General features: G+C 41.6%; 4 protein-coding genes and 2 long non-coding RNA genes across 12 annotated transcripts in view; 3 read left to right on the forward strand and 3 right to left on the reverse strand.

The window, feature by feature from the left end:
- Positions 1-2507: 2507 nt before the first annotated feature.
- SYNE2 (spectrin repeat containing nuclear envelope protein 2) lies at positions 2508-161209 on the forward strand. Its single transcript, XM_053945765.1, has 117 exons — positions 2508-2586; positions 12487-12548; positions 13480-13575; positions 13861-13938; positions 14031-14123; positions 15307-15488; positions 17054-17250; positions 17702-17802; positions 18524-18625; positions 19353-19490; positions 20545-20709; positions 22564-22676; positions 23680-23836; positions 25443-25533; positions 25693-25880; positions 26037-26201; positions 27458-27631; positions 29865-30023; positions 30267-30440; positions 31385-31510; positions 31669-31824; positions 32473-32684; positions 32940-33015; positions 33610-33728; positions 34302-34425; positions 35237-35397; positions 35845-35995; positions 37168-37766; positions 38411-38590; positions 39509-39659; positions 41424-41582; positions 42283-42444; positions 44730-44831; positions 46054-46254; positions 47203-47368; positions 48077-48189; positions 48969-49171; positions 49546-49665; positions 49778-50066; positions 50417-50586; positions 51931-52240; positions 52918-53082; positions 53921-54280; positions 54778-54912; positions 55874-56035; positions 57052-57204; positions 59955-60110; positions 60473-60729; positions 61800-63909; positions 64587-64909; positions 65600-65744; positions 66030-66245; positions 66612-66877; positions 67629-67785; positions 70443-70598; positions 73247-73387; positions 73721-73903; positions 74402-74539; positions 75598-75783; positions 76781-76903; positions 78454-78636; positions 82358-82483; positions 84805-84999; positions 85552-85626; positions 86617-86736; positions 87511-87618; positions 88838-89050; positions 90733-90900; positions 91903-92022; positions 92968-93080; positions 93717-93858; positions 94757-94888; positions 95455-95607; positions 95860-96069; positions 97220-97321; positions 98329-98448; positions 98606-98806; positions 99165-99338; positions 99920-100051; positions 101715-101911; positions 102131-102263; positions 102895-103077; positions 103505-103651; positions 105247-105423; positions 106605-106760; positions 108084-108233; positions 110598-110774; positions 111949-112082; positions 112532-112736; positions 114688-114867; positions 116318-116443; positions 116952-117106; positions 117467-117614; positions 118345-118439; positions 119726-119960; positions 121365-121559; positions 122278-122403; positions 124493-124648; positions 128154-128312; positions 129239-129405; positions 141572-141734; positions 145208-145395; positions 145547-145697; positions 146147-146329; positions 148170-148307; positions 149210-149404; positions 150213-150495; positions 150842-150910; positions 151713-151849; positions 152697-152823; positions 154500-154711; positions 157216-157416; positions 157744-157872; positions 158354-158542; positions 159158-159247; positions 159464-159510; positions 160109-161209. Exons 1-117 carry the CDS (start codon positions 2508-2510, stop codon positions 160332-160334), a joined length of 21012 nt encoding a protein of 7003 aa, XP_053801740.1. The 3' UTR covers positions 160335-161209.
- On the reverse strand, positions 86049-88913 carry LOC128789618 (uncharacterized). Its single transcript, XR_008431474.1, has 3 exons — positions 88810-88913; positions 87672-87820; positions 86049-86311 (listed from the first exon to the last, which is right to left on the reverse strand). It is a non-coding gene; the product is annotated as an uncharacterized LOC128789618 (long non-coding RNA).
- A 6308-nt stretch (positions 161210-167517) lies between the features above and the next one.
- On the reverse strand, positions 167518-195437 carry ESR2 (estrogen receptor 2). The gene is made up of 8 exons (XM_053945632.1): positions 194971-195437; positions 190641-190816; positions 187699-187815; positions 179580-179879; positions 174872-175010; positions 172183-172316; positions 169700-169874; positions 167518-167707 (listed from the first exon to the last, which is right to left on the reverse strand). The coding sequence occupies exons 1-8, from the start codon at positions 195402-195404 to the stop codon at positions 167518-167520; spliced, it is 1665 nt and encodes a 554-aa protein (XP_053801607.1). The 5' UTR covers positions 195405-195437.
- A 24904-nt stretch (positions 195438-220341) lies between these two features.
- Positions 220342-222815, reverse strand: LOC128789847 (uncharacterized). 2 transcript variants are annotated; one of them, XR_008431546.1, is made up of 4 exons: positions 222692-222815; positions 222389-222609; positions 221383-221645; positions 220342-220516 (listed from the first exon to the last, which is right to left on the reverse strand). It is a non-coding gene; the product is annotated as an uncharacterized LOC128789847 (long non-coding RNA). The 2 variants fall into 2 exon arrangements; XR_008431545.1 differs by having other exon boundaries at positions 222713-222812.
- Positions 222816-241867: 19052 nt separating this feature from the next.
- MTHFD1 (methylenetetrahydrofolate dehydrogenase, cyclohydrolase and formyltetrahydrofolate synthetase 1) lies at positions 241868-282085 on the forward strand. The gene is made up of 28 exons (XM_053945942.1): positions 241868-242023; positions 249890-249974; positions 252283-252342; positions 253025-253078; positions 253441-253577; positions 253699-253799; positions 254109-254245; positions 255652-255763; positions 259537-259664; positions 260309-260406; positions 260950-261123; positions 261628-261764; positions 262055-262101; positions 264382-264489; positions 264591-264665; positions 266425-266527; positions 267680-267756; positions 268726-268866; positions 271425-271493; positions 272036-272147; positions 272334-272473; positions 272904-272945; positions 273965-274065; positions 274749-274926; positions 275293-275400; positions 276606-276758; positions 280647-280755; positions 280937-282085. Exons 1-27 carry the CDS (start codon positions 241983-241985, stop codon positions 280734-280736), a joined length of 2808 nt encoding a protein of 935 aa, XP_053801917.1. The 5' UTR covers positions 241868-241982; the 3' UTR covers positions 280737-280755; positions 280937-282085.
- Positions 282086-284130: 2045 nt separating this feature from the next.
- Positions 284131-288358, forward strand: part of AKAP5 (A-kinase anchoring protein 5) — a 9567-nt gene continuing 5339 nt past the window's right edge. Inside the window, exons 1-3 of one of the 6 annotated variants that reach the window (XM_053946385.1) lie at positions 284131-284690; positions 285231-285394; positions 286060-288358. The exon at positions 286060-288358 is cut by the window's right edge and continues 5339 nt beyond it. In XM_053946385.1, the coding sequence (XP_053802360.1) occupies positions 286689-288358 (1670 nt within the window). In that variant the 5' untranslated portion in view covers positions 284131-284690; positions 285231-285394; positions 286060-286688. Of the gene's footprint in view, positions 284691-284772; positions 284850-285230; positions 285395-286059 lie in introns of those variants that run through there. The other 5 variants (XM_053946384.1, XM_053946381.1, XM_053946382.1 and 2 more) reach the window with 5 other exon arrangements.

A 288358-nucleotide genomic window follows, 5' to 3' on the forward strand; every position in this document is an offset into this window, starting at 1 on the left:
CTGACATTTTGTGTTTTCAGATTTTGGGTTTTTATTGCGTAATCCTGAGACAAAAAAGAAGGGAGTTTCCCAGGAAAGATTGCCTTGCCTTGGGCATAGCTGTGAGCACTGGATTCTTGCTCAGCCATTGCCCATCCTCAGTTCCTGTAAGAGCCCAGTATTTATTATAGAATTCCAGGTTGGAAGGGACCTCAAGGACCATCTTGTCCAATATTTTGTGCTAAAAGCATGGTCCAGACAAGATGGCACATCATCCTGCCCTGTCAAATCATGACAATGCCAATGTTGTGGAATCCACCACTTCCCTGGGGAGATGAATCCAATGAGTGATTGTTCTATGAAAAATTTTCCTCTTGTGTTTAATCAAAATCTCCCTAGCAGTACCCACTACCTCTTGTGTTTTCCTTGTGACCCCTTGTCAAAAGGGAGTTTCCATCCTCTCTGTGGGCACCCTTCAAACACTGGAACATGGTAATAAGGTCTCTCCCTTTAGCCTTCTTTTCTCAAGGCTCAGCAAACTCAGTTTTCTCAGCCATTTCCCCACACAGGACTCCCACTCATCTTCGTGCTCTTCTCTCTCCAGCCTGTCCACATAATATTTTGTACAGTGTGGTCCCAAACTGCACCCAGTATTCCAGGTGTCCTAGCAAGTGCTGAGCAGAGTGGGACAGTGATTTCTCTGTCTCTGCTGGTGATGCCCTTGTTTGTGCTGCCCAGCATTTTGTTGGCTTTCTTGGCTAATTTAGATAGATACCTTGTGATTTCCATCATAACCTCAAGGCTTGGCTTGTTTATATCACCATGTTCTTGTGCCAGCCAAAGATCAAATCAGTCCTTTTCCTCCTATTTTTGCTTGCTAGGCAAGCCAAACTCTTGTAGAATATGGGTTTTTTGATTATCCAGAGAGGTCTGACCTTTACCTGCCCCAGCTGGAACTCCCCTTGCTCACATCTGGTGCCTTGAGTTGCAGTTGTATGCTGTTGGTGACTTGCAGAAGTGCTGCCTGGTCACTGCAGCAACTGGAATCAGTGCTTCAGCCATATCAGCTAATACCTATTTCTCTGGAAATCCAGAGACTTTTTTTTGTTGCTGTTTTTCTCTCTGTCTGGCCTTTGCTTGTCATCAGTAAAGTGATGTCCCATGGCAGGGGGGTTGGACTGATGGTCCCTTCCAGCCCAGAGCGTGCTGTGATTCTGAATGTGGGCAATAACCCCATGTCTCTTGTAGGTGCTGTAAATGTGAATTGATTGATGTTTGTGAAATGTTCAGGTGCTGGGGTGGTGAATACCATAGAAAATCTTGGGAGGGACTCAATAATCCTGTCAGCTCTTGGATAAAGCACAGGGACACACATTGTTCAGAGTGAGGAAAGTAAAATATTGAAGAGCTCCTTGTGAAATGCATGTTCTCCTTTCTGCTCAGTGAAGGAGACAGAGTGAGGAAAAATAGTATAGAGTGGAGTAAACAAAGGCTGCCTCATGATTCATGTGCACAAGGGAATGGATGTAAGAATTTCTCTGGCATTCCTTAATGTTGTATTTCCTGACTCATCTATTCACGCCCTTTATTTTGACATATACTTGGTGGATGAGTTATTAATATATGGTGTGGAAATTCTAGTGCTTCTGGTGAAAAGGTTACAGTTGTGTAGGTAACAAAGCTTGTTTAAGAGTAAGCCCTTAATTTAATTTCAGCTTAATTACTTTTTGAATATGTTTAACTTCTGAGTTCTTGGTAAAAATAAGTCTCTATCTTAAGCATTGAGTTCTTCCTACAGTGGCAAGTTGAACAATACTGCAGAACAAGGATCACTTGTAGTTTTTTAAGGAAGATAGAGCATATTGTTTTCTAAAGTTGCATTAGGGATAGGGGAGGTATCCAGGGAGAGGAAAATGGAAGAGTTGGAAGAAGAAACTCCTTCATGGGGTCTGAAGAGTGAAAAAGGTACCAGACAGAGACAGCAGTTGTGTTGATTCTCATATGGTAACTGCTGCTTTTTCATTTCATCTTAATCTTTGCAGATTCTGCCTGAATTGTTTCCATTCTGTTACAATTATCCAGGCAGGAAGGGAGAACTGAAAGGTACAAAGGATTAAAAAAACAAGGTTTGGTAGCTACCAGTCTGCAGAAGGCAATGTGAGCTTTTGTCACCTTGGCTTTCTCAAAGAAAGCAATGGTGTTTGAATTTTCCTAATCCTGGTGCTTTTGTTTTCATGGCAAGACCCACTGGGATCCTATTTTTGTGGAGTGTTACTGGCCACTGCTAGAAATGAGTCAAAGGACCAAAGCTTGTGTTCCTGCACTGGGAACAGTCACTTTATTCTGTATTACTGAGGGAACAGCTGACCAAGGGAGGAAAACCCAAAACAAAATGTGTATGTTGGTGCCACATCATCATTGAGCATCATCAATTTTTATGCAAAACTGTACTGATTTTCTTCCTTTTTTTTTTTTTTAAATATAATTTCAGTTTGGAAATTGATTGAAGAATCACCATAGAATTCAATATGGCATCAGAGCAGTCATCTGCATCAACAGAGGAGCAGGCTTCCTCTGAAATAGATGATCTGCATCTAACGCTGCAAGGTAAGTCACTGAAATTCTCTGTGCCTTTTTAATTTAGATTTTTGTCAAAAATCTGTGGCTGTGTGTACAAGTTGAAGGGAATTTTGAGAAACCTGTTTAAACTGGGGTAATGGTGAGTGTAGTTAGCTCATGTCTCTGCTTCTTTGCAGATGTTTCTGTGTTTCAGGAGAGAGGCTTCAGCAGGGAAATGACAGATAAGCTCTTGTAGTACTTTCTCGTGATATTTTCAGATCAGTTGCCTTTTTTGGTACTGATGTGCTCACTGGTTCTTATGCTTTGTTACTCAGAATACATGTTGCTGTAAACTCTTTGGAAAGGAACCACCAGCATGAAAACAAGCCAGTTCATTAGTTTCCTTGTTTTCAGCTTGCTGACACTTAGGTGGTTGCATTGAGCTGTCTTAATGAAGCTATTTTCTACACTACTATTTTATTTTTTTTGTTTTTCTGTTTTTAACTACTATATACCAGTGGGGATAAGTGGGGATAATTTCTGTGGCTTCTAAACAAATTTCTTATGGGTCAAGTCTATAACACTTGTCATGTGTTATAACTTGTTAAGGAAGCACTCAATGCTGATTTTTAATTATTTCAGTTTAATGTCATCTACCTGGACAGTTAAATGATGATGAGTGCATCTGACCTGGCCTCTCAGAACTTACATGCTGAATTTTCTTCTATAAGAATTTTCTGTGAAGGTTGGCTTTGCTGTGAACATATTCATGGAGGCTATCAAGGGGGCAAGTCCAGGCAGCAGGACTAGCCCTGCTGAAAAGCTTGGTTTTGATGTGTTTAGAGCCTGGTCCATCCTAGAACGGATGGACTAACTCCCGTTTCCACAGAGCTATTTCCTTTTAACTCCCTTGCAATGAAATTTCCATGGTGCTTCGTGGAGAGCAAATATGTTGAAAACAGATGGTGCAAAAGAATATTCTGCCAAGTCACTTGTGTGATCCATATTTGCACTAATGCTGTCGTTGAAGCCATGTGTTTTGACGAGTGAGTGTTAATAGCAGTCCAAAGCCAAGTGTCTCTAATGGTGAATTTTCTTCCGTTTTGCTTCGTTATTGCATTTTCAGGAGAGCAAGCAAAAACTTGTAGCAGACAGGAGCTAGTCTGACTTTTGCACCAAGCACAGCTTGTCAGACACACATTTGTTGTGCCAGTCAAACTCAGCCTTGGGTAGAAAGACTGAGATTGCTGTTGTTGTGAAACAGATTTGGAAAACACTCTTCAGCTTGAAGGCAGATTTGAAGTTACATGCCATTTTTAGGGCAGGGATTTACTTTCAAATTTTTTTTTTTTTCTGAAAAGCCAGGTTGGTGTTTGTGTTGAAAAACAATTGAGTTTTTTGGTCAGTATCTCATTGAAGGAGCCCTGCTTAGTAAAACTGAAATGACTGTATTATTATTATTATTACTTTGCTGTAATAAATGGAGCTCTTAGATTGTGCTGAAACGAACGCACTGCAAATCTTGTGCCCAAGCTCTCTGTGCCTGGCTGTTGTAAAACATCCAGAGATATCCCTTAGAAGTGACAGGAGCAATTTTTTGTAATGATGGAAGACACAACAAATGGTGCTGACACATTTTGTGTATGGAGCTGTGGCGCTGCAGCGTCTGCTCAGGGTCAGACGAGCAAATGGCAATACAGCTGTGAGGAAGCACCAAAGACACGCTCCCTGACATGACATATAGGGACCATTAGCAGCTCTGCTCACAGATCTGTGGTAGCAAAGGTCAAATAAGAAGAATAGGGTCACTCAAGGAAACAGGTTTTTCCATTAATAGGAATCTTGAGATGAGATTTGCGAAGCAGCTGGCGATATTGACTGCTTTAAATCAGTGAGAGAAATTTCAGATTCAAGGAATAGTTGCTTATAACTATCAGAAAAGCAGCTTACATTTTGTGTGACTGCAGGTGGATGCAAAACTTGCTATGATTTCCTTTTTCAAATTGCTGGGATATAGCTTCAAAGAATATGTCCAGCATTATAATACAGAGCCTAACAGGAGACGTGTATAAAGGAAAAAGCAGGAGTGAGATCTAGTCTGGATGTAGGCTAGATATATTTTAATCTGCTTTTTAATTCTTTGTGATCCAGTCTTCCATTATTCCTGAAAGGCATCCCATGGGGATAGAGCACTTGTCTAGTTTGGTTAATTAGGGCAAGATCAACTTAATTTGTCAGTTGGTTTGGTCATATAACTTTGTGAAGTTTATCCCTAAAAAATGTAACAAAATCATTAGCTTTATTTTTCTTTCCTTTCCTACCATGTGTAGGTATGTTATTTTAGGTATGTTTGACTGTTATTTAAGTTAGTCTTCTGTGAGGACAGCACTTTTGGGAAGAAAAAGAAGGAAAAGAGAGGGAAAGAACAATCTCCTTTAAGTAATTAGTGGAGAGTTTACTACTTATGAGTCCTAATTATTATAGAATTCCTAATAATTTATGGCTAGTTGGTTAATAGTGTAAAAGCTTGTTAGTGGGTTTTTAGGTAGAAGAGTGTTCAAGGGTGAGGATTCACTTTCCTTAATAGTGTTTGGCCTAGAAGATGCCATGAAGAAATTCACTGGAAAATAGGTAATTATGTAACTTAGTTCTCAGTGCATCTTTCTTGTCAGTTAATTACTTTAAGGAGACTTAATGAAGCTTGAAAAGCATGAAGAAAATAAGTGAAGAAATGAAAGCAGAATGTTTTCTAATGCCCCCATCTCCAGACAGTAAAGATAGTCACAAAATCGTGAGGCTGAAGTAAAAAGCTGCAAGAATATAAACCCTTATATACAGATCTTTTCAGATTTATGTATTGCTCTTTAACCTTTACCAGTTTTCAAACTGATATCCAGATGAGAGTAATACTTACCCCTTCCCTCCCTGCCAAGAAAATGGAAATTGCTATGAAAATGCATGATGTCATGAACTGGCAGGCTTCTTTTATTTTCTTTTTTTTCCCTTCCCTCTGTCCCAGATGTTATAATAAAACTTAATCAGATTAAGGTCAGCATTATCTGGGCTCTTTCCTTCAGCAACTCTCTGCTTCTTTGCAGTTTTTTGATGCAGCACAACTTAGAGCAGCTGCAGAATTGCTTTGTTGCAATTCTTGCACAGCCATGTAAAAGTGCAGGTGCAAAGCCTGGAGCTGGACCTATTATGGCTATATCCAGTGGGGGAATACTTAAGGGAAGGGTTTCTCCTGCCAGGCAATCTGCAAACATTTTGGTGAACAGAGGATGCTCGACAGGGAGATGCTTTGCTGCACCGTGGGCCATGTTTGAAACCTGAAGTCGCTTTTGGTGTAGGATGGAGCAGGCAGGAGCTCAGGGCTTGGCTGCCAATGAGCATGGGAGGAATGAAGCAGGATCCCTGTCCTGTGTCTCCTCCTCCTGTGTTTCCCTCCCATCACTGCATCGCAGGCTGGCCCCAGAGAGGGGTCAGCCTGCTGCTCATCCTTCTGGGAGTTGAGGAGGGCACAGTCAACATCCAAAATTGCCTTTGGCTACTTGAGATGATGTCAGCTGCTCGGTAAGAGAAGGGTTTCCTGGCAGAGCTTTGGGAGCTGCTGGAGATGGAGCTACGGGATTGCAGCGAGGGGAACGCGTGGCTGCTCGCGGATGGGTGGCTGCAGCAGGAGCTCTGCAGGGTTTGTGCACCTTGAAGCCAGATTATTTCTTGCTTCTGGAATGTAAATCTCTGTGGGAGGATTCAGCCTCGATTTTTTTGTCCCATGCACAAATCCTTCCCTGTCTTCCCTGGGATAGTAAACAGACCCCTGTGTGTGGCACTTCCCACCAAGCCTGTACAGAACTCTGTTTTCCCTTTTCATGCTTGCTGAGCTAATTCAAACACAAGAGTGTTTTAACTCTTGGAGTTTGGGACATGTACTTAACTCTTTCACTGTTCAATTTACTGCAGGGGTCCTAATTTTTGGCTGCGCTTATTAATCTGTGTGTGTGTTACTGTTTATTACTGTAACCCAAAGCATGATAATATAGGAATGTGGTTGCTACAGCTGAAGAGAGCTTTTGAAGAGAGCTGTTTTTGAAGAGAGTTTAGTGTTAAAACATGAATTATATTATTTTCATGCAGTTATGTCTAATCCTTCATGAATGATTTCTGTTCAAGTGTAATTGAAACTATGGAGATGTGTATGGATAGGTTTTGTTGTGTGGCTTGTAGAAGATTGTATTCATCTCTAAGTAAAGGGGTATTTCTTTTTGAGACCCTCTTAATTCATCCAGAGGTAAGGTGAATTAATAGTTCTTACTCAGCTTTTTTTTTTTGTTTTAACTCTATATCTCCTCTCATGGGGCCACTTGCTTACTGCAGCTACACTTTTTTTTCTTTACCAGAGCGATTTAAGAAAGTCCATTAAATAATTATTACAGTTTTACAAGAGTGACTTTTACAAAAAGCTCCCATAGGAGCTGCACAGAAATTTATTCCCAGTTTATGCTGCCTGGGTGAGGAGCTGCTTCTCAGTTCCTGTAACTGCACAGCTTCGTGGCATGTGACAGGGCTGATGGCACTGGAGAGGCAACTGACACATGACACTGCCTTGAAAAAATTCAGTCATGGGTATTTTTGTCTGCTTCACACGCCTAACATAAAAAATAGATTGTATAGTTGCATAAAAGTGTTCCCTGCTAGGTAAACTGCAATTTGTTAAATGCATTATCTGGTGCACAACTGGTTAAAAACTGGAATTAAGGTGCCGAAGGAGTGGATGGCTCCTGAGGCACCTGTGAGGTCACTACAGTCAGATCCCTGTTTCACTGTTCACTTTCTTGAAAATGTTAGAAAAGCCACTTGAAGGTTTATCTTCAAAAGTATGTTGATATGTAGATGATGTGACTTGGTGCCATTTAAGAATTTAATCTCCACCTGCCTATGCCCCTGAGTACTAAACATCACTTTGTGGTGGCAGGGAAGACGGTGGTGATTGAGACCAGGGCTGCTCCAGCATCCTGATGATGAGAACAGCAAAAAGGTTTAAGACAGCCAGGAGGGCAAAGCTTGGTGTGAACACACTTGTGGTGTAGCAGCACTTGTGGTAAACTCAACAACTGGTTTTCAAAAGGAAAAGGAGGTTATAACAAGTAGTGCAGAAAGTTTCCACTTGCTTCACTGATGTGATAGTAGTGATTTAGTTAATATTTATGTATATTTGGATTTGAAACGACCCATTCCTCCTGTAGAGGTATCTTCCTCATCTTCATTGGGTTTTGGGTAAACTTCTCAATCTTGATAAAGAATTCTGTGTTTGTTTTTAATTGCTTAACACCATGTTGCTGAACATAAATGCTGGAAATAAGTCTTTTTCCTGCTTTCCTGTCTGCAGAACATGAAACTGTTGCTGGGTGGAAGGGAAGGAACTTTACAAAGGGCTTGGGGGTTAATTGCTCACTCTCTCCTTGGATTTGCAAGTACTTAATTGTTCTTCTGATGGTTCCAGTCATTTAAAAAATGTACTTGCTTGGTGTATTAGTTCATACCAGCAGTGCTGTCTTGAAGGAGCTCTCCTGATTATCCCTGCTGCCCATCCTTTGGCTGATTCTGCTGTGCTGTCAGGGAGTGTGGAAATTGTTATTTTGAATGAAACTGAAATAAGGAAGGTGCTGTGGCTGTCTGTGGGCATTGGGGCTGGAGTTAGCCCAACACCACCTTTGTCCCTGCATACATGGTTGTGAACACGCTGTGTTGTGAACAGCAGCTCTCTTGATCTGTTGCTGATGAGCTCCCTGCACACTGCTGCACTCCTCAGTGGTGAAAGGAAGATACAAAAATATCATACACAAGAGATAATTCCTCCTGGTACAGAGATGAGAAGATGACAGACAGGCTTGTGCTCATTAAAGTGATTGCTTACATTTATTTTTTTTAAAAAAGAGTCCATACAGTTGTAAATTGTCCACTGGCAGTGATACACAAGTTGTTGTGATAGAAGAAATCCTCCTTGCTGTTTGATGTCTGTGGATGGACAGGCTGCATCTGTTCTGCCGTGATTTGCTTCCCCCAGCTCCCTGCTGAAGGAGGAGATGATGCTTTCCTTGCAGCTGCCATTCCCCCACCTCAGGAAGGGAGGCATGAAAGGCAGAAGGGGAGAGTAGACTAATTTTAAGTCTTGTTTTTTCTGCATCACAGTGTAAGGAAAGCTGAGAGTAAAGCAGTGGCTGGCAGTGCTGCTGCTCTCCTTTCCCTCCTGGGAGAGTTCAGCACTCACATGGTCCCTGCCGTGTCCCTGTGCTCCTAATGATCAGCCTGATTTGTAGCACTTGTTGGTAGCTCATTACTGAATAAAACAGTCATTGTCCAGCAGAGTGTATTGATTTTTGGCTATCCTACGTGACACATTGCTTGTATGTGTTATTCCTCCCTAAAGAGTTGTTCACACAGGGTGAAATGTGATAGATTTTGGGTATTTTCAGATTATCAGGTTCTTATTCTATTCTCTCAGATGCACTTTTTAGCTTAGTGAGTTTTGACCCAAAGTAAAGAGGATGATCAGGGTTTGGGGGGTTTTGTAGCTTTTTTATTCTAGGTCAGTGACATTTTGAAAACTAGGGCAAGAGAAAACCGAGGTCAGTTAGAGTCCTACAAAAAGGCCTAACAAAGAATCCATTCACCCTCATAAAAATAAAAATCTGTATTAATTAACCACGTGGTGGAGATAAGAATTGGAGAGCCTGATTAAATCATTAGCACCTCTGAGCAGCAGCATTGGAGGGGGAGCTGGGAGGGAAAATACATTCAGCCTGAAAATTGCAATACAACCGCCTGCCACGGTGCCAGGAGCACATCTGTACTGAGTGTGTGTGGCACGGAAACCCTGACTGCTGCACTACAAGCTGGGGGAATACTGGCAAGCATGGAGTTCTGCTATTAATTCGGGAAGAGATTCCATTATTATTATTATTTGTTTTGGTAGGAAAAAAGAGGCACATTGCAGCAGAGGCAGCAGCTGCTTGGAGGACAGCCCAGTGGGTTGTGTTAGGTAGCTTGTGAAGGGTTTAAGGTGCTGTTACATGTGGAATAACCACCTTGTACTTTCACCAGGTGAGACATTTGCCTGAGAGCTGCCCACGTGAATCAACACTTGCAGTATCTGGCCCCTATTGCATAATGAAGCATTTTAATATGCATGTCAACCAAAACAAGGCCAAGTGGCTCATCCTAACCATCTGTAACTGACCTCAAATGCAAGTTCTTCAAATCAGCAGCAGCAGTGTGTGTTTGGCAAGAGCTGCAGGAGTCACTGGCGTCAGGCAGAGCAGTCAATATTTGCTCTCTGTCCCTTTTCAGTGCTAGCAATGCCAGCCTTGCCTGCCCGATAAAATTGAGCGCAGCGACTCAATAATTGCTGGTTGGGTAATTGGACTGGCTCCCACGTGGTGTTCAGCTGAAGGGTGGGGTTGGCTCCTGTGCTAACATGAAGCCAGTATCTCCATGCTATTTTTGTCCTCCCTGTGAGCATTTAGTGTTGTTTGGTCTGTGTGCCTTGTGCACACTGAATTTTCTGTTTTCCGAAAAAACCCAATTTTGTCGTGTCGTTTTTGTCCATTAAGGTTGCCCTCATCTTACTGTTTGAGGGCAATCTTGTGATGCTTAGAAAGAATCCTAAAACAACCCAGCCAGCAGGGGAAACTGTCTGCTTCATGCTCTGACAGGAGGGTGGTGTTGCAGATTAGCAGAGGGCTGTTGAAGGATGTCTTCACTACAGGATGCAAAGCAGTGCTCCACGCAGGTAATGTGAATGTTTTTCTTGCTGCTCACCCGCCCAGCGAGGCAGAAGGCGGCCTGTGGGGTGAGGAGCAGGTTATCCTTGAGTGAATTTCTGTGTTTCATGAGCTGATGAAGCGGCCCAGAAACTCCTTTGGTCTGTCTTGGATCATGAAAAGACCCCACGACTGGGGTTTGTGGTTGCTAATTTCTAGAGTGTAGTAAAGCGTGGGGCATTTTCCTGTGAGTGGCATTTTCACTTTCATGGGCAGAACAGTCAACTTTTTTTTTTTTTTTTTCCCCCAAGGGCATGGTATTTTTGGTATCCTTCATCCTGCCCAGCCTACCAAAACATACATATTTATTGCTGAGAAGTCTTGCACATTCCTTACAATGTCAAGCTTGCCCTCTCTCAATCTTTTGAGCAAGAGCACGCTTTCAGAGGCAGAAGAGATGGTCTGTTCCCACCCTGTCTCCCAAATTTATTTCTCCATGCAAGCCTTTTCTGGGAAGCCAGCCCCAATGCTTGCAGTCAAGGCTGCAGTGGAAAAGGAGTTAAAAGGGAATTTGTGTTAGGCTGGCTCTCATGAGCCTTTGGGATGGCTGATATGTGGCAAATGTGAATCCATCATCTCAGGGGCCAGCACCTCTGTTTGTCACCTGAGACCTGTGTTCAGACTTCCAGCCCCTAGGGATGTGTGGGTTTTGTGGTGTGTCTTGGGAATTGAGTGATATTTTGGGAGGGAGCATGGGCTGCCAAGTCAAGTAATACACTGCCCCTGATGGGGCTGGGGAGCTGCTCTGCTCCAACTCTGCTGCTCACCCTCTGCTTCACCTTCTGGGGGAACTGGACTTTCCTTCATCTCTGCTGCCCACAGGCAAGTGTGAGAAGCTGTTCAAATACTCTGGTTTTTGAAACATGGGCTTAACCAGCTCCCTGTCTCCCTGCAGAGCTCTGGTTGGTGGCTGCTCACTGTGTGGCACCACGAGGGCCCTGGGTGCAGAGCTGCTCCTCTGTGTCACTGGGTCATGCTTTGAATCCGTGTCACTGTTTTCTGCTGCAGCACAAGTTCAAGCACTTTCTTCTTCCTCTTGCCTGTATTAACACCCTGTGTGCTCCTTTTTGGCTGTGATGCCTTATCAAGGCTGACCTACAGCAGAGGCTAGACAGAGCTAAAGAATAAAGTAGGTGTTTATTAGGAGGCCTCAATGGATCCACCTTGGGCAGTGCAAGAGCCCAGCCAGGGCTACACCCCAGGTGAACCCAAAATGGTCACAAAATGGACAACCAGTCACAGGTTCTCTCACTTTTACAAGTTTTGGTCCACTTGCATATATTGGGGTTAATTGTCCGATTACAGCTCCAGCCCATGAAGTCCCATCCTTCTTGTTTTTCTCTCTTCAACCCACGTTGTTTATGCTCTTGGGCCTGAAATTTGGATCACTTATCCTTGGTCCCCAGCTAGAGAAGGAATTGTTTTGTCTCCCTACTCTGTGATGAGCGCTCACCATCCCCTAATATGAATCTCAGAACTACACACTAAAGCAGCACAGAATCTGAAAAATATAAAAGCTAAAACCTGAGGCATCATCTGGATTAATATTTTGTACACCTCAGAGAGGGCCCAGCAGTGGAAAGGATGCAGGTAGAGGCTGTCTTTCCCCATGACAGCCTCCTCTCTCCAGCCCTTCAGTCAGCAAAGATTTCTCATGGTGTAGCTTCACCTACAGATGAGCATTTATCCCCTAACTCCAGCCTGCATCCAGCTTAATGCGTGGCTTTTCCCAACTTCCAGGATGTATCTTGTACTGATGGTGGCCCTGAGTCCTTGAAGGAACGTTTAGGACTGGACAGAGCTATTGCAGACATACTTCTCTGTAGAATTATGCTTTCACACTGCTCTTTGTATTTGCTGAGCTTCTGAGAAAACCTTCATTAGTTATTCTCTGCATCCTGTAGGTTATGCTTGATGGTTGTAGAGGTCTTTGCAACTCAGCAAGCAAGAAAATATCATCTATGAAACAAGAGTTGAGAAAAATTAATATTAAATAGTAACTTAATATCTGGAAGAACAGACCTCGGGTTTGAGGTGGATACCATGTGGCATTTTGGGAAAGAGGAATAAAACCTGATCATTTTTTTCCATTAACTTTGGTTTCTTTTTTGATTTTATTTTCCAGTCCAGCGAGAGTTTACACAGAAGAAAACCTTCACTAGTTGGATAAATTCAATATTGGCAAAGGTAAACAGGGGTTCTTTAGCAAAGACATGCCTTTTGCATTCAGATATGCTGGTTAGAGATTAAATTTTTTAGGAACAAACAAAATTAGTACAAGTTTTTTTAGGCACTGGATGGGAAAAGTAGCCTTGAGAAGCATTTGTTTAGTAAGTGCAACAGCACCGTATTGGGACATGTCCAATGACATTTGTATGAGGTGGTTTTTGTGTAGATGTCACTCTCCTTACTCATGTGGTAAAACTTGTGGTGGATTGAGGCACATGTCTCAGGGTTTTACGAGTTTCTGAGTTTACAGTTGGTTTTACTGGGATTAGGTAAGTGTTATTCTATTATGCAATCCAAGAACATGAGTTTAATGAGATGACCTGAGTGTCTGGTAAGTATTAAGACAAACCACACAGTAGTGGAAATGCTCTTTAAGCTCTCAGAAACAGCTCCTGCAGCATGTGCTGGGGCTCTGACTTGCTCAGGTGAAAACAAAATAATTTGGTTTTGGTCCCTCCTTGAGCAGAAGCTGCTGAGCTCATGATAAGTTTGTGTTGTGTGGGTGAAAAGAGGTTTAATTATGCAGCTCTATACTCAAATTTGTACTTAAGATTAAGATCTCAAAATATGAATTAACTGCCTAGTTTAGCTTTTCCTTTCTCAATTTTTTTTTCTTTTGCCCCAGACCTCCTTGAAAAATGTTAGTGCTTGAAAGTGAGGCCTAAAATTACCTTTATAAAACACAGAGGCAGGACAAGGGAGAGGGAATAAGACACAAACATAGTAATGGGTTAGAAGAAGCAGGATGTGGCTGTTTAGATGCAGGATTTTTATTGCAGCTTAATGAAAAAAATAAAGGATGCTAAACATTATTTAACAGCAGAGTAATCTGTGATTTTTTTTAGTGTGTTGAATTCAAAATGACAAAAGATTGAAATTTATCTTGCAGCATACCCCTCCTTACGTTGTCTCAGACCTGTACACAGACATACAGCAAGGACATTTGCTTCTGGATCTGTTGGAAGTGCTTTCAGGTCAACATCTGGTAAGAAAGAGTAATAAAAATATTACCTCAATCCTTTGTCAACTCCAGCAAAGATTTCTGGATATGCTTAAATGCAACCATATGAATCATCCCTCTGGAGTCATAGAGGTAGTTCCAAGTAACTTATTTTTATACCATTGACTCTGAAACATGCTGAAGTAAGTTGATCCAAAGTAATTTGTGAATTTTTGCCGGACTTCCCTTTTCAAAATATAGAATAAAATTAATTTTTGCAGTTGAAGATATAACTTTTTTTTTTTTTTTTTTTTTTTTTTTGCTTTGCAGCCACGGGAAAAAGGATTTAATACCTTCCAGTGTAGAAGTAATATAGAAAATGCTTTGACATTTTTAAAGAGCAGATCAGTGAGTATTAACTTCAAAATTCACAACTAAAGCCAGTTTAGCTGGTGGAACATTTTCTTTGTTAACAATGATCCCTTTTTTCCCCTCCTTAGCTGAAGCTCATAAATATTCATGTAGCTGACATTATTGAAGGAAGACCTTCCATTGTGCTTGGCCTAATCTGGACCATTATATTTCATTTTCATGTAAGTATTTCAGTGATATAAGAGAGTTTTAGTAGAGGGGAAAATCACAAAAATGTGTTGACTTACATGATGGCTAAATAAGATGAATTAGTACAGAACAAAAGATTATTTTCTGACATATGGAAGTGACATCTCAAGGAGGAGATGCACCAGTGCAGGGCTGGCAGTGATGAACAATATCCAGCTGCAAATGGTAGGAGCAAAAGATACTGAGATTTTTTTTTTTTTTTGAGTAACCAGTTAAAAAATGGGCTAAATTTTGTTTATCTAAGGTCTGTAATGATTGAACTCCAAAAAGAGCAGATAGTGGCAGATAGTGAAGTGGCACATCCATCTCTCAGAGGCAGCCCCGCTCCTCAGTGCTGACTGTGCTTACAATGTACAATTCTTTGTTTGTTTGTTTGTTTCAGTACTGGCACCTGAAATAACACAAAGGCTGTCAAAGTCATGTTTCTTATACAATAACAGTGTGCACCTTGCATGGCATGAGGTTATGGGGAGGTGTGAAAGCACAGGGCCTTGATTTAATCATCGTGTAGGGCTGCAGAGGGTGCTGGAGCCAAGCTGGCTTCTAGGGAGAACCCAGCAGTGAAATAATGTAGATGCACTGACTGGTGACTGAGGCTCAGGAAAGCACTAAGAAACAAAGTTTTCTATTATTTAGAAAATATTTAGCCCGTATTTTTTGTGGTAGAGGTACTTTGATGCCAAAGAGTCTTGTGCTGCTTATGGCCTGTGCAATTACCTTTTTACCTAAACCAGGCTTCTCTGGATCTCTGAGGTCTGTCAGGTAGGTTTTCCTGCACTCTGAGTGAGCAGGCAAACTCTGACTATGCCTAGAACATGTCACTCCTGACAGCAGAAAACACAATGCCATGGGCTGCTGTCACTGGTTAGAGTGGAAATTGAGTGAGAAGGTCCCTTGATGTCATTGCTGGTACCCACAGCATAACACAGAAGTCTTTGGGTGAATATGTTCTGCCAAAAAATTGCCTAAAGATGGGAATTCAGCATGAAATGGTTCAGATTGTGCAGATTAAAAAGCCTGGTTTGAGTTTGGGGGGCAGGGAAGCTACTGTTACACATGTGGTTGAGTCCTGTCTGGTTCTCTGTGCTGTTCTGCCATTGGTGCCTTGGGAGTCTCTCACTGAAGCCTCATTTAGTCTCCCATCGTCTCTGACAGATTGAAGAGCTGGCCAGGACACTTGCCTGTACCTACAATCAGCCTTCACCTGATTGTCCAAGTGCCGTTGACTCCTCTCCAAAGGCAAACAGATCAGCTAAAAAAAGTGCTAAAATTAAGGAGCGGTGGAAGATGTCTGCTACAAAGACTCTTTTGTTGTGGGCAAAAGAACAATGTTCTCTGTAAGTTCCATCCAAGACTTAGAATTATCATGTTACACTTTGTATCACTGCTTTCCTCTAAATGTGGTGATATTTCCTCCTGTTTTTTAAGATTACTTAGTGACAGCTTAGCAGAAAATTCTTTAACTTTTACTTGTGGTTACCAGTACTTTCAGCATCAGTCAGGGCCTAAATGTTTTCACATGAGCCCTTTAAATATAATAAAGTGAAGCTCATCTTACTAATTAAACACAACAGTGTAATCTGAGTTGTTTGGCTTTCCTTTTTTAGGGGCTCCTGTGTGATAAGTCTAGTGGAATGTTTACATGCTTTAGTTCTTTTAATCCTCATGGTTGGCACTGATTCACAAAGTCTCAAGGATTTTTTAATATGTTTTTAATGGAAAATGTAGGATTTCTGTGATCCCACAGCTCATGCTTTTCTGTCAAAACACTGCATGATCCCAAAGAAGGATGCTAATCCTGATGGTCCCAGTCCCTAATTCTAACAGGATGTTTCCCTATGCTTGATGTACAGATAGCACTGCTGCTTTCAGGGGGGTTGCTCACAGCACACAGTCCAGAGCAGATAGATATATTTACATTCTCTTCACGGGCTGCTGCTTCACTCCAGGATCTTCCAAATATGCTTTACAGTAATGTCAACTCTTTCTCCTCAGCTCTTTGGGTTGTTTTATTTTCTAATAAAATCCTAACAATATTCCATGTTATTAGTGGGAGATGAAGGCCTTCATCAGCACATCAGACACTTTCTGCCAGTAGAATGGCACTGAGGTTTGCCTTCTAGCTGTGTTTTATCAGAAGATTAATTGGCACATCAAAAACAGCTCTTTATCCATGTAATCTTCCTCTTTCTTTTGCCTGTTTTTCAGCAACATTGCTGTCTGATTTGCAGTCTCATTTCTGAACTGCCATTATGTTGAAATATTTTGTTGCCAGTGAATCCTGTAGTTTTTGGTAAACAAACAAATCTTGTAAGACTTGGCCCATTGTTTTATGACTGAATTTGATTGCCTGAAACCCCACATCTTTTCCATGCTGTAACATACTCATAACATACAGGCTGGTTTTGGAAAGTTGTCCCAGAATTCACTGTGGCCTGCATGGCTGGGCACCTCACAGCACTATTCAGGCTGTGAACATTAATAAATGATGATTTAAGGACACAAAGATAATTAAGAGAAAAAATAAATACTTCTTCCTGCACTAATACATCACTTTTAAGATTTGGATTTTCTAAAATGCCAGTTCTTGGTGTCCTTACAGACAAATACATGTTCTGCAGTGCTTTACTTGTTGCTTTTCCACCCCATAGAATGCATAGATGTTGAGGATTTGGATGAGCAAGGCTTTATCTTCAGAATGCAGTAGAAGACAAAAAGAAATACTCATCTTGTAAAAATAAGTAATCATTGTGATTGGTAGTACTGGCTGCATTGTTGTCTGACTTGTGCAGAAGTTCAGTGGCAGGGTGCTGTTGGATTTGGTTCATACTCCATTTTACTGAATTTATACTCTATTTCTAAATTTGTCCTAACATTTGGTTTCCACTCATTTCTGGGATAGGCATGGCTCTGTCAGTGTCACTGATTTCAAGTCCAGCTGGCGAAGTGGACTGGCTTTTTTAGCCATCATCCAAACCTTGAGGCCAGGTCTGGTTGATTTGGAGAAGGCAAAAGCCAGAAGCAATAAAGAAAACCTGAAAGAGGCTTTCAGAATTGCAGAACTGGAGCTGAATATCCCACGGCTTCTGGAGCCTGAAGGTAAATGATCAGCTTTTTAAAAATCTTTGTTATTAGGAGTGAGATTAATGTGATCTATAAGACTGTGCTTAAGTTTGAAATGGAATATTGATGTTGGCTGTAATGCTCAAACCTGAGGTTCCTTATTTTATAACAAACATCAGCTGTACTTAGGGATTATAGGATTTTTGAATTGGCAACAGTTGTAGGAGCAGTATGCAGAAGAAAGGATATGAAACTTTCCTGTTCATGGGAGAAACTTTTTCATTACTTAATCATGTTCATTTAAATATTCCCAAGGAAAAAATAATGTTCATGACATATTAATTTCCGTCAATGGCACGTTAAGTGAGCTGTTGCAAAATAAACATGTTTATGGTAATGTGTTTTAATAACTGCAGCATAGTGTGTAATTATGTGATCAGGCCTCGAAGGCTGCATAATTATGTAAATGCTGTATTGGCTCTTGTAGATGTTGACACTGTGAATCCGGATGAAAAATCAATCATGACTTACGTGGCTCAGTTTTTGCAATACTCCAAGAATTTGCCTGAGTCTGAAGAAGACATGCAGGTATGTTGTGTGGGTTATCACTGAGGCATTTTCAAATGAGTGTGTTCTTTGCCCAGTTTATATCTGAGTCAGTAGCACATAGTAGATCCTTGGATTCTGCTACTGACAGGACTGAATTGGTTGGAACCTTCTGATGCTCCTGTGTGGTATAAAAAAACTCCATGTTACAGGTTTTTGGTTGGTCGTACAGGTGGAATTGCTGTGCAGGTTGTTTCATTTTCATTTAACTATTGCAGAGGACATTTTCAAGCTTGGTTGTCTCCATATGTGCTCTAAAGTCTGTGTAAACTTTGGAGGAGAGGCAGACAGATGTGCAGATGCAGAGAACAACCAGCTTTAAATTTGGTAGCTGACATGTAAAGTGGACAGAAGTTGCCTCTGACAGATAACACTGACCAGAAACCCACATTTTCTATTCTCTGTATTCTCTTATGAGAGTTTAATTGGTTAATCATGTACTGATATCTTCTTTCAGTACAACTGCAGTCAGGTCTTTCTTTGATGTCTTCATATATCCAGGTGCCAGGTTTAAAACTTTGTCCATGCAATGTAATAGTGCCTGACTCAAAACTCATCAGGGTCCCCAGGAATTATTATTTGTTTTTCAATAGCTTTGAATGGATTTTATCATATGCTCAATGAGTATTGTTTTATGGCACAATGTAAATTAAAAACAATGCTTGCAAAATGGAAAAATGAAATTTTCTGCTCTAATTACCAGGAGAAGGTAAGAGAGGCCGTGGGCTGGTTGGCTGAACAGGAGAAGAAGTTAGCAAAGCTGCTGGTGGAAACAGAGAATGAAACACACTGCCAGAAGTACAAAGTAAGTTGCATTTCATGTTCTATAGAAAGAATCTGTTTCTGTGAATGTTTTTAATATTTTTCATCTTCATTGCCTAAACTGAAGTGTTAAACAAGCTTTTAAAAAAAACTTGGGAATCTGACGATGAAATTGTTAAATCCCTCATATGACTGAAGGATAGGTAGGCTAAAATTCTCTCTGTTATGAAAAAGATATTCATTTTTGAGCAAAGGTTTTGGATAGAGTAAAGTAGTGTCTTAATTAATTGATGTAGTTGAAGACTTGGACAAGATTCAAGCACGTAGGCCCTTCACAGAATTACTGTTGCAATTTCTGTGCTAATTGCAGTAGGTTTTACCCAGCTAATATTATAGAGGAGTAGTTGAATTGCTGGCTCCAGGTTGTGCTGAAGCAAAATTTCCTTTGGCTTATACTGTAGCCAGAGTTTGTAATAAAGTGGCCCATGGGGAGCTGTGAGAGGAGGAATTTTCCCTTTCTCTTGCTGGGAGGGGAGAACTGTGTTCTCACTGCACTGACATTATGTTAAATACAGACTTAGGGAATGGCACCTATAATTTCAGACCCAAATATTGCCTGGAGACAGGAATGCCTCTTGCTGTCTTGCCTTTGCATGCATCTCACCCTTTGAAGTTAATGGAGCTCATACCAATGTGCTCAAAGGCAGGACTTGGCTCCGTGAGCTTCCATCTGACGTTTTCTGTGAATTACTCTTCTATTTTATCTCTAGGAAATGATGTCATTTATGGAAACATTTAACCAAGAGAAGATCCCCTTTCTGCCTGTGTTGTCATCAAAAAGGGGTGAAGCTGAGCTGAGTGAAGGCCAGCAGCAGATGAGGGAAGAGTGGGATAAAGTGATCTCTCAGGTCAGAGGCTTTTCTCTTTCACTCACCCCATTACCAGCATGAGCATGTGGAATGGGTGAAGAAGCCTAAGTCTGCCCCAGGAACTCACACTGGGAAAGGTGGGGGGATGGTGCTTTATTTGGGATGATAAAAGAGGTTTAACCCTGAACCTGAAGTCCAGACAGTCTGAGTGGCATGCAGTGCCCAAGAGGAGGCAGAAGGTGACTTTTTGTGTGTTACCCTTCTGCCTCCTGAACCTCAAGAGCGAAACATCCCTGGAAAATGCATCTGGTTATCTTGGAGCACTCTTCTGATCAAAGTTTTTGGTCTATTTATGCTTAAAAGGTTATTTTGGGACACAATTGTTGCTCAGAGCACAGATACTGATCTAGTGGGGCCTGGTTGGTCCGTGCTTTGCAGTGAGGTTGGCTGTGTTGGCTCAAACTGGGATGTGTAGGGCCATGCTGGGAATTGCTGTTTTTGGAGGAGATGTTCCCCTGTCAGCCCCATGACAGACAGAAAGCTGTTTATCTCTATTTCCCCCCCTGTTTGCAACTAGTTCACTATAAATTTTCCAGTTGCTGGGCCTTGGGATGGTCACCAGCAAAGGATAGAATGCCTAATTCTCTGTGGTGTTGCAGAGGTTACAGGCTGGAAGCAAACCTGGGTTTGAGGTAAACATAGAACAAATGCAGGGAAAATCTTTCTGGCTGGTTACCAAAACTGTGGAAACAGTAGCAACAAATTGCTCTTGATACTAAACAATCCACTTCCCCTACAAACTATTTCAAAATTCTCAGGCTGCTATAGTTTTCTGCCTGGAATTTCTTTTTCCTTGGAATTAATTGTAAATTAAATGCAAAGTAGAGAATATTTTCAAAGAAAATATTTTTTATGCTTCTCTGTGCCATAAAAGGGCTGATTTCAGCTGACTTCACTTAGAGCTCTTTTTTTTGAACAGTGACAGGCATGAGGGAGTGGGTTCCTTGGATGTCTTGAGCACCAGCTTATGCATCTTGGAGATGGGGAAGAAAATAATAGTGAGAGATGTAATCCACTTGTTTTCCTTTCAAAGATGAATGAGTGGAAAGCGAAACTGGACCAGATGTTGCCCTCCCCTCTGGGTAGCATTGAGGCTTGGCTCCAGGAGGTGGAACGTCTGCAGGCAGAAGATTTGCCTGATTTGCAGGACCCGTTCAAAGCAATGTCTGTCTTCAGAGAAATAATTGTAATATTTAAGGTATGCTGATCACAAAGGAAATTCTGCTTCAGTTTGACCCGGCAAAGCACTTGTTATGGAATTGCTGTTTGACATTTTGGGAAGTGGTGTGCATATGTTTGTCTTCTGAAGATGAAAAGCTCTTCTGAACATACCTTTGAAGAATTATGAGTTTAATTAAATAACTGCATGGGTCTATAAGGCAGGTTTCAGATTTCACTGGGGTGAGATTAAATTTGAGTACTCCATGAATGAGTAAATTATGCTATTCTTTTTTATGTGGTTCCTGCAACCTGTTTGTTTGTTAAGTAATAACACAGTGTAATTGCATCTTTATCTTTAAATCTATGCTTAATGCATACCTATTCAGAAAAGCACTTGAGCTTAAGGTTACATTCCAGGGAGTTCAAGAAGTTTGTGTGTTTAAAGTTAAGTAGTTCAAGAAGGTTGTGTGTTTAAAGTTAAATATTTTCTGAATCACTCTGTAGTTCCATTCAAGGCAAGGATATTTTGATACCTTTGTACCATGCAAGTTATTTATTCTGATCTTCAAATATTTGCACAGATAATAGTTTAAACATCCTTTTGAGTTTGAAAGTTCTGAAAGAGTATATGTGTTGATGCCTGGCTGGTGATCATAATGCCATACTTGGGTTTTTTATAAACAAGTTGGCTGGTTTTGTGACATTGTCCTTAAAGAGAATTTGAGGGAATGGGCAGTGGAGGTTCTTGCAAGTGGCTTAATAACACCACTCTTTTGTACTGTTTCTAGTCATATCCTGATATGAGAGATGGCTTTGCCAGTCTTTAGCCATTTGACCTAAGATTTTTGTTGTGCAACCTAAGTACTTAAGCATTTTTAAGAATAAGATAGAGACGGATGTAATTTCTTAAGGTATTTATTTTTTCCCCATTACACATATAGATAAAATAATGGCATTCCTTCAGAAGAGGAAACACATTAATGCTTGATTTCTGCTAAATCCACCTTTCTTGATGAGAAGACATCCTGCTGAGAATTTTTTCCCCTTTTAGTATGTCGTGTGTAGGGATCATATTGGCAAGGTGGTACCTTATAATGCAAATTTTACTTAAGATCTAGGAAATTATCCACCAATGCTAATAACTGTCCAACTGACACAGTGTTAAAATTACAAAATCCAGTGTTAAAAATCTGTGCACTGTTTTGTGGTTGAGGGCTGTTTCAGGATTTAGTCATTCTCATTAACATGCTTTAGGGCAGAATTTATGACATAGAAATGAACTTGTAGGTTTTTTTAATATGCCAGTGAGAAACAAGCTTATCTTCTGTGCAATGCATATTATGTTTTATTTTCAGGTAGGGAATTTGGTGCTGAGACACATGCCTATAAAATATTACCAATCATGGGACACTGGCCATTGAATGGTTAATTTGATACACTGTCATTTGATACACTGGTGTTAGACACAGATTTATTGAGCAGTGAAATGAACTATGGAGCAGGTGACATAATAGATTTATTCAACAGGTTTTGCTGTCAGTCTTTGCTAAGGGATAGCAAAGGACAGCTTAACACCCTGAAGCTGTTACAATGATGCTTTTTTCTCATAAGGATGATAGTGAAAGTGCAGAAAAGAAACTGATAGCAGGAGTAGTGTAAGGTCTGTGGCCCTTACATTTAAGTAGATGCACAGTGATAAGAGAAATCAGGTAGTATTGCACTAAATATGCACTTCAGAAGGTGTTTAGGTAAATACCTATATTGCACTTTAATGAGTAAAGACACTGGGAGATTGTCCTGTGCTGACTAGTTCTTAGTAGTCCTTCCCCTAACAGCAATATGAAATACTCTAGATCAGAATGAATGGCTTACTATGTCTTGTTCTCCCCAGGACTTGATGGATTGTTTTGATTCTCACTTGGACACCCTTCAGTCATTTAAGAATGAAGATGAGAAGAATATGCCACTAGTCTTACCTGAAAAATTAGAGGAAATGAAAAGAAGGTTGTGATGCTCAAATTCCCTCTACTTCATGTTGTATTCTAGCTCTGCTGTTGACTGGCTCTGCTGTTCTGAAAAAAAGCCACATAATTTATCCATGCCTTGCAAAAAAAAAGAGCATTTTCAACCTAAACACAGGCTGGCTGTCAAGTGGAGCAGGCAGGGATCTCTCATTGGTCCAATGAATGTTTAATTGTGTGTACAGAGTAGAGCTCATTAACAGGACCTTTTCAGATGCCCTTTGCTAGTGGGGATAGGAAACAGCCACCAGGGATAGGAAACTTGAATATTTTCAATGTAGAAATTTCCCTGGTGGTGGGAATTCTCTAAACTTGATTTCCACCATTAAAAATCACTGTGATCTTTAGCTTGTAATACCCCAAATATCTGTTTGAGGATATTTTAAAAAAATGACCAGTGAATCTGTATCCATAACCTGAGATGCTTTGACATACAGGTGGCAGATGCCCCTTTTTTGGGCATTTAAGGTTTTTCATACATTGAGCAGACAACACTGACTGCTCAATTGTTGCTGCTTAAAAAATGGACTGTTGCTATCTTATCTATTAATTCCTGTCATAATAAAAAAAAAAAGTTTACATATATGTAGTTTTGATTTTTTAGTATAAAATCCTGGTACATTTTTGGCAGCAGCTCTCTGGCCACAGAGAGCAACCCACAACTTTCCCAGGCATTGTCCTGGGGAAGACTGTGAGAAGATTAAAGAATGATAAATAATTTTTGTTTTTACTTGTTGTACTTGTTGTTGTGAATATGTGGACTGTGTTATGGAATTCGTTTACTAAAGAGTAATTTTTTAATTAGTTAATGGTGATGGTGTTTAGAAGGAAGGTCTTATTTGTTATGCTTGTTTGTAAGAGTGATAGGTTTTTTAATTAGTATAATAAAGGGATTGATTAGTCTTTTGAGAAGTATGGAGTAATACATTAATGCCTTTTGATCCAATGGTTCTGTATAAACTTCTGGAACTATTTTCTGTTTGCAGATTTAGCAATATTCGTTCTACAAACCCCAGCACTTTTCTTGAATACCACTATGGACTGTGCTCAGCTATTGCCAATGAGGTGAAGTTAAAACTAAATATCTGGGATGTGAAATATGGGGCAAAAGAGTCTGTGGAATCACTGCTGGAAAATTGGAATGTAAGTTTCGGATATATGTATCACTCCCTGATGATAATTCTTTCCCAGCACTCTTTGATTCAGTCTATGTCATCTGAAGATATTATAGTTGTCAGAAGCATAGTGGACTGGTGAAATCTCAGATTTATTCAAAGAAGGGCAAGTAGACTTCCCTGGGAGCTTTCCTTGCCCCCAGCATCTTCCATTTCACTATGAATGAGATTTCTTTCTTCAGTTTGGAGAAGTAACGTAAGCCATGACTGTGGTTTTCTGTCTGCCTGTTTTTATTCTTTATTGTGAAGATTTCTTTCTTTCTAGATTATTTATAGAGGCAGCTGTAGCAGCCCTTCCCTAGCACCAATCCACAGAACCCTCTCTGGGGTAGTTCAATAGTTGCTTTTTCAAAACCAACCATTACTCACACTGCTGCCTCTTCCCAGCTTCTTTACCTCCTTATGCTTCATGGTGAATATGAATTGTCTTGTTCTCTTACACTTTATGCTTAGCTCAGTTTCTGGACTCAAGTTATGAAACTGATGTAGGCTTTTAGGAGGGGATGGATTGCCCAACCCCAAATACTGACAAAGGATATTGAATCAGGAGTAGAGGCAGAGGTGAAAATGCTGATGCCTCCAGTTTCTCCTCATCTGGACTTCATAGGATTCCTTGTGGACTCCATCTCAGTGGAGTTTCTCAGAGGATTCTCAGACTGGCAAATCCATAGTTAAATTAGTGGGAATTTCCCCAGCCGCAGTACTGTGGAAGGAGGCAACAATAGGTTGTATAAAATAGCAGCTTCCTGAGCAGTGTCAAGCTCACCCTGTGGTGAGATGGTCGTGCAGAGTTAATCTGTGCTGAGTTTGTTGGTTCAGTTGGTTTCATAAATACTTGTTTTAATGTTATTTCTACAGTTGTGGCTCATGGTCTTGCTCAAGCTGATAGAATGCAGAGCTTTGCCAAGGAGTTTAGGGCTTGTTTAGGGTTTAGGGCTCAGTTTTGTCACAGTCACAAGGGAGGTGGTTTTGTCCTACCTGCTTGGTAGGACATTTGTAGGAGTGGGGAGGGCTGGAGTGAGGTCACCTCAGACAGAGAGGGGCTGAGGATCAACCCTCATTCCCTGTGCACACACACGTCTCCTCCTCTGCTCCCAGTTCTTCCTCTTTCACACTCTCCATCCCCAGTTTGTTATGATCTGTCAGAAATGAGGCACCTCAATATTTCTGTGCATGCAGGGAAACCCACCTTTTGCTTTCATCACTTTCTTGGCTTATGTGACTAAATTCTGCCTGACTTGTTCTAGGTGCCATTTCTCAGTATTGCCCTGGGGCTGTAACTTTTGAAGCAAGCAGTCCTGACTCATGCAGGGCTGTGGCTCAGGCAGTGGCATTCAGGTGTTCAGAGCTCTATTTACTTTACTCTTTGCAGAGTAAAAGACAAGCAGAGTAAAAGAACAAGTTTGTTTCACACTAAAGGTTGCAGCTGAGTTGCTGGGTGGGCTTTGCTCAGTTTATGTTCAAGCTGTAGGTTGTAGGCTCATATTGAAAAAAGAAAAGCATCCCAAGCTGTTTCTCACCCAGATTTGTGTCATTCAGTGTTACCCATATCAATTACTTTTCACTTTGGGCAGAATTTCATTGAAGAAAAGAAACTTGAAACACAACTAGACACTGCTACTCACATCTGTGAAGACTTGAAAAACATAAGTGGTCCTGGCTTGGGTAAGCTCATGCACATAAGTTGATATGAAGATCTCTATTTTGAAGTAAAGTGCTGCCACCAGTTTTAATTCCATCTACTGTTCCATGTAAACAGTGTTTCTGTATAATTAACCTCTCTGTTTCCAAATATATAACAATAATCCCTATTCCACATCCTAGCTGGAGATCCTCATGAAATCAGCAAACTTTTGAAGACAGTGGAGTCAAAGATTTCTACATGTAAAGAGTATATTTCCAGTGTAAACACCACCCTACAGAAAGTCCTGTCCTCCTGGAGTAATTACACAGAAAACATCCACTTACTAAAAACGTGGCTGGAAGAAAACAGAAATGAGGATCCAAAAGAGGTACATGGTTGGATTTCTCTTTGTTTGACAGAGATACTTCAGTGCCTTCTGCAAGAAGACCGTTAAATCTCACAGTGGCTGCTGTTGTTGCTTTTCATTTTGGAAATAAATGTTTGACAGGGTTCTGCTTAAAATTATTTCAATGTCTCTGCCTAGATCCCTGCTGAGATCCTGGCAAAGAGGAATTCGATTCACGGTTCCTTAAATGAAGCTGGAAACCATCTCATTGAAGTCAGCAAAGAGCAAGTTGGATCAAATATTGCCAAAGAGCTGAAGAAACTGAACAGGAGATGGGCAAAGTTCATCAAGAGGACACACTTTGTGAGTTACAAGTTACGATTACTCTGCCATGCAGCCTTCAAAGTCATCTTTTCCAGACTTACCAGCTTGCTAATCAGGACTGGATCAATCTTTCTGTCAACTCAAGGTTGCCAGTTTTAAAGCTTGAGGAACAGAGAGCAGCATCCCATTCTTAATCTTTGTGACTCAGTTAAATTCTCATTATAACAGGATGGAAAATGTTCAAATTTTAAATTGAAATCTCAAAACCACTTATAAAAGGAAATCTTATTGCAGAATTAAGCTCTTAATTCAGTGCTAGGGGTGGAAGTAATCAATTTAGCCTCTGCTAAATTTTAGTGTCTGTCTTAGCTGGTAGAAAGTAATTATTGCTACAAAGATATTTCTAAGGTTGTGCAACTTTTCACCAGCTCACTTGACAGGTTTTTAGGCTGCTGTAAATCCCTATACAGCCTGCCTAATGTTATACATATTACATTTCCTAGAATGCTTTCACAAGAATGACATTTTCACTCTGCCTGGGAATATTAGAGCTCTTAATTTTCTGAGTTGAGCCTTTCATTGACATTTATTAAAGGTGCTGCTGTGACAGTAAACAGTGGTAAAAAATTACTGCTGCATTTTTGTAGGAGATGAGCTTAGTGAGAATGCAATAAAATCAAAGGAAGCAATCAAAGGGTGAGGGAAATCCAGAGTTTGCTAGAAAAACCCTTCATAAGAGCTGCTTCAAGGAAATATATTGAGGAATCAGAGAAGGTGCATGAAGCCTGTTTAAGGTCTTAAGGACTTCCTGAGTTATTTTTGTGGCATTGCTTTGGACATTATAGCTATCATATATATTATATTTATTTTTTTTAATTTAAAATGCAAGCCCAAATGCTTGAGCTCTGGCCTGTGACTGTCAGTACCATTAAACTGTCAGCACACTTCTGATCTTGATTTGACCAACACCAGCTGCTGTTCCCGTGGACAATTCCCTGGTGTGGGCTGGGGGATGCTGCAGCCCGTTCTCCATAGTAACATTCTCCATAATGTGGCTGCTTATAGGGGAGGGGACAAGGGGACAGGGTGTATGGCACAGGTTCTGCTGTCCCACCTGCCCTCAGGGCCGAGGAACTGAGCCTCACTTGGTTTATTTACCAATATGTTTAATATTTATTTCTCCTTTGATCCCTGTTGAGTGCTCGAGCTGGGAAGTGACCCAGTGGTGACTGTGTTGGAGAAGGGCAGTGGGGAGATGATGGGAATGAACATCTTACCCTGCTCTTTGTTGATAGCTTGGAGAGGAGAGCACAAATGCTGCTGAAAAGACCACGGAGCATCCAGGGAGCCTGGAGAAAATTGAAGAGCTCCTTGGAGGGGTGGACAGCTGGGCAGCAGAGATGGGACGTGTGCTTAGCAAGATCAGTCACAAGGAGCCTGTGGAACCTGAGATGGAGGAACATTTGCAGGTGAAAATGCTGCTTAAAGTACTTGTTCCTCAGATACTCATCTTGCAGCATGGATTTGTGGCTGGGGTAAAATGAGGCATCATCAGGGAAGTGGAACTTCATGTGGATTTTGTGCTGTAACACTTGTAAAAAGTTAAGACAGTGCTTGTGCCTTGTTGTTACTTCTGAGGATCACTCCCAGTTGAGCTGTGACTTCCATCAGTGTGTCCAGATGACCAGCAGGTGCCAATGAAATGCCATTGGTGCCACTGATCAGCAGCTTGTTCTTGAGTGATATTAATTACTCCTGTCCAGCACAGCCCTTAGAGCAGACTAGACCTCTGCAAATTGCCAATTTGAGTTGTTCCCCTGGTCATACAGCAGGACTTTGATCATCTACCCTCCAATGCAGGGAGGAGGTTTGAGACACCTTGGCTGTATTCAAGACTTACCCATCAAAAATTGGGAGAGTTGAAGTATTTTCAGCAGCACGTGGGGTAATTTGGGAATCTCATCTTACAGGCAGTTGTTAGAAATGTCCTCAAAGAGCAAAAATTAATTTCTAACAAGAAACTCCACTAGTCACTATGATTTCCCATGTCTCTCTGCCTGGGATTACCCCCAGCTCCCAGCAGATGGCAGGTGAAAATCTGTGTATATAACTCTGCAGCTTCAATACAAAGTCTGATTTATTTTCTTCACGTGCCAGTGAAGGTAAGAGAGAATAAAGATGCCAAGCTTTGCACTGAAAAAGTTGAAGCACTGTCTTATGTTGCCTTTACTACATCTGCAACAGGGCCTGTACAACCTAACTGTGTGAAGGTGACCACCAGGAGGTTTCATTGAAACTCCTTTGTGTAACTGCTGTAAATAAACAGAAATACTCTTTATTTCATTTAATCCATATACAGTAACTGTGTACCAGAATCAGTGTTAGTTTTCTCTTGCTTTGTGCCTTCTTGCAGAGTGTTAGGCTGTTGCATACAGGTAATAACTTGAAAAAGAAAAGCTTTGTAAAAATATAGTTTAAGCACTTTGTCCTGGTTTATAGCAAATTTGGGAGAAACAACTACTACACTAGTTGAGCTAGCAGCTAGCTTGTAAGTTCCCATGTGAAAATAACATAAAAATGAGAATCAGTTAACACAACAATCTATTCTGGTAAGAGAACTGTTCACACCTACAAAAACAAAGAGTTTATCCCATGAGAATCTCTGAAGAAAATATGTAAACTAACCAAAAATAGAGACGTTTAATAAACATACAGCCTAGCCATTTACCAACCAGTAAAATGAGTATCAGTGTATTGTTAACCAATTAGATTGAACACAGTGCCTTCTGATATTCCTATGAAAATATGAACTATACAATAAAAATTCAGCTTTTCTGCAGGATGAATCAAAAGTCCTGTCTCTTTTTACTGCAACATTTACCTGACAGATTTGGGAATGTGAGAGATGAAAAGAGACTGTTGATCTTTTTGTAATCATGAGCAAATGTTTATAAAACAAGCCTCATTTTGCAGTGTGACTCTCGTTTGTTAAAAAAACATGAAATAACAAAGGACACCCTGAAACACAGCCTCCAAACATGTGGCTGGCATTGTATCTCCATGTCTGGGGACAGGAGAGATGAAGTCACTCGTTACCTTCAGTACAATAGGTCAAGATCCAGAATAAAGCTCTGATTATGATTAGGAGAATGCTAATTGACAGCTTCAGGCAGGAGAAACGTGTTGAATATTCATAGATAGAAGCAGCTCTAATAACGACTTTTCATGATAAATATTCAAACGTGGCACACTGCTCCTGCATGCAGAGCACCCAGCTGCTTTCCTGCCTTGCAGTACTGGATACTACAAGGAAATCTGAGCCTTGGTGTGTGCTCGCTTTTGGATGACTTCATGATCAGATGCTGCATATCCAAATGTGTGGTTTCATTTGGGAAGCTGTTTGGATGAGAGAGCACGTTTTAAAAACACATCTAATTGGCTCTGTGGCAAGGACATGGGAGGTGTTGCACTGACAGAAAGAAATTGCTTCAGCAAACAGAATCCCCTGTGGATGGCAGCAAATTTCTTTCTCTCCACACAGAGATTTTACAGTGCAGTACACTGACCATAACTGGAATGTAAGGCTTTCCTTTACCAAGTATCATCCACCCACGATCAAGGCTGGCTTTTTCACTCAGTTTGTTTAAACAAAAACACAAATAAACACTTGTAAAGGCTTCTAATGCTTTTTGTTCAAACCAGAGTTTGGCTGCAAGAGGATCCTCGTGCCAAGACCAAGTTGTGGCAGCAGAAGAGATCTTGCAATCCCTGAGGCAGAATGCTTCAAGTCAGGTGTTTCAGCAGCATTCTCACACCACTGAGCTGGAGGCACGAATTAAAGAAGCCAGGGACAAAGTAGAGGTACTTGTTTATAAACACACAGATATCTTTGATTTTAGCATTATGGAATGTGGAAGACTCTTTGTCAGTCATGTAAAATAGAAATACTATTGGAATCAGTCTCCCAGACTCTTGTCAGGGCAAAATCTAGAACATTTCCAAGATCAGTATCTCAAGTTGAAAAACTTGAGTGATGTTATGAAGCAATAACTTTGTCTAATTACTGACACTCAGGTGTGTTCTGAAAAGTCTCTTCCTTCCAAGGCTGTCATGGGCGACCTGAACAACATCTTGTCCAAATCTGAGAAAAGACCCTCAGAGAAGGAGGCTTTGCTCAATTTTGAAGAATCCCAGAAAGAACTTGAGGCCTCCATTTCGAAGGCTGTGCAACTTGTCAGTCAGAAATTAAGTCCTGAAGGATGTATTTCAAGATATGAGGTGGGTTTGTGTTCTGAAGCAGCTGAATCTGTGTACTTCTGAGGGCTATGTGGTCTCTAAAAGTCTGAAGTAAGAAAAACACAAGGGGTTTTTTTTGGTACCTATTAATGCTTTGCTCAGTTTTCTGATTTAGCACTTTATTAACTTGGCAGACAACTTGAATGAAGAAAAATAAATCTGTATGGCAGTTTATTCAGTGCCCTGTCCTAAATTACTCCATCAGAACTCAAAATTTTCAGAACTACAGCCTTTTTTCTTTGTTTTTTGTTTTTTTTTTTTTTTTTTTTTTTTTTTTTTTTTTTTTTTTGTTTTGTTTTGTTTTGTTTTGTTGGTTTTTTTTTTCCCTGATCAATAATTAAGCTTCCCATCAAGAATGACATGCCTGAATTCTTGGGGAGGTTATTATAAATAGTGAATCTCCTCTTTTTCCCAGAGGGTAGTTGGTAAATCAAATGTCCTATCTCAAAATGTGGAACTCCTAAAGGGGTGTTGGAAATGGAAGTGCCCAAAATCTGTGTTGCCTGGTGTGGCAGAGAGAGGCTGGGTGACCTTGGGCCAGGAGGTCACAGAGCTCATTCCAGGCCATCCTGGAGGTCCCATGGTGCTGATGGGGACCTTTCACTGCTCAGGTATTCCCTAGGGAAGAGGCAGAGTTCAGCAACCTACATCTTTTGTCTTTGGTACCAAATTTTCCCCTAAAAGTTGTTACAAGAACAGCACCTGCTTTTCTCCACAAAGCATCCACTGATACTGCAACCTTTTACAGATGAACAGGGATGGAGAATGGCCTTGTACCCACCCACAGCAGAACCACACACCCCATATGTGTACATTGATTTATTCACAGGTTTTACATGCTACCAGTGTAATTTTGTTAGTTAAGTAAGTTACATTCAGTTCTGTTTGGTTTTCATTATGATGTCTTTATTTGGTTTTTTTTTCAGGAAGCTTTTGATGCTCTGGACAATAAAGTTCTCGACAAGTTTTTGAAAGCAGCTGAATTGCTGAAAAAGATTTCATCTGATCATGAGAAGCTGGTGGAGGAAGATGATGTTTGTAGGAGATGGGAGGTGAGAGAAGGCAGGAATGGGAATTCACTGTCTGGTCTCATTAGGCCTGGCATCTTTGAAAGTCAGTTTTTTCTTGGCACAGTATGTTCTGATGTTTTTACTTGCTGGGTAACATTGTTTCACCATCTCATGAGAACAACCTGCTTTGTATTTTGCAGGCAGTTCGTCAGGAAATCGTATCCTATGTCCAGCTCATAGTAGAAAGGGAAAAAAAGAAATTTAATGCAACTTTAAAAAAAATCAATAAGCAGTTAGGCAAAGAGAAGAAACTCCTAAGTATGGATAAAACCAAAGGGCTCATCAAGGAGCATGAGGTACCTGATGCACTCCTTTTCTGCCTCTCTTTGTGAATGCTTTGCTGTCCTCCTTCCTCCTTTTTAGGTTCATTATCTGTGGAGCAGGGCCCTTGTGCTCCATGTTATGTAAACACAGAGCAAAGAAGCCACCAAAATTATTTATTTACCTTCTTTTGACTGCTTATTAGTGTTCTTGCAGACTTTTAGAATTAGACCCTTGTTAGGTAGGTGGTATCCTTTTTCTGTTTTTTCTCTCAGATTTTTAGTCTATCTTGAATTCACCCTAGGAAGAATAATTGACAAGGAATATTTTAAAAATATTCTACTTTTTCTGTAGTCAGTAAGACACTTCTGTCTGATGTCAGGGTGAGGAAGACTTGGGACCAAAATTAAAAATTGTAGAACATAATCAATTTCTAAATCAAGCAAGAGTCGGTGTCGTCCTGTGAATATAGCTGGGAACATGTTGCCAGAAATCCTAACTTGATTTCTGGCTCTATTTTAGAAAGAACCAAGAGAAAATAAGTGTGTGTTCCTTGGTTTGACAGCTTAGACTTTTAGGAGCAGAGAACCAAGAAGATAATGGAAGTATAAAAAAATACTTGAGAATAATTGTTTATCCTCATGTCTTAACACTGGCTGTTATATTGTTTTTTCTTTGTTTAGGCCTTTTTTTCACACGGAGGCAGCATGAAGGAACTTAACAAGTCTTTGGAAGACCTTAAAACATTGGCAAGACTCTCAGAAGAAACTGTCCCAGGGATACAGACACTCACTGCAGACTGTGAAAAAAGGCTAGAGAAGGTTCAACAAATGGTGGCAGACACTTACACAGCACTGCTGGCTCGTGCTGGAAAAGGACAGTGCCCTCAGAAAGGGTGGGTGGCTGAGTCAGGGGGTGTTGTAGCTTTATAGAAATCATTTTTACACATAAATTTTGGGATATTCTAATGTGTTTTGGAAGTGCATAACTATGTACACTACTGTGGCCAGCTGTGCATTTAAACACTTAGTATTAAGTTTCATAAACTGGCAAGTACAGTATTTGATTGTCCTTCATCACAGCTGCACTGTTTTAAACCTTGAGCTAGGATTTATTTTTTCCCTTTGTATTCAATATTTTGTTCTTGTAGGAACTCCATTATGGCTTCTGAGAATGGAGAAGAGTCTGGTTCTTCTCAAGAAACTGACAGCCTTATGGTACAGGAGGTAAGAAGCCCAGACTTACTGTTGGAAAACAGTGCTCTGTCAAAGGGAGGTCATTGCCAAGAGGAAAAAGTGTTTATTTCTCTTACTGTTTTTATTGTGATAAGACCTTGGGCCTCTGGTCAGAAATCAAAACCCCATTGTGCTTGTGAATGTAAGTAAATATTAAAAATTAACATGCAAGCAGCAGCAATGGGCATCCTAGGAAGATATGAGCCTGGAATTATGTTTTGCAAAAAAGTCATTTTCAGGTGGAAGGGTCATGTGGGAAGCTGTGTTCAAGTGAAAAATCTCACATAGTGTCCCAGTGAAGTGAACAATTTTCAGGGGACAGAGAGAGTTGTAGTGAAGAGTTGGAGGCATTTGCCTGTATCTGTGAAAAGAATGAATGAGCTGGCTGCAAGCATTCCAGAATTTGCATTTTGGGCTCGTGATTGAGTTTAAACACCTCTCGAATTCATGAATGGCATCTCTCATCTCCTCTGGGACACATCAAGCAATCCCTTCCTTCAGGAGTTCACAGATGGTTGTTGGGCTTTGCTCTGTGTTACACAGGATGATGTGGAGGTCACTGTCACCCTTTTTATTTTTACTCAGACCTCAAGACCTGCTGCAGATACAGTTTTGGAACCAGATGTGAAACATCACAATGGAGAAAGCTGCGCAGACAAGTTGGAGGAAGATGGTGATTCAGCAATACCAGCTTTGTTAGAGAGGTAATTTTTAAAGGAAAAAATGCATGATTGTTAAGGTGTGCTAGACAAATCAGCTCACAAATTTATTGAATGTACCAAACACTTCTGCTATGCAGAACTCTGTTCTTTTTTCTGCTACAGTTTACTGAATATTGATCTGTAATTGATAGGGAAGCACTACAGTAACTAAATGTTTCGAGCATTAGGATTTTGTAGCAAGAACATTTTTTGCTATGAATATTTTACTTCTTTTCTTGGGCTAGGAAAGTCTCCATCTGCCTTACTAATAACTTCAAATATTCTAAAATAAAAAAATGTGTCAAGTTTTTTAGAGAACTGACATTTTTACATTTGTTAAACTGAAAATTTAAAGAGTGCAGGCTGGCATTTAGATTTGAAGATTAGCCATATGAGCAATCTCTTCAATATGTTGCTCATTTATGCATTATTCATTCATTTTGGACTTAAATAAAATTTGTATTTACAATAGACTGTGCTTATTTTTATGGTACTCTGTTGTTCATCCCATACCCTGAAATGTTCCATTTAATTAAAAGTAATATTCTCTCTGAAAGTGTTTGCATCTTTCCTTAGCTTTAACACACAAAGAAGTAACCTGGAGGAACTTCTTCGACTCAGCAGAGATAAAGTAGCATCTGACTTTACTGATGAAATAAAAGACACTTCATGCCTTAACTTCAAGGTGACTGAACTAGAGGCAAGTATTCAACTTTAAAAATATACCTGGTGCCTAAGTTTTTATTTTCTCATGTAGAGCACTCACTTCTCTGTTACATATATTGCCAAAGGAAAAGCAGCATCCTTGCAACCATATGTGTTAGAAGAAGGGAAATCAAGGATTTAGGATTCAACAGAACTGCATTGCTGCCTAGCAGTGGAGTTTTGCAGGTTCTGCTGAAAGAAGAAATTGGTGGCTCTGGGTTTGTTTTCTGCATGCTGAAATAGGTGTAATGGGAAAAAAACTGCAGAAAGGAGCTTTTTGTTTGTCATCAGAGTTGAACCACCAAGTGGTGTTTGTGCAGAATGGAACTGTTCCAGGACATATAACTTGGTTAGGTTTGTGAGATCCTTAAGGCGACAGCAAAAGGCAGAGTTGATGTTGAGAAGTTTATTACTGCAATTTTTCACGGCCTTTCTTGAAAGGATTACAAAGCCTTATCAAAAATCTCAGAACCTGGTTCAGTTCTACATTTGTTTTTCTTCTGAACATAGCTACATGGAGGTATTTTCATTCTTTTAATAAGAATGCCTGGCCCGTTATTTATTGACCCTTTTATAAAATGTAGCCAAGGCATATATCTGACATGGAAATTGTCACCATAAAAAGTTGCTGGAGGTTTGCATGCAGCTAAAAATTGGGTCTTGAAGGGGAAAAAAGGCAATAGATACTCTTAGTTTCAGATGATGTTTTCACTGTTCTTGTAGAGACTCTTGTGACTGTAGTTTTGTGAACTGTGCACTGAGAAATACAGGATCATATTAATGCATTAGAACTGCTTGTCTTCTAGGCAATGATAGAGCTTGAAATCAGTTCTGGTTGGAAACAATTGGAAAACATCTTATCTAGCTTAGAAAATCTTGTGTCTGAAGTGCAGCAGGCTGCTCTCTCTGAGGCAAGAAACAAGCTACAAAGCGAGTGGAAAGAACTTCAGGATATTTTAAGTATCAGGTATAAAACAACACTTTATTGTATTAGCTAAGGAATTGTAAACTAATTGTGTGTGTTGTGAAGGGAATAATGTGTGTTGCAGAAAATAGCTGCATATTTTTAACCTTATCTTCATTGCAAAAAATTAGGCTGTTCTTAATTTTTCTTTTTTCATATACACATGGAAGATAGTGTGAGTCTCCCTGAGAAGAACAGAGACAGATTTTTTGACATAACTGTGCAATATTCCCATTTATTGCTGTTATTTCTTTTCATCTTTTGGTTAAATTCACAATGATTCACATTGCTTTTCTCATTCATCAGAGAAAAACTCATCTGACCTCGGGAGGGGGAGGATTAGATCTGTTAGACAGTTACTTTTTTTTTTGGTGGCTTTTTGTGCTTAAAAATATCGAGTGTCTTTTCTTGCTTGCTTTCCCAGTTCATGTTTTGTTACCTTTCTTGCAGAGTGAACTCTTTAAGGGCTGCTGTGAAAATTGTTTGCGAAACAGAAAGCCAATCCATCTTTGTCTGTCGATTAGTAGATGAATGGCTGAAGAAAAAGTACATCCACCAGTTTAGTCTGATGGACAGTGACCTTCCTGATAGTGAACTGAAGGTAAGGGCAGGTGCAGAGACCACACCCCAGCAAGGATAGGTTTTAATATCTAGGAAGTAGAGAACTTCATGGGATTTCCACTCAGGAGGCTGGGGCTGCTGACAAGACTTCCCAAACCTTCTAAAATCTGTAATGGCATTTTAGTCCCTGTGTTTTAAACATTATTGGTCCTGTAGAGCAAGCCAGGGACTCTCAGTAGGTTCTGCTGTAAAGGCCATTGTTGTGAACATTTCACAGTAGGTTAGGATCTCTTTTTGATGCAGATTAGTGGTGTTCCCACCTGGCCTTATATCATTTTGTGGAGTCATGAATGTAATGTACTGTTAATTTATGAGCTCAGCCAAACTACCTTGTGTCACATCTGCTGCAGTAACTGGGCACAGCTCAGGATGGGTTTGGAAGCTCACTGTGGGTGCAGTAATTGTTCACCTGCTGTCAATATCTGATGCTCAGGCCTTGATCTGCTGGGCAGGGTGAATTCTGTTTTATTCTTGGCTTGCCCTCCAGAATGAGCACACTGACAGCTACCCAGAGCTGAAAGTTTGCATTTGTCTGCCCTTGGCTCCCCAGTGAAGTAGGGTTTAGGTCTCTCAAGCTGTAGGGCAGACAGCATGTGTACTCTGTCTGACCAGTTTTGGCTGAAAGGGCCCAGAATTTTTGCCCAGCTCTCTGCACATCTGGCCTTTCACAGCCCTGACATGCTGCTCTTTGAGGGCTGGAACCAAAGAGCCTGCAGGCTGCACCTGGAGATTTTTAAATGCATGGAAGTCTGCTCCAAAAGTATAGCATAAAGAACTGAAAAGATGGCACAGTAATAAATATCTCTGTGGCTGCCTGTGCCCTGGCTGATGTCCTGCTGTGAGAGCCTGCTGCTTTCAGTCCCAGGACTATCATCATCTCTCTCTCCTTCTTGTCTGATTGCAGGAAGGAGTCTTGAGCTCTCTGTAGTGCTGATCAAATTCCCTGTGTGTGGAATACCATTTTATTTGATTATTTTTTTCTTTTTCCTTCCCTCCACTGACATCTAGAATAGGTTTTCTATCTTAACCACCCTGTTTAGCCTACTTTTTTACTGCTATTATAATTTGTTTTCCAGCCATAGGTTCAGCTGGAACGCAGGATATATGTTTTCTTTCACTTGCTCACACTTTTGGTCATTCTCTAAATTTCAGATGCTGCAGAGATCCATATTAAGACAGATTGAAGAGTGCAAACAATTGGAACACCTAGACAGTTCAGCAGGGAATGAAGTTAATCCACTAGACCTGCAAGCTGCAAGGAAAATTGTGATTAACTGTCAAAACCAGCTTGAAGAAATGGGCCAAAAAATGCAGATGCGTGAGGCAGTCCTTAAAGATCTGGAAGCTTTTATGGCCTCCCTGAGGAAGATCCAGTCTTCCATCACATGTCTCCCAGATCCCCCAGATCAACCTGACATGCAGGGAAAAGCTTTGAGGGAGGCTGCACAAGAAGTTTCTCACATGGCAGAAGAGGCTAAATGCTTGGATGAACGCCTGAAGGGTGTTAATATCTGTTTGGAAGATGCTGATTGTGGGAGAAAGGCTTGGTGTGAACAACTTGTTCAGACTTTATCTAAAAAGCTAAATGCCATTTGTGATACCCCAAGTGAGCAGGTGCCTACAGAAGAAGAAGACTTATACAGAACTTTTTCCAAAAAAAGCAGTGAACTCCTTAAAAACATTCAGGATCTACATGACAGAATTAACAAAATAGGCTTGAAGGATCCAACAATTCCAGCTATTCAAAAAAGGTGAATTATTTTTAAAGCTCTTTTAATTTCATAGTTTCAGTAGAGTCAGCTTGGGTCCCCTCTGCAGGAGAGCACTGAAATTTGAAGTGTCTGTGGAATATTGACAGAAGCTGTGAGTTTATTTGTTCCATCACAGCCTAAAAAATGAAGCCTTCTCCATTTTTTTTTCTTTCAAACTCATGTGTGTATATATATATATGTGTGTGTGTGTGTGTTTGAAGCAGCATTGAGGAGGAAAAAATAGGAGATGGGTTATTGTGATCTTAGTTTTCAGTAAGAAAACTGCCAAACAGGAAGACGGGTCCTCTTGCTGGGCACTGATGTACCTGATCTGAAACTCTGCAGTGTAAGATGGACAGACTGCACTTGCCTTTTAATGCAAATTAATTTCATTGTGTTCATACAGAGCCAACTACCTTCAGAATTTGGATTATTTTCTCACAGTGTTGAGGTCAGCATAACTCATCTGAGGGCCTGTGTCAGATTACATTAATTGAAGACCAAATTAGACTTTTTATGATGTAATTTAATACAGTATGTGGAGCTCAGGATGAATTTCTAGGGAACTTAATAATTACATTGTGAACCAAATCAAAGGCTTACTTTAATATAAGGCTGTATTTCATTTTTTTTTTCTAATAAAGGATAAAATCATTAACAGAATTGGAAAAGGAACTGGATCGTACTGCTGCTGAAATGAAATCCATGCAAGAAATTGCTAATAAGCTCCCACAGATCAATGAGGAGAAAGCAGAGGAAGCAAATGAGCAGTGCAGAGTTACAGAGAGGTTATGGGAGGATACAAAGCTCTTGCTTGCTGAATGGTGAGGAGGAAAATTGCATTTCCAAGTAGTATTGTTCAAGTAAGAAGTTTGCTTGTGAAATAAAAAAAAAAAACCCAAACCCTAGACTATACCTTAAAGGTACAGTGGAGACATAAACTGTCATTAAACCAAGAATTGCACATGGAAGTTTGCAGCCAAAGCTCATAAATTTTGCATATTTTTAAAACATCACAGTCCCATAATTTAGCAGTTGGACTTAATTGGCATCCAGAAGAAAAACCTGGCTGCTGCTGGGAATGCTGTGTCTTCTATATTTGCTGTGAATTTCCTGCTAGCACATTGAAAAAGAAAAGACAAACTGAAACAAATGGAAAAGGACAGCTGGGAAAACAGTCTCTTATGCAGCAAAATAAAGGGAGCTTGGTTTGGTAACTGTGAGATGGGGACTGGGGGAGGCTGTGGGTGATTGCCCAGGGCATCTGTGCTTCAAATACGGTTTTTGAAGATGCCCAGAGGCTTTGCATGGACTGGCACAGTTCTGGTGAATTCTCATGGCTTGCACAGGTGGGAGTAACCTGTTCTCATACCCCACTGAAGGATGGGCTGGTATCCACCATCCCAGCTGCTGTGAGATCTGCTGCACGTGATATTTCAGTTTACTGGTGACTGAGCTCACCTCATGGCTGGAGAGGATCATATGAACACAGCTGCTCAGCACAGTTAAATGTAGATCAGAGGCATATGATGGTGAAGAACATTTCTGATTCCAAAAACTGTCTGGATAGGTATCACACATTATTGCAGGATTTAAGACTGGTACAGTTCATCTCTCCTTTTCTCTCATCCAAACCTAATTGTCAAACTTCCCACATATGTGAATATAGGAGAAGGAAGCAGACAGGAGGTTGAGGCTGCAGGTTTCTCTTTTGCCATAAATAATGCATCTCTTTTTAATAGCCAGGAGCAGTGTGCAAGGGTTCTGGAGCTCCTGAAGCAGTATCAAAGCTGCAAAACGAGTCTGACCAGCATCATCCAGAAACAGGAGGTTGTGCTTTCCCAGCAAACTTCTTACATGGGGAAGGAGAATTTGAACAGACTAATAGCAAAGGTGAGTAACAGGACCTTTAGTGGAAAGGAAAGAAAAGCCTTTCCTGGGAGCATTCAGATGCAGGGTTGCCCTTGTACCCTCAGCCTTTAGGGCAGATGTTACGGCCTTGCTTTCACTTCGGCTTCCAAAATACATTTAGGGACTCCATATTTTTGTTTAAGTAGATTTAAGGCTTTTTTTTTTTTTTTTTTTGTAGTGAATCAGTCTTGTTAATGGAGAGGGATTAAAAAAAACTAAAACAAACCCCATGGAAGAGCTAGGATCTAGTATGAAGATGAGATTAAGTCCTGTCCTTTTGCTCCAGGCTGTCTGTATTAGCAGTTAAACATTTACAGTAGCTTTTACATTACTTGATGAGCTACTCATACTGAATGAGCAGGTACTGCTGGACTCCATTTAGTTTAAAGTTTTCCACCTTTTCTGCCAGAAGTGTGACAGCCAACTTCTTGGCTAAATGAATACAGCTACTGGAATAGCTGTCCATGGTTAACAGGTTAGTGAACAGCAGCGTGGCCATCATGACCATTTTACTGCACAGGTTTCACATATTCTGGATTATATAACTGGTTGTTCAGATCCTGATTTTAGGCTTTCTGGTGAGGCATTACCCGTAGCACCCAGGAGTGTTTGCTCTCAGGCAGTGCCTGGGCTGGTTAAATTTAAGAAGGAATGTAAGTGGTGTTTCCTTCAGGCAATGGGATGGTGTCTGCTTGTGCCAGCCCCCTTTAGCTGGGGCAGGGTCTCTTCTTGGTCCCCCCAGTGAGACTTGGGGCACCTTTTGATCACCTGGGCTCCTGCTGCAAGGGGGGCACTGCCTGCATATCCCAGCCCCCTGCTTGTATGGAGACCCCTCTCTGGGAGCAGCCCTCCCTCCTCACCCTGAGCTGTGCAATTCCCACTCCCAGAGCTGTGGTCTGAAGCTGCTGTGGCACAGTACAGGCATGTCAATGATTTGTTATATAGAATGGTACAAAATGACAGCAGGGGAAGTCCTCTGCTTTGTTCTGGTTTGTGAGAGCAGCTCTGCCATCGGTCCCCCGAGCTCAGTGCCCGGTGGGGTCAGTATGGGAAGATGTAATTTCCCAGGATGTCTGTGGGAAATAAGGAGAGAGCTGTTAACATCAAGGTGCCTAGCACTAGAGGTCAGTGTTTCTTTTCCAGGAAGCTTCCATGTTGTTTGTAAACACTGACATTCCAATTTAAACACAAAGAAGCAGCTTGGTGTTAAATAGAAAATAGGAGAAAGAGACCTTTCAGTTTCTGGCAGTGACATATTTGACAGTGTCTGTGTTTAAGGAGGATTTAAGCTTTTTTTTGTAAATAGTTCAAAACCTGAGGATCAGAATGCAGTTTTAATAGTATCTCAGATCATTATCACACTCTGCATTGTTTATCTCTATAATCAAGGATTCTCTGTGTGGATGTACAGTCCCCTTGGATCCTGCACGTAGGACTTTAAAAGCAAACAGTGGTTTTGGCTCTCTTAGAAATAAATTATCCATATTCCCACTCAGCTGTTCTGCAGCCAATAACAGAATGATATGGATTTCTAAGAGGGAAATATTCCTGTCAGCATGGCAGGGATATGACAACACTAGGATGCATTCCTAGTCTCATCATATTGTATAAAATAGATTATTTTATGTAATGCTGTTGTTTTTCTAAGAAAAAAAAAAAACAAACCAAATCAGTTAAAAAATATTTTGCTGAAGAAACAATCATAAGCAAATATGCTCACAAATATCCATGTGGTCTTTTTCACAGATTGAAGAGGCAAAAGAGGAATTTAATGATCACTCTGAAGATGTAGACAAAATAAATCAGATCTGCAAAAACCTGCAATTCCAGCTGAATAAAATGAGAAGCTTTGAGGAGCCTCCGTTCGAGAATGAGGCTAACATTATTGTGGACAGATGGCTGGATGTATGTAAAAAGTAAATTATCAGGGTGGTCTTATCTGTTATGCATTATAGTAATTGATTCTGATGTGGGTGTAATATTTCGAATAAATTAAGTACAATATGGCAGAGATTCTTAAGAGATAAATCCAAGTGTTTACCAGAGCAAAGCTTGCAGAGTATCTATGGATGTAACGTTTCTGATCTCTCAGGTAATTTATATTGTCAGTACTCTTTGGCAGTAAATAATTCTAGAAATTGCAGAAAAGTCAACATTTGTGCTTTCTGCATGAATCTGTAAGCTTCCATAACAACTTCTATGGATTTAGACTTGGGAGACAAATCTGGAAAATTACACTGCTGGTGCTTTTGGTGGGAAATGTTCGCCACTGTCGATCTAAGCAGTGCATCAATACCGAGATTAAATGGTATTTACTGGGAGTAGATAAACATTAATGAGCAAGGCTCCTTCCTAAACCTGCCTTAAAACTGGCAAGCTGCTGTTGTGATTGGTATGTTTGGTGACATGTGTGGCAGGGATTTAAGTATCTTCTCCATGACCAGTTCACTGTGAAGACACGAGATTTTTTTTTTCCCTTTGCCGCTCTTGTTTTTGTGGGTGGTTTCATCTTGCTCTGATTTTCTTGTGCTGCTTTAGCTCTTGGAATATAACTCAAAATTTTTTTAAATCTGTGTGTGTTTTCTGTTTATCAATCTAATGGCAGATCAATGAAAAGACCGAAAACTACTGTGATAATTTGGGAAGAGCTCAGGCTTTGTGGGACAAACTCCTGAGTTTATCTGGCACAATCGAAGCCTGGGCAAACGCAGAGCTCAAGAATGCAGAAGACCATTGCCTGACTGAGGAGGACCTCACTCAGTTGAAGGTAATTTAAATGGAATTTTTTTACCTTTCCTTTATACTACAGGGGTATGGGCTTTGGGCTATAAACATACATGTTGCATAGAAATACCAGCAGAGGAAGTTGTAACGTGCAGTTGTATCTGCATGGATGGTTGCACTAAGGGTGTTCCCTTTATTTGGGAATACAGCTCTTTGAAACTAATGCACAGATAGTGGATATGTGTATTAAATGGATTTTAGTCAATGCAACACTGCAAATGCTGTACAAAGATGGAGCAAAGAGAAGGCCTGCAAGGCTGTAGCCTGGAGTGCAGCAGTGCACAGAGAAGAAAGAGAAATAGGCTAATGATTAGTTTTCCAGGTAGAAGTGGCCTGTCAGTGAAGATGCTGGAGCCTCTGGGACAGCTGGGCAAAGCACAGCTCAAGGAGAGGTTTCAGAGGTGGTTTATTTTCCCCCTGTCCCGGTGTGTTCCTGACTGTAACTTTTTGCAGCCTCAACAGAGGGTGGCTGCTGAGCATCTCCAGGAGCTGCCCATGGGCAGGCAGCAGCAGAGCCTGGGCTGCCCATGCCCCTTTGGCACAGATTATAACCTTAATTCTTGGTGTCAGGGTGCAGCTGGGTGTAAATACACATGCATTAGGTCTGTGCCATTGAAAGCTTCATGTACAGGGGTGAATATTTTAATTTCTAACTTCAGGGCCACAATGGACCAGCTGTGCTGCTTCGTTGTGGTCATAACCAATGTCTACTAAGCAAAAATAATTTCCTGCTTGAAATTGAATGATTGAGACATAAATGCATTGCATATCCTCTTGTTTGAAAATTTGCAGGCAGTTTTTCCTCAGTGTTTACAAGCTACAAATGACCTGGTTTTTGTTATTGTTGTTTGCAGCTTTCCTCCTACTGTTAGCACTGCTCATTTGTTTTAGTTTGCAGAGAAGTGGAAAGTCAAGGTGCTCTTTGTGAATGGATCTGCACTAAGAAACAGTGGCATATCCACTGTGCAGCAGTGGCTATTTTGTAACATCATTGTTGTCTCTACCATTGAATTGTCAGGATTTTCCTGGAGTAGTTTCAGTTCTTGGAGGCTTCAGTAAAAAATGCAGCAGCTGGAAAATGCATCTTTAGGGCCATTTTGTTACCTGGAAACCGCTCAAGTCCAGCGTGATGTGAACGTGCCCCCAGTGTGACTCTTCTCCTTAGAAAGGGCTGTGCTGGGGGTGGTTACAGTAAGGTTATTCTGCTGCTTTCTTGTGAGAGATAAATCTCAAAAGAGGAGGGAGAAGAGGGTTCAGAGACACAGGACCATATTCCTCTGAGCAATTATTATAAAGTGGAATAGGAGAGAAAACTGAACCCAATGCATTCGAATTTTTGTAAAATGATTCCAAGTCCAGAGGGCATCAGGTTCATTTATCACTTTATTATTACTCTTTTTTTTGTTGATCCTGAAACATCTCTGCCCTGATGTTAATTCCAGAAAGACCCCCCACTGTTGCAATGTGTATCATGTTACACAGGGTTGAAACCCAGGGTCGTTTGTGAGCACTGGTGCATGTGTTTTCAGGGAGCCTGTCCAGAGCAGTGGATTACTGGACTGTGTATGTAAGGATAATTTTGGTATAAAAAATGTGAGAGAAGTTCTGCTTTCCCCTGTATCCTGTATGCAAATGCAAACTCTTTTAAGGGCTGCAGCACAAGAATGGGTTTTGATGATTGCTTGTGCAGAGACTACAAAAGGAAGGCTTTGTCCTCAGGGAGCTTGGAATATCGATTTGGGAATATGAGACAATGTCATTATCCTGTTCATAAGTTGAAACGGGCATTTTACCTTCACATTACTGACTTGTTTCAAGGTACATTCAGATGAGTGGAGGTCTTTTTATATGCAAAGGATTTACACTGAAAAAGTGGTTACAGCCTGTGTTGTATTTTATCACTTTCACATCGATTTTTGACTTGAAGTCTATCACATCTGAGAAATATACCTTTTAGTAGAAGCAGCAAGACATAAATGCAAAATTAAAATTATTTTCCTGCAAATTCACTTGAAGCAAAATAATTAAGATTCTTAAATATATGCTAGATCTGTATTATCAGCTGCTTTGCCTAAGAAACAGGGTGTTTCTGACTCGAATAAAAAAGATGCTTAATTGCAAAAATGAAAATCATGAAGTGAACAAATGGTGACATCTCTATCTACCAAAATGCATAATCAGAATATTTTAATAGAATTTTCTAACATAAACATAGAGATTTAATTTGGAGGGAAGCACAGTTACCAATGTGTTTTTTCCACCTTTTAGGCATGCTTACGGGTCCAAGAGCAGAAACTCCAAAAATTCGACAGCACGGTGGCTGAGATAGAAGAACTTCTGAATAGTAATGAACCTCCATTGGAGCTACAGGTACAGAGAAGCTTTGACAGCTGATACACCAGTACTCCTTACTATAGCCCTGCTTCTAGCATTGCCTTTGTCACAATCAGTTACTGGTTTTACTTATATCTGCTCAAGGAGAGTTGGAGGCATTTTGTTGCCAGTGAGGTATTTAATTTGTTGCATCTCTCAGGCTGTTAAACGTTGATAGAATCACACCTGTCATTTTAAACACAAAGGTCTTTCTTACTTCTGTGCCTTTTTATGCCTTTGGGCCTGCCCAAAGATGCTGCTGTCAGTGATATCTGGTGTTTAGCTGTTGGTCAACAACAGGGCACAATGGACCTCATCACCCCTTTGGGGATCCCAGGAACTCAGCTTTACTGACTGTCCATTTCAAACTCTACCTTTGCCTGGACAATGTAGCTTGGTAATGTGGAGTTTCTTGCACAGAGTGATGTTTTCCTTTGGGGTATCACAAGGAAAACTTCATCTTTCTGTGTTAGCTTCGCACAGCAAAGAACAAATTCTCGTTTAAGACCGTGTTAGCTTCCCTTGCTCCTGAAGCAGTTTTGTAATCACCCTTTCAGCGTGTCTGTCAGATGCACCTTGAGCTTGACCCTGTTTAGCTATTTCTGTGTTTATCCTCAGCAGGCAGTGAACTCTGAGGAGTTTCACTGGGTAAGTTGATCTAAGGAGCTTAGGGAAGGACTCGGCAACCTTGTGCTGTGCGTGCTGCGCTCCGAGTCCCTGGGGTGGTGTTCCCACGTGATCCCAGCTGCTGCCTCATGCAAGTCAAGATGAGCTTCAGGACCTGTTGCTTCTTAGTGAATAGTCTTGAGCCAGAGCTCCCAGCCTCTCTGCTGGCCTTTTTTTGGGTCATTGTGGGGAATTTCCCCCAGTGGAATCACTGCAGGGGCATGTGTTACAGAGAGAGCTGCAACCCTCTTTTTCATGGCAGCTGAAGCTCCTTTATCCAGCTCACAGTAGGCACTGGAGAGATTGAGGAATAAAATAAAACAGCACCAGTAAAACTGCTAATAAAGATGAGCTGAGATCACTCCTCCTCAGAAAAGCAGTACTTAGACATTTTTCAGTTTCTGGAGTGGGAGGGAAACGAATCAAAACAAACTGTAATTGAAACATCTGTACTTCAGACCACTTAATTTCTTTTTATGTCTGTCATAGATTTTTGTAATATTCTGGGAAATCAATCCATTATAATTGATGTGTATTTATTTCCAATTTTAAGGTCATCAGATCATCTGTTGTGCAGAAAATGGAGCTGATAAAAGAGCTCTTGTCAGCCAAGCAAGGGACCAGTGAACTCACTGTGAATACAGCAGAGCTGAAAGGAGACCTTGATCTGGCCAAGACACAGATTGGAATGACTGAATCACTTCTCAAAGCCTTATCTCCTTCAGACACCTTAGAGATCTTTACTAAACTAGAGGTAGCATGCCACAGATTGTTTATATTTTATACATTTGTTCATAATTTCTCTCTTGGTCAAGTGTTCGTAAGTGTTCATCCTGTGTAAATTGTAGACTGCTGGAATAATTCAAGTGAAGAGCCTGCCTTGAATATTTCTTTAAGCTGCCAGAAACATGGAAGAAAAGCCTCTTTTTCCTGGAATAATCAGATTTATTTAACCCTTGCAGCTGTTGGAAATTGTTAATCCAGGCACAACAGCAATATTACCACCCAGGATATGTTCAGGCAGTAGTGCTTGTTTGGATTGTCTGTTTTTCAAGACTGGGTAAGACACAGAGGATGCTTTTGTGCCACCTGAGCCTGGCTGCAAGGGGAGCTCCCAACAGACAATTTCAGCCCAATATTTGCTGAAACTCGAGCTTGGAGGCTGAGGCTGGCAAGATTGAAAACTCCTGTGGAGCAGTGAGTGGATTATGTGCATTGTGGGTGTCAGGTCGCTGGTGTTTGGGGCAGTGAAATCACAGCCTTTGGAGGAAAGTCAGAGTTTTTAATTAATTCTCTAGCTCCCTCTAAGTCACCTTTCAGCCCACAGGGTCTTGAGACACAGAATAAGAAATTTAGGGAGTGGAATAATGCCTATGGCAGCTGAGGCATTATAGTTTGTAAGTATTATATGCTCTGGAACATAAAATGGCAGTATTCATGTATTTATTCTGTGGGGTTGTTTGTGCATACAGGTGTACACACACTGCTCAAGGAGAGTTTAGTGCTTATACCTACCTACTGATGGCCTTGTTAAATGCCAACATAATTTAAGAAATTATTTTTACACACAGGAAGGTCTAAACCCTTTTGTAAAACTCTAGCTTGTACTAAAGCAGCTCTGTACAGTGAACTTCTGCTTGGCCTTCAAAACTTACTTTTTAAAACTTCTCCTGCTTTGTTGTTTGGGTTTTTTTAACCTTAGGAGATACACCAGAAAATTCTGCAACAAGAGCACCTTGTGGCATTACTCCAGGAAGAGACAGATTGTCCTGATGTGGATGAATTAAATAAGCAGCTTAAATGTGTCACTGATTTATTCAATAGCAAGAAACATGTGCTTCAAGATCACTTTATGGGTGTTTTGAATCGTAAGTGAACACATTCCAATTATTTACTTTTATAGGTTTGACCACCACAATGACTTAAAGGTTGTGCAATTAATTGGTTAGGTGTCTGAAACTGCTTTCATATCCCAAACTGCCTCAGGGTTCTGAGCAAGATAAAGATTTGTAGAAAAAAGGATTTTGATCCCTGAAAAACACTCAGTCTGAATCAAAGTATTTGGTTTCTCATTTTTACATTTAAAAAATTAGATAGAAAAAGTGTAAAGCATAATGCAGGAACAAAGGTCAGATTATTTAATTTAAAAATACAGAAATCCAATGTTTTAATTTTTTCCAGTTGTTTTTTTATTTTAAAATAGTTACAAGAATAAATGGTGTTATTACTCTTTGCTTTGAGCAGACACAGGATTATACAGGTGGGAAATTTGGCCCAAAGATAGTCTAATGTCTTCAAATGTTTTTTAAATAGTATTAATCTGTGTGGAAATGAGAAGTTTCCACTAGGCTATTCCAGGTCTTGTTTACTCAAACTGCTGTGTGTGTTAGCTAATGTTAGCTAAAAAAATAAGAGCTGCAGCATTTTCAGTCACATGTTCTGTAGTAAAAAGCAACCTTTGACAGTAGCACTGATCAATGTAATTGTAAATTGTCTGAAATCTTCATGTTAAACAAGATTTTCTTTTATTGAATGCAATTAATGAAAAAAAATTGGAACGTTCCTTTTTTTTTCAGGTCAGTGCAAGAATTTTAATGACTGGTTCAGCAGCACTCAGCTGTCTCTGAAGGACTGCTTTGAGCCCTCAGAAACAAAATCCATACTGGAAGAAAGACTACAGAGGCTAAAGGTAAAGTATTAAAATACTGTAATTTCTAAAGCTGATTGTTCTTGAAGTGTTGCTCTTTTCACCTAAGAGGCTATTCTTGGGACTGAATTCAGCTGCAGTGGTTTTGTAACTGGAGGCTGGAAGAACATCTCGTGTAACTTAGAGCATGAGGAAAATAAGAGCAATGAAAATAAAACTTAATTGAAATGAAGTGTCAGTGTTCAAGTTCAGACAACTTGGGCAAGTGAGAGGCAGGACAGTAGTTGATGAAGTTCAGTGGACCTTGACCAAGTACTTCAGTGTGCAAGGCTGCAGAAAGTCAAATATATAGAGAGTAGCATGAAATTCTGATCCCCAATGGACTCAAATGTGAAAAGAGTTGCATATAATTTGTTGTAGCAAGATTTTCTCTCCAAATCAGACAAAATGAACAGAAAACAGATGGAAAAGCCACAACATCTGCAAGAAGCAATCACAGTTAAGCAGCAGAAGGAGATAGAGTGATGTCAGTGCTAGATTTGGATGCTGCTTGCCTGTTTCTGTGAGTACCAGTACTGTAGAGAAGAGAAAACGAGTCATCAATTCCACTTTCTCCTTATTTTACAAACAGCAACTTCTCCATTTGCATGTGCAATAGTCAGCAAACTGTGAATTAACATAAATTCTTTTTCAGGAACTGAAATTGCTGGGAAAAAAAACGCTGGTGAAGATAACAGGAGCTGAAAAGCTCTTGTAACATAAATATCTATTACACCACGGCAACTCTGACAAATGGGTCTTGTGTTTGTGTGCTTTTCCAGCACTTCCTGACATCTGAAGGCAGAGATAGAGACATCCAAGAGGTGAAAGCTTTACTGAATAAAGTGAAGCCTTACTTGCCCAAAGCAAGCATTAACCACCTCAACAGTCGTGTGAGAGATCAGGAGGCAGAGCTGCAGAGGTTGATCTCCAAATGTCAGAAACGGGAAAAGGAGCTTGGTGCCTCTCTCCAACAGCTCAGTAGGTAGGGAGCTAATCTTGTGTCTGACATTTTAATCACAAGTGGTATCAGATGATTCATTATTAAACAGCCATAGGGAATGGCAAGCAACCCTGTTTTTACAAGAGATGGTATTTTAATCAAATGTATTTTAATCAGATGTTTTGTTGTATGTTCCATATGGGTTGTTTTTTCAGTTTTATAGCAGACCTGTATGGAAACTATGGACAATTTCAGTGACATGAACAGAGATAGTTAAAGTTAGGCTTATGTTTAAAATTTTGCTTGATCAGACACTATATTAATGGTATTTTTTTCAGCAAAACATTGCTACCAGTAAGTTTTAGCCATGTGATGCCTCTTATTTTGACCTGAGTCTCTATTTGTACCTCCTTTAGCCTTGAAGAAAGCAGCATGGCCTTGGAAGAATGGCTGTCTGCTCAGGAGAAAAAAGTAAAAGAGATTAATAAAGACGATACAGAACTTGAAGATGTCTATAAAACACTATTAATGCAGAGGTATTGGGTTTTTTGGTCTCTTTCGGAGAACTGTCTTCTAAACAAGATTGTTCCATGTTGTTACAACAAACAGATGTTGATTTTTTTGTTGTTGTTGTTTCTTATTTTTCAGGAAACCATTTGACTCCCTGGCTCAGCTATCAAATACCTTGGGGGAGGCTGGGCTGACAGAATATGAAACCCTTTCAGAAGCCAGTAACCTTATTAGCAGGTACCATGCACTGATAACACGTGTCAGTGAAATGGCAGGGAATACTGAGAGACTTCCAGTGGAAGGACAACATTTTGAAGACCTTGCCCAGGATGTTTCTTGCTGGATCAAAAAGCTTGAGGAGGCTCTTAATAAAATGAGGTCACAAGGAAGTGAGTTGCCATCAGATGAAAGGATTAATCAGATAAAGGTATTGTGTTAAATATATTCCTTTTTCACCTTCCACCTCAAGCTAATGCATGATGAATCAGTACCTCCTGAAAGATACTGTCACTGCTCATGGCCTCTAGTTTTGTCATTTGAGCATTTTTTCAATTTGTCAGCACAATATGGATCTTCTTTGTAGAGAATAATGAATAAATCCATTTAATTGTCCCAGACTTTGAAAATTAGATGATCTGTTTATGTGTCAGCTATGTAACATATTAGAAGAAGACTTGAAGAGCAGTGTGAAAATTATGAGAAAATAATGGTAGTACCTTTTATTTTGTAACCAAAAATAATTGTATATGCACTGCTTCTGCTTCTTGTTTAATACAGGCAATCACAAGTCTCAGAGAAGAAGGTGAGGCCAAAATACAGAGCATGGTGGCTCTAGGAGACACTTTATTGAAAAATGAGAAAAATAAGAAGCCAGAGGTTCAGCAAACTATTTCTGAGCTCCAGAAAAAGTGGGAAAACATCTGTCAGCTGGCCGCTGAATATAGCAGGTAATGTGGAATTTGCCAAGATGCAGTGGAGATCACTTACTGCTATATTGACTTTTTTCTCTTCTTCCTTCATCTGTTCCATCAATTTTCTGTTCTTTGAGAGCAGAACGAGATACAACTGTTTCTGTAGGTATTTCTGCAGAGTTGTGGAGGGGCAGGTCACAGTTTGGCCTGAATGGTCAGGGGGGAATAGCCAGAGATACTTTCTGGTGTGGCCATGAACAGCCAGAGAATCTTCTGTTTCCTCCTGTTCTTATTGAGCTCTCAGTAAAACCAGCACAAGAGGCGCTCGGGAAGATGGAGCGTTGGCTGTGTTGGATCCAGCACAGCAGGATGCAGAGCTATTCACACTGTTAAAGACAGGAGAGGAGGTGCTCTGCATGCCTGAAGAGATGCTCAGGACCTTGTAGGATCAGGCTTGTGAACAGCAGATGCACCACAGGAACAGCAGCAGTGAGGAGCTGTTACAGGGAACTTGATGCAGGAGCTCTTCACATATGTGAGGCTGTGCTTTGTCTATTTGCCAAAAATATGAATCTTGAGGGGCAGAACCCAAAACAATGAAACTTTGCTTTTGTCCTCGATTATCCTGCTGTACTTTACAGAATTGTATCCAGACTGTTTATTTGGATTTGTTTGCGTGGGATCATATTTTTCAATATTGGCCTTTAAGTTCCATCTGGAGGATATCTGAGCTCCATCACTACATGTGAGCATACAAATGTTACTTCTGTCTCATGGCATACTTCCTGTGGACAAATGCAACCTGTTCACCTGCAGCAGATCAGCATGCATGCTTATAAAGCACACAAAGAGAAATCCAATGTAAAGGTCAGGCAAATAATCACTGGATTGTACTAACATACCCCAAATTGTATGTGCTGGTTTTGTTGTCTGTATCTCTAAAACGCTCCCCTGCCCAGCTGAATGTGATGTGTTTCTTCTACAGAACATTCCCTTTCAGGAGGCTGTCATGGGAAGTCAAGGAAAGCAGATTCATAATCATATTGTAGTTTTTTAAACAGAATTTCTGCTGCAATGAAGAGCAGAAGAGTACAGAGCACAAGCATCACATTTCAGATGCTAGAAACTGTGGGTTTATAGGTTAAGGTTTAAGAGAGTTAGTTATTTGTCCTGCATTTAAATCCGGTTTATCTGCAATAACTTCAGTGTTTTTCATCACCTTGAAAATTGCAGTCTGATCAGTAATTTAAAATCTGGGGAAGAAGGTATTCAGTGCACTCAAGTTCATTCTAATGGTTGACTTGTTCACACTTTGACATTTTCTAGGTAATCAATACTTTTGTTTTTTTAACACTATTAAACACAGCATTTTTTTCTTAGCCCTCAAGAGCAACTTCAGTGCAACAGGGAGCAATATGAGCAAAGCAAAGAAGATCTGAAACAGGCTCTAATGGAACTGGAGAAACAGCAACAGGAGATTTTTGCCCTTCAGCCTGGTTTGGAGGAGAAGCAAGCTCAGCTGGCAAACTATGCTGACCTCCTGCAGAAAACAGAAGCCTTGACTTCCCAGTTCAGCAAATTGAAGAGCCAGAAAGAGCATCTCCAGGGCCACACTGTCGATCCCTGCTTCACAGAGGCAGAGTGGTCGGAATTAAAGCACCAACATGAAAATCTGCTCAGCCAGCTCCAGGTTGGGACCTCACTCTTTCCTTTCCTGGTGGTTGCAGTTCTCACTGTTCAGCTGTGGTGCCATTCAGGTGGGAAGATTTTGGGTAAAGCTGGGAGTGGAGGAAGCTCCTCTGAAAAAGGGCAGGGAGTATCTCCCTCTCTCTCTCTCTCTCTCTGAGGGATAAATACTGAAACAAATGAGACCAAAGTAAATGTGAAGAACATTTTGTACCTGTATAAACAGATTTGGATAGCTATAATATGAAGCATTTGCTCTTACATTCTTCAAGCCACAGTAGCTTTTCTTCCTTTTGGAAGGATGAATTTGGAAAACATCTGAAAGATTCTTTTCCAGCATCTTGCTTGTTCTTGGTTTCACCTAATGTAGTACAAATTGCACTTGTACCGTGTGGCATTCTATCTCTAATGTTTCATTCATTTTAAGAGAAAACATCCTTTTTACAAGTACATTTCCAACCCTTCTGCTTCCTGCTATTCATAAAAAGTTTGTTCATGATGGAGTCCATGATGTGCTGGGAAGAGAGCAAGATGGTTTTGTGTTTAACCTGTGGTTAGCCAGATATTTTATGGGAAACAAGCAAGTTTGTTGTGCTGATCAGGTCCTGGAAAAGCTGTAACCGTCTGTGGATGATTGTTTGAGATAATGGTGGACTAATCCTAGAAACTCCTTGTTTCTAGACCATCATGCAGACATTGGAAAGCCCTGCTCAAGAGCACCAGCAGGTTCAGGATGTGGCAACAGGCCTGAGCACTGAGCTGAAAACTGTCTCTGAGAAGCTTGCTGAGTGTGATGGTCCAGCAATGGAAGAGCCATCAGCTGAGCAAAATCAGTTGAAATCACAGGTATGTTGCAGTTTCTGCATCATGGAGCCCATCACATTTGGAAAAGAGAACTGCTCATGGTGTCAAACCAAAAAGCTATGAAATCTTTCTGAAATAAAAAGTATGTAATGTTCATTTATCGAGATAATTGTAGGACTCAAACCACTCATAATGCACTGGGGGGGGGACCTTTACTATTGGCTGAACTGAAGGTTCAAGCATGCAGTTGGGTTGGTTAGGATTTTTTGGTTTTTTCCTCTCGGGTCACAATGAGGAAAGAGATTATTAAATTTGGTATTAGTATGTGTCTTTAATTTAGCCAGTGTGAAAAATTAAAAAAAAAAAAGTCAGTGAGCCAAGTTCATTTTTAAGAAGTGTCCTTCATGCATAAGTAGGCATTCTTTTGCTCCTTGACAGAGTGGAAATCAGTCTTGTAGCTGTGAGCCTAGAGAGCTGCTGTAAGCTGAAATCATAGCTCAGATATGGATCACTGCAATTCCCTGTCCTTCAGAACTTGCTATACCTCTAAGAAGGAAAAAGGAATAGGAGAGGAGGCAAGGGGGGGGGTATTACCTGTCCAGAACTTGGAAGGATCATCATGTACCACCCTGAGTGCTGTGGGATTATTTTATCACTGTAATGCTTTTAGCTTCAGGTGTTCTCTGTGCATAAAAAATGGCTGATGAAATTATTGGCTTAGTAATTGACTTTCTGCAGCAAATAGGTCTGCATGTACCTTTCAACACGATTTGTTGTTCAAAACAAGTGTTTATGATTTTAGAGGTTGACTTTAGATCTTAACATTTGGTATATTGAGTGAAGATACTTTTCAAATTAAATGTTTTCTTCGTGTTCAAAGGAACAACAGGGACCTCTTAGCCGATGTGAAGACACGGTAAAGAAAAGTTTGGTTTTAGCAGAAACTGTTAAACAAAACACCTCTTCACCAGAACAGGAGTTTATTAAGGATGAGATGGAAACACTTCAGAGTGAGCACAAAGAAAGACTGGAAGAAAGACTTGAAAATGTCAAGAAAAAGAAGGAAAACATTTTCAGTGAAGCCCTTGAGCTAAAAGATGAGTTTGGTGATGAAATCCAAAAGGAAGATAAGGCAGATACAATGCTGAAGAGAGAGACACAGATCACTTCTGATACTCGAATCTCTGCAGAGGAGACCCCCACAGCAGTGGGGCTGAAGGAGCCTTTGGAAATGAGTGATGTGAGTTTATTTGTTGACAGTAACAACAATGGAAAGCTGGCTAAAGAGACATCTCAAATGTCTTTTGTGTACTGCATCCTTAATTTCACTGAAATTAAGCCTCCTGTAAATACAAGTGTGTAAATAAAGAAATTGAAGGAACTCTCATAACTTTTTATGTCAAGTCTGTAACAAGCCAATAACGTATGTAAAACAGCAATTTGCCTTTTAAATGCAATTCCATTTAAATGCATGTCACTTTCTCTTGCTACTTACTAGACCAAGTATGGTCAGCCAGGACACAGAGAGAAGTTGTAGAGATGGGAAAATTGCAGATGAACCTCTGCCTAAGAGCTTTGAGAGCTTCTCTTAAACCAGAGAGGCTTGTTTAGAACTGCAGCATAGTGTTTGTCCTGTTTGTTTTCAGAGAGAATAATTTTTACCATTCAGAGATTCGATGTTAAAATACAATGTTTATGGTAACACAAGCAGATTTTCTTTTCTATCGTTTCTCTTAGGGTCAAGATGTAAATGGAAACATGTCTGAGAAAGAGAGGCAGAATGCTCCAGTTTTGGAGGAAAGCAGTGTACTGTCAGAGAGCCCATTACAGAATACCCATCACAGCAGGGACAGATTGGGGCAGGCTGTTCAGGTACCTGACAAATGTGTTTTAATATAAGTCTGTGTATATGTGTGTGTGTGTGTCTGTGTGTGTGTTCATTAGAAATCCATATGTAATTTCTTAAAATTTCTTGGCTTATGGAGGCATGTTTTCCTTTGCTGATGAAAGGAATGATAAATTGTTTTCTCCAAATCATCCCCTCAGCCTTGCTTATGTGAAGAGTGCAGGAGATCAAAGTGATGGTCTCTGCAAACCCCCAGGGCTTGGACCCACTTTGTCCATGATTCAAAATCCATCACCTACCTGTGATTTCATAAAATCCATCACAAAATGCTTTGGGTTGGAAAGGATGTTAAAGTTCATCTTGTTCCAACACTCTGGCATGGGCAGGCACACCTTCCACTAGACCAGATTGCTCAAAGCCCCATCCAGCTTGGCTTTGAACACTCTCAGGAATGAGGAATTTAAGAGGTTTCATCACTGCAGGTAATGAGAGGTCACTAACCTGGAACTACTGATTTTTTTGGGACCTCAGGACATTGACAGTGTAAATTACTTGTAAAAGTGTAAATGTAAATGTGTGCAAAGCTAAGGGAATGATTTGGAGTACTCCCTATTGACCTGACCATGGAGAGATGACTATCAAGATATGACAGTGGAAACTGTCCATACTGGGATTTCTGGAAAAAGGTGCAAGATCAATAGTTACCAAATGTGTCTAATCAGAAACTTCTTGAACCATATTAACAATCATGTGAGCACTTATTCCTGTTTACCCTGTCCTGAAACTGTTTCAGAGTGGTTAAGATCCCAATATGGCAAATGGATCTGAGCAGGGGCTTCCAGCTCTCTGGGTCTGGGTTGCCTCAGCCTCTTCCTTCATTTATTAAGCTAAACTGAAGATAGAGTAGACAGATTGTGGAGTGGGAAGTTTCTTAGCAAATTTTGTACTCTTTCACTGACTGTAAACATTTTGCATTTTTCAAATCAGGGGGAGACTGATAAGGAGAACCCAGATATGGACAGACCTGACAGGTTCCAGGAGGATGTTCTGGACAGTGCAGTTCTGGGTGGTGAAGCAAATCTGGAAAGACATCAGGATGGTGTTGATATTGAAGGTGATGAATCTAGGGAAAAAACCCATCCAGCACAGGTAACTGGACATGAGATTACACCAGGGGGGTCAAATTTAAGGGTGTTTGTATCCAATTGCAGTAAAGATGATACTACTAAGAAATTAGTAAGAAAAGCCTCAATTTTATACTGAGCTACTTTAGTCTGATGTGATACTTAGTATATGGTAACTCACTTAATTCTTTCCTGTACATTCAAAGTTAGTATAGTGGGAGGATTTTTTCTTTAGTGGTTAGCTGAGGGTCATTCCAAAGGATATTGCATTCCAAGTCACCTGGATGTATTGTGAAATCTCCTGACCATTTTGCTTGAATACTGTTGTTGTGCTTGACTTGCTTTCTAGATTTCTTATTTACATATTTACTTTGCATGTGTGAGGCTGCATTTGAGATGCTGTGCCTTGCGTGGTGCACCCTGGTACAAGGGGAATTTTGACACCCAGAGCAGTGTTTAGGAGCTGGAGCCATAATCAGTGGGAAGAGGCCCAATTCCTGTTGGAGATGAAAAGGCTGACAGGGGTGTTGTTGCTCTCATCCCCTCCCTGAAGAGGGGAGGTGTTATAGAGCCAGACTCTTCTCAGAATTTCAGTTTTAGCAAGCTCTGTGAGATACTGAAACCTCCATCCAGCAAATCTCCATGTTGTCCACAGGACTATCCTGCCTGGGTTTCTAACTAGACACTGTCTACAGTGCAAGTCCTCAGGAAAAAAACTAAACCTTTAAAAAAAGCATTCAAGACTGTGTCCAGGAGTACATAATTCAAGGTCCCTGCTTAAAATAATGAAATATGAACAGTGTCGGTTAGAGCACTTGCAATTTATTCTAAAAATTTATAACAAAATTACAGCACGGCTTCTTGTAAGTGGTTTCCTTTGCAATAACCTTGCTCACAGTATATTATGAGGTGTAATTATGGTTTTCCTCATCTACCTGTAATTATGGGCTTCATAACTTTCTCATCTCAAGCACTGTAATTACTACTCGACAGGTTTGATTAGAGCTTTTTGATTACTGGTTTCTTTTGTTTTTCTTACAGCAAAAGGAGGAACCTAGTGATGTTGAGAATCAGTCATCTAGAGAAGATGGTGGGCAGGTTCACCAGAAGCTGTGCCAGAAAGGTCAAGTCCTGGAATCTGCAGCAGCTGAGAAAGATGGTCTGGGATTGAATCCCCCAGTTCCTGCACATGAGGTAACCCACAGTCTGTTATTTCAAGTGAAATGTGCCAGTTATTCCATTTTTGTTTCCATGTGGGCTTCAGCTGAAGTTGTTTTAAAAGAAGAGACAATTACTCACATCAAAATCAAGACCATTGCATATAGATTTTATTTATGTCCATGATAGTTTTGAACTTCGTCCAGAGTGCTTGCCACGTCATAATTCTCTGTAGATCTGTTCAAAAGAGAGTTCACCCTAGTTTTTAGAGCCATCATAGTCAGTCTTTATGATATTTAGAGTTTCCCTTCGAACTGTGAATCAACACAAACTTCATTCTACGTTATTATGTTATTACAGTCAGTTCTGATAGCTTTGCCATCATAAGGAAGTCAGGCCAGAGAACTGAAATCCAAGGGTGATTCAGCATAAGAAAATAAATGAAATAAAGTAGAGAAAGGAGAAGGAATTCAAGTTGAATTAATGACAGGTTGCATTACTGAATGACTTTACTAAGTCTACTCTTCTTTAAGAGTAAAGGAGTTACATCACAAGTGCCCTGTGACTGCTGATATCTTGGACACCACATCCTTAGTTTGAAGGTAGGGCTCTATCTAATCTTCCTGGTGAATCTATAGGCAGGTCCACAGCTGGCCTGTCCATGGGCAGGTCTTACCTGGCACTTGCACATCTGCAAAATCTCCCAAGGGTCTTGGGACTGAAGAAGTCCCTGCTGATTGGAAGCTAGCGGTGTTATTTCGATTTACAAAAAGGGTGTGAGGGAAGATCCAGTAAACTACAGACTTGTTAGACTAACCTCAGTTCCTGGGAAAATTATGGAGGTCATGCTGGGTACCACTGAAAAGCATTTAAGGAACAATGCAATCACCATAGAGTAACTTAGGTGATTCTAAGACCATCAAGTCCAACCATTTACCCAGCACCAAGCTCACCACTAAACCGTGTCCCCAAGTGCCACAGGGACACGTCTTTTAACTCCCTCCAGGGATGGAGACCCACCACTGCCCTGGGCAGCCTGTTCCAGTGCCTGACCACCCTTTCAGTGAAGGAATCTTTCCTAAAATTCACTCTAAACCTCCACTGGCACAGCTTGAGGCCATTTCTTCCTCTCCTGTCGCTTGTTACCCGGGAAAAGGGACCAACCCCACCTGGCTACAGCCTCCTGTCAGGGAGTTGTAAAGAGTGATAACGTCTCCTCTGAGCCTCCTTTTATCCAGGCTTGTGCTCCAGACCCTTCCCCAGCTCCACTGCCCTTCTCTGGACACACTCCAGCACATCAAGGTCTTTCATGTAGGGAGGGGCCAGAACTGGACACAGAATTTGAGGTGCAGCCTCCCCTGTCTGTATCCATGGAGGCAATGCCACAGTGTGCAATGAGAACATCACACAAACAAGGAGAACAAATACACAACAAGGTTTTTCTGAAAGTCAGGACATTTCTCTGTGTCTTTTGATGTCTTGATATTTCAATCTGGTTAAGTGGATTTCCTCCTTTCTGTGTGATAGCTTAGCTGAGTTTTAATGCTTACTTCAGTTCTGTGGCACTCCAAAGTCTCTTGAGATTAAATCTTATGTCTGAATTGATACAACTGTTATGGTTATGTACACAGAGAAATTGAAAAGTTCTCCAACTGACTACTTCATGAGTGGCCTCTTCAGTTTTGACTGAAAACCAAGAGTTCAAATAAAGAGAACTGTTGTTTTCTGATAATGTGTACTATGTGCTGTATGTTTCCCACACTTGAAAGCAGGTATATTTTGCATAGCTCATGACCCACAAAAGGACAGATGACAGTGCCAGCTTACAGTGATAGCTGGCTGCTTCTAGTAAAACAGTGTCTGAAGTACCGGTACGTGAAGTTTATCAGACAAGAATTTTTTTACTGTTGCTGATTTTAGATGTTAGTACCATGGAGAAGCTCACACTTCAGCAATATCTGTGTATTGGTATGCATTCACTCATATAAATTTTATACATGGGACAGATCAGATATAGACAGGTACTGGGAGAAGGGAAATGCAGGAAGATTTTTAAGGGATCATCATGTGATCCAGCTAGCCTGTGACCTTTCATTTATGATGCTGTCTGCAATAGCTGAAGGTGATGTTAAACCTGGCCCCTGCCCAAGTGACTTGTCCTTCTGTTGTGGGAATCAGAGGCAGGGACTGGCTCTGGAGCCTCCTAATCCCTCCCCACCCTGATTGAGACATGACTCCCTACTGCTCTCATCTTACCCCAGATTTTGGATAGCACTTGTGACAGTGGCAGCCATGGCTTTGTGTCACAGCCAGGCTGCTTCATGCATGAGCTGCCCTGTGAAGAGCTCAAGAGGTGAAGGACACAGCAGTGTTGTCAGGGCAGGTGCTGAGCAGAAGGAATGCAGGTGTGAGGAGAGGATAAAGTTCCATGAATATGTAAGGAAGAGAGGGAGAAGGCATAACAGACCTGTGGATTTATCAGTAGCAGAGGTGGGTGCAGGGAGGATGTTATCTGAAGGTGAGGATGTCAGAGTTTCACTAGAAATGATGGGCAGAGATTTCAAAGCTATCTGAGCAGTGCTGACAGGAGGGGGTGACTGCAGGGGTGGGGGACAGTGATGGAGCTTCCAGTTTCTGGGTCCTGATTGATCCACAGAGGCTGTGGGGGAAACCACAGCAGGATTTAACAACCCCAACATGGCTTAAACATGTGAAGCAAAGTGCTGCAGTCAGAAAACTTACTGGTTTAGACTCTTCAGAAATAAGAATCTTGTTTTGTGTTGTAGGACACAGGTGCAGAAGTGGTTGTCCAGAAGGAGCTATTTCCCAGAGTGCAAGTAAACAATGAATATTTTGAAGAGGAACAAAAGGTCAATGAGCTGAAAAATGAAGTGGCTGAACTGGATATGGTGCTTATAAATGAGCAACTAAAAGAGCTGGAGGTATGGAAACTGCAAACCATTCCTCATTTTTAATGTAGTGATACGCTTGCAGAATTGTGATTCACTTGGGCAAACCAAAGCTGTTGCCCATAGCCTTATCTGAGGTTTAACTGCACAATTAGTCGGTTTGTCTGCAAACACCATGCCTTGATGCATGCCCATGTAAATCCCATAGTTTGTACTGCTCTTCCAGAGTGCACTGATACACCAAGGGTTGCTTCCATGATGTGCTCCTTTGCTTGTGGATGAGCAGGAATATGTTTGTAGGTGAATCAATATTTAGCTTTATTTCGTGTTGAAATCTGAGAGTCTTTAAGATCATCCTTTAATCCCTTCTCTCTCTGTGGTGGGCTTGATTGTAGAATTTAAAAACTGAGCTGGAAACGTGGAAAGCAAAGTCTGTGTGCCATGGTGAAGAAGCAATTCCCAATGGAACAGGATCAAATGGAGCAGAGCTGCAAACCACGGAGCCCTGCTGGGACAGGCTGCTCCAGGAACTGGAAGCTGTTAAAGCAGTGAAGCAACAACAGTGCTGTTTAATTAATGAATACCAGAAAAATCTTTCTGCTGCACAGTCCTCCATGAAAAATTTGTCAACAGAAAAAGATAACATAAAAATGTAAGTATAGTGGAGGGGTTTGGTTAAGAGGTTGCAGAACAAATATGGTTCTACGCTGAATTTTGTGACATGCTTCAGTAACACTCAGCCAAGAGCAGGGAGTTATATCCATTTCAAGAGGAGTCTTAGAGGTTTGTAAGTTTGTGAACAGAGTTAAGCAGAAGAATTTCTGGTGGCTCTCTGCTATCCTTAAACAACATCTCGTCTCTTTATTCTTTAGACAAAAGAAAGAAGTAGTTGCTGGGCTAAAAACCTATAAAAATTCATCCTAAAATATTTTTTAAAAAATGTGGCAGATGTGAAATACTTCTTATTCTTTAGGGACTCGTTAATTTTAGGTTTTTTTCTGAATGAAATATCTCTTTATTCGGAAAACTAACTTTACTTGATAGGAAAAATTCCATTGCAGTAAGTAAGCCTACATTAGCAATTCATAGGTAACCAATGCACAAAACATATTTACTGTGTTTTGTGAATTAGTCTTCAAAACACAGAACTAGTTTGTCATGGCAATGTAGCAAAATAATTTGAAAGCATTTAAAACTTACGAAATTGTTAATTTACAGCAGAGAGGTTTTAAAAATGTAATAAAAATCTATCTGCTAAATGTATTTTAGGTGGGCATTTTAAAAATACTCCTGGAAATAAAATATGAGTAGATTCATTTGGAAGAGTTTACCTTGGATGAATGGAAATTTCTCAATTTTTTTGTAGCCAAGTTTTATCTTCATTGTCAACCAGAAATTACTATAAAATATTGTTACTTCACTTAGAGAACACTATTTCTAATTTTTAAAATGAGGGCTACATTCTCTATTAGTAGACATTGCAATTTTAGAGAATATATCTTTTCTGCACAGATATCTGTGAATAGTGAGTGCTCTACAGATAAGCAAGAAGTAACAACACTGCAAAGGTGGTTAGGGAGTTCCGAAGAGTACACTGAGAGATACGCGTGATTAAGTGAATAAAGTTAAGTGAACTGTGCTCTAAATAGTGAAACTTGTTTTTAAAAAGTCTCTGTATAAGGAGAATTCATTATTTTTAAACAGTACTCATGTTTTTGCCAGGGGTCCTATGAACAACACAGTTCTTCTGGAGAAAATTAAGGCATGCATAGAGTCCTTACGGAAAGAAAGAGATGTCTTAAACCAGTTGCAAAGTCAGCAAGAAGTTTTATCTCAGCATTTGACATGCATGGATAAAGTGTTGACAGAGAGCCAAATGAGGCAGCTGGAGCACTGGTGGCAGCACATGGAACAAGCAGTGCAGAAGAAACATGATCAGGTTGTGGCAGAAATCGATGAATTTAACCTGCTTATGAATAAAGCACGGGATATTCAGAGGCTGATACAAGAACAGTATTTGCAAGCAGAGTCACATTCCTCAGCTGCAGGAAAATCCAAAGACCCTCTCATTTGGACCACGGAGCTACAGGACATTAAACATGGTCTTTCTCTATTAAAAAGAAGGATTGAGCTGCAGATGAAAAGAATTTGGAGTGATCAAGAGAAGGTTGCTTTGGAGAACTCTATACAGGATTTGCAGGGCAAATTGGAAGCGTTATCATCACAGCAAACTCCTCAAGAGGATATTCAGACCACTGGTCCTGCTCTCATGAAACATGAAATGATGAAGAGGCTGAAAGAAAATATTTCCTGGGTCAAAGACTCACTGTCCCACCTTGATCAGAAAGCAGCACTTTTCCCCAGTGATGTCAAATCACAGATCAGAAATTGTCAGCTTATGAACACAGACATCCTGAACAGAGAACCTGTGATTGTATCCCTGGATTATGGGCTCCAGCACATCCTTCCCAGCTTGGAGCCAGAGGAGGTCTCTGACATGACCTTCCTTTTACAAACATTGAAGAATTCATACAAGGCTCTTGTTTTAAAATCTGCTCAAAGATTGCAGCACTTGGAGCTGCAGCTGGAGGAGAGGCAAAGACTCACTGCAGAAATAGACAAAGTTCACTGTCAGCTCTGCAAAGCTGAGCTGATGGCCAGGCCTGACCCAAATCAAACCAGCACATACTCAGAGCTGGTGAGCCAACAAGCCATTCTGAAGGAGATGCTAAAGGACATACAGGAAATAGAAGGGCTTATCTCATCCCACTGTAAAGAGAGTCAGGTCACAGCTGGGCAGCTGAGCCTGTCTGAACAACTCTTCTTGATTGATCAGTTAAGAAGTCTGAAGAATAGAGCAAGCAAGACACAGAGGCAAATTCAAAGTAAACTTCATGAAGTGGAACAAAAGACAGCTGTCTCCAGAGAGTTTGCTGAAGGAATAGCTTCATTGCAGCAGGATCTTGATGACCTGCAGGATGGGGAAATGAACCTGAAAGATGATGAATTAGTGGGTGCCAAGCAGGGACTGAAGGACAAATGCAAAGCACTGAAAGAAAAAATGTTAGCTTTTCAGTCAGGTTTGTCACAAGTAATGAAGTACAAGGAAATATTTGAATGTGTAGGTCTGAAATGGGACTCACTGCAGCTGGATGAATTGCAAACTAAATTTTCTAAAATTAAAAATAAAATTAAAGAGAAAATAATACACTTGGAAAATATTGTTAGGGAATGGGATAAGATTCAAGGATTGCTAGATGAAATCCAGACTGTGACATCCACTGTAAGAAAAGAAGCTAATATCCTAAATGATAGCTCCAGCTCTTCTCCTGCTGAGAATGTCATATCTGCACAGATTCTGTTGCAGGCAGTTCAACAAATCTTGTACTTAACCCAGGAGGCAGCAAATCAAATAAACAAAAATGAGGTCTTTGATACATCATTCAAAGAATCTAAGAGGAAAGAAATAAAGAGCCTGGAGAAAAATGTTGAAGAATTAAAGCAGTTTCTTCAAAACTTGGTCTCTGGGCTGCAGAGTGTAAACAAGGAAGGCAGTCAGGATGAAGTGGAAAATATATTCCACATCATAAGGCATATTCAATTAGAACTCCAGCAGCCTCTTGTGATAGACATAAATACTATGCAGGATGAAAAGCTGCGATGGGAAGCAATCCAGAATATGATGGAAGGAAAGTTTTCTGCTCTTAAATGTATAATGGAAAAAGAGAGGGAAAAACAAGAAGAGAAATCTCCTGCTGCTGCTATAGAAATAAAGTTAGAAACGCTGCAAGGCTATGAAGCCCAGCTGAAGGCAGACATTGCTGCCCGTGTTGTAAGTATATTTAATGAAAGTGAAATATTGACATATGCTTTTCCCCAATAATTAGATTAGGTGTCTGTGACTGTGACATTTTTATTTTCATGACTCACGTCCTCATTTATTCTAACAGCTGAATTGGCCTCTGATCATCATCCACCTATCCACTGATTGGAGGGTAGGATAGGAATCATGACAGAAACTAAGGATACAAAGAAAGTTGTGTTCAGTGTGATTATAATCAATCAGTGGGGATTAGCACAAGAAAAGAATGGTAAAGAGGAGGAAAGAAAAGGCTGTGTTGAAATAGTCAACTGAAGAGAGACTGGCTGCAGTCCTCTTGTGAGGCAACATTTTCCATAGTGACAATGATGAAAAACCCAAGCGCCTTGTTTCTGCTATAAAGAGAAGCTTCACTGGTTGGGAATGATCAAGAAGATTAAAACCAATGTGATCAGGAATGGTGAACATAATTCCTGTTTGGAGGGCAGTAAATACATGGGTTACAGCACTGCTCTGTGCCTACATGAGTAACAAATGTGTTTGCCACATGGCCTCCCTCACCTCCTCAGGCCACTTCAGGGAGTGTTGGTCTCAAAGGCAGCCAGGTGTAACATTCTAAGAGCATGTGGTGATCCAGAGGAGCACAGCAGCCTTACTTTATTGTTCCTTTCTCTTTTTAATGCTTTCAGAGTGCTCTGGAGGAGGCATGTAGGGCTGGTGAGCTTTATACCAAGGCCCTTCAGAGGGCTGCCAGGTTCCTGGAGGACTGTGAAGCTCCAGCCCAGGCTGCTGCAGCAGAGCTCTGTGGATCAGTGGAGATCTGTCAGACTCCACACTGGAAAGAGGAAGAGTTCAACTCTGCAAAGACTGACTTAGAGAGCCAGCACTCCAAGCTGAAAAACCTAGTGAAGCCAGAAGACAAAGTATGTCTGGAAAATGCTGTAAGAGAACTGGTGGAAAAGAGTTTGGCATTAAGGAAGAAGGCTCAAAGAAAGGAAGCTGATGAGCAGAGGTGGGTTTAAGAGATCTCCATAGATCTTGTTCCTTATTGTGAGAAACTTGACTGAAAATAAATCCGGTGTTGTTTCTGCTCTGATAAAAATTCAAGTATTCAGAAATTCCAGCAGCAAGAAGGGTAAGCATTCCTGTTGTTCTCAGGTGTGGTTGTTAAGGAAGGAAAATTGCCAGACAATAGCCATATTGCTGCTAATTTACAGTGCAATCATTTCCTATGTATTCCAAAATGTGGGGCTTGAGTGGGGGTCATGGAGTGCCAGAATCAGAAGAAAGCACGTTTCTAGTCTGTAGTGCAGTGCTGGTGGAGGCCAGAATAGTTTTCTGAGGGTCCCTAATTCATGTCTTCCATAGGCTATTCTGATGGCTTGGGAAGGTGAAACCCAAAAAAGGCACAGGCTTCCTTCCTTCAGGTACAGAAGAAATCTGGAGGGCCTTCAGACACATGCATAGAAAAAGTCTGGGAGAGAGAGTAAAGGATTTTTAAACTGCTTGATCATGATCCAGTGATCAGTACCTCAGATATCAAACTTCAAGTGCTTAACAAATGCTAACTGACAATAACTTGCAAAACAGTCAGGACTAGAAATTCATAAGGTTTTTTTAAACTTTTATTCTGTTGGGCCTTATGGTTGCAGAGAGGAGCAGCAACAAAAATTTTAATTGATCCATTCATTGTTTCATTCAGGTATTTTGAAAAACAGAAAAGCTACACAGAAACCAAAGATAAAGTATGTGATAATCTTAAAAAACTGGAAAAGATGCTTAGACAGTCTTTGTCTAAGATTCCAATGTCTTATAAAGAAGCTTTGGAGCATTTGGAAGAAAGCAAGGTAAGAAAGAAATATATATATATATATTTATATACTTGTTAAAAGACCAGGTATAACAGATCATGTGAAATGAGTATATCTTACTGCTGTAGAAATGAGACATTTTATTTACTCCCTCTTTCTCCACAGTCTTAACCAACAGAACTCCCTCATTGTGACCATATTTTACCAGCTCAGTGGAGTGATTTCCATTTTTCTAGAGGATCCTAATCATGATACTGAATACTTGATTAGTACTCCTGACTGTAGCATTTTATTTATTGATGTGTTTGTTTTTCCTGTAAGATTTTAGTCTCCAGCATTGACTCTGCTGAAGAGGATCTGGTGAAGCTGAGGCAGATCTCTGGGGAGATGATGAGGTTGTGCAGAGGAAGTGACAGGGCCCTGGGCAGGATTGTTACAGTGCTGTGGGAAAACTGGCTGGGTTTGCTTGAGGCAGCCAAAGGGCTGGAAATTACCTGTGAAGAACTAAAGCAGGAATGGAAATTCATCAATGAAGAGGTGAGTTGCTCAACATCTGGAATTCTGGGGTGTGGAGATGGGACTGTGAGTACAGTGGCCTGTAAAGGGCTGAGATCTGGGCAGAACATCATTTCCCACCCGCTGCTCAGTTACCCCCACCCTTTTTAACCCAGAGTCAGAAAAGGTGGGCATATTTATTCAGCCCTCTGAACCCAGAGCAGCTCTGCACAGGCCGATGTGCTTTGCTAAAGCAAACTCAGAGTTTTTGTCACACTTCAAAGGTTCAGGTTCTGACTGTGTAATTCCCAGTAGTTAGTCACCCGTGTGAGTAAATGAATAATGTAACTTCAGATGGTGGAACAAAAAAAGCACTTTATCTCATGCTCTGCCATGGTGTTTACTTAGCTGGAACGAGAAACAATAATTCTCGATAAGCTCCAGGAAGAACAGCCAGAAAGCCTTAAAGAGAAAGAAAAGGCCACCAGAGAGGAGCTGGTGGAGTTGCTCGATTTTGTGAACTCATTTGAAGAAAACATCAACCAGCAGCAGCTCCTCTTACTCCTGCTTCTTCACCGGATAAGAAACATCCTGAATACACCTGAAAATGCTGAGGGGGAAGCTGCCCTCCCTGCCTTGTGTGAGATAAAGGCAATGCAGGAGCGCTGTAAAAAGTAAGTGGTGTGAAACTTCTGTTGAAGGTATGAGATAGGACTATTCACAAGCACAGGATTTTACTGGATATCAAAGATTGTATGAAAGCTGTAATGCACTTAAAAGGACAATAAATGCTCTTCTGGGTCAGACCAATGCTCCATCTCACCCTTCTGCTGTCTCCAGTATGAGCAGTGGGGAATATTGTTTAGGGAGCAGACCTGAGCCTGGCCATATCCTTTGTGGGCTGCAGTTTGTTTTCAGATGCAGTAGGAATTGAGGAGCAGTAGTCAGATTTAGAGGTTCTAAGTGCTATGAATTTTAAGATTTTCCACTTTTAGGAAAATCAGACCTTGTGCATTTTGCGACAGTCCAACTTTCTTCTGAGTGCCACTGTCTAAAATTCTCCCCAGATTTTTTTTTACAAATCCGATGATTGTATTCACCCTTCTCTGGGTTTGCTTTTGGACATGGTAATCTTTGTGAACAACATCTGTTCTGCCAGCATCTTCAGACTGAGAACCTGACCTCTGCTATTTAAATATGCCTGCTCTCTGGTTTGGTCTACCAAATAGCACTATCTGAGGACTCACTTTAAAGAAACTGAGATAAAGCGACATAAAACTCACAGATTTAATAACAGAAAAAAAACCTAAATTACAGACAAATGTGGTTTGATATATACCTGCATAATATCTGTATTAAGCATGCTCTTTGCTCCTACTTAGTGTGAGTCTAAAACAATGTATTCTTTCTGGTAATCTTGCGCAGGTTGTACAAAAAAGCTCAAGACCATAAAGATTCTGTGAAAGCTGAGATTCAAGAGAGGAACAAGGTCACTGAAGAAATAAGTGCTGTGACAAATGCATTACAGAATGCTGCATCTGTGTTATTGCAGGATGCTGAAGGAAAGGCAGAACAGCTGGAGGTTGGTAACAGCTCTGTTATTGTGATATCCAGGATATCTCCTGGTTTGTGCTGGTGCTTGAACTTGCTCCAGATAAAATCGGTGGCAAGGTCTTTGCACACTGACTTAAAGACAATGAATCTGGCTCAGCAGAATATGACTGGCCCTGCCATGGCCTTGGTTTCTTTCTTTCCCTGTGGGGATCTGTAAGCAGGCACAGAAGCATTTCCAGATTGCAGAGAAATTCACAGCCAGCTGCATTCCTTTTTGGAAGGGCTGCTTAGGGTACACCCTGCTTGCTTTCCCCTCTGCCTACCTACCCAGGGCAGCTCCTGATCCTGTGGATTTGATGTCCCACATCAGGGGTTAACCTGGTAAACGAATTTGAAAAATCAAATTGTGATCAAAACCTCAGTGTCCACCAGCAGCCATCAGCAGTCTATACATTTCTTCATTTCCTGACTTTATGATATGTTATTCCTAACACTTACTGAATGTGTTTATCATTAGAATTATTTGTTTCAAATTACTCTTACTATGTTTATATTTCTTATAGCAAAATTATTGCATAATTTTAAAATCTTGATCAAATATTGTTTTTAATAATATTAAATCCAATTATCTTTTAACTGTAGAATTTATAATTTATTTATTTTAGGCTACTAAAGTGTAGTAGAAATTTGGGCTCTCTTTGCTGAGTCTTGTATAAAAACTGGTTGGGTGTCCCCAGCCTAACAAAGGGCTAGGAAAAATACAGAAGCCAAAGACCATGGTGGCAGATGGGAGGTTAGCATGAGAGAGAAATGTCTATTATATGTTTAGGAAGTTCTGAAAACCCATGAGCCAGCATTGCTGTGGTGGGACCTTGGATCTGTCAAAATGGGCTGTTTTTCTATTTAAAATTATCTAGGATTAGAATTTAGAGTTGTGTCTGCTTTTTTACTTTGTGTCCAGAAGGAAATTTTACTACTGCAGGTGCTTTATGCCTGCTCTTTTCCCTCACATCCAAACTTTGCTACTCCGAGCACCTAAAACTCACCCAAAAATGAGATAAGACCTTGTTCCTGTTTCTGATAGCAATGACACAAGCAAATGCTACCAGCAGTCCCATCAAATGATCTCTTTTTAGCAGTATGTCACAGCAGGCCTGTTCCTTTTGAGAAGACTGAGCTGAAAGGATTAAAGAATTGATTAATTTTACATAGTACAAACACCAGTGAGGCAAACTCTGTAGGGCAATTTCATCCCTTACTTCCAAAGAAAATCTAGTTCCTATGAAATGTATAACACTAGTCAGGACTCCACTGCACCTATGGAGTAGAAATATCTATTTCATTTTGAGATAACAAACCTAATTTAGCTTGGCAATAGTTTTAAATTCACCCACACAGATGAAAAGGGGGAAGTGTAATTGTCTCTTCCCTTAGGAAAAAAACTGGGAAGTTTTGATAGGTACCAGCTTTCCAGATAAATAATCTGTGAAATGTGAACATGCAGTAATACACAGAAACCAATTTGCAGGGACATGCTTTGTTTTGGAGACAGGAGTTGAAACTGATTCTTTCCAGTTCAGGTCAGGGAATCTGTGAACTCCCATAAGTATTGGCACAATCTTAATTGGGCCATTTGACAACAGCAGCCTTCTCCCTGAGAGAATGAGGCACACAGCTGTTTCATGGTTTTGAGGGTTTGGGTTTTTTAATGCCAGACTCAGTTGTTGTGGGATGACAGGAAATAAATCAATCTCAGTGACTTACATATTTCTTCTGTCTGTTGCATTTGTGTGAAGGAAAAGATTCCCAGGTGAAGACTATGAATTAGTGGATTACCATTACTCCTGATTGAAAAAGCAAAGGCAGTTAATTGTAGTGTCTTTCATTGCCTGGTAGGAGGTTTGGATAATTTTTCCCAATAACTTGAGTTAACATTTGAGTTTCTCAAACAGCTGAGAACGAGGGAAAGGAACCATAAAGCCAGCAAACAGAACATTCCAACTTGAAACTCTAGAAAACCTTCCAAACAAATGAATTTCTTCATTCTTTCTGCAGGAGGACTTAGCTTGGATTTTATTTCTAGGCTACAGGCTGTAGACAGTTGTTCAAGTTTCTTTTATCTCATAAAACCTACATTCTTTGTGCAGAACTGGAAACTACTGTTTTGAGAGGAGCCTGCTGTGCCGCTCTGCGTAATTGCCTGAAAGCAGACACTTCAGCCTGAAACCTGTTGCTTTTTGTGGCCTTTGTGTTGTTTATAATAATGAAGGGATGGACGTTGGCTATTAAACTCTTTCAAAGGGAAAAATGCACTTTTGGCAAAAGGGAGGGCGCAAAGGTTAACGTTTAATCATAGGAGCTCTTCAGATGGTCCCTCTGCTGAGGCTGTCAATGAACATCAGTGCGTCACTTCCCCGGCATGGGGCAGTATCAGGTTTAATTAATTCTTACAGATTGAAAAGCATCATTTGATTAAATGAGTCACTATTGCTTAGAGTTTTATCTGCTTGCAGAGGTAATCAAATCAGGTTTGATATCCCAAACCCAATTTTTCCAAACCATAATCATGGTAGGAAGTACAAACCGCATTACGTATGTGTGTATATACACATAAATATGTACATATACACACGTGCACTCAGTAAAAACTGGGTAAAACTGCTGAAGTTACTCTTAATTTTATAGGAACTTCAGAGTGTGATTGGCAGAGAGAGTCAAGCTCTGGAGGATATCATGGAGAAACTTCGGATCAAGTATTCTGAAATGTACACAATAGTCCCTGCAGAGATTGAAACACAGTTGGAGGACTGCAAGAAAGTATTGCACGACCTAGAAGAGAAGGTAACTGTTGATGTGGTTTTCATATTTGTCTATTTGCAGTTTATAAATCATTCCTCATGCCTAGGTCTCTTTTTAGAGGAATCTGATGGTAAGCAGTGTCAATATAACATTTTTATTTTTAATTAAAAATGGACATGGCAGAACCTTTAGCAATAATTTTTAATAGTATATGGATGCTGTCTTCTATTTAATCTGACTCTTAAACTGGGAACTAGTAGCCAAAGTTGATTGCAAAGATGGCATAGCTTAAATGAGAAAATATTTTCAGAACTAGGTTAAAAAAGGACTTCGAAACAGGATTTTTTTTTAATGTAATTTGCACACATGGTAGGGTATCATGGCATGGTTCTTTTTCCCATCTCTGAGAACATGGTTGCCTTCCTTTAAAGTCAGGGAATTTAAATAACTGAATCCCATTGCATCAGTTTTTTGCAATATATTCTATCTACAATGGATATAAGCACTTAGCTGAAAGCAAAATTAAGCGAAAATGGAGTAATACTCTCAGTTTGGGGTCAAATTTTTAGCCTGATACAATTGCCATCATTGTTACTTACTCATTTGTGCTATTTTAAAAATGAAAAAAAACCCTTTCAGTTCTCATATTTCAGAAATAATAATGTTCAATCCTAATTTTTAAAGTTAAGTCTCAGTTAATTTGATAAAATTCGATAAAACAATTTTGAAACCCAGTTACTTTTTAGTGTCTATCAAATTACTCATTTTATCTTATGTAAAATATTAAGCAGCATATTAACTAAAGCTTATGAGTTTTAGCTTGGTTAACTTTATGGTTTCTGTTTCAAAATGGGACTAATCTTTTCAGAACCAACAACTGGGAAGAAAGAAGAGAAGGAAAGCAAAACAGTATTTATGCTTTGGGTTTTTTTTGTTGTTTACTGTTCATATATTTACCGAGGTATAAAAGATTATCTGGAAGCACACATTACCTGTTGGAGTGAAAGAACTGGTCCTGGAAGCTAGATAACGTTTGCTTTTCACATTTAGGTATTGGAAAACAATATAAACTATCTTGGAATTTTTCAAAATGCATTTAGGAAACAAAAAAAAAAAATCATGGTGGAACTGGAGATCAGTTCAGTTATATATTAGGAGATTCCAGCATGTGTTAAACCTAAGTTGTCATATTTTAATGCCATTCTGCTTTCTTCTAAATCTGCAAACCAAAAAAATGAAAATAAATTGTACATTTGATGCCATAAATAATACATTTTATCCTAGTAAGAAGTATTGAAATTAAAATCCTGCTTTGCTGATGACCAGAGCATTGACAGATGCAGTGTTTTTATCCTGAAGAAATAGATGAAGTCAGAGCTTGATCTGTTTACTCATTTCCAGCTGTGTCACATCGCTCATACGTGATTCTCTTTTGTTTTGGAAGCTGGCACTACAATTATAGACAAACATTTTCCATGTTTGGTATATTCCAGGATAGTGGTGATGGCCAAGTGTTCAGTGGTTACAGCCTGAATTCCTTTTTCCAAAAAGTCTTAGGCATTAAGTACAGACTGACTTCACAGGTTTTGTGGTATAAGCAGGAGTATTTCAGAGGAGCCTTCTAGTTCTTTTTGTATATATTTATTTTGATTAATGAAATTTTATCAATACAGCATGGGAGTACTTTTTAGAGAGGTTGTGTTGGAATCTATAAATGATGTTAATAAAATTAAGAAATTAGTAGATAATTATTAACTAAAAATTATCTTAATTCCTCATCCCACGACAAGGATAAAGTATTTCAATACTAGGAACTTCAAACTAAAATAACTATTAAATTAAAAATCTTTAAAATCAAGGCAGAATGAAACTGTTCAGTGTGCATTTGCCCCCTAAATCCTAGGGCTGCAGCACATAAAGAATTTACCACAATTTAATGATTTCCCAGTGCTTGGCTGACTCTGGCAGCCAGCAGGGTTTAGTAAGAAAAGATGTCACTTTTGGGCAAGATCAAGGACTTTTCTCACTCCCTGCCCTTCATCTAGTCCCTAGTAACTGGTAGCTTATGCTCAATCCTGTGCTCAGGCAATTACTCAACTTCAGCTTTGAGAGTTCTTCTCTTTCCACAGAAAATCAGGCCCTCCAGTGCACCAGTTTTTAATTTCTGTGGAGTCCTGCAGAGTGAGATTAAGTTCCTCAGACCTTTCTATTTTGGTGACAAATCTCCAAGTTTATATTGTGAAATTGGCTGTGCATTGATGCACTTGGATATTCCCTTATTTGTTACATGGAATCCACAGCTGCCAGCTGAGACATAAAGGTGTCATTCTGGCCTTCTTACAGCATAAATCCAAATGTGACCCTTCCCACCCTGCAGCATGAGCAGCCTCTGTCAGAGATGAGAGCAGGGTGAGGCAGAGCACCCAGGGAGCTGCAGTGCCTCAGTGCTTTTTCCTCAGGGATTGCTTTTCTGAGCCAGGCACTTTTTAATGAGAAGAAATTAGTGAGCAACGTGTAGATGTTGAACCTACTCAAATTAATGCTTCTCCCTGCAAGTGTAGCTCCATTCCAGTGTTTTTAACTGACTTGTCAAGGGAAACAAAAAGAATGGGAACACTTTTGATAAAGTGGTGCACAGAAATAAGCAGATTTTTGTAATCTCCTCTGTTGTTTTCTCTTTGCTCTGGCAGGTTAGCTCTGAAATCTTGCAGAACTCTCCTCAGTATGTGCTGAAAAGAAAAGCAGAAACTATTAACAATGGCCTTCAAGCTATTGAAAAGATGTTACAACAGAAGAGTGAAAACATTACGAAAGCCAAAGAAGTTCAGAAGGTAATCTTTCCAAAAAAATAATCTGTGGGTGTTAAAAGATTTTTTGTTGTTTTTACAGAACCTAGTTTAGCAAAAAGTGGTCTTCCATTCATTTTATGTCTGTAAAAGGAGAAGTACAAGCAAGCATTTAACTGGTGAATATTTATCAATTCTTTCTCACGGAAAAATCATGCTTTTTTCAACTGTGAATCACACCAGTAGATGCAAAGTGTTCTGTTCTCATCATGTCAGTTCTGAAACGTTTGCAATTCATGTCCCACATGCAGAACAAATAATGCTGCTGTTATCTTTGAGCCTCACCTTCTGTTTCATTTCCCTTCTCTCCACATGCAGCAAATCTGGGATATGCTGGACCTTTGGCATTACAAACTCAATGAGCTGGATGCAGAAGTGCAGGATATAGTGGAGCAGAACTCCTGCCATGCACAGGAGCTGATGGATATCCTGGTGGCCCCCCTGCAGCAGTACCAGCAGGTCTCACAGCGTGCTGAGCGCAGAACTGCCATTCTCAACAAGGTAGCTGCAAATGGAACAGCTTCTTAAAAATCCAAACCTATGAAAAACCAGAGGGGAGGCTGTCAAATGAGTCGAGTCACTAGCCTGCTGTGGCAAGGCTGGTTGTAGCTGGGGTTTCTGGAGTGGCTGCCCCAGAGGACTGGCTCAAGCCATGGTTGAGGGGTTTGTGTGGGGAATTCTTGCCCCTGGGCGGGTGTTGAGGTGGTTCTCTCAGACTCTGCTAATGGGTTGTCTATTAAAGTGCAAGTGCCATATAAATTGTGACAATGCCCCCATGAAGTGTAAACTTTATGCAAGCCCCAGAATTACTTTGGTGAGAGGGGATAGCCTGAAATCATGAAACTGTTTCAGAAAAATGTTTTTTATTTCACCATGCTAATTTAACTGACTGTGATGCAAATGCATCCTATTTTCTTTTAATCTTGTTCATAGATGCATTTATCTTATACAATGAAGCAATTAACTTCTGACTTTCTGTAAAATTCTGTCATCTCCTAGGCCACCAACAAGATGGAAGAGTATGAGGAGCACTTGAAGAATGTGAAAGATTGGATAGAAAACACCAACAGTTTGCTAAGAGCTGATGCTCAGCATGACTCTGCAAAAAGCTTACACAAGCATACTGATGAGCTCCAGGTAAGAATTGATGCAGATAAATGCTTCTGTTAGAACTTGTTGCTCTGCACAGATGCAGTTTTTCATTCTTAGTTGTTACTGACATAAGTAATTTACCATTTTCAGCAAATCCTTTAAGTGAAAAATAGTTATAGTTGAGACTCATGAAATAAGTGTTTTTTGTGCTGAGCACACCTATCTTGTGCAAGTGCTGAAGTGCTGTACAATTTCCAGAAATGTGTGATTGTCTTCTGTAATCCTGCCGAGTGGCTATGGTCAGTTTTTACTGCCTGCATATATAGGATTCTTTCTATGTTGTATGTGAGCCAAAAAGGCAAAGTGCTGGTTTACTGATATCTGTGTGTTAGGTGGAAACTTTGAAGTGAGTTGTGGTTTGGAAGGCTTTGTTCACTGTTTCTTGAAGGTAATTCTGATTGGTAATTTCAAAAATCAAATGTTTGTAATATTACAGGGAAAATCAGGGCCAGTACCAAAAAAAAAAAAAAAAAGATCTGGCAATTTTGTACTTAAAATTCGAGTTTTCTGTGCATCCACTCCTTGGCTTAGACCAAGTGAGAAAGCTGATGTTCTATACAGATTTTTATGGCAAGACTAGTAAGAACTCTTGACAGGAAGTAGCTGCCCATTCTGGGCTGATATGTTACAAAAACATGTAGCCACAATGGGGAGAATGTGATTTCCAAAACCCATGAACATTTCTTGTGGCAAAAGCTTATTGTCTTCTGTGTTTGTGAAATGGAATGTTTTGTTTGTCCTGGGCTGTGAAACTGGTGGATTTGGAAATGCACCCTGGGCTTGCATTAGAGTGGAAATGTGCATTCAGTCCTTTCTTTCACACAGCACCCAGATAAATGGATCATGTGCATTTCTTGCAGCCCTCACTGTTCTTCATGACAGTGTTCACTGCAGTTCATCCAGTTCATTGCAGGGGAAGGGACCTCACATCACACACAACTGGCCTGATATTTTTTGGAGCATTTTGTTCCTTCTAATCCTTACCTCTGTAACTTTAATGTTCAGCCCTGATGTATCAAACTAAGGTTCTATTTTGTCCCCAGATGGCTTTGGAAGACTCAGAGCAAAAGCAAAATCTTCTGCACGGTATCTTCATGGAGCTGGAGGAGCTGTCACCCATCTTTGAAACTGCCAGTGTAATGCAGCAGCTGAATGAAATAGATGTTCAGGTAGCAGCTTTACAGCATGAGATTGCAGAGATTCTTCCACAAATCCTGCATGTGGCTGATGTAAGTCTGGGTGACCCATTAAGTGCCTTTTATCAGAGCTTCATCATATGTTAGGAAATGCAGATTATATCACCTGCATGGAAAACAGGGTGCAGTGCTGGTTGTTGTGGGTGTGCCAAGCAAGGAAATTAATTTTTTGTAAACAAACCATCAGAAGGCATTTGGTAACTAATTAAGCTGTAAAGTTCAGGATTAGCCCAGGATGTAGGAGGAAAGGCTGGGAGCTTGCCTCGGTTCAGCCCAGAGAAGCTTGGGGGTGAGAGGTTGATATTGCTGCTGTTTGCTGCTGTGATGGGAGGTTACAGACAGGATTGGGCCAGGCTCTTCTTGGGGTGTTCAGTAAAAAGATGAGCAGTAACAGACCCCAAGTGTAACAAGGGAATTACATCTACATAGTAGGAGGGATTTTAATTTTTTTTTTGCAGTGAAATTGGTCAAGCACTAGATCAGGGGCTCCAAGCAGGGGTAATACTTCCATCTCAAGACATACCCAAATCTCAACAGGATCAGGCCCCAAGTGCCCTGGTTTGATGGGTAGCAGAGACTTTTCAAGGTCCCTTCCAGCCTAATCTACTCTGTGATTGTGTCTGTGAGAGTTCACAAACAGCCTGTGAACTCTGAGCCTGTGGGTTCCTTTTCCATCTAGCATAAGTCTCTTCCTACTGGAAGCTGCACCAGGGTAATTGTAACACTTTTCTATTCTGATAACTATCACCACTAGAAGACTGTCTTCTCACTAATGGTAATTTCTAATGTGAATTTTTAAGGATATTTCACTTCTATATTCAGGGTTTAAAACAGACCAGATGATCTTGAATACTTAATTCCTTTAGAAGTTATGACTTAGCCTTTTGATCAATAGCATCCATTAACACAGCCTGCAAATGCTGCACTCATTTTGAAGTATTTCTTTTTAAATTTAAGTGAAAGACAGAAATGCAAGTTGGCTTTGGTGGTTGGGCTATCTATAAATACTCTCTTTGTTCCCAAAATCTAGGAGTTGGATGCCATTGAATCTCACGTGAAAGTGTTTGAGAAGGATGTTGCAGAAATGAAAACAATCCTGTCATCAGAAGATCTGTTAGAATTTTCTCCTAAAGACCAACTTAAACATGGACAGGTCTGTGAAAACTCCTATCTACTAGGCTTTTTTTTTTTTCCTGATCAATGTAAACCCTGAGGTGAGACTATTGAGAGACTTTTTCAAGAAGCACAGTCATGGTTTGAACACAAAACACTTGAAATTAAAGCACTATTAAGAATATGCCCACAGAGAACTCGAGTGTGTGACTGAAGCACATGTCAGGCATAGCTGCCACATTTGAGGATCTCCATTTTTTTGGGAAGTTTATGGCGTGATTTTCAAGAGACACTTGGTGCACACCGCTCCACTTGGCACCAAATAGAAATCTGAACTTAGAAAATTAGGCCTTGTTTTCCCAAAAATGGAGGCAAAATTTAGCAGATGATTCTTTTATTTCACATACAGTCTACAGTGTTACCTGCCTAAAATACAAAAAGCATGGGTTCAGTTTCAGGTGAGGAATAAAAATGTCATCATACTTCTCATAGCAGTGTAACTCTCATAGCAAAGCCATGCAGCTTGGTTACCCAGAGAACAATTTTCTAATAACTACATTACATGGGAAAACTGAAGTAATATTTCTTCTGGAAAATAATGTTCACCTGCCTCCTTACTGTAATTCAAAGCCTGGATAGTGCAAAAAATTCCTGATACAGTCTGCTTATGAATGAAAGAATAAGCATCTCTATTTCCACTGGGGCATTTTAAACCAAAATCTTCTTGAGAGGGAGTTTAACAAAAATGTTAGTAATTAAAAGGCCTATAGGTGGTTTGTATTTATATTATTTTTTTCTTCTGGAGTTTGCTGCTGAATGGGGTCCCAGTAGAATTTCATATTTCTTAAGGAGAACCAAGAAGTTTGAGCTGCTATTGCCATTCTTTCATAAATTGATCACTGAGTCTTCCATAAAGCACGTATTGTGAAACTGCACATTTCTGTTCATCCCAGACCGATCTAGGTGGTTGTAAATTGTGTATTCACTCCAAGTATTGTGATATGAAATGCTGTCCTTGACAGGAGAGCCATCTTCAGGGCTTTCTGCTGACTTCCATCTTGATTCATTATCTCACCTCTGTTGATAAGACTGGTTTTAGGACCATCATAAAATGACTGGTTGGCTGGACAAAAGACAAAAACTAGAATTTGCCTAGAGTGACATCCAGGAATTTGCACCACTTTAATTGTCTTCACTGCCAATGATGTTCTGCTTTGAAATGAGTTGCTTAGTAAATAACAACTAATCTGAATGTGAGCCTTTGTCACTGTGCAAACTTGGTATACACAGAAAAACCAGAATTGTAAATGTAACTTGTATCTTTGCCTTGCTTTAGACAAGCTCAACATGGATTTTCATGTATTTGTTCCAAGAACAAGAATCACAGAATATTCTGAGTTGTAAGGGACCCACAAGGATCACAGAGTCCAACTCTTAATTGAATGGCCCATATGGAGATTAAAATTTCTTCCTTCTTAAATGGGAAACTCACCAAAGAGGGCTTTTGCTCTTCATTAGTGTAGTATAAATTTATGGTGTGAATTTTTCTAACTCAATATCACATCCATCATCTCTGTTCTCTCCTGACAGGTTATACTTGAGCATGTTGGTCCCATGCAGAAAACTATTGTTCATATACAGTCCTATGAAGATGCTCTTCAGCTGCCAGGGCTAAAAATGCAACCTTTTTCAGTCTTCCAAAGAGCAAGACAACTCTTGAGAGAATTGAAGAAATTAGAAAAAATTACTAGGGAACAAAATGAGCTCCTGGAGGTAATTGATGTTTTTTTTTTTATGGTCACCTGTACCACCTTTTTTCTAAGTAATTTTAATCTTTAAACACTATTGCTTTTGCAGCCATATAGTTACACCCCCTGTATCTTCTGTGTAATGGTTTGGGGATTTTTTTTTTTTGTTCTTTTTTCCTGTTTAATTTGATCCTGCAACAAAGCACACTGAATAGTCTTGACATACATTTCAGTTTTCCAATTCAGTCACAGTTGACAACATACTGCAGAAGGAAGAAAGGCTCTGGTGTTGCTGATGACTGAAGTCCAGTGTTAGGTGCAGGTGCTCACATCTGCAGCATTCAGCTCCTGAAACTCACCTTGACCATGGAAATTCTTGTTGACAACCATTAGTCAGCTATTGCTAACAGCAGAAGGTCTTGTACTAATCCAAATCAGTGAGCCAGGAAAGTGGCCATTCCCTAACAGCTGTGTTGTGGTTAATTCACTGTTTTGAGGCAGGCCAGCCTGTGATGGGGTCCCAGAGATGCTGCTGGCCAGGCTTGGAAACAGAAGGGAGACAACAACAGGAGGAGGCGATGCTGGCGGGTCAGCGAGTGTTAACTCAGGGGCAGGGAGAGTTATGGAACAGCTCCAGACCTGAGGGAGTCTCTGTGCAGCACCTCACTGAGCAGTGTGGTTGTAGCAGCTCAGGGAAGTTTTTAATTCAGGACCTGGTCGTGCTCCGTTGCCCAGGCTGGAGGAAGTCTGGAGTTTGGTAACGCAGGTTCCCACGGCAGCAGAGGAATTAAAGTTCTCGTGTGACCCATCTATTTCTTGGCAGGATGCTGACAGCAACTGGAAAAATGTTACATTATCTTTGCTGATTTGGTTTTCCTAAGCTATTAGGGTAAAGCAAAATGCTTTAAAACATCTAACTGGGCATTTCAGAGGCCAGGCAGACAAGTGACAGCTAAAATGGGAATGTCTGTTTTTGATTTTCACTTTGAGAAATTAGGAGCAGAACACAAAGAGAAAAACTCAAATGTGCCACATGACTAGTGCATGCTTGGAGTCAGAAAAAAGCAGTGACTCTATTAGATCCGTATAATCCGTATAATTATATTATATCTGTATAATCCCTACAGTCTCTTTTTTTTTTTTTTTTTTTTAGTCCATACAATTTATGTCCAAGAAATGGATGTAGTAAAATGTACCTTTTTCAGAGGTACCAGATCAAATAATGGAGAATTTTCAAAACACTTAAAAGCATCAGAAACAGGGTGCTTTCCATTTATCATTTGTTGTAATGACACTTGTAACTGGTTTTTGTGCAGTATCAGGTCAAATTTTAGATTTTTCTCCTTTTTGTAAATCTGTGACCTTTTTTTGCTCAGCATTTGCCTGTATCTTGTAGATACCAAACAATCTGTAGCTGAGTGAAATTTCTTTGTGAGAAAACAGATTGGAAAAATTGCAATTCTTGGCAGCTAGTGTGTCAAACTGTGCAAAAGAGATTTTCCAGTGCAGTTGAATGGGTGGAAAGCAGCAGTACTACAATACAAGTGTAGCACCAGCTAAGGTATAACAAAGGAAAAAGCCATTAAACCATGGCACTTTGAGTGCTGCATTAAAAAGGTAGTAAGAATCCTGCTAGAGAAGAAAGTAAATGGGTGCCAAGCTTCCTGTACAAATATATACATTTTCCCCCCCCTCTGGGGATTAGTGTTTGGATGAGTTTGCCCATATTTTGCTATGGATGCAATGGAATATTATACCAGTAACTTTTGTATAATTAAGTTGCACTGTAACACCTGAAACAGTAAGTCAGAAACAAAGCCTGTAATAGGTATTGAAAATGCTCTGGGGCAGGAGTTTAAATGACTTAGTTATCTGTTGAATGTTGCCCTCTGTATTTTTATTATGGTCTGTTAAGTTCCACACCTAAATAACGTCATCAGGAAGAAGATTTGGAAGCCATATCTGCTTTTACTGGTTTTCAGTGCAAGAGAGTGGTGTTATTTGCATATCTGATGATTTACTGGTCTCATTTTCACTAAGCTCTTCCAAAACAAATACACTGTGGGTAGGTGGCCTTTTCCATGGGTAGGTCTTCTGGAGTTACAACGATATGAAAAGTAAAGAGCAACTGTTAACCAGGAAGTAACTCAAAAGAAAGGCAGCACTTGTAGGAAGAAATCCAGTCCCACATATATGGCATAATATGTTATATTGGATAAAGGATAGAATCAGATTTCCTTTTCCCTGAGTAGAAGGCAGAAACTAATTAATTATCTTCAGGTAAGTGACTATATTCACATACTGGTCCATGACAGAAGACACTGGAGTCTGTATATGAAAGATTCAGACTCTTTAGTTAGTCTGGGAAATTTGAGGTAGGACTCAATTTATTACTAAACAGTTCTATTCATATAGAATTGAAGGTGTGAATAAGACAATCTTTCTTTTAGGAGGTCTTCTTTTACTTTCTCATTAAAGCAGAGCAGAAGAAGACCTATTCCCTTTTCTTTCTTCTCTGATTCTTTGCCTGTGGCACTAAAGTATAGCCACATCTCTTCCACTTCAAATTGTCTTTCCTTTTTTTCAGTGAGGAAAATAGTTTCTTCTCACTTTCAACACCTGTAAAATAATAATGGTTATTTAGAACCTTATTAGCCTGCATTTTCTTGAGAGGGAGTGCTGCTATGAAACAGTGACCGAAGAAATGGCACTGTTGCTGTTGATAGCAGGAGAGACTCTTGGCTCTGAAAGGCAGAGTCTGTGAGCTCTTTGCAGTGAGATCTTTGACCTGTTGGGTCATTCAGGTGCTGCTGGCAGCACAGTAGGATCAAGCCTGGTGGCTTCATTGTTTCTTTATTACCTTTTGCAGGCCCCCGAGGAACAGCCCTTTGTTGTTCTTTGGTCTTCAGCCTCTGGGTCCAGAAACACAGAGCCACCAAGTGCTGTGCATATTCAGTGTTTTCACAAGATATTCTGACTTGTAGATGTGACAATGTCTTAATGACCTAACACATCATGACAGGCTGTGACTGACAAATATGAGTGTGTGGGGAGATTGCCCATTTCTGCATGAACACAAAGCCTGGGGGGTCAATGAGATGTTGCTGTCACTTTCAAAGTAAAAGTGAATTTTGCTGTTTATAACATATGTTTTCCTATAAGCCATGTAAACAGAAGTAGTTCACATGGTGGGAATGCTTATCATTTTTATTGGAAGTATTCAAATAGTCAGACAGTGTGGTTGGGTTATCCTCTGAGCTGCAGTGTTGGCCTGGTGTACAGCACAGTTCATTTTTGGTCAGTTTCATTTTTGGTTTTGCAGAACTAGCTGGCAGTAAAGACTTGAGCACCAGTAAAAACCCGTTGGGCTTTCTACTTGATATGAAACCCTTTAATTTCTGTCTTTTTTCACAACCTTTTCTAAATTGTAATGGAATGTGGTGAAAGCTGCTCCATTTCCATTCGATAGCCAAATTCCAAGTTCTGCTCTGGAGCTCCTAGACAGAATATTCCACCATACTTCAGCTTGTGGGTAGAGCAGCTTGTTTGTCCTTAGCAAGTGAATAATAAACTTAGTGAGGGATGGGGTTGTGCAAAGTTAGCAGAACAAACACCGTTTCTGGTACACATAACAGCAGGTACAAAGGAGGCTTCAGTACTCTTCAGTTCAACTTTGCTTCCTTACTGACTTGTTTGTTTATGTACTCCTTATTTCAAAATTATTTATGGAGATTGCTATTTCACAGGAAACTGTAAAGAAAACAGAAGAATGTGAGCAAGAAATCGAAAAGTTGAAACAACTCCTAAAGAACAATTTGGGTGAAATGTCACATGAAGATCAACCAGAGGCTCAGAAGACTCCTTGTCCAGAGGTGGGTTTCATTCTTTTCATTCCTTATCCTGACTAATGCTAATCATGCTGATGCAGAGCACTGAGAAATAGTGGTGTTTCATTCTCCACCACAGTCAAGCAGGCAGTTGAATGCCATAGTGTGACCATGCAATTAATTACAATTAATATTACTTTGCAAGTTGGGTATATCTTTCACAGTATACTCCTTACTGATTTTGATGTCATTTGTGCCTATATCAACTTGGAAGAAAAACCGGGTGCTGTTTTCACAGCAGCTGTTTTGGTGAAACAATATGCAGCACTGAGAGCTTACCTGTGCTCAGCATCCTGCTAATTTTCCTGAGGTGGCAGCTTGGGATAGTGCCTAAGGAGAGAACCAAGTCCTTTTCTGATCACTGGTCATGCAATGCTGCTTTTGGGGATTCTGGTTAGGTTTAGATTCATTAATCTCCTTTCTTTGTCCTCACTGCCACACTGTGTTTTCATCACTGGTAAACATGTGTTGCTTTCCTCTCTACAGTCAGCTGCTTTCTGTAATGGATGAATTGATGTTTTTAATGCAAAAATAAGATGTGTTTTAAGGATAGCACTGCAGAAGTCAGGAAATTACTAATTAAATGTAATAACTATTTATAAAGTGCCTTTGAAATGCTCAGTTTTTTCCAGTCGCTCACAGTAAAGTTAATACACTTGGATTGTACTTGCCTAATAACTATAATCACTCAGTAGGCTCCTAAGTACATAGCTGCTCTGCTGTCAGCTGGTTGGATGTAGAGGCTTGATGTAGTGCTCAGCATGACTAATTTCCTGATTTTTCCTTGTTTTTGTCTATGAGTGTAGGATTTTATGTTTAATAGTTCTTGTTTTAGCAGAAAACTTGTCAGATACAGCATTGCATGAATAGAAGTGAGCAGTGGAATTGCCTATCTTACTGAAGGATTTCAGAAAAAGAAGTGATTTTAAGAAAGATTTGGGTTCTGAGGAGGTTATGGCTAATTAAGTTTGCAAAAGAGTAGCTGGCAAATCTATGCTGGCAAGTCTCCTGCAGTGAAATAAATAGATATATTGTCCCTAGTGGACATTCATAAAAACATGCCAAATTGTCATGGATGTCTGTTTCTTCATTTCAATGAGATTTTCTTTCCTTTACCTTTGGATGATTTTATCTTGTGGTTTTGAGTGTACAAAAGGAAGAAAGCATTGTCAGAGCAGAGTTCCCATGTCCTTTGAAAATTTGCTGGAGTTCTTCCCTCCACCTTTGCTGTCATGCTGCCACCCCAGAGCTATTAACAGAAGCTGTAGTGGAGACAGGAGCAGCAGTCTCACTGCTTTCATCTGCCACAGATTATTACTTACATAGCATCACTAATGACAGAGCATGGTGTGGAGCCAGTGCTGTTCTCTCTTCAAGCCTGGCACAAAGCTTGCTGTAATCAACTGAGCCCAGTGTACAAGGGATATTTAGCCAGGTTTCAGTCTTCTGAGCAAGTAACAATGCTTCAAAGAGCTTTAGCACTTTCAGTAATGGAGGGAGTAGAACAATTCATTCCGTGTCCTGTCTTATTCTGTTATTTGCTGGGATTTCTTGGTTCACCTGGAGGCTGGGTGGTAAGGAAAGCCTTGGAGAAAACTCTAAGGGAAGAACACTGGCTGGAGCAATAGTGATGGCCAGGAAAGAGACCAAGGCAGATTTATTTCCCCCTCTGTTAGTGCAGTTACTTGGGTTATTGTTTAGTCTCTGCAGAACATTAAATATTTTCCTTAAGCTTTGTTGGGGTCCATTTATTTCTCCCAGTATTACATTCAAAGACGTGGGATAATTTTGGCCACATCCCCAAGACCCACCAAATGGTTTGCTTCCTTGGGGCCAGCTTCAGCAAAGACTGAGCCCTGAGCTACCCTCATTTGCTGTCTTTGCCCTCCTCAGGGCTTTCCCAGGTGGTCAGTGTCAGGCTGCCAGGGAAGGTGCTTGGAAGTAACATCACCTGCTGTGACACACAGAGGAATGCAACCCATCTGCATTCCCTTTGGAGGAAGCTGGTGTTTTCATGGATATGCAGGACCTAGTTAGAATTCCTTCCAGCCTGCCATGTTTCCTTCCACACTGCCAACTTCTGCATCCCATGTGGCAAGGGCTGTCCTGAGCTGAATCTCCTGCTGTTGGTTTGCATGTACCTGGACATCTCCTGCAGTGACAATGGGGAACTGTCCCAAAGCCCAGAAAAAGGAGAAGGGGGAAATAGCCCCAGTACCAGTAAGATGCATCACTGCTGTCATCTGTTACATTGTTGTTTGGTTAAATGAGAAAAATGGATGCTTACAGATGTTGTTGCTCCTTAGGGAGAAATGGAAGCTGTAAAAGAAGAAATCATAAAGCTGTGCCAAAGAAAGGAAGATTTCCTTACCAGGATGAAGAATTCCATGTCTGAGCTTCACCAGTGCCTACAGCAAGAAGTGCCTGAAGCAGCAACTGAACCTCCAGCCTCTGTATTAGCACAGAGTGACCTGATTGGGACTGATATTCCTGCTCAGCAGGTAAGTGATCACTCACCTGAGGGCCAAAGAGGGGAGGTAAATAACCCTTCCTGCTCCTGGAGGAGTGGCATGTGAGAGAGGAGCACCCCTGCCCCTGTGAATCAATACTGTCTCTCCTCCCCTTTGTGTTCAGAAGGACTGAGCATGAGGCATGTCTAGGAGAAGGTAGGAGAGGTGTGCCTCTGGTTATTTCTTAGCATCCTTCACTTTCAACATGAAGTTTACATCAATCAACAGCAAAATGCTCCATGTGTAGTTTTGTTGATAACCAGTTGTTCTGGGATTTTCAATAAATTATTTTCATGGGGCAAAATGAAATTTCTCCCTTTTGTAGCTGTGCTGTTGAAACCTAACAGCATCAAATCCCAATTTTCAGAGGTGCTTAGAACCTGCAGCTTTCAGTCACTTTAATGTAGGTTGCCAGATGTTCAAGGCTTCTCCAAAAGTGGATCTCAAGTGGTAAATTTGTTTTGGTTTACAGGCAGAACTGAAGAGGCTTTTGCTGTTCTTGTCATGATTAATTGGGTTGTCTCTCTCTGTGTGTTTTTGTAGTTGAAAAAAAGAGGAGTGATATCTCTTCTGCCTTCCTTAGATGAAGAATCAGAAGACTGTTCTTTACACAGCAAGGTGAGTCCAGTGTATTTTATATATATACAGCTGTGTATGTAAGATAGCAGATTTTGGTAAAGCAGAAATTATGAAAAATGTGAAAATCTGGAATATTTCAAAATAACTTAAAATATCTGTTATCACTCCAGGATACAAAGGAATTGCACTCTAGCCAATGTACCAATATTCCAGTGCAGTATTACACAGCACCTTGTTCTGTGAGATGTGATCCTGCTTTTGGTGGGATTGCCCATTTAGTAATGCCCCCTTTGTGGAAGTGTTAATGACAAAATACGGCCTTAAATACCAATGTTTCCATGTGGAGGTGGATTTCAGAAAGAATTAGCCTCTGAAATGCCATAACAGAAAATAAAATTTATTTGTATTGAACTTAAGAAAAAGAGAGTGTGATTAGACTACTGGGAGTGAAGTTAGGATAGAGGAGGAGATTCTGGGAGATTGGGAGGAACTGGGAGACACTTCCCTACAGGTAGCTCTGAATCTTGTGGGCAGTCTAAATGCCTGGGGCAACTGCAAGGAGCAAAGCTAATTGCTTTTGGAAAATAACTCCGTGGCAAGACAGTGCAAAGAAGTCCAAGCAGCCTGGAGAGCTTGTGCCTCACTATTGATCCAAGCACTTCAGTTTCAGGGTTTCTCACTCTGCACCTTCACTGCTGCAATTTTCTTTACATGTAGGACTTCTCTGGGGACAGGACAGGAGAAAGAAAGGGTTGTTGGTTTGTTTGAGGTTTTTTTAATATTGTAAAAAAATGAGAATATTCTGCAGTCTCTAGAGAACATTATCAGTGTCATCCAGGTGCCATTCATCTTGCAGCAGGGCTGTAGAGCAAGAAGGGAGGTGGGATTTGGGAAACACAAATATGGATAGATAAACAAGGCAGAAATAGAGCAAAGTGTTAGGAGAAGTTTGCAGTGCTCTACATTGTCTGGAGGACTGTCTGAGCACCCTGGTCACAAGCTAAAGCTGAGCTGTTACTGCTTTCAAAGGGAAGTACAGCCACAGAGAAAGATGCAAGCTTTTGGCCTTCAGAAAGGGATGATGAAAGGCTCAAGGAAGACAGTGCGACCTCCTGGTCTTCTGGTACCTTGTCAGATGGCATTGTTCAGGTAATGCACTCGGGTTTATCTCTCTGGAGGTGGGAACTCACCTTTGTGGGAAAGATCTGCACATGTCCTAAGTATTGCTGAAGCCTGCACTGCAAGAGAAGTGTAAGAATGCAGGACTAGGTGGCCATATTCATATCTTCCATCTCACACTAAATTTTGCCATTTAGACTCTCTTTTTCTGTTTTACATATTGGTTGGACTCAGTGACTTTGATGGTATTTTCCAATCCAAATGATTCAATGATTCTAATTCCTTTTAGCTTCGCAAAACCCCCAAGGGTAGAAATGCACATTTAGGAGCAGCAACTTGTTTGACTGATTCCTGAAAAGGTTCTAAAAATGTAGGGGGTGATTTGATTTGTGGAAGAGGTTCTCTTTGTGCATGAGAAAATCAGTGTGTGGGACTCCCAGTCAGGTACAGTTTTGGTGTATTCTGTTCTGCTCTTCATGGTGCCTCAGTAATCTTGTGACAGCTGCAATTGTTTGTTTCTGTACATCAGTGCCACAGGCATAACAAAACTGCTCTCTGTGAGTATTCTTGGGCCAGGACCACAGTAGGTTGAGTGGTTGCTGCTCTTTCAGGCTTCTCTAGCACCACAAGGCAGTGGAACATGGAATCAGAAAGTCATTTAGGTTGGGAAAGACCTTTGAGTCCAGCCATAAACCAAACTCTGCCAGGTCCACCACTAAATCACATCCCAAAGTGCCACATCTCCACTACTGCACATCTGTATGGAAATAAGAAATATTTCCAGTGTTGCCTCTCTCTCTCCAGGATGAGGATGTTATAACTGAATCACACAGTAAACATGATGGAGAAACATCTGTGCAAACTTTGGAGGGCACTGAAGGTCCTGGCACAGGCGATGGCAGTCTGGCTATGGTGAGTTTGCAGGCCTGAGCAAGGTGACCTCCTGAGTGAGGTGTGTGACCTACCTAGTGGGCAGAGGCACTGGTCCATCGTGGTTTTGCTGCTGGAGTTTGCTGCAGTATGATGTGGTGGGACACCTGCAACCCTTTGTGGGCCTCTTCCTATTGGTGCTCTGGGTGATAAATTTTCAATTGCTCCTTAAAAGTGGAATTTTCTAGGGAAAAAAATGGAGTATTTTCAGCAAGGAAGCTGCTGTAATTCATACAGGCATGAATGGAAGGGTTTGAGGGGTTGGAACTAGATGACCATTAAAGGCTCCTTTCTAGCCAAACTATTTTATCATTCTGTAATTACTATCATTCTGTAATCATTCCAACTATCACACTGATAGTTGGAACAATGCATTTTGGCTCTCTTTTTTTTCTGCCAAATCTCATTTTAATATGAATCTTGTGCACTAGCACTGGCCATCTCAGTTGCCTGAATGTGTGCTCTGGAGCCATGGGAGCGCTCCGGTAGTTCTGTTCTTGTGGTGTTGTGCTTCATTTACTTACTAAGTACCAATATTTGCATGTGTGGAGGCATATACAGACCTTTGCAGCCTTCCAAGTCACTGCTCTTTATCTCCAAGTACTTTGGACTTTCATTATGGACAAGTGCAATGCAATATTCCTTCTTCAAGAACTGTGTTTAGGAAGAATTGCACCAGATGTCCTTAAAAAGACACCATTTTTTTTTACTGTATCACCTAGAGCCTGAGTAAAGCATATTTAACTGTTGGAACTGAGCACACAAGTAGCTTGTAAGCGTTGTCCAAGAGCTTGTTTTGCAGCTTCCAACTGCATTGCTTCTGTGTGTAACTCCCACAGAAAAACATCTCTCCTCAGGGGAGAACAGGTTAATGGTGAGTCATCACTCCCTGTGTGCTCAGGTATAGCTGCTGTGCTCAGGTAGATCCCTGCAGATGCAAATTGCTGCCTGGAAACCTGTTACACCAGATCTTGGCTCACCTGCCTGCTGAGTTTCCCTTTCTCTCTTTTTTCCTTCTTGGTTTGTGGTTCAACCCCCCCACCCCCTCAAGGCTGGGAACGCAGCGACAGAGTTGTTTTGGGGTTTGTTGTTTCCACACTCTGTGAGTGTGGAAGTTAATCATCTCTCACTGCTGAGGGGAGGGGAGGGAAATGACAGAACCAGGTGGCTCACCAGGCTGCTTTGATGTGCTTTGCTCCAGAGCCACCGGCCGCCTCCAGTGCCCAACGCCGCCCTGGGCCCGCAGACAGCGCTGGATGGAGGCAGGCCTGAGCCAGAATCCATCCTCCTGCTGTGCCAGGCCCAGGTGGCAGAGCTGGAGCAATGGCTGGCCAACACTAAAATGTCCCTGGGCTCAGCCCCTCAGACCCCCCAAAGGCAGCAGATGGTGGAGCTGCAGCTTGCTGATTGCCAGGTAAGGAGGTGACACTGCTGCTGCCATCCCCTTCCCTGGGCTGTGCCTGCTCCTCTCTCCTGCTTCAGCAGCTCCCTCACCCTGTGCACAGAACAGGTGACTGACTGCCTTCAGCTTTGCCACAGTTTGGTTAAAATACCTGGTTTTTGAGTTGGGATCTGTTTGCCTCCAGGGGATTTAGATAGAATTCTGGAGTATATGTAAAGCTTTGGTTTGATTTGGATTATTTTCAAAACCATGGCTGAGTGGAGTTCGAATCATCTATTAAAAGGGAGTTTTTCATTGGTCCTGATCATGATAAATCAGCTAGAAACAAAAGAGTATTTTTTTTTTCTTTTGACATTTTCACTTTCTGCTTGTCAGATTTCAAGGACTGGTCTAAGAAACCTTCCACACTGCTGAGTTCTACTTTTTCAGTTTTCAGTTTTTTCCATAAACTAGCAGCACAGAAAAATAGTGGCTTTCCCCCTGCCCTCAGTGAGCAGTGGTGATGTTTGGACCTACTGCTGTGCATCTAGGGCAGCCTCTTGCCCCCATGGCAGCAGAACAAAAGGAGTGGGTGGTACCTGTTGGTGAAAATGGGAGGAGGAAAACAGGACTGGCACAAGGGGCTGGGTGGGAGGGAGCCCTGGCATGCAGCATGTGCAGATTAAAACAGGGCTGAGGCTCCCTGTGGTGCCAGTCTGCTTCAGGCATTGAGCCTACCTAGAGCAACAAATTCCACTCACAATACCAAAATGTCCCCATTTTAAATTACTGGGAGATATCACCAGCTGTTTTGTTGTTGTTTTGGGTGGTTGTTTTTAATTGAAGTGCCTCTGGGTTTAAGCTGTGATTCAGCCAAGTGCTCAGGTGCTGAACTCTGTTGGAATTAGGCTCCCGAGTGCTCCTAAGCAGCTGGCTGTGCCTGGATCCCATTCAGGGTTCCTGTCAGTATAGGCAGCTCCAGCTGGTGAAAACAAGCAGGCTGAATTCCTGTCAGCTTCAAACAATCTGGCTCAATGTTAGGACATGAGCTTGGGCAGGGGAAGAGGGTTCTCTAGTCAAGATCTGCATAGAAAAATACACACAGAATGGAAGAGAAACAGTCTCTAGATAAGGGTGTATGATGTAAAGCAATTAATTTATTGCAGTTGATTACTTTGCAGTTGAGTCATGGTACTTTTCTCCATGCTCACCTTAAGAATGTGAGTTTAAAGTATGCAGGGATGGACTTTGATTCACAGCAGCTTGGATCAAAAGCAGATCCCAACAGTTTGCAATGGCCTGGCTGACACATGGAAACATTTGTGTGTTGTAGTTCAGAATCATTCCTCCCAAAGAGTGATGTGAGCTGTGTGTGCATTGCCTCTTTCTCCCCTGCTGAGGGGTGTTGTCTTCTTGGTTGCATTCAAATGGAGTCTGTCATTTCTGCTTTCCTCTTTTATTGATATCTGAGTTAAGATAACCTCCTGCAGATGCTCTTGTTTGAAACAGTTTTAAGACTAACTTTGCATAAAATTCATCTAATTGTCCAGGATAAAAAGACTGTATTGGAGAAAATCTAGGGGGATTGCAGCTATTTCTCTTTTTCCCTGCATGTTTCTCTTCAGACAGGGGAGGTGTGAGCGTTGACTTCAGAATGTTGTCAGAAAAGGAATGCTGCACTTCTGAGAATGAGTAATTATCTCTGTCCCTTCTAGGTGAGGTTATCAGAGATTGAACAAAAGGTCCTTTCTTTACTGGAAGATTGTGGAGATAGTGCAGACTACCAACGAAAGACTGAGGCTCTTTCCTTGAAGCTGAAGGAGGTGAAGTGCAATTTGGAAAATGTCCAGATGATGCTTCAAGACAAGCACAGTGAAGAGCAGGTAAAGCATATGAATGTTGTGCAGGGCAAGAGTTGAGAGTCCTGGTGCTTTATTGGTCTGTAGTTGCAGAAGAATAGAGGTCACCATGGGAAGCAAGGAAGGGAGAAATGTCAGAGTTGCCTTTATTCTATTTTACAGTGCTGTATTTGTAGTTTGCAACAAGTACTTGTAGTTTGCAACAAGTAGTGGATTTTTAATGAGTCTCTGAAGAGCATCTTTTCTGCTGTAAGTGCTTGGTGACAGAGGTCAGCATTTTGCTAAGAGCACAGGAAAAGGACTTAGGGTTTGGTTTGGTTTTAAATGCCTCAAAAAGGCCATGTTGTTTATCTGTGACAGTATCAAAGCAGAGAGACCTTTTAGTAATTTTCTCTTTGAAGAATGCTTAAATGCAGTGATTCTGTCAGCTTTCCTGCACCAAAGCTGCACAGTCTTTGCTGAATTTTCCAGTGGGTGAGATGGTAACTCCTGGCTTCAGAGCTCATTCCCTCTCTGTTGTGTGGGGGATCATAGAAGCCCACCCAATGTGTTTGCTTAAGAGTAGCCACAGTCCCTCTGGTGTGAATTAGCACTGGTAAAGGTTTGTGTTGAAATACTTCTGTGAGCACAGACAGATTGAAAATCCATGTGCATGACTGAATTTATAAGCATAAATTGCACATGCCTGTGTTTTGGTCAAACAAAAAGGAGGGAGGGTTAATATCACCTAGCTAGCAGGAAGGTATCACCATGCTAGCAGGAAAAGCAAAGAAAGCAAAGTAATAGTTGGGGAAGACATGTTAGGACCTTGGCAGAATGTTAGAATGGTTAGGATGTTAAAACTTTCAGTAAATTCAACTGGACAAAAATGTTTGCAAAAGTAGCAGTTGTGTTTCATGTGCTGCTGATTCTGTGTGTGGTAAGTCCAAGGCAGCTCTGCTTTTGCCCTTTCCCCAGGCTGCACCTGGGGGGTTCTGCTCTCTTGTCAAGTCCAGAAGCCTTCCCACAATGGGTTTCTCTTTACAGGTTCCCAGCAGGGAGAGGATTGACCCAGAGCCCCTGGAGATCCTGCACTCCGATGGTTTGAGCACATCCCAGCTGCCCCTTGCCCAACAGCCTTGGCACAAGGGGTTCCAGCAGCCACAGGTAATGAATTCTCCTCCCATCCAGGGGCTGGGCTGCTCCACATCCCCTGTGGGTTGGGGGACAGCTGCTCTTACAACTGCTGCAGTTTTCCCTGTGGGAGCAGCTCTGTCAAGGGTAGGTTTCAGCTGCCCATCTCCTCCAGGATTTGGGGAGTTTGTCAGGATGGAGAAAGGCCTCACCCCTAAAATCCCTTGTCCAAAAGTTTTAGTAATATCATAAAGCTAGGAGATTGGAAGGGTGGGTGATGCCATCTAAATCCTTGTGAAACAAGGCAAGAGTTCTAGCTTTAAAACACTGATGTATTATGAAATCTCAATCTATACACTGATACTGTTTTTGAAGGTAAGTTTGAAACTAAAGTTTGATGAACATATTCCCATGGGCTAACTCACTGTGAGTTTTAAGGTTGTTAACACAATATAAAAATCTTCTAATGTTCTGTGCTCTGCAAATTACTTCTATTTTGCTAACTGTAAATTAACTTTTGCCTTTTTCATTCTATTGGAAAAGAGCTGGAGAAAATGGTCCAGCTTGAGCTTCTAGAATTACTCATTTTTCACTCAACACTCTCCTTTTAACTAATGGGACTCAGACTCATATTTGAGCAAATCCCTATTTTCTCTTGCCTGTTTCTTTTGTAAGGATTGAAGTCAGTGGTGTTCAAATTTCCATATGCAATTTGTTTATGGTTGGGCTTTGCTTTTAAAACTTTAGCTCAGGTAGAAATATATTCCATAAAAATGCATGTTTGCAGAAAATGGTTTGTTCTGTAGATTCATGTTCATACATAAACTGCATTTTATTCTGACAGATGTAGTCTTACTTTCTTTGCTAAATGATTTTTCTTTCCTAAATGATTTCACATAAAATGTGATTGAAAAAGCACAATCATCACTTCAGATTATTACAGTTCACATAACTGTTCATACTATTCTCTGTGCTCAGGACCTGAAATTAAAAGCAGCTGAGCAGAAAAGCCTCATTGACTTTATTGAGTCGTGCGTGGAAAAAATGCAGCCACAACTTGAGGACAACGTGACTCCAAAATCAGAATCCAGGTACAGAATAACATAATCAGTTACCAGATTCAGTGATGTAAATCTGCCTAAACCTGCTGGAGCCTTGCAGTGGCAACCCTGGTTCTGTTCTTTGGTTCTGTGTGCCTTTAGAAGAAAAATGGCAGAAGCTTGGGGCTTCAACACTCCAGAGAAATGGAGGCTCATTTATGTGACAGCCTTTGTGATACTGAGCTGACTCCAGAGCTCAGGATCTCACTGACAGGCAGGACTGACACCTGCCATGAGCTAAATCAGGCCTATCTGTAGGCAGGTTGGGTCCCCCTGTTCACAGCCATGGCTCTACAAATGCTCAGGCACACCCAGCCAGTGTAAAGGCAGCAGCTTTGAAAAAGGGAACATTGGGATCAGGCACCTTCCAGCACAGAACCAGGACTTCCTACAGGACTGTGCTCCCCACGTTGTCATTTCAGAGGTGGAGGCTGCCAGCAGGCCCCTAGCATATTTCATGCAGAGGGGAAAGTCCAAGTTTATCAAGCTTGGATTAATAATCATATGTGCACTTGGTTTCACTTTGCTTTTGAGGCAGGAGCAAGAGAAACTAATCTTATACAAGAAAGCTATTGTTAGTTACTCTGCTTCAGTAATTGTCATTCTAACAATGTTTTCTCAATACAGCAATGGAGAATCTGACTCAAAGAGCAAGCAGGCTGATGCCACCTTAGCTCCAAAGGATCAAATGGGTAATAAATGGCAATATTTACAACAGGAACTCTCATCAAAGATGAAATCTCCTCTCTGCCAGCTTGTGGAACCTCAGGTTTGTATAAGTTCCATAAAACACTCTGATAGTGTAGATAGCAATTAGTGTATCTTTCTGTGTCATAGTAGCATGGCTCTCCATCAGATAACTGAAATCTGTGCAAGGGTTCTCCAGAGGAGATGGTTAGAGAAGAGTGTTTTCATAATTGTCTTTTAATTTTACTTTGGGGTAAATCATGTCTCTGAAGTAGTGACTGCTAAGCACAGTGTGGGAGCACTTAGGTGAATCCCTGTGGTTAATTTTCAGAGTAGGTGTTACCTGCTTACTTTTTCCAAGAGCACTAAGGGGTATCCAGCAAGCTCACAGCTGATTCCCATGGATGGGGGCAAAATCTCAGTTCCCACACGTGAGAACATTTTGGTCAAAGCAAATCTCTGGCTTCGATTTTGTTCTGCCATTCACCATTGTGTTCTCTCATTCTCACACATAAAAAGCAGAGTTTGAGCTGTGTGTATGTTCTGAACAGACTGCAGACTTTTACTGTTTGGATAACACTTTAATTCCTTTTATTAACAGTTTTGTTCATGCTAAATTAGAATTATTAGATTTTCTGTCCTCTGAAATTGCTGCAATACGTGGAAGAATATCAGATATATAAAGGGATGAATGTAAGCTCTTCTTCAGGCAAGACTTACCCTGCAGTGGGCAGTAGGATTGCCTTAACCCAAACTACAGCTGTAGCCCATAAAGCTGGGAATCAGAGGCTCCTATTATAGTCAAGCTCCCATAGCCTGCCCAACTTCTGCCAGTGAAAAGGGAGCCCTGCTATCCAGGTGCTTTGTATCAGTGCCTTGAATATTTTAATGCTTTTTGACAGGAGTGTTATTTTGTTGCCCATAGCCTGTCTTCATTTGAGCTGTTCTTCTAATTGCAGTGTTCTTTTTCCAAATGTTAGATCACAACGAAGATGAACGTGCTGCCTCGAGGCACATTCTCAGGTGCAGGAACCCCAACTGTGGAAGAGCTGAAAACTTACACTGTCCAGCTGGGAGACCTAAGCCAGGAAGCAAATGTAGTGCATGCACAGGTAAAAATGGCATGTCCTAAGCATTGCAAAAAAACCCCCAGGGATTCTAGACACAGGACACTGTTTGGACACTGGGAAACAGCCAGTAATCCTATTATTGCAAATGGCATTCACTGTAGTGAGCTTTTGTGTTGGGTATGGACTGTAATGTAGAAATAGGTTGAGGATTTTGAAAGGAAACATTCCAGGTTCTCCACTATGATACTTCTGCCTTAGTCCAAAAGTTTGCTAGTGTGGGTAAAAATCCTCAAACTGTATAAAGCAAGGAGCCTGTGAATGGTTTCAGTAAGTCTGCAGGATTGGAGCTGACAAGACAAACTTCTTGCACTCGTGCCTGAGATTAGAGATATGTAAGAGCACAGCCACTGTCCAGTACACAAAGGGTTATTGTCTCAGCTTTGACCTTGACAGCTCTGAATGTTACATGCATATATCCAAGTCTGTCTCTCAGTATTTCATTAATTCCATTTTAGTATTAGCTGAGCAAACCTCTAACCTTATATGAGAGAATGAATCTTAGCCATGCCTTGGGTGAAAGTACTGAAAACTGGCTTGCATTTACCCAGGATAATGTGGCAGAGGAAGTCTCTTCCAATTTGGACAGAAAGTTGTTTGAGTTGCTTCTGGCAATCAGCCGGTGTTTGAATAACATGGAGGAGATGCTGAACACCTCTGTGCTCTCCACTGAAGAGGCAGCTGTGCAGCAGGCTCTCTATGAGGTAACTGCCCCAAATCCTTCAGGGAGGGAGAAACCCCAGTGGATTTCTGTTACAGCAGAATATATATGGCCTGGTATTTCCTCTCTGTTCTGCTGGCATTATTCAGGAATTATGCTGCCAAACAATTTTCTATTGCACAGATTTGGGCCTGTTGCTTTTAACAATTATCAACTCGAGTCCTGCTGCCTCTTATAGGCAAGAGTCCTTGCACAGATCATTTTCACTCGTGTTGTTTTTCTTTTATCCCTTTAGACTCTGTCTGTGGAGCTGCAAAAACTTCATGCTGATCTGAGTGATAAAAAGGATGATCTTCTGAAGTCCATCAGCTGTGCTGGTGGGAGCACAGATGTGTTCTGCGAGTGCTTTAACAACTTGCAGGCACGGCTGGAACAAACTCAAGCTGCCACTGCTTCAAGGAGCAGCTCCATGAAAGCTGGGCTGGATCATAATAGCAATTACCTGGTACTCCACTGCCAAATGCACATCTTGTTTCACAGCATCTGTTAGGCTTGTCAGTGTTAATGCAGTTGGGTTACAGATGAGCAACCTCTAATGAGCTTACTTTTTTTTTTTTTTCTTTTCTCGCTACTTAAAACACTTGTCTTGGCCTCTCAAGAAGCAGATTAATTTTGCTGGTTACAGTGCTGTGTGCAGTGCTGACTGCCACAGAGGCCTGGATCACAGTAGAAAATTTGCATGCAGAAAGTATAGAGGTGACCTGGGATCCCATGCAGGCTGAGCTGCAGGCTGAGCTGCAGGCTGAAGCAAGTTTCTGTGTGTGGGGACTGGGCCAAGGGGGGTTTCATATATTCTTTCAGCTCCTGTGTCCTCAGGAGAGGCAGGATTCCTCCTTTGTGGTGCCATGCCTGACACTGGGCTATTTTTAGCCATGTGTTGTAGGTTGATTTGACCCCACTGTTCCTTTAGATTTTGTGCCGCAGAAGCCATAGTTGCACAAATTTTCCTTCTTTTGTTCTTTGATGGAAAAGCAGATTGTGAGAAGCTTTTCTTTACATTCTTGTGATGGGCTAAATCTAAAACTCTTGCTGGAAAATATTCAGATCAGGTTTTTCGTCTGAACTAAGGAAGGAAGAGTCTGGTCTTTGAAATACAGTTTGCAATGTCCAGTAGAACTCTAGTGTGCTCATCATCTGCAAGTCATCCTGGCCCTTTACTGCTGAATAATAAAGCAGTCCTTTTGAGGAACACTGGGATGTTGTCTCCAAACAGCCACAGAACTGGTCTTGCAATGTTTATGTATGCAGAATCCATAGAGCTCCATCAGTCCCCAGTAATGGGCTCATTTTCCCATTTTCAGAAGAGAATAAATTGATTCTCTTAACAGTTTCCCAGATTTTTACAGTCACAGAGAATCATTCTGACAGAGTAATCTGCTTCTTATATACTGCACAGACTCAGAATTACCTTTGTCCAATTATTGCTTTAAGCCCATAATGTATATGCTTTATTTTGGTGTTTGTTTTTTGTTTGTTTGTTTAAGAAAAAAAAATGCATTTACTTAGAGAATAATTTTGTTTGATGTGTAATTTTGTTTGGTCATTACTATACTCCTGTTAATGTGATATATTTCTGATGTTTGTTTCTTTTGCAGAATCAAACCAGGCTACTCTATGATCAGTTAACTGAGAAAAAAGCTGCTCTGCAACAATGCTTGAATGAACTACATGGACATAATGTGTCTGAACAGCTTCAGGTAATTTTATTTGAAGGAAATGAGAGTTTTTACAGCATTACCTATTATTTCCAGCCTTCTGCAATTTGTGAAGTTCCATAATTTCTAAAGTTTGATTCTAACTTAGGTTTTTGAAACGGGAAAAGGAGAGAGTTCAGTATTTGCCATATTCACCACCACCCCTTTTCCTTTTTTATTTTTTTAACTACACCCCAATCCATACTCAGGTGTAATTCCAGACATTTTAGTGGTTGGAGTGGAGGAACCAGTCTCTCCTCAACCTCCCAGAGCAAATACCCCCCATGCTATGGCAGGGAAGAAACAGAGCTACACGTTATACCTTTTCTTATGCCAAACTATCTTTTCTTTGTGGGTCTCTGGTATTTCTATCTTCTCCTGTAGCATTTATGAGCACTTTATCATATGGAATTTGACCAGTTAAGCTATTTTCTTTGACCTTTATTGAGATTAGCAGAAGATTAAAAATTAACAGACTGCATATCCTCCCCAGAATGGTCATTGGCCATTTACCTACTTATTACCAAAGCAGGGAGAGTGTTCTGAAGCTTTCTTGTTACAGGCTCATAACCTTGCTTAGAGGCATAATAAAATAAAAAAAGGACTGGCTATATTCTGTTAGGTAAACACTCCTGGAAAAGGAATGCCAGAAGTACATAGCTTTCCTTCTTTCAGAGGGATCCTGTCTCAATCCCTGACTAGTTCTGATTCATAAGAAAAAACTGTTTTCTGAGTCTGTGATTCCTTTTAATGGCTGCTCTTGAATTGGTAAATGGAAAGGCATGTTGAATGTTGTCCTGAGACACAAGACCTGAATTCCCTTCCTGGCTGTGCTGTGTGAACACAGTAAGTTATGCCATGTTTTGTCCATTTAGTTTATAAGCTCATTGAATTTTCTGAAGTGCTAGCACAGGAGAGATCCAGCCACTGGATTCACTGCACTGCCAGTGATAATGGAAAGTTTATTGGAATGGAACTCCTCCTAACAGTTAATTTTGTCCTTTTTCTAGAAAATTGGTGACTGTGTTGTGGAACTGCAAAACTTTGAAAACCAAGTAGCAAAATTGAGAGGCCATGGAGAAAGATTGCAGTTACCTGTCACATTAATCCAGGAAGCTTATAAATTAGAGGTAAGAGCACAGTACAGTTTCCACTTACTCAGCAAGGTTTGATTCTTCTAAGCAATGCATTTGCAGCATCAAAAGGCTGGTGGCTATTTTGTATTCTGTGGGTTTGTGGGATTCATTTCTGTCCTTCATGGATCACTGCATGGTGTTTGCATTGTAGGATGTTCTGGATGACATGTGGGAGATTCTGAAAGCAAAGTATGTGGAGCTGAACTCCCCTGCCATCAGTGGAAGCCAGTATGAGGACTTGCTTCGTGGGTTTGCAGAGCTGGTAGCTATTGGAAGAGAGAAGGTGGCACAAGATCCAAAGCACCTTACAAAAAGCAGAGCAGCTCTGCAGTCTCACCTGAAAAATCACAAGGTATGAGGTGTTCATTACAGCACTGCTCAGGTCAGCACAGCAAGGAGCACTGTTTTCTGGGACTGGTTTCTCTCCAGTGTAGTGGAGGAGAGTGACTGCCTCATAGCAAAGGGGAGGGACTGGTGTATGTGCAGAGAACAAAGACAAGTTTTTCAGTAGACCAAAAGAGTACCAGTTTTGGTGATAAATTGCTATTTCTGCTTACCTCAGAACGCATAGCTGTGTAAGGAAAACACATTTTTCTTACAGTTATCCCAAAGGATTATTGTGTCCTGCCTATTACTTAAGCCTTAGAACTCCTGCTGTGGGAGTGTGATCTCTCTTAAAGAGCAAGCTGTAACTTGGTGGTTTCTTCCAGGATTTCTTCCACAACCTCATGACACGTATGGCTTACATGGAAGCGTTTTCCAAGAGAGTGAGTCCTTCTGTCCTGCAAAAGAGAGAGGAATTCTGGAGAGAGCTGGTGAATGAAGTCAAATTGCTGGAGCAGAAGGCCTGCCAGTATGGTATACACTTAGAGAGCCTGCTAAAGGTAATAAATCGAAAGATACCCAAGAATAAAACCTGGGGGGGGAAGGAGAAAAGTTGCATCTGGGCAGCTCTTGTCCTACCAGTGATTCTTTGGCTAGTAGTTGTCCTTTCCTGATTCCACTGGACAGCAACAGTCTATTTATTACTTATTCTATGTGTGTCAGTAAACCAACTTCTTGAAAATCTCTGGAAGTGGACATTTCAACACATCACACTTTGACTCCTTGCTGTAATTTCTGAGTGTCTGGACTGACAGAAGAGCCCTTTAAGGCAGAAAAATATCAGCACCACTTTAAAATAAAACTTAAAAAATTTAACCAGTAATCTTAGGACATCCCTAGAGAATAAAAAATTGCCTACACCACTTCAAAATAAGAATCCTTAAAGATTTTGGAGCATGCATAATTACTTCATCTGTGGTGAAATCATGTCTCATTTTGATATTTATCTATTATTCAGTTACTTTTGTGTTATGTTTCATTAAAGCAAGAGCTGCTGATGCTAGAAAAGGCATTAAGGCCTGAGTCTGGTGTGTTATGCAAATGGATGTGTGCTATGTTAACAATTCAATGTATTTTTTAGGATTGGATGGTATTTGATGAGGAATGCCTAGTTTTCAATAAGGAGTTGGAAGCACTTGCCTCTGCATTGCCTTCTGTCAGTTTGGTTGAAGAAACTGAAGAAAGATTAATGGAAAGGATTGCACTTCTAGAGGTATTTATGTGTTTGTCACTGCTTTTCTTTATGGATCAGTAGAACTGGCAAAAAATACTAGTTAGTATATGAGGAGGTGATGTGCAGGGCACTGCCTCATCTCCTCAGCTGTGTGTGGATGCAAGCTCAAAACTGACTTCTAAAAGTAGGAGAAGATTGGGCTGCTAATTTCAGCCAGGGGCTACAAGTCCATTTTAGTGGGAGTAATGACTATAACTACTTTATAACTCAATCTTCAAAGGAAAGTATTTGGGATAAGATGGATGTTGTGCAGGCTCCATGGATCCCAAGGACAGCAAGAGCCTTGGAGTGAACATAGTGCCTCTTCTCTGTAATTCAGAAATTATTTTCATGCCACAGTATAAACCTATGGAAAAGGAGAATCAACCTAGTGTTTTCAAATATCTGAAAATACTAAATACTTGAACTCTTATTGCAACACTGGTTGCAGCTGCATCTTTATTTACAACCTCAGCTCCAGCTGGAAATATTTTATCCACATTTTAAACACATTTAAATATAAGGATATGAAAGCAGCATTTGTGGTTGTTTTATAAAATCAAGAAAAAAGGTTTTCAGTAACCTTAGTGATGTATTTTCAGAGAGTGCTCTGCATTCCTCACAGGTCTGACCTTTCTCAGTCTTCAGAGGACATCCTCTGTTTCAATTTTTTGAATTAATAAGTGTTTAATAATAGCAAATTAATGGGTGTTCAATAAATGATTAATGAATGTTTAATAAAGGAAAAAAGTATATAATGACTTAATCTAGTTGATTGCAGGAAAAACATCACTGGACATTTCCAGGAAAAAAATCTGAGCTATAGTAAAGCCATTGTAATAAATCAGCTGTGGATGTTTACAGTCAGAGTGGCCCTCTGGTGCTTGTGATTCCCGAGACAAGAGATATGCAAAATTTGAACAGCCATTGATATGAAGTTGCCTGGTTTTCCTTGGCTTTTTGAATTCTTCACTAGCTTTTCACTCTTAAGTCTTTATTTGTCTTTAAAGACTTGAGAAACAAAGCCATAAAGCTTTAGAAGATGTTTGGTGCAGGGTGAAACTGTGAAGTTTCACATTTTCAAAAACAGAGCAGAATAAAATTCTCTAGGCGTTAATTCCTGTGAGAGAAATACCAGAAATACCCCAGAAATACCTTTGTTTTTTATTTAATGACTTCACTGTCCACTCTTCATTTCTCCCTGCCACCATTATTCAATCATTAGCCCAGCTCTTTCCTTCAAAACAGTGGTAACTTTTTTAAAAATAGGATAGAGCCTGAAGGAGGAACAATAACTTTCAGGAGCATGGGAAGACAATAATTTTATGGTGGGAGCAATCATATGTTTGGACAGTGTAGCCAGATCTGATAGAGAGTGTTTGTCCATTGCCTGAAGTCTTCAGGTGTCAGAAAAGCCCATCAAATCATAACACAGTCATTCTGACAATGTATAAAAGTATGTTGAGATTTGTCTCGACCTACACAGAGGAAACAAACAAACCTACAGAAACCTATGTCCCTTTTGCATGTAATGAATTACAGATTCCTTTCATTTGGAAAATAAAATACATTACAGAGGAAATTATTAAGAAGTTAGAACAAGTGATATGTGCTTTCTGTCTTTATAATGTTACTGTTTTGCAAACTTCCCATATTCTTACAGACAATCAAAAGCAGTGTTGATGAAAAGCATGCCAGGCTGTACCAGATGGTGAAAGAAGGGAAGAAATTGCTGACTGCTGTGAACTGTCCAGAAATAAGAAGCCAGATTGGGAAGCTAGAAGAGCAGTGGTTGTCTTTAACCAAAAAAGTTGGCCATGAGCTACACCGACTTCAAACATTACTGAAACTCCTGGTCAGGTGGGTCTAACACAAAAAAACAGTTTGAAGTATCAGCTACACATTAGCTTGTGATATTTTTTTAATAGATGACAGCTGAAGCCATGCTTCTGCAGGGTTATGCAGCAGCAGAGGTGCCAGAATAGCATGTGCCTTCTCCCAGGGAAGACAACTTGGAGGGTGAGAAATGTATCACAGACTCGGCTAGATATGTGTTTCTGTGTTTTGTTTCTCCTGTAGCTACAACAGAGACTCAGAAGAATTGATGAAATGGTTGGATTCTGCTCAGCAGAGAATGAATTTTTGGAAGGAGCAGTCTCTCAATGTGTCACAAGACCTTGCCACCATCAGGGACAACATCAGCAGTTTGTTTGTAAGTCATTTCTGCTGCCAGGTTTAGATAAGACATTGTGAATTCTGGTGAAAACGACCCTTCTGAAAGGTTTCTTTTGTTTGCCATGCCCTTGAGCCACCCACATAAATACAGCACTGAATGGCTGTGTGCCCCAAAGCCACTCAACAACTGAACCTGGAGTGTGGGCTCAGGGTACAGGAGTGAAGGTGGTGAGCCAAAGTCAGGAAAGAGAAACATGCTGCATTGCATTTCATGTCTTTTCCTGCTCTCCTTGGATGGCTAGCCAGGAGGTTCAGCCCCAGTGTGAGGCCAGACAGAGGGAACAGTGCACAGAGGGAAAGCAAAGGATCATGAAGGCTGACTGGTAGATTTGAGCTGGCCAGAGGTCTGAGGACTGGGGTTGCTCCCTGGACCTCTGTGTGAAGTGGGGCTCAGGATATTCCCAGTCTCAAAACAAAATTCAGCACTGTATATCAAGATGGACAAAAAAATGCTTTATCTGCCAGAACATGTTGAGCTTAGGTTTTCTGAAGTTTGCATTCTTGATAAACTCTGTTGAGTCATTTCATCCTGTGAAAATATGGCTTGTCTTCATTTCAGGAGATATAGAAATATTTACCCTCTCTTAAATTTCTCCTGTGCACCCCAGACATTTTCTAAGGAAGTTGATGAAAAATCTTCCCTGAAGTCATCAGTGGTGAGCACTGCCAGCCAGCTCCTCCACGTGAAGCAAGCTGATACTGCAGCACTTAGGTCATCCTTGGCAAAGTTTGAGCAAAAATGGGGAGAACTGATTACACAGCTCCCAGTCATCCAAGAAAGTCTTCACCAGGTGAGTGAGAAACTCTGCTGCCATCTCTCAGTTCAAGCTAAATAATTATGTTAAAATGCTGCTGCTTGGATTCAGTTGACTTTTTCTGAATTAGCTGTGCCGTGCTTTCAGAATAACCTCAATATTGTACTACAGTTTAAATATTGCTGTGTTCCTCCTGGGCTATATATTTACATATATACATATATTTATTATCTTTATGATTTGGCATGGAAGGGTGTTACTTAAAATTAGAAAGAATTCTATTTCAGATTCATAAATTCTAGAACTGAAGTCATTTGCCCCTCTGGAGCACCGGGCTCACTTTCAAGTTCATGCCCCAATAATGCGATTATAGTGCCTGAGCCTTTCTAAAAACAGAAATGCCATTTTCCTTGGTATTTCTAACAAGTAGAGTGTAGAGGATTCATTATGTGCTTTACCTCAGCTTCAGATGGAAAAGATTTCATCACGGGAAGCTATTGCTGAACTAATGGCCTGGCTGGACCATGTAGAACAGCAGCAGGAGCGTGAGGAGCCAATAAATTCACAACACAGTGCTGCCCAGGTCAAGACCCTCCTTCAGAAGTACAAGGTAAATGGGAGACTGAGTCCAGGCCTGCTGTGAAAAGGGTGGAAGCAGCCTACAGGCACTGTCATATCCTTCCCCTTGCTCTCAAGAGGGTTCCTCAGTCTGAAACGTGTTGTAACATCCTCCTTTATAAAACCTTTATGCTTCCATGACACACCAACCACTGCCTGTTCTGCAATACAGCTACTGCCTGCTGGGCTGTAATCTCCTTTTCTTATGCTGCCCCATCTGTCTCATTTGTTCTCACTCTTGCATTTAGATGATAAAATGTGATGAGCAGGAAAGCTTTCCTTCCTCAGGAAGACAGACTCTGTGTTTGTACTGTGTTCTAGTCTATCTTTTTAACAAGGAATACCTCCTCATGGAGCTCCATAACCTGAATCCATTTAACTGGAGAACAGGGGGTTTGAATATTATGTGTCATCAAAAGAAATAACCTGCTAGGAAAGAGGGACAAGATTAACATCCCTGCAGAGAGAGAGAGGCTGCAGCAGACTCTTGGCACTGTTCAGATGTTGGAGCACGAGTGGCAGAGGCTGATTGCTCCAGCCACAGGGAGGATTCAAGCTGTGTACTCCAGAGATGCCAGGGAGCCCAGCCTCAGGGCATGAATCCCCACAGAACCCTGTTTTGCTGTGCCCCTGCTCAGGGCTCAGAGAGCCTGACAGTTCTCAGTCTGCAGCTGCAGCTCGCAGCCACTTTGGTGCTGCATGTAAGGCAAGTGCCAATGCAAACATTTCTTTCCAATGCCTTGGTATAGCACATATATAACATATTGGTCTGTATCAGTTGGGTTTGGCATCTGGGACATGTAGGTGAGGTGCTGTTCTTAACACGTTGGATATTTAGAGGTGGGTTTGTAGGTGTATCTTTTGCACTTGTCAGCAAGGTGGGGCTGAGTGTGCTGAGAAGAAAGCTGGGATGATGGTCACAAATTCCTAGAGGGAAGCAGCTGTGGTTACTGTGGTATTCCTTGGTGACTTTTCTGGGCACTACTGGATAAATATGGAGTCCTTTCCTACTTTCTTCTAATACCCTCTGAAATAAAAAGACATTCCTTTATGTTTTCACTTTGCATGTAGTTTCTCACTTACCTCTCTGCGCAAGAGATGCTGATAATGGAGGACACTTTTTCCTCCCAGATATTCTGATCTTCTATTCTGATAACAGATGTTTTGTTAAAAGGAGTAGAAGCTCATGCTGCATTTGCCTGTGAGTTGCAGGAGTGTGGGAAAGCCTTGGTCTTGGGCCCATGGCAGTATGATGGTTTTGTCCAATGGATTAAGTACAGCGTCTGGTACCCCTGGGTTTTATTCCCTGCTCCAACTCTGTTCTGTTTTTACCTTGAACTACCCACATAATGATAGAGATTATCTGCAGAAATTTCAGTGGATGGAAACAGCTACACATACAGAATGGTAAAATTTGAGAATTATTCCTACAGACAAGTCTCTTTCAGAAGAATATTTTAGGTCATGATTCAAACAAAGCTGTCAATGTCCCACTGCCACAGCTTGAAGCATCGTTGGAACCATTCAGGTTTAAACTACATAACTGATTGGTTTATGTTTTTGTTCTTTCTTTTTTTTCCCCTGCAGGAATACATGATGGAAATGAACTTTAAGCAGTGGATGGTAGATTTTGTTAACCAGTCCCTGCTGCAGATGAGCACCTGTGATGTGGAGAGCAAGCGCTATGAAAGGACAGAGTTTGCTGAGTGCCTGGGTGAGATGAACCTGCGGTGGCACCGGCTGCAGGCAGCCCTCAACAGAAAGGTTGGGTTGACTTCCCATGGCTTTCTCTCTTACAGCTCTGATTTTGCCTGTGCCACTGCTCTGTATTAGGGATATATTAAGCTGCCAGCAGTTTTCCTGTTGTAGCAGTTGGATTTGTGAAAACAGCAATTATTAAGTGATTATTAAGACACATGAGCCTTCTGGACAAGGCACAGCAGGGATCAGTTCCCAGCCCTGCTCCAGCCCTCTTGGGTCCTTTGAAATGGGTTCCTCTGCTGGTGGCCTCCTCCTGCAGTAGTTAACTATGCTTTCCCAATGGAGTTCTTTGAAGTTCAGCAGCTGATAGAGTCAAGTTTACATGCAGAATTTTCCTATCTGCACATAATCGTGTTTCTCTGGAGAAAATCTGTTTCAGGCAATGCCTCAGAATTATTCTATTCTAGTGAGGCTAGAAATAATCCATGCATCCAGAATTAGATGCTGCTGCTTATGTGCCCCAATGACCAGAAAAGCTGGTGTGACTCATGATATGGAAAAGACATGGGGAAGCTTAGAATCCCAAAATGTAGCCATGAGGCTGCTGGAATGAATCCCTCTACTAACACATTTCTCTTTCATCTCTGTGTCTCAATTTATACAGCTTTGGGAGGAGCTGGCCATTCTGAATCCAGAGACAAAGACTTCTGGTCAGATGAAAAATTGCCGATGTTTTTTAGTTCAGAAAGTCTTCCAGAAACATTTTTAAGTGGAAATTTTATTTCCCTTACAATTGAAAATTTCCATGATGAAATTTCAGTTTTGCTGGGGAAGAGGTTACCTTTTCTAACCATTTTCAGGAAATTCAATTCCAGGGTTTAATGGATCCTCAGGGCCAAGATTGAAGATAGGAAACTTGAGGTCCCTGTCTTATTAGTAGCCTTGTTGGTGGGTTTTACTGAGAATGAGACTTTCAGACTCCATATGAATGTGTCCTCATAGCCCAGGGTCCCCCAATAGTCAGGTCTCCCAGCTCCAGAACACACACTGCCTTGTTTCTTCCAAAGGAAAAGGTCAGATCCTAAAGAGACTGCAAAACTTCTTAGGTTTTCCTTTCAAAATATTTTCTCTAAAGAGTATTTTCAGTATAGATTTTGTAATCTCAGATTTTGTCATGGAAGGCAAAGCCCTGTTTCTGCCCACTTGTAGGTTTAAGTAAGTTAAAACATTTCTGTAACTTTCAGATACAAGACCTGGAACACATTTTGGAGGATATTATTGAGAATGAGAGCAAAGCCCAGACTCTGCACAACTGGCTGGAAGCTCAGAGTGATCGACTGAGATCCTTACAGACCCCAGCAAGTCTGACCTCTGCACAGAACACCTTAGATGATTGCAAGGTAAAGCATGACTTGAGTGGTATTACTGTAAAAGCCCTATTTAGCACACTTTGCTGAATCCAGACTAAGGAACTGCACAGATTTCAATAGAAAGCAATGTAAAGGAAGTTACATTTCCCAGAAGAATTCTCCAGTGTCATTTTAATTAAAGCATGTTGCATTCAGGTGATAAAGAGCCAGAACCACTTTTAATGTGAGTGGCTGTTCTGTGGTTTTTTTCCACCAATTGAAGATGCATCTGCTGTTTCTTCATGGTATTTGAAGTGTTGTGCAGCAATATTGTATTCTGAGATACTTCCAATAGAAGTAGCTCTCAGTTCAGCACAGCCATGGCAGAAATTATCAATTCCATTAGTTTGAAGAGCTCTGTGATGGAAGTGTCATGGAAACTACTCAGTCCCATTTGAAGAAATAGCAACCCTCTCTACTTCTGCCCTAGACTGTAGTGTAGTCTCTCTGCAGCAGCCTCAAGGATCTGGGTGTCCTTTGTTATGTTTTTCTAGGCATCAGATCCCTCAAAATAATACAAGTGGCAGCCAGCAAATAATTGGTTCCTGTTACTGACAATCTGCTGTTCTCATTCAGTACAGTGTTCCCTTTCTATTTTTTAAAAAAGAATATTTGTTCTTTCATTGCCATGGTTACATCTCTCTCTTGTAGTAGGCTGCTTTTATTGTCTGGAGTGCTCTGTTGCATCTCTGAAATGTGTGGAGGGGCCAGAAGGGAAGAAAGGCACAAAGGTAGCTTGGACTAAACACTCACCTGCTTAGAGCAACACACAGTGCTAGGATACAGGTGGCTAAAATGTTTCATTAAAATTCATTTGGTCAATAAAAATGAGGTCCAAATTTTAAAATGTTTTCGGGATGATCAGTGAGAGGTGAAAATAGGTCATGGTTTTAAGTGTAGGCATTATAGGAAAATGCTGTGGCCCATTGTGAATATAGATAGTTTCTCATATTGTAAAGAGCTCCCTGCTTGAGCTTTCCCCAGCATGTCAAGACTCTCATAATCTTGCTGGTTATGCTGAGGAAGGAGTCCCAGATATCTCCATTCATTGGAGATTGTTTTCACTTAATTTCACTGGAATTTCTGCCATGGCGGTCCCTCTGAGTAAAGGGACAAACTGAAAATAACTTTATAAAAGTTTTTAGGATGTCAGGGACTTGCCTATTCCTGTCTTTTTTTTTTTTTTGCATGACTGAAAAGTTGCACAAAATTGGTTTTAAAGAGGAAAGGTTTAATCTAAGCTACTCACACAGAAGTTTTTCTCTATGGTCTTATTAAAAGATCTTACTTACATTTTTTTTTTCCATTACTTAGGAGCTAGAAAATCAACTCACAGTTAAATCCAAAACTCTTGATGAGCTCAAACAGAGTTTGGCTTCGGATGGTAGTGCAGAACAAACCCCAGAAGCTCAGTCTCTGAGGATAGCTGAGCTGTGTGAAATGAAGGACAGCATTGTAAACCAGGTAAAAGCCTTGCTTGTGTTCAGGTTTCCTCCACTGCATGTTCTGACCACCAATGTCATTAATCTTCTTCGTGAGATGGCAGGAGCTGGTACAAAAAAGATGCAAAGTGTTCCTTACTCTTTACCTTCCTAGAATTCCATTTTAAGTCTTACTGTAAAGTAAATTAATGTATTTCCAAAGTTGAGAGAGAAAAATTAGTCTGATCTTGAAGCAGTTTGAGTACAAAGGGAGGAGGAACAGATCCCCATCTGCAGCTTAAGAAGATAAAAACACCGCTATTTTTCTGTCAAGCTGCAAATGGAAACCTTAAACTCTTTTACTTGATCTCCTTCCCTTTCATACCCTGCTCTTTCTCCCCTGTAGTGCTACTGGGGGAAGCTGCCTACTCTGGCTCTGTTCTCACTGCAGCTTTTCCACCTCCCAGTTATTTTTTCATCCACACACCAGGGTGGCTTTTGCCATCCTCAAATCCTGTGTAGTTTCCAGTTGCTTCAAGGAGAGTCTGGCAGATTGGTTTCCCATGCAAACTGACTCCCCAGCAGTTTGTATTTATAGTCATAATATCTTTATAATTGGAGCTGATTTTTTTTTAATGTGGATGTAATTGATAGGTGCAGGCGAGATAATAATGAGTACATTTATAGATTTAAATTTGTGATAATAAATAACCATGTACTGTAGAGAATTATACATGATGGACTTGTGTTTCTAGTTAAGATTGCTTTACACTTTTTATTACAGATTTCTTACCTTTTTTTCCTCAGAACTTTGTGAAACCTAAAACCTTTTGCTTGAACTCTTCCACAGGAGATGTTGATCCAGTATTGATCTGCTGCTTCTTGGTTTAGGTTTCAGCAGAAAGGATGTGACTGTTTCTTACCAAGAAAGCAGGAAAATTTATGTTTATGTAAATGATGAAAGTTGTTCCATCTGATGTATAGCTGGGGATAGAAATTGGCAGGATTGACAGCCTGGTGCTTTTTTCCTTACAGTCACCATAGGTCATGTTAATTTTGGGGATTTTGCAACTAAACTACCAAACTTGCAAACTGCAGGATGTTCTTGGGGCTGAGCTGTCTATGTGTGCAGTGAAACAGTGAGTGCAGGTTCTTTCCCATGGGTGACTGCTCACATCAGAGCCAGGCAGAGATTTCTAATACAGGGCTAAGGAGATGTAATACCTTGATTAAATTGTCTGTGGGTTGAGCTCAAGCCTGTGAGTCTGTGGCCCTGAGACATTTCCCGGGAACGATGACTTTCCATCTTCCTCGTGTGGGCAGTAATTAGCTACAGGCTACAAAAAGCAATTAGAGATTCCTCCCACCTGTACCATGATTCAAAAGAGAATAGGGATGATTAATCCACCAGCCTGTATGTGCCTGAAACTCGGGTACTGGGATAAAATTAACTCTGCAGTGTATTTAGGGTGAACTATGGTGTGGACATTTTTTCATCTTCCATTTTGTGCCTGCGTAGTCAGAACCAAAATCTGGCATCTGGCTTTTGTCAGGTCTCGTAGAGACATGGTTGTTTGTCTGCTTGATTTTCATGCTTTTCTCCAAGCATGACTCAAAATAGGTATTGAGCTAGGTGAATGTTTTATCTAACCCAGGACATTCCTTATGTACTTCCCTGAAACAGAAGGATAAAAATGATTGAAGGAGGACTGTGTTTTTGTGTTTGCAGTGTCTAGGAACCTGTGCAAATGGAAGCCCTCCCTGCCCCTTGTAGATTAGACAACTGTAATAATGAAAGGGACAGAAAATAAAGCAGATATCCATCATTAATGAAAGGGATAGAAAATAAAGGGAGTAGTAATCATTTAATTTTGTATGAATATCCTGAACTTGCTAGCCTGGGGTCCAGGTGGGCCTGCATTATGAGAGCACAATGGCATAAGAGGGATGACAGCTCTCAGAGTATTGCAGTAGTGGCTTCTTCCATGCAAACCAATTTCTGTTCAAATTGTCCTTGAAAGGAAACTTGATCTCTGGATCAAACTATCTGCTTCCTAAGAAGATTAAGGCTTTCAACTTCCTCCCACTTCAGGTTGATTTTGGCAGGAAGGAATAATCAGTTCATTATTTCAGTACTTCCTGGGGTGTTCTTGCAGAATAATGCCACCTTGAACTCCAGTGAAACTTTGATTTCCAAGCAAATTCTTATACTTCACTCTAGATATGGTTTACTGCTTTTTTTGAAGCCTGCAAAATTCCTTACCAAGTAGTAAAATACTTCAACTTGGCTAATTCTTGTGGATTGTCATGGATTGAGCGTTGAGTTTATAGATTTCTAAATCAATTTAAAGGTGATTTATATGTCAGCACTACCCAAGAAATATTAACAAAAATGGTTTGTCTGCAGGTTGCACAGCTAAAGGCCTCAATGGAGTCAATACTGGAGCAGTGGAGAGCATATGATGAAATTTATGCAGAAGTCAGCTTGATGACAACAAGATATTTGTACTGCATAGACCAGTGCAAACCTTCTGAGGAAGAAGCTTCATTGGAAGCTTTGAAAAAACAGGTCAAAACTCTCCAGGTAAAGTTGTCTTATTTCTGTCATGTCTTCTTTGCCTTTAGGCAAACAATCTCCACTGAAAAAAAGACCGAAAAATTATCTGAGCAACTTTTTCTTTATTATAATGACACTGAAGTTAGTGCAATATTACTGATTTTTTTTATCTCCAGAGGCACCTAGACTTCCTATTTTATGTAGTGCATAAATTCAACTTGAGTGCAGTTTATGTACAAGGTTCAAGAAGAAAGCCCACCAAATCCTCGTGCTCCCTTGCGCCTTGTATTGATGGCATTTCTGCTTGCTCCAGCACCAGTCCAATTATTCTGTCACCCTCCAGGGAGCTGGAGTCTCCTGCACAGCCTCTGAATGAGTCAGAATGCCAGACATAAATGCTCTGGATCCTGCTGCTGCTCTGCTTGGCTGCTATAGAATCCAAGTGGAGCATCTGGATTAGGCAGTTAGGCTGGCCCTGGGTCTGGGCATTTCACAGCTCTGGCTAAAATCCCCTTTCCTGGCTTTAAATGAGTGTTGAAAGGCTGTGCAAGCACTCCCTGTTTTCCTGTAAATAAGGCCTGATTTGGGTTTTTTTTTTGAGTTGTATCAGAAGTGGTGCAGGACAGACTGAGGCTGTGAATGCTGGGTATGGGACTGTTGGCAGTAAACTCTGCACGAGTGCTTTCTATTCTCACCTGGGCTCATGTTATAAATAAAAGGAGCTGGTCACCTTCTCATCTCCTTCCTTCAATCACCCAGTTTACTTTTAACCTGGAGCAGTTCACAGATATGCTATAATTGCCTATATCAGGAGGGGGAACTTGCAGCTGAGGGCAGGAGGTGTCAAACCAACTTCACTGCCAATAGAAAGAGTGGCTTAAAATAAAAGCATTCTTGGTTTCTAGCAAATTCATTTATTCAGTTCAGAGGTGTGAGCTTGCTAAATGAACTTTTTGTTTAAAAGTCAGTAAATTATCTCAGTTTAAAATAGACCTCCTGAATGATTTTTTTTCCTAACTTGGACCATTTCACCTCTCTTAGCTTCCTAATTTTTAAGAACAGGTGTTACATTTTCTGCAAAAATTCCAATCTGTGCTACAGAAGTATGGCATTATTGCTGCCCTATCCCTGCCAATCTGTAGGGGAAGTTACAATTAAGTCATTTATTCCCCACAATTAATTGTAATAATCCATTCTGCAGGCTCTTCAAGATGAATCAGAGAACAGTGAAGAAAGTTGGGCCAAGCTCCAGGCTGCTGCCAGTAACCTGAAGAAGAACTGCTCCCCCTCCTTTGCAGAGATTATTGACCAGAAGTGCACTGAGGCACACACTAGGTAAGCCTGCAAAATCAGACCCCAGTTATTAGTATTTAAAAAACCCAAGTTGTTGAGGCAGGACTTGAACATCTGTCAGATTTTCAAATCTATAGTAATGCATCTCACCTATCTAAGGGCATCTATGTGAGGAATAGAACCACAGAATCATTGAATGCTTTGGGTTGGAAGGGACCTTAAAGATCATCCAGTTTCAACCCCCCTGCCATGAAAAGGGGCACCTTCCACCAGACCAGGTTTCTCCCAGCCCCATCCATCCTTGAACACTTCCAGGGATGGGGAACTTGTGTCTTTTACCTGCATGCTTGTCGTGTGATGGGTCCCACAGCATCAACTGTGGCTTTCAGCAACAAGGGTGTGGATGCAAAGCAACTCCCACAGGAATCCTATGCCAAACCATATTCTGCAGGAGAACCTAGTGGGAAAACAATCTTTTGATATTTTGGCAGGTGGAACTCAGTAAATGAAGACATCACAGATGAGCTGCGGGCAGCACAGGCAGCGGTGCAGCTCTGGGAGCCCTTTGATGCTTTGTGCACTGAGACAGCAGCCAAGCTACAGCAGTACAGCCAGCAATGTGCTCAGCTCTTGGATGCTCACCTGCCCGAGGAGAACACCACAGAAACCCTGGAGCAGAGGATACAGGAGATGAAGGTACATGATTAAGTTTCTGCTGCCAGGTACAAACCAAGATTTATTTTTGAGAAACAAGGCAAAAGAATACCAACAATCCAGTCAGTAGAAAAGATAAAATCTGGGGGTTTCTTCCATGAAATAAACCTTTGTATTTCCTTTAAGCACTTTGACCAGAGACCAAACCAGAGTTAGTGTATAGTGAGAAAAGAGCAGACCTGAGTCATATTCCATTTCTGACCCTTTCTGCTATACACAAAAGATCAGGCCTGTGTTGGAAGGAATCACTGAAAGAAAAATTATTTACCTTATGGAGCATTGCTTGGGAGGAGGAATAATGTCTACAAGAACAACAGCTGAGGGAAAGAAGAGCAGTTTTCCCAAGCACAGGATCATCCTGAACTCTTCCACAGCCTTCAAATTGTTTTTAATTGGATTTGATACTGTGTTTTGTTCTGGTGTGATGAGTCCACAGATTCCTAAGCTCATTAGATTATTCTAAATGTTTTTGACTTTAGGCAAATAAAATCTCATGCTGAAACCACATGGCACATTGGACTCTCAGGCAGTAAAGCTGTCATTAGATTCTGACATTTTTGGTTTCTTCAGACTATGATAAAGAAAGAAATATAATAATCTACTAAGAAATATAATAATCCTTATGTCAGGACAGAGCAGTGATTCATTGTGCTTTATGAATCTCTAGCCACGAATTGGAAGAAGTCCAGAGTATTCCATTTTGCATGTGGCCTTCAATAAGAAACTTTACATTACAGGGGAGGGCACTCATGTATCTTTCTTTATCAGAAAAAACTGACAGCAGCAAAACCTAGACCAAAATATTTTTACTTTTTTCTAATCTACTAATGGCTGTGACAGAAATTCACCAATATATCAGCAAAAAGGGATTGCCTTTTCTGGACATTTTTGGGAAGAGTGTAACACCTACTAAGCAAGGCATGGCCACCTGAATGCATTAGCACTGTAGATCCTGTCCTGGTGTGTGTGGGTAGAACACGTGGAATTTATTGTGAGTTTCTTTAAGGGGTGAATTAAAAGAATGGGGATCAGTGAATTGATATATGAGTTATGTGTATTTGAATATACATGTGCATAACAAAATTGTATTTTAATACCTCAATTTTTTTTCTCTATATATATTAGGAAAGATTATGATTTTATGGATTTTTTTCACCACAAAAAATAAAAAATCTTATATAGAGAATAAGAAATCAAAATGGGTTATTTATTAAATGGCTGGAGTGGTATTTTATAACATGATCCTTTCAAACAAAGGGGTCAGGAAGCAAGGACCATTTTGCTTTTTAGGGAAATGTGTATGTTCTTTGCTATTGATCAGAAGACTTGGCTCATTATTCTCAGAAAAGACAATTTATAGTGGCAAATTTCAGGGGTTTTCATGGCTAAATTTCACTTGTCAAAAAAAAGGAAAAAAATCAAGTACATTGAATGAGTCTAAAATTACTCCCTTTGTTCTTGTACTGCCTTTAGAGTATAATTTTATAGCATCTTTCTTAGTAAAGGGGAACGAATAAAACCAAACCTGTAGTCCTCAGCCACTGAGGGATCCAAAGTACTGGTATGGTTGTAACTAAATAGCATTCCTCATTTGCAGCATGGGCCAGTTCCTCCATCTTCTAGTGTACACATGTCTTGTGGAGAGGGATATCCTGATTTCCCTCCCTGATTTCCTCTGGAGCAGCCGTATCCCGCTGCCCGAAGTCCCTGGTGTTCCACTGAACTTTGAACTGTGCCTTTCCCAGCACTGCACTCAATGGATGCAGTTCCCATTATCCTCTGAAGCTTTCACCACAGCTGAGCTTGGCTCCCAGATGGGCTCAACAAAAAGAGTTTAGTTACAGCAACAAAAGATACCGAATGAAAGTGGCACATGAATGATGATCTGATTCATTTACTGACTTTTCTTTTCCCCTTCCCCTTCTCTCGTCAGAACTTACAGCACGGCCTTCAAAACCTGGTAGGATGCCGAACCCAGATTTATTTGCAGGCTGACGGGATAAAACAGCAGGCTGGGACAGCTGCTGAAGCCATTCTGATGGAGAAGCTGCAGCCATTCCAGAGAGCAACCTATTTGGAAAAGATGTTGCAGAGGAAGTTGGATGAACTTCAGGTTTGGTTTTGTTTTGTTTTTTTTTTTAATATTAAATTAGTTGTCAGTGTGGGGTAACTTTTTCACTAGAGTCCTGTGTGAGCCACATTCCTCATTAGAGCGCTATAGTTCTTGAATTGAAATTTCAATTAATTAAAACTCAGCAGGATGATAAACTATATAAAGAAATAATACATGAAGCCAGAGGGACAGGTGAAGGATTTCACCCTGACCTGCCTGTGTTGCTCAAACACAGAGCAACACAGCTGCTCTAGCAGCCTCTGTCAGTGGGCCTGTTATCCCCAGGACCCTCAGATGATTAAAGGTTAGGAAATGTATTTTTATTTTTTTGAACATTGAAGTAAGTTGTGAACTTTCTCAGCTCTGCCTTGAAAAAAAAAATCACAGGCTTCAGTTTTCCTTGGGAAGGGTTCATGTAGTGAACCTAAAACCAAACAGAAAACTGTGACCATTTGATGTAATTCTGAGGACCAGATTCATATTCCTGTTCAGGCCAAGTGAAGAGAGACCTGGATCCAGGAGCTCTGTTCAGAGTAGTGAAGGACTGACTTCTCCTCTTCACAGGTATTCCTGAGAAAGCAAATGTACTGCTGGACATTTACTGATGTAGAATTGGTCTGTTCCTATGGAAAAAAAGTCTGGTTTCAATGAATTGTTCTGTTTTAAAGTAAACCCAAATTCATCAAGACATTTGAAGCCAGCTCTTTATGACTCCATCTCTACCAGCACAGTTAATGGCTAGAAGCCAGAAATCTTTGTGAAGATAACAGGTTTCTCATATTCCCAGTGAACTTCTCGCTGCATGAAAAATGCATTTCTGTGTAGTTGTTTTCTCTGGTTTAACCCTGTGGTATTACCACAGCAATCTCTCTCTACACACCAGGTTTTGCCATTCATCCCTTATAAAACTGTTGTTGTGTAAGTGCTCTCAGAGATGTGGAGTTTAATTCTGGACAGAGAGAAAAAGCTTTCCCAGTGCTGTTCTGCTAAAGGAAAGTTGAATTCCAGCCCTACTGATTTTCCCACAGAGCTCATGCAAACTGCACAGCTTTGGTTATGCAGGGACATAGGAGCAGGCTTTGTGTGTACCTCAAAGGAAGCTCATTTTCACAAGTTTCTGCCCTCTGATGAGCTGAGTTTTGACTTTCCAATTTCAAAATAAGTTAAATAGCACAAAGCTGTGAAAGGCATCACAGAAACCCTTATTCCTTTCACATAGTTACAGCTGTCTCAGAATTTGGAGATTCTGTTTCTTGCTCTCTGCTTTGGGTTAAATTTTCCCCTTGTCCAGTTGAAAAATGGAAAAAAGTTCAATAGAGAGTTATAAATACATTAGAATTTAGGTTTAACAACTGTTTGTTTTCCTAAAAATATTGCTTATTGCTCCTTTTTGTCTACTGAATAAGTGTAATAAATAGTAACTTATGTAAATTTTCAATATTCACCCCAGTTCAATCTTTTACAACTGGAGGATTTCAACAACTGCCTGGAAACGCTGGAGGGTCGTGTCAAGAATTGCACAGACACCTTTGATAGCCTCTGTCTAGAGGAAGGAGACAACTCAGAATTGCTCATGGTATGTTTGCATTCCCAAATACAAAAAGATACTACTCAGCTCTTGCCCACTTCAAGATGCTCTTTGTGTCCTAAATGTCACAGTTGCAGCACTTTATCAAGTAACTATAATTAAACCAAAACACAAAAAGCAATGATTAAAGTTTAGAAACTCTACATCTGCATTTCAGGCCAAACGCCTGCACAGAAGGGAGGAAAATCACCCAAATTTGGGGTTGATGGGAGATCTTTTTCCCCAGCTTTGCTCTGGAGCTACCCTGTTTCCCTCAATGTAGGGTATGAAGTAAATGTGGAGGTACCAGGTCTTGAGTATCCGTTCAGTACTGTTGGAAAAGTGAGCCCCATGTAAAAGAGTTACTACTTTTTACTCCTCTGTATTTTTTGAAGTTAACACAGAAATGTTGGGTGTTTTCAAGTTGTGGAGAATAAGCTTTTATACTTCTTTGACATGAAAGAAAGAAAGAAAGAAAGTACTTTTTTGCAATCATTTATTTTTTCCTTACTTCCAGAATCAGACACTGGAGCTTGCTGCACTTTCTCCAAGCATAGAGAGTTTGAATGAAGCAAGCATAAAGCTGCCACTTAGTGACTTCACCCTGAAGAAAATGCAGAGCCTGACTCGGCAGTGGAGTCAGAAAACAGCAGCTGCTCTGGAATGTTGCAGGTCTGAAATGCAAAAAAAAAAAAAAAAAAAAAAAAAAAAGTCACTAGTAACAATTCCCTTTTCTGTGATTGAAATGAAAACCAAGTTAAAGCATAGTATCTTGCAATCTGTTCTCAGCTTTCTCAGGGGCTTGCCAGGTGGAATTCTGCCCTTGCAGTTTACTTGATTTTTTTCAGTGGCTATTTGTATTCCAAGTCACTTGAAGCAAAAACCTGGATGTTCGTAGGGGAAGAAGGGAGCAAAGTGCCAAGTGAAACCCCCATATGTTAATTTTATTAACCACCACATTACAGCACCTGTAAACATACCCAGAAAAACATCCACCAACAGAAGTTTCTGGTTATTCATGTTGTTTTACAGTATGCTTGAGGGAACCCAAAATGATGAGAAGAAATTCTTTCAGAAATGTGAAAAGTGTATGAAATTCCTGGAAAAAATGAAAGAAGCTTTAAAAACAGATATTCCAGGAGGGTTTGAAGAACTGCAAGAGCAACAGAGAGTATATGAGGTAAAGCTAACTCTTAAAAATGGAAGCATCATCTTGAATGATGAAGGCAGGGGGAAATCACTAGAAAATGCTGTGCCTTTTGAAATTAGGTCTGGGCAGGATTTTACAGAGCATTTCACTCTTGAAATACCTATTAAGGTAAAAACTCTGAAACATGAAAATCCTTTTTCAAAGGGACAGGTCCCTTTATGCAAGGGTCAGACCTTTAGGAGTGCATCTTCAAGTGCTGTGTCATAGATGTCCTAAATTTCTCCAGCCCTGAGGTGTACTTGTCTGCCTGTCCCAGAACACTGGAGCCTGTGGCAACTAACTGGATAGTTTGCTGGACACCTAGCAGCAATCTTAACAGATTCTGGAAGAAATGCATTCAAAATAGTGTTTTCACAGCATGTTTCTGGTTTGATCAGTTGTTAGATTTTAGTGAAAATCTGTTTTCTCTAGCATTTTTCCAGACAGTTGCTATTTGCTGCAGAGAAACAGTCAAAAAACTTTAGGTTTCAGATCTGTATCATCCATCTCATGGTGGGGTCCACTATCACATATATGCAGATTCCTCCTGGTATCCAAAAACTGTGGAATCTTAGGGTGCATTTGACACTAGCAATTGAAAATAATAGAGTTTTCAGCTTTTACTATTAAATAAATGCTGTCATTCTAGAGGAGCAGAAGCAGCTTTCATAGCAAAGGTTGTTCACTGAGTAGTTAAAACTTGTTCTCTTGGTATTTTCAGATGCTGCAGACTGAGATTTCCATAAATCAGCAGACATTTAATTCTATCATAGAAAAAGTTCTACTCTCCTTGGAATCTGGAGAAGCAGAGAAAAGGTACTTTGTTTGGTTTTCTCCTTAAGATCTTGGTCATTTAGAGAATATGCTGTCTTCCTTGGAATTGGTATTGAATCTTTGCTCTTATGAGGACATAAATCCAAATTCCTGGCTGGGTTCACTCTTTGAATGATCACCTGTCACATTTTGCAAAAGCATGAGAAGGTGCAGTGAGAAAGAAACACAGGTGCCCTGGCCAGACTGCATTTGGGATAGTAACAGGCTGGGCTGAAAACAAAAATAATTGCTCCTGAAGAGGAGTCTTTTGTTCTGTACCTGTGGTTGAGAAGCTGCCTGCCCACAGAGCATAATGAGCATGCTGCATATGAAGGATGCTCTTTTTTCCTGCACCTCTCTGCTTCTCAGAGTGCAGAGGTGTGTGGACTATCCACATTGCTCCTGGCACACATGGCAGGGCATTGAGTCACTGGCCATGAAACCCCAAACATATGGTCCCTAAACCTGTTTTTTATCAGTATGATCTTACACCTTTCTCTTAATCAATGTAGCATGAGAAACAGCAGGTAATGTTTGTGAGCAGGGGTTCAGCTGCCTCAGGTATTTGGGGTGAACACATTTCCTTCCCTGCCAGATCCTGCTGCTTCCAGAGACTTGGCAGGACACTGTGTGTGCTCCCCCAGGTATGAAATCCATAGCTTGGCTTAGAACTGCCAGGGAAGGTAGGGCTACACTAAGCTGAGACTACCCACACAAAGGCAGGGGTTTGTGTGAGAGTGAATCAGGGACAGTGACCTCCTGCAGAGAAGCAGAACTGATAGATGGGGTTGCCTTAACCAACCAGCCAGATCAGTTGGATCATCTGACCACGTTGAAGAAGAGGATAAAATAACTTAAATGGGTTGAAGAAGAGGATAAAATAACTTAAATGGTTAAACTTAAATGCTTAAATGGGTTCAACAACAACACAGTTTTCCATTGTGCAGATCAATTTTGCAGAGTAATCAGTGACCTTGTCTCACTTGGATTGACCTTTTTGTTCTTCAGAGAAGTGTTTAGTGCATATTGTGTCTGATTGCTGTACTATGTATGTTGCTATACCACAAGTGCAAGATTGACTTGCCTTACCCTCTTTTATATCATGTAAAAAGGTTGTTTGGATTGCTTAAGAGATGGAATACAGCTGAGCTTAGGGCTGTGAAGAGCTTTCTTGGATTGGTGGGTATTATAAGTGGAAAACAATGTTGCAAATGGAGATCCATCACAATTACTATAATATGCAGCCTTGAGATCAAAATAAATTAACACTCAGCCCTCATAATTTTCAGGACAGAGTTTATTTCCAAGCTCACTCTGCTGAAAGAGCAGTGGCAGAATGTTATCCGGATGGTTCAGCAGAGGAAGAAAGATATCGATGGACTCGTGAGCCAGTGGCAGCTCTTCAGGAGTTCCCTGCAGAGCCTCAGCAGATTCCTTGATGACACAAACAGCTTCCTCGCAGCTGTGAAGAGCCAGGACTGTTACAGCCTTTACCAGCTTAGAAATGTAATTCATGATTTCAAGGTACTGTGTTTATTTCTCATAAATCTAAAATATGTGGGTTTTTTTCCCTCAGATTGAAACAACTTCTGTCCAGTTAGGTAAAAAGCTTTAAAATCACACGCTTTCTTGGAGGAGAAATGATTGGTGATACTTTTTCCTTAAAGCTGAGCACAGATAAGAAAGCGGTGACATTGCATAAGGCTCATTACACTCAGAAACTTCTTGATCAGCATGGCCATTTAGTAGCCTTGCATGCTTTAAAAATTTTATGCATGTGAAAGTGGAAATTCAGGGTGCCAGATGAGACAGGCACACTAGTCAGCAGGTAACCTCTAGGTCTGTGTGCATCTTACTGACATGACTGCTGAATTCAGGCCTTTTATTTTGCCTGAAGAAAGGCACTTACGTGGCAAGACAGGCCATACAGGTCCTGTGTGTGCAGGGATGGGCAGGAGAGGCCAGAAACAAAGGAAAAAACACTTGCAAGGGAACCTCTTCACTCCAAGATACACAAATCTGGTGAGCAGTTCTTCAGAACAGTGAGTTCTGCATTTTACATGCAATGGAAAAGAAATCTTTTCCTTTGTTAATTTTGGATATTTTGGTTTTGCATTTAACTGTGGACCTCTTTGTTTTGTAGGAAGGTAAAAACAAGCAGTGAACTTGATGGTTGTGTAAGGCAATCTAAAACCTTTTAAAATCATACTATTGAATGCTATTTGCACAGTCCAAGATTTATATTATGTCCCCACACACCTAGTGTTGATGGACTAACACATTGCCAGTATTCCATTTGGTGCTTGCCCTTTTTATTACATCTGTGTTTCTACCTGCTGTGTAAAGGTGATTTTCAGTAGATTTTACAACTTAGTGGTCATGCTTTTTTTTCTTAGTGAGAAAAGCCAGAAAGTCTTCTCCCTCCTACTCCAAATTGCCCTTCTCCTCCTGCTGATGTTCTACAGAAAGGAACTCTGATTATACCCCCTTGTGTTAGGGATCAATTTGTTGTGGGCAAATTATTATTGATGGCTTACTTCACTTGGAGTACAGGGCTTCATGATTAACAGGGCTGTTAGCACTGAAAAAATGAGCCTAAGATGTTATGTTAGAGGTGGTCACAGTACTTTGATTGTATTTTTTGGTCTGAGTAACTCGTACAACTGAATTTTCAACTTTTTTGACTGCACTTTCACCCTACAGATGTAGTCTGGGGAAAGCTTTTGTACAGTTTTATAAATCAAAATATCAGAGAAAACATGATTTTTCTGAAATTAAAGAAGCACATAGGAGATCTATTGATTACTCTTTCATGACTATGAACAAAGTTGTACCTTGTGAGTCATCTTCCCCAGTGAAATACAGGGAAAGCACTTCTGTAACTTTCTAAGAACAGCTTCGAAAGTTAACTTTTTTTTCCTTTTCAAGAGTAAGGCAGTGATCCTTCAGAGGTGGCAAGCCATGTACACCTTGGTCGTTGATGTCGGGGAGAAGTTGCGCACTGTCTCTGATCCCGACACCAGCGCTGCTCTCCAGGAGGAGCTCAGCCAGTTACAGCAGCGCTGGGGGAAAACCCAGGCCCTGCTGGAGAAGAAGAAGATGCAGTTCAGTGGCACCCTGCAGGTGGGTGATGCCCTCCCCACCTGCTGCTCTGGCATTGGGTCTCAGGACCCAATGCTTCCCTGGCCCACCATCTCCAGGGCTCAGCACAGCAGGGGCACTCTGAGGGAAGTGCCTGTCATGTGTCATCAGGGCTTGGGGAATGCTAAAACTGTAGTCCCCTGATTCTCCAAAGGAAATTGAGTTGGATTCCATTTGTTGCTACAATGGATGTTCCTGCTCTGATCGTTCTCTAGCTCTCCATGGCCTGAAGCACACTCCTGCTTTGGGCTGTGAACCTAAAATTTAGCTTAGAGTTAACATGACTTGTTCCTCCTCATGTTGTTGAACAATGACTTCTAAATAGAAGGGCCAGTCATATTTATTTCCTTACAGCAGTGAATTTGCTTTCATGGCTAGGTAGAACATTAGGTGTGTCTTAAATACTGTCACTAATACAGTCCAAAAACCATGCTTAAAGCCCTTTGGGTTGAACAAAACAAAGTCAGCAGGAATGTTCTGTAAGGCAAGCCTTAAATAGGAGAGGCTTGAAGTTTTGTAAATCCAAGCACCAAATTCTTGTGGGTGGCACAATGTATCAAAAAAGAAAATTCAAAAAAACAGAGCACAGAATAGATTATTTCTGTGGTTTGAAGATGCTATTTTGTAACATATCCATGTGGTTCATATGTCCTGATAAAGTATCCTCAGCTTTTATATTTCCTTGGGTCTCCCTGAGCAGACTTGCGACCGCTTTGAAAAGCAAACCAAGGAACTGGAAAGCAGACTACAAGAGCTAAAGGAGAAAGTAAAAGATCCACTCCCTGTTGAACATGAAGAGCTCCACAAAGCCAAGGAGCATATTAAGGTATGAACAGCCATATTGTATTTAAATTGATGTAGTCTTTGCACAGCACCTCATCCCTGTAAAATCAGTTTTCCCTCTTACCTCCTCTTGAGTGACACTGAATTTCTCTCCTTTACACCATCCTGATTACTGCCTATCTCCAAAGTCCAGCTGACCAAGAAGATTGAGTAGTAGTAGTGCTTGGATTTTTTTTCCTGTTTCTGCTCCCTTTACAGTCTGAATTTTAAAAATAAGTAGTTAATCAAACAAAAGGGAAATAGCTGCCTTCTCTCAGCTCAGTTGGCTGCTATCCCCGTGACTGAATCTCCCTTCTTGTTTCCCAATCAGTTTTGCACAAGGAGCTCCTCAGGGAAGACACCTTTTAATTCTGCAAAGCACCATACATACCTGCAGGATCTGGGAATAATTAAAGAGAAGGAAAATTAAGAGTAAGGGAGTGGCAAAATTCCTTGCAGCCCATAGTGCACCATGAAAATGAAATTGCAAGAAAAACATTTCCAATGGATAGGAGACATTTTGTCTGGAGTGGTCAGTCTTTCATCATCCTTTTATGAAGTGAATTGTTGACCTATGTAGTGGGAACAAATAAGCTTATTAACGAGCCAAGGCTTTGAACTCATTATCAGCTGTCTGAAATCTTCTTTAGGAGTGCTGGCTGCCTTTCCCACGGCAGCAGCCTTGCTGTAGCCCTGAATTATCTGTGAGATGGAAGCACACAGCTTCTGCCTCTTATCCCAGCAAGAGAAATTCAGCTGCAGAGGCAGCAGGGTCAGACAGTGCCAGTGCAAGTGCTGCAAGTAGGTGTCATAGTACAATAAAGGACTAAAATGGCTTGGCATGCTCTTCCTGGTTTGCACTTCTATCTGGAATGAAGCTATTTTTCTTTCAGCTCTGAACCTTACATAAGGCTAGCAAAGTCCCATGAAATTCCATAGTTAGCTCTGTAATTGCTCTGGATTTGCCCTTTGTTAGGAGACATAAATGCATGTGTGCACATCTATAGGAGTACTGTGATCTCAGGTAAATTTTAGAGTCAGGTTTGTTTGGTGTTTTCCTCTAGTGTTGTACCTAGGTCTAAGATCTGTGAAAATCCTCACAGGGTTTAGACCCAGCACACTTCTGACACAAACACTCATGGTTTTTTTCCCCTTTAAAATGAGACAAAATGGATTCTCTCTAAGAGGTTGTGGAGTTTTTTTTGTTGTGGGTTTTTTTTTTTTTTTTTTTTTTTTTGGTTGGTTGGTTTGGTTTTTTTTGTTTGTTTGTTTGTTTGTTTTTTTTTTTGTTTGGTTTTTTTGTTTGGTTTTTTGTTTGGTTTTGTTTTGTTTTTTGTTGTTGGATGAGACAGTGACTCTTCCCAGCAGCTCTTTTGCAAAATGGGACCTAGGACCTTGTGTATAGAGTGTCATATTCCCCAGCTGCACACTCTGCCTTTTAGGTGACAATTTTAACAATGTTAAGGAAAATATGTAACTTATAACAAAGAGAAAGGGGAGTTGAGGGAGCAGAGCAGAACAGAGAGCCTGTTTTCTGTGAACAAGCAGTTTAAAAGCTCCACATTCCTCACAAATCTGAGGAAATGCCCATGACATCATTCATTAGAGAAGACAACTGATTTGATTTTTCGTGCGTTTAGAAAAATAACCTGAAAATGCAGGAAATGCAGGTGGAAAGCAACTTATCCAAAGCGATTATAACAGGAAAAAAGGAAACCCTGCAGAAATGGGCCATGTGCTGGCCTGGGTGTGAGAGCCCAAATGCTGCCCTGGAGCATGGGGAGCTGCCGGGGCCAGGCTGCGTCCCAGCGCTTTGGGATGCAGCGATGGTAGCGGTGGGTCAGCTGGGGCACTGCCATGGGCTCCAGTGAGCTTCCAGTGGGGCTCCAGTGAGCTTCCAGTGGGGCTCCAGTGGCTTCCAGTGGGGCTCCGGTGATCTCCAGGGATCCTGGCCAGCCCAGCCCCACCGGAGATCACAGCACAGGCGGCTGCACATTCCCTGCTCTCCTCCCCCACAGGCCAGGCTGGGGATTAGCGAGCAGGTTTGGAAAGCCGAGGAGCTTAGTGCCAAGGCTTGTGCGGTTTCCATGCAGGAGCTGGAGCAGTCGCTGGCAGACTGGGCCCACGACATGAAGGAGCTGCAGGCCATGAAGGCGGAGCTGGCACACCTCATCCTCACCGAGGACATGATGGTGCTCAAGGAGCAAGTGGAGCATTTGCACAGGCAGTGGGAAGAGCTGTGCTTGCGGGTAAGCGTTCGCCTCCTCCGGGCTGTTTATAGCGGGCTGGGATCCGTGGGGCCGGCAGGACTGGGGCTTCTCTGGGCTCGGCTCCCTCTGGCAGCTCTGGGTGGGAATGGGGCTGCTCCTGGCGCCGGCCCGGGATGGAGTTCACCCTTTGTGTCCTGGACAGGCTGCCCAGGGTTTTGTTGCAAACCCTTTGTAAGGAGTGAGTGTGGGACTGCACAGAGCCCAGATGCAGCTGTTTTCTGGCATAGGTGCCTTTGTTCCGGGCTGCCAAAGGCAGGGAGGGATAAGCACGGGAATTGCCTGAGGGCACGGAGCAGGGAGAGGAATAGGGAAGTTGAAACAAAATGCCAGCAGAAAGGAAACTTAAATGTGTTTAAATACGAACTCCTTAGGTTTGAACACATTGAGAGCTGAATTGTCTTCTTTGTAGTAGGAAAATGCCGTGAAACATTTGTGTTCTTTGTGGCTTGTTGCTGTATTGCACTTAATTTAGTGTTGCATGTAAAATTGCTGGGGAACATTTACAGCAAAGTCACAAGGACTTGATTCATTAGGTTATTATGCAGTTTGTATGTGTGTTTACTTTGCCCTGTTAACAGGATTGGAAGAGGTAAAATACTTTGGGGTCTTAAGTTGCTTTGGGGGGGGCTCTACACACCAGCAAGCCAAAGTCTTGCATCCCTTTACTGACAAGTAAATAGCTTTTATTTTACAGTTTGTAAAGAAGTATTGAAGCCTGTCAGTATTTTGTTTCTAACCCTTCCACAGGCCAAGGTCAAGCAATCTTGGTGGGGATGTTGCCAGAGTAATGAACAGCTGTGCTTATTTCACAAACTGTGTTGTGATTTAACAGTTAATTTGATTTGATTGAAATAATTTTTTTTTTTTGCATTGCAATGACAAAGAAGAATTTAATTTCTTAAACTGGACAGCTGTTCTACAACCAGTGTTTTCTCTGCTGTTTTTTCTGAACTCTGAAAATAATTCCAGAGACATCCTCTCCCCTTCTGAGAAATACAAGACATTATTTTTTAAATCAAAATGCCTGAACCATTTTCCTAAAGGAAATCTGTAGCTAAGCCTATAAATGAGAGAACTTAGTTGTTTTTAAATTTTTCGGTGAGCTACTGAAGCCTGCTGTTCCCACTGTGTTGAATAGCCCTGAAAATTAAAACTTTCTGTATGTGCTCTACTACAGTCTATCCAAATAGTAATTTCCTGTAGTAATTTAAGTTCAGATTTTATTCAAAATTTCCATTTTAATTTCCTGAGGGAACAACATTGAGTTCAGTCTGTCTTGGAGGAAGGAAAGAGGTGACAGTAATGTAACTGTGTTAGGCACACAGAATCTATAGTGGGAGGAATCTCCTGAGTGCTGTAGTGGAGGGAGATTCTGAATGTTTGCACAGCCCTAATGAGCCTCAGGAGAGCTCACAGTGATGCTCAGTGCTGGACACAGGGTAGGAGAGCAGACTTTATCAGCTCTGCTGTTGGCATGACTGCTTCATTTTGGATAACAAAGTAGAGTCAAGATGTATTGTGTGGAGGAAAGTGTGCAGAATAAATGCAGGGAGGTGAAAGAGCTGCAGCTGTCACAGCCCTGGGACAGCCAGATGCCTGTGCTCAACTGGGCAGGGGCAGACAGGCAGAGGGAGCAGATGCACTCAAGGGATTAGCATTTACAGAGCTGCCCTTGCAAGGTGCATGTAGGTCACAGATTTAACCATTCATCTCAGCCAGCATCCCATGGGGATGTTATTTTAGCCTCCCTTTGGAATGCACACAGTGCTCACACGGTGGGTGCAAAATGGGGGTGGTACCAGGACAGCTGGGCAGAGGAGAAAGTGCTCAAAGCAATGTCTTGAAGGATTAATGTTCCTAGAAGATTGTCTGGGATTTTTTGGGTTGTTCCTGTTTTTTACCCTCAGCCTGTATTGCTTAGCCAGCTAAAAGGTGCTTCTTGCTCTTAAAATCCTGCCCTGCTCCATTCTGAGCAAGCAAACATGGATTCAGAATCACAGCAGCATTTAGAGCTTGTTTTGCTGATAAGCAGAGTCTGTTCTTCCAACTCATTCCATACATGGGAGATGCTGCAAGTGGTAAGGAAGGATGAAGGTTTCACCCTGCAGACCTCTGAGGTTGAGGGTCCATGGGAGCATCCCATGACCCTTAGAAATTTTCTGAGGTCCCTGGCATCTCCAGGCTTTTTCCTATGGAGAACTTGGGAGACTGTTTCCCTGTGTCTCCAGACAGTGCTTTCATCCTCGTCTCTTTGCTTATTAGGTTGTCATGAAGGATTCAGAAATCCCTTTCAGCTCTCCATCCCCTCCTTGGAAACGAGTCAGAATTTAAGGGACAAAAGCAATGTGATAGGAGATGTCTTGGTGCCTTCTGTTTTGGTCCTGTTACATGGAGCTGGCCTTGGCTTCCACACTACACACTTAAACTTCACTCTGGGGTACAAAATAGTGTTAGATATTAGTCTAGAAGAATCAGTAATGGAATTTTGAGGAGTCATATGCTGTATAAAGTGCGTGTGAGATGTGAACAGGGAGTGTTTCCTGCCATGGGGAGATATTTAGAGTGGCCATTTACAGCCAAGACAAGAAAAATGTTATGAACAGTCTTTAGACAAAATTTATTGGTTGAAATTAGGGGTTACTCGTTTCTCTTGCTTCAGCAGAGCTTGAACCATTTTTCACTTCCTTTGTCCCATATATCTTAGCACAGGAATCCATCAAGGTAAATAAATAAATACATATTTAAGAGCCCTAGGCTAGAAACAGGTGCTATTAGCTAGTTAGAAGCATGACCCTGCTTATTTCTGAGATCTTGGAGCAATGATAATAACTCTGCTTTTTCAGGCAGTATCAGACCTTAATTGCTCAGTCTAGACAATTTGTTTATCCATCCTGGAAAATGTATTTTTGATGGGGGGGGGGGGGAGGAAATCCATGGTTTTCAATGAAAAGGATAGAGTCTTGATGCTTATTTTTTGGAAGTTCTCCAATTACTGGTGGGCAAATGGAAATAAAAGAGGAAGGTTTTTATAGAGATAAAATAATTGCAGTTAGTAGTTACAAAGTTTCTCTTAGAGTGGCAGAAAAATAAGAACTTACCTAGGTGTTATTTCCCTTGGGGCCATACTAAACAGTATATAGTAATTATGTACTTTATATTCCTTCTGTGTTTGACATTTTCAGTTTTTCACTGAGTAACATTTAAATTATTATATAAGCACATTATTTATAAAGCTGTCATTCAGTTTCTTTCTTCTGAGGGAAATAATCTGGTATTTGCTAGTCAACTTTTTGCCCTGCTATCCAAAATAAGACGTAATAACAATCTGCTTGATGGCTTTGGAAAGGAAAGTAGGATACTTATAACTGCTCCTGCAAAATGGAATAAGATCAAATGCAGAGTAGAAATTAGAAGGCTCATAATTGCTGGTTTCCTTCCTGAAAAAGCGGTTGCTAGAATTTACTCTGTGTGTGCTTTTCCATAGGTGTCCCTGCGGAAGCAGGAGATCGAGGATAGGCTCAATGCCTGGATCGTGTTCAATGAGAAGAATAAGGAGCTGTGCTCCTGGCTGGTCCAAATGGAAAGCAAAGTGTTGCAGACTGCAGATGTTAGCATTGAAGACATGATAGACAAATTGCAGAAGGTAAGTAGTAATGCCACTTTTCTTCAATTGCAGTCAGAACTCATTACAGGGGCACCATTCCTCATGCATTCCTTGCTTCGTGGAAGTGATACATGATGTAAAACCAACACACAGGGGCTTTTGTGAGATGAGTTTTTCTATCATTAGCTCTTCTTGATATTCAGACTTGGAGCTTAAAGCAGAGCAGAAATGCCACTGGACTGCATTTAGTCAGTGTGAGCTGTGGGGGTGAGATCTGGACTGTTGGGGTTTTGGGGCACACGTGCCAGCACTGCTCAGAGTGGGAGAGCTCAGTGCTCTCACCACCTCCATCATCCACACCACTGGTAAGCAGAGGGCAAAGAAAAGATTGAAGGATGGGGTAGGTCTTATGCCTGGTGACAAGAAGTTACCACAACCAAAAATAAAACCTAGTTCTGCCCCTTCCCCCATGGTAGTTGGTGCTTTCTAATACTTCTGTATTAGCTTGATTTTAAAGAAGGTCATTATTGTTCTGCTGTTCTTCCCCATGGCTAAAATGTCTCAGCCTCTAATCCCAGATCTCCTCTGGATAAGAATACCAGCAAAATAAAGCCATCCTAGACTCGAATTTGGGTTCTTTTGAGGTAGCTTAATTGAAAAATTATATTAAATCAGGAAAACAACAGATAAAATTAGAACATTCAATTGTTATTTTTAGGAATACTTGCAAGTATTGGCTGGCACTTGCAAGTCTTTAAGCTGCTTATTTTTTCATAGATTGTGAGAGGGACTCTTCACTGAGGTTTTCTTTTTGTCTTCAGTGAGAGCTCTACATGCTAATGTACAAACCTCAGCCAAACCTGACTTCACATCACACACGTGGGAAAAGAAATACATGCTTTTGTTTGGGTATCATTGTTTTGTTTTGGCCTGTAATTAAAGCAATGTTTGTGTATGTTTATCAGGACTGCATGGAAGAAATAAACCTGTTCAGTGAAAATAAGCTTCACTTGAAACAAATGGGTGATCAGCTAATCAAGGCTAGCAACAAGAGCCGAGTTGCAGAAATAGATGATAAACTCAACAAAATCAATGATCGCTGGCAGCACCTCTTCGATGTCATTGGAGCACGGTAAGAAAATTATTTTCAATGTTTTATATGAGATAAAAGTCAGAGGCTTGTGTCCTTGACCATCAGAAACAGAGTGACATGACTTTCCAGTTAAGTTGGAATTTATTACTGAGAGTCAAGCTGAAGGGAATGCTTTTCTTTTGTAACTTATTGCTGTATTATGACAGCAAATGTCTTAATTTATCCAATGGTAGAGGGCAGGGTGTAAGAATTCATATAAAGTAAAATTTTAGTGATGGGAGCTTTGTAAAAGGAAGTCAAAGTGATCTCTCCATTCTACGTGTTGAATTGCAACCTAATTTTAAGGCAGCTTGATAGGAGTTTCACTTGGGCTTTTTAGGAGAGCCTCCTATTTTAACACAAGCCTCTCTTTCACTGTATGTCTGAATGCACAGAATTTAGGAAGAGATTCTCTTCTGTCTCTGTAAACAGTCAGATTTATATGATAATGTTCCTTTTTTACATTCACAAGTGTTTGAAATTTCATTTTAATACCGACGCTATTTCTTCACTCAGTCTCCCTCCTAAAAACAACTGAAAGACCATATGAGTTTCTTTTAAATTCAGGATTTTCTGTATGATGGTGAAGTGGAAAATACTATCATTTGAAATTAAAACCAAAACCTGCACAGTCTAGGCAACAACCTCCTCTTAACGGATTAAACATCTTTATTATACTTGACAGAGTTAAGAACATCATGATCATTTCAGTATTAGCCTTACTGAGACGATCCCATTTCATTATTATCTCTGAGTTTCTGCCACAGCTTGCGAGGAGGATGCTGGGCTGGTCTTGCCTCCTGCCGAGTTTATTGGTAATCCAGAAATAATAAGGCTAACACCAAATTAGTATTGGTCTCAACTTCTCTCCCAAGGTTTTGTTCTGCCTGTGATCACCCACTCTGGGCTCTCAACAGCTCTGTTGCTCAGTTAAGTTTGGGACAGATAATGCTGGTGGTTATGCTGTGACAATGTAGTGCCAAGTGTGCTGGGCCTTAATCAGGAATGAGATCTGAATTAATGGTGACACACGAGCTGTGAATGATTAAGCAGAAGCTGCCTTCTTAAGATCTGACACTGCAGATACACTTGCAATGGTTGTCTCAAGGTGTCTGTTTTTGATCTGGTGTAGGACAGCAAGCTTCACTTTACTAATAGCACTTTTTCTGTTCTCATCTGATAGTAATGTGTCACTTTTAAAGCTTTTTTATTATCATATTTTGTTCTGCGGTGTGTTGGTTTTGAATTGTAGCAATTCTAAAGTGCAGTTTAAAATGCACTGTTTTAAAAGTGAGGTAAGCATGGCACATTTCTGGTAATCTTTAGGAAAACATGCTAAAGAATTGATGGGGCATTTAGAGAGACATTTGGCAACTGTATTCCAGTACTCTGTAACAAGGATTTGTCTACCTGGTTATGTCTTAAATATTTACCTTCAGGCAAATGTGCAGTGATGCTTTGAGGTACAATATTTTGGATTGCAATACTGGGATAACAAGGCTCCCAGTATTTGGTATCTAAGTGGATATTGCAGCTACTGGGAAATTTATGTGATGCTTTAGGATTGTGTTCTTAATTCCAAAATGTCTGTAATATGCCGGCTTCTACTTGTGATTTCCACCAACTTGGTGCTCAGGACCAGGGTAATGATCTGAAAGCACTTGGAAAAATGTGATTTTTAAGCAGCTCCCTTGGTGGCCCAAGATTATCAGGCTGCCCTGTGGGCTCTGCTGGTGCCCCCTGAGTTAATACTAAGAGAGGTTCAGCATATGGCAGTGTTTTGCAGCACCTCTCCTCCCTCACCTAATCCACCTTGCTGGGGCAGGCTCTCAGCTGCTCAGTCATAAGTAACCACCAGGCCAGACACTCAAAACAGACTCTGAACAACTCCTAAGAGTTTATTTTGCCCTGTTATAACCTTCCAACTTTCTGCTTTGAGTTTGCTGCTATGGTGCTGGCTTGCCACTGAGATTTGATGTCTGAAGGAATTAAATTAGACATCAGTTGACTGAAATGTCCACCTCACTCAGAGGTGTGCTTTGGGGCACTCAAGATGAGGTTCTTCCTGTGTTTTTGAGTAACCTCTCTCAAGCTCAGGTGATGGTGGGGAGGCAGCAGCTCAACCCATCACCAGTGTGACACAAATTGGGCATCTTTGAGGGAGAGCAGAGAGGAGCAAAGAGCCTTGTGCTGGAGGCGAGGTGACCTGGGAGTGTGGGTTGTGATGCCCCGTGCTGACAGACTCTCTCCTTCCTTCTCAGTTTGCTTTTGCAGAAACTGTTAAAAAATTTTGTATTGAGGCTGTGTTGAAAGAACACATGTAAAGGATAGTGGCAGAATTTTGTTGTCCCGGCTAGATGAAGCCATTGTAGTCCAGAGATCCTCTCACAGTGTCTGGAGGCTGGAGGGAATGGTACAGGGGCTGTGCCTCCAGTGCAGCCCTGCAGAAGAGACTGGAGCACTGCACAAGTGCTGCCACGTCTGCAGACCTGTGCAAAGCCCTTTTTATTGGGCACTGCTTCATTGCTTGGGGAAAATAAGAGGAATGGAGGAGATGCCTCTGGGAAGGAGTGCCAGGGGGCTTGGAGGGTTTGAGGGTAGGGGAATGCTCCTGGGAGAGAAGTGACAAATTTTGACTGTGATGCAGAGAAAACCATGTCTTTCTCCTGAAAAAAATGTTGCATGTAGGAACTTACTTTCACAGCACATCCATGAAATGAGAAGGTGGTTTTGCTCCTATCTTTTCAGGTTAATAACTGTGGCAAGTAAAATAGAAGTGAAAATGTTCTGAAGTTTCAGGTGCCAAATCTGTGACCACTTGATGCTCTTCTTTTGACAACTATTACAACTCCAACAGTTTCTGTTAAACACACAATGAGCTGCTACCTTTATTTGTACTTGCACCTGACTCCCAGTGGCAGGGCAAGGACCAAATTTCAGTATGTTTACATGGCAGGCCAAGATTTGGGAAGGAGGTGAACTACAGAGCCAGGCACTGAGTAGGAGAAGAAAATGTATATTGAATAGCTGTGTGTTCAAAGCTAATTCTTTATTTCTGGGCATTGAATCTGTCTTGTAGATGGGCACTTTCTGATCCTTTGATTCGAGAGTGAAAAATAACCTGTATCCACAAAGGAATTTAATTGGGATATATTGCCAGCTTCAGTTCTGTGGTTGCTGATGTCCCCAAGGCTGATGTCCCCAAATGATCATGATGTCCCTGCGACCTGTGTTAAGATTTTATCTTCTTTGCAGTGCAGTGTATGGCTGTGTGATACCAACATGTCACCAAACCAGCCTGGAAGCCAATGTATCAATGCAGAGAATTCCTCCTGATAGCTTATTTCACCTTTTTAAACCAATAAACGTCCTGGGACAGATGGGCAAATTAGGTGAGCTCCCCATTTAGTCCTTGAAGTGATTCTCTTAGTTCATGGTGACAAGCTCAGATTTGCCATATGGCTGCACTTGCAGGACTTAACACTTTCATTATCTGCCTGTGCTCAGCCTGTGTGGTGACACCAAGCCACCGTCTGGCTGCAAACTTGCAGGAGTCTCAAAATGTCAGTTTTCATGGGATAAAGTAACCATCAAGGCATTATCATGCCAGGAAAGGAGAACAAATGAATTCTGTTCAGCTCAGAAGATACTCTTACTGCAGGGGTTTGTGCTGATCTCTATGTTGAGGGATGGGGAATACAAACATACTAATATTCAGAAAGGGAGTGTTGTGCTGACTGTAAAGATGGATACAGGAAATATCTTGCTTTTGTTACTGTAGCAGTAGGAGGAGGAGTGCACAGGCTGCATGAGGGTGGTAGACAACCAAAAACCCATGGAGTGGGATTTGCATCCTCAGTATGCTCTGGAGCAACCCTCCTGGGTCATGCATTAACAGGCAAGGACTAGCAAGGAACTGTGCTGTGCATGGCCATGTTCCCTTTCCTGGGCCATCCAGCACTGATTCTAACTCCTCACTTTGCTTCCCAGCCCGGTGAAAAGGGGATGTTTTCCTTCTGTGTTGCTGTTTGCTTAGTGCCTGCAGCCAGGTTGGAGGAGCAACCCCGTGTCACTGGAGGGTGTCTGCACTGCCTGGGGCTGTGCAAAGCTTTGGGTGCTGCTTGAGCCTTCATTAAAGCCACCAGCTTCATCAGGGGCTCCCTCCAGGAGTTTTGGGTCTGCAGACCAGTCTCTGCAGTAGCTGATGTTGCATATCTGTACCTCTGGGCATCCTGCAGCTCTTGCCACTTGCTGCCAAGCTGTGCAAAGGGGATGCCATTTCTTAGCTGCTCTGACTACAGGCACACTGATGTGTTTTCTTACTTGGTGGGTCTAGTCCATGTTTTCAGCCTTGGGGAAAAAAACGAAGTTTTTGTGTAAGTAGCAGGAATGGGTTCAAATGACTGTGACCTTTAAAGCAAGCATGAAAATTCAGGGAAGCAAGCAAGGTCAAATGTGCCTTCTCATTCTTTTAATTGCAACTATCCTTGGCAGTTGGGTCTTTTCCCTGTGTTTGCAAGCTGCCAGCATCATTGCATCGTCCAGGAATCTTTAACTGCCTCTCTCAAGTCAGCCCTTACCTTCCTTAATAGAACTTGGAAGATTCAACGTGTTTTTAGCTGCATACCCTGGGGGGGCTGAAATTCCCAAACAGACTGAAACTTCTCAGGTTGCAAAAAAAATGGGAAGGAGTTGAAGCTCTCCAGTGACAACACCTTGTGCTGTGCTGGGGGTCCTAGGAGGCTTTATGGGGAGTGCAGTGAGCTGCCAATTCCCTCTCCTCCCTTGCAGCCTCACTGTGGCTGGGTTGACCCAAAAGTCACTCCAGCAGCAGCAGGCCCCGGGTTATGGGTTTGGGGAGCGAGTGAGCTCACAGCACACCCTTCAGCTGGTCTCCATTTAATTTTCCACCACATTGGTTACCCTTTGGCAGGGCAGACAATCAGGCACCATGTGTTGGTGTGCTGTCCTACCCTGTGGCAGCCCACAATCAGTGTGGGTGCACTCTGGGTTCAAAGGTCTTTTAAAATTGCTGCAGATCAATATTGCATGGGAAGGGAAGCAAAATATGCTACGGGGAGGCCTCCCCAGGTAAACAAGATAGCAATGTCCAGCAGAATTGTGCTGGTTTGTGGCGGTACCACTGTAAAATCTCATTCTTGGGTTTGTTTTTTTTGGTATACAAAATATGTGGATGGTTGAAATCTCACTCACAAAGTGCCTGCTTTCTTTCTGTGTTCTCTTTGTCCTTTGAGGATTACACTTCTCTTCAGTGTAAAAGCTGTGACAGAATTCATTATTGTCTCAGGCATGATGGTTGGGCTTATTTTGGTTATGCAATGTGTGCAGGGAGCAGGGGAAGCTGGCAGTGCAAGGGGAGTCCTTGTCTTCTGCACACCATCTTCACTCCCAGCATCTACCTGCAAAGCTGGGGGTTGTTTCCCCATTTACTCAGGTCAACCATTTCAAATGTGGTTTTGAACCACTCTGGACAATAAACTGTGGAGGTTACTGGACATGATTTGCCTGTGCAAATGTTCAAAGCCTTCTCACAGTGTGCTGTGTCCTCGCAGGCACTTTGTGTTCTGCCATGTGAGCCATCAGCAAGTCAGTACAGGTCTGTGGAAAATTACCTGAATACTGAAAAAAACTTTGATTTCAGAATAATTCCTTGCATTTTTTGGTGGGATTATCACAACTTCTTTATTTTTTTCCTGATACTGGCTGGGTGGGGACTGACTTGTAACCCAAGGTTCTCCCACTTCCGCCTTTTTTTTCCCACCCTGTGATCTCTGGCAGTCATAACACACAGAAATCATGACAGTGTGTTTTTCCACAAACGAACGATACCATAAATGAAGATTAGGAGTTATTTTGCCCTCTGGCATAACAGGCTATTTGCAGTGGAGGCCTTCTGCCTGGTCTGGAAGGTTAAAGAGAGGACAGGTTAGTGTGTGGGAGATTTAATTCGTACTTAAATAGCTGGGATATAATGGTAAAGGCGAGAAAGCAGAACGCAGGGGAAGTAAGGATACATCTTTGTGCGTGGTGCCTGTGCGTGGATGTACGTGTGCTCATTCTTTTGGGTTCGCTTCAGACTGACTCTGCTGCAAATCATCCGGGTCTGAGGCTCCAGTCCCTCTTTCTCCCAAGAAATGAGCACCGCATCCACCTTTCTCGGTGCCGGAGGCTCCAACCCGCAGCCTCTTTGTCGCCAGCCGCGGGCAGCCTCCCGGCGTTCGCTTCCTCCCGTGCTAATAATTCTGTCGTGTCAGAATAAAGCTCTCGTGGTTTTGTTCTGAGGAGGCATGAGGCCGTTCGCCAGGTAAAATCCGAACGCAAAACCTAAGGGTTAAAATAGAGGGGGAGAGAGCGCTCCGGTGTCTCCCCAGCTCGGGGTCGGGGAGGAGGAGGACGGGCGAGCCTCCCCCCCCCCACAGCCGGGATGCTAAAGCGGCGAATAAATAGGGCATCTGTGGAGGAGGGGTTTCCTCTGCCATGCCTGCCTGGTCGCACAGACGGTCCCCCCTTGCAGCTTGGGATTTGCAGGCTGAGGAATGGTTTTCCCGTGCGAACCGTAAGTGCCGTGTGGGTGCGCGGTGCCGGTGGGTTCTGGCGGAGCAGCGGGACCCGGCGGCCGCGGGGGGGGAGCGATGGATGCGCTGCGCCAGCGCCTCGCCGCAGCTCGCCTTGGGCGAGCGCACGAGTGGGAAGTGCGGCACGTTAGCAGCAGGAACAGTGCTCACGGGCCTCTTGCGATCAGCTGTGTTTGGGGCTGGCACCCGAGGCGGTGGAGAGCCTTGACAAGAACCTTTGGGCTCGCCGGCGGGGTGACGCGAGGAAAGCCTCCCCCAAAGCCTCCTCCGCTTCTCCCTGCGCGCACGCAGCCCAGGGGCACGGGGCGGCTGGCACGGCCCGAGAATGGCCTCGCCTTCCCTGAGAAAGGCCTAAGGTTTGCCTTTGGCATCACCTCTCCAAAGCGCGTCTTTTGTCCCTCACACGGTTAAGTTCCCCCTGCGACTCATTGAACAAAGGTTTCCTGGGCTGTGCATCTCATTTGCTTTGCCGCTGGTAAACAATCCTGTCAGCCGGCAGGGCCATTTCAGCCCCTCCTCCTCCTCCAAAAGACATGCAGGGAGTCGCTTTTTCTGATGACATTTGCCTTTGTGAAGGAGAGTTTGGAATAGATGTTAGGACGTTTTTTGTTCTTTCAGACACTAAAATTTGAATGCTGCTATTTACCTTATTTGAGCTTCCCCCCTACCTTTTCCTGCAGCATTTTGACACCTAAAGCAATGCAATAGGACATGTATTTTGTAATTCTTTTTGTTTGTGTGAATACATTTCAATCAACCTGGAAGCTCCTCCTACTGCTAGGTAATTCCTGAGTAGTTACTACAAATATACTGTGTATTTCTGGGGCTGTGCAATGATTCAGCCTTTAATGCTTTTCTCTTGTAACCCACTGCTGGCAACTTCGCTGTGGGTATTAAGACCCAAATCCAATCTCGAGTCAAGTCAGTTAGTCCTTCTGTTCACTTTTGCAGCCAGCTTGTAGTTATAATCGCCTACTTTTGTTCTTTATCTGCCACTTCCATTGTGGTGTAAAGATTAAAATATTTAAAATCTGGCTTTGTTTGGCTTATTCCAGGCAACTTAAGCATGTGTCTGAGTGCTAATCAGGGTGGATTTTTTAACTTGGCCCATTGCAAATGACAAGACAAATCTGAATTTGTTGGTTTTTTTTAGATTATTGGATTTTTTTGTATTATTATCTTTTTTCTTTTTCTTTCTGGAGGCATGTTGAATTGTGGCAGGTGAGTTCTCAGTGGGAAGTGAACAATGGATAAGTAGGCGTTTTTCCTGTAAACAATAAGGTTTTCCTGTTTGACCAATCTCAAATAACTTGAGGATCACACTTCATAGAGGAAGAATTCAATCAACAGTGGTGGCACCTTCCACCCTCAGGAAAAAGCTGGTTTTCTTTGCTGCACTTGAACTTTCAGTGCTGCTAATTCGCTGTATGTTGGGTGATTGATACCTGGATCTGGCAGGCAGTTTTTGCCCCCAGGCTTGGAGGCTTGCACTGTGCACTCCCACCCAGCTTCCAGAAGGGCTATGTTTCCCCAGAAATGGTCAGGATACATCTCAAAAGAGTTCGGGAAGTTTCTTTCATGCAAAGATCAGGTGATTTCTAAGAGTTTTTTCAGGGTGCATCTGAGAATGGTGGTTGCAAATGAAGACTTTTGTTGATGTAATTAATTAGTGTGTTTCACTCTTTTCTTTGAGCTGTAGCCAAGGAAATAGCAGTTGCCTGTGACTTCTGTGCAAGCTGAGGATGCTGACGTTTTTCATCAGTTTACCTCTTGTTTCAGTGTAGAGCCCTGCCCTTTTCCTTGGGCTCTGTGTCTGCTGACAGGAGCAGGTCAGCCAATGTGAATGTCTGGACAAAGCTGCCTTCCCATGTATGCACTGCACTAGTGTGAACTTCTCTTAGGTTTTTGTTCTTCTTTGGCTGCTTAACTCAAGTTTGAGATGAATGGCTTAGAGCATTAAGGGTGTTTAAATGACTGGCAAATGCCAAATTATATCAAGAATAAATAACAGATTCAATTACTTAATTACAATGGTGTTTCTAATGGCAATTGTTAGAAGGTAAATACAAGCTTTCAGTTCCACAATGATGCTGTCTTTGAGACTGTTGCTTCTGGTAACACTAGAAGATCAAGATCCTCATGGTGACATTCATAACTTAAAAATCAGAGTGATTTCTAAGCCAACACAGTATTGGAGTGGTGGTGCAAAAAGCCACACTTGGATTCTAAAACTGATGCTTTTAATTTTTTTTGAATGTACTTTCAGTCATAAATACATTTATTTATAGTCTAATATCCTTTGGTTTTGCTTTGGACTTCTTGGCTGTGTTCATCTATGCACGATGAAGACTGAAGAACGATGTTTAGCACCCTGTGAAGTTTCTTGTAATGCAGCTTAGGGATGGGAAGCAGGTGGATAGAGGCAGAGAAGGGAGCCCAGGGAGGCAGAGATGATCCTGAGCAGCACAGTAAGCTGTGGTCTCAGCTGGTCAGATGGTCCCAACATGTGCATGTCTCCAGAGCAGTTGTGGGAAGCATCAGGATATGCAGGAAGTGAATTGCCACAGAATACAGTCAGGGACAGGGCAGAGATCAAGCCCTGCTTTCCTCCTGACTGGCCTGAAGCCATGCAGAGTTGATAATGCAGCAGTGTAGATGTTTAGCTCAGACTCTTCCATTCTGTGCTCAGCACAGAGCCTGTATTGTCCATCTCTCCAGGGAGAGTTACCTGCCTTTGGAGGGCCACATGCCTTGGGAGTCACTGGCCCTGCTGAGCATCATAACCAACCAAAATAACTGATGGGAACAGGGCAGAGGAAGAATTAGTTCTCCTGGGTAAAATAACTTCCAGCCCATGACAGCATAAGAAAATAATGCAATGACATGTTCATTGACTACCACTTAATATAAGCAAAACAAGAGCAGCAAGATTTATACAGCAGCTGATTGCTTGGGAGCCAGATGCTGTCTGCATACAGGGTTGAACTGGGACCAGAGTGTTGAAAAAAAGCTTGTTAAGAAAAGCAAGAGCAGCTAAATACTTTTGTCATCCCCTGGTTTCCTCTCAATCAGCTGCAGCAGTGGAAGACAGAGCCCATGTAAAGGGGCAGAGGCAGGTGCTTTGCAGCAGTGTCAGCAGCTTTGTAGGTGCAAGGCAGGAACAAGGTGTACCATGGACTTGTGCCAAATCCTTCAGACTGGCTTGCAGGCTTACATCAGTCAGACAATACTAATTTTACTTTTGGAGAGTGCAGAGTTGCTAAATACCTGCCAGGAGCTTCAGTGTAGGACTGTGTTCTTCTCGCCCTCCTTGTAAAACAACTGAAAGTACAGCCTGGTGCTTCTGGGACAAGAGGTGGGGGAAGCTTTCCATGCTGCTAATCCATATGAGACCCTAAATTTTCTGCCCTTACTCTGTAAACAATACGACTGAGCAAATCCAGCAGGATCATTCCCATATCTCCTCCATAAGTGCTTTACCTTAAATCAAGTGTCTGGCTGACGTGTGTATCCTCTTTGGTTACCTTAAGGTTGTTAATAAGATCAGTTGTTGCTTACAGGGTGGCATATTCATTATGGATTAGGTGTCCTGCATATCTCCTGTCATTGTATCATCAGGCAGTTGCAAAAGCCATTCATTACAGACAGTTTGGACCACTGTCCTCTAAAACTTGCCACGGTAGTTCAGCAGCAGGCAGCACAGTGGGCCAGGAAACTGTCCAGGTTCCCTGTGTGGGCACTTCTGCCTTGGAGCAATCTATCCCTGCCTGCATTACATGAGATCACATCCCTCCCAGCTTCCACAAGACCTGTGTTGCCAAGTACATTGGGCCTCAACTCAGACCCCTCAACAGTTCCTGCATTTGGGGACATGCAGTGAGCCCCTTGTACAAGCTGTCCTTGCAGTCCCACTGCTGGTTTTGTTTATGTGGTGACAGTTCCCAGGCACTGTGGCCAATGAATGGGAAATGTTTCAGCCTTTCCACAATGCAGACTTAACTTCTTGTACTGCACTTGACTTAAACAGTTGAGGCTCATCTTGATAGTTGTTGGACTAGGCAGTAGCTAAAGGTTTAATTTGTAAGTTTGCATTTTAGAAATCACATACAAGGTTCAAAAGTTGATTCTAAGGCACAAGAACATAATTAGAGCTCAGGAGACCAGCACAGGGAAGCAATGCTGGCTAAGAAGTGGGTTCTCCCTAGGACATGGGTGGAATGATTTCATCTGACTTTAAGAATCTGCAGTGTTGATATTTATAGAACTGCAGGGTAGACCATTGCATTTCATGGGGATAAATACATGCTTTTTGGTACAGTTCATCTCATCTTGTGATCTGGATGTTTAAGACAGGTCTGATACAAGTAATGATTTTTTTTTCCTCCATTATCTACCAAGGTTTAGATGACAAGCTCTGAAATAAGTCTGAAGAGATAAGCGTCACCCTGGTGTTGCCTTTTTAGTAATTTTTGTTGGGAATTGCAGTAGATGAGAATTTCAAGAAAAAATTGGTACCAATGAGGTAGTCCACCAGATATTCCTCCAACACATGGAGACAAATTTGCCAAAATATAAAGGCATGCTACTTGTGTAATTTGAGGGGATGATATGGGGGCTTGACATGGGAATATGCTGCTAAGGCTGGAAGTAAAAAAAAGTCTGTCTGAGAGCTGTGCTACAAACAGCTGCAAGAAAAGTAAATGGTCTCAATGCACTTGTCCACTGCACAAGTCTCCCTGGCCATTTTGATATTCTCCCCCATCAGGATTGTTTTGTTTTTGTTTTTTTTTTTTTTAATTTTTCACTTGTCAGGAGAGTCTGGCATATCTCTGCATATTTGTGTGGTGTTTAGATGAGCTTTAATGTTGTGGTGCTACCAGTTCTATAGTAGCTGTTGTTCAGGCCTTCTTCTCTCCTGTCAACATCCAGAGGGTGCTGAGGCACTGGCACAGGTTGCCTGGAGAAGCATCCTTGGAAATGTTCAAGGCCAGGCTGGATGGGGCCTGGAGCAACCTGGAATAGTGGAAGGTGTCCCTGCCCATGGCAGGTTGGAGCAAGGTGATCTTTCAGGCCCTTCCAACCCAAACCACTCTGTGATTCTGTGATTTTTCCAGGGTGTTGGACTGGTTTGTGGTGTGCTTTGTGCAGATTCTGCCTCTCTTTGCAGAGTGGTACCTTGTTGGTTAGTGTGAGCCTGTTGGTTGCTAAAGATGACACTGAGCAAAATCCACAGCAGGAAAATCAAACCATAGATACCCACTTCAGTTTAACTGTGTCAAATAATGGTACAGTTTTCCACTTAGAAGAATGTCCAGTGTTCCGTAGCAGATGAAAATTCACCTTGCTTATACAGTTTCATTAAAGCCTTAACCTAAGACCTGTTTGCAGTTGTAGAGCAGGGGTCTGCTGAGCCAATTTAGGTAGATCTTGACTAAAACACAGCTCTGATTTACAGGCAGCAGTTTGATGTGACATGGCTTCATAAAGCCATGCCTGTCATCACCTCCTGCCAACATCCTTTCCACTGATTGACCATCTTTGTAACAAAATGTTCTTCCTGGTTTACTTAGGGTGAAGAAACTGAAGGAAACATTTGCTTTTATACAACTATTGGACAAAAACATGAGTAACCTTCGCACCTGGTTGGCCCGGATTGAGTCTGAGCTTTCCAAGCCTGTTGTTTATGACATCTGTGATGACCAAGAAATCCAGAAGAGACTGGCAGAACAGCAGGTGGGAAATAGCAGCATCCAGAGTAAATGAGCTAAAATGCTGCTGATTGGTCCTGGTATAAAATCACCTGTTTCTTTTCTCTAGCGAGCCCTTCTGGCTGTTTGCTTTGCATGGTGTGTTCCTGCCAAGATGCATTACATGGAAAAGTTTTATTTGCTTGCAGTAATTGCAGTATTGTGTTGAATTGCCCCCATGTCTCTCTGCCCCCCTTGACCCAAGAAAACATGCAAAATACAGCAGTTCCTGAGGACTAGGCAGGGCACAGACAGTGGGCAGAGTACATGAGTTTGACTTCGACTGACAAGGCATGAATGCTGCTCTCTGCAAAGAGATGGGATTTGATGCATTGCCCTCACTGGCTCTAGTTCTTGTCCCTTCCTTGCAGATAGCAGAGCAAGCTTGGCAGAGCAGGATGCTTGGGCTTTGGAAGGTGGATTTGTGCGGACACACCTTTGGCTGAGGTTTGATCAGAGGCAGGCTCTGAAGGTCCCTCAGGGCTGGGGAGCTGGCGCGTGAATCCTGCTGAGACAACAAGTGTGAACCAACCTCACACTGCTGGGTGTTGGTGGGCATTCATCCAAGGCAGTGGCTTACCAGGGGATCTTAGGAGTGGGATAGTCCTGGAGTAAATTTCTCTAGCCAGCAGCCAGGCAAGGAAAAGTACAGACTTGCAGGTGGAGTCATCCTTTGCTCAGGGCTGTGCTGTAAGTCTGACCAGGTTCTAAGTGTTTGGCTGTCATCTGGCTTTTGTATTAAACAGCAATACTTGCCCAAAAACTAAAGATCAAGAATAAGTCTGTCAAGATTGGAAGCTTGGAAGCTTTATGGCATCTGCCTTTAGGAACACTTACTGGTATCCTTCCCATCCTTTCCATCTTCTCTCTCTGGCTTCTGCTTTTGTGTCTAAGGATCCCTGAGTGACCCAGACCTGGGGACTCTGTTCTCTGGTTGGTATGGCTGTCCTTTTACTCGTGTCCCAAATATCACAGGAAGGGCCAGCTCCTCTGTGACAGGATTGGAGGTGGCTCCCACTGACTGCTCTGCAGGAGCTGGTCAAACACCAGAAGCCTTGGCCCAGCACCTCTCATGGTTTCATCTGCATTGTGAATGGTCATGTAAACAACAAAGAAATATTTTCTTCTCATTCAAACCTTCTGCATTCTCAAAGGCTGTGATAAATTGCCAAGCAGAGCAGAGCATGGAGCACAAAGGAATTGTATCCAAACTAATTTATTTTTATTATGAACATTCAAGCTACAGCTGGCTGCAAGAGCCATCATTTGCTGCTCAGAGCTACTAACTGCTTAATTTTTTTGGATGTTATTTTTTTTAAATACAGACCTCTAGGCACCTCTAGAGTCTGTCTACAGTAGCTTTTTAGCAGGCTGAGTATGAGAAGATTATGCTGACTAAAAAGACCACAGTAAAAAGAAAAGCTGCTGTTGTTCTGCATTAGTGAAACATTTGTCTTAATGAGACAAGTAAAAAGATCTTTCCTGGTTTTAGCTGAACAATTATTTCAGCAAGAGCAAAGAATGGTGAGAAATATGCCCTACAGGCTTTTTTTATTTGACATCCATGACTGGAAAAGCTTTACCTGTGCAGTCTTGAATAATGAAATTTAAAAGCCTTGTGTATCCACAGAGGTGTTTTATGGCATGTTTGTTCAATTAAAGGATGAAGATTACAACATGAATAATATTAATTTTAAGATTGCAAAGGTGTTTCACTAATGCAAAAATCTAGTAGTGTGTAGTCTGTTAAAGCTCTTTAGGCGATGCTATGCAGAGTTGAAGGAATGGAACCTCTTGGGGGCTCCATGTATGTTCCTCACCCTCTCCCTTAGTTTGTTATGTTTGTCTCACTTAATGCAGTCAGGTTATTTGGAAAACAGCAAGGATTCTGTCTAGGCTCTTCCATGAACCCAGGCATGGCCTGAAGCAATGAGGTCGTGTCAGCAACATTATCGTAGTGCAAGTTAGAATTAATTTGTAGTCTGTGATCAGAAGTCTCATTTTCACTAATACACCTGTAAATCCAGTGGAATTTCATGAATTCAGAAGACATTCCCCAGGTACCAGTAGTGTGGCAGAGCCTGCTCCCAGCTGTGGAGCCTGTGTTGAAAAGACACTGATGCATCTTGCTCAGTAAATATGTGAATCCTTAGTAACCTGTAAAAAATTCTGTTGGGTCTCCTCCTGGCAGTCTCATCTATGTAAGGAATTTCACTTCTATGTTCCTTAAAGCTGTTCATTACTACAAATCCCAAAAGCTGTATTTTATGGCTCAGCCCTTGATTCAGGTACCTATGTACCCACTGAGTGATTCTCAACTCCTTGCAGCTTGTTGACTTCTGGGAAAAATCTTCCTTCAACTCATTTTGTATTTACTACAAGCTGTGTCTATTTCAGAGGGATTTATTTATTTTATTTTGTTTGGGTTTTTTGTGAAGTCTAGAGCAAAACCAATTCTGCTTCATCTGTTGACTGAAATCAGTAACTACCATTTAATGGGACCTCCAGTTCACTTTTGTTAGGAAAATACTCATTTGTGTTTGTTGGTCTAGTGTTATTCAAGCAAAAGTCTCTGTACCCTTCATTAGAAAAGCCAGAAATGGGTTGAAAAATGGCATTGTAGTGGCTATTGTCATTTTATTAATATTTAAAGCTGGTCGCATGGTACAGATCTACCTTTTCAATAAGAAATATTTAGATAAGGCTTTTTTTGTCTTTCAATTGCACTGACTTCAGGCATAGTGATGGGTACAGGTTGAAAGGCCAGACTGTCATGGTGGTGCAGGCTCTGGAAAAGAAACCTGTAGTGTGGATTAGACAAAAGGTCTTTGCCAGATCCTTTAAAACAGTCTGTCAGAACAGGAGCCCTACAAGAGGGATTAAGAAAAGTAATGTAACACCAGGTACTTGTGTACTGTGTTTGTGTTTCATGCTGCAGCCTGTGATCAGTCACTAAAATGCACTAGGAGTTCTCTGACAAGTCTTTCAGTGTAGTAACCTGGTATGAGACAATCATCTTGTGCTGTCAAAATTAAGAAGAATTTATTTATGGTATAGATAAGGTTTGGATTTTGAATGCACATTTAAATTGTCCAGACTGTTAATGAGAAGATTGAGTTTAGACTGAGACACCAAAGGTGGACAACCCCTTTTTGCATGTCGGTTCTCTCCTCGCCTGTGTCAGATGCACACCTCATCCTGCAAGTCTTTTTTTAAAGCTACATCAGCTTTTCCTGACACGGGATTTACTCTTTCCCCATCCTCTGCAGCATTTTGAAAGGGCATGGGTGAGATGTAGCCGGGCATGTTTCCTTCCACTGACACTGTATGTTTCCTTCCACTGACACTGTATGTTTCCTACCACTGACACTGTATGTTTCCTTCCACTGACACTGTATGTTTCCTTTCACTGACACTGTATGTTTCCTTCCACTGACGCTATTCTTTTGCCACTGGCAGGACCTGCAGAGAGACATAGAGCAGCACACAGCGGGCGTGGAGTCCGTGTTTAACATCTGTGACGTCCTGCTACACGACTCAGATGCGTGTGCTAATGAGACAGAGTGTGACTCCATCCAGCAAACCACCAGGAGCTTGGACAGACGGTGGAGAAATATCTGTGCCATGTCCATGGAAAGGCGAATGAAGTATGTCTCCTATTCTTACCCTGCAGAAACCTGTGGCAGCGTTTTGAGGAAACGCTGTAGCTTTTGCCACAAGCTGAATTTTGAGGAGGAATAAAGAATCCAGAGTTGATAGTTAGCTTGTGATAAAACCTTTCTGTTTTTGCTCTCTCAGAATCGAGGAAACCTGGCGTCTGTGGCAGAGGTTTTTGGATGACTATTCTCGCTTTGAAGATTGGCTAAAAGCATCTGAAAATATAGCAGCTAGGCCTAATTCTTCAGAGGTCTTGTACACACATGCAAAAGAGGAGCTGAAGAAATTTGAGGTGAATTTTTTAACTGCCTTTTTTATGCTCGGCATCAGGCTGCTGAGTATGTATTGTTTGTGCAAAATGCCTTAGTCTCTGGAAAACACTGGTTTGGCATTGGTAGTACAGGGAACATAAATAATTTGGTGAGTGTGCAGCTGCTAGATGTCTGTTTGTCTCCAGAATTTTTTTTAATGTGGAGAATACAATGCTCTGAATAGACACTTAAAAGTTTAAAGCCTTGCTTTTTATAGGCAAGAGACTTTTGTAGCGTGATATTTATTCTTCTCTTTCTTCTCCTAGTGAGCTAAGTTTGAGCAGATGGTTTAAAATATGGGTCTTAAAATCTGGATTTAGTTTTGCAGTTGGAAGGTCTGTTTTTAAGGGGGAGGGCAACATCTCTCTTGGTGGATAATATCCACTTCCTGACTGTTACCAGGGAATGAGCTCCTCGCTTTGCCTTGCAGGCGTTCCAGCGGCAGATCCACGAGCGCCTGACGCAGCTGGAGCTGATCAATAAGCAGTACCGGCGCCTGGCCCGCGAGAACCGCACCGACTCGGCCAGCAAGCTCAAACAGATGGTGCACGAGGGGAACCAGCGCTGGGATAACCTCCAGAAACGAGTCGCTTCCATTCTCAGGAGGCTCAAGGTAGTGGCAGGGTGGGGTGAGGGAGCGAGGAGCGCTTGCAGGGGGCTGGTTTTCGGCTTCTTTTTTTTTGCTTCTGTCAAGGTCGGGATTGAAGTGCTGGAAACGGTATTTCATGTTCAGACTTAGATGTTTATTATTTTCATTTATATTACAAGTGGTGAGCTTTACTGAATTCTACTAACAAGCTACAAAATGGCTGTCTTTCCTTATAAGGTCTTTTAAGGCTAAACTATTTAATTAAGAAATCACACTTAAATTATTTTCAGTTTTAACTCAATAACTAATCACTGGAAGTCTGCAATGCAGACTATTTTGTCCAATTACAAAATACTTCCCAAACTCATTAAGAACAAGGACTAGCCTCTGCTCTAGAACTTCTATCTTGCTCTCTATATATATTACTATATTCTAAAACTTTAAACTCTAAGTTTTCTACTTAGTGACATTACACACTTTTAATCAAACTACACAGCTGTAATCCCAGTGCTGTTAATCCATTTTGGAAGCCTTCTCCACAGCCTCAGGTCAAATGTATTCTCTTGTGAGTCTGTGCCTTTCAGCACAGAAAGTTTAAAATTCTCATCATCCAGGGTTCCAACAGCAGGGTTCTGCAGGAATTACCCATGAGCAAGGCCTACATCAGAGCAACTCTCTCTGTCCTGAGCTACTGGCATAGCAGGGGAGCTCTGGAAGGGTCACTGAGTACATGGCATAAACCTCACCTTGCTAGATTGATTTTTAGTAGCTGAAGAAAAGCTTAAAGGAAGAAAGAGTGCAGATTTTGAGAGATCAATTGCAATACTCACTGCTCCTCTTTCCCACTTGTAATGGGTGGATGTGTTCATGCACTTGCACCTTTCTATAGATAAGAGACAGAGAGACAAAAGGGCCCCAAGTGCCAATATGGTTTGGAGTTTCCAACTCAACTCTACTTTGTGCCAAGTTGTGATTCACCAACAAGGCATTAAAGATGGAGGTGTGATAGAAAGCAGCTCCTGCTGTGCTGCCTGCCTGATGGGGAATGTTGTTGAAGCATGTATTTCAAAGAAGTATCCTGCTCATCAATTAAACTGATCTCTGGGTAGATACTCTGTGCTGTGCCCTGGGGGAAACTTGTCACTGCCAGATTGTTAAATATAGCAGTGCTGCAAGCAACTGACAGGAAAAACTGTTAGCTCCCCAAAATCAGTGGATGAGGCAGTGAGAGCAGTGATGGGGTTTGATCTGTGCAGCTACAAGTTGTCATATTTGGGCTGTTACATGATCCCCTTTCTGAAAAGTAAATCCACCCATGAGAACAAGCAAGCTGCATGTCTGTTAGCAGCTTCTGTGGGACATGCCATGCCACACAGTGCATTAATTACACTGGCGTGGTGTAATTAATACATGATCCAGCCTCTGCATTGTAAAATCAGTAAAAACTGATTTTAATCTCATAGTTTTAATTACTTTAATTAGAGATGAGGGTTGCTTCCTTTGTTTATCTCTGTTTTAAGTTTAGAACAAAGTCGATGTTAAGCCTCAGTCCAAGTAACTGTTGCTGGTATAATGATGTGGGAGATGGAATGTGTGGACTCAAAGATGTAATTTTATAGAAGCATCTTGAACTGCTAAAATTTTACTCCCTCTTCTGTACAAATAGTGTGCTAGTACAGGGCACTGTTCTAGCATCCCTACAGGAAGAGGACAGGTTTTATACATGGCATGCTGCTGTTTGTGTCCTGATGGCCTTTAAGGTGAACAGGAGATTTGAAATAAAACACTGATTTCAGAGAGCTCCTGTGACTTGTCTCTTTTAGTAGCTGAAGTCATGTAACACTGGCTCCTTTTTTGCATCCAGCACTTCACCAATCGGAGAGATGAGTTTGAGGGGACAAGGGAAAGCATCCTTGTCTGGCTCACAGAAATGGACCTACAGCTGACAAACGTGGAACACTTCTCAAAAAGTAACTTTGATGACAAAATGCGCCAGTTAAATGTACGTATCCTTCTGAAGCAGTTGTTTACTATAGCCCAGTGATCCTGTTGGGCTGCCCTTGCCTGAAAGAATCATTCATTTTCTGTAACTTCACAATAGCCACCACATCTCTGTAGGACTATATTTGTTTGAAGACAGCAGTAATTGTTAAGACATAGTGTCTGAATCAAGATTAAGCTGTGCATTATTAATTCAGATTCAGGCTCAGTGTTCAGTCTCAGTTCTGTCCTGCAATTTTCTCCTGACAACACGTGTCAGTGACAGTGGTATCTGGCCTGGAAAGCAGCAGATACTGCATAACAGTAAGAGCTACATTCCTAAATTCAGGCATTATTTTCTGGTGCAAATCTTTTTTTGAATTGGCATTACAGTACAATCTCTCCTCAGAACTGATGTCTGTAGCTGGGAATTTCAATAGAAATTAGACATCAGGAATGTGCAGTAATTCTAAGGAATATACCAGTTCTTTCCTACACTATATGCTCATTTCTCCTTTCTTCTTGCACTGTTAGTGATTTGGGATGTAGATTTACTGTTGTGTAGGCTGGAGGTCCAAGCAACCAAACCAGCTTCTTGGCTACTGAGAAAAAGATTGTGTGTACCAACAGAAGAATAATCTCTGATTAGCTGAATTCTTGTATCATGATCCCCTGCAGGTTCAGGACACTGCAGCCATACTGATGTACACATGGGTGGAAAATGCCACTTCATTTAGAACTGTAATTCTGCTCATAAAATGAACCTTTGGACCTCTTGAATAAAAAGATATTTGCCAAATTAAATTAGACAACAATGTCAATTGTTGCTTGTCTTTCACTGCAATGAGCTAGAAAACGGGGACAAACCTCAGGTTAGAAAGGGCCAATGGAGAAGTAATTATTTTTCTTGTATGTTCCAAATAGGGTTTCCAACAGGAAATAACGTTAAACACCAATAAGATTGATCAGCTAATCGTTTTTGGGGAGCAGTTGATTCAGAAGAGTGAACCTTTGGATGCCATCCTGATTGAAGATGAATTGGAAGAGCTTCATCGATACTGTCAGGAGGTGTTTGGGCGAGTTGCCCGATTCCATCAAAGACTGACTTCAAGGGATCCTGTAAGGAGCAACAGTTGTTTCAATGTTTTGACAATATTTTGGTGTTTGAATTGCAATGCTTATTTTGGTTTTTGAATTGCAATTGCTTATTCCTAGCAGCTTGACTGAGTGTTTTGAGCTCCAAGGGCTCAGGAGCTCTGCAGTAGATGTCCCAAGCCTTGCTAAATCTTTGTTGTCAATCCTTTCATGCCTCTCCATCTGCAGAATCTGGATAATAGTGTGGAGGTTGTTCGTAAGGTTCAGAACTATATAGCTGTGGCTTGAAGGCTTCAGAACCTTTTTTGGTGTTTTTAATATCACTTTGTTTTCCTTACCATCAATAATGTGCTTAGAATACCTCTTCATGTATTTGTTTGTCCACTCCATCTGTCCACTTTGTTGTGAGAGCCCTAAATAGGGAACAGCATGCACTTCGCTTTTCCCTGGGAACTTTCAAATGATTCTCAGTTTGCTTGGCCTCAAAAGTAAAGAATGTCTGTTAGAAAGCCGGGTAGAGGAAGAAACATGAACAAGTAGCTGTTCACTCCTGACCTTTTAAAGTCCATTTGGAACTGGATATTCCTCCTGCAAACTGGAGAGATGCTATGGTGGTGGTGGAGTGCCTTGAAAGAGGAGAGGTAGCTGCTGATGTGAGGATTGGTTTTGGCAAAAAAGGAAGAAGGCAGAAATTATGTCTCCCTTTAATTTTAGGTACATGGTTGCTGCAGCTGATCACAAAACTGTCTTCAGTAGTACAGTGTGGTTCAATCATTATCTCATTAAGATCTCTTGTAAATCTTATTAATATGCACTAATTACTTATTTGTAGGGATTGGACGATGAAAAAGATAACTCTGAAAATGAGACAGATCAAGAAGACTCCAGAGAAATCCAGACTGATCCCTGGCATAAGAAAGCCATCACCGAGGGACCCTCATCAGCACAGTCCCTTTGCCACCTTATGCCCCCAACTCAGGGCCATGAGAGATCAGGCTGTGAGACCCCTGTCAGCGTTGACTCCATCCCACTTGAGTGGGATCACACAGGTGATGTGGGAGGTTCTTCCTCTCATGAAGATGATGAAGAAGCAACATATTACAGTGCACTGTCAGGTGAGAACCAGTGTCCAGCAGTTTGGTTTGATGTGGAGCAGCTGGAGGATGTCCCTTTGTGGGAAGGGAGGGGGATTGAAGTCTTGCTCCCACATTGTTGGTTGGTTTTCAAGTACCATTTATAGATGTGGGCAGACTCATCTTTTAGATGAAGGAAATGGTACTGTCTAAACCAAGCTTTTGTTTTTAGAAACATAAGAAGGTTTTAGAAGCCTTATAAGAGCGTTTGAAAATGATACCAACCACTTACTTTGTTCTTTGTCTTTGCTGTCCTTCATTGTTTCCGTTGTTTTTAATAGTTGGAAGATACTGAATAGTGAGGAAAATGACATTATTCTTTTTTCAGATGTAGAAATCACTGAAAACCCTGAGGCATATCTTAAAATGACCACAAAAACTTTGAAAGCATCTTCTGGTAGGCACCTGCTAATGCATGTGTCTGAACATGGCAATCTCCCTGTGCTGCACGCTATATTCCTCAACCTCTCTCATATGTAATGTCTGACTTCCTGCCTTGTGTGGACACCATGTCTCATCCTGTCATGGTGTTCTTACGCTGCAGTATCCACATGGACATTAAAAGCAGTCAAGAACACACCATTTAGATTTTTGCCTGGTAAATGCCAAGGTGGTTAACGTGCATTTCATTGTACTGATCCAAAGTCTTTTGGTTCTTTCTTGGTGGTTTGCTCTGGGTAGTATCAATTTTTGGTTGTTTCTAATTTTGGTTGTATAGCTACTGAAGGCAGTAGCTCCAACTCTGCGAGTATTTTTTTGTGGTTTGTGCATGACAGAACTATGTGTGTCCTGTCTGTTAAATCCAGAACAAACATTCTCCAAACCAGGACATGTCTAACTTGTTCCCTCTGACATGTTGAAGATGTGTGATAGTTATTGTTGGGATGCAAACTTTACAAAACCATGGTGCAGCCTTGTCTTTTGGTTTTTTTGAATACTCTAACCTGTATTCAAGCATTTTCCAGAAGAAAACAGAATGTCCCATAACTGCATGGCTCTCATCTCATTACCTTTGAAACACTGTTGATGTTTTGCAAATGTGCATGCTTTGCAAGGAAAGCTGCAAAACTGTCATTTTTATGCCATAACTTGATGCCATTTTATTCAAAGCGCTTTCTAACTTAATACAAAGCAACAGCTACCTTGTGGAGGTGGGATCTTGCACTCATGGTGTGTGGTTTTGGTTTTATTTGTTTCAGGAAAGTCTGTTTCAGAAGCTCATCCTTGGCATTCTCCGGGTAGCCCAGTCTGCAGGAAACACAGATATAACCAGGCAGAGATGGCTGGAAATGTGTTGTCTGGACCAGAGACAAGTACTCCCTATAAACCAGAATATGTGAGTTGGAGGCTCTGTGGGCACTGAACCTGTACTACGGAGTCTGTTTGTTGTTCTGTTTAACTCCACCCTCTTCTCTTCTCCAGCATCAAAGAAAAGTATAGTTGAGGTGGAGAATTTTCACTTCACACAAACTTAGACGTTACTCTGGTGGCTCAGGTTGGACTTGTGGTCAGTCAGGGTCTGGAGGAACTTCCTTCCTCTATTGTCATAAGACAAGTCTAGGAGAATTTAACCCCCGCAAAGGATAGGGTGTGAATCTCTTGATACTTATGGACATATTTCCCTTTCCTTAGCAAATTTGAAGAGTCTTAATATGCAACACACCATTTAATCTGCTTCTAGGCACTGAAAAATGTGCCAAAATGGCTTATTGTCCATTGGTGCCTCAGCCTTGGTGGCTGTTTGCCAGCCATGGCTTCACCAGCAGCTGCCAGGCTCAGTGGATCTGGACCCATTGTCAGCACTCTTCCTGGCAGGGTGGTACTGGTATCTGGCTGCTTTTGTGATCATTAATCCAGTCTCAGAGTCTTAGAGTCAATATTGCCAAGACCCACAATCCAACAAAGAACACCAGCAACTGTACATTGTCTGGTACATGTAGTGCAAAAGCAATTAATTTGCCGTGTCCATTCTTGTAGTTATTGGCATCACCATGGTGTGTGTTTGTTTACTGGAAAGGCAAAGAGAGCCAGTGTAAGCTGGTAGCAAAGCTGCAGAAGCCCAGTGCTAAATCTGATATGTAAGAGCTCAGCAGCAGCCCAGCCACCCCAGAGTAGCACAGATTATGTTGGACCTTTGACATCCTGTTAACCTGCAGGGCTCACCCACCAAAATGTCATTGCAGGTGAAGCAGCTCAGCTCTGCAAGCAGCTGCAGCAGCAAGGAGAAAATTCCATCTGCCAGCATGAGCGATGAGGAGCCCCAAGATGACCAAGAACTTGTGAATATAGCAGCAGCAGAGAAGCAGTCAGGTACAGAGCATTAGGAGTGGCTTTGGGGCTGTGATGTTTGTCCTATGACTCTGGGAAGACAAAAGCAGAGATGGCACAAAGGCAGCATATTTGGGAATAAAAAAAATAATGTATTTTGCCAAATTTCTAAGTTTCAATAAGCTCCCTTCTCATCTGGTTCTGTCCAACCCATGGGTGCTGTTCAGAGCTTTCACATTTTCTGCCAGAATTGAGATTTTTCTTTCATAACATACTTCTGTCTCTTTGCTGCTTGTACTAAATGGGAACAATTTCACTTTTCTCTGATACTGAACACTTCAGGGACTTCTAATCAGATTTCAAACCAAAGGTTCTGTCTAAAGTAAGATTGCTATGTGGAGTTACTGGTACTCCCTATAACAAGATGCTACAGCTCCCATTTGCAGAAATGTTTGTTCAAAGCTGGTAATGCATTCTGTTCTTCAGTATCTTTACAGTGGTCCTTTCATGCAAACAGACCAGCGAGCTGGTTTCTCTTGACCTTTTAGGACCTCATTCCTGGTTTCAGGTGCTTGAGATTGTAACAACACATTGTACTGCAGTCACAAAAGCAAATCATGTGATAAAAAGAAGGCTGCAGCTACATGCAGCAGCTCACTTACTTTATTTCTCTGGTCTCACAAATAGTCCAAGGTCGTGTCCCATATGTGGGATGAATAGGAATAACTTGAGAATGGTTTAGATGTGCTTTCAGAAAGTGTCACTGATCACACAGGTGGCATCTCCATGTCCTTTAGCACTGAATTGATGAAACAGTCATTAAGAGTCATTATAATGGCTTGGGTTGGAAGAGACCTTAAACTTATCTAGATCCAACCCCCCTCCCATGAGCAGGGACACCTTCCAGCAGAACAGCTTGCTCAGAGCACCATCCAGCCTGGCCTTGAACACTCCCAGGGATGGGGCAGCAACAGCTGCTCTGGGCAACCCTGAAGCCAGGGCCTCAACATGGCCACAGTAAAGAATTTCTTCCTAATATCTAATCTAAACCTGCCCTCCAGCAGTTTAAAGCCATTATCCCTGGTCTTAACACTCCATGCCCTTGTCAAAAGTGCCTCTCCAGCTCTCTTGGAGCCCCTAAAGGCACTGGAAGGGGCTCTAAGGTCTCCCTGGAGCCTTCTATTCTCCAGGCTGAACAGCCCCAACTCTCTCAGCCTGTCTTTACAGGAGAGATGCTCCAGCCCTTTCATCACTTTTGTGGCTTCCTCTGGGCACTCCCCAGCAGCTCCACATATACATAAAACACAAACCCAGGTCCTAACTGCTGGATCATATTTGTCCCATGTTGAATTTTGGTGTTCACCAAATCGCAGCTGGGCTCACTGAATTCTGTCTCCTTAGTTTTGGTCTGTTCTTCCAAGTGAATTAAAACATCTCCAATTAATGTTATTAAAATTCTGTGTAGCGCTGCTATGTGGATAACTTGACCAGCAATATGAAATTTAGACACTGCAGAAGCTCAAGAAAAGATGTTGTTGAACGACAGTAATACATTACAGCAGTTAATTGGTCTCAAGTAGCTAATACATTACAACAGTTAATTGGTCTCAAGTAGCATGGAGAATAATTTTCTTGCAAAACTTCTTGCATCTGTTTTATGCACTCCTTCCTTTACTGAAGATTTAAATGTTTGGGTTTTTTTTTTCTCTGATTTGCAGGCATTATTGATAGGTGGGAGCTCATCCAAGCTCAAGACCTCAGAAATAAACTTAGGATGAAACAGAAATTGCAGCAGTGGCAGCAGCTGGACTCAGACCTCAGTGACATCTCTGCTTGGCTTGATAAAACTGAGCAAGAGCTGGAAGAGCTGCAAAAGGTGAAGCTTCCAACCAGCATGCAAGCATTGGAACAAAAGGTCAAGAAATTGAAAGTAAGTTATGGCTTACTGAGAAGAGGGATTTCAAGATGCTGATATTTTTTAATCACTGTGTTCTCCTAGGATCAGTTGGCAGCATGGATGCCAATAGCAATTCCTGTGCCACAGGGGAACTGAACTGCTCTCAGCTAAGAGGGCTAAAGAGGGTCTTAGGCAAGGTGCTTCTGGCTTCATATACAGAGATTGGCAGGCAGAAGTAAAAACCTCTCCACTTCTCCCTTTCTGTTTTCTTGCACAGTGATATCGACATCTTCTCCTTGTGCCATTCCCCTCTATGCAAATCAGAAACAGATTGAAAATTAGCCAGGTCTATAGGCTGCAAAGTTTAGGCTGCTTTTTTTTTTTTTTTTTTTTTTTTTTTTCATTTAATTAAGGGCAGGGTGTAATTCCAGCAGGAGACTGACAAAGATCTGCTCTAAAGCTGTGGTTTCTGCAAGATGAGCCAGCAGGTTAGCAGGGCACATGTAAGCGCTGGGGCCCTGGTCCTTAGGCAGTGAAATGCCTCAGGTTGAAGTCTGAGAGAGCAAGTGTTCCTAAAATCTGTGGAAGTGCAAAATCCCTGTGTGCTCATCAGCACCCCTCATCAGCTGCCCCGTGTGGAGTCACCCTGAGGCTGCTGGTCAGTCTGGTGTCACCCTTGGGGTGATGCTCACAAACAGGACACTGCAGAAGGGAGGAAGGATTTTCTAGGCATGCTGAGAAAGCCTACATGTCATGGAGTAGTTATTAGGCCAGGGCCAATTACTCTGCACTCCAGCAAGATTAACTCTGATTCCTTCAGCCAGTCTGGATTAGGCACCAAGCCCCAGGAAAGGTTTGATGGTGCCTCCCAAGTGGAGGGAGGTGTTTTCCTTCAGCCTGGAGTTGGGTGTCTGACCTCCTCAAGGAGCAGAGCTTCACTTCTTCTCTCTTCTGCATCTGCTTAAGAGGAGTCCAGCTGGCTGTAAATCCCATTTTCAGACAGTTTGGCTTTAGAGGGGTGTTAAAAGAGCCAGTGTGCTCTAAGAAGTGAATTTCATGAGGTGACAGGACATCCCAATTGCCTGGGATAAGGATAAAGTCAGTCTGCCTGCAGAGTGGCTAACTGGTGTTCAGAAGTCTGTTTGCTTTGTCTGATATTAAAGGAAACTTTATTGCCTGGAGGAGAAGGGGACAGGATCCTTTGATGGGTGAAAAAATGTAATTTAGACCAGCAGTTTTCTACAAGTGGAACTCAGATCTTGAGATTGACACTCTTGGATAGAAAGGCTGCTGGGAAAACCAATCTGAGATTCATGGTTTGTGGGATTCATCCTGCAGCTCTAACTTCCCTACTGCAAGAGCAGCTTGGAAAAGATGAGTACCCTTGATTCAAACTGTAAACTGGAGGGTACAAGGAAGGTATTGTTTGGTATTCTTTTTTTAAAAAAATCTTCAGAAATACAGGGTCAGTGTTAACATAAAGGTGGTTAGATGATATGACCATGACTGCAAATTCTTTATTATTCCCCCTGCAATTATAAAGGAGAGGAGGAAAGCAGGCAGGACTGCCTTCTGGGGGGTCCTTGAGAAGTCAGAGAAATGGGCTGACAGAAACTGAGACCAGAGAGAAGAAAAATAATTTCTCACAATAGGGTGGTCTGGTGTGGGAAATTGTAAAGGTAAGGAGATATTCAGAAGGCTGGGAAAAGCAGGCCTTAGAAACAGAAAGAGCAGAAAAAACTCAGAGCTAGCTGCAGCTGCAAAGTCTGAAAGTAGCAAAAGTTATAATGACTTTTTATAAGACAAGCAAGCATTGTGTGAAGCAGGTGTACATGTACTTTCAGTAATTGGCTAGAACAACTGTCTGTAAACTTTAACAATATACTGATAACTAAAAAGTTTGTAAAATGTTCTGTAGCAAAGACGTCTTTGGGTGTACGTGAGCTTTGCCATCTTTCTATTGTCTCAACCATGTAATGAAGATGTGCAAATAAAAGCTCAAGGAACGTACTCCAACAGTCCTGTCCTGTTTGTGAAAAAAACAAACCTCCAAACACAGTCTGGTGTGGGACCAAGGGCCCAGAGGGCGTGGGGAATCCTCCATCCTGTGAGATACTGAAAATTGAAATGGATGAGGCTCTGAGCATCCTCCTTTGAGTTTGAAGTTGGTCCTATATGAAATAGGAGAACGGAGTACAGACCTCTAGATGTCCCTGTCAGCATTATTCTAGGATTCTGGGGTGACAAAACCTTTATCAGTTAGGAGAAAATACCATGTGATGATCAATGGGAGTATTTGTCCAAATGTCAGGGAAAGAGACAGCCCAGTCACACTTACTTTCTTCAAAGTGAAGGTTTTGGCTTTAAAAAAAACCCAAACATAAACCTGCCTCAATATGTTTCTTAGAAGTATTGAAAAGCCACCAGATTCAAACATCCTTCTCCAACACCTGTAATACTTTTGAGTGTGTGGTTTTATTGTAAATAAACATGTTTTTCATCATTCATAAAAACTTCTAATCCTCCTTTTCTACCAGGACATGCTTAAAGCATTTGACAGCTACAAAGCAGTGTTGCTTTCTGCTAACCTGAGCAGCAAAGAATTCCAGAAAGCAGACAGCACAGAGTTCAAGGAGCTGCAGAACAGGCTTCGGAAGGTCAACTTGCACTGGGAGAAAGCAACTCGTGCACTGGACAACTGGAGGAAGGGTTTACAACAAGCCTTACTGCACTGCCAGGTACATACCACATGCCAGCTTGTAAGGGAAAACTCTTTGGGATTCTGTTGAGGAGAGGGCAGAAGGATACTTCCTGCACATCAGTGGAATGGTCACTCACAATCCAAGATGCTTTGTTTCCTGATAAAGTTGCCTCTGATGGATTGAAACGGTTTGGTAAAAATACCTTTCAAGTGGATAATGCCCTTTTACTACATAGGTTTCTGTACTCTCACTAATTGTCAATTTGTGGTGGCTCTGTCTAATCTGGGATGGGCATTTTGTTTGTAGATGAAGGCACTGCAAAGGTGTTTTTCCTCTTATGGGCCAATCTTTTTGTTTCTCTAGGATTTCCATGACCAGAGCCAAAAGCTAATCTTGTGGTTAGCAAGTGCTGAAAGCCGGAGGAATGAAGCACAAATCACAGATCCTAATGCTGATCTAAATACAATACTGGAATGCCAGAAGGAGCTAATGGTGAGTGTAGCCTTAACTGCAGCACCTCAGCTTTCAGCACACACTGAAGAGCAGGATGTTTGTCTCACAGTGTCTGCAGCCTGTCCTCAGACCTGCTGTACTCAGGCATGTGGGTGGTTTTTGAAGTGGACCAAGATATTGCTGCATCTACAAGGCACTTGTCCATAATTACACATCATAATAAAGTTGTTTATGAGCAGTCTTTATGCTGGAGCAAGACTTCCAATTTCCAAAATTTAATGTCTTCTCTATATTAATTACCTGCTGCTAGAACTATTTTGAAATGTTAGTTCAAACAGGCACAACCAGTCTCTTCAAGAGAACTTAATTTCCTATGCAGCTGTAATAACCATTCCTGTGCTTTGTGGATTCTCAGGCAGGTTGTGTTGTTCTTTAAAGCCTTTCAGAGTTCCTCCTTTTGGGAAAATATCCATAAAGTTGAGGGTAACATTCTGGTTTGCTGGTTTTTGTTTATTCTCAGCAACTGGAGAAAGAGCTGCTGGAGCAACAGCTTAATGTAAACTCCCTCCAAGAGCTCACTGCTTACCTGCTGCTGAAATCAGATGGTGATTACATTGAAGAGGAAGAGAAGGTCCATGTAATTGGAACGAAACTGAAACAGCTGATTGAACAAGTCTCTCATGACTTAAAAACAATACAAGGAAATATGGTGAGTTGGAATTTAAATACTCATTCATGGATCTTCCTTACTGAAAAGAAAGAGCATATTAAGAGTGAAGGTATTTATAAAAAAAACTGACTTAAGTACTTTCCACCTTGATAAGCTGAAAAAAGAACAGTTCTGGCTGTAGGCTAGCACAGTATTATAACAGAGGGGTTGTGCTGCCTCTGTCCTCAAGGGGCTTGAAGAGCAGAGAGCATAAAGCTCTGAGTAAGGCTTTTGGTAAGGTCTTTGGGCAAGAGATTGGACTAGATGGACTTCCTGAAGTCCCTTCCAACCTGAATTTGCGTGATCCAAACCAGTATCAGGCTAGGAGTGTGTAATGAACACGTAGGAGTTGAAGGTCATAACAGTGAACCCACTGCTTATCCTGAGGCCTGTCAGAGATATTTCCAAGTTAATTCCTCTATGCACCCATTCCATTGTAATTCCTTTAGGCTGGGCACTGTAAAACATTTCTTTATTCTGGGGAACTGGTTATGCTCATGTGAAGGGGCAGTGGGCTGTGCACCTACAGAGGGCAGTGAAAGGTGGTTCTTTGCACTTCATTTATTGTCAGTTTTGAATGTGCATTTTAAAGAGGAAGGTGGTGTTATCTTTCAGGATACCAAAACATTCCTGCTAAGTCCAGATGACTTGGACTCAGGAGTCTGTAATCCAGAAGAAGAAAAATCCAGCCCTGCTGTGAAGAAGGCAAGTATTTTTTTTTTTCTATTATTTTGCTATCAGCATATAGTGTATTTTGACATGTTTAGAGTGGAAGTTCCTCAAGTATAATCATTTTACCTTTTAGGTCCATGTACCTTACTACAGCATTCACAGTCAGACTTTAAAGTCTACAGCTGTCTTGTCAGAGAAATTCCTTGTATTTTATGAAACCTGGATACTAAAAGCTATTTCTCTCAACAGATGGCTCTCAGGAGAACTGCTGATGGCAGGAATGGCAGCAGCATAAGGTAATATTTTATATATGCCTGATCTCATGATAAACAGTGAATATGGCAGAGATGAGCTGTGTGCCAGCAGAAACATGGGCAGCTGTTCCTTGTAGGTGGACACATGGGTGGAGATGATTTCTGCCTACCTGTAGAGTCCCCTCTACCTACCAGCTCTGGGCTGCTCCTTAGGGAATGGTTTCCTTTTAGCACTCCTGCTCCAGGACCTCTGCAGTGATGTTGCAACCCTGGCTTGAGAAGATATTTTTTTCTGCCAAGTAGGGGATATTTTAGGTTTAAATCCTCCTTTAATTCCACCAGCATGCCTGGAAAAAGAAACCTGCCCCTGAGAGCCACTTGGTACAAACAGACTGTGAAGGACAAAGGGAGAACTTAACCCCCAGTCCACTGGGGCCTGTTCAAAGGGTAGATCTCAGTATCCAGGGCAGAGAAGAGCTTCATCAGTGTAAATGATGTCTTTCCTTTGTGCTTCAACAGCTATTTGGAATGGTCTCTTTGCCTTCTGGGAAAAGTTAAGTTTGCATCTGAAAATAGGGTAAAAACAACTTGTTTAACTCAAACCCTGAAGTGCCTGTTGTTCTTCGTTTCTCCTTTTCAGGAGTGAAAGCCATTCACAAGCTGTGCAGGCAAACCCTCGGTCTCCCTCTTTCTTCTACCGAGTGTTACGAGCAGCTTTACCTCTCCAGTTGTTCTTCCTGCTGCTTTTGCTCCTGGCTTGCATGATCCCCTCCTCTGAGGAAGACTACAGCTGCACCCAGGCCAACAACTTCGCCCGCTCCTTCTACCCCATGCTGCGCTACACCAACGGGCCCCCCCCGACCTAGGACACTCTGCACTCACACCAAAAACACTCTTGGGTGGTGCTTCTTTCTCCCATGCTGCTCTAGCATCAATCAAGCAGCGAGTTTCACATCTCAAAATGTATATCTTGACAGAATTTCAGCATTTTTGTACGGGAAACAAAACTTTTTCTATAGATTTTTTTTTTTTTTTTAAACTGTAAGCAACACACTTTATACTTTGATGCAATAGATACACTATTTTATAGGAGCAATGCTCTTAAGCTTGCAAGGGGTTTGGATACAGAGTTCTTAGATGCAGAAATGACATCACAGTAATCTTAAACATAGCAGTCTGTCTTGGGTGAGCACGACAAACAAGCAGGTGAAGAGGGACTTAATATGATTTCTGCACACACACTTCACGTTACTTGTATCTTTTGGTACTGTAGTCACTTGGTGGAAACAAAAAAAATGCATATTTTTGAATCTTTGTTGTTGTATTTTATTCATCTAACACGTTCAATATCATGATGCACATTTGTTTTGTTTGACATAAAGTGTTCTAGTAGTTAGGACTGCTGTGTTGTCTTTTTATACCACCTTTGAAATAAGGAATTGCTGCATTGCATGGAAATGGTTTATAATGCACATATTTTCTAGATGAACATGATTATGTAGACTATCCCTGATGTATACAAATAGTGCAATGACTTTTTTAATGAAAGTTTTTTTTTCAGTTTTTAACCTGCTGAATAGTGTACAGTATCTTGGGAGACAATTGTGCATTTTTATAAGCTTTGTTTTTAAAATGAAACTGGCGTGTGGGCAGTGGCTGGAGAAACACTGTGTATAGTCAGCATTGCCATTGCTCCACTGTTGTACAGTTTGAGTACTGTCATTAAAATTTTGCCAATGTCTGCAGGACTGTGGGTGTGTCTAGTGGTGGGGGACCAGCTTCATGTTCCAGCAGTGCTGCCCCTTCCACTCCTGGAAGAGTCAGTTTCTTTGCCTGCTAAAGGAGTGGTGCTGGAAGAAGCACAACCACTCCCTTGCGTGTTGAGAGCAAGAGATCACAAATCCAGCAGTGGGACCTCTGTTCCATGGCACAGATCCTTTCCTTTGCAACTGCTTTCCTGGAGGAGGAACATGAAGTTGAACCAATTCATGCTTATTACTAGTTTGAAATGCTGAACTATTTCCCACTCTGGAACTTACTTTGTATGTAGTGCTGGAGTGCTCCCAGTGGGAGTGCTGGAGTGAGGAAATGCATGTAAGGGAGAGCTCAGTGCAGCAGTAAGGGCTTTGGTCAAATGCTTTTTGTGTGTGGCAGTGAATTAGCCACTTTCTGCAGTGCTTACCCATAGAAAATAAGGTCTCTGATTAGCCTGTGAGAGTTCTCCCACCCCTTCTGCACTTGTCACCACTGGTGGTTGCTGATTCCCCATCTTCTGGCAGGGGGGCTTTATGAAGCAAACTGCTTTGTTCTGATGTTCAGAGAACAGCTTTTTCCCAGCCATGGTGGCAAACCCACTGTGGTTTATTTCCAGGACATTAAATTAAACTCATAAGCTGTGTTGAGGTGCCAGACTTGTGCTCCAGCACCAACAGCTCTCACGCTGGGGCTGTATCCAGAGATGGATCCCCCTCACCCCTCGCTGCACACAGCCACACACACTATCCTCTCTCCCTCTGCAATCATTATTTGATCTTGTCAAAGCAATTACTTTAAGATGGAGCTCATTTAAGTTTCTTCCTCTGTAGAAGTGAGGCAACTCTAACCATTATTTCATTGCCAGGTTGTCACAAATGTCCATGCAGACCTTTGTGCCAAGAAGTAATAGGCAGTTGCTGATGTGATAGTTCTTCTTCCATTAAAGAACCTGTGCAGGGGAAAAAATTGAACAATGTTAAAAGGTCTAAGGAAAATTTCATAGCCTACAATTTCCTTTCATTATGAACAGTTATATCAAATTGTTGAGCTGATGTAATATATAAAAAGAGGAGTTTTCAAGAGATTATCTCAAAATGTCACTAAAAAACAATGTCTGGGAAATAGCTTAAATCTTTTTTCTTCCACACCTATTTTAAATAGTTTTATTTCCAAGTGATTATAATCACTGCACTATAGGCTGACACTGAAGTCTGCTTTAAACAAGTCATTTTATATCCCCAACAATTTCTTTGTGTCATTATCTCTCTCAGGACTGAGTTGTTAGTGTTCAGGGAAGGATAAAAAAATATTTTAAAGAGAGGGCAGATGCAGTAGTGAGAGCAACCCATTATGGTTGTGCACATGCATTGGGAAGTCAAACCAAGCCAAAACTAATTTTGAATTGAAGTCTTATTTTTTGGCCGTGAGATGAGGCCTTGGTCTGTTTTCAGCTGTACTCAGCCCCCTCCAGTACAGTCAGCAGCAATGAGAAGGCTCCAGGGAGACTTTGGAGCAACTCCTGGTACCTAAAGGGGCCCTACTAGAGAGCTGCAGGTGGGCTTCCTACAAGGGGATGTAGTGGTAGGACAAAGGGTGATGGCTCTAAACAGACAAAGGACAGCTTTAGATTAGGTGTTGGGAAGAAATTTGGTGCTGCAAGGGTGGTGAGGTGCTGGGATAAGTTGTGCAAAGAAGCTGGAAGTGTTCAAGGCCAGGTTGGATGGGGCTTGGAGCAGCCTGGAATGGTGGAAGGTGTCCCTCAGTCACTGAGCACACACATTACTTGCTCAGTGCAGGCTGAGCTCAGCTGCAGGAGAGAAATGAACAAAAAGCCATATATTTACATTTCATGATGCCTGTTTAGTCCGCTGCACCAATCCCTAACTAAATGAAACACAGCAGCAGACAAATACCATCAGTTCACAGAACTACAGACAGCTCCCTGGAAAGGGAGGGGCTGGCCTGCTGTGGGGTTGTTTTCACATTACCATAACATGCATCAAGTGCTTTAAAAGGCACCACTTCCAGTCGGGATCCCGTTTCCATTACAAACTCACAGAGAATGCAATGTTGAAACTAAAATGACAGGACTCAGAACAGAACCTTTTGTGGAAAATGGGTACAGGAGATGTGCAGTAAGCACTGGTAATGCCTATGCCAGCTCCTGTGTGACACTCTGATGAGTGAAGAAGGTTTTGTCTGTTGAGGCAGTAGTAGCAGATGCTGGCATTTTTATAGCAAAGCAGTCTCATTTTTTTTTGTGCACTTAAATGGAAATTGCTAACACTCAGCAATGCATGAAGAGTGTAGGTGACTCTTAAATGTAAAGATGGAGTTAAATATTACACAGATCATAAATAAAACAAAGCCTTAGCTATGAAAGTGCCATTTAATGCACCACACTTCACTTTAGTGGTAAAATACTGTGAAAATTTAATGTAAATAATACTTATGTTCCACATTGTAGCAATCCACTTGCTTTTCATGCTCCCATTTGCAACAGTCTCTTTAGAATTGGTGTGGGCACTGGATCAGCACAACATCTTACCTGCTTTGCTGACCCATTACCTCACAGCACCTAAGTAATGTCAAAGCATTTTTTCTGAGATGGATGGTGATGATAGCAAAGGTTTTTCCATGGCTTCTAGGGCTGTCTGTAGGGAAGTGTGAAGAGATGGCCTGGGGTAAACTTAGAGGAAACTGAGAAGTTATGTTTGCATCCCAACAGTACAGAAATGAGAGGGTAAAATGGAGTTGGCATGTTCAAAACTATTCCACAGTAAGTCCCCACACCCACAATCTGCAGCCAGAACCTCCTAAGGGGGGTGGGATGGAGGGTGGGGAAGATGGTCCCTTCCCACAACCCAAACCATTCCATGCTTCTGTGATAAAAGTCCAAACAAGACAAAAATTCCTCCCTCAGAAGAGGAAGATCACTGGTGACAGCTCGAATAGGATCAACAGGCAACTTTCTGGGCTTCACTGCATTTTTAGGCTCTGCTAAACCACTGTAATGATGCAAATACAACAAATGTCTTTCATATCCCCAGCTCATCAAGAGTAAAAATAAAAATTCCAGCACTTAAAACACTTAAAAGGATGCTCTCCTTTCACCGTGATGATCCCTGTATAGAGCTATCATTTAGTCAGCAAGGAATTAACATAATATGATTATGGAAATATGCATATTTATTTAAAAAAAATCTTCAAGTGTTTAGTTTGCTAACCTGTCTTAGTTCACTATTTTACAGGAGCACTTACCCTCTCGGGCACTATCTCAAGGGAGAATGTTTCAACACATCTATATCTCTTTCCCCCACACTCTCCTCTCTGACTGGAAACATTACAGCACTAAAAATGGTAATTTGAAGGAAGACAGAGGTGTGGAAAAGGTCTCATATTCCCGGAGACAAAGCATTTCACCTGTCTGAAACCACATTTCTTTGACTAAAAGAAGAAAAACAACTGAGATTATTTTACCATCTGGTTCCAGTTCCAGACTTGAGAGAGGAAGCTCAGCATGTTTTCCTTATGTGTGCTGTTAAAAAGTCTGGCCTTCCTTCCTTTTTTCTTTCCTATTTTCTTTTAGACTCATGACAATTGTCCCTCTTGCCCGAGCCAGGTTTGCTCACCTCTGTGAACATCCCAGAAGTGCAGCACGATTTCTCCAAGCAGCAGCAGCACCCCTGCCAGGTCCCAGCACAAGGTGAGTCAGAGCCAAGCAGTGAAGGAAAGCAATCAAACAGCCCCTCCTCAGAGCCCCTGCAGGTCCTGAGGACTCCACTCATGCACACTGAGACTGGAACAGCCCCAGTACCCCAGTGGAAGCACAGTGGGACAGCTCTGCTCAAGGCTGGCAGGGACAGGGATGTCCACACCAGGAATGCAGCATCTGAGGCAGTCTGGAGGATCCAGACCCGAGACAAACCCAACATCTCCCTCAAGAGAGCCAGACACCCTTGTTCAGACACCCACACGCCTCCCTGTGCTGCTGGAGATGAGCATCTTCTCCTCATCCCAGTATGAGCACAGCTTCATTAACCCAGACTCCACAGCTGTTGACTTTCACTCATTTTAAAACACCGTTAGTAACTTTTAATAAAATTATGTTCAACAAGACAAAAAGTAGGTTAAAATCACATCATTTTCCTATTTGCACCGTACTAATAGCAACGTATATGAACACCACCACATAGCACAAAACTGCAGCATATCCCTTTTACAGAGTCAATCCACAGCAAATTTCCATCTAGAAGGTAATTTCATGATTTATACACAGTCTTTCCCATTTTCTCTTCAAAAGGTTTCTTCCAAGATTGTACACAAATTTAGCACTTTTAAAGCAAAACAAACAAATCACTTAAACATTTCTTTGAAAAACTGTATTAAACCAAAAGATTACACAGGATAAGGAAAATCAGAGAAAGAGCAACACAACAGGCAATGAGGCCAGAACACAGTAAAGCCCAAGAAATACTGAGACAGATTTGTTTCACAGCAAAACAGCTCTCAAAATGAAAATACCAGTAAGTTCCAGACTGTACTCGCATTTTTTTTCTTTTTTTCATTGTAAATATGACATAGCTTTAGAAGGACACTGCTATATTACAGTTTCTTAAAAACAATAAAAAGGCAGAGAGTAAAAATTTAGATCAGCAGCAGCATCTGGTATAGTTAGTACAAGATTAAAACAGACAATAGATGTGTAACTCACTGAAAACCTCCTATAAAAAATACTGTCCTTGGCTTTAAAAACCACCAAGATTAATGGTTTGACTAATATTCAAAATATGCAAATGGCAATACTAATCAAAGTCCCTAATGCAAAAGACTTAGGGACTCAAGATAAACTTTTGGTGTGATCCCAGTTTATTTCAGTGTAATGCCCAGAACATGCATGTGCTGTATTTAAATGTTTCCATGTAGAGAGACAGTTACCAGAATGAATGATGCCACCCTGCTGATCTCTGAGGTCATCAGCCAGGCCATTTAATCAGGTTTTTTTTTTTTTTTTTTTTTTTTTTTTTACTCAGTGCAGCTTAAACACATGCAGAAATCAGCACAAAAAGGAAGTTTAAACCACTACATCTTCAGTGTAATTCAAACAAGTCATCACACTTGCAAAGCAAAGTAGTGCTTTACATTATCCCCATCTTTTCATTATCTTTATGTTTACCATTATCCCCATCCTCGCTCTTTGAGGGCTCCTATAAAGATATGAAGACCACAGCACAAGGTGCCATGCACGCTGAGAACAAGCAAGCAGCAAACCTCAGGGCAGCAGACAAAAACAGATCCCCATCCATGTTCCCATCCAGTGCCTCACCCCCTGCAAGAGGTTTTGGGTGGGCAGGACGTAATTCCACACACCAGTCAAAGGGGTGGGAAGATTTTGTTTTTCTAGCTGGTTTCACAAGGCCTGATCAGCAGATCATATACAAATACAAACAGTTAATATTCACAGAGCAACTTCTTGTAGCTAATTATTAGAATAGATTTAACATCATTAATAAATATATAAAACAACATGATAATCTCACAGACAAAACACATTTCAAAGGTCAGCATTGACTGAGATACTCAGACGATTTGGTCGTTGCTTAAAGCACTGAAGAATTATAAAGCAGGTAATAATGTGAGTGTTAAGAACAGGCCCACAAAATACAAACTTAAGATCAATTTAAACTTTCTGCAAAGGCTCTGAACTGACCCTAGAAGCTATTTCAAATGACCTTCAAATGAAGGCTCTTGCACCATTGCATATTTGAGAATAAGCTCCTTTAGGCTGTCTGTATCTAGAGCAGCTGCAGAGCAGGCATTCCCCAGGGACCAGCACACAGAGGTAAACATCTGTCCCAAATGATGCTGTTCTACATTTCACACCATCCCGTGCTGAAAGAGGACATTGTTCAGTCAGTTCTTAAAAGTCTTGTTCTGGGAGACTGAGCCCAGCGTGCTCTCTCCAAGCTTCTCAAACCTGTCCCTTTACCTCTCCCTCTCAGTTCTGCCTCTGAGAAGGAGAGGCAGCAATCCCCTGTCCCACAGTGCTGTTCTGAGGCTTGATTTCATAAGGTGCTTTTGCAGAGTCTCAGAAAAGGCACGACAGCAGTGCAGCTGTTGCAATGTCAGAACACAGACAGAGGTGAGCGCCCCGCGGCCTCTCCCGAGACACCGATGTGCAAATCCAGAAGGGATGAGAACTCACACTAGGTCACACTGCTGCAGCCCCATCACAGCAGCTCTGTTTTCCCCCACAGCTCTGGAAAAGCCTCACATTTCCAGGTCTCGACACAATTACTGGGGTGCCCCACTCCTCAGGCTGTCTCCAGGCTCCATTTGCTCCAGTGGGCCAAACTCAGGGTGTGTGGCCAGGGACTTCCTCTGCCCTCGGAGGGTGTGAGCATTCAACATCTCCAGCAGCAAGTCATACACTGGCACCACGTTTTTACACTTCATGCTCAGGAGATGCTCCATTCCCTTGTTACTGTGCAGGAGAACAGAAAATAACTCAGCAGTCTGGTTCCAATAGCGCAGAGAAGAAAAACACGCCCATGGTTTCAAGAGAGTCCCTGTTTTTAATTTGGATTTAAGAGGATTTAGCTGCTGTGGTCCCTGAGATCATTTACTCAACTACCAACAGTAACAACATCCCAATACTTTAAGGTTGAATGTTCTACTATTTAGAGAAACAGGTTTTGTTTTACACCACAGAAACCCTTTCCAGAAATAATTCAGATGTACTGACCCTATTGAAATGAAAGGAAACCCTTCTGGATGCTGTAAAGGTGGGAGGCCCCATACTGAACCTTCATGCAATAGGCGGATTTACTACATGCAGTTTACTAAAGACTACCTACCTCTCCCACCTGGCTGAGTAGGAAGACCTAATTACCCAGCTAATTTTAAACACTTTGTTTACTCTCTGCATGTCCAGTGAGATTATCTTGCAGGTGACTGCAGACTTTAAAATAATCTTTCTGTCATGCACTAACATACAATGACACCTTGCTGGCTTGAACACTCAGTGCTGTATCATGGTTTGGACTGAAAATGGCTATTGCCATTGCAGTCACACATATTTATACTCCAGATGCACTCAGGGGTTTGGGGTTGAGATCTAAGGGTGCTTGCTCAACTCCAAATCTATCCCAGTGGAACTAGCAGCAGCCAGCCAGCACACAGCTGAGCTGGTGAGCTGGGCTGGGAGGGGGGCAGTGCTGCCAGATAAACGAGGCTCTGCTACAGTTCAAGAGTTACATGTTAATGGGCAAGAAGAAATTGCAGCGCTTCTCCCACACCCAGCTCTCAATTATTTCCAGAACAAAGGCTAATTAAATGACCATCACCAAGCAACCTAAAGGAGACAGGACACAACAAGCAGCCTCCAGACTTTGGCTGAGGGAGACACAGCATAAAGGATCTTGGCTTAATGAGAAAATACAAAAATTTCCCAGAGATTCGTGATGTTTGTTCACAGAATGCTAGAACAGCTTCTGCAAAGCTGTGATGTAGAGTCACATCACAGAGCACAATCCAGGTGATGGCAGAGATCAGAGCCATGAGACAGGTTCAGCTCTGGCTGGTGCTGGAGCTATTGTAAGGCCAGCTCTCAAACTCACCCCCAGTTCACAAACTGACTGTTAAAAGCTGTCTTTCAGCACCATCAGGTCCCTGCTGCTGCCCTTTGCCCTCCCAGGCAGCTCATTGCAAAGGTGGCCATCCCCTTTTCAGTGTCCCTAGAGATGTGCCCAGCCCTGCTTTGTGTGCTCCAGCCTGGTCCCAGGACATCTTCCCTGGACACACAGTCCAAAGTCAAGCCATGAGACAATTTAGTCAACAGCTGGACTCTGGGTAATAATTTAAAAAGACAAACACATTGAAAATCTAAACCTCTCTTAGTGGGATCCTCATTTCAGTCTGCAGTACTACAAGCATAGGGTAGACCTCTCAAGGAGGCCCAGGAACTGGAGCCACTTGCCATGGAAAAAACAGGAGCCTGACATTGCTGTAGCATGAATCATTTGGTAAAAACTCTGTGGCTCCATGTAAAAGACAACAAATTTGGTGTGGGAAAAACATGGCCCCCAAAATCCACTTTGCTCTACCAAAGCCCACACTGCAGATCAGTTCTGGAACAGATTTTCCTTTTGAATAGAAGGGTTTTGATGGCTGGATGGGGTGTTTTTCTGAAAGGCTCTATTTTTGTTATTGTTAAACATTTCAAGCAGACACATAATGAATAATTTGATGTAATAAGGTTAAGCCAGCATTTTAATATCATCACGTCCTTGAGTGCCAGCAAGCACTTGAGTTTACTGCCTGTTTTGTTCTAGGAGGGAAAGCCTCACAGTGACAGAGGTGCAGAGCAGCACCAGCATTCCCCCAGGAGTGCTCTGGAGTTCCAGCCACCTCTTTTTTGCTGTAGTAAACAAACAGTAACATAACACAAGTGTTACACACACTCTGCAAACTGTACCTGGCGTGTCTGACGTGGGAGAGGAGCATCAGCAAATTGGCCAGGCGAGTTGTCTGCTGCTGTGAGGGGATCCCACTCTTGGCAATAACCCACACCAAAGCCTCTGTGACCACGTTGAGCAGGTGGTGCAGCTTCCTGTTGCTTTCAGGTTCCTCTGCTGACAAGGGGAACATGCCTAACCAGAGAAGAGGAAGAAATATTTTGTGAGGAACGAAAAAAAAGCTAGGACTCTAGATTTTTTTTAAATGTAATATTTCAACACAATTAGAGAACACACATGCCCTGACACACCCCTCAACACTGTACAAATGATGCTCCATATGCCACATCAAGCTTGAATTTGACGGCTCCATCATTTGCAAAGTGAGCAATTCTCCCAAATCCTCCCAAGACTTGTTGCACACAGACCCTCCAGCCAGGTCATGACATGCTCTCCCTTCTCTAGGGTTTTTTTCCCTGTACCTTCTTTTTTGAATTATTATGAACTATAATATTATGCTTGTTCTAATCCCTTCTTGTTGAAAAACACCCCTTTTCCCTGTGTATATAGTAGGGAAGGAGGAGAACATGTCAATTGCACTGCTCAGAGTGACCCAGCTGGTCATGGTCTCACTACAGATCACTAAGGTTGTCAAAATAACAGCAAATGTCTGCAGTGAGAAACCTTGAAAGTCAGCAAAAACACAAAAACAAAAATAAAAACAAAAAACCCAAACAAACAAACACAAAAAAACCACAAAAAAAAAACAACCAAACAGACAAAAAAAACCCCCAAAAAAACCCCAAAAACAAAAACAACCCCCCCAAAAAAAGCTAAAAAAGAAAAAAAAACCAAACAAACAAACAACAACAAAACCCCCACAAAAATAAAATCTAAAAAAAAAAAAAGAAGGAAAGAAATAGAAAATGTTTGGGGGTATGGACAAGGAAAAAAATAAATCATCACTAAGAAGATCTGTAAGCACACAGTAAATCACTGATAAAGTAGAGGAGATGTGGGACAAGGGAAAGAAAAAATCTCAACAGTCCCTTCAGAGATACCTATGGAAGGACAGAGCTCCAGAACACCTTGAAAATTATGGACAAACTATTAATTTTGTCAAGAAAGGAGAACAGAAGAAGAGAATGGACCAGTCTTTTGAGATATGAACTTTGAAAAAAATATGGGTGATGAATGTGGAGCTTGGTTGGGGTTTTTTGACTGTTTTTTCTCTTTTTTGGTGGATATTTTAGGAAGAAAACCCCAGCTTTTGTTGTCTGTTGAAACAGTGGTGTCCACAGAACCATAGAATCATTTAGGCTGGAAAAACCTTTAAGGTCAAGTCCAACCTTTGACCCAGCAGTACCAAGGCCATCACTAAAGCACATCCCCAAGTGCCACATTGACACATCCTTTAAATCCCTCCAGGGATGGTGACTCCACCACTTGCCTGGACAACCTGTTCCAGTGCCTGACCACCCCTTTGGTGAAGAAATGGTTCCTAATATCCAATCTAAACACTCCTGGTGCAGCTTGAAGCCATTTCCTCTCATTATCATGGCTTTCCAACCACTGTTCCCCCAGCCTGTGTCACTGCAGGAGGTTTTTGTGGCCAAACTGCAGGACCCAGCACTTGGTCCTGTTGCACCTGATGCTGTTGGTCCTGACCCATCAGTCCAGCCTGTCTAGATCCCTCTGCAGAGCCCTCCCACCCTCCAGCAGATCAACACTCCAACTCAAACAAGTTGGCAGACAAGTGGGATTGCAGCTGGACTGCTCCCCTTCAGTACTGGACTAGGAATTATGCAGCAGCTTCTTGCTGAAAGCAGTAGATGTAAATAGCTTAGCTGCTATTTTGTTGTGGGATTTTTTTTTTTTTTTTTTTTTGGTCAATATTGACTATGAAATGTTCTGGGGAAAAAAAAATTTTACTGCAGGCTACCCTAAACTAGCAAAAACACACCTAGTGTGAGAGGCTGCAAAGCAAAGCTCCTGTCCTGAAACATCCTGCAGAATTGTTGAGTACTTCCAATCATTTCTAACCAGCTCATTACCATTAAATAGGAACATTTAAGCTCCATTAATCATCACTCAGTTGAGTAACTAATATTACTAGAATTACTAGAATTAAGGACAGGTTTGTAGGACTGTACAGCAACTTTACACATGACTGGGATCCACAGAGATAGGAGCAAAATTTCCCATCCGAAAGGACAGATCCACAGCCTGAGCCATGAGCCCCACCTTGTGAGAAGCTATCAGAACTTGGGGTCTTTCATGCAGTTCTTAGAACAGGACACAGCTCCTAAATACAGCAAATTATACAGCTGAGAAGTTTCCTGAGCAAAAATCTTTACAATCTATCAGAGACAAGTCCTTTCCTATTATTCTCTTCCAACAGTTTTTTATCATTTGACATTTGGGTTTTTTGAGGCTGCTCTCCCAGCCACCCTCAAAATGAAAAGTGCAGTTTGGTGAGTATTAGAGCCAAGCACATACTCACTGGAATTGAGGAGGATCATTGCCTTGACACACAGATACTCCTTGTGCTGCAGTTTCAGCTCTCGGAACCTCGAGGTCATGGCCAGGAGCATATCAAAGATCTCCAAAATTCCCTCTACACATTTCCCCTCATCCCTATGGAAACACATTCAACATGTTACCAAAAAAAAAAAAAAAGTAGAATTAAGGAACTGACTCAGACAAATAAAAGTCAAAGCATGAAGGAGGCTGCAGAAGGCCTATCTTATCTCATCTTTGGGAGAATTTAAAAGGTTCTATCATGAAATCTAAATTGAAAATTACACTGGTATGAAAGGTCAGCATTTATAAGAAACTGATTTTCTCATTAAAGTGCAAGCAGGATTGGCCAAAAGTGTGATCATATTTCTGTATCCTCTCAGCCTGTATAATTCTGGATAATCAGTTTGAAATCCTGTAGTGCAGGGCACAGTACCACATTGAATAATTTTCCAGATTTGTTTCATAAGGAGTTACCCACAACCAATAATAATGTTTGTACCTAATGGAGGCCTCAGGACTTGGTAAAAAAAGAAAGACTTCCTAAAATAAGTTGCTTGGAATAACAAGACATTTTTAAACAATAAAACAACTCTTGTCCTTATCTCCTGGCACTTTTTTCTGGGAAGGTATGGAAAGGTATGTGGGGTTTTGGTGGCAAGTGGTCCTATTTTCAGATCTGAAAAACACCCCAAACAAGTCATTCCTATTTGTTTAAAATTCAGCAGTGGCAATCTCAAACTACTGAAGTTGCTGTTCCAGTTTTTTGTTAGTTTTGTTTTAGATGTACTGGACTAAAAAAGTGATTAAGCTCTACAACAACAGTATTCAAAGGGAGGCTCCTTATCCTCTTTGTAAAAGGGAGATTTTTTTTCTCTGTAATGTTTCTAAGATGAGACAGATTTAAGCACAGCAGTGCAGAATAAAATAAATTTACTGGATCCCAAAAGAAAGGTGCTGAGCCTTCAGGCTGGAGGTGGGAACACCACAGGTAACACCACACAGGGCAGCAGGTTGTGCCTGCAAAAAGTATTTTTTATTGCCCAGTTTCCTGTGATTCTCATAGCAAAGAAGAATAATAAGCTTTAGAGAAGGACAGACAGCTGCCAGATTCAAAACAAGGACAGAGGTTCAGAGAAATATTGTCTGCAAATATTACATATGGAAGGTATCTGAAGGCTCCAGGGAGACCTCAGAGCCCCTTCCAGTGTCAAAAAGAGCTCCAAGAGAGCTGGAGAGGGGCTTTGGACAAGGGCCTGGAAGGACAGGACAAGAGGGAATGGCTTCAAGTGGAAAGAGAATAGGTTTAGATTAGAGATTAGGAAGAAATTCTTGACTGTGAGGGTGCTGAGGCCCTGGCACAGGTTGCCCAGAGAAGCTGTGGATGCTCCATCCCTGGAAATGTTCAGGCTGGATGGGGCTCTGAGCAATCTGCTCTGTGGAAGGTGTCCCTGCCCATGGCAGGGTGGTGGAATGAGATGATCTTTAAGGTCCCTTCCAACCCAAACCATCCTAGGATTCTAAGTTCAACAAAGATAACAAGTTACAGACCAGGTTCATATAAGGATGTCCTGAATAAAATTACAGCATGCCCAGACACTTGTAAGCTCCCACTGTGCCGTGTCTTGAGGAAATGAAGAAATGCATCAAATATTCTTACTCTATTCAGCACATATTAACTCTTGAGCAATTAAATGTATCATACATTTTCATCAAATTCTGCTCATTGCACTGAACAGTGCAGCATGTCCTTGCATTGAATTTTATATGAGCAAATAATATTTATTTCCTCTGTTTTATTTTTTTTTCTTATTAGCCTATTTTGCCTGTCTGTATCTACAATGATAATTATTGATTGCAAGTCACAGAAGTGGTGCAAATCTGAATTCTCCCAGGCTGAAAAACTAAAAGATATTTTAAAACTACCTAAGAGAGTAGATTGCTTCCCTGACTTTTTACCAATGTGAAGCTCAGGTCAAATCCTTCTACGGTTCTGTAAAAAAACATCCTTACTTAATCCATATTCTTCCTTCCTGGTACATGATGCTATGGAGAAATAATCTTTACACTTGAAAACACCCTGCTGTACCTTGAAAAAATATTCTTAGTATCCAACAGCAAGGTAGGGGTCTTTAAATCCCCCTCACCTAGTGCTCCAGTGTTCACTGTTATAGCTGACTATAAAGTCTGCTGTAGTGGCAGGAACAAAACAGGCAGGAACCTATTAAAAATATTTTTTTAATTGCTGATAATTAAATAAATAATTAAAATTAAATTAAAAATAATAATTAAAATATATCTTCTTTTTAATGAGGGATGTAGGGACAAATGGACAATGCAGTGTCATGTGTTGCTGTATGGACAATTTCAGCATCTAGAGACCTGGAACAAAGGGAGCAAAACCACCAAAAGATGTGAAAAAATGCAGAGAAACTTCACACTCAGTGCTACAGGAGATCAGGAATTTGCAAGTTCAACAATGCTTTTACAGCTTAGCATTCCTTGAGGCCCTGTAAGGATGTGGAACCTTAGGACATGATTGTTACAGCTGCAAGTAAATGATATTGTTAGATGAAATATTATTAACGTCTGCCATGTTTAATCCTCTTCCAATTCACCCCACCTTCAAACATGCTAATATGAAGTGTTCTCAAGAAATTAATTCCTCTTACCTGTCTAATACAAGGTCTGGTGCAAAAATCAGTTTCCCAGGATGGTCGATCGACCTCCACATCAAACCAATCATTAGAACTTCCATCCAGCAGCTCTCCAAGAGCCTTACTTGGTCATAGAGGCTGAGATCAATGAAGCCTAAAGTGATGCAAATAGCATAAAATAAATCAACTTGTTAAATACTCTGTTTTGATAAAGAAAAATGAGCATATGAGAAACAAAAAAAAAAGCCAGAAAGAACTATATGATGATAAGGAAGCACTGACATCCAAAGTGGCAGGCTGCCATTTCAAATAGGAACCAAAATATTGGCAACTATCATCAGCTACAAAATATTTGGAATAAAGCAGAGTGGTGTTTTAGTGCAATTAGTCCCATACAGCTGGTGAAACTCAAATGACTGCAGAGTCACCTGCTTTATGTTCTCATCCTAGAAGAGGAGAGATGTTTGAAGAAATATTGCAAGGGTGAGGCACTGGCACAGATTGCCCAGAAAAGCTGTGGATGCCCCATTCCTGGGAGTGTTTAGGGCCAGGTTGGATGGGGCTCTGAGCAACCTGGTCTAGGGGAAGGTGCCCCTGCACATGTCAGGGGGTTGGAACAAGGTGATCTTTAAAGTCCCTTCCAACCCTACTCGTTCCATGATTCTATGATTAATTTCTCTCTAGAACTTTTAGCAAGGCCTCAGATAACACTGCAGCACAGCCAGAAGGCAGACACAGTCACAGCCCACCTTTTCCCTTCCCCTGCAAAAAAAAAAAAAAAATTACGACTGGGGGAAAAATAATGCCTAGCAGTCAAATGAAAAAATAGGAGAAATAAAATTCATACACTTCAAACCCAAAGATCAGAAGTGTAAATTTTCAAAACATTGATGGGAAAACAGACAGTTCAACCCAGGAGGAAAACACAGATATGATGAAGAGCTGCTCAGTGATCAAAACCAAGATCAGGCCACAGTTTTCAAAGCTGAGTTTCTTTAGCTTGGGCCCTTGGCAAAGGTGCTCCTCTTTCAGATGAGCTGGCACCTCTGACACTGCACGGTGACAAATCTGTACAGCCTGGCCACGGCAGACTGGTTTCCTGAAGTTCTTCCCGGTTGTTGAGGTTTTAAAACACACACAGGACGTTAGGGCTGCCAAAGAATCTCTCTGTCAGTAATTCATACAAATGCTTCATGCATTTTAATCTTATTACACTGCTCAGCTGGAAGACAGTCAGTGACAGCCAGGGGCTGACATGAACTGGGCAAAGCTCAACTTTATCATCACCGCACGTGCTGCTTTTCAAAGCTGGCACAGCCTTGCCTCTGGTTTTATAGGAAGGGTAAACAGGACCTAGAAGTGCTACCTTCCCTCCTGGGTTCCACCATCACAGAATTTACTACAGAACACATGGCCAACAACAGATTATCTGCCACACACTCTCGTCATTTAAAACTGCTTTTAGGAAGATATTCACGGAAGTGTGAAATAGTACAAAAACTGACAGTGCCAGTTTCCTGGGAAACAACAGCCTGAAGACATTTCAGCGTATATTTAAATAAACATTTACACTGCCATGTACTGATTTCTCTAGCATAAACAAGGAATTATCAGGTTCGAAAACTCTCAGTTGAGTGAGATGTCAGACCACGTCCCAGGGTTCAATCTACAGGTTCTTGAAAATCCAGATTTATCATGGATGTCATCTGCTAAATTCGCATTATCAGTGGCAGCAGTAGGAGCTATGGCCATTTAGCACAGCTGTTAGAAGGACTCTAATTCTCTTTTTCCTAATAATCTCATGCTCCAAAGGTGCAGGACAGCAAACAACCACCACAGCTTTCACTGCAGCCTCAGGAGCCCCACTTAATTTCCTCCAGACTACATTAAACTAATAATTTCTCTCTGTGTTACACATCCCTTAGATTGTTGGGTCTATTCCTTATCATTTAATTATAAATTGCTAAGACAGAAGAAAAAAAAACCCTTGTGCTGGATGTGTAAAAACTAGGAAAAGACACACTGCTTTGGCCAGCAACACACTGGGCTGCATAATGAATCCAATTTCGATATTGTGACAACATCTTATTGATTTGCAATACAGGCTCAGCAATGAACCATGTAAACACTTTTAGACTAGGTCAGCAAAGCAAAAGGCAACTATAGAAGCTGTGTTCTGCTGCCTGACAACCAAGAATTAAAATACTTGGAATTCAGAAGGAAAAAAATCCAGATGTCAGCTTCTATTTGACTGAGAAAAAAAAAAAAAAAAAAAAAAAAAAAAAAAAAAAAAAAAAAAAGAAAAATACTCCGTTAGGCTGAAATTCCAGAACAAAAATACAGCCACAGAGTAAAATTCATAAGAAAAGACTGTCATTAAATATTAAACATGAAAATTTCACAAAATATAAACATGCTTTTTTCCTATTTAGTTACTGTTAATACAATAAGGATTTTTTTTTCACCTCCAGTGAGTGTCAGAATAATATCCAATAATAACTTAGAGATGAAAATGGACTTCAAACCTAGGTACACAAAAGCAAATATTCAGCTTTTCAGAAAGTACAATTACTACTCACTGGGCCATTAGTCAAGAACTCTCTATATTTTCCTAAGACATTACCTCCAGGAACCAGGCAGGGATGGGCATGATTACCTTCAGGCAAGAGTTTTTGAAAAATAAAATTCCATGACCTGAGCTTTAGTCATCACAGCTTTTTAAAGAAAACAAAAAAAAAAAAATCAATCCACATTGAAGTGAATGGTCCAACTGCCATGTAATATGGCAGTGTCACTTATAATTGGGTGCACATTAAACATCACAGCTATTTTTGGCATTGCTCTAAAATGCTGTTTATTTCTGTTCTCTGTAACAGGAGTGATCAGAAAAAACAAACAGAGACAACAAAGTGTCAGCATTCCCAAGAACTGTTTTGAAGGGGTTTGATTGCTTCAATGGGTTTTTTTCATACAGTTTTCTTACTGCCAAGAAAAAGTTTTTCTTTCTGACATATGTTGAAAATAAACTAAAAGTGACTGATGCCAAAATTCAGGTTGGTTTGGAAACTGATCTTGTAAAAAATGAAAATAATTCATCTTAATTGGTGGATGGCTTGGGTTTTTGGGTTTGTTTTTCTAAAAAAAAAAAGTCTTAGAGTTAAAAAATAGAAATTAATAATAATCAGAAAATAGAAAAAGTTGGGTTGGGTTTTTTTCCTACTGAAATACTGGTTAAAATGAGATAATTTTCTAAGACTGATTTTCCTTCACAATTCACTTCTTACCAGATAAACATAACTAAGTGGAGTCCTCTGAAATGGCACCTTTTAATCACATTTTTATGATTAGACAAGAAATTATAACAATAGATACCATTTAACCCCCTATGGTTACTTACTTCACAGTTATTTCTGGAGTTCCTTAAGCTACGAAAAATAAGTCTAAAGGATTTGGGCTCTCAGTTTTTAAACATCCCACATTAACAGCAAAACTATCATCACTTTGTAGACATCCAGCGTGGTTTGAGATGCTCTAGGGTGCAAACATCTCCTCCCCAGTAGCTGGCCTGGAATCTGCACACCCCAAAACCATCACACCTGGACCCTCCAACACTGTGTGAGAGTGCTCTGCCCCAGGAGATGTGTTCAGCAGCTGGAGCTGGAAGCACATCAGCCACTCCACCTAGACCTGAAGGAGGATGTGCTTCCCTGATGGCTAAATTCCTAATTTAAGGATTAAATGAAATATTCTCCTCCAAGTTTGCTTCCTGCACTGGGCACACACTGTGTTTCTGGAGGGAAGGGTTCCTGTCATGTCTTCCCATGAGTGTTCTCCAGCAGCTCTTTACAGTGCACGCCAGGACAAGGGCAGGGCACACACCAGCACACCCTGAATCCTTCAGCACAAAATCCAGGAGAGGATCCATGGAGTGCTGGCCCCCAGCAGTGCATTCTATCTGAAGCTCAGGATCAAGCTCCATACTGCTATGGGTACCAATTATTCCATGCTTTCAGCTCACTTTTAGTTTTTATTCTGACTGTTTTACTCATGAGTACTTCATGTAGAAGGAACTGCAAATGTTCACTATTTCTGGTTTGGGAGAATTTAAATGGCTCATTGGCATGATGCCATGGAGACATTGGAGACATTTCAGGCACTGACACAGGTAGTCGTACTGCAGTGCATGTTCTGGGTGTTGCCAACAAACCAAAAAAGCCCTTACTGACTTTTGTTTTGAAGCAGTGCACATGATAAATCTGAAATCAATACTGAGCTCCCCTGATGTTTTTCTGTAGCAGCTCTGTCTAATGAATCGATTGCAGACACCCAGGAGTTGGACACTGTTCAATTTTCACCAACTACTAGAAACCTTCTATCAGGACTCAAGGAAAGAATTTGGTGCTAAATGAACCTTCTAAATTAGCTTAATCAGGTATTTGTAGCTGAGGTAGAAATTACCTACAACACCACCTCTGCTTTGTAGCAAAATGAACAAGTATTTGAGTAAGAACAAACAGCAAGTTATGGGTTATATTGAGTCTAAATCAAAAACATCCAGGTTAATTACTGAGAACAATAAACTCTCCATTACTCAGCAGGATAGGAAGCTTGACTTGTACACCATGCACTGACTGTGCTGCTCTGTCACCGCAGAGCAGAGAAGGACACGCTGCCGGCTAAAACCATGGACCGAAACAAAGGAGAACAAGCCTGAATTTCTCACCAGGAATCTTCTTGGCCCAGCCGATCATGTGCACCAGCTCTTTGTCCGCCAGTTTGGTCAGGGACATCATCATGGAGGCCTCGGTGAAGGGTTTGCTGGGCCGGCTGACCAGCACGTGGGGCGGCTCTGCCTCCAGCAGGGTCAGCACGAACTGCTCGGGGCTGACGGCGCTCAGCAGGATCTCCTTCACCCGCGTGGCCGCCTCGTTGTACCTCTTGGCTCTGCCCAGGCAATGCGCGCGGTCCTCGGCGCTGCGGTGGCTCCGCAGGATTCGGTACCCGCAGCGTTCTCTTCTCGAGCCTGCCACGAGAGGCACGTAGCTGCATTGGAGAGTTTTTCCCACAGAATTTTCCTCCCTTACGTGAACCCAAATGTTTGGGGAGAAGGAGGAAAACGCTTCAATATTGGATGCTGCAATACTGAACGTTAAGTTTCTAGGACGTTCAGCACGGACTTAACTTTGTCCCCGCTGACTTCAGCTGAGGGGTTTTGTTTATTCTGCTAGACAAAAATAAAGTTTAAAAATGTTTGGTTTTGAACCTCGGTTAACTCGGTTTAAAAGTCTGGTGGAAAACTCCCATTGACAGCACAAAGATATAAATCAGGTCTTTAAAGGCAAATAAAGATAGCTGACTGTAAATTTTGCTTTATATGTAAACGGGGGAAATAAAAGACTTGAAAGTCTGGGCCATGTCACAGATTAAATGCCTCAGGAACAAGCACAGCTGGGCCTCAGAGTTAGCTGGATGCTCAGCCAGGGATTCACAAGATTCAACTCATTTTCTCCCCATGCCCCAAAAACCCAGCAGGAGTTTCTCTAAAGGGAACTCAGATATCTACAACGCCACACCCTGTGTGGAGTTTTGTCTGCAGAAGGCTATTTCTGTTGCAAAGAGCAGTCCTTTACATTCCCAGATTTAATTAATTATTCATTCTGACATATCTAAACATTGTTCAATTCTTGGTCAGTGTTATTGGTAGCATCACTGTTACCGAGTTTTGCATAGCTTCCAAGGAAAGAGTCTAAAAGCTTCTCCAAAACCATAACATTCATAAAATACTCAGCTATAGCTCTACTTCAGCTAGCAAAGAGGTCCAAACATAAGCCAAATTAAAAATATGGCAGTGGGGGCACAAAAAATTAATATCAGCTACTGTTGACAAGGTTTTGTCTTGCTAAATAAGTTGCTGGATGAATGCAGACTCTCAGGCACATGTGGCAGAGGAACCTCAGGTGGAGGTGGCTTTTCAGGTCACAGTCCTGTCACATCTTCAGCAGCTGTCAAACAGCATTTGGCTCAGTCTGTGGGAGGGGTGAATGCTAAGGCCAGTCAGGAACAACTTGATTGAATAAGGACCAACAGAGTATGTTGGTCTACATCCTAAAAGTCCAGGACTTTTAGGATGTAGATCTTTCATTATCCATAGCTCTCACTCACTTCAGTAAACCACGTTGGATGCAGGAGAAAGTTAAAGAAGCTCTCATTAAAGAAGTTCTGAATATTGGAGAACACACTTTCCCTTTTCTCTTGGAAATCCAAGAGATTGGAGAAGACCAATAGGCAAAGCTGGTTCGATGAACAGACCTCAGGCACAGCCACCCAAGTGGGACAGGCCCTTTGGAACTGGAAATATTTTTCAGCTGCAAGTCCAGCTTAAGGCCTGCACCATTTGGACAAAGGATGGTTTTGCAGCTTTGAAAGAGATGTGGGTATGATGAAATGGGCTGAGTGCAGACAGGATATTTGCACAAATAATGGATTGAAGGAAATAAATAATTTGCAGATCCAAATGCTTAGCCAAATGGCAGCTAGCTAGAAGTTGCCAGAGCAGATGAATAGCAACTAAGGGAAGGCAACATACCAGCAGAGACAGACAGGGCACGAGAATGATACTTGATGAAAATACCCCAAAAAAATGTTCCTTGCAGAACTACAGAAGTAACAAAGCAATTTCTTCCACCATCAGTCTGGGCAAATCCTTCCTGAAATGAGTCAAAGGCCACCAAGGCACAGACTATTTTCTACAAAGACACCTGGATAATGTAGTGAACTCTCTGCTAAGCCTCATTTCTTGACTAATGCACAAAGGTCAAGAGGAAAATCTTGCAGTGGTTTGTTAGCTTCCAAAAAATACTAGAACAGCACAGCGGGCTGCAGACTGTTCTGAAATCATGTAATGCACAGAAAGTATGCATTATCCATCAGGGAAGACAAAAAGTAAAGGCTGAGAGTGAAATAGGCAACTGGAATGAGAGGACAGATGAGGAGATGCCCAGGTGCCAGGGTGCTCTGCCTAGAGAGCTGTGTGGCCCTGATCTCCACAGCATGGGAGAGACCATAACCACAAAGAAAGAAAGCACATTGTTTTCACTATTTACAAAGCTGAAGCACATTTCCCAGGGGCACCTTGAAATACAGAACAAGAAAAATAGCAAAGGGAATAAAAGCTATGGGCAGAATAGAGAAAAATTTTCTTGGGCTATCCAAAAATACCAAATGCTCTGTGAATGCATTATCTGAGTTATCCTTTCCAATTAACTGTTGTAAAGATCTTTAAATAACATTTTGTAGCTTATAAATATAAATTTAAGCTTATATAAATATAGAGAAAATATAAACACACAGATAATTGAGCAGATACTTTAATGAATATCAAAGAAATCAAATTTAAAAAGAACGTCAGCATTCTGTTCTAATTGACAAAATCTTGAACCATTTCCATCTGCACAGCTGTACTCAGTGCTCCATCTAAAGATAATTCAATCAGGTTATGATTTGAGTGTATTAAAGGTCTCAAGACTTGTGGAGGGTTCTTACTGGGAACTAGCAAACCCCTTTAAATTATTTTAGGTTATTTAACTGAATCAAATTTATTATATAACCAATTCCTATTATATAAAATATGCTCCATTTAAAACATATACCAAGTTTCTATAATAACATTACCAGTGCAGAAAGCCAGACTAGGAGTATTACATTTCCACATAAAAAACTTGCTACTAAAGAAAATATAACTGATGACTAAAACAAGGTGGGGAAAAAACCCAACCAAAGCAATTCTGAGTTATTTGCGGTATTTTTTATTCACCATATATTGCCAAAGCAGAAGTAGGCTGAATCACCAAGCAGTGTGCATAAAAGATACTTAAAAGAGATATCATTTATTAATTCTTTTCTAGCCAGCTGACACAGCAGAAAACACCAGTCTTTCCAATTAAAACAACAGCTTTCAACAATGTAAAGGAGCTTCTTTTCTTTCTATTCAAATCCAAAGTTTAGGCAGGACTAAGAAATTTTACATATATATATATAAGCAAACAACAGACATGTATAACTGTTTATAAAACTATATGTTATAAATAATTATCGACCAGCCTCATGTTTTGCTTAAGTAGATACAGAGATGTGGATCAATGTGTGTAAAGGCAGAGAAATAAAATACAGCTTCCCAGATTAGGGGCCATCTTTGACTTTACTACAAACTCCCTGTTCTTAATATCTAATATTCATTCCTATAAAGGTAACGCAGGCAATTGCAGAAGTGCAAAATGATCAAATCCCTCATTCTTCCTACCACATTCTCCTTATTTAGAGCTATTTTGTGCAAGAAAATTGCTGTATTCAGCTGAGAATGCTGGACCAAGGGCAAGACCTTGAGCTACAGCACCATAGACTATGGTTAAATGACCCCAAGAAATAAGAAGTAAGGCACATTGAAAAAAAGTCATTAAAATGAGCCTGTTGTTTGCTTAGCCACAGCAGGTATTACTGGCAGTGAAACACTATTTTTGAAGCTTTGCAAAATCCCTGAAAATCACAAATGCTGTCTGATATGGTGGGCAATCACATGGCATGTTGCCCTTCATACTGATTTTGGTGCCTGGCAATGGCTCACATAACTAACCAGTTCTGTAGCAACAGCAGATTCTACCATTGGATATTTTCTAATCAGTTTTTGAAAGTGTGTGAGCTTAAACCTGCTCCAGTACATATTGGTAAATCATTATCACTCCAATCATCTTTCAAAGCAAACACAAACACATACTTCAGAGCAGACTCTCAAATTGAATTCTCAAGAGTAGAGCCACTGACAAAGGAGCTGCCGTCTGCCTGTGTGCACATGAGAACGTGAGCTGAAATTATAGTGGTTGCTACAAAAGCTGAAATTCAATTAATACATCTGATGTCCAGAGAGTGTCTTGAAACATTTTGTCCCAACTTATTTTCTGTGTGAAAAGTACTTTACAATATTTCAACTACACACAGCAGCCACACACAGGAGAAAGGGCCAAATCCTGAACCAGCCCACAGAGAAATCTGTTTTCCTTCCTGCAAACTTGTCAAATGATGCCAGGATTCAAGAGTAGCATCTCTCCATCACTTGAGTGTGGCCTCTCAGCCTCCTCAATCAGGGCTGAAAAGAGCTTTACCTTTGGAACAATTTCAACATGTTGAGAATTGACACATGGGGAAAAAGATACAGGAGCAGTGCAGAGGAGGGAAATAAAAGTCAGGGAAACTGAAAACTCCTTGTGAAAGAAAGTCTATTTGAGCCTCAGGAAGCAAACCAAAAGCAAAGCAGGGCATAGATGCTCCAAGAGTGAAAAGCGATGAAGCAACTCCCCTCTTCTTCACTGCCTTTGACAAATAGTCCAAGTCCATTTCAGCTCCCCAGGTAAACACCAGAAAGTTCCAAGGGAAGATCAGTTCTATCCTGGTCTGTTTTATTCAGAGTTTTCTGGGCAGAGTTTACTGCAGTTTTTCTGTTACCTTTGTTCCTGATGACAGTGCAATTTTTTGTTAATTATTTTTCTACCACTGTTAGGAGTCCTACTGCCAAACTTTAGCAGTAGCTTCCTTGTTGGAACAGCAGGGAACATAGATTTCCTGCAGAGGAATTGGCAGATGCAATGTCTATGACCCTTGTGCTTTTGGCAATGATGGTATATTTCATAAGAAAATCCAGTTTCACCTTAATACAAGGCACCCCAAGCTGGCCTCCACCAAAACACCTGTGGCTTGTTGGGCTGACCTCTTAACATTTCTGAAGGCGATGGCGTCCAAGAGAATTTCAGACCAAGAAGCTGTAGAGCAACACTTTTCTACCATCTCCTACTGTATGGAAGGTGGCCTGTACTGCTTAATCATATTTGGGCACATAAACTTGTTTTAAACAAGTTCCTAAGTGTGTGTTTTCTCTCGAGTTGTCTATTGCTAATATGCAAAGCGAGGATTTAAAGGTATGATGGGAATGGTGACAAGATTTTATGAAGAGCTCTCAAACTACAAAGTGTCAATTGAACTTCTTTTATCACTTCTGCTGGACACAAGTCTCCACTGAGCAAAAATGCACTCACAAACCATTCCATCCCATCCAGGGCTTTAGCAGACGTGAACCAATCCTTTCACTAAGTGACCTCAGAAAGGACCAGAGATGCAGAAAAGCCATCATTAAAAACAAAGTGTTCTCTTTTATGGCTTTCTACAATAAAAAGTTTTTATTAAAGCACAGTTCTTGTGTGAAAATGTCTGAAATATAATCGCTCTGGTCTGCAGGGAATGGCATTTACGTTTCATGCAGGAAATACTGTCTTAAAATCTATCTGGTTTAAATGTCTGTCACCATGAGTCCACACACCAGCATTACTCACAGGTGCCACTTAACTCATCAGGAGACTCAGACAGTTCTGAGTAATTTTTATGTTCTTTTTTTCTGAAAATAAATTGTTCAGACTCACAAATTAAATTCTTGAGAATTTCAAGCTTTAGTGCTACTATTTAAAACATAATTATTTAAAAATACAGTTAGTTTTTTTTTTTTTTTCAGTTATAGTTTCAATGCCTTTTTTCTTTTTGTCTGGCATAGTCATCAACGTCCTGCCAAAAATCATTATTGTAGAAAAACATGTTCATGAATATGTGACAAGATTCAAGGGAATACAGGTTAGGACATAAGTGAATACTATAATTTATTGCTTGTAATACCACAGTGCCTATGAGGTCTAATCACACATCAGGACTTTCTGGACAGCTAGAATAAAAGGATTCATATTAGGCAAGCATTGTAGAGGTCTACCTTATAATACCATTATGGAATCAATCTTTACCAAACCTTTCCAACTCCAGAACTGGGGCTTTATAGAAACTGGGGCTTGGAAAAACTTTGAGCAAAATTCTGAGTCATACAAATGACCAAAAGACAGTGGCACCATTCAGAAAGTAAGATTTTGAAAGCAATCTTATTTGCAGGTGTAAAGCTTTCCTTCCTAGAGGTAAGACCAAACACCAATAAAGTTGAGATGCACCATTGTTGCAGGAAAAGACAGGAGCTTCACACAGAAATAATCATCTGACTTGAGCAGAAGAAGTTAAATGCACTTGAGGAGTACAAAAATAATACAAGGAACAGCTGAAATTTCAGTTCTACTCTGGGAGTTGTCAGCTAGAAATGAACGGGGAGACTGCAGTCATAACAGATCATGGTGTGATTATGAACTGCCAGCATGATGTTACCTTGAAAAAGGCAAATAGGATCCTGGGATGTGAGCAGATGAGAGCTCCTGCAGCAACAGAAATGTATCAGTGCTACTGCAGTGAGGAGAGTCACTGGAATGCTGTCCATGGTTCTGGGCATCCAAGTGCAAATTGGGTTATCTCTGCCTGGAGCAGGTGGAGGGACAAGCTACCCTGATGATTTCCAGATTCATCTACTTTTCTATTTTGCAAGAGGAGAAGTTTTCTTGTTTTATTTATTCAACTAAAACAAAGGTTGTGAATGGATATGATGCAGTTCTTAAACAAAACCAGGCCATTAACAACAAAGAGCAGAGGAGCCTCTATGCTAAAAGACAATGTTGTTGCTAGAAAAAATGGACATTAATTGTTCAGCAATAAATGCAGGCTGAAATTCTAAACAATGTTGCTAATGCAAGAAGTCATATTTTGCAAACAGTCTGCAGATCAAAGCTCTGGGAGGATGGAAACACTGTCTAGTTTTGAAACAGAAATAGGTATCTGCATTAAATGGGATGAAACAAGATACACGCCTGCAAACCATGGAGAGCCAAGCACAGGGACCTTCTCCTGTCCACTCCTGTGTTCTTATGGGTTATTTTCCCAGCCTGTTTCTGTTACATACATTGGGGAATCTATAAGAAACAGCAAAACTTGACTGTAGGCATACATTAGATTGAAACATTTCTCAAATAATTTATTTTCTTAAAAGTAACCTTTAAAACATCATCTATAAATGATCAACTGCATTGAAGTCACATTGCTGAAAGTACAAGACAGGTATAAAAGAAAAAGCTGAATAATTCTGAGTGGTGCATGACAAACAGTGGTGGTTCACTATTTCTTTTGGTGGAAGAGCCAGGGGGCATCATCCACGAGACAGCTTGTTCAAAAAAAGGAACTGTCCTCCAATGCCTTCCCCTCACTGCCTCACCAAAGCCCCCCACAAGAGCCTGGTAGCCAGAGAGCTGGTTCCCCCCAGGATGGGTGGCCAAGCTGCTGAGGAATGTCGTAGATGCTAAGCCTTTATAGGGTTACAAAGAAGGACAATGGACAATCTGTCATTCTACTGACGTCCCCAACCAGTAATTTTTGGAAGCTGAGAGTAGTTCCACATAGGTGCTGCTCTCATTCCTACACTTCTCCTGAGGCACCCACTCTTGCCACCATCAGAGGTGGAATGCTGGGTTAATTAACTACTGCTTCGATGTGACACAGCTGCTGCTCCTGCAGTGCATCCAAGCAGCAGAGCACAGCACAGGCTCCTTTACCTCACATGAGCAAAGACTGGCTCTGGAAGGTTCTGGAAGCAGCAGCTCTTGATTTCCCATTCTGCATGGCATGGAAGTAACTTGTATCCCCAAACCTCTGCAGAGCTTATATGGTTTTCACTCTTAACCTACACCTTGCCCCTTCCCACAGGTCTGAAAATGACAAGTCTTCTTCAGCTTTAAGAATCATTTAATTCCTTCCTAGAAAACCTTGCTTTAGTTGTTGGGGCTTCTTAGGATTCCAAGGGAAACAAGATACAGAATTGGCTGAAGGGAAGAAAAAAACCCAAACCAGCAAAACCCCAGCTCAGAACGCAGCCATGCCAAACTCACCACATTTCATCATCCCCACTTCGTAGCATTTCCGCAGCCGGCACGCCTGGCAGCTCTTGCGCCGGTTTTTGTCTATTGTGCACTGATTGGTGGCGGGGCAGATGTAATCGTTGTGTCCTGCAGCAGGGCAAGAAGGGAAAATTTAACATTTCCAGCCATCTTGGTCATTTCCCAAATCAGGAACATTCTCAACTTTAAACAACTCAGCTTTTTCGTGTGCATATATCTAAGCTCCATTAATTCAACTGATGCAAAAATGCTTAATTGTCCTATATTTTAAACATCAGCCTGTGGCCTCAAACTTAACCAGACAGCATTACTCAGCTTTATAGTGGTGACTGTCAGATAACCAAGCACCTTCTCAAACCAACTAATTTTTTGAAAATGGAACAGACACTCTTGTGGAAATTTGTTCCCAACTTCCAATTTCTTACTGTATATTGGGAGTCTATAGCTGGCAGATACCAGATTTTCTTTTTTCTTTTTTTTTTTTTTCCCTCAGCAGAATTGAAAAGAGCAGCTTCAGTCCTGCAAAGATTTAAGTAAACTACAGCTCTATTTACTGAACTCTGATGTGCTGAGTTCCAGGAATGAAGAAGCCTTTGGAGGATTGACCCTGGACCAAAGTTAACAGAAAAAAAAAAAAGAAAAAAAAGAAAAAAAAAAGGGCCAAGATAAAAGCAGACTGGTATGAAATACTGCATCCTGTAACTACAAAGAAAAACACAAGTAGAGGGTGCAAGTTTTAGATATTCTGGACAAGTGTTTATCTTAGTTTCATCAGTTTTCACAGCAGCCTCTTTTGTTCTCATTCTTTCCCATATCACCTCGTTCCCACCAACCCCTTTACGTTACTGTATCTCATTAATCAATAATCTGGTCCAAAGGTTTATTACTGTAAACTGGACTTGGGTACGCTCCTGGTGTAAATCCAGTTGAATCATCTCCTGCCAAATAGTGGAACTATCTCTTGCAGCAATTACAAAAGGATGCAAAAAATATTCGCTCATTTACTTTTCTAAATATCTTTTTTCCCAGGTGGCTTTTTAAATTGGTTTGTTTTGTTTCGGTGTTTTTTTTTTTTTTTTTTCCCAACCAAGAATAAGATCAGGCAAAAATACAGCTACTAGAGTGATTTTTTTTCACTTGGCAAAAATCCAAGAGTTCATGTCCCCAAGAGTAATTATTTAACTGAACCATTATGACTATTGCCATGCAAAATTAGAATTATTTTAACCTTGAATTTTTGAACTGACAATTTTAAAAAGAAGAGATCACATTACAGTTTGTCCCATTTGTTACTGGCAGATGTGACTGAAAAACAAATTACTGTTTATCACTCTTCACACAACATGGAGGGACAGGAGAAGAAAGCTCTCTGTTGCACACAGGAATATAAAGTGATTTAAAACTCTTGTGGCCTTGGGATAATTTAACTTGCAGGCAGATGTTCAGTGATGTGGACAAACAGACTGCACTACAAACTCAGACAAGCCAAGGAGACCACACACAGTTGCTTAGTCATACTTCTAATTTTAATTTTATTAGTAAGGCCAACATTTTGGTCTATGGCAGGCCTAGAAGCCTTTTATTTTAATACACAATATCCCGCATAACAACCACTGCAACTGAGTGCTTGATAAGTGTTTTATGCCAAGAACTGATTTTATTTTATTTGCCTTTTTTTATTCTTTCATTTGAATTACAAACACCATTACCTGACAGGGTACACTGAGGTGTACAAAAGACCACAGTGGGTAACTTGCTGGTGGCCCAAGTACATGTGAGCAACACAGAGCAGGCAAAGCATTGACTTGACAGAAAACACCTTGAGATCAAATTCAGTCTCCATTTGTGACAAACTGGACACAAAGCTCTCTTCAAGTATTTTAGAAATCCAAAGTACTTGCACCAGCTTGTAGAAATTGCTGCAGAAATGTCTGCAGAATTTGCACAATGAATGGAAAAGGCAAAACAAATTCTGAATTAAATTTGATTCTGCTAGTGGCACCATCTCTGCCATGCTGAGCAAAAAGAAAAGATTCCTAAAGGCTCTGCAGGCAGAAGAAGAAGAGGAACATTAAAGATCAAACAGCAGCAGGATTTTCTGCATTGGTATCCATGTGTAGCAGCCAATGTCAATAGAAATTACTTTCCACCAAAAGACCCAAGATTAAACTAAAGATCAGGATAACTAGGCCAAGGTTAGAGAAACTAAGTGCCCCAAAGCTGCAGTGCAGTGCCTGAGTGACTTCCATTGGCTGTGACAGCAAATGTGGAGCCCCACAGTTACTTCACACTGCAGCCATGCAGCAAACTTGAACTAAATAGCAAATATTTAAGAATTTAAACATGGAAGTGGAAGTCTTAGATAGAGAGACTGGGAGAGTAAGAGATACTGCAGTGCAGGCTCTGAGGAGTGGAGGGCTGAGCATTAATGATAATCAGGTCAGCACCTGATACATACTACACATATTTTTCCATCCTCCATAGTGTGTAGATATTATACACTATGACTCAACAGCTCCAGGCAATAGACTCTTGTCAGGAAGAGCTCCGAGCAAGAAAAGTCTCCAGATAATTGCCTACTCTTACTGTGCCTATGACAACTAATTCTCAATTACTACTAAGCTGGGCCACAAACTCCCATCAGATTCACAGGTCTGCAGTGCCATCCCAGCCAGGCCTGTGCTGCAGGGCCTCACTGTGCTATGCATTCCACCTCTTCTCTGCAGAAATCAATTGCTCACTCTGTAATATTTCCAGATCTTGATAACATCAGAGCCAAGAGATAAAACAGCCAAATCATGTGTTGCTCTATTTTCAGCATGGAGCACCAAACACCAGGATTTCAGACCAGCTCATTACTAGGTCAACTGCTGCAGCCCCTAGTCACATGGAACAATTTATTTAAGCAGGTTATCAAAACTTTTTTGTCCTACCTTGAATGCTTCTTTTAAAAAATGCTTTGCAGCCTTCGCAGGACCAGACCCCATAGTGGTATCCTGAAGCATAGTCACTGCACACTGCACAGAAGTGGGCATCCTTTTTTGAGCCAGGATTATTTGCAAATGGGCTTGTACAGTCATTGTCATTAGTTTTTCTTTTTAATGTTTCTCTGATAGAAGAGAAAAACATCTGTTATAAAAGAGGAAAAATTTAAACTGCACTGCAAAGAGTTTCATAACTTTCCATTGTCTTCTATTCTCTCTCTCTAGAGTCTTCACATTCCTGAACACAGGACAGTGTGAAACATTGCTAAGCCTTTTCTGATAATTTAAAGCATGTAGTCTGATCCCAGTGATGACACACTAGAAAGATTTAGGCATAATACTGGACTGCTGCTGAATCAATCACATGAACCCTGGGAAAAATCATATGGAATGCTGATGGGTCTTGAGGAATTATTGGAAATGTGCAAGTCCAGGAATTTGTGAACCAAGTGGATTTTGCCTCTTGGGAGCTTCATGTGGAAAAGGAGAACTCAGACAGCCCAGACTGACATAATAAATGCTACAATGAACAGAGCTGCAGTTGCTTTGTCCTGTTAGTAAGGCAAAATTACAACAGACATCCATTCTCAAGAGCTTCATCCTTTACATGAAGCTTAATTCATTCAATGACATTCTGGAGACAAATAACTGAGGTGAATCTCAGCCTACAAGATCAGCTCATGATGTCAGGCAAAGTTTTGTGTTCAAGGTGACAGCCCACATTGATCACCCTAATGCTAAACAAAAAGAAGCCTCAGTGCAAGAAGAATGAAGAAACACAATTAATAAAATACTTCCATGTGTTAAAGAAATTATTGCTCTATATAAATTAGTTAGATATAGACATCCCTGAAGTGTTGCAAATAACTCCAACATACAGGAACTATTCTTCATGAAGGGATTAAAATTAAAACAGGAAAAACCATGAATAAACAGCCTATTCCTGACACCAAGATCCAAACACAAGAGGAAAGGAGCATAGATTATCAGTAACATTGGGTTTAGGTACAGGAAGTACATCCATTGTATCCTTTTAAATGGACCTCATTTTTTGATGGGTCTTGCACATTGTGCTTTCAGGGTCAATACAATTTCTAGAGAGAGAGAAAATAGTGTAATGTGCAAACTCTGAGCAGCTCAGAGTTTGAGAAAAGGAATGGTGTGTAGCCAACTTACAGGTATAAACTTAAGCATAGAGGCAGAACTTAGGAACTCTAGAATTTTCCTCATCCAACCTTCCAGAAGGATTAGGGAGGAGAAGAAAAATCAGTTGGGTAAGACAGCAGGTAGCATGGTTTATGACTTCTACAGAACAAGGGCAAGTTTAAACAGAATAGTGGAAACATGCTGAAAGTGCTGTCAAAGAGGCTTTAACTAATATATTAAAAGTAGATTTTGTGCTGGTTTCCTGACAGGAGGTAAGGACAAATACACCCACATGCCAACTGAAAATCATCAAGTTGATAAGTTTTTGAGGAGAAAGTGCTCCAATTTCCTGGTAAAAAATTTTGGAAAGGAGGAAAAGGTACTTCTCGGAGCAAGTTTCAAAGCAGAAAAATTAAGATATTTGTTGTACAATTAAGTTACAAAGATTTTTTTTTTAATGTTAATTCATTCAAATACAGCAAGGCAGAGGAGTGTAAGTATTTAACAAGCTCAGTCTTTGGCTACACACACACCTCGTTAAGGTCTTGGTGAATCACTGAGTTATTTCCCTCTCTGCCATGCTGGGAACACCAGTGAGGGGGAACTCTCCCCAAGAGTAAAGGGGCTGTATCACACATGCCTAAAATGCTGCTAATGAAAGGAAGGAAGAGCATTCCTATTCCTTCCTATTCCCCTGTATTTGGAAGCAAAAGTGATTTGGTGTTTCACATTAGTAAAAGAGGTATATTTAAAGCTTTACTTGGGAAATGTTATCCAATTGTGAGGGTCAGAAGAGCCTCAAAATCAGCTGGAGAGCCTCTCTGTGACTGATAGATACACTGTGGAAAACAATGCCCTTGATAAAGCACTGAGATTATGGATGAAAATAAAGAAAAAACACACACCACAACATCTTGGTGAGGAGTGTCAGTTTTTACCTCCCAGTCATGCCAAGTGTATTTAAAAAGCACTTTTTCTTTCCTTGCCTAGAAGTTTAGCAACAGCCACCCTGCACACAAGCAAGCTGCAATGCTTCCTCAGGCTTGTGGCAAACAGCCTGCGAGCAGCAGAACCATCTGGAGCAAATTCCTGCTGCGGGCCAAGCAGCATCAGAGCCGCTCGTCGGCGACAGCTGCAGCCTCAAACCCCATCTGTTTGTCACCGCTGTCTGTGAGGGCTACAGACCCTGCAAACAGTCAGGGCCTCCAGGTAAACATCCCATATCCCAGCACTCAGCATTTCCACACACAGGGCAATCCACAGAGGGCAGCCCCGCACGTGGGTAGAGAGCACGTCCCAGCTGCTGCAGGACTGGGCCACCCCAGGATGCTCAGCACAGGAATGAGCTGCCAGGTCCTGCCGGTGAGCTGGAAGAGGTTGGATGGATGCTCACCATGCTCCTGCACCAAAGGATGCAGGAAAACAGGGGATGTACCCTGGTGGCCACCGAGGACCACATGGTGAAAGATTTATCACTTTACACCTCCTAGTACTCCTCTCTATTTTATGATGGTGGTTTCTATATAGAAATTCTACCTTTCTAAAAAGGAATTAAGACTTCACTTAAAGTAATAAATCACTGATTTTCTCCTGGTCATCCTTCTACTCTGAGCAACCTGGTCTAGGGGAAGGTGTCCCTTTCCATGGCAGAGGGGTTGGAACTAGATGGTCTTTAAGACACCTTTCAATTCAAACCATTCTGTGAAGAAGAGGATATACTCCAGAATTTCTTGATTCTCTTTAAGTTAGGTCATCATCAGCTGCATGAGCAATAATCCTTATATATCCATACAAATAGCTGATGACTTATTTATTTAAACTCCAGTGGGACAGGTTTGGTTTCCCTTCTGTCTGTTGTAAAGTGGGCACTGCAGAGCATCAGACAGGGTGCTCTAACTCCTGGGTTATTCCAGCTGCTGTCCCAACATCTGGACAGCTTCAAACCCTAACCTTCCCAGGGCTGTCAAAGTTTTGGAACCTTAACCAAAGTGGAAAGAGTTTGGATTACCCCTATTCACATCAAAGCTGCTTGGGGAATTCTTCTGTATGTAAGTGCTACCCAAAGAGTCTTTCCCAATCCACACACCTACACTGAAAGCACATTTGCACTCCATAAAGCCCACCCATTGCAGAAGGAGTGTGGGTAGTCTCAAAAATAGCACAAATCCTTTATTAACCATTGAACTAAAACTGTTACCAGGACACACTATTTTTCATACTCCAAATGACTGCTGAAGTTAAATAAGGAGGCCTATGAATGAACATACAGCTGCTGAAGCAGGAACAGCACCTGCAGACCCTGAGCTTTTATCCATCCAACCAGTGTTGTGCCCAAGAATGGAGCAATTTCATCAGCTGATGATCCAGACGCTGATTTGGGTTTGCAATATGAGTAAATGTGCAGAACAAGAATGTGCTTTTGCAAACAGACTTTCTTGTCAGTTGAAAATTTAGCCTGTGACTCTGCTCTTCACAACAACTTTACAAAGTCAGTTGGGAACAGCAGCAAGAAATAAAGTCAGGCTTTTTCAGCAGCAGCCCCCTTTCAACGTCTTGCATGCTGCTATACTTTAGTGTAAGCATCCTGTGACTGCTTATACTAAAACCAAAAAGCAAATAAAACATTTCCCTTGAATTTCAAGTTAACAAAAAGCCTTCACATCTATTAGAAGCAGTAAAAAAAAAAAAAAAAACTGTAAAAATGAACTCAAACAATATTGCATGAAAAGGCAAAAAGAATTAGCATTTCCCTCTTTCACTCAAAGGACTTAATCTGCCAGAGCAAAATTAATTTTGTTACACAAAATAGTACCTAGCTGTCTTCGACGTTTTTTTACACAATGTAAACTGCTCCCACACGGAAGCTATTTGTAATGCTCTGTGTTGGTGTATAGTAAGGAGAGATTGAAAAAAACCCTCATTTCAGAAGTTACATTAAAAACAAACAAACAAACAACACACACACACCCTGACTGATTCGTCTAGTGGAGGTTTTGGGTTTTTTTTTTTTTTTTGCATCGTTTTGTTTTTCAGCGGGACCAACACTTTAATTCAAATGTAAAAAGAAAAGACTTGAGCTAAGGAACCTGTAAATATTACTCAGGCAAGTTTTAAAGCAAGAAGCAGCACTGACCTGCTCCCGGGCAGCACTGGCTCCATCGGGCGTGCCTCGCACCACAGGCTCTTGGGCTGCTCTGCATAGAGCAGCGAGGACTGGCGGTGCAGGCTCAGAGGGGACAGGTGGCCAGGAGCAGACCACAGCGCACTGGGGCTGGAGGTTTGCCTCGCAGTCACGCCTTCTGGGTCCCCAAAGTTGCTGGCAATGTTGTAATTGACCATAGCAGGGCTGCAGAATGCCATTGTGGAGTATTCGTGCCTGTTTTCCATGAAAGATGAGGGAATGTAGAGGGGACTGTGTTCTGCTATCAGCGTGGACTGATTGCAGCTGTAAGGAACTGGAGACATGACACCAGCAGGTGAATTTTTAATTTCTGTTTTATTGCATCCAATATCCTGAAGTGGAAGCAACTGAGGAAACTCCTTGTGAGAAGATGTGCACAGGGACATTTTGAAGCAAGATTGAAGAGTGCTGTTTAAATATTCATCCTAAGACAATAAAGAATAAAAAAAAAATTTAAAAAGTAAAAAAGCTCTGCATTAAGTCTTTTCTATAAAATAAAAAAGGAACAGTAAACCAGAAAACATAACATCTCATTAGAACAGATTACATATCAAATGCACTTAAATAGTCGATGTACAAATTTACTACCTTTAAGAAAAAGAAAGCTTTCTAGAATATCCTTAAAAATAAAAGCTAAAACACACACTGAGTTCAGACTCCCTTAAAAAATAATAATAATTTTAAGAACAAAACTATTTGAGGTCTGCTTGAAACAAAGATGAAGGTGACAACTTGGATCTTACCAGGAGTTAGAACCAGGGTAAATCTGCTCTCTATCAGAGATAAAATTACCCCAAGGTCCACAGCTATGGAGGAGAAATCAATTCTCTTTACAAAACTCACCATCTCCTGCTGTTAACTGCACTACAGTCTTCAGCCTTGTACTTCAGGGTGCTTCCCTTTTCCATCACAAACATGTAACAGCAGATATTTTGAAAACAGACAAACACACACACACATGCATATCCCCTACACCTTCCAAATCCAGAACTCCACTGCACATCCCTCACACAGAGGAAGCAGACAGGTAGTGGATGTCAGCAAGGTGCAACTTCATCACTGAGAGGTCCCTGGGCACGGCAGCTCTGAACAGAGCCATTAGAAAAGTAGAAGTCATAAAATGCAGATATTTCCAAAGCTGACAATAAAACTCGAGTGATTTCATAAAGTCCAGAAGTCCCAGCAACTCTTCATCCTCATCCCAACTACCCCCTGTCCTTTCTCCCATCTCACTCAGCTATCAAAACAAAGACCTTAAATTGCCCACAGTAATTACTCCTTGTCAGATTTAGGCATATACAAATTATTTAGGAGAGAAAAGAATTTTGAAAAGGAAAAAAAAAAAGCCCGCCAAAATTATCCTCCTGAGACAGACCCCTGTCCTAGCAGCATTATTTTACTGTAGCATTAAAAACATTTTTTCTTTATTCTTCACTAAGAGTTTCATCTGCAATTCATTCCAGCTCTGAAGACAGACCTAGTTTGCAATTCAGAACAATTCTGTATCCAAAATAGCAGGTTTCAGCCCCCTGAACTGATATTACAATGTACTTTTACAAGTGGTATTAAGATCCTAACATGAGAAACCACAGGACAACTAAACATTCACCCACAGCTTTGCTATTCCACAGGTGGCCAAGGTACAGATGCTATATGTTCTTACCTTTTTTTGCCTCACATGACCATAAAGCAAGATGAGGAAGAGTCAAGCATGGGTTTGTTGAAGTGCCAGCAACCTCCCTGTCCCCAAAGCTCTCAGCCCGATGGCATTTCTAATGTGCCACCTTGGGGCATTGATACATTTTTCTCCTTTAAGGGTGAGGACAGAGTAGAAGCATGAAATGTAAGAAATAGTCTTTTTGACTAAAATGGATAGTTGGGAGTCCTTCCTCCCTCCTCACTCTGGCGATGAAACTGAAGATATGTGTAGAAATAACAGATAACTCATTTAAATCAGCTCAGGCACTTTAGACCCAGCTGCTGTTTTTTCCTTTGTGGGAAACAGGAAAATGAGATATCTCAGCAGCTGTTTGTGTCCAGCAGTTCTTGGACTGGAACTCCAGAGCAGTCAAAGCAGGAGATTCTGACCTCACCCCTCACACAACCCACACACTTCATCTGCCCCCACCAGATGCTTCACAGCCTCCTCCAGGAAAAACCAGGCATCATGCAAACTTCACTGCAAAAAAAACCCACTGATAAACCCAAAGGTGCTCTCACTCCCAGATTATGGGGTGGGTAATTTCTTAGAAGGAAATGATGGAACAAAAAAAAAAAAAAAAAATTAGGAGTATTTTCAGGGGTTACTACAAGTGAGCCCAATGAGCTCAATGGATTCAGCACACATTTAAAAATTCAGTATAAGCAAAACTGTAATCCCCTTGCAGTCTCAGAGGCTGCAGGTATCCAGGATGAGCATGGGCACTCTGCCAGAGGATCTGGAATGTCCAACAAAAGCTGTCTGTGCTTACTTTGTCCCTCAGCCTCCTTTGGAAGGGCACACAGCACAGGGGAACCCCAAACCCTTCGGAGGGAAGGACCTGAGCAGCATGACAGCAACATCTGTGTTACAAACAGCTAGAGGCATTCTGCTGTGCCAGCTTTTGCAGCAGAAAAACTGGCTAGCTACTATGGAATTTTATGAACAGAAATCAGCTGAGATTTGAGTAATGGTTTTCTGCAGAGGAAATCCACTAATGTGTGTGTGCTTAGCAGAAGGAGATATTGTCTCCAAAGGGCAACACACAGCATTTAGAAACATACACAGAAGTTACCAGCAGCAAGAGTGAAGCTTGTTTTAGGGGAAGAGTTCACACAAGCATAAGAAGTCAGTACAGCCTTCCTGAAAAACACACTGCTCATAAATTATTTACAAGAGAAGGAGACTCTGGGGTCCAGCAGGTTAAAGAAAACTGTACTCATGGTCTTCAGCAGGCTGTAATGTAGTGACAAAATAACAGTATTGACCTGAGATTATTAACTTGGGGTAGCAGAAATAGTCTAGCCACAGTAGACTATGGATCTGCATGAGATCACATTGATCACATTTCTTTACACCCAGAGAATTTAAAATGGGAAGCCCAGAGCCTCACAATTAAAGTGAAACTGCTCAGAAAGTCCTAAAAATTGGCTGCTGGTCTGTAAAGGTGTGTGTCTTAAAGAAGAACTGAAGACTGAGGGAAACAGATCTCAAGGTCTCAGACTCGAGAAAAACTGCACAAACACCTCAAAAGGAAGCACAACCACATTTAATACAAGGATTACAATAAATAGTGCAATAATAGGCTAATAAATTTGTTCCATCCTGGTATAATGTCCTCATATCTTAGATGCTACTCATTAAAAAGAAATTAATTATTTCCTAAAGTGCACTCCTGTCCCAACACTCCCTCTTCCTCTGAAAAAGATTTTAAAAGCAAGTTTCAATGATAAAATACATTATTTAGATGCAGTCTAACAGCTCTGCACTAGATCTGTACATAGAAACAAAGCAGGTGTCTATTATTTTTCTATTCCAGCCTCCTGGGAGCCTGCAAATGTTTCAATCCACTGAAGTCAGTTTAGCTTAGCGAGAGATTTAACAACTGAAATGCCATTATTAAGTAAACAACAGCCATTCTGGCCAGTTCCTCGAGTAACACTTACCATTCACAAATCTAAGACACTACAGGCAGGATTCACTTCTGACATAAAGCAGCTCCATCAGCTCCAGTACCCTGAGGATGCCACCACTATCCATGAGGATGTTGGGGAAAAAACGAACGCTATTAACGTTCTCCACCAAATAAAAAAAAAAGAAAAAAAAAAAAAAAAACAACCAAAACTAAAATCTTAGGTTTCTTGTCTTTGAATAACTCTACAACAACTGAATGTATCTTGAGTCACCATGCAAGACATGCCAGATGAGGCACAAGGACTGGTTTAGATGTCATAGTCAGACACATGGGTAAATAATTAAGCCATCTGACGTATTTCAACAAACTCGAAAGCCTCTTATTGCACATTACCTATACCAAGTACCTCTTAAAAAGCCTTGTGGGGAAAAAAAACTAATTAAATTTTTATTTTTAGTTTTATGTTTGTTTGGTTGTTTGGGGGTTTTTTTGTTTGTTTTTTTTTTTTTTAGCTTTGGAAAAGGGAAAAATAGGTAGAGAGGGCAGGGTGTCTGCTTGGGAACATAGTACAATAGCTTTTACTAGAAAAGTACAACACTTCAAAAAGCAAGGGAGTGACGGATGTTCTCAGGCACTCTTCTATCAAAATACACTACAAAGTGCTTAGCATTTTATATATATTAGGAGTAAAGATTTTTTGCAATAGAGAATCAAGATGACCTTTTTCTCTGCTAGGCTTAGACTAAAGTGCAATCATTGAGCCTTTGGGTTTAATAGAGGTGATTCAGCAAGCGTGCATTCCACCACCCCACAGCCAAAGATCCTCAGTTATCTCGCACAGCATTCTATTAATATTCTGTTACATTTTACACAACTCCCTGCAACAATAAACTGAATCATCTCCTGGAAAAGTGATTACTAAAGGAAAGTCATTCCTGATGCGTATGATACTTGTGCTTCAGGTTTTGTGACAAACTTATTACTCATTAAACACAGCAGGGCCAGATATTGCCAACAGAAGGCAGGCAAGTAAACAAGTTTATTATTACCTGAGAAGGACTGGATGCAACAAGTAGGGGAGAGATAGGCAAGCAAAATGCAAACACAGCTATCTGTCCAAACTTCAGATATTGTACTCATCCCTACAAAATTAATAACCTGTCCTCAATGACATCAACACCTACTCTAAATAAAATCGTGCAGTTCGAAACCACACAGGAAAAAATACTATGGAATAAGCAAAATGAGCACTCTTTAGCCTTTAAGTTAAGCCACTGTCCTGCTCAAGAATACAAATACAAACTGAGACACTTCAGCTCCTTTACTCTCCATGTAATTATTTCAAAGTACTGTGTGGAGTTTTTGGTCCAAAAGAATATTTGCATTTCAGCATGAAAATTTTAGTGTGTTCCATTAGAAAAGAAACATCTATTTAAACTATTACACAAGTTATGAATACAAGGATCTATCAGAGGACTTTGTAATCATGCTTCAACCTGCAGCAGTATCATGGCAGAAGCCAGTACAAAGAATAGCACCCTTTTCCAGTAAGAACTTCATTATTAAAAAAGAAAAAAGTATCTCCTTTGATGAAAGAAAGGGCAGGGAAGAGCAGCATGGGGATTTAGATTTTCACAGATCTGAGATGTCCAGCTGCATCCAGCATCTCTGAAGCACACTTGGATCTCTCAGCACATACCAATTTGGGAAGCTAATTCTAAAAAATTTATTCTTATTTTGATTGCCACACCATAGCTCTGTCCCAACAGCATGGAATACACCCGTTCCTTGGATCCAGGAGGAATTAATTCCTCCAATCAACATTTCTCTCTTAATGACAGTGTCCTAGAACAAGCATACATGTGCCTTCCTCCACTCCATTTCTTTCTGGTCATTTGCAAAAAGTGTATTCACAGAAATATAACTGAGTCTGTGAAGGGTATGGGTTAGAAGGGACCTTGAAGATTACCTAATTTCAAGCCCCCCGGCCATGGGCAGGGACACATTCCATGAGACCAGACTGCTCAGAACTCAATCCAACCTGCCTTTGAACTCTCCCAGGGATGGGGCAACCACAGTTTCTCTGGAAAACCCGTGCCAGTGACTCACCACCCTCACAGTAAAGTATTTCTTCCTAATATCCAATCTAAACTTCCTCTCTTTCAGTTTGAAGCCATTCTGTCTTGTTCTATCACTACAGAGCCTGGTAGAAAGTCCCTCTTCAGCTCTTTTGGAGCCCCTTTAGGCACTGGAAGTACCAGAGCTTTCTCCTCTCCAGTCTGAACAACTCCAGCTCTCTCAGCCTGTGTTCATACGAGATGTGCTCCAGCCCTGTGATGAATTTCATGGCCTCCTCTGGACTCACTGAATCTTATGTTCTTCATCTTCCTTATGCTGAGGGTCCCAGAGATGGATGCAGCACTCCAGGTGGGCTTCCACAAGGGCAGAGCAGAGAGACTGCACCACAGAGCTTGGTGTTATCAGCAAACTTGCTGAGGGGGTCCTAGATCCCACTGCCCACGTCACCATCCAAGATGCTACATCACTCTAGTCTGCTGAGAAGCCAAGTGCCATGCTCAATCATCTGCCCTCAACAAGGGAAAAAGCATATGGATAAAATGCCTCATTTTGCCCAGTAGAACTTTGACACAGCTTGGAGGGTTTCTGAATAACTGTCTCTGTTCTTGGCAGGGTATAGACATGAGCTGGCACAGGGGCTGAGATTTTTTGACTCAAGTCAAGTTCCTTCTCTTTACTCTTACAACAAATCAACAGCTCTTGTATTATAAATAAATTGAGGACTGAAATCCCACCTCATTTATTCCCTTTTCCCACAGCAGTTTCCCCACTGAGGTCTGTGAGGATATACAGCAGCATGAAGAGAGCAGAGCCTGCAGCAACACACTCATGCCAGGCAGAAATTTGAGAGGATGGTGGCTAAAAAAGTCAATATGTGAAGAAAAACAAGTAAATCAGGCAATAGGGACAGAGCAGGAATTGAAAAATCCTACACTCTCAGGGGAGATATTATCTCATTTTTGATGAAAGCAAAGATGAGACTTTCCCTGGTAGCAGCTGTTCTTCACTAGGCATAAAGACCAGGGAAAAGATTAAAAGTCCATTTGCCAATGCACAAAAGAGTCATTACAGCCCCTTAAAACCTGACCCCTGGCAATCTATAGGCAACAAGTCTGATGTTGGACGGACAAGTGGGACACATCCCCAAATGATGGGAACTCATCTATTTCTGCAGTTCATGCTCTACCAGCTTGGCAGATCTGACCTGCCAGAGCTCCAAAAGACAGGGTGGGAGGTTCTGCTTGGCATGTATGCCAGGAAATGCAGGATTCATTGCTCCTGGCTAAGCAGACATTGGCTTTCCCTTGAGCATCCTCAGGCTCCTCAAATAACCTCCTGTTTCGTGAGGCTGAGAAGTAATGGAGGTGACCAGAGGAGTCTTTGGCAAAAGAAAACCTTCCTTGCAGAAATGTTGTCAGGGAATAATTTTTTCAGAACTCAGTGACATAAAGAATGAAGAAAAAGCTGTGGACTTTTTTGCTGTCAGACCAATTTGCAATATGTCTTATTCTACTTTCTCCTCCCCCAGATAAAATGGTGTTATTTATGGTGCTTTTTTTCCAGATAGTCTCTTCACAATGCAAATGATTCATGCTGTAGGATTAATTTAGGCATCCAAAGAGTAAATAAAAAGTGTAAAACATTTGTCTTTTTAGTCATAAAATTTGAATAAGCAATCTTTTCTATGATGGCATGGAAATGAAATCTATGTCTGAATATGTACAAAATGCAGAACTCCTTTGGCTGCTTATCTGGTTTTAGCTATAGTAAATTGATTTTCTTACTGGAATTTCTGTAAAAGACTATTCCAATTGTATTCATTTGGTTGTGCATCTTCACATTAACAGCAAATTCAAGACTAAATATCTTTGTCTCTGCAATTTTATTCTAACTTATTTAAAATGAAGCTTTTTCAATGCAATTTTTTGATACCTGATTTTTAATGACTTAAAAGAACCTAATAAATGAGTCATCATGCCCTTACTTTCTCTCCACCATCACTAATTCACTGAAAGAGCACAGAAACCAAGGCATTGCTTATTCCTGCCTTTCAAGCTGTGAAACACTCTTACAATGCTGCATGAAATCCCAGCTCTGATATGTTTAGCACCATCCACAGGTAACAAAAGTTTGTGCATATGTTTTAGTCCCTTAAACAAAGCAAACTGTTCTAGATTTGTCTCATCATTAACCTAGACATGAAAACCTGCCTTTTATTCTGAGTAAAATCCTGTCTCAGCTGAGTCAGCTGGAATTTTGTTAATGATTCTCACAGATGGACATTTGTCTAACATGCTAATTAAGACAGAATTGTAATGCCCTCCTAGTCTTAGTAGAATGAAATCTGAGAAAATATTCTGGAATGTCTGCCTGCTGAGCTTACGTTCTATCTCTCAAGGAATGGACCAGCAAACTCTTTACTGTGAATATTTCTTGCTGCTAGCAAAAGCATGCTGTAGATAGCTGAAGTGGAGCACAGTAAAACAGTGGATATAAAATCTGGTCAGCCCCCTGGATCACCATCCCTTGTCACTGTAAGCTCTTTGCTACTTTTACCTTTAAGCCAATATTCAAGAACCAGAACTAAAACTAAGAGTACTTAAAGAGATCATATACTAACTGGATTTATAGTTGTTTTAATTAATTTCTTTTAATCCATTCTTGATCAGAACGTCATCACAGACACTCACATTAGCTGACTTCTTGAAGACAATTCTGCAGTTGCAACATTTTAAGAACACCTCTAAAACTATGACCATTTTCTTCCTGTGATATTTAAAGCTTTTCAGGTTATCAGCCAAAAAATTCTCAATGATATAAAATAGTTTCCATGTTTCCACTTTCTCCAGCAATACTTGAAGCTCCATTTACTGGTTCTCATTTACAGCACTGAAGAGATAAAGTGAAAAGAAGCATCAGATTTTTTCCATCCCTTCAGGTCAAAATTTTTATTGTTATTTTTCCTTTGAAAGCCTGAGGAAGCTGAGCTGTTCACTTACACACAGAATTACCAGCCTGACAAGGAAGTCACTACAGCTGTCTTCCACTAATGCTGTGTTACAATCATTGTGTTTGCAAAATGCAAGATACATCTTATTTTAAAAGGTACAGGAAAGTTCAGAAAGGAAAGCAAAAAGGAGGACAGCCACAGAGAAGTGCTTGAACTTTGTTCACAAACAGAAAGAAGAATTTTAATAAAATTCTCAAATACCAGATGAAAGTTTTCAAGCTTTAAATCAGAAATACAACATGTATTTGTTGCTTCAGTAAAAGCACCAGTCTTAGAACTCCCCCTCTTGTGGGGACAACAGATGAGCAAAGAATTTCAAGGATATGGATGAGGAAACACATTGCTGGTAACACCGTCCACATCAGAAGCAAATGGTAAATGACTTTATGTTCAAAAGCAGTTTGTCATGCCACCCATAATCATATCATATCTTTCTCTACACACAAATGGCAATTGTGCATCATGCTCCACATGACAAGGCTGAACCCTTTCCCAGAAAGAAATAGCACATTTACCATTCATTCCAAGGTATAAACTGCACAATTTGCTGTTTATCCCATCCTCTCTCCAGGCTGAAATTTATTTTCTCTAATAAAACGTTAGTTATAAAGCATCCAAGATTAAAGACCAGATCATTCTTGCCATTGCTAGCCAAAAGTCTTTTATGAGCTTTCAGGCAATGGTTTTGATGAAGATTTACACATGTGCTGTCCAATCTTTAGTTATTGTTAAATAAACCTTTTAGTAGTGCCAAAAGCAAACTTAAAAAACAGGCTTGGATCTCATTGTCTAATTAGGAAGTTCCTTCTTAAAGCTGAAGATCTCATTAAAAGAGTGTAAATCTATATCACCAACTTCAATGGGAAAACTACTTCAGAACTGTGAAAACAAAACCTGAGACATTTATGAGTGAGAGACTTGGAATTTCAAAAGTCAAGTCAAGAGACCTCCAATAACCCCAATTTGGTTTGGATCAGGTTATACCAATTGCTACGATGCTTGGAAGAGGCATTTACCTTTTATTAGTATATTTATCTGTGGAATTTCCCAAAAACCTTAAAACACCATGCATGTTCCAAAATACTCCTTCTGCTCTCAGTGCAGCAATCCTATTCTAATAAGATTCTTAAGCCAAAGACCTAAAATATAGCAAACTTCCATCATTTTCTCTGTATCCACAAATATTTAAAAACCCCTCCCTATTGGAGGATCACTTAATCTGCATAAACTGATTGACTTTAAGAACAAATTTACACTGGAAGCAGAATTAATACTCTCAATAATTCAAGCTATCTCATTTCTCTCACAGAGGCTATTGTTCATAAATCCAGAGACTATCAATTGCAGACCTTTGGCAGCATTTATAATAATAAATATTTCATTCAATATAGCACGTACCTGAATGACACTGAATAGGGTTTCTGTTCTTTATAAATGCTCTGACAGCATTACATGTCAGCAAGATTTTTTCATAGCAGTTCTGGATTTGTTTTCCTTCTTTCCTTTATCTCTGATTCTAAAGCAGCTGTGCCCACCACCACTTAGTCATCAGATCTCAAATATGAATCTTTCCAAAGCAACGTGGTGCCTGCTCATCAGTGCAAGGTTACAGGGATACTATCAGTGTTTCCTTTCCCTCTGAAGGCAAGACCTAAACAGAAGTTCCTCCTCCTCCTTTCTGACATAACAAGCCTCTGAATTTGTCGTTCACTGCAGTTAAGGCTCTTACATGATGGAATCATTTTATAAGCCAAGCATTCTCACATGTAGCACAGAAATCTGAAGGTTAATTAACCAGCATTTTCTGGCATCAAACACTGAGGTTTTTAAAAGGCTAAATCAAACTTTTTATATCTTTGTCACAGAAAAACCTGAAACATAATTAACATTTGCTCTGAAGCAGAAATGTACTCGTCTTGGGTATTTTGGGCATCACAATAAATAAACTCCTTTGGCATTGTTTTTTAAATACCAGTTGCACAAACACAGACAAGGGGGGTTATTTTTCTGCAATGTAGCTACACTCATTTTCAAGAAAAGCAAATTAACTGGAACTCCTTTGGGATAATATATTTGTTTTACTGCATGTAAAACAAAGGTTTTTATGCTTAAAAAAAAAAGCTTATGTATGCTTTAACCCCAGCCTGCAACTAAGCACCACATAGCCACTCACACACTTCCCCTCACTGAGATGGGGGAGAGAATTGGAAAAGTGAGAAAACTTGTGGATTGAAATAAAAACAGTTGAATAGGTAAGGCAAAAGTCTCCCACATGAGCAAAGCAAAACAAGGAATTCATCACTTCCCACGGGCAGGCAGGAAAGGAGAGCTACATCACATTAACAGTGACTGGAGAAGACAAATGCCATCATTCCAAATGTCCCCCTTGCTTCCTTCTTCTTCCCCCAGTTTTATATGCTGAGCATGACACCCTGTGTCTGGAACATACCTTTGGTCAGCTGAGGTCAGCTGTCCTGACTGTGTCCCTTCCTAGCTTCCTGTGCAGCCCCAGTTTCCTCACTTATGGGTTTTGAGAAGCTTGGACTCTGTGTAAGCACAGTCCAGTGATAATAAAATCATCCCTCTGTTATCAACACTGTTTCCAGCACAAATCCAAAGCACAGCCCTATACTGGCTACTATAAAGGAAATTAACTCCACCCTAGCCCAAACCAGCACAATCTCCACTTCTTATCCCATACCATTTACATCATGCTCAGGTCCTACACATCACCATTACCCACCATCCTCATTCTCACTGTTTGATATATTTCACAGATAGCATTCCCTTAGTCTATGGACCACCCATGTGGAATGTCTGTAAAATGTCCGTAAAAGACCACAAGCATCCACAAAATGCCCAGTAGGTTCGTTCAGCCCATGATTTTGTGCTCCATCTGGTATGGTGCTCACTCAGGACATGAGAGGTGCTGTGTTGTGGGGAGTTATCAGACTCCAAAGGCAGCTCAGGTCGGGTGTCTGCTGCGGTTGTAAGGATTGTCCTCCTCTGCTTCTGGTGGCTCCTGCTGCAGCAACTCCCATAACATACAACTCAAGTCATGGATTACAACAGTTTGAAGGTATTTCCACTACCAGCTACACTTCTGATCCCTTTGAGTGAGGTTTTATGGTTTAGCATTGCTCCCTTCGTTCCTGCTCCAGCTTGCACTTATCCACAAACTGCAGTCACTTAGGGTTGGACCTCATGCACAGCCACTGGTACTTCAAGATGTACCTTCTCCAGCACAAATTCAAAGCATAGCTCTTGCTAGCTGCTATGAAGAAAAATAGCTCTACCCTAGCCAAAACCAGCATACTGAGTTAGCATTTACCAAAAAATCACACAAAACCGAACAAACATAAAACCAAAACAACAGAAAAACTCAAAAAAATTGAACACAGCAATGTCTATGTCTCAGTTATACATTGCAATGTCTTCCAAAATCCTTGAGTAGTTGCTAAGCATTAATTTAATTTACTCAAGAGAAATTAATATGCTTATAAATTTGCCTGGATAAAGCCTGATGTTATTCATCCTTGCATTTTGGACACCAAAACACCTTCAAATCTACACAACTTTCCAAAACTACTTGTCAGAATTAGGAGCTGATACAGCTCTTCCCCCTTTAACATCTTCTCTGCAAGCACAGCCAGAACCAGACCAAGGTAATAGCATTGTCATTCAGTCAGCCCCTCCTATAATTACTTTTTGCTAATGCAATTTTTCTCAGTATCAGATTTGTCTCTAACTTTCCTTGAGCCTCCTTTTCCCACATTACTGTTTTGCTGGTCCAAACACTGCTGATTTTAATTGCAATTTCTTTTTGTTTTAACAGATAAAGCCTTTCACAACCTGGAAGTGATTTAAATGCCAGTGCTTTTTGATGATTAGCATTGGGAGCAGCATGAAGGGGTTACCTGTGGATTGTACCTTTCCTCCCCATTCAGATCACCACTTAGTTAGGAGCCACAGCTGTTTTGGGTAATATGAACAAAATCCTTCAATCAAGGAAAATTCAGATTGTTTTAAAGATTTTATATGTTAGATAACCAAATGGAATGAAGAGTATCTAGGTAAATGATGGTAAATCAGGAACAGGTTAGCAGCAAACAAAGAAAAATAAGTCACATTCTCTTCTCTCTCTTTTATATATATAAGTATACTATATTATATATATTAATATTTACATATATAATGTAAACTAATATTTCCTACAGCAATATAAAATGAAGACCTTTAATTAATGTATTTTCCACCTAGGGTTTTTGCAGGGGGAGCTGTCAAGATGGGAGTGTCAAGATAGGAGTTTCCACACATAAAAGGAATGATTAGACTCCAAGCTGCAGCAGTCTGTAAGTGAAGCAGCACCTGCCTAGCAGACATGGGGAGCAGCTACAAGGAGCCTTGAGGCAATACGCAAGGAAAAAATAATCCAAAACAGATGAGTTCAGGATGTTACACTCCCCCTGTGTGTCCAAGTACATGAAGTAAAATACTTTAGTGCCAACAGATTCAAAAAGCAGTTTCTTTAGACAAAGGTGGTGTAGAGAATAAAATGGGTAAATTTATCTATTTGACAATGCAGGCCCATCCTGGCTGACTGTCTTGTCCCAGACAGAAACATTTACTTACTTGATTATCACCTAAAATTACTGAGGGTAATTGAAAAAAATGAAGGCTGAGCAGCTCCTGGGACCGCAGGACACACTGTGCCCATTCCATGCTGTGCACTGCCCAGATAATGCCCAGAAAAGCACTAAGCTTTCTCCCCAGAGCTCCCACTGTATTTAGCACCAGCTCTCACAGTCATGACAGCAAATTCACACTATATAAGCAATTTGAAGAGTGGCTTAACTTGAGGATTCACTTAACAAAGAACATTTTTACCACCTCTTACAAGTTTTAGAGGTGTTATACTGAAGGAGGAGTGAAGAAGCTGGGTCAGAGCAGAACTGCAGAAAGAATCTTCCTGGACACTGTTCATCAGTGGTTGCAGGTCCTTATATACCTCATTAAATTGCTGTGACATTGTCCTTAAGGACACTTGCTGATAGCTGTAAAATAGCTCCACATTTTCTCACATATCCATAAAATGATGTAGATTTTAAGGAAAACAAGGGTGCAATATTACATTAGCAGAAATAAATAGCCCAATTACGCCTACAAGAATTTAGTGGAAACTGTCCAGCCCTGTGTTGTTTTGTGCAAAGGTATATTCTCCTCATTTGCTGTGAGTACACAGTGGGTGAATACCTTGCTTTGCTATCACAGCTTCTACCCCAGTACCACACAGAAGGAAACAACTAAAGTTTTAAATTCTTTCAAATTAAATTATTGCAACATTCATTAGGATTGAAGATTGCTGCAGTATTTTATTCTCGTCTCAATTAGCTGCAGTCTTGGCAAGAGACAACTAAAGTGAAGAGCTGAAAGACACTGGCTGAGAATGTAGAACTTGTGTTACTTGATTCTGTGTGACTTTCTCTTCCTTCAATTTACCTCATTAAATACACATTCAATATAGGTCGCTTTGAATTCAAGCTGTTTTTTAAATGTAGAAAACCTGGGTTTCCAGAGGAAACTCAACATGGATCTAAAACATCCATAAAAATCATACATGAAAAACCCAGCAGTCTCCATATCACACACTCAGTATAGGATATTACTAAATAGGAGGCCTGGTCTCTCAGGTCCAAAGGATTTCCCTCCTACCACAGCTCAAACTCCCTTCTGCCCTCTTTGAAGTCTTTCCAGATAGAGCTCCCAGCCATGGCTCATGGCTTTACAGCAGATTCCTCTATCTTCCCTTGGTCTCCTTGGCCTTGAATATCCTGCTGGAGCAGAGCCTGTATGTAGACACATTAGTCCTGATGTAGCAATTAAATGAATATATTATAATAAACTATAATAAATATTGCTTTTCTTCTGAGATTTTAGCTTACTGGCAGGTGTTACGAAGGAGGCAACTCTGCTTCCCCAAAATCAAACCTTGTTTCTCCAGGCTCTCTGCTTCCAGAGAAATTGGGGCATAGGGATTACAAAAACTAAGCCCTTTTATACAAAAATTTCAAACATAAGCTGTTTCTTGCCAATACACAACCATGGTTAGGTCATGGGGAAGGAATTATTTTTCTTGCTGTCCAGGAAATTAATATTCATTTCCTTCTTCTCCTTTTCACCTACCTCATATGCCCTCCAGGGCCCTAACCTGCTACTTTATTCCTAAAGGAATAAACCCCATACACTAAGGATTAGAGACAATGGTTCACAGTTACTACAGTTACACTAGTCAAAAGTATTTTTGAGGAGGCTTTTAGTTATTCCTCTTCATTTAATCCAGTTACATTTAGCCTACTAGACAAATGTAGACAACATACATAGAATATGGGCTCCTATTTTGATCTCTTGAAACTAGAGCCCAAAAACATACATTATAGTGTAGGAGTACTTGGAGAAGGCTGCTCTTTCCATAAAGCCACAAAAAAACAGCAGGGAGAATTAACAACCTTACAGACAGCTGACAGGTGATGCAAAATGTGAACCATGCCAATTGCAGAAGATAACAGCTAATGCTATATAGCTGTTTATGAGATCTGCTCCACCTAAACTTGCAAATGACTGCTGCCTCCTCTGTTTGCAATGAGCTTAGCAGAAAGTAGGCAATGGGAGGGGACAGACAGTGGGTCAAGACAGGTAAGGCCTGCTGGCTTAAAGCAAGCACTAATGAAGTGGCTTTGGTGTGGGGTCACACCCACTGCTCTGCAATAGTTCTTTAACAGACATCCAGAACAGCTGTTCTGAATTCAGTCTCTCTTACCAGACAACTAATATACTCAGGTAAGCTGAAATACATTTTCTGCCCACAGCAGATAACCCAAATCTAACTAGCAAAGCAAAGTTCAAACACAGATGATGCCAGCAGAACAAGAGAAGAGAGTTACAAAGTCACCTGAAGTGGCTGAGTGGTTCTTAAAGTTTTTACAGCAATTGAAGCGACTGAACTTCATTTTTTGATCTTTGCAGGTACTTAAGAAAGCTTGCCACCTCCAAGATCACAGTAGTGAAACTGCTGTTTCTCTTTTCAGTGTCACCACAAAGAGGTAGATGAAAAACCTGGTAGCTCCAGCCACATATCTTTTTAGTGTTTAGTTTTCTAAATCAGATCTCATTTTGCTGCTAGTTTAGTTCCATTTTCCCTCAAAATCAATGTCCCCAGTGGCAGCAGTTACTGGCAGAGGTTGGCTTGGACACCTCCTCATGTCTGACAGTTTGCTGCCATCACCAGCAGCAGTGTCTCTCTCATGCCTTCTCAGGACCTCATGGTCCTTCCCTGTCCCTCATGCTGGCTCTGGAGCTCCCCTGATCCAGGCGAAGCCGCTTCAGCTTGGGAACTTCACATGGAAGCTATCCCAGCAAAAGGAGAGGGAGGGAGGGGGAGAGGGGTGGGTCTTCTCCAGAATCACTAGGAATTTAGGCAAAGTCTTCAGTGCAAACAGGCTTTACATGTAATAGAACATCAGAGAAAACATGCTGCCAATGTATTAGCAGAGAACATGTCACCTGTTATTTTGCTAAAGGAAACAGAAGATACACAGCACCTAAATGAAGGTGGTCCTGAATGAGCTCAGTACCACGGTTTTGACCCAAGTGCTCATTAAACCATTTTTTGGTGAGTGTTCATGGTCTAACTCTGTTCTAAGCCCATGCTTCTATACTGTGTGGGGTCTGCAGTCATTTCTCTCTGGCTGTTTATTTCAGAATGCACATAAACCATTTGTTCTCTGATCAGGGAAATAATCATGTGGAAGCTCATTTTATTCTTCCAGAAATATTTTTTACAAAAATCTCCAAGCAATTTTTGTTCTTCTCTCAAGTTCATACTAGAAGCACTCCTCTTTTTCTCTTTCTTGGTTATTTTGATCACACACCCACCCACAAGGAGATCAACAGTTCCAGGTTTTACTGGCATTCAGAGTGATCTCTGAAGGAGCTTCCCATGTTCCAATTATTGTTAAACAGAGGGGCTCACCATCGTTCCCACTTTCTGCTAGAATGGAAAGCAACTGGCACACCCATCAGCTTAAAGAGATTTTTAGGAAGAATGTAGAAAGCAAGAAGCAACAATGGCTAGTTTTCAAAGGGCAGCTTCCATCTGAGAGTCCAATAATGCAGACTGCACTTGAAAGGATTGGGGACTGGACACATAAAATCAACACCTAAAAATAAGAGAAACTTGACATTTTAACCTTAATCTCTTTCTGACACTTTCCTCATGAACAAGATGAAGAGCAAAGCTCTGAGGGATCCTCACATGAAACAAGAAGACAGGAAGAAAGTTGGGAAAGGATATTCACAGAATCCACAGGATTGTGAATTCTGAACACAGCAGAAGCTGCAGTCACTTACTTCTGCTGCACCAGTCACGAATGTAATAAAAAAGGTGTCAAAAACTAGAAATGGTGGGTGCAGTTGAATGCAAACAGCATTTCTACTTATCTCTCAAAGCTATTTTATCTTGAATAGCCAAAAAAAAAAAAAAAAAAAAAAAAGAACATTAGAACATTAGAGACTTCTCACTAATTAATTTCCTATTTTGTGAAGAGATGTAGTAATAGTGATGGTAGGCATTAGGAAAAAATAGAATAGGCCTCTCAAGAGAGGCCCATGGCTGAACAAATTTTACACATAAAATAATTACTCTATTCAATTATTCTATACAGATAAAAAATTTTGTAACATGTAAACTAAAACCATCTGCCTAATACAACTCTTTTGAGAGATTTAGAGGGGAAAACCCCCCAGAAGTATGCATGTACAAAGACACAAGAAACAAGATAAAATACATGCAGTCTAGGGCTAGTGGGGAAATTGCCAAACAGACAACACCAGAGCCTGATGCCTGAAGACATCAAGAATGGATTAGGGAGGAAATATGAGGATAAAAGGCACAGATTTTCTTTTTGGTGAATCTGTGCATGAACTAGAAAACAAAACACTCTGTTTTCCCAACTCACTGTTAAGTGTGATGGGGCCCTGCTCTACTGGGGATGGCTGAACACCTGCCAGGCTATGGGAAGCAGTGAATTAACTCCTTGTTTAGCTTTGCTTATGTGGATGTCACTTGCTTTCCCTATCAAACTGTCTTTATCTGAACCCACAAGTTTTCTCGCTATTACTTTTCTGATTTGCTCCCCATCCCTCCAGCAGGGGGGGAAGAAAGAGTGAGCAAGTGGGGATGTTCTGGCTGAAGTTAAACTTCAGTTCTGCTGAAACTTCAGCAGGTGCAAGGACTGGGAGACCTCTCTTTGTCACTGCTGGCTTGCTGTTGTTGCTGTGCACTAGTCACAAATCCAAACAGGACCCACACCAGGGCTAAGGTGCCTCAGGGACACTCTTGCAAGCCAAGGTGCCAGATCTTCCCTACAAACACTTTGAAAGGTACCAGCCTGTCTTTGGCAGACAGCCCTCAAGACTGATGACTATTGTATGAGTACCAGAGAGAAATGATGAATACTCCTGGTTAATCCACTCTCCTTCAAATCCTAAACTCTATTTTTTTGAGTGTGCTCAGCACTGAAAGACGAGCCTGTAATTCTGAAGCAGACAGATTTCTATACAATTTATTTGCTCAAATTATTCCTGCCAATGTCTTCTGCACTCTTGGAAGAAGGGGAAAGAGCCAGCACAATGCAGGATCCTTTTGTGTAATTTGCACAGTTATTTCTAGATGATATTTAAACTATTTCTTGCACATGCACTGCATATTCTGCATCACTGACCAGCAAATTGAATTCAGCATCTAATTTGTTACATGGTTTCCACTGTCAGGAGAATGTTCCCACTGTAATAGTGATATTTTAACCTGTCAAAGAAATGATTAGACTAAAGCATCTTAGTAAATAACATGAACTACCCAATAACATCAAAAATTGAAGATGTACAAAGGCTATCCAATTACATGGGAAACTTCTAAATTTTCAGGTAACAGAGCTCATTTTCTGCTTGAATGAGTAATCAAGGAAATATAATCTTCTTTTATATTGATCATGGTATAAGGCATAGTCTAAGGACAGGAGCATAAAATGGTCTATTTCATTTTCTTTATTAAAGTTGGAAAATTCATTTTCAAAACTATTTCAGTGATTCTTTTCTGGGAATGTAACCTCCTTTCTATATATTTTTATGACCTGCCTCTAAATTCTTGGCTGCATGAAGCTGTTACTGGTGGAAGGGCATGGTCTCTCTGAGAAGTCGTGTCCTTGCTGAAGTCAGTGGAATTCTTGCCATTAAATTCACCAGGGCCAGGATCACTACTTCCATATGATATTAAAATGAAGGAAAGCCAGCATTCAAAATCCAGAATCATCCCAAGACTCCATTGACTAAGTTTTCCTGCATTCTGTGCCAAAATTAACCAAAGAGCAAAGACAAACAGCACACTCAGGTCCCCAGAACCTAAACATCTTGAAGCCAGTTACTTGAGCTCACCAAAACACCTGAGGTTTTGATTTGAAGGCTGCTTGTAGACAGATTCTGTGCTTCAGGGGAACCAAACCCACCCCAGGGGTGCTAGAGGACTGCCAAGAGCAGCCCCAGCAGTGCCAACCATCTTTTCTCTTGACTGCACCTACTTGCCAAAATCCCCTTGTATCACAGGGTGAGGAGCTCCAGAGCAATCTTATGCCAAGCTCCACTCTCATTAGTGAAGCAGCCTTGGTTAAACACATTTTCCAGAACTGGGATGCACTACTAACATATATAACCTGAAGTATATCAACTTAAAGGTGGTCCAAAGGTAGCAAAAATAATTTTCCCTACAATTCACAGTATGTGGCTCTGTGGAAATAGACTGTTTTGCCATGATGCAGAATGCAGTAGGGCTGGACTTGCCCACTTCTTCAGTTACATTTTTGGTAAGAAAAAAATACATGTGTTAGACCCACATGTAATAGACCTCATTATCTCCTGACTATATCTTGCACTCATTTTGATTTTTATTTCTTTCTCATTTCCCATACTGTGAAAAGTAGATTAGCCAATTTATACAACCATTAATGGGAAAATACACTGTAAATATTTTCCACGTAATGGAAATGAGATGTTAATCTATATACAAGTTTGTTTAAGTGACTTTCTAAACTGTGAGCCTTTCCTTTCTGCTTTATAGGTAATCCTAAAATATTCCACATAGTTTGTAATCCCCAGGTTTCTCTCTTGGGAAGCAACTTTGCATCTCTTAGAGTCATCATTATCCACCTTAATCTGAAGATGCCACCTTCTTAACAACAAGGCTGCTTGAAACATAAAATTAAACATACATGCACACACACACATCTATATGTATGTTTTACTTGCTTCTAGATATATTTAAACATATAGTTCTGCAGAACAACACAAAAGAAATCCACCTGGGAGCTTTTACATATGAGAGCTACTCTGTGTATTACAAATAAGAGCAGAGCCACACATAGAATATGGGCTCCTATTTTGATCTCTTGAAACTAGCGCCCAAATCATCACAACTCTGATTTTATTGAATGTATTTCCTAGTTGTTCTGATGCTAAAGAACCCAACGGTGACAAGTTGTAATTAATTCTTCAAGTAACTGCAACTCTATATTACTTTATGCAGCTAATGTTTGCATCTGATACCAGCAAGGCATTGCTATTAAAGCACATTTTCTTCATAGCATGTTCTGTGATGCCAGCATGCTGTAGAGAACCACTGAACATGATTACTTTCCCAGCAATAATAATAATAATAGCAGTGGTATGAAAGCAGTGAGACTGTTACTAAAATAATGTTTAATAAAAAGATCAAATTTGTTTTTAATTAAGCCGTTAAAATTGTTATTCATTCATTTTTTGTAAACTCTCAGTAAACGAACTCCTGGTTGCTTTTTAAAGGAACAATACAGTTCTTGTGACTCCTCTCTTACAAACAGTTCTTTTGTTCAGTTCCTGCAATGTATTTTATCTCTTTTTGTGACAAAACTCATTCTTCCAGGTTGCTGAAGCAATCCCTTAAAAACTCCTTAAGCTACCATCATTCCAACAGAGAGCCAACTTGCATTAACTAGAGTACCAAAAACCTGTTTAATAAGGTTTTAAAGAGTGTCTTAAGAGACCTTAATGATTCACTGCAATACAGAGGAAAAAAAAAAAAGTACCTGGCTCTTTTTTTTTCCTCATCTTGCTATTTCTTCAAGTGCTCTTTTGGCCAAGTGCAGCTCATCAGTGACTGCTTCCAACATATGCTGTCTTCATCTTTTTCTATTTCATAGCCTGTGGAGCTTTGCTCCGTTTTCAAAGTGACCACCTTTCCAGAAACTTCTTTTTCTCTAGCCCTCTAAAATCCTTTCAAAACACTTAGGGTTCTGCTGTGATTCTTTTTTTCTGCAAAATACATTTACTAAATAAAGGAAATAAATCAGAAATTGCATTCAAATACTCAAACTGTGAACAAGAAGCTAAGTTCCCCAAGCTAGTGGTTTTGTCAGACAGATCTGTGGTGTAATTAATCAAATAAGATGTTTATTGTGGAAAGAATGGGATGGGGCAAATCTGCAAATGATTATCTAAATTTTGTGAAATATGTAGGTGCTGGAAGAAATAGCTCTACCTACTGATTTGCTTGAAGCACCTGTGGTCAAATAGAAACATCTTGTTCCAGGTAATACAGATTTGGGTTAAAATGTTAAAACTGCATCAGCTGCTAACTTTTGTGCACTGGTCTAACTTGGGTAACATTGTGCTCAGTCATCTGACTTGAAAAGAACTGTAAAAAATTGCCTTGATGCCATTGTGCTAGCAATCTGCAGAAATATCCTCTACCTGGTCAGTAAAATAGGATTGCTGTACTTACTGTTCAGATTGTAAATTGAGGCTGTTGACACCATCCTTTCACTGAGCTGTTCCTGAAGTTTCTCAGCACCATGGAGAGTTTTGAGGTTCTGAGAAACTTTCAGCATTGAAACAAACTTGTTTGCCTCTCTCAGGCTGATTAAATTTCCTCTGGTATTTGTTTATATGCTGTTCTGCACACTTATTTCCTTTCCCCCAGAGGAAACCTTACCCATATTACAAGAATTGATTTTACAGAGTATGTCCCCTGGAAAGCTTGAATTCCTCCTGTTTACATGCCCTAAAACAAAGGCTGATTAACAGATTTGAATGCAAGGGAAGGGTGGCACAGTTACTTCTCAACACACCTATATTATTATTCCAAAGTGCTTTCCTGAATGCATGAATTGACTGCTTCAGCAACAGTCAATGACTCACATGATGTTTGGGAAGTAAACATCAGTAGATTTTTTTCTGAGTACTGAATATGTCCTAGTGTTCCATCAATCTCTGAATGAGAAAAGCAGTCTGTTGCTCCTGTAAAAAAATAGGAAGTCCCGAGTCCCCCATGATGAGGCTCACCAGGAAAATATTGCCACAAAGACCTGTGTGAGACTCATGTGTGCTGTGCTCCCTCTCTACTCTCAGGTGAGACTATCAAAGATGGGTATTTTTTTCAACTCTACTCACCAGATTTTTCATCTGAAGTTTGCTTCAAGAAAACTTGCATTAATATATGGAACATATTGCTGCCTTTACTAGTACTTTGTAGCCCAGTATTGTATCTGAATACTTGCAGATTAAATTTACAGATTTCTGTACCCTGTAGGAAGAGTTTGCTATTGGAATAAATCACACAAGATTCCATTTTCTTTATGGTGGAAAAAGCCCATTCTTTATTCACACAACTCATTTTTATGCAGTTTTACAGACCTCGTGTGTGACTCCAATTGGTTGGTAGTTTTCTTGCCAATTACTTTATTGGTTAGTAAAAGGTATTTTACTTGTCCATCAAATCTCTCTACTCTTAAATTCTTTACATATTTTCTTCACTGGTTCTCATGGGATAGATTAAATGTTTATGCAGGTGTTAGTTGTTTTTAGCCCAGGAATAGATTGTTATGTTAACGAACTGCTCACACTAGGATTGCTTTCACATGGGAACTTGCAAAGTGCTAGCTTGACAAGGCCAGCCACTGATGTAACAGAGCAGGCCTGATTTTAAGAAGCCTTTCTTTTATAATATAAAAGAATACATATTTGTATTTTTAATGTTCACTGATGACTGTTCATCTCACCGGATTATGTTTCTGCTCATTCAGTTATTGCATGGCAGCATCCCATGGAATCACAGTAAATGAGACAAGACTGCAACCTCCTGATACCAGTAATTCATCATCCTGAGACAGGAGGAATCAATCACACTGAATTTTGCATGTGAAGTTGAAAATTTACACTGACTTTCCCTGTAGGTTAGATGTGCAAGTAGTAGTGGCAGGCGCAGTCTGGTCTTGTTCATTAAGATGTTCCACTTTCTCCAAGAACACCAGAAGAACCCAGAGCACTGATAAACTCAACTTCCTTATCTTCAGCATCCACCATTCTTTTACTTTGTGTTGTGCAGAAGTCATAACAGTAAACAGCATAATTTTTCCATTGTTGTAGCCAAGGTTGCCAAGAAATCGGCTATCTTTTGAAATCTGTTTAGAATCTGCCTTTTTTTTTTAGAATCTATCTTTTAGAAATCTGTTTAGACTCCCCTTGCCTTTAAGACACATTATCTCAGATTCAATGTACAAAGACAAGATGGTGTCTTCTATACCTATAAGAAAGGTCATCACAGCCCTAATTCTAAAGCAGCACACAAGAAACAGAAATGTCTCGATTCTATTTGATTATTCAGTTAAATTGAGGTAAGAGCTGTACCTAGGCATAAAGAATATAATTGTATGTTTCTCTATACTCTGTACAGCAGCAAAGCAACCAGAGAAGATGGATCCTGCCAGAAGAATTCTGAAATCAACATAAGTACCACATGTATTTATTTCTTGTCTTCTCACAGACCATGTGTAAAATCCTAGAAGAAATGGATATATGTGATTGGATGAAGCATTAGAAAAATTAATAGGCAAGAGAAATTAGAAGAGTTGTGAATAATAATTAAAAGAAGCACTAAGGGAAATAACATAATGAAAGGAAAGAGTAACTTCCCAAGTTATTTGCTCACTGGGCTCTTCTTCAGCCTTGTTAAAATCTGTCACTTCTCCCTGGAAGTGTTGAGTGTTTTTAAACTCCTAGGAAATCTGAGAGCTGCCAGAGCCTTAAGAGCTGGTCCCTTCCTGCTTTATCCCCAGTGTCACTGCCTCATCAAGGCTAAATAAAGTTTAAATTAGTCAGTGGGGTGTCAGGGCTGCTACTGCCAGAATTAGACAGTGCCTTTAACATTGCCCACTATTCTTTCTTTTCAATCTTGTTCTCTCATTCTAGTCTTGTTCTTGTGGGCAGATTTTCTTCTTCAAGCTTTCTTTTTCCAACTTTTAAAATTTTTGAACTACATCTGTGCCTTTTCAAGTCAGAGCCCTGTGGCAGGGATGTCACTGCTATCATAGGTATCAGGTTAGTGATGATTTTTTTTTTTAGAAAAACTGAATAATGTAGGTCATCTGGTCCAACTCCACTGCTTAAAGCAGTTACATTATGTTCCTCAGCAAAATCAAATTCTGACTATCTCCCAAAGAGGTTCCAAAACCCCTCTGGGACACTTGTAACAGTGCTGGTTGGGTCTCATGATAGATTTTTCTCTTTATATCTGATTGGAGTTTGTCTTGCTGCAATTTTTTTCTGTTGTTTCTTATCCTTTCCTTGTTCACATGAATGGAGAGTCTGGCTGTGTTTCCTAGTGGGTGTTCATAGATGCATTTGAATTGAAAAGATCATTCCTTTCTGAATGATCAAATTCCTGCCCAGATGGCTTTTCCTCATGCACCAAGACCAGGTTGGATGGGGCTCTGTCTGAGCAGCCTGGTCTAGTCGAAGGTGTTCCTGCCCATCATTGGAATTAGATGAATTTTAAGGTCCCTTCCAACCCAGCTCATTCCAGGATTCTGTGATCATTTGCTCCATCATCTTTTTTTCATCTCTTTTAATCACCTTGGTGACCATTTGCTGGGATCAGTGTGGGGTGACCACAGGGCTGCAGCAATTCTTCAGTTCTCTCTGGCACTGGATGCTGGTTCCTTCATGTCTTCCCTCTTTCAGGCTGTTCACTTCTAGGAGCATTTACAGACTATGTTCCTTGGAAACAAATCCATGCAGGAAATGTTATCGTGGAAGCTTTTTGCCACCACTGATATTTCAGCAGGGTAGTGCAGAGGATGCTCTGCAGAAGGGTCACTCCATGTGTGCCTGCATCCAGCTTTTGCTCAGAAAACTGGGCAGCTCATTGACTGAGGGATTGTGACACTTGCCAGCTAATAAATAATTCCTCACCTGAGACTATAATTCATGAAGCACTTTGGTAGCCATTTACTTCCCGAGGCTCATTAGCAGCAAAGTAAGAATGCTGCCCTGCAAAAACACTGGATAAAAGAACTGTGCTCTGCCTTTATTAATCTGCATTTACAAGATGGGCTAGAGAATATCCAAAGTACTCTTGCATTGCTCCAGAAGTCAAGGAGCTCAGGAACAGTGGACTGCTGTAGCAAGGAAAACCAATTACCCATCATTTCATTTATTCTGCCTCAAAACAGTCATCACTTTAACAAATTGTTTGCCTGTACTATACATCCAAAATAGCTTTATTAAGTGCAAATTCCAGGGGCATGTAACTGTGAGAGCCTGGTACTTCACACAGCCCTCACCACCAAGAAGCTCCAACCCCTCTGATGCCACAGCCAGTTGGTTTCCAGCAGCTCTGTGTGAGCCTCTCGCTCATGTGCAGTACAGACAAACCCTGAGGAAAATAAAACCATTCACAATGTTTACAGCTGATTGTCCAATATTTAACACTATAGGCAGTATTTTCCTAGTTACCAGCAACTTACATTGTGCATTCTGAAAAGAATCATTTTTAATTAAGGGAGAGCAGACATTATGTTAATTTGTGTAGGAGTGCCTTTTATTCACAAATTTCACAGAAAAGTGGCCATGAGTTGTTTTTAATATAAAACTTTTGAGAACAACATCAAATGCAATAGATTAAATGGCAAAAATATTTAAAATGTCTTTTCTCTATCATGGTTTCATCAAAATTATATTACACAATTACTCATCTGTTTGTTTTATAATACAGTGTTGAAGAGGAGACAAAGAACTCCAAATAATCATTGAGAAAAATGTTATTTAAGTACTTTCAGGAAAAATATAATTAGTTAACAGGATCTTTCCACACTCTGATAGAACTAAAATAAAATCAGTGACATTTCACCAACTGTGAACATTATTATTCTAGATGCACAAAATATTTTTAAAGAAACATTCTTAATTTAAGGCAAAGTGATTCCATTACATGCTTATGTCTATCCCTTCCCTAATGTAAGGAATATGTAATTGGAGAGCAAACAGTATCTGAACTGACTTAATGGTTGTATTCTATAAAATATTTTTAATCCAAAAACTACAAGGAAAGGGAATATAGTATTTTTGAGGACACTATAGGAAAGCAACAGAATGGGGAAAAAATTGACAGTGGGAAGGGAAAGAAAGGATATTTCCTGACTTCTAGGAAAAAACAAGAAGACTGAATGGTTTTCTATGAAAGGAACTAATTTACTGTAATATTTTTATGAAGGGTTTTCAGGAAAAATTAATCCATCATACCTCTTCTTCATAATCTGTGAAATTTCACTATTGATGAATTTAGCCCGTTGTTACTCAGGGTCATTCCAAAAACTAGTAGGGCAGACATTTGGAGACTAAGCATTTTTCAACAGAATCATGTATCATGCAGGATATATTGCTTTCAGATTTATCAGAAAGGCTGAAGAGCAGCAGGGATGTCTGTCACATCTCTGTAAAGTCATTGCATTCAATCCGAATCTCATATGTGGAGAAAAAGCAAATAACAGAACTGCTGTAGCTGTCTAAAGGAAAACCAAAAAGCAAGAAAGCTTCACTGAAGTAAATGTCTCATATTCTACTCAAATCCTGCCTTTAGTTTTTCTCAAAAGCACAGGGCTATGAAACAGTTTAAATCTGCCTGCTGCATATTTAAACAGCTGCAAGTTCATTCTTCCAAAGATCAGGGTCCTGCCTCTGCTCCTCACCAGGCCCATGTTCCTCAGGATCACAAACTCCTCCAGGGCACAGTCACCACAGCCCAGGCTGCTCCACTCTTAACTTCTGAGGAGCTTATTTGTGCATGTGAACACCAGATCCAGTAGCACTCCTCCTCTGGCAGGACCTGGACCAAGAAGTGGTCCCCAACACTCTCCAGGAATCTCCCAGATTGCTCACAGCCAGCAGTGCTCCTCCCAGCAGAAAACTCAGAGGATTGAAACCCCCACCAGGATGAGAGCTTGGGAGATGCTGCTGGAGCTGAATCAAGAGAACCAACAGGGCCTGCTGGTCAGAGCCCTGGAGCAGACCCCGAGCATAAGGTGCCCTCCGTTGGGCTGGTCTTTGATTTGTGCCCAGAAGCTCTCAGCCTGTTCCTGCTGCTCCTCAGACACAGCTCTTCACAATCAATCCATTCCTTAACACAGAGCACAACACACACACACCTCCTGCCCAGCCTAGTTCTGTAAATATGCCTATTTACAGGTATTTCCCTGTTGCTTCCCAAAATGTTGGTGTTTCCTGGCTTCTCTCTGACACTCCCCTTTACCTGTCAAATCTAGTTTAAAGGTCTGCTTCTAAGTCCAGCCAGAAGGATGTAGCCAGGTGGGGGTTGGTCTCTTCTCCTAGGTAACAAGTGATAGGACAAGGAAACAGCCTCAAGTTGCACCAGGAAAGGTTTAAGCTGGATACCAGGAAGAATTTCTTCCCCAGAATGGTTATCAAGCACTGAAGAACAGGCTGTCCAGGGAAGTGATGGAGTCACCATCCCTAGAGGAATTTAAAAGACATGGTATAGTGGTGGTTCTTTTATGCTACACCAGGGACATAACTGGCACTTTTTTTCATTTACAGCTTTGGGGAGTTTGCCCACTTTGTGCACAGAGCCCTGGGACCTCACTCCTCAGGAGGGTTTGCACTTGGTGTGATGATGCCCTGGAGCCGCTGAATGGGGCGGGACAAAGGCTGGGGCTTCCAGCTGGGTGATGTCACTCTGATGGCTGTGACATCACTGGAGACAGCTCATAATGGGAGCTGTCAGCAGGGCCATCACCATCTTGTCAGCCAGGATATGAGGCTCTGGTGGTTGTGACATCATTCAGGACGGGGCACAATGGAACCTCTCACCAGGGGTATCCACAGGCAGCCTCAGCCCCAGTGCAGCTGGACTTTGGCAACTGGCAAGTTGTAATGCAGGGGAAAGGCTGAGCTGGACGGGGGACCAGGGTGATCCCCAGGGTGTTTCTAACCCAGAGAGAGAGCTGAGCGCCCAGAGAGACTCTGAGGATGAGCTGGGCGCCCTCAGCTCCCTACTCCCTCCCACCTGATAAGCCCCCTTTTCTCTCAGCTCCTTCAGGCTATGTCCTTGATAACAACATTGTTTCTGCTTCTGCTGGCTGTCCAGCCTGTCCTGAAGGAGGATAACCCAAAAGACGTGGCCTTAGCCAGAAAGATACTGGAGCGTGAGGTGTATCTGCGTGAGGAGATGATTCGCCTCATCCAGGAGATTGAGGAGAGCACAGTGAAAGACACGCTCCTTTCCACGTTGCACTGGCAGTGTCTGTTTTGGACAACTCTAGCAGCCCTGGTCCTGGTCACTGTGGTCCTCTGGCCAGGCAGGCCAGGGATGCTTCATCAGCCTCCTCAATTATTCAGAGCCCACTGTTGTGGTGTCCCACGAGATGTCTCTACGTTTGAAATCAAGCTGATATTTGGTGAGCAAAATGCTTCCACTGGAAGTAAGAAAGTGTCATCAAAGGCCTCTAGTCTATGATTCTCTGAATCATTTGTGCACCTTCACAAGGTTAAATAGATCTGTACAGAGCCAGAAGGTACAAGTACCTATGTGGTGGCAGTGGTAATCTGCCAATAGACTGCTCTCTTTGGAATAGTATGACCCTATGGATTCCTCTCTTTTTACAAGTGTCATCAGAGTGTCATCTCCTTCCAGCCAGTCCAGTCTCCCCATCCCTGCTGTCATAATGCACGTGTGAATCTACAGATTCACACTTTTCCAGGAATATCATTATATGAGAAACAACACTTGTTGTGAAACCCAGGGGTGGGCACTTGGGCACACAGAAGTATCAGCACTGCAGACTGTGAGCAGTGCAGATCTGGGACTCTGGTGTAGCCTTTTTGCTCGTTTTTGGAACACATTGCTCTGCTGGCATGGCATTGCCACTTCCAGCAAAGCCAGAATGATTCCACAGGGATCAATGTGCAATCTGTGCAGCTCCCAGTTACACTGATGCTTTTGGGCAGCAGGAGATGACCTGGAGAAGGTGACAGCAAGGATGGAGCCATGCCGGACACCAGGCTGCTGTCATGCTGGCTCAGGTCAGGATGTGCCCAGTGAGGTTTCCACTCATCATCTCAGGATGGTGCCTCAAGGGAGCTGCCCCCAGCTCCTCTTGCAGCCCTAAGAAGCTGCTGTCAGAATCAAGAGTGTGGGGGTTTGCTCTTCTCTTACCTTCTCTTTTTCCTCAGGCCCAGGAGGAGCAGGATGACGCTTCAAGACAATGAAAGGAAAGGGTTTGGACTGCTATGTTAATAAAGAGATACCTATTGGGAACCTGAAGTAAGGGTTTTCATGAAGAAATCTTCATGAAGAAATCTTCATGAAGAAATTTTCGCTAAGGGGGAGTGCTGCTGTAAAGAGAAGGTATCTTAAAGGACAACCTGACTAGTGCAGGGTATAACAAATGTCTGCAATAGCAAACACCAAGAAACCTAGGAAAAAATCCCAGGCTGTGTTACTCCATCCCTTTAACACCTTTAACCTTGCTGCTGGAAAAGGATCAGATTCCTTTTTCACCCCAGAATACACATCTCAATTGAGATTTTGAGACAGAATGTGCACTGTGGGTACAGGGCTGTTTGTGACAGCAGCAAACTCAAATGTTGGTAACGGCCTTTCCAAAGAGAACAGACCCATTTCCCTGCTCAGATTTAATGTGCAGTCTTGTCCAGCATCTCCAGCTCCATAACCCTGGCACAGATGTGGGAGCAGCCCATGAAAGGATGCTGTGACCCAGGAGGGGATGCAGCAGCCCATGAGGGGATGGTGGGGACCACAAAGGGATGCTGCAGCTCATGAGGGGATGCTGGGGACCACAAAGGGATGCTGCAGCTCATGAAGGGATGCTGGGGACCACAAAGGGATGCTGCAGCTCATGAAGGGATGCTGCCTGTTCCTGGCAGCAAGTTGCCATGGCTACAGGGTGAGGTGCTTTGGGGGAAAAAAGGAAAAGATGAACTCTGGCAGGCCTGCCAGTTTGCAGCCTGCCCTGGGAGCCACAGTGATGCCTTGTGTGGATAGGACAAGGGTAGGAGAAACTCTAACCTCTCAAAAAGCCACTGCCCATGCCAGGGCTTCCAGCTTTGTTCTCAAATGCAAATTTAGAAGAGGAAAAAAATTATTAATTCAAACCTGATTCATCACATACATTCCTTAGCCTTTCAAGTTTAATTAAAAATGGGCAGTAAGATTATGCTGGCAAGGGGAGCTCACAGCATTCTCCTCACAGCAAACACCAGATTTTGTGCTACAAACAATGGAAAACAGCCTGTGTGCCATGAGACTGCAAAGTGTCTGTTCCTTCCTTCTGCTGGGTGTCCAAACCTTGTGCTGCTGATCTTCAGTGAGACATATTCAAGACTTTCATGCCTTATTGGTTTTTTGGTGGTTTTTGTTTCGTTGTTTTGGTTTTTTAGTTTTGTTTTGTTTTGTCTCTTTGTTTTTGTTTTTTGAGTTTTTGTTTTGTTTTGTTGCTGGTGTTTGTTGTGGGGTTTTTTTTTAAATATTGCATTCTAGAATATTTTGAATACTGTGAAAACTGATCCAGGGGAGTGGAATACTACAAAAAAATTTCTTCACTTGAAAGAGTAGTTAAGCCCTGAAACAATCTCTCCAGGGAAATGGCTGAGTCACCATCCTTGGAAACATTCAAAGAATGAGTAGACATGGCACTTCACAAAATGGTTTAATGGGCATAATGGTATTTGGCTTAAGGCTGGCCTTGAGGATCTTGGAGGTCTTTTCCAACCTTAAGGATTCTCTGATTTTATGACTGGCTTGAGCCTACATTAGTCGACAATCAGCTGGCAATCTCCTGGCTTGTTTGCTTCTGAAAATCCTTTGGCCATGCCTTCACTGCAGGACTGGCTACTCCTGCTCCCCAGGAGTCCTTCCTGGGGCAGCTTCTGGGAATGGCCAGCTTTCCCCAAAACTATGATAAAGAAAGATGGAGAAAATCTGATTTTTTTAGAAAAAGGTATATGGTTCTGTATGCCCTATTTTTCAAATTCATGTAACTGCAGCACTTCAAATCCTATTGGAAATTATTTATACTGTAAAATTGCAGAAAAGTTATGACCCAGAGTTCGAATGGAATATTAAAAGTCTGTTACTACAAATCCTAAGGGAAATGGCAATTCAAATTGGACAGATCCATCTTGCAAATTTCTGGAATATTCATTGCCACAAAACTATTGTATCTTTTTTCTTGGCCTTTTTTGGTCTTAATTTGTCAATAATCTGTTACTCACAAATGTGGTCAACCAAAGTAAGATCACAATTTTAAGTTAGGGTTTTTTTTTTTTTTTCTTTTCCTCTTTATGTGGAATTTTGTGGAATTAAAGCTTGGGAAATATTTTACCTGTCTCTGTAAAAATATTACTGCTCCATTCAGTATTTTGCATGGTCCATAGAGCCTCATGTCTGTCAACAGGACCAAACTACATCAAGGCATTGCTTCTCAGGCTGTGAAGGCGGTCATGATAACTAACACCAACTACCAGCTTCACTCAGAAAAATAGCAATTATTTTCTCCTGCCTATTAAATACTGCATGTTACTTGTGTTTTCTAAGAGAAAGATTGTGACTTGTGCATTTTTGCTAAATCTTTCTATGACTCCTAAATACACCAGTATTGCCACAAGGCAATTTTCATAAAGGTTCTCTGTTTTCTTGCAAGTTGTATGTCTCCAAAGAGGATAAAAACCATTTTATATATCACAATATTTTGATTTTTTTTGTTTGTTTGTTTGTTTCATTTGGGTTTTTTTGTTTTTGTTTTTGTTTTTTTTTTTTTTTTTTTTTTTTTTTTGTTTTTTTTTTTTTGTTTTTTTTTTTTTAATTTGAGAAAACTAGAACAGTTTGCCCCTGTCTGTGGCAAGGCTGAGTTCTTTGTGCTCCTTCCTGAAGGATTGGTTTCAGGGCCTGCATCATCCACTACCCCAATAAGTTTTTAACCAGGAAGTATTTGGGCACTAAAACCCAACAACAATAGAAAGTGACCTACTTTTAAACTTGAGAAGAACAAGTACTTTGTCTGTGATAAGTACTTCCTTGAGCATCAACTGATAGGACTCCAAGGTATCATAATTATTTTTCTCACAAGGAAAAAAGGACATTATGCTTTCCTTTTTTTTTTTTTTTTTGCTAAATAACAGTTCTTCACAATGAGGTAGCCAACTGATGGCAATCAGGAGAGATCAGTAAGAAGAATTTGCTACCTTTTCATTGTATCACTTGTTTAATGAAGACAGCTGCTGCTGCTTTTTCACTTTATTTCTCAAGATAAAGTCACTTCAGCTTCTCTACTAACTTTACATTTAATTTCCTAAATAGTCAATGCCTTTTAAAGAGTGCAGTGCTGGTCTTCCCCAGCCAATGTTCCTTCAAGGTATTGTGAATCACAGGGCTAGAAAAGGCAGATGTGCAGGGAAAGTGACACATTTTGCTGTCCTACTTATGGCTCAAGTCAGGGAATAAAAGTAATGAACAGGATATAATTCAATATGGGAACACCATTGTCACTTAACAGCAAACTCCTTTCATTATTTACAAAAAGCTTTAATATACTTGTGGATATAAAAAGTGAGTGGCAAGCCAACAAAGGAGCTATTTTGTACCTCTGAGATGCCACTGATTACTCTGACCTAGAGCAGCTGGTGAGAATGTATTCTCTAGGAACATTTCACCAGGTGGAAATTACTGTACAAGAACATGTCAGCTGCGGTGAGGAATCCATGCACATAATGCTTCAAAAGGTTTTCCTAGAACCTTTTATTTCAGCACAAAAAAAATGTGCACCGTGGATGCCCTACCAGCATTGTCATTTTTTCAGCTAGAGTTCACCTCAGGCAGGAAGTGAGACATATTCCTTCAAATTTGTAGAGGAGATACTACTGGTTTCTTGGAGGAGCTGATGACTCCCATCACACCTACTGAGGTCTTGGTTCCAGACACAGCATGACTGCAGGTGCACTGCATGTACAGGAAGATTTGGAATGCTAACCCACAGCTAAATCCACTTGTGCACACCTGCACTGGTGTCAGCTGGGAGTTGGCAGTAATAGCTGAGAGATGATGAGGAGCAGGTTTGCACATTTCCATTCAGCTGTTACTGCCCACGGGTGTGTTTACTGAGCATCACTGCAAAGCTGGAGCATGAGGCTTTAAATTCATCTGTGACTTTACCCAAATATCACTCACAGTTGGATATCACAACTTACCTCCTCAATAGCCAAGCCTCCAGACTTCAAAACCCCACAGGAGGGAGCATGTGCTCAGTCCTTGTCACTCTGAAGGATCATTATTTCAGCTGAAATTCAATTGCATCCAATGACAGAAATAAGCTCCACATCTGCTGGAGTTTCTGAGCTGGGCACAAAAGTTCCCTCATTATCTACTAAATGAGAGGTGTATCTGACCAGAGACAACAGCAAAAGCATGTCCCCTCTGGAAAGAGTTAATGGACAAAAGTTTCTTTCCTTTGGCAGTACAGAAGAGCATAGCCATGAAAATTACCACAGCAAGTCACTGCAATGCTTCCCCTGGTAATCTCTGCAAATAAAGAGGGACTTGAATACCCTCACCTTTATTAGCAGAAATCCCAGCAGATCCTCTTGTCATTAATGTCATATAAGAGGATAACCTGCCTCTGGCTTCTCAGATTCTTCTTAGGCTGTTGCTGCTCTTCTTTTCCTCCCTTTACAGGAATATTAAGAATAAAATATGAGTGAGCACTCTTCAGAACAAAATTGGCTGAAAATGGTATCTAGGGATAAGCAGATATCAAGAAAGAAAAATTTGCACATCTCTTGGATATTTATTGGCTTCTCAGGGTTAAGAAAACTGATTTAAGTTGGGAAAGCTTTTCAAGGAGTAATTACTTTTGTTTATAATGAGCTGCAGCACAGCCTGTGTGTGAGGGCTAGAATATCTTTGCAGGCTGGATCTTCCCAAAGATAATAAATACTCTTTATTATTGGACATAAGACTATACGTGACAGTCCATAGTAGTTATTTTTTAATTAAAATATTTGAAAATGCATGTTAAGATATTGTTTTGGTTAGTGTTGAGAGTTTAACATTGTTCAAATTTCATCTCCTTAGAGGAAACAGTAAATTAAACTGTTCACATACTGTTCTCACAGCCACTTCTATTAGTCAGAGGCAATCCCTTGATATTTTGGTAGCATAACAGTTTTTAAATGCACATGATACCACTCAATATCAAATTTTGAGGTATTCACACTCTGAAAATATTTGAAAGAGTATTCTTGTATACCTCCTGTGCTGCTTTCCATGATGTAGCCTGGATCTACCCAGTTCCATGCTGTCATATTGTCTCTTCAAATGTCCTGCTCTTGGAGGTTGCCAGCATTATTTGTGTCAATTTACCACTGCAGGGGTAGAGGAGGGGACAAGAGAGGCTGTGATCAGGTAGAGAATCTTGAAGGGCAGGGTTCCAGTGCCTCTGGTCCAACCTCATGGTGCAGCTTCCAATGCAGCATGAAGTCCCCAGGAAGGGCCCCAGATTTCTACTGAAAGAGAGTCTCTAACCACCATCATCTGCTCTGAAACAGCACTGAAACCTGCCTAGTGGCACTGTGACACTGTCTGAAAGAATAAAAATGCCACTGATTATGATTATTACTCATGGCATTTAAGACACTAATCACAGGAAAAGCTTGGATGATCCACATCTTGTCACTCCAGGGGTAACCATACTCCAAATCCCATCATTGTGCACATCCCTCTGCCACTCCCTGCAGCCCCATAACATCTGCATGGGGGCAGAGTGAGGCCTGAGCTCTGTCCTATCTCCTGGCAGAGACACATTGTGGGTGGGCTGGATCCAGACGGGTTCTGATGGTTCCCTTTCATTTGGAGTACCACGTGTCACCACTTGGTGCAACCGAATTGCTAACAACTGTTAATAGCAATAAAAATGATCAATAAAAGGTCAGGAATGTTCTGTTACTGCAAGGAATTGCATAAATTACAAGCTATGAAATCTCTCCCTGCAAAAGCAGCATGAACATGAGTTACTTGCAACCTCAAGGCTTTGGTCCTTTATTTCTTGAGAGTTTTTCCCTTTGGGGAAAAAAAATTGTTGCCAATTAACTCAATCCTGTTAAATGTGGCATGCAGCAACTTATTGAAGGATGAGCTTAGGAGAAAAGATTGCACAATTAAGTATCTGTAACCAGATACAGGAAAAAGGGGGTTTATACCTTCACACAAAAACTAAACTCAGTTTACTGACTGCCAGAAGTAGTCATAGCAAGGAAGGATCACGCCATACAGGAACCCTTCCTCACACTTTTTCTTGGACATCAGTTATTGATCAATGTTCAAAACAAGATGTTTCTCTAAGTAGAACTTTATTCTAAAGTCATAGGTGCTATGACTCACAAATTATATTTTTTAATACACTTTCTGGATGAAGGAATTGTCTATATTTCTTAGGAAAGAGAGAGAATTGTGGAAACAGCAGGAAGCTGTCATGCTCAGTTCAGGACTGCTCAGATCTGATACTTTGCAAACATTCAGAAATTTTGCACAAATGGGCCACAGCTCCATTTTACATGGAAGACATCTGAACAACAACTTCCACAGAAGTACCACACTCCATCGTGCTGGGGGTGATCCTTTCCAGGTTTTACAGTATTGCCCAACTAAGTAGGAATTCATGCCTAGGTTTTCCACTGCAAAACACTTCTGGTCCAAGAAAATATTTAGTCAATTGAAAAATAAGAAAAATAACACTGCTTGTTGTAACAAACTCCAAGTAAATATATGATTCAGCAACACGCAAAAAGATGTTTTGCCAGCACATATTGAAATTGATTCTATTGCAATACCATTAAGGAAAGGATGTGATAAAAGGCAAGTAAGTGTCTATCAGGCAGTTTTAGAGGCACAAAACAATACAATAATGTTGTTACATTAAGTGTTTCTTTTCCAAGCCTCATGTTATTAGCTGCATGAGAGGTGCAGTTTTTCCAGGCAAAATGTACTTTTCACTGATGATTTTAGCTTTAAATTGAAAATTACCTTTAATTTTTTTTTTAAGAATAACAATATTAGCTGTAGGGAATTCCTGTAAGTGTGTTAAGGGATTTTAACACACCATGAAACATTCCTCTTCTCCTGACAACACTCTGCTGAATAGTCCCAATGCCTGTATACGATATCTCCAGTTTCCCATGCCAATGCAACCAACAAGAACTCCAAGGATGCCATTTCTAGCTGCTGCTCCTGTTGTCATGGAAACATGTGTTAGAAGTAGGTACTTTTAAACTAATCACAGTTTCATGTAAAAAAAAATGAGAAACTGTGATTGTGTATGACTGTCCCTCCCTCTTCTGGTTTTTGGTTTTTTTTTAATACGATCTTTGATAGATGTTTTCCCTCCACTGATTATTTGCTATACTTTTGGTGCACTCATGGGAGTGAGAGCTAATGAGTTCCAAACCCTGCATTTGTGAGGTGCTTGGTACAGTCTCCAAGTAACAAATTACAAGTCTTTACCATACCTTTATATAATTGATGCAGTATGAATCTGCTAGAGCTACTGCAATTGTTTTGAAATTCTAATCTATTTTAGCACATCACTGAACACAAAATCCAATCAGTCACTCCTAGTTATTTCCTAGCTGCTTTTTTGATGGAGTGACACCAGTGTCATACCATAATAGATTGGCTTTCCTCACTTGCTGAGTATCCAGAAGTCACTTCTATTTGGATCAGGTCTGGCTGGGTCCCACCAGCCTTGGCCAGGCTGGTAATATCCACTGGCCAGTGGAAAGAAGAGCAGCTGCAGATGATCCATTATTGTTTTGGCCCAAAAGGCAATATTGGTCCCAATTTCAAAAACAAATATTCTTCTCTGTGGGATCTAGCTGATTCATTAAGCTGATCTAGCAGAGGAGACAACCAGCTAGCCAGAAAGAAAAACAGTGAAATTCTGATTTCTGTGATGATATACAAGTTTAATCTGGGAGATTGTGGGTGTGAAATTGTCCATCTAATCTTAATGTAGCTACATACCTGTGAAGAGCGTGATTAGATTGCAGAAAACCCAAAATCATAAGGTGAAATGAAGCATCTGATTTACTAAATGGGCAGGTGCAATCCATATGACAGGAGCAAGTAATCATGACTTAGTATCAGAAATAAGAGGTGTGTTACTGGAAATGCAGGATATCTAAAACAGGGAGGACACAAGCAACCTAATTCATAGGTAAAATTCTTATTTGCCAGAAGAACTAACCAGGTTGTCATGTGGACACCATTATCTCCCTACCTGCTACCTGCCCACACAGTTCCACCTGACAGAATGTGAGAACTGTGAGACCCACAAGAAAATGTCAAAGATCTCCTAGATGTAATGAAGACAGTACTAGCTAAACAAGAAACCATCACATCTTTTTGATTACAGGCTCTAGAAATGTCTTCCACAGATAAAAACTTCTGGTGACACCTTTACACTGAGCAGTACCTTCCTTAAACAACTTGGACAGTCAGAGGAGAGAAGTGCTACTGGGCTGAGGTACAATAATATAAAAGATAACAGGAACTGTGTAAGTTCACAACAAATTATCTGCCATACCTAGAGGTAAACTGCTTAATACCCTGCTCAAACCTCTCCAGATGCTGCAGGAAGTGTGCAGTTACAATAAACTGCTTTCTGTAAAAGAACTAAGTCCTACTCCAAAAAGCATAAGAGTTTGTTTCTCATGAATTGTGCTCTTTGGGTGAAAAGCAAATGAGAAGTATTAAGCAAGTTATCATTCGTGTGTAAATGAGGAAACAATTTCTGGCATTCAGGCTGCTGCTAGGGAAAGCCTGCAATGCAGATTGCAAGGCTTTAAAAGCCCAGTCACAAAAATCCAGAAGAGCTATGATTAATAATCATTTTTCACTATCATGACTAAAACTAATCTTACAGAAGACCCAAATGATGATTTTTTTTTCCCACTTTACCAAGTCTCTGAAGGATCTGTAATCCACAATGCAGCATATCAATATTAATTTTATAGCTGTCCCTCTGAAGGCAGTGTGCTTTCAGCTGCCAGACAGGCTGTTCATTACACGCTGTGCTGGTGGCTGTCCCACAGCAAATGCAGGTCCCTGTCCCCATGGCAGCTCTGGGGGAAGGGGAGGCTGCTGGCCCTGCACCACTCCTGAAAATCCTGACCAGGCCCATCAGGGGCTGCAGCCCCTGCCCAAGCTGAGTTAAACTCAAACATATCCCCAGTCTGGTCTCACACCTGGTGCCCTGGACAGGCCATGGAGCTGTGCCATAGGTGGATGGACCCCAAAAATGCACATTTTAGCTTTGTCCCTGTATCCTGGATGGACTTTGGATCCATGTACTAGCCTTGTCTATAACCCTGTCTCCATTTGCTCTGGATCTGAGTTTGGACCCTGGATTTGGTTCATTACTTGCCTGGTCTGGGACTGTTGATGAACTCTGTTATCATCATCCATCTCTGTCTACCACATTCAGACAGGACATGAAGACATGAAGACATTCTTTTTTAAAAAGGCTGAGAGAGCTGGGATTGTCCAGCCTGGAGAAGAGAAGACTCCAGAGTGAACTTAGAGCACATTCCAGTACCTGAAGGAGGTAATAAAGGTAAGGAAGAGTGACCTTTTATACAGGCAGATAGTGATAGGATAAGGGGCAGTGGTTTTAAACAAAAATATTTAGATTAGATGTTAGGAGGGAATTCTTTACTCAGAGAGTGGTGAAACACTGGAACAGGTTGCCCAGAGAAGCTGTGGATGCCCTATCCCTGGATTCAAAGGTTGGATGGGGCTTTGAACAACCTGGTCTAGAGAAAGGTGTCCCTGCCCATGGCAGGGGGTTTGGAACAAAGTTGTCTTTAAGGTCTCTTCCAACCCAAACCATTCTGTGATTCTAAGTTCAGCCATCAGTGAGGACACTCACCAGGCTGGAATCACCCTCTGCTCCTGGCTCATCTCCCCTTATGGAGCAACCAGCCCTTGCTGCTCCCTGACAATTATTTTGCAGTGCCCAAAAATTTATGCCATTTTTAACTTTCCTTCTGCCTTTACTCTGCCCATAGGAAAACAGAAAACAATTAATTGAATGATACTATTTTGTTTCCTTTGTGAAAAACAACGGGGCAATACATATAAGATCATTTTATTACAGGACCTTGATAAAATATGTACCCTGTTTTTCAGACTTAGCACAAACCAAGGAGTTATAGGGACTGAACTAACTCGTAGTGAGCAGAACTGGGGCTGAAACCTAAAAGATGAGAAAGACAAAAAGAAATCTTTTGTCTTCAGCCAGACAGGCAGGAGCTCCGTAGCACACAGACACAGGCGATTATCTCACCAGCTGTAGAGGCTTTAGCTGTCTGCACAAAAAGAGCTCTTTATTAGCAAATGAGATAAATACACTTAGGTTTTGCAAATAAAGCCGTAGGACCAGACTAATGCTGGGAGCAGCCTTACACCATCCTTTCCCGTTCAGCGTCCGCGGATGATGCAGGGCAAGTTTCTCTTCTCTGTTACCAGAGCTCCCCTTTGTGTCAAACATCTGAGTAACAGCTCTAGCTGCACAATTTACTGAGCACCTACCTCGGGTCCAGTCTCTCAGGTTCTGGCATGCAAGGGCCATGTGGTCACCAAACTCAGTGTACAGTGGAGCATATTTATTACATGTTGGAGTGTAAACGCAGTACTGAAATACTCTGGTAGAAAAGTGTGTAACCTATTTTCTTCTTACAGCTATAGGAGGGGTTCTGAGGAGAAAATCAAAGCACCTGGCAAAAAAAACCCAAAGGTCACCTGGCAAGAAAAAACACTCTATTGTCAATTCTCAGTCTAAAGATCTCACACCAGACATTGGGAAGCTGTTTTGCCTTTTGACATTTTCGATTTTACCAGATTAATTCCACAAATGGTTTTGGTACTAGGGCAAATGGCAAAATAAACAGTTAGATCCACAAAGTTCTTGTTCAAGCTAATGGAAACTATAAATATTCATAATGCAGGCTTCAATGGCAGGTTGTGCTTAAATCACAGGCAGTTGAATTCAGTCTAACACTGCTTTCTATAAATAACTGGCTCCCTCCAAGTAGAATTGGGAGCATGGAAAGGCCTTGGGCAAAATGCTGTCTGGCCCAGCCAGTTCCACTCCTGAAGCTCAGGGGAGCATGTGCTTTGCTGGGAATACTGCCATTGTCTGCATGTGTTCAGCAAGTGCTGTCACTGCCACTTGTCATGAGAGGGTGGGGAAAGGTTCAGTTCATATCCATCACTACCTCAGAACTGGAAAAGACAGCACTGCCTTTTAGCAAGAGTCCTTCAGGATTGTTTAAACACAGCTGTTGGTGTTTTGTGTAAAAACACAGAGAGAGTGAGCTTGTGACATTTGTTACATAGCTTAAAATGTCCTTTCTGATCTGTGCAGATTTTCAGCTTGTGCTAATCTTCACCATTACCAAATGCAGTATCTGCCACACCTGTGCAGTCAGGGACATATACAGGAAGTCTAAAACCACATTTGAAGTGATTGCTTTCAGCTGGCCTCTCGACTTTCAGAGGGCTCAGGCCACAGGGAATAGCCTATGGACATACCTGACATATAACCCCATTAGACCTCACACAGTAAAATTAAAGAAGTTCTCTGTAAAAATCATATTTCTCCAGGAAAGAAGCACTGATTCCTGCTCTTGTTGTGTCAGGAGCATTTACTTTGAACTTGTGGTATAACCAAAATGTTTCTCACTATTTAAAAAAAGATGACTAATTCTTCTTCAGAGCTATTTAACAAGAATAGAAATTTATAAAAGTTTTAAAAAATCCTAAGCAACTTTCCTTCTTCCAAGTTTTATTTGCCTTGGCTGGCAGCTACTGTTACTGTTTGTTAGCTTTTTTTCTCCACGGGGTTAAGCACCTACATTATGACGTTTGTATCATTGTACCACAGATGTTGTTGCATCACCTGTGATAACAGAAGTCACTGACAGTCACAGGACAAGCAGACTTCTCCCTGCTGAGCTCACTATATTTCCATTCCACTGCAAGTGGAATCTTCCCGTGGCCCAGGCAGCACCAGCCACTGTCTCTATCTCAGGAGCAGTTTGGAGCACAGGCTCATCACATTTTTATCTGCAAAACACTGGGGCTCCAGAACAGAATTACTACATATACAAGCACCTGCACCAGGGTGCTCAGGCTACAGATGTCAAAATACAAAGCTTCAAAACAACAGAGAGGACCAGAAAGGTCTTTATTGTGCTTCTTGCCAGCTACGGCTGACATATCCACTTCCTTGCTGGATTATGTAAAGGCCTTGGAGACAGGAGCAAAGGATGGACCATTTCATGGCACAGACTTTCTAATGAGATCTCCAGCTGGTTTATGAATCAGGAAGCTCAGAGAGAGCTCACAGCAGCAGACATGAGCAAGCCTTGCTGTTCTTTTGAGAAATCTTTCTCCCAGAGATGTGCAGTACAGGCCCTAGAGCTCTGCTGACTTGTGATATTAAAACACTGCAATCACTGCTTTTCTTCCCTGATGCATCTGAGCACAAGGGAAGGGACACACTCCACAGCTTCAGGGCAAACATTAGCCATGTGTCTCTGGACAATGTGCCTCACCAGGTCTGCCCCATTTATTAATGGAGCAGTTCTTGGTGTAACTACCAGACAAATCACTCAGCTCTTAAGCAAAAGAAGGGAGAAGTCCTCTGTAGCCACACACTGTTAATTAAAAATTTTTAGCCAAAGAGAATTAGGAGGAGATGGAAATGTCAAGGTAGTTAATCACAGCTCCATTGCTTCAGTTTGTATTCTGCTTTAGGCAATCAATATTCCCTTCTTTCTCAGCTACCTTATCTGAAAAATGTGGTAATACACGACTCACAGGCAGGTTGGGACAGTGAATTTGGCTTTTACTTACTGCACAGAGTGCCCCAACATGCTGTAGAGCTGTACTTAGAAAATGGTCTCTTTGATCTGAATTCTCTCTTGCTATCAAAGAATTGGGATAACCTAGGGCCCACATTTATCAAGAACTCTGGCACTGTTCTCAGTGGAATCAAGTGTGACACAAAATTCTTTAAACTGTTACCAAGGCCTTTTGCAGGATCCCTAGGAGGTCAATGGGAACTGCTGGATTTCTGTGTGAAGGTAAGATGATGTAGCTAAAGGAAGCTAGCTGGAAGAACAAGCAAAAGAGCCAGTGGAAAATTCACTCAACTACATACAAATTAGTGTCATTGGCATAGTAACACAAGTGGAAATTCAGAGATAATCTGAACTGTTACTGCTGTCTTTAGAGTGACAGATAAACAATGGTCAATACAAAACCCCTGCATGATAGGCAAGTTATCAGCAAACTGGAGACAGGGGTCAGGAAAGCATTTGAGAGGTCTGTTTGTTACTGCAACTTTGTGGGGCACAACCAGCTTTGCCTTCCTGCCAGAAATACCTACGATGAAAGTACCCTTCACAGGTTTTAACTCCAATTTGTTGGAGTTAAATCTGTGCTTGGAAGTGCTTGGTTAATTTGTCTGCCTTTGCACTGAAATAGACAAAGAGCACTCCAAGTGTCTGTTCTGCTGGTTCAGCCATCAGACTGGACCCATGAGGAAGCCAGAGAGGAAACACCATCCTAACCCAGGAGAGCAACTTCCATAGTGACTGTCCAACAGCTGTCTCCACCACCTTCTTATTTCAGTGATGGAACACATTATATGGCTACAGAATAGGAGACAACTACACTTGGGAAACACTTTATGATGGAACAAATCATAGCTCAAGCCATCTACTATTTCATTAACACAGCTTAGCCATAAAGGCTGTTCCAAAGAGCATACATTGAGATCAGTCTCAAGCCTTACAGTCAAAGTTCAGTCATGCTCTGATCAAAGGGAGAGTGGACCAATAGCATGTGTTCAAATGTGTCACTGTTGCCCCGTGACAAAGTTGTGTCCCTCATCATGGTAGATAAAGGTACATTCTTGGGTAATTCATTCATTGTTCAGTGGGGCACCTTTAAGCACAAAAAGTTCCCCATCAACATTTGAGTATCAAAGTCTAATACTGGTTTTCTGGCATGCTCATGAAAACAGGTTTTCTCAACATCCTTTTTCTTACCATGGTTTATAAAACAAACCTAACTTGTCTGTTCCTCCCCTTTACTAGAGACAATGTCCTATTCTAGCCATCCCACCTAATGGGTAAAGCAAAGCTTAACGTTCTTCCTCACTTTGATGGCTTGGGATCAGTTTCTTATGACAGGTTCTGGGGCCCTGTGTCATCAGAGGCACAGCTGTTAGCTCACCAATAACATTTAAAGTCTTTCTGGCATGTATTTTGCAGCCCTCAGGGCTTTTTAAAAGAGCAAGCTGCATAACTTGACGCGTTGGGTAAGAGGGGGTGGATGCAAAGGTAAACAGGCACACTGCAGGAGTTGCCAAATCAAACCCAGGGATCCTGGCAGGGAGGTGAGGGAGGGAGAACGACTGTGCTGGACCAACACTCAGAGCAGAGAGAACTCTCTTACACTGAGGCTTCAACCTATCCCAAAGTAACTGTTCTTATCCCTATCCTAACAACCATTAAGTAGTAAGCCTGCTTTGATACTGAATGCATAAAACATTGCTTTTTGCTGTCAACTTTGTAAACATTTTCACAATGTTTATCTCCTTTGCACTGTGTTTCTCTCAGAGTTCCCATACATGAATAGGAACTTTAACTTTTTTACTGCATTTCAGGGCTGGATATGGCTCTGAGATGGGCAGAAATGTCTGCTCAGCCATTTCTCATCACACAATCCCTTTTCTGTTTCTTTCCCCCTCCTTTTCCAGCATTTTGATATCAGGATGAAAATTAAGAATAAATGTTAAAGAACATGTTCTTACTTAGAGACATGATGTGCACAACTTCTGAGGAAAAATCCCATCTTGATTGCCCCATTAGACAAGTTAGAAATACAAAAGGATTTCCTGCTCTGACAAAAGAAGGTTAGTCTCATTTTCTGGCATAAGGATATTTAAAATTCATGAGTCTGTCCCTTACCAAAATCTAGGATCTGGATCAAAACTAAAGAAGTGATAGAAGTTGTTGTTTGGAAGTATTCTTATTTCCTTTCCTGCAATAAATTTAGGTAATATTCAAAGTTTTCTCTGTCATCATGGCGTATGTTTTATTCAAAAGCTGGGGCATTAAGAAAAGCAAGAAGGGAGGTTTATTGCTCTCACACATGTAAATCGTGCAAATTAGCAGCTCTGGGTGGAAATCTCCATCTCCTGATGGCAACAATGTTTTCTGCTCACTCTGCAAGTAAGGTCACTTGAATATTTTGAACAAAAGGCCTTTTTTTTTTTTTTCTTTCCCTATCTGATATTTTTACATTGTAATCCTGAGTGTTAAGTCTATTTTTGACAAAAGTTGTTTTTGTGAGCTTATCCAGTCCTTAGCTGAAGGAATTCATGTTTTGTAGGGTTTTTTTTTCCTTAACACTGGGTCATTTTGTCCTCCAAGAGTTCGTTCAGGCCTCAGATAAAGGCAACAGAAGAAACAACTAAGGCACAGAATTTTAAGCAGCCTAAAAAAATCACTCCTCCTGACCAATTGCATTATCTTATTTTTTGACTGTATAATACTGCAAGTGCCTGTTGCTGCATTCCAGGAAATACAGGAAGAAAAATAAAGGGGGAAAAGAAGTTTCTTATATCTCTTTGTACTTATTTCTATGTTTTTTCTTATTTAACATATAAAAGCCTCAAACTACAATGTTTTCTCTCTTTTGCAAGTCACTCCTACAGAGAAATATCTGACCTTTTATCCTACAATTAGAACATGCTGTTAACTTAAGCTAATTTAGTCACCCAAGGTAGCAATCTCTACCCTCAAGGAAAAAAAAAAAAGCAGGAAAAAGCAGAAAAGATGTCACTTTTTAGTGTATTAAAGGAAACACAAAGATAACTTAACTCAAATGAGTTTTGAGCTATATATGGTTTATATTCTCCTCCTAGAATGCCAAAGAAGCAACCTTAAAGCCTCTGACCTTCGGAAACAGAAGGGCCTGTATATTTCTATCCTTGCAGTTCTGTGCCCTAGGTGGAAGCTGCAAGACCTGCATTTCTCAAAATCCCCTTTGTGAGCTGATTACGTTATGGAGTAGCAGGATTGAAAGTTTTCTCAGGAAACTCTTTGGAACAGATACTTTGTTTTTCCAAACCTATGCATTCTATGTAAAGCAAGAGTCTACGTGAAAGCACTTCACACAGGCCATTTAAGCCTCAAATTCTCAGCAGGAACACTGCTGTTCTAGCACTGAGTCCTGATTCTCCACAGCTTGATGATTTGCAGTGAGATTATCCCATTTCTTTGCTGTACTGCCAACATGTGGCAGATGTTGCTAAATCCCAAAACAGTAAGAGCACAGATTTACTGGAGGCACAGGAATATGCTACTACTCCCCAAAAGCAATCTAATACTGTGGGGTCAGCCCAGCAGCAATCCCCATCGGCCAGTTCTCTGCTCCAGAACTCTTTGTCACCAGTTTCCTGTGTTCTCTGACCATGTGGTAGACATTAGCAGGGAACACTGATGAGTTCCTCAACAGTTCTCTAGGTCACAGCATTATCTTGCCTGGGCAAGTCTGTCTCAGTGATATTCAACTGCTTTTTCCATCCCCAGCTCTGGCTGGATGCTAATCACTCATTTGCCATATGTGTGAGAAAACCACTGACAACCAACTCTCTAAGAAAGGTCCTAAAACACGTGCACTGGTCTGCAGAGTAAGGAAAAGCATTGGTTATGCAAACAACAGTATATGTGGACAATTGCATGGATCTGACAGGAAACTACCACCTTTACCAGTTCTAATGGGATTATTTAGTGCAAATACATCCCTCGGAGGCCACCATTAGGAACCTGTTTCTCACTCTTGAAAACTCTTATGAATTCAGGCCACAATCCCAACATTCTTTTCATTGCCCTCTTTCTGGTCAGCCACTGGTTTGGTGACTCTATGTTAGACAAATGTGCTGAAATCCTGAAAACGAAAATTACTTATTTTTATGCAAATGAGGGATGCTTTACAAGGGCATGTAGCAATAGGACAAGGGGGGTGGCTTCAAACCAAAAAGTGGGCAGATTTAGATATTGGGAAGAAATTCTTTACTGTGAGGGTGGCGAGGCCCTGGCACAGGTTGCCCAGAGCAGCTGAGGCTGCCCCGTCCCTGGCAGCGTTCAAGGCCAGGTTGGGCAGGGCTTGGAGCAGCCCGGTCTGGTGGAAGGTGCCCATGGCTGGGGGGTGAAACTAGATGATCTTTTCATTCCCTTCCAACCCAAACCATTCTGTGAATCTGTTATCCTGCTCTTAACTTCTACTCTTGGCATGAGAACCACGGGACAAGGAACACAGATTATTCTTACATCGATGAGGGATTTTCCTACTTATTAGCTGCGCACAGCCCAGCTCAGCTGAAACGTTCAGCACCCTCCGGGGCTGCCCTCTCCCTCCCGCCGGCCCCGCTCTGCGCGGAGCGGGGGCCGGGCACGCCCGGCAGCGCCGCCTCGGAGGCCGCTCCGGCGGCCATTTCGCCGCGGCCCTGGGCCGCGCTCCCCCGCGGGCAGCCGGGCCGCGGGCGGGGCGCGGAGCCGCGGAGGGGCGGGACGGGGGCAGCGCTTGCGCGGCGGGGCCGGGGTCGGGGCCGCGGGAAGTTCGGGGCCACGTGGGGAGGGAGTGGGGCGGCCGCGGGAGCGGCGCGAACCGCAGACGGCCCGGGAGTCCCGCCAGGCTCGCCTCAGCAGGCCCGCTGCTCGCCCGCCCTCCGGCCCCCGCCATGGCCCCCGCCGAGATCCTCAGCGGCAAGATTGTCTCCGGGTACGTAGCGGGGCCGCCCGCCCGCCCTGCCCGCAGCACGGCCGGGCTCCCTCGGGCGGGACAGTCCGGGAGCCGCGGGGATTTGCCCTTCGGTGTGGCCGCGGAGCTGAGAGGTGCCTCGGCGGCCCCCGGGTGTACCGGCAGCGGGATGGGGCTGGGGGAGGCTTTTGCTCTGGCTCTGTGCACGAAGCAGGTTTGGAGACACCCTAAAGCTTTTTCACTACGTTGCAGCCAAAGCTCGCCTCTTCCTGGCTGTAAACTGGGAGTTGTTGGACGAAGTACGGTATTAAAGGTCTTAAGGAGAGTGCAAAGTGCTGTCAGTGCTCCCCAGAAACCAGCGGTGCGTCTGGTGGGGTCTCTTTGGCAGCCCCGGGACGCACCTGGTGACCACTCGGCATCGATGAAATAAATGAGAGCCCAGGCAGGTGTGAAGCCACCGGCTGACCTTCAGCTTCCATGCGTGCAAGCTGGGCTGTTGGGATGCTTTATGAGCAGGAGTTGGGAACATGAGCTTTGGGTATGGGCTCTGTTTTCATACTCTACAAGCATTGACTGTTCCTCTTTAAAGCAAAATAAGTTAATCCACAAATTGGATCACGCATAGCTGAGCGTTCACAAGTGTCCTGCCAAAGCAATTTAAAAGATTTGGGAGACCTTGAAGGCAAAAGTATTCTTGTACTTTTCAGCGTTTTCTTAGCTGGCAAGCCCTGGGTTTACGTGAGCCTGCATTGTGTCTTTTAAAAAAAACACCTTTCTTGTTTTTCCTGCTGCCACTCAACATACACATTTGGTAAGAAAGCCAAATAAATTTCCCTAATCCTGGGGGAAATGCAGTGTAGTGGTTCTGTTATGTTCTGTGGAAACAGGGTCCAGTTAGGTAGGTTCATTTGGTATCCCCTGTCGATATAATTAGGGAATTCAGACAGAAAGGTTACATTTGAAAAGGTATAAAGTAATCTCAGCAAAGCAGTTAGTCCTCCTCTTAGGTATTGCTGTGTATGACACAGCTACATCTAACCAGCAGTGGAGCAGTTCTGAAAAGTAGGCCTGATGTGCCTTGAATTTGAATATCCATGAGGAAAGGCTGCTTGCATATTTTTTACCTGGTAATTTTGGAGCCAGTACCACCTGTATTGCAATCTCTCAATCTTATATGCTTCATTCCACCTGATGCTTTTGGCACTGTAATGCCTGTGCTTGCTGCTGGTGGGACTTCATGATTTGCCTGTTGTAGGTTTCTTTCCTGTCAGAGAAAGTCACCCTGAAGTGCAATAGGTCCTGGAAAGATGCTAGTTTGGGTACAGTGATAATTCACATTAAAACTTCTAGCTTCCTTGGCACGGCATGTTGCATTACTAACTTAATTTTAAAGATAAAGGGATGAAATGTTTTATTTCTGTTTGTTTTCTGTACTATAGAAGCAGCTATAAACTACCAGTTCTCAGAGGACATTCATGATGTGCAAATACTTGGGAAGAGGCATGAGCTTTTAATAGGCACATGCAGGAGAAAGGTTTGGTTAACTTCCAGCACACCTCTCAAGGTGTTTGGCTGAAGTCTGACTTCCAGAGTCATCAAATCTTGACCTGAAGACACCACAAAATGGAAAAATAATTGCAGTTGCTCAGCTGTCCTTCAGTTCCTTTATTTGTGCTGTATTTATGTTCAGTATAGCAAAAGCATCACCTGCTCCCTATGGGCCCTAGGTAGTTCTGCCTTTTTCTGCTGGAGTACTTGGAGTCATGAGGAATTGGGCTGTCCGCCCTGGAGATAGCTGTCCCTTTCTTCCAGACCCCTGGAGAAGTGCTGGTCCACGGGATTTTCACTGTCCAGAGTTCACCTCCAGGCCAAGAGTCTGGCAGCAGCAGGAGTGATACGCATGTGGTTTTTCTAGGAATTTACAACTGAGCTGCCTGTTGTAGAAAGGGAATGTCCCTGACTGTGCATCAACTGCAAAACGTTTTCAGTTATTGTCTTGTAGGGGGTGGATTTTGTTACTTTACCCTTTAATCAAGAAAAAGGTTTATTTGTAAGTTAGTCAAATATTGACAAATGAGTTGAAGCAAACAGGTAGTGTTCAGCTATGTAATGCTGGGTTTCTGTGTGTGTTTTAAATCAAAGCTCATAAGTATTGTGAACTTTCTCCTCCAGCCACCAAGCACTCCTTCCTCAAAATAGATGAAAAAATACCTAATTCACAATCATGCCAGCTATTTAAACAAAAATCAGGTAGATACTTATTCTTGTGAGACATATAAAGAGAATAAATACTTTGAGAGAGTTTCCTTGCCTCTATAAATATGGAAAACTCGATGAAGTGATAAAGCTAGTTCACACCTTTGGAAGGCTCAGAAGAGGTACAAAGGAAAATTGATATTTTCAGTGGCTTTGGGTATTACCTGTGAGGATGGAAAATGTGTTTAGGCTGGGCATGGGAAGGAGAACATGGCAGGCATTCTTTTCTCTGTGGGATTTTGGTGTTGATGTTAATGTATCAACATCAAAATGCATCTAGTCTGCTTCTGTCAGTACAAACACGAAGCCTGCACAGTCTGTGAAATATATTAAATATTGGATGGGTTCTGCATCAGTCTGAGTAGGCTGATTACCTCAGGATGGCTTTCCTCTACTCCGAGTGGCTGTTCAGTAATTCTGCCTTAAATTTTGCTACAAATTAAATTTGCCTCATTGGCAAATGAGTTATGAAAGATGAGTTATTGTATAACAGTACAGTAAACAAATGACTAATGGGAGGAAGAAGAGCAATGCTTTAAGTATGCAGGATATGGTGGGTTGAGGGTAATAAAAATACAATATTCTCCACCTTTTATTGCTGGTATTCCCAGAAGAAAAAGCAATCTCTGTTTCTGTGTCTAAAGAGATAATCAGAGCAAAACATGATAGTGGCTCTTCTTTACAGTTTATGTGCCCTGCACTGAGCTGTGTGTTCAGGCTTTACCATCTGAAAGAGCCCAGGTGTGGAAACCTCTGGCTAGGCCCAAACTGGTTGGTAGGACCAGGAGTGGACCAACATTTCTGCTCTGGAAGAGTGGCTGATGAGTCGTGATGGCAGGGAAGACTTAGCACTCCTCATAGCCCCTAGGGATGGGCCAGGTAGTGCTTTGGGTTTGGAGTGATCAGGCTGAACTTACAACTGGAGGTAACAGTGCAGTAAGCAACTCCTTGGCCTTTTTTTTTTTTTTTTTTTTTTTTTTTTTTTTTTTTTTTTTTTTTTTGGGTTCCTATTGTAATTCCAGGTAAATCTAGTCTGAAGTGGAAAAAATCCCCTGATCTCTGAGCTTTCTTTTACCAGATCCTACCCACAATGTTTCAGGCTTGCCCTGAAGGGTCCCACACTGTGGATGGGCTGAGTTAAAGTGAACTACCAGTGCTATTGGTGGCCCCAAATACGAGCAAGAACCCTTGTGTTCAGTGCTGTGCAGACACAGTTTAAAAAAATGGGACCCTGCTCGAAAGAGTTGATAAGAGAGAAGAAAACATTGTCTGCTGGACAACAGAGCCACAGATCTGTGCACATCAGCACCAGCTTGCAGGGAAGGCAAAGAACATGTGGGGACTGCTGTGTCCCCCTTTGTGGAATGGGTAAAGTCTCAATATAATTTCTTCAGAAGGCAAACCTTTGTAGATAGGGCCTAGAGTATTGTCTGGAGTGCTTGCAGCCACTCAGTCCAAAGGTGGATTGAGTCCTTACCTATTGCTCTTGTGTTTTCCTGTGATTAAATCACTGATAGTAGAGTATTATATGCAGTATTCATTTTGGGAAGCAGGCCTGCATGCATGTTACAGCATGGGAATGTGGTATCAGAACTGATGTTTGGGGCAAACTCATCTAAGTTTTAAAGACTGAGCTTTGTGTTAAACTCTGTTGTTCTGTTGTCAGTCATCTACATTTGCAAAGTGCCTCAATTGCTGCCTGTCTCTCAGACCCACCTTGGACTGAAATTCTGGATATGATGAAAAAGCATCCAAAAAAGCAGAAATGTCTTCATGTATTTACTTGGTCTGAAGAGAGCTCATGCATGTATTTGTGCTGACACAACCAAAAAGGTGGTTCAAAAACCTTGTGAGTGTGGAAGTGGTAGAAAGTAGCAGGCATTTTCCTAGGAGATAATGAGAGTGTGCCAGGAGCATGCAGTGGTGGAGCATGAGACAAGAGGGTGGGAACATGTGAACTCATTCCAGCTCTAAATGATGTCTTCCTGCAACTGGAGCCATCTGTTGAATTGCCAGCGGTGTTCAGATGGTCTTTCCCAAGGTATTTCCTATCCCAGTGCCACTCACTGAGCCAACCTGTGACTTTCCTCAGGAGAGATTCCTCTGTGCCTCCTTTGGGTGCAAGTGGGATGATCTGTGACATTCTTTGCAGTCCCCTCACAGCATTTTAAGATAAGGCAGTTGTCCTGAGCTAGGATGTGGTACTGTGGTGGTTTGGAGATGGGAAAGCTTGTTTTTCCCACATTATGGTGTTGGTCATGGGAGCAACAGGAGGTGAGCAGTGGTAGTGCTGCAAGGAGGAATGGCTGCAGGGACAGCAGCTCTGACCAGGACGGTGCAGGACCTGGGGAGGACCCTCAGCTTCATGCAGCTGTTTCTGCAGGGCTGCAGCAGGAGCATTTCTGCTGCATGTTTGTGAAGCCCTTGGGGAATCTGTGATCCAGGCAGTAAAGCCAAAGCCTCCCCTCTGGGGACAGGCTTCTTCTGGAGCATCACTGTCTTCGAGGAGGTGTTTGCCAGGTCCTGTGTTTGGCACTATTTGCATAGAGCCTTGAGCCTGTTACAGAAGGGACAGAAACACAGCCTGGGGTCATCTTCAGTATGGTGCTGTGTGTCCTCACCAGCTGAGCAGAGTCCATAATCCCACAGGAGGGTGTGGGGTTCTGCTTACACAGGAGCCATGTTCTCTCCATTTCCAGCAGAGCTAAAGGAGTGTGGTTTGTCCTTTGTTTTATTCATTTAATAAACTTAAATTCTGTTACAGTCTACAGAAAGAAATGCTAACAAGTTCTTTAATCTTTGGAGCTGGCTGTTGCATTGTATGCTTATGTGCTGTCCTTAACCTGTGTGGACCCTGGACTTTTGTTTGCTGCATGAATTTATTTGTGGAAGAGCATGTGGGCACAGGAGGGGGCTTAGAGTCAGAGAGAAGGCTTTTGGGGAAGCAGACACATAGAATTGCAAATTTTCTGTTTGAAGACTTAAAAGAATTTTCATACAGCTAGTAAAAAGTGGTGTTGATTTATCAATACGAACTTTTTATCTTTGGGAAGGCCTGAGGTCCACAGTAGAATTTTGCAGACTGTATAACTAAATAGCTGCTGGTTTGCAAAGATTATTTTTATGGCTTTTGTAAGTCTATGGAGAAAAACAATGATTTCTTCTTTTTTTTCTTGAATTTTCTCTTAAACTTTTGCCCCTGTGGTTTTTGTGAGCACTGGAGAGCAGTGGTACCCAACGCTAGGTGGCTGTCTAACAAGTGATTTCTTGATTCCAGGCTACTAAAGAAAATTGCACCAACAGCACCACGTTTGTATGTTTGTGTGTGTTGCCTCTTCAGGAGCTGAAGGGGAGGTGACCTAGTGCCTAATTACAGAAGATGACAGCAATGTAATGTGTGAACAGTTGTGGCTGCTGGGGGTGAAAGTACACCACAGCCCTGCTTCACAGAGGAAGTTGGGTGGGCTCGTTTCTCTTAAGCTGAGAAGACTGCAATAAAAGTAATGCCTAAACCTGGGGCCCTTTCTAATCTTTCATGTTTGTTTGCATTTCTTTTTGTTTGCTGGACACAAAGCAGTGCTGCCCTTTCCTTACTGGAACATGAGAGACCTCAGAAATGGTTCCCTTGGGGAGTTTTCCACAGCCCCCGCTCGCTGGCCATGTACAGGGGGTTTCTGATGCTCCTTGAGATTGTTGTGTTGTTAGAGGCTGCTCATGAGCCAGCTCAGGTGCCTCCCTAGGGGCTTACAGCTGGAGTGTAAGGAGAGGCAGTTGGGGATTTTGCTACCCAGCAGATGGATTTTTGTCACTTAAGCACAAAGAATTGCTGGGATAAGGTTTGCTATGAGACTGTTTTCTGAACTCATCAGCTGGTCTTGGTGTCAAGTGTTCTACAGAGGTGACAGCCGAAGGAAGGCTCAGAACTACGGTTTCTTAAATAAGGCTGAAAACAGTTGCTTCCACTGAAGCTTGTTAAGAGACTTTGAACCACTTGGCCAGATGCAAACACCTATAAATATTCTGAACCCACTCCTCAGGTACGGCTGAGCTCTGACCACGCGATTCAGGATGCAGCAGGAGAGATGTGTGATTTGGGATGTAGCTGGAGGCTGTGACTCCCTCTGAGATGAGACTTCAAACAGCCTTAGGACAGCTTCTAGCTGGGCCAGCTGCAGCTGTCCCTTGGGATCAGTGCTGCTGGGTTGAGAGAGCTGTGTGCTGCTCCCATTTCCCTGTCTTCCTGCCTCTGGCAGGCCTAATTTGGAGCTCATAGTTGCAGGGTAGAGTTGCCTCACTGGCTGTTTGTTTTCCTGGAGTTTCCCTCTATGCAGGAATCACAGCCTCCCAGCTGGCATCAGCTACCTACCCTGTCCCTGCACCCTTGCCTTTCACATTTTTAATGAGCTGGCACCAGCAGCACCTGCTCCAGTCTGGGAGGTCTGGTCCTGCCTGGGAAGTAGCAGATCTGGAGATACTGATCTGAGGGTAAATGAGCACAAGGTGACCTGTGTTTTAAACAAAAGGCTGTTTGGTACAGGGTAGATTTGCTGAGTGTGGTGGTAGCACCTTCTCATCTCAGAGAATGGGGATGGGACACAGGATGGAGTTCACATGGAGCACAGACCTGTCAAGCCTCTCATGTCCTGTGAGGTTTTGCTTACCTGGCTTTTGCTTCTGAATGTCTCTTACATTTGGCACAGTGTTGTGCCATAGGCTCTTTCCAGTGCCATGAGCCCTTGAGATGGACAGAACTGGTCAGTTCTTTCAGAATCCTGACCGCCTCTGGTGAGGAGATGGAGCAGTTGGGCCTCCACCTTCCCTGGTGCAGGATTATGCCTGTGGGGCCAGAGAGTGGTTGGGAAAGTGGAGGGGAGTGCAAGGCTGGGGAGAGGTGATAACAGTGACTTTGAGCTGTCTGTGGCTAATTTCAGTGCTGGGTACTCGTTATTAAAACGTTCCATGATAAACTGGGTGTGAGTTCACATCTGAACTAGAACAACCAATCAGTGCTCTGTTTCAAAGTTGTGGGTTTTTACAATTGTATCCTTAAACCTGCCTTTACTGAAGAGTTCACCTGAGCTGTGTACCAGGGTTTGGCGACTTTTCCTCACCTCTTTCCACCTCCCATTCTCCTCCCTGCTTTATCTTTGGGTAACTCCTGCTTGTTTAGTCATTTCCCAGAATTTTATCATTGTAGATTCATAATCCTTTACCAGGACAGCTTTTGTAACAGTGACAACTGGTGCCTCTGGGATTCAGGTAATTTTAGTACAGCATAGGTGGAAAGAGAATTTCCTTTTGAGAAAGGAGTTTGAAATCCCGAGAGTTTCCATGCCAAATTTTGAACCCTTTTTTTTACCCTTGTATCGTATGAGAGACTGAAGAAGCACAATATGGACTTCAAAAAAATAAAGTTATTTAAATAAATTTGAATGAACCTGGCTCCAGAGTGTCTCAGTGATTTGTGGACATCAGTCTTATTTGAAGATTGCTGGGAGCTGTGTACTCAAGGCATAAGTACATGTTTGCCAGTCGGCCCATCTGTCACTTTTACAACTCCTGACTGTATCAGAATTCAGCCCTGTGATTAATTTCTACCTTGTATTTGTTTTCTTTTTTCCCCCTTTTCAGACAAGTGAGAGAGAGACTAAAGCAGCAAGTTATTGAGATGACTGAGAAATTTCCAGGATTCAGACCAGGACTTGCCATTTTACAGGTATTGTTTTCTTTAATGACAGCTACAGAAAATACGAGTTGCTTTGCAGTGGTAAGGACACAGCTGATGAGCTTCATCAAAGCTGCCTTGTAGTTGGTAGCATTTTATTAGGAACAGTGTTCTCTGTGAGATGGTGACACAGTCCTGTTATGTCTTTTTGCCAAGTATCAGAGCCCAACATTTTTTGGGAGTTTTTAAGTTCGTTTATTTCTTTCTTCAGACCCTGTTGTCTGTTGGAGTGTTGTGTTTGTGAAATGGTGAAATCAAGATGTTTGCCTTTTAAGAGCAAGCAGTGCTTGTAGACTCCATTCCAAATCTCTGCACTTGAGTGAGCCCTGAAGTTTAGCAGCTTTCAGAGATGTGTTTGTACCAGAAATCCTCCAAATGGGATGTTTATTAAGTGATCTGGTCTGCTGTTATGTCAAAACATGGAGAGAAAAGAGGGGTAGAGGATGGGAGGGAACCCAAACACAACTAAAACTACCTTTGACCAAGATGACTTTGAGTACAAGGGATGGAACAACATCCTTTTGCTGAATTGGATAACCCTCAGAAGTGAGCAAGTGTTAGAGTCTACACAGAAGGGCTTGCAGAGGTAAAAAGCAACTGACAAGTACAGGGGTTTGACCTGTGGTTAGCATAATTTTTTTTTTTCCTTTGCAGCTATAAAAAAAATGGAAACTCTGCTTAGGTCAGAAGATGACTAGCAGTAGCAAATGTCATGCTACAGGAAGGACCTGTGTGTCCACAAAGGATTGAGGGAATGTCAGTGGCTGCTTAGAGAAGTGATTTTTGTCCTTATTCACTATTTTGAGCTCCTGCAGAGTGCCTGTCTGTAGATTCCAGTGTTAATACCACCATAGCACACAAAGGCTGTGCTTCTCTTTGATGCCAGGAACAAATTTGTGCTTGTGTTTTGTTTTGGGTTTTCTTTCTGGTTTTCCTTTTCATTAGCTTTAAGTAGATTGTCTCTACAGAAGCTTTATCTGCAGATGCTTAGAAGGAGGGTCTAAAAATTTGGTAGTGCTTTGATGAAAACTGCTGAACTGTTGACCTCATAAACTATGTTCAAAAATTGCTGCCTTGTGGCACTATGGGATTGTTTTCCTGGTGGGCTTTGTATTGAGTCCTGAATTGTCTCAGAGTCCTTTACAACCTGTTTGCTCTTTGGCTGTCTGACACTTTTGTAAGCTGTCAAACAATCTGGGCTTGGAGTTCATCTCCTAATATTGATATTTGCAGCTGTCTGTTTTTCAGTGAAGCCAAGACAAAGAGCTGTTTCTTATTTGTAGCACATCATACATTATGTGCTCTGTTCTTGGGAGGCATCTGGTGTCCTCTGAGCTCAAAGAATAAGTCACTTAATCTTTATTTTTTTGTCCTGTTGTCAGTAATTCCTTTTTCACAAAACATATGTTTGCTGACATCTCCTGCTTCTCTGCCCTGTATGAAAAAAACCTTTTCCTAAATCCAGCAGACTTTACAGGGGAGACAGCCCCTTTATCTGTGCCTAGGGAGGAAGAACCAATGTGTTCTGGGTGATCAGGTCACCCCTGCAGCTTGTAGTCTATGTGACAACCAGGAATGGCTCCCAAGTACCAGGGAACAGAATTTCAAGAGCTTGCTTATCAGCTTTTCCTTATTTGACCCCTGTTTTCTTAAGGTTAAAAGGAGCATTACCTTTAACAAAACATACTGGATTATGCAAGTGGTCTCCTGAAATGCATTTGTACTGTAAGCACTCAGTACTGCCAAAAACTGCAGGCATTTGTTCCACTTGGTGCTTTCTCTTTGTGCACTACTTTGTCCTTGTTTTGGTTTTTGTTTAGCAGGAAAATTCTCCAGGTTCAAAACAGCAGTGGAAGAAATGTCTCCATCAAAGCACACATGTACATAAAATTCAGATTCCTGGATATCAAAGAGGCCCAAGGGTTCTGAAAGCCTTAATCAGATAATTGAATGTTATCAGCACCTGCTGATGATGTTAATTAGCTTAAGGATTTAACTTTCTCAGATCAGATGGTAGGCAATATTTTCTGCTTTGGAGACCACTGTGTTTTTAAGGCTTTTCAACAGGTGCAAATAGTTTGTGCAGGAGATCAGACAGCTTGTCTTTAACTGCCTTGTACTTGAAAGAACTTTCCTGTTACCTCCAGCTGTTTATATCCTCTATCAGTGTGTTTTGCATTAATTCAGAAATACCTCTGTCTCCTTGACGTAGATCCAAGGAAGCTGAGGGTTAAGCCCATCTCAGCCTGTGTGTGGGTCTCTATTCTGTGCAGTAATTCAATTGTCTTTTCATCCTTAGGTTGGAAATCGGGATGATTCAAACCTCTACATTAACATGAAGCTGAAGGCTGCTGCTGAGGTAATACCTGGACTTTTAGGACTACTTTTTACCCTCCTACAGTTGGTCAGATCTGAATATGAAAAAACAGATGCAAGTCAATAGTTTTTGTCTAAGTTTTTGCAGTATTGGAGAAAGCAGTGTTGGCCTGAGTTGTCAGTTACAAGAATGTAACGTATGTGCGTAACCTGAGAGCCAAGTGGGGTGCTGTGGTCACAGCAGTGTGCCTTGGTGCCACTTTCTGTGTGATCATCACAGATTACATTTGTCTGAAGTGCTGTGTCTCTCCTGACCCGTGGTCTTGTCCTTATCTTCCCTGAATGCCTTGTACCTGCAGTTGCTTTGTGCTTGTCACAGGTAGAACACTACATGCTGCAACAGGGCAGGAACACAGATGAGTGCATTTTTCCCTAGGTGATACCTGGCACTCCTGCTGGTATTTTAAGGCAGTGTGCTGTCAAGCAAAGCTGATGTTGTTCATGTCAAAAGGTGAATAGGACAGTTAAAAGACAGACTCAGTAGGCAAAGCACTAATCTATCTTTGATGGTATTTCTAAATTGTAGGACTTGAGCCTCAGGAACAGGAGATAGTCTTGGGAAATGTGACAGAATGCAGCTGTGATTTAGCTGGATAGAGAGATTAGCCAGATCAATTGGATGTCAATTCAGAAATCAGATAATTTGTTGTTATTCTCATTTGCAGATTGGGATCAGTGCCAATCACATAAAATTGCCAAACACAGCAACCGAAGCTGATGTAAGTAATACAGCCAGTGATGAAAAAATACATAACTTCAGTGTTGTGCTGAAGATATCTTTACCTTGTCATTGTATAAAAAGGACTACTTGCCTATTGATACTAACTAATGAAAAAATAATTGGAACCTGCTGATGTGTTTTTGTGGTTTTTTTAAAGAAAACTAAAACACCACAATGTACAATTTAGAGACTTTAGGAGCTTTTTTTTTAAATAAAAGATGTAAGGGATTTATACTTTTGGGTGGAAAAACTAAATATAAAGTTTGTATCTTTTAATCCAGATAGGATTATGTTTTTTGCTCTTGCATAAGTCATGTTTCAGTTCATCAGCCATTAGTTTTTTGGTGTTTGCTGTTGTAGGTGCTCAAGTGCATTGCCTCTTTGAATGCAGACCCAGCTGTTCATGGCTTTATAGTGCAGCTGCCACTCGACTCTGATAAACCCATCAACACAGAAAAAATAACCAATGCTGTTGCACCTGAGAAGGACGTGGATGGGTAAACTGGCTTCACCCCTGGAGAGTGTGACAGCTACTCCAGAAAGAAACCTTTTTTATTTATTTTCTCTTGAACAATGAGGCTGGGTATCTTACTTGGCCTTTATTCTTTCAAAATACAGCTTAAGTAGCATCAATGCTGGGAAACTCTCTAGAGGGGACCTTGGAGACTGCTTTATTCCGTGTACGCCAAAGGGATGCATGGAACTTATCAGGCAGACAGGTAAGGAGGTTTCCATACATTATTCATGAGTGCAGTAGTCTTCAATAAGTGTAGAAATCACACGCGTTGCAAGGCTCTGCTTCACAACTTTTGCTGAGATAAGACATTTCATCTTTGCTGTCTTAGACAGTAAAAGAACTAGGTTAAAATGGAGCTGCAATTCCCTACCACACACAACAAAGAAGAGCAGAATTCTGAAGTACTAGGACCAGATTTAAACTGACCAAGACTCCAGAGCAGATAGAGTCAGTGTGTACCAGGCTGCACAGTGACCTCTTTTCTGCTCTCTCCTGACTCTCTGTGGTGCAGGTGTCCAGGTGGCAGGGAAGAGAGCTGTGGTGATCGGTCGCAGTAAGATCGTGGGTGCTCCCATGCACGACCTGCTGCTCTGGAATAATGCAACAGTCACCACGTGCCATTCCAAGACCTCCACCCTGGCTGAGGAGGTAAGGGCAGGCTGTAGTTACTTGTTCCAGGCCACTGCTGTTCCATGCACAGTCTGCTGCTGTGAGTCATTAGGTCTGGGGTGTCTTTCATCTGAATTGCTTTCCCAGTCCTGCTCATTGCGTGGTTGTGTAAATACTTCCGCTGGAATAGGATCTTGATTATTTTTGGCACTTAATTAGAGGGGTTTAATTATAACAATAAAATTATTATTTTTGTTGTCTTTGAGCAAGTGCTGAGAATTTAATCGTCCCTTCCTAATCTCCATGTAGGGGTTGGCAAAACAGCATATGTTTTTGTTGTTTTAATTTTTTTTTTTTATCAAAAAGACCAGGTGGTCTTCTGCTCTAATGGCTGAGAAATGTTAGGCCAAATGATTTCTCAGTTGCTTTATTTTTTTCAGTCGATTTTCTATGACAGGGATTTGGTACCATTTTCCTCTTCAGCAGTGAGAGTGACAGAAATAGTGTTTTGCTGTGCTGCCACCTACTTGGATTTCGTAGAGCCATCAGCACTGCCAGGCTCTGTAGGCAAGTATTAAAGCTGAAAAGGGAGTAGGAGTGTTTGAATATAACTCACAAAGTAGATCAGAAACAGCGCAATGCTTCACGTCATGAAGTTGCTGTTCAGCAAGACCATCATTAGGTTGATTAAAAATTGAAGTGCTAAAACTTAATGGTATCTTAAAAATAGTTTATCTCCCTCAAAGATTAAAGGAAAAAAAAATCCAAGGGATAGCAGCTTCCTAAGCAAATGTTAATGAAGCAGTGCAGGAACTGACAACGAGCTTTAATCGGCATCTTTAACACCAGCTTCATGACTGGATCTGTCAAATTTACTGAATAGTCCCTGAATGAATATTAGTGCTGAAATACAGTCAGCTTCCCCTGGAGTTGTGTGTTGTGCAGTCCTGGACATGAAAAGCACAAGACAGTGCTGTCACAAATGAAGTACTGCTTAGTTCTGTGCAGGGGTTGTTTTTGGCTGAACAAAATGAGTTCTTGCTGTCTTATGAGTGCTGGGTATATTTCGAGCACTGAATGTGCAGGAATATTTGAAGGAAGAGAAGAATATTCAGAAGGCTTTAATTTTATCTAAATGTAGCCTGTATGATCCACTTGGGAATCATGGAGGAGTTCAGAGGAGGTTGTGAAGTGTTGACTAGCGATAGTTCGGGGTAGGAGTGTGAAAATAGGCCATTATTTCTAGCTGCAGGAATTTGTCCTTGCCAAGGAACAGGCGAGCTGCCTTTAACTGCTGAGAGTGCCCTTCCATGCCTCCAATGGCAGTGGGTGAGCACAGTTTCACTGCAGCTCAAGCTGATCCAACTTGCTGCACATGCAGCTCTGCATTTTATCCCTGCCACTGTGATACACAGTTTTTTGTTGTTTTTAAATTTTTTTTATAGGTTGGCAAAGCTGACATCCTGGTGGTTGCAGCTGGTAGAGCTGAAATGGTAAAAGGGGAATGGATCAAGCCTGGTGCAATCGTAATAGACTGTGGAATTAACCATGTGCCAGGTGCGTGGGCAGTGTATAACAAGTGGGGATGTGTTTGTTTGTGTATAAATGCAGTTGCTAAGTTCATGAATACTATTTCCTTGGTGTCTCTGGTCCAAATGGACTTCTTTCTCCTGTAAGTCTGTCTTAAGTAGTGATGACAACCTCTGACAATGCCAAAGTAAAGAGAACAATGGTCTGAAGGACTCTCTTAAAGCAGATCGGTGGCAGTCTTGATTCAGCCTTCAATGAGGCTGATGATTAATAGAGGAAAGAGGAGGCCTATGAAATATTGCAACAGAATATCTATTTAATTTGCCCCAGCTACATGGTGAAGTCTTGTCACTGTTGTCACTTTGGAGCACAGGGCATTGCTGTCATCACTTCGTGCTTGGATCTGTTGAAGCAGTTCCCTTTGAAGTACAGAAATGACAGGCAGTCTCTTAAAGTAGCTGTGGATTTGTTGAATCACAGCATTAACTTCTTAGGCTTGAATGGCTGTTGTCTTGAAACAAAGAAGATTGTGCAAGAGTATTGGTGACAATGGCTCAGGCATAGAATAAAGTGCTTTAACATAATGGATTTTAGGGTAGGGTTTCACTTAGCTGCTCCTTCCTTATAAAGATGCTACAGACAGTCTGGCAATTTCTGTTTTCATCTCATTTTAAATCCAAATTACAGATATTGAATGATATGGAAAATTAGTCACTCTTTCTGTGCTACACCCACAAGGCTTTTAAAAGGTAGTTTTCATAATTAATCAGTCATTTTGTTGCCATTATTTAACAGAATGTAAAGAAATTTCTGTTCAGTGGTCTTGTTACTCAAAGTTGACATTAGGCTGCTTTTAAAAACATTAGTCCTCTATCTAATTAAAACTAAAAAGTCATCTGCTGTTGCTGTTTGTTGCTTGATGATTTTGTTCCAAACAACCCAAACTTAAGCCATTTGCCAAAACCCACAAGGTCACTGCTGATGTGCATGAAGCAGAATGGGTTGGAGTCTCCCCAGCTGACACGTTGCAAATAAAACCCCCATTGTGTTTCTGATATATGATGGTATGACCTTTTTTCAGGCTTTATGTGAACTGCATCTCTGAGGACACATCCGTGTTCCTTCGCAATTAGCCTGCCTTGAGCAGTGTGCTGACATCTGAGCTTGTGCACCCAGCCCAGTCAGTGTCACATGGAATACACTTAAAGGCATTGAGATTTGATAATTGAGACTAGATAGAGTATCATGGAAACTGTCACATTCTTAAATGATGGATGCTACAGGCTCTTTTTTTTTTTTTTTCTTTGGTTTTCTGAAGCTGCTGAGTTTTTCTGACTTTTTTCCTCTCTGGTATGTTGCAAGAGTTTTCAGATGAATCTTTTAGGAAATGAGTACCAGAATTGTGGGAATTGCAGTGCTACAGAAAGAACAGCAGCCAGCTTGCTGGCTTCTCCAGCTAAGTCACTGTACAGATAGAATATTGCTGCTAGCTGTGATGGTGCTTTGAATGTGATGGGGTGAGAGCACATACCTCTTACCACAGGTAGAGGTGTACCCAGCTAGGTGCCTCCCAGGTGCAGCTGTCAGTTGTGGCAATGGATATGCCTTTGGTTTGCTAGTCAGGGTACCCTGTCCAGGCAGATCCCAAACTGATTTGATAGATCATGCAGTCTTGCCAAGCTGGAGTTAGGACAAGTTACAGCCATGTAGCACCATACAAATGCAGCTGTTGTGCTTTTGAATGGAGGGTGGCCTGAATGCTCCAAGGGTGCTGGTTTGGAGGCTGGAAGAGACACTTCAGCCACATCTGGCTTGGTGTACTGCAATTAACAGAATTTCCTTCAGGTAGACAGAGAGGAAGAAGCAATCTCCTGATACCTCTACTAGAACAGACAAGTGCCTCTTATTTTCCAGACTGGGTTGTATTTGTCTCTCCCCAACTGCTGCAGTTGGAGGGCTGGTCCAGCAAATACTCTGGATGTCTTATTCCAGGCCTGTGGAATTTGCTTTGGTACAGAAAGGGAAAGCAGTGCAGGTAGAGGATATTCCCAGAGATGACAGTCCCTGGAATGTCCCTCTCTGAGTCCTGATGGAGGAAGCAACTCTGTTCAAAGTTCCCTGCTATGGGATTTTGCAGCCGTGAAAGTGGAATATGAGAGCAGCTTTTTTGCAACATGGTTATAGTGTCACTGATGCTCCCTGTAACTAGTTTGTATTTTTTAAGAGTGGGATGATGAATATTGAGAAGGTGAAATTATGGGGAGAGATGGCAAGTATTGTGTGTGAGCTTTCTTTCAAAGAATATTTTGCAGGTATTTGCATAGCTCCTAGGCTGTGCTCAGCAGTGCTTGGTGTGAGGTGCAGAAGCAGGGACTGGGGGATTGTTTGGCGTGTGCTCATCTCTGTGTCTGTGGAACAGATGAGGCAGTTTGGAGTGCCAGCTTGTTTTCCTCTTTCTTGGGCTGAGAGCCTTCCTGGCCAGGATGGCTGATGAGCCTGCTTGGCATCCTTGGAAGAAAATAAGATTACATTATTTACTGTTTGCAGCCTTATTTAAATTGGTCTCTAGGGGGGAAGGCCAGGCTGGTCTGCAGTTCAGGCAGCTAACTGACAGCGACTGCAGAAACACTGGTTACCAGCTGTGATGTGTTCAGGCTTTGAGCTTTAGGGAGAAGTAGTGTTGCTTAAAACACACAGCAAAGCATCCAAGCTGCTAATTGTCAGTAACAATACAGCTAAAAAATAATGTTGACTTTTGTTCTCGCTTTGGTTTTAACATAATCAGCTGCCGAGGAGTTTGGTTTCTGTTCCACTCCTCCCCCTCACCAGATGTATATGAAAGTTAGTGATTGTGTTCTGTTCAAACATACACTTACTGTATGCAATATAATATTTCAATAGAGCAACATTAAAATCTATTTTCAGGTTTTCACACTGGTTAGAATCTCCCTAGAGTCCTTTATCTGAAGTGAGAATCTGCCATTCCAGGAGCAACTTAAATCTTCTGGTTTTATGTGCTGTAATCAGTGACTTCCTTAGATGACTATGCTAATTTACTAATTCATTTTGTCTCTTCCTCTCTTTATGGGTGGGTTTAAAGGTCATCACTGGAAAAAAGGACTATGTCTGCTTCTGAATTGTCAGGTCATATAGTTCAGCAGGATATAGCAAAATACATTGCCCGAGAGAAAAATTTATTGTACTGAAGCTTTCTTAAGTCACCTGTGAAGTTTGTTTTGACAAGACTGATCTCTGTGAACTGCAGTATTTACTGGTCCATCATTAAACTAGCAGTGATAAATGAAAAGCTCAGCACTTTCTGCCTTCAGTTTCTGTAAAAGCAGGTGATTTTATTCAATAGTAAGGCCCAGATGCCTTCCAAAACGGAACAGAGCAAATGTAAACCTGGGGGGTTTGGAACAAGTCAGCCATGTTTAATGTCTCACCTCTTCCTGACTGTTGGTTTATATCTCATTCAAACTGCCCTGTGGGCAATGAGCCACTGAGAAAAGACTTGCATCCTCCAGGAAAGGGAGATCTGTCTGGCTGAGGATAAATGATGCTTAATGGGAGGATGTGTTGCATGAGCTGTTGACACTCTGCAAGTGAAGTATGATGATAACAGCTTCATCTTGTGATGTTGTCTTAGCTGTTTTATCTTTCTTTGCAGCTTCCTGGGTACTCAGCTTCTATTTTGTTTGCTCCAGCAGAATTAAAGACTTCAGCTTCAGTCAGTGCTGTCTCCTCTGTTGCTCTGCTGAAATGTGATGTGTAACTTACTTTTCTCCTTAAATCCCCAGACAGCACAAAGGCCAGTGGAAAAAGAGTTGTGGGAGATGTGGCATACAGTTCAGCAAAGGAAAAGGCTTCTTTCATCACCCCAGTTCCTGGTGGTGTTGGGCCTATGACTGTGGCCATGTTAATGCAGGTACTGAGCAGACTGTGGTCATCTCCTCTGTGTTTGCTTTGGGGGGTGTTGCTGACCATCAGCACACTGCCAAACAGCTGCTGCTCCCTTCTTGCTCTTGAAAAAGCTAGTTAGGATTTCCAGCTTCTAGTCCAGACAATTTGGATTCAGTTAACTGAGGAAGAAGATGGACTTCAGGGAATGTTAGAACAGAGGTTTCTGGTCGCTCAGTTTTGGGAGGTTTCTTAGGGGATTTTGAGTATGGTCACTCAAAACCATAAGAAATGGGCCTGTCCTATAATGCTCTGGCTGAAATTGTGAAACTATCTTTAGGGTGACTGGATAAAAAGGAGAGTAACAGTATAAACCAGTTCCCTCTGTTCTGTGCTTTGCTTAAGAAACCCTGCTGGTACAGAACACCCCAAAAAATCCAGCACACTGGAAGATCAGTAGAGAGATAGATATGGTGGGATTTTTTTTTTTTCTTTTTGAGAAAACAGCAAGCAGAATCTCATTTTGGATTATTATCAAATGCTTTAATAGAAGCACTTTGGTTTAAACTCAAACTGAGGCAGACAGGAGGGGCAAACCTTTGTGGTCTGTTTGTTAACCAATGCAATTCATGCAGTGATGGTTGCTTTAATGCATTCACTTGCTCATTTTAGAGCACTGTGGAGAGTGCACAGCGTTTTCTGGAGAAGTTTCAGCCTGGAAAGTGGACCATCCAATACAACCAGCTTACCCTAAAGACACCTGTTCCAAGGTAATGCTTTCAAATTAAGGCATTCTAAGGTCTTCCTGAGGAAACAGAGCTAAGCTGCAGTGGTGCTGTGATATCTCTTGGAGTGTAGTCTTCTTGGACTTTCACGGACTTCAGGCCAGCTAGATGGTTGCTGATTCAGGAAATAGTGAAAAACTTATATTTTGGAAAATTTTCAGTCTGGCATGCCAAAACAGTAGTATCTTCAAATAGGAGTTGCTCAAATCCCCAGGGAGCAGCTGAAAATATGCAAAATACCATATGGGATCATAACACATTGCCTACAAAAGGCATTTGGGAAAATGGGGAGGTTGGGGAGAGTTGTTGTTGTTTGTTTTGGGTTTGGCCTTTTTTTTTAGAAAGGCAACTCTGAGACTATCAGGTACATTAGAACAGAGACACTTGTGGGATTGATTCATTTAACTAGTAGGGTTTAAAGATTAACTTCTAAAATATAGATTAGGTGTTTGTAGTTTATTCCCTACAGAAGCGGGGAATTTGTGGAAGTCTTTGACTTGCAAACTCATCTTGCTCTTTTTCTTTAAGTGATATTGAAATCTCCAAGTCTTGCATGCCCAAGCCCATTGATCAAGTTGCAAAAGAAGTTGGCCTTTTCCCCGATGAGGTGGAGCTCTATGGCCAAACTAAAGCCAAGGTTCAGCTCTCAGTTCTGAAACGTCTGCAGAACCAGCCAGATGGCAAATACGTCGTTGTTACTGGGTGGGTGCTTCCTGAACTGAGACATCACTTACAAGATGAAAAGAAATTTTATTAGCATGGCTTGTTGTGGAATTGTCTTTTGGTGGGGTGACTATATGAGGTGCTCTGGGTTTTAGTAAATCACACTTGTGAAAATGTAGTAGTTTGGGAAGTAGATTGATCACTTGTGACAAACAGTGAGAACGTAGCTTAACGTTTCTCTCCAGCAGATGAATTTGGCCTACAGGTCAGGGTTATGAAGAGTAGACTGGTTCCTAGCCAAACTTCTCCTGGTCTAGTAGCCTGCCTTCAGTAAGAACTAGCAAATTGTTTCAGAGCAGCAGTTATGTGATGATTTGCCAATCTCTTTCCAGTTTTGAATTGATGAAGATTAGCTGAAGTATGAGCCAGTTCAGAATTTGAATTCTCATTAACTGCAATCACTGGGTGACTGTTTTATCCCTGGGATTTGATTCTCACCCAGTACAAGGGTGTAATTGTGTCTTTTCTGCTTTGTTGCTGCAGAATAACTCCCACTCCCCTGGGAGAGGGGAAGAGCACCACCACTGTTGGCCTTGTCCAAGCCTTAGGAGCACACCTTCACCAGAATGTCTTTGCCTGTGTTCGGCAGCCTTCTCAGGGGCCAACTTTTGGCATAAAAGGTATGATTGTTCTGTTGCTTGCAGTTGACCTAAATGGACAAAGATGGCATTCAGAAATACTATTCTTCTGCACTGTAGTTTTACATTATTTCTAGTTACAAGTGCATTTATTTTAAGAAAAAAGAGCTTTGGGTAAGTTCTTCAGTTTTGTCTTCAAGGTACTGTGTTAGGACTTAAACTCAGCTGCTCAGTGGGAGCTGCCCTCTTGGAGCCATTAAGCAAACAGATGTAATAGCACTCTGGGCTGGAGACACCTGCACTGGTGTGGTCTGACTGTTGTCTCTCTGCAGGTGGAGCTGCAGGTGGTGGCTATTGTCAAGTTGTCCCAATGGAAGAGGTAATTCTTTGTACAAAGCCTCATTGCACTCACAGCTCACAGACCCTGAAGAGATACTGCAGTCAGATAACTTAGAAAATGTATGAGTTTGTGACCTAGTGTAGCACTTGAAAGAACTGGGTGCTTGATTTCAGCAAAACTTGTTTTTTTTTAGCAAACAACCATCCTTGTGTTGTTTCAGAAGTGTGCCTTCATGGTCAGGGAACTTCATAGAGTTAGGAATTCCCAGTTCCTCTCTTCCCTCCCCTTCTCTGCCTTGAATTGCGGTGTACCCTGGAGCAAAGTACATCCTGTGCCTAATTTTCCCAGTGCTGAAAAGAAGATGATAAAGGCTTCATGCATTTTGGAAGAATATTGCATAGTTCTGTCAGTTGTGGCAGCCACCGACTCTTTCTGTGAGTTATTTTGGTGTACTTGTGTTTTAATTTACTAATGTGAACTGGGAAAAGGGAATTTTGGAATCAGCAGTGCCAAGACCTCAGCCTATGGGGGGCTGGCGCTGGAGCATATTTCTGGTGTGACTTGGCAACAAGTAAAATTCTGTGTTTGGAGGCAGGGAATTAAAAAGCACGTGTAGCATGTGCTCTCGTGCCTCTCTCAGCTCTCAGAGTAATTGCCTGTAGAACTCTACCTTTGTCTCATGCATTGTAGATTGACACAGGACAATTTCAGGAAGAAAAGTAGAAACAATCAAAAGTGGCTGTTTGTTCTAATTGATGCAGCAAATCCGTAACAGATAAAGATGTTCAGGAGGCAGAATATTGATTTAGTCACATGCCAAGAGCATGTGTGAAGAATAGATGTGACAGGAAAAATAACCTCCTCCTCTTTGGGAGTGTTAGTAAGACAAGCCAAAATACCTGACTGTGTGCTGCAGTGGGAAACAGCCACACTCTAGAAACCAAACTGGCTGAAATGACTTTTTTTTTAAAGTATGACCCACGTGGTACAAATACACATAGTTTTCTGAGGGTGTTAGTCAGTGTATGTCTGTTAAAATTAAAGTGTCTGGAGTCACTAGTTACAATAACGACCTTGATACATAATTTAATAATTCTGCATGCAGTTTTCATCCTGTGAAAAAAAAATAGCAAGTGAAAAACTTTTGAGTTCATACTGCAGAATAAAGGTAATAATAATTGCTTCTCATTGCATGTATGCAGAGTAAGACAAATAAGCAAATAAAACAATTAGCATTTACTAATTAGGATTTATAATCAGTGTGTGACTAGCTGCATTCTGTTGTAGCTTTGTGAGTTTTGAGACCACAGTAACAAGGCTTCAGTAAAATGGTGTTGTAAGGTATTCTGTCATATCATCTTTTCTAATATCCCCTTTTCATCTTCTTCCTTTGCTGCTTTGCTAGAGATGAAGAGGATTGTTTTAACCACACCTTTTACTCACTGGCCATAATCATTGGATCATTTATGTTGGAAAAGTCCTTTAGGATCACCAGCACTGCCAAGCTCACCACTAAACTGTGTCCCCAAGTGCCACTGCATGTTTCTGAAATACCTCCAGGGATGGTGACCCCACCACTTCCCTGGGCAGCCTGTTCCTGTGCTTGACAACCCTTTCCATAAAGAAATTTTTCCTCATACCCAATCTAGATCCTTCACCAGCTTCACAGCTACAGTGCAGCCAGATAACTCATGCAGGCAAACCCACTCAAACTATGTTTTAATGAGATAGAACTAAGAAAACTACTAGCAGTGTCACTGTGTAGTACGTGGTCTACAAGTTCTGCCTGTGATTCTGTGTTTGGGTGGTTACCTTAAGCAGAGCTTTGTGCAGCCACAGAGCTCCACTGCTAGTGCTGCACAAGGTTGCTAGTTCCAGTTTAGCTCAGACTCCCTTGTGGGAGCAGCAGCCACTTCAGCTAATGTATGTGTGAAACCTGCTGTGCAAATGAGGGGGTCAGTAGGATGGTGAAGGAGGAGCAATGCAGAACACAGAGTGTGCTGAAGTTGGGTCTTTTAAGTGCCAAAAGAGCCTGTGAGAACTGTTCTGGTGGAGAGGAAAAGAAAAAAACAAACAACTTTTTATTTGGGAGCTTTGTTTTAGAAGTTTGTAAAATGACATAAATGTGGGGGAGGCATTTTTATGTTTTAAAGAAATTCTTTCCTCTCTTCCACATACTGCACTGAGCAATCTCTCCCCCTCCACCCTCACCCACTTTAACATTACTATTAATACTCCTCTTTCCATCTGTCTACGGTGAGTTGGAATAAATGAAAATTGCAGCAGGATGAGGTAACTGATATGTTTTATGTCCTCTAGTTTAACCTTCACCTCACTGGTGACATCCATGCCATCACTGCAGCCAACAACCTGGTCGCTGCCGCTATTGATGCGCGCATGTTCCACGAGCAGACTCAGTCTGACCAGGTACAATCCTCCCTTACCATGTATCTGATCCCAGCCCACTTTGGCCAGGCTGTTTTGGATGTGCCAGCAGTGCTGATGGACTGCTTGTTTCACTTTGCAAGGCTCTCTACAACCGTTTGGTGCCATCTGTCAATGGTGTCAGGAAGTTCTCAGACATCCAGATCCGAAGGCTACAGGTGAGCTCGCTGCTTTCTCGTTGGTTTCTGGTTCTGTTCCATTTACTTATCCTTTAGGTAGGCACAGCTATGTTACAGAAGCGTCTGTGTTGTCCCTTAGGTCATTCTGCTGGCATTTGTTTTTTACACAAAGTGTGCAGAAGTGTGCTAACCCTTCATACAGCTCAGAAAACAGATGCAGCCCAAGGGGAGGAATCATTGCTATAACTCTATCAAATACTCTATTATTAACACAGTGGGAAGAAAGAGAGGTTAGTATCCTTTATTAGTGGTGTCAGTTCAGTGTCCTTAATGCAGTTTAAGAAAGGACTAGAATTAGTGTCTGTACCTAACACACAGCTAGAGATTAGTGGTTCCCATGTGACAGCTATGTCAATAATGCAGCACAAAAAAAGGCAATTCATAAAATTCAGCAAAAAGAGAACATACAGAATTTTCTTTGTCTTGCCCAGATTGAGAAAACAGAGAAAAACTTTAAAAACCCACCCATTCCCTACATGGCAAATTTCTCCTCTGCCAAAAAAAAAAAAAAAAAAAGAATTCCCAGTTAGATAAGTAGCCCTGTCATTGAATGGCAGGCCCTGAGCAGCCCACAGCTCCTCTGATCCTCAAAACTTAAGGGCATGTGCAAGTTCACGTTGGCTTCTGCAAAAATGAGATTAGCAGATGAATAGTTTTGCACTGGGCTTGAACCTTGCAGCTAGGAGGACAGCCCGAGCCCTGCTGAGCTCCTTCAAGGTACAAACCTTACTTTGTAGAGTATTCAGGCTGGATCAGCTGCCTATTTGGAAGTCAGGAGCAATAGGGAAGGTAAAACTCTGATATATTAATTGGCTATAATGTCTTAAACCATTAGAGAATGTGTGGTTTGCTTCCATTGCTGAGCAAGAAATGATGTCATACTGCTTGGTGTTCCTGATGGACTGCTGAGGGAACTCTACCCTAACCACTCTTCTGGTTATTGAATGTCAAGATGTAAACAGAATGCTAATACTCCAGATGGATGGTATCTCTGTCATTGTTGTTGTTTATTTCCTTTTCTAAATGATATGCTTGAAGAGGAAAAGAACAGACTTTCTTCTTCCCTGCTGTTCTTCAGGAGAAAAATACGACTTAACTGTCTGGTTAATTAAAAAAACCTTGCTCGTTCATAAATCAACTGTATCGTTTCCCTCATGCCTAAGCTTGTGCTTCTATCAAGCTTCTTGAGATAATTCTTCCCTCAATTAAGCAACTTGGCAAACTGCCCATCCTCTCAGTGTGTTCAAGACCAGCTTTCTGGGATGCTGACAGCCTTGTGACTGAATTGTTTAATTCCTCCTTTGTGCTGCTTTAAGCAGCATGCTGAAAGCAGTGGCTTTAAATACGTGTGGCTGTGTGCAGTGACCCCAGGCAAACTAATGAGAAATGGATGTAAGCATGTGAGACTAATGACGAGAGCAAGGCGTGGAGGGAGCTGCAGAGCTGTCTCTTACTCTTTCTGTAGGTGCCTTGCACAAAGCTTGGTGACAACCTGCCCTAATGAGCTCCATTGTCTGCCTTGCCCTTTCAGAGCTGGACAGCAGCAAGCTCTGTCCAGTATATGCTGATAGGGATCATCTTATGTTCTTGTGGGATTTGGAAGAAAGGGTCCCAAAAAGGTAGCCCCTCTTTATTTCGGAATATGCAGGGGCTGCTGCCAAAGCCTCAATGCTGCAGTAAAAGGTTCATTTCTGTGAATATTTTCACTATACCTCTTATTTGTCTTTTCTTCCCATAGAAACTGGGCATCAACAAAACTGATCCTATGGCTTTGACAAAGGAAGAAGTAAATGCATTTGTGAGACTGGACATTGACCCAGGCACCATAACATGGCAAAGAGGTACTAGAGACATTAAATGAAAGAAAACATGTCAAAAGAGACATTTGCAGTTGCAGCTGAAACTGTGTTTCCTGGGAAAATGGGAAAGAGGGCAGAGCTAGTTACTCCCTCCTTAAGTTTGGTGGGATAGTTGCCTGCAGCTGGGATCCCATTTCTGAAGGGTCTAACACAGGGGCTTGAATCTGCTCTGAATTCACAAACAGTAAGAGTTTGCTAATGGGTGACAGTTTGTGTTTCTGGATTTGTCAGTCACTGAGAGAGTTGAATTTGGCAACTGTAGCCAACAGCCTTTTTACCTTACTGCTCTGTGAGTAAGGAGAGGATTCTGCTCTGAGTTTTAATCTGCCCACTTGCTCTGTTGGGGACTGGAGCAAATGAAGACCAGATTTTTAAAAGGTTTTGAAGGATAGTTGAAGATAGAATCATTCTCTGGTCTGGCAGATTTAATATTTCACTATCAAAAGAATTTTAAAAGTGGAGTTTTTTTCCTGAGTTAGGCTCCAGGTGTATTGCTTTTTCTTCTTTCTTTTAAAATAAAGTAGGAAATGTATTCTCTGGAATTTGCTTTATAACATGTAATGAGACTAAAGTAGTCTGCCTCATGGGAAATACTTCATAAAACACTTTGAATATTTCAAGCATATAGAAGGAAACAGCAAATTTAAGCCAGTATTTCATAGTTTGTGTTTCCAAGGTAATTTGACTTAATGGAGCTATATGAAACAATTCCCACTAAATTATAGTATCTGACCATTTTATCACTTTCCTTATAAAGTGTTCATTTTATTTCTTTTTGACTGCAGTAATTCATATTGGATTCATATTGGTTAATGATGGTGAAAAATCAATTGGAGTAATATTATCAGTTCTGCTTTTCAGAGAAGCTTTGGTTTGGTGGTTAATGCACACAAAGGGATGCAGACTCCCTCTGAATGCAGTGCAGGCTCTGCTGTATCTGTGGGTATCATAATTTCATTGCAGTTTTTGTGTAAGAATCATGTTGAGAAGCACTTAGCATTCTTCAGGAGAGGATCTTTTCTCAAACTGCCATCTTTTCTTCATTGGTGACCTGGCTGGGTGTTTGTCACAGGGCAAAGATGTGAATTTATGACTTGGGCAATGTGTTATCTTACCTCTCTGCATTCCTTGCAGTACTGGACACAAATGACAGATTCCTTAGGAAAATCACCATTGGACAGTCTGTAACAGAGAAGGGCTTCTCACGGACGGTAATTGTTCCCTTTTCTCGCATGTTTAAAAAGTGCTTTGAAAAAGGTGTTCCTAAAGCAAGTTTCTGTAACTCCAGCTGTTTTCATCTTTCACCATTATCTTGTTAAAAGAGAAAGCAGAATGTCTTCTCAACTGAATAGTTAAATTTGCTACCAGTGCTGTAGCTTAATTGTTTAGCTTTAATTGTCTCTTCCCTCCTTCCCTGTTGTCTCCTGAGTATTGGCTTCCCAAAGTGGGATGTGTGTGGCATAACACTGGTACATGAGTGCCCTTTCTAAAGGTGGTCATGACAGTGGTTTGTCTTCACTACTGCAGGTGTTTTGGTTGGGGATTAGATGCCCAAAACAAGACACAGTATCTGAGCTTGTCTAGATTCACTGTATAATCAATAGAGTAAAAGAGGCAATTGGGCTGTGACTCCCCTCATCCCTTAAGTAACTGTCAAATTTATAGTTCAAATTAATTGTGCTCTTTCTTTTGACTTGAAATGTCCTTAGGGTGCTTAGCTTCCCTAAAGTGGAAGTGTCTGCATTATGTCAGATGAATTTTACCCTACATTCCCTATAGAATCTGGTTTTTCTGCTGGTGGGCTTTTTGTCTTTTACTGTATTGTTTAGCAATGATCAGATGAGTTAGTAAGCTCAGTCTTCAAAAATATAATTTGTTAGTGTTACGTGTTCTTACATGAATCACTAATGTTCGTGCCAGGAGAGACACATAATAGCAACAGAATGAGTAGATTCTATTTAATTTTGCAGGGAAAAAAATCCAGTTTAAAATGGCCAAATTAAATGAAGTGTTCTGAGAGCAATGCTTTGGATTTCCTGTATATTGTATGTCTGTATTTTTTTCCTTTCTTTTCTTTATTGACAATGGTGATGATTTGCCTTGTTTTAAGGATTGAAGAGAGGCAAGAATTGCTGGGAGGGAATCTTAATGAGTTCATGTCCTTCATTCATCTCTTGCAGGCTCAGTTTGACATCACGGTGAGCAGTGAAATCATGGCAGTCCTAGCCCTGGCCGATGGCTTGGATGATATGAAAAAGCGATTTGGCAGAATGGTGGTAGCTTCCAGCAAAAAAGGACAACCAGTTACAGCAGATGACCTTGTAAGAGTCATTACCATTAAATGCTTTTTCCTGAAAGTTTTTGATTTAAAAGCAGAGATACAGTTCTATGAAAAGAAAAAATTAACATATAGAAGAACAAAGATAAAATCCCGGCCCCTGCAGTTAGTGAAGGTTATTCTCCTTCAGTGTGGCACCTTCACACCTTGTGCAGAGAGGGCGTGTGTGTGACCTGGGCAGTGACAGGGTCCTGTGTGATGTGCTGTGTGTCAAGTTGTAACTGGCACCATAGGAGTTACTGGGGAATTACGTAGTGGCTTCTACATAAAAAGCATGTTTATGAATCAGAAGAACTCAAATGCATCCTGCTGGCCATCCTGTTTCTTAGGCTCCCTGGAGTGAAGAAAACACTGAGCAGAAGCAAAGCGTTTGCAAATTCAATTACAGACAATGAAATATCTTCTTCTGGAGTCTGTGAATGCTATAAAAGCCAAAGTATTTGCAAGAAGTGTGTGTTCTCTGTAAGGCAGTCTTTGATGAGGGACACAAATGTTTAATTTCCCTTCATGAAATGCTGAATGTCCTAGTGCTGGTGATGCCTGTTACCAGTGTGTGAAGCAGCTCTAAGCAGCAGTTGCAAGCTTCAGCACTGTTGTGCAGCTGTCCCTCCAATAATTGTTAGTTCTTGGCATGGCTCTGGAGTGTGTCAAATAGCATTTTCCCAAATGGTTCTTCACCATGGTTTCAGGGCAATGCTCTGTGTCCCAGGCACTTCTTCCTGACCTGTGTTTCCAGCTAGGTGGGACAGGGCATTAAGGTTTACCAGCTCTTGCTATCTTGCTGCAGGTCTTTTGTTTCCTTATGTTCTGGGGGGATGTGGGAGTGTTGTTTATTTGTTATACTTCCTCCCAGGATAAGGCTAAGAAACAGTAGATTGATGGCCTGACTCTGGCCTTGCAGGAAAAGTGCTAGTCTGGAACAATTTATCTGTAAATCCCTATGTGAGACATTTGTTGGGAATGAGAAAGAGCATGTGCCAAAGTTCTGTAGGCAGCTTTGAGATTTTAATTCCTACACCTAACATGCTGCCAGTTTAACTTAAGTAACTGGGTTAAACTCTTTTTCTGGAAAACAGGAGTGTTTCTTAACTGCCCATCAGCTGTGTAGGCAGATGGTGCTTGGCTTGGGAGTTTCTTTGACTTTTCTGTAGAGTCCAGGTGATAGAAGTCTTTAATCTCAATTTTTTTTAACTTTTTTAAAAATCTAATTATATTTAATTCTGTCCATTGCAATTGCAGAATGGAGGATGGTTTCAGACATCCAACAGGTTCTCTTGCCTGTTATTTTTGCACTTAATGGCACCCAGTGGCTTATGTTGTTAGGAACGTATTACCCACTCCTCATGCAGGCAGAAATGTGATTGCAGAGACCAGGCTGGGTCCTGCTGCTGTGATGCAACCAATGTCATGGGTGTGCTACCAGGAAGTGCAAAAAAAAGTCTGGGAAGGAACGTGGATTCAAAAACTGACTGCAGGTTTTTAGAGATGGGATGTATCGAAGAGCAGCTGAGCGACACGGGTCTGAAATGTCGCCATGGAAATCTTGCTCTGCAGTTTTCATTATTGTGGAGATGAGTGAAGTTTAAAGCTTATCCATTAAATGTTAAATAAGCTTTCATGTGGCAAGATTGAAACTAATGAAACAAAGCAGTGAATGTCTTAGAAAGAAATAGTCTTTCATATCTTTGAGTGCTGCAATTCAGTTGAAATTGAATTGAAAGGGAAGAAAAAGAGATTATGGGTCAAGGTTTTCATAACTGCTGTGAACATTTGGCTCAGGACTCAAGACAGCAATTTTAGTTACTTTTTCAAGTGCTGGATAACAGCTGGTTTGGTTTCCACTGGACTGTCAGTCACCAAAATGACCAAACCCACATCTTCTCTTCCCAAAGCACGTGGGGATGAAATCATAAGCTTTCGTTGCACAGGAAGGAGAATTCAGCAGGGTACGTGGCTGCACCTGGAAGGAAATGTGGACTCCAGTGTTTGTCTTTCATGTCAGCCTGATTGTTCTCATCAGCACAGAGGTTGACTTTAAAAGTTATTTCTTCACAAGAGACTTGAGCAGGATGTAGCAGGTTATGACATTTTAAGGCCAGTATGTAGATCAAGTTGCTGAAAAGAAGGAAGAAAAATCCAAGACAAAGAGACCTACAAATCTAAGAACATTGCTTTCTGCTGCTGAATGGGCTGCAGTAAACCATACTTACTGAGAGGTTGCTCCCTTGCTGCTCTTATCTGCTAACCTTGCCATAGCATTGAACCGTAAATTAATTGTTCTTTATGCCTTTGTAGCAAAGTGATGCCCAGCAAGGTCACAAACAAGAGGCTGCTCTCACCAGAAATCACAGATCCTCTTAACAGGAATGTAAAGGTCATTTTTCTGCTTTGCCCTGACTAGAGTTAGTTCTATGTTGAGTGACTTCTCAACTCTTGGTTCTGGTACCAAAAGCCCACGAGGACAAAATCAGAGCCTTTACACTGCATAGGAACCATCTCAAGGTCTTGGTACATCTGGAAATTGTCCTTTTTTTCTTTTAGGGAGTAACTGGAGCTCTGGCTGTCTTGATGAAAGATACTGTTAAACCAAACCTCATGCAGACACTAGAGGTGAGCACAGATTATTTGGTTCTTGGCTCTGAGAAGGCACTTAGAGCAACTGATTTAGTTAATTCATCACAGTCAGTGTGGCTCTACTCAGCTCAGAGTTGGGGGTTTACTGTGGTTTTGTGCTCAGAGCTAGGGGAGGGGGCTGGGTTCCTCCTAGGTCTGCCACTGGCATGTGGGATGGCCCTGAGCAAATGCACTAAACTTTGCTCTGTCTTTGGTCTGTTGTCTTTAATGTCAAGAAGTGTTTTGGGAATTTAAATCGTGTGGATGAAGGAGAATGACAAAGAGTTGCTGGGATTTAGCTGTCCTTTCCCTAAGCGGATTAATACCTCCACTTGTGGAGATTATTATAATCCTGTTTGCCCTGTAGTCCTTATTGCTGATAACAAATGTCTGATCAGAAGGCTTTAAGATCAGTCTTCTAAAAGTGTTTTTCTTTACTTTCAGATACCACAGTACTTAGCTCCTGACATGCTGCATATTTGCAAAATTGCGCTTTCTGATTTCCTCTTTCTCTCTCTCCCACATGCCCCTTGTTCTAGGGAACACCAGTGTTTGTTCATGCTGGACCTTTTGCCAATATTGCACATGGGAATTCCTCTGTGTTGGCAGACAAAATAGCATTGAAGCTTGTGGGTAAAGACGGGTTTGTTGGTAAGTGTATGGAGTGTGGGGTATTTTTGTTTGCTTTTTGTTTTGGACGGGTCTTTTTTTATCATTGCTGTCTTCAGGCTTTTTTAATTTTTTTTTTTTTCTTGGAAGAAGTTTCTGATTTATATAATCAGTATGATTTCTCCACCCAGAAATCTTTCACAAACTTCTTTTTATTTCCTACTCTAGTTACAGAAGCAGGATTTGGTGCAGACATAGGCATGGAGAAATTCTTCAACATTAAGTGCCGCTATTCTGGTCTCCGGCCTCACGTGGTGGTGTTGGTTGCTACTGTCCGAGCTCTGAAAATGCATGGGGGAGGACCTGCAGTAAGTACTGGGGAAGGTTTCCAGTAGGTCTGAGGGGCTGTTCCTGTTGTTCTGTTCCAGTCACTTAAAGCCTTGTAGCATTTGATCAGCTTGAAATCGTCTTGAAATTCAGAGTTGTAAAAGGAATTGATATTTCCCTGTTTGCCAGCAGCTTCATTGTAGTACGTTACAGGTTCATACCTGCTTGGTTTATTGCTCTAATGAAGTGCCTGCATGCTGGGCCACTTGTAACAGTCCCAGAGTGAGTCATGTAGTGAGTTATATTTTATCATGCAGTCTTTTTTCCTTCCTTTTATTTTTTTCTTAGAAATAAAAAGGATCAGCATGGAGTAGAGTCTTGCATCTTGATACTGTTTAATAAGAATCAAGTGGGGATTGCTGTCATGGATAAAATTCTCATGGGGCTCCATTTCTTTCCCTTTTTCCACAGGTCACTGCTGGGGTACCTTTGCCAAAGGAGTACACAGAAGAGGTAATCTTTAAGCTGTTGTGACAGTGGACCAGCTAACTGTGGTCATGACATGATGGTGTCATGCAGTGCATGCCTGGATTACTAGTGTGTCACTTATTTAGCTGCCACAGAAAGGCTGCTTCATACAAGCTGCAATGTTCTTTTTTTTTTTTTTTAATTATGTTACTTTGACTCTGCTCTTTTAAGCATTTATTGTCCTTGGCTTAGGCAGTGTTCAGAGCCTCTTTTTTCTCCTTAACTCACACAGTTGTCTGTATGCTCAGTTTTCCATAGTAGTATCTACTCTGTTTCCCCAACCCTCTCAATGTGGAGTAATTGCTTAGCTGAAATACTGTCTCTGAAAATATCCAGAGTGCTTTTCTAATTACTCTCTTCTTAGCAGCAGTTTTTGTTTTTATCCCCCCTTGTTTGCAAGCGAGGAAAGTGAACTAAAGTCTCACCTTCCATCCTTATGCCTCGAATCCTTGTGTACCCTTTGGATAATAGATCAGGCTCTTTACACTGCTGCAGCTCTTTCACTCCTGGAGCTTCTGTATATATTATCCTTTGCATAGGAAGGGATGAAATGTCTGAATTTCCAAGAATAGTCTCTGATGCTGCAAAATGTAAATGTATGTAAACTGAAAGCTGTTGCCACAGACTTCAAATGGATGTCATGAAATTCACTGCTGGTGATATTTTATATATAAAGAGAAATGTGTCAGAGAGGAAACTGAGGCTTTACTGTGGGGAGTTAATGAGAACAGGTATTAACTTTTTAAGCATAACAAAGGGTGATAAAAAATGGTTTCTCATACTTGATTTGGGAGCTGAAACCAGTGATCATTAGAAGTAGTCATTCTTTTTCCTGTCTCCTGTCCAAGAGCTTGCAGTGGTCTGGACTGCTCCAGAAGCAGCACTATGGATTTGCCTTTGTGGTTTCATTCCATTTTGACATTTAGCTTCTGATTTAGTGTGTTTGAAAAAAAAGTTTCCCTGCCCCTGATAAAATATGCTTCCTGCTTGCTGCTTCTCTACAGAATCTTGAACTGGTGGCAAAAGGCTGCAGCAACCTAAACAAGCAAATCCAGAACGCGCGGATGTTTGGTGTCCCCGTGGTCGTGGCTGTCAATGCTTTCAAGTAAGTGGGCTGGGATGGGGAGGTGGTGCAGGGGTGTAACACTGTGGCACTTCATATACTGTGTTTAACACAAACTCTTGTTCTCAGTACTGTTGATGTTTTGTTGGCAGCATTTCCATAGTCATAAAACCATAGGATGGCCTGAGTTGGAAGGAACCTTAAAGATCATCTGGTTCCACTCCCGTGCTATGAGTACAGATACCTTTCACCAGATGAGGTTGCTCAGAGCCCCATCCAGTCTGGCCTTGAACACTTTCAGGAACATTTTCAACCTGGCAACCTGTTCCAGTGCCTCAGCACCCTCACAGTAAAGAATTTTTTCCTAGTGTCCAATCTAAACTGACTGTCAATTTAAAACCATTCCGCTTTGCTCCTGTCACTGTGTGCTCTTGTAAGTTTTTATCCAGCTCCAGTTTCAGATACTGGAAGGCCGTAGTTTTGCATTGTTAGAAAATACATGAATTGGGCTCTGCATGTTGTACTGCACAGCAAACAACCACTGTGTGGTCTTTTTATGCAGCAGAAGTACTTTGAGCTGTGGTGTTAAAGCTGATGCCAGCCAAGGAAGGCTGTGGTTTCTGGTGGCTGTGATTTCTTTGGACACATTTTGGATCTTGCCAAGAACAAACATGAATTTACTGTGTGTGCATTCTGGTACAAACATGCAAACTTTCTCCTTGCAGGACAGATACAAAGGCTGAACTGGCCCTTGTAGTACAACATGCAAAGGAGGCAGGAGCATTCGATGCTGTGGAGTGCACTCACTGGGCAGAGGGAGGGAAAGGAGCCCTGGCCCTGGCCCGAGCTGTTCAGAGAGCATCCCAGGCACCTAGCAACTTCAAGTTCCTCTATAATGTGGAGGTAGGAACTTGCACTATTGCAGACATGCTTTGTTTATATCTGTTGGTTTCACTAGCTTAAGTTGCTTGGGGCTAAAAGGCTGCTGAGAAATTGAGAAGAAATGTGGTGTTAGAATTGAAACATTGATTCCACCAGTCTCACAGACCTAGTTTGTCAGTTCTTACTGTTTTGCTACCCATTAAAATATTGAAACATGTTTTGAAAACTCTCAAATTACTCTGTATTTTGTTCTACAGCAAATGGAATTAAGCCTTATGTCTATAGAAGTGCACTTGACAACACGTGTGGAGGATCTGAAACTGCTGTGATGCTGCAGGTCTTTGTGCTTTGGCCATGCTGACTTGCCTGTCTTTGTTGTTTTTCTAGCTACCTGTTGTAGATAAGATCAGGCTTATTGCCCAGCAGGTCTACGGGGCAAGAGACATTGAGCTACTTCCAGAAGCACAGGAGAAAGTTGCCCTGTACACCAAGCAGGTGAGTTTTCTACCTCACCTGGTAGCAGCGGTGCTTTTCATTCAGAATTACCATACTGAACAGGGGTGTTCAAGCTGTGTTTGAAGGGAATCCTCACTCAAATCGTGTCCTTATCCAGGACTCATTAAATGCTCCTATGACAGAGGAAGAAAAGGATGTGGGAAAAGAGAAACTGGCTTTGTCTTCTAGTGAAGAAGACAGAACTCACTCATGTGGCCCAGTACCTCCTGGTACCCATCTGTGATAGCTTTGGGGAGAAAGGGTAGGAGGATTTAGTGATCTTTCCCTACTATATTCTCCCATTCTTTCAGCATTTAGAGAATTAGGGAATTACAACTCATTACGCTGGTTTTAAATAGTCTCTGATTATTTTTCCATCATGTTCCATTGAGATCAAGTTCCACTAATCAGTTTTTGAATCCATGTGGATTTTTCTCAGTCACAATTCTTTTGGGGAAAGAGTTCTGTGGGTTATACAAGACTTAATGTGGAAAGTTTCTTAAGTTTTGAACCTGCCATCTGGTTATTGAATTCAATGATTGCTGGTTGCTATTATGTTGCTTTTGCTCTTCTCTAGTGTGACATTGTTGTGAATTTACCTGCTTCTGCATTATTGAAGGTCTTTGAAGAGAAAAGCATTGTGAAGACTGGCAATTCATTGGCTGCAGGGTGCTGTAACCAATTTTCCTTTTGCAGTCCATTTACTACTGGCACATACAGCTTCTCACTTTGGTGCTTCTTATATATTCCTTTACAAGTCCATCAAAATCCCAAAGGCATGCAATTGCCACTTCCTCACAACCTGCAATTGTATTGATCAAACACTTCTAATGAACTGACTTCATCTGAACAAAACTTTAACTCTGAGCTGTTCAACATTTTGGGAAGAGAGTAGGAAGTAAGTTGGCTGTCAAGGTTGTGTATCTGGCACTTCCATACCTTTAATTTTTTCCTCAGCTGGATGTGCTGAGGGACGTGGTGGTTCTTTCTTTAGTACTTAATGGAGAGTGGAGAGAGATTTTGATAGAGAAGGAATGGGGATGTAGAATGATCAGTGGATCTGACAGGCTGTGGATAAAGCACTTGTTGGGGAATAAAATGCCTGATGTCTGCAGAGAATGGCACAATAGAGCAACTACATTTTTGTACTGGAAAAATCACTAGTTTTTCCACTTATGTCATTCCTTTTCTTTGTCTTTTCCCAGGGATTTGGGAACCTGCCAATCTGCATGGCTAAAACTCACTTGTCATTGTCTCATGACCCTGAACAAAAAGGAGCACCTACAGGTTTTGTTCTGCCAATCCGAGACATTCGGGCCAGCGTTGGGGCTGGATTCTTGTACCCACTGGTGGGAACGGTATGTGCTAACTGTGGGGTGAGGAAAAAACTTCATGTGCATTCCAGGCATCACTTACTGTTAAGTGTCTTAAATTAGGAGAGTCCTTGTCATTTACAGTTGGTGTTTTAACAGTCCGATATCAGATGCCTTAGTAGGGGTTTTTCTCAGGGGGAACAGGGAGGCTGAAATAGACCATTTGACATTTGAATAATTAGCAAGCCCCTGCTGTATCTCTCAGGTCTCACATCTCTCTTTTCCTTGATTTTGCGAAAAGGGTGAGCTCTGTATTTTGTGGATTGTAGGAACAGCAGTCTGGTAGAGGGAGAAATCCTTGGCCCACGTGGTTGCTGTTGGGGCTTTGCATTCCCGGTGAAGCACTTTGCAGGTGACCTCTGTGTACAGCTGTGGATCAGGGCAGAACAAGGCACCCCCTCCTAAGCTTACAGAGCAGATGCCTCTCTGTGAGACACCTCCAAAGCAAAGCTGAGCTCTGCTATCAATAATTTATCAGGCTCCCCTCCTCTTCAGTTCTCATGGTTTTGCTGACCATCTGTTTGCTGTTCAGCCTGCAACAATTCCAAGAACTCATTTCACTGCGCCCTTGAGTTCTTAGTTTCTGTTCTTTGATATGATTGGCATAATGTCAGCTGAGAAGGGAGAGAGTAGCAACAATGGAAACAGGATCCTGGAACAGCTTTGTTGTGAATTTCTGTGAATGCAGAAAGAGGAGCTATCTGCAAAATGAACCCACATTCAGGTTTGCATCCGTAGAAACAGCACTAGGATGAATGGACCCACTGGAAATCTTACCTGGGGAATCTCTTCTGAGCAAATGTTGAGTAACTAGTTGTTTACCTTAGGGCATGAGGCAGTTGGAGCAAGCAGCTCTATTTCATGTTTATTAGCCCTGAATCTTTTTCCGAGGTCTTCATGGCAACATGTTTGCTATAATAAAGTTTCAGAAGCATTGGGGTGCATGACTCAGTTGATGAAGTTTGCTGATTTAAGAGTTGGATCCTCTCTTCTTTCAAATGCAAGCAAGAGCCAAATATTGGCTGTCTTTTACTTGTAATTCTTTTAAAAAAAAAAGGTAGTTAAGGTTTCCAGATTATCCAGCATAAATAAGGTAACCACATCCTGATTAAAGTCTGGCTCATCCATGTTCTAAAAACTAATGTGTGTTGTGGGATAGAATAAAAGATAGCATGCCTGTTCCTGTTATAAATGGCATTTTTTAGAAGCCAAGATTTAGTCCAAACAATGATTTATTTTATTATTTATTCCATAAGCATTGGAGAAGGAAACGGTACACTGCATTAATGAGTAAACAAGAGAGGGATGTTTTCAGACATTAAAACTAACGTTTTGGCTCTTTTTCTGGTGTCTTCAGTTTCTATGGAGTTGGACTTTTTCCTTTCTGCTCCTGTACCCACTTCCTAATGTTTTCTTGGCCATGTACAAATCATGGTGTTAATTCTGCCAGAGTTAACAATAAGTCTTCTGGCTGGGACGTGATCACTCTTCTGTGGTGACTAAAACCCAGGGAATGGATGTCCTTTTGAGAAACAATCTGGGGCATTTTGGATCAGATCACTATTTTAAACCCATTCAGCAGGGGATGTGTTAGCTTCAGAATAAATTTTAGGCAGCAGCCATTGAACTGTGAGCTGAAAATGCAACAAATATGTAGCTCTGTGGAGAAGCTTTTAGGACAAATGTGAGGTGAAATTAACCACTGGTGTGTGCCTATTCTTGTTATCTGAAGTTAATCACAAAGGCACATCGTGCTTTATTTTTTTCTCAGCTTCTGAGTTTTGGAATTTTCCTTTCTGGCTTAAAGTTTAAACTGTTGTGCCTTCATGAAGTACTGTGAGATTTTAAAGGAAATATAATTTCAAAGGTTACCTAGATTTAAATGAAATAAATAATTTGACTCAGATTGATTTGGTTTCTTTCCTGGTGCTGCTGCTGAATTGAAAACAATTCTGTTATTCAGCTCTTGTTTTTTTAGATCCTAAATGGCATTTATTTTGAAAGATCTACAAGTGCAACAAATAATATATGTTTGGTTGGTATTAGTTTTATTTGAAATCTTGCAAGGGGTTTGATTATACCCAGCTGGTCTAAGTTTTTCTTGTAAGTAACTAGTCTGAATTGCCCTGTGTTCTTTTTGAGCACATGTAGTATTAAAGGGGAGGAGGATAAATGAGAAAAAGTTCTCAGCTCTGAAAATAACTGCATGAAGCATTGTAGACACTTGTACAGAAAATTAGTAGCCTGGATGGAAATTATTCTGCACTGCATGGAAATTTGGGGTTTAAGCAGACTGGCTTGAAGTAATAGATAGCAGAGTAGCCACTGTGGGCTGCCCTCTGGATAGGAAAGGAGGAAAAATTGACTGTTCATTTCAAAATAGAAAGTGCAAGAAATGGCAAAGTCAGACACATATTCAGCACCTCCTACTCTATTGAAGTACTCTGAGCCCCTGCTGTGGCCCTCTGAATCTGGAGGTGGAGATCTGCAAAGCTCCATGATTCTCCAGTGGTACATAAATAAATAGGAAGCTTCTTGCTCTTCATGGCCAGAGATTGGGAGCTGAGAACAGGAAATCCCCTCTGGGCACTTTGAACCTCTTAATACTTTCTTGAGATGTTCTTGAGAGCAAAATATTTATACAGCTGAGCACAAAGACAAGGAATGGGGATCCTCTCTGTGATCCCCGCTCTTCTCTGGGAAGGCAGTGGCTCTCATAAAAAGCTAAAGCAGCCCCAGAATTCATTACAAAGAGGGGACTTCAAGTGATTTTTACCTTTGCATAACCAGTGAAAGACTTGCAGTGGTACAGTACATGTGAGACTGGTGTTAGCACTTGTAAATGGCTAAGGAAAATGGGCTGGGACTCCAGAAGCTCCCTGAACAGTTTTGAGAACTGCAGAAAAGACCTCAACAACAGAGCTTTGCCTTCTTGCTGCTTAGCTTATTATCAAAAGGAAGATGAGGAGATAATTTGATTAGCGTGCAAAATACTTGCTCAGGGAGAAAATACCAGGTTGCCAAAGAGATGTTTAATCTAATGGAGACAGGCATAACAATACTGACTGTGAAAGCTGAGGCAGGGTGATGCAGATAGAGAATGAGACCTTTCACGTTCTCCCTTTTTATAAAAGCACTTAATGACCACTGACACAAAGTACCAAACATGGTCATGGACCCTTGTGGAGTCTGTGTTCAGCCTGTGTGTGCTGCTGGGCTAAATGCTGCCTTAGGGGAGGGAAAATGCTGTCAGCTGCAAGAATAAATCGGGCCAGGTGTAGTTCCTGCCAGCCTTGTGTTCTGCATCCCTGAAACTGGGTACTCAGCAGTGGGACAAGTGCAGAGGACTGGCCTGAGGCAGTAGTGCTGGCAGCTGCTTTATGAGTTTCAGTCCTGCCTCTGAGCAACCCTTCTGAGTGTGTTCCAGTAATTATTCCTAATTATTTAACATGTCTAGTTCTAGATTCTCAAGAATTGTAATCAACTGAGACTTTACAGCTGGCAAAGTTGTATTAAAATTTGATCTTCACTTTAGTACTCAGACAACTTAAGAAGTAATTGTCTTATCACACCAGAGTCCATGAACATTCCTCCAACAGTGAACTGGTCAGCTGCACAGCCAAATACTCTGCCAAATCTTGGGCTCAGCTACTTGCAGCTGCAGAACCCAAACTTAATCCTCGTAAAAAGCAAAAACTTCGTATCTGTCTACTGAGCCAGGAGTTTCTGGTTCTCATGGGGTGCTTCAAAACAGTCCATGACCATCATTCTCTGGTCTCTTGGTGTTCAGGGAGCTATTGCCATCCAAGTCTTCAGTGTTGGATCTTGTGCCCAAAATGCTGCCACTTTAACATTCTATCTCTCGTTATCCAGATGAGCACAATGCCAGGACTTCCTACAAGACCCTGCTTCTATGATATAGACCTGGACCCGGTGTCTGGAGAAGTAAATGGGCTCTTCTGAAAGGAATGATTAACCAAAGGTTGGTGCCTTCTTGAAGGCCTTCAATATTTGGGCTTTATTTTTCCAAAGATCTTAAGATAATGGAGTTAAGCCAATCCCATATTATGCCATATGTTTCCAAATGACATTTTATTATAATTCAGCCTGAAAGTTGCCTGCAGTACTATATAATAGTAATTAAATTTTATTTTTGTTTTTAGCTCCCAGAAGAACACCTGATGAGTCATGTAAATGGAACTGTGCTCTGATCTTTCGTTTTTTAAGTCAGAACAAGATATCAGTGAGAATATAGTGCAAGAAGTGACTGGAAGGAGGAGTGCTGAAGAATCAACCAGTAACTTTTAATCTGTAATCATTTTTAAACTGCTGTGTTCCAAGCTAGTTGACACTGAGCATATAAAGCAATCTTCCTCTACAGACCTCCTGCTTCATAATTGTAGCTGAAGCAGAATACAGAAGCTTGGGTTTAATGACCTCTTTTGATTCAGTGGCATGATTTTAATAATTAAAAATCCTAAAGCTGGAGCTGTTTGAAACAGTCTTGGGACTTAATTGTCTTAACCATCGGGGTTTTGCAGCATGTGTTATCTTTAGAAGTCTTCTGGCTGCAGTTTCCCATTTGCCACGTGGAATCCTCTGTTCCTCTTCTCACACCACAGGAGAACCTGCTGTGCACAGACACTGCTCCAGTGTCATTTCAGAGGAGCAGGGAGGATCCCCTTCGCTTCCCAGCGCTCTCCACAAGTGCTTACCCTGCTTTCTGCTGGGAGTTACTCCTGCAGGCACCTGAGCCACATCAGGTAGCCCAAGCCCAGCTATGACTGTGTTCTTCTGTCAATGGAATGAAAGCTCCGGATAGCAGATCTGGAGGGACTGGCTCTCTGGCCCATACCTGTGGCTTCTACCACATGTGTCCTTTGAACCATTTCCTGCTCAACCATAAGTGCAGTTACACCACTGACAGGCCTTGTTTCACGTGGCACCTTTTTGATCAATAGAGACAACATGAGTAGTGATCAAGTGATTTGTAGCAGGTTTTGTCAGCAGGCCAAAAATCATTTTGTAACATGAAGATAGCATTGCTGCCAATTTTTTAACTAATACAAATAAACTGGCAAATACTTCCAAGTGCTTTTTGGGTTTTAATGTATGCACTGAGATTACTGAATTAGAATTTATTTCTGTGATTAACTACACACAACAGCAATCATTGTATTGACAAGTAGGAGTGATTATTGCAGTAATAAGTAGCCTGCAATGCACCAGGGTGTGTGTGTTTTAATCTGGTTTCCTTCCCTAGAAGATGTATGTTGTCTGTAGGAAATAAACTACCTGAATTATTCTGTGAATGTGAGATACTTGCATCTGACTGCAGAATATCTGAATTAACAGTCGTGAGGCCCATCTGCTTGTATCAGAACTGAATCTGAAAACATTCCAAATTTGGTGAGAACTGGGAGGATCAGGATGTAGGTGTGCATCAACATAGGGGAGCATCTGTAGTACACAGATACCATGTGTGAATATATATATATGTATATGGAGAGAAAGATCTCTTATCTCTTCAGTTATTCAGGAGGGGAGAATAATTATATGAAAGTTACCTGGTTGTGACACAAGCAGACAGAACACTTTAAATATTTTAATTTGAGATGCATTCACAGCCTCCTAAAAATGTTCCTTTTGATGTTTTCCAGCCAAGGATTTCCTGGCAGCCAGGAGAGCAGGCTCAGTCCCCTTGCAGGGGGTCAGGAGGGGTTCCCCCATTGCTGCCCAGCCCCCCAGCCTGGCTGAGGGTGCCTCTTCACCTGCAGCTCCTGGGTCCAGCCTTCCCTGGAAGCAGGGTGCCAGAGCAGATGCTGCCAAGTCTGCTGTCAGTTCCTACATTTAATCTTCCCTGCTACACTGCTTTCCTGCAAGTGCTCTATGTTCCACCTTCATTTTATGCTTTTAAGATGGGATAAGTGCAAATTTATGCTAAGATTAGCCTCCTTTTAGTTTAGCATGAGATCATAGCCATGTGCTTGAGAGAGATGGTTCAAGAGGTTGCTAGTCCCCCTCCTGCAGTGAGGCACAGCGGCGGATCAGGCACGAGCTTTTGAAGGGTTTGCTGCACAACAACAAAGCACAAGGGCCAAAAATAGCCCCAAGCATCTCCAGAGATTAATGGGGAATGTTTTCTAACCTGCACTTCCAACCTCTGTTTTCTCTTGCAGGATGGATACATAAATAGGTTTTTTTTTTTAATACTCTCCTTTGCAGCTAAGGGTGCCAGCTAGGTCTTGTCCTATCAAATAGGTCACAGAGGAGACTTAATTTCTTCTAGCTAAGTACTCAGTGGTTTTCTTCTCCTCCTGTTGCTTAGAGAAAAAACTAATTATGTACAAGTTTCTTCTCTGTGGGCTATTTGTGGGCCTAGTCCTTAGCTGGTGTTACGGCCATCCGTTCCCTGTGCTGTTGTGAGAGCACTGCATCACATCCTGTAAGAAATAACACAGATTTATGTTTGTAAGTAGTGATGGGGACAAGAAGGAGAAGGTGTTGCTGGTTGACTTGTTGCATGTCACCAGCACCACAGAAAAAAAACAGCATCCAGCTGAGCCAGGATCTTCAGCTTACCCAACTTCTGACCTGATCCTTTGCTTGCCTTTTATTTCCCTTTCACCACAGTCATTGGTGCTGCCATCTGCCCCTGGAGCAGCAGGAATAATTGGATTCCATGCAAAGTGCTCCCAGGAGGATTCATGGCAGCTTGCCTCCATCACACCACAGCCTCACGTTAACCATCCTCGTTGTCTGCTTCCCTTCCTCCTGCCTCCAACTGCAAGGAGGGAAAAGCTCCTTGCTTTGAAGGGCCTCACTTGGCTTTAATAAAGCAGTGGATCATAATTAGAACCCACCACCCACCTCAGGAGAGAAGCTGTTTCCAAATGAAGTTTATTATCCTGCGTGAATGCGAGCAAACACATCTCAGAGGGGAGCTTTTAAAAAGGCAATTCCTTGTGATGCTCAATGCACTTTTTCTGCCCTCCTGGCTAGCATTTCAACCCAGCTAATCCATTTTGTACCTTTTTTCCCATGAAGAGGCTGAGGAGGGGGGAGGCCATGTGTGTTTTTCTAAGCCTGGCTTACACTGGAAGCCACTTGGAAGTTCAGAGTGCTGCTTTGCTCGGTTTCTCGTGTGCAAACATGCTGTGAAGCAGTTAATGTCTGTAAAGCCTTTGTGGGCGTCAGCTCCCCGTGGAGATGAATGGGGACGTTCGGGCATCTCAACTGCAGTTTCCTGTAGTTCATCAGCTCCACTGGGTAGTCCTTTTTCTGGAGGCTCTCCCATCAATCATCACAGCTGGAGACGTGATTTTTTTAAGTCAGATCTCAGCTGCTTTGGAGAGAAGAAAGGCTCCAATGAAAGAGGCACTTTCTCTGGTGTTTTGGGCATGGATTAGTTTGAAGCCAAGAGCTGGCTGTCCTTATCTCCATCTCCGAAGGTACAGCTCCTGCAGCACCTCCAACAGTGAGTGCTGAAAGCTGTGAAGGTTTTAGGTGGGACATAAAACACAGCTGCCAAGAGCAAGACCCCCTCCCTTCCCACAAAGCCAGGAACCCCCCAGCGGTCCCTCCTCCCCGCGGGGCGTGCTCCGGGCTCCCTTACAGTGCCTTCCTGCTGCCACTGGGATCCAAACTACAAACCGCAGCTCGAATTCTGGGAGGACGTTCACCTCGAGCTGAAGTTCGTGGTTTTCGGCTCTGCAGCTGCTGTGCACAGCCTGGGAGGGGACGGAAGGTTACTCTGCCAGCGGGCGAGGGATCCTGCCCCACCGGGAGCGCTGCTACCCGCCAGGAGAGCGGTGCTATCCCGCCACAGGGCGGGATGCTACCCCGCCAGGAGGAAGGGATGCTGATGGGCGAGCAGGGAGCGATGCTTTCCCACAGGAGGAAGGAGGCGGCGAGCAGGTGCCGGCCGGGGCGGGGGGGCGGGCCGGGGGCTGGCGGGGGGCGGGGGGCTGCCGGCAGCGCCCTCCCCGCCGGCCCGGGGGGCGCGGCTGCGGCGGAGGCGGCGGCGGCAGCGCAGCCGCGCGGAGCGGAGCGCGGCCGGGCCGGGCCGGGCTGCAGGTGAGGGCGCGGGGGGCGCGGGGCCGGGGCGAGGGGCGGCTCCGCCTCGGGGGGGGGGACCCGCGGGGGGGCGGCGACACCAGCGGGGTCCCGGGGCCGCCTCCGCGGTCGCTGCCCTCGGAGCCCCGCACGGCCTCGGGGGGGTCCGGCCGTGGGGGGCTCCCCGTGCCCGGGCGGGGGAGCGGCGCTGCCGGGCGGGTCCTGCTGCGCACCCGCGAACGCCCCCAAAACTTGCCGGGCGCGGGGGCGGCGGAGCCGGGCTGCGGGATGCGCTCGGGGCACCGGCTGCTGCGGGTGCGCGCTCACACGGCTCTGACAGCTCCGCTCGGTTTCCCCTTAAAATAGCCTCATTAAAATAATATTAATTTTTTAAAAACCCAGATGTGCTGCGGGGGAAGCGTGCCGCGGAACCCCCTCTTAATCACCCTACTCCTGAAAAGCAGAGCACGAAATGCCGTGTAAAGCCCTGCCCGGAGCCCCCGAGCCCGTCCTGCAGAAGTTGGTCTGTTTGTGGTAACACCTTTTTGCATCGTTCTGTCCAAAAGGTTTTGATGATATTTCGAGGCAGAGCTTTTTTTTTTTTTTTTTTTTTTTTTTTTTTTTTTGGGGCTAAGGTTGACACACATCTTACAACATCATGTCTTTGATGAGCACACACGGTGTTAATTGAGGTTGCCATGGGAGGCATGCACGTAGTATAAATAAGCTCCCTTCTTGCCATGTGATTTCGCTTTTGTATTCCTCAAGCCTCCTTTTTGTATTCTCTGTTTTTGCATATTGTCATATGGTGCATTAAAGATAAAAATATCTGCTGTCTCAGGGTGTAATTTCCCTAGCTGGAACTATAAGTGCATATGGAGCACTGGGGAAAGGATTTAGCAAACCGTAGGAGAAGGAAGTATGTGTGTGCCTGTGTAATAACTATTCGCCATAATATGGGCAGTTATGTTTTTAAAAGTGCCTTTTTACCACAAAAAATAGCAAAACAGTACTTTCTGTGATGGAACATCACTGGCCTTGATGTTCCTTGATGGAACATCTTATGGCCTTATTTTGCCTTTGGATAGCAATGCTAATTAGTGAAAAAAACGTGCTATAGTGAATTCAGCCCTGGTCTGCCTCCCAAAATGAAATGTTTAGGGAGGAAAAACTTTCTAGTACTTTTTAAAAATTTCTCTATGGGTCTTATCACTCATTTATTGTGTTCCAGATAAAAAGATGAAAGCCTCGGTCATGCCTTGCAGCAAATTTCATGCAAGACGCGAGGGGAACTGAAGCAGAAACCAAAGCCAAGGCAAAGCAGCATCTGACCTTGTCACTGGGGGGCAGAAAACAGCCGCTGGTTCCACTGTGCTTTGATCAAGCTCCCTGGGCAATGTGGAATTGCAGAGAGCTCACAAAGTGCAAGTTCCTTCCAGGTCCGTAGGTTGAATAAAAATTGTTAATTCTTGGCTTGATTTGTCATCCTTTGGGGGCAAAAAAAGGTATGTTGGACTGGCCATTATACAGTTAGACCAAGCACAACTGGAAGTGAGTTGCTCCAGAGATGAGAGTGACTGAGGCCAGCAAAGCCAAGGAGAAGCCTGTTCAACTGCACATCTACCTGGGATTCCTTGGAGAGGTGATAAAGTGAGTAATAAGGCAAAGTGGGAGTTATAAAGTGGATGCAACAGCTCCAGCAGAACTTCTTCTCACTGCCACATACTCTCGTTACAAAGCAACTAATGTTATTTGGAAATCTATTTGAGGAAAAAAATGCACTTTGAGCATCTCTGCAGTCCTTGTGTCTGAAGCATTGATCAGGAAAATCAGCAGCACAACACCAACAAAGAAGAGAATATGGTGAAAGCAGCTAAGGAAATTGAAATGGAGAACCCAAGAGAGGCAGAGACTCCCAGCACAGCGGCCACATGTTCCCCACCAGAGGAACAAGCGAAAAAACCCTCCATGCTCTGCTTTAAGAAGCGGAAGAAGTCCTGTAAGAAGGGGCTGACTGTGAAGGATGCGTGTGAAGAAGCCTCAGAGGAGAAAAGCCGATGTGTCAGCGCTGACCGAGAGGAGGGGAAAGCTTCCAATCCATCACGATCCTCCAAAGGAACCTGGGCAGCCATCAAAAACCTTGCCAGACCTCAGAGAAGGCAGAAGTCCTCCTCACGGAAGAAGGTGCCCTCTGATTCCCAAGTGCAGCTGGAGGTGGATGCTGAGGAGAGCTGTGCACAAGACCTCCCAAAGAAACGGGCAAGCTCTGGGGTGAAGATGCCCTGTGTGAGGTTCTCCAGAGGTAAGAAAAAACCCAGCCCCTCAGAAGCAGTGGAGGAGTCAGAGGGCAGTGTTCAAGCAAATGAAGTGATGGGTATTGTGAATAAGGCTAGTGAAGAGCCAGAGGATTTGGCCCCGACAGACAAATCTGAATCCTTCAGCCCAGTCTCTGCACAGGAGGAGCAGGATATGGTGAGGCAGGAGCAGCATAGAATGAAAGAGGACCAGGATACAATGAAGAAGGACCAAGGTACAATAAAAGAGGACCAGGATGCAGTGAAAGAGGACAATCATACAGCAAAGGAAAGTGACACCTCTGTTGGGAAGAGTGAGCCCTTGACAGAGCCCACACGTGAGGCAGAAGAACACTCTGAGTGCACTGTTCAGCTGGAGATAACCAATTCAGAGACAGCTGATGAAACAGCCCAGGACAAACTGCAGGAAGGGAGTCTGCCCCAAACCACCAACAATGTGGAGGGCAGGGAAGTTGCTCCCGAAGTGCCTGTTTCTAAAGTTCAACCTGACAATGCCCCTGAAATCACCAAGTGGCAGGAAATCCCTAGTATCTGCAAAGAGATGTCTGAAAGGGATGAATTGGAAAAGAGCATAAATCTTTCTAAGGAGTGCAAAGCCGAGGACACTGTAACTGATTTCAGTGAGTTAGCATCTGGAGGTGATGCAGCACGTGTGAAGGATGCAGTGAGCATGCAGGATGCAGGGAGCATGCAAGATGCAGCGAGTGTGAAGGATAAAGCGAGTGTGAAGGATGCAGTGAGTGTGCAGGATGACAAAAGTGTGCAGAATGCAGCAAGTATGCAAGATAAAGCGAGTGTTCAGGATGCAGTGAGTGTGCAGGATGCCACAAGTGTGCAGGATGCAGCAAGTGTGCAAGATAAAGTGAGTGTGAAGGATGCCACAAGTGTGCAGGGTGCAGCAAGTGTGAAGGATGCAGGGAGTGTGCAGGATGCAGTGAGTGTGCAGGATAAAGTGAGTGTGAAGGATGCAGGGAGTGTGCAGGATGCCACAAGTGTGCAGGCTGCAGTGAGCGTGCAGGATGCCACAAGTGTGCAGGATGCCACAAGTGTGCAGGATGCAGTGAGCATGCAGGATGCCACAAGTGTGCAGGATGCCACAAGTGTGCAGGATGCAGTGAGCATGCAGGATGCCACAAGTGTGCAGGATGCAGCAAGTGTGCAGGATGCAGAGAGTGTGCAGGATGCCACAAGTGTGCAGGATGCAGCAAGTGTGCA

Source organism: Vidua chalybeata, chromosome 6, assembly GCF_026979565.1.
Source record: "Vidua chalybeata isolate OUT-0048 chromosome 6, bVidCha1 merged haplotype, whole genome shotgun sequence".
In the NCBI taxonomy this organism is placed as follows: Eukaryota; Metazoa; Chordata; class Aves; order Passeriformes; family Viduidae; genus Vidua; species Vidua chalybeata.

Bases quoted from the DNA above. Each gene is read 5' to 3' on its own strand.
- ESR2 (XM_053945632.1), bottom strand. From the start codon at position 195,404: ATGTCCCTGTGCACATCTTCTCACAAGGAGTTTCCTCAGTTGCTTCCA. The intron at 190,817-194,970 runs GTCAGTGCTGCT...CTCTTCTATCAG, and splicing joins CCAGTGCTGCCCGGGAGCAG to AGAAACATTAAAAAGAAAAA. The intron at 175,011-179,579 runs GTGAGAAATTCA...GCATCACTTTAG, and splicing joins CTGGGCCAAGAAGATTCCTG to GCTTCATTGATCTCAGCCTC.
- SYNE2 (XM_053945765.1), top strand. From the start codon at position 2,508: ATGGCATCAGAGCAGTCATCTGCATCAACAGAGGAGCAGGCTTCCTCT. The intron at 25,534-25,692 runs GTAAGCTCATGC...TCCACATCCTAG, and splicing joins CATAAGTGGTCCTGGCTTGG to CTGGAGATCCTCATGAAATC. The intron at 158,543-159,157 runs GTGAGTTGGAAT...GTTATCTTTCAG, and splicing joins AAACAATACAAGGAAATATG to GATACCAAAACATTCCTGCT.
- MTHFD1 (XM_053945942.1), top strand. From the start codon at position 241,983: ATGGCCCCCGCCGAGATCCTCAGCGGCAAGATTGTCTCCGG. The intron at 253,079-253,440 runs GTAAGTAATACA...TTGCTGTTGTAG, and splicing joins ACACAGCAACCGAAGCTGAT to GTGCTCAAGTGCATTGCCTC. The intron at 262,102-264,381 runs GTAATTCTTTGT...TATGTCCTCTAG, and splicing joins AAGTTGTCCCAATGGAAGAG to TTTAACCTTCACCTCACTGG.